The sequence below is a fragment of the Leucopleurus acutus genome, assembly GCF_964270905.1.
Source record: "Leucopleurus acutus genome assembly, chromosome: 16".
NCBI lineage: Eukaryota > Metazoa > Chordata > Mammalia > Artiodactyla > Delphinidae > Leucopleurus > Leucopleurus acutus.
In genome coordinates, this window is record NC_139158.1 from 36,522,985 (window position 1) to 36,791,428 (window position 268,444).

Here is a 268,444-nt window from a genome sequence, read left to right on the forward strand (position 1 = left end):
TTAGCTTGCTGTGTGACAAGCAACTGCTTCCCCTGTCTCTCAGTTTTCTCATCTGATAAATGGGTATAATAACATCACTCACCTCATGGAGTCATTGTGAGAATTCACAGAGTATTATCCTGTGGGTCGTGGGTTCCAACATTTATATTCCGTAGTCCAGCGGTTCTCAGGCTTTTTGGTCTCAGGACCCCTTTAAAGAGTGATTATACTCTTTAAATTATTGAGCAGCTTGAAGAGCTTTTGGTTATGTAGGTTACATCTATCAATATTTACAATATCAGAAATTTAACATGAGAATTTAAAATAGCAATAATAAATTCACTGCATAACTGTATCTTCAAACCAAAAATGAGTGAGAAGAGTGGCAATGTTCTACATTAAAAAAAAAAATCTGTTTGGGGACTTCCCTGGTTGTCCAGTGGTTAAGACTCCTCACTTCCACCGCAGGGGACCCGGGTTCAATCCCTGGTCGCGGAACTAAGATCCCGTGTGGTATGGCCAAAAAAAGAAGAAAAAAATCTATTTAATATCACGTTTGAGAAAAGACAGCTGGGTTTGCATATCTGTGTCTGCCTTCACTCTATTGGGATACGCTGCTTTGGTTGAAGTACGTGAAGAAAATTTAGCCTCACACATAAAAAACTGGAAAAGGAAGGAATATTTTAATATCCTTTTCAGATAATTGTAGATATTCTTCTTTGATACTACACCAACACTCAAAACATGGTAGTTTTTTGAAGGTTAGTTGCAACATGGAATCTGAGATGATATCAGTGAGCTTTTTGTGTTCTATTACATGAAAATCCATTGATCTGTCGTGCACTTTGAAAGGCTCTTTTACCCTCATGTGATTTCATAAATCATGGGTTGGTCTTTTCAAAAATATTTGTTCATTGACTTATACAGATCTTGCAAATGTTGACACATCTCATTATACAGTATAAATAAAATGTATAACATTCATTAATACTGCCACCAATCTCAACACAAAAGTCTGGCAATATTGGGAAGCTGTGAAGCTAAAGGTGGCATACAAGTTTTCCAAAATTGTACTTTTTGCCAGAAGACTTAGAATTTTATCATTGGCAATAAATTCTGTCAGTTTGGTGTCACTGCCTTGATTCACACTAAGAGTCACCATTGCTTCTGCATCATCAGTGCAAAGTCATCACAGTGAAAAAGGCAAACATTGTCTCAGTATTACTATGAAAATAATCATGGACCTTCTGAAAAGTCTTTGGGAACCCCCAGGGGCCACCAGAACACACCTTGAGAACAGCTGCACTTTCATTTTTCTATTAGCTTGTTCATCTTTTTCTTACTGATTTAAGAAACATTTTTATTGAACTCAGATTAACCCTAGTGTTCCACATGTGATGGAAATATTTTATTATTTACACTTGGTGGGGGAGGAGGTTGGGAAAATAGGTGTATGATAGGTGTGTGTGTTTACACATCTGAATCTTTATTTATTTGTTTGTTTGTTTGTTTGTTTATTTTTTGGCGGCACCTCGCAGCTTGTGGGATCTTAGTTTCCCGACCAGGGATTGAACCCGTGTCCTTGGCAGTGAAAGCACAGAGTCCTAACCACTGGACCACCAGGGAATTTCCTACACAGCTGCATCTAGTGGTCTTTTCCAATTTGAGTTTCTCTGTTTTTTAAAATTATCCTAAGCAAGTTCTTCCCATACTTACTTGAATAAATACTGGATAGTTTCTGTATTAGTTTGTCAGAGATGCTGAACAAGGTATCACAAACTGAGTGGCTTAAACAACAGAAAATTTTTCCTGTCAGTTCTGGAAGCCAGAAATTTGAGATCAAGGTGTGGACTGGGTGGGCTCCTTCTGAGGGCTGGGAGGGAGAATCTGTTCCAGGCCTCTCTCCTTGGCTTCTAGATGCATTACCCTGATCTCTGCTTTGTCTGCACACAGTGTTCTCCCCGTGTGCATTTCCGTGTTCAGATTTCCCCTTTTTAAAAGGACACCTGTCGTTTGGGTTGTGTCCACCCTAATGACTTCACCTAACTCAATCATCTGCAAAGACCCTGTTTCTAAACAAGGTCACATTCACAGGCACTGGGGATTAGGACTTAAACTTCTTTGGGGGGGGGGGACATAATTCAACTCATAGCATTTGCTTTTACCTTTTTCTAAAGGTTTGATAATTTCTCCCTTTCCACTTGATTCTCTCATGTTTTGGAATTTATTTTTTTATATATATTATCAAATCGTTTCAAAATACTGATACTGCTTAGGGACTTGTCTCTAATTTTAATTGATTGAAAATTAAGTTTCTCATTGCCCCCCAAACCAGGGATCGAACCTGTGCCCCCTGCAGTGGAAGGTGGAAGCACGGAGTCTTAACCACTGCACTGCCAGTGAAGTCCCCTGGAATTTATTTATTCAACAAATGTGTGTTCAATAGCTACTATTTACTCGGCACTGTGAACTTGGGAACCTCAGTGAAAAAATAAAGATCCTGCTCTCCAGGAACCCATATTGTAGGGTCAATGGAGGAGACATAATAAAATAGATATAATAAGTGATCAAGTTATATAGTTTGTTTAAAGTTATATACCTTGCTATATATCAATAGTTTGTGCTATCTGAGGGAATGTTTTGGATTATGGAAATGTTCCATTTCTCGATTGGGGCAGTGGTTATATTTGTATATGGCAAATGTACATTTCCAAAGGGAAATTTTTATCCTATGTCAACTATATTTCAAGAAAATTGATTTTGTAAAAAGCGTTGTGAAAGAAAGAAGGAAGGAAGGAAGGGAGGGAGGAAGGGAGGGAGGGAGGAAGGAAGGAAGGAAGGAAGGAAGGAAGGAAGGAAGGAAGGAAGGAAGGAAGGAAGGAGATCGAAAGGGGGGCCTGCAATTTGTATTGCGATTTATGTTGGAATTCGGGGTGGAGTAAGGATGTCACCGCATTCTTCGGATAGCGGGCCAAATGCCGGGTCATTGCTGAGGAATCCTTCCTGGCCCAAACGCCACCCTCCCCGCCACCCCTGCAGAAGGCAAATTAGAGCCGATGCCCAGGTCTCAAAAGGGCCTGGGTGGGCTTCCGGGGTCCACTGGGCCCGACGGCGTCCGCGCGCGCCCCCTCCCGGCCGCCAGGAGCATCAGCCATACATTGTCCACGGCGGGAAACATGGGTGAGATCGTAATCCGCTCTCCACGTTGACGGAGGAAAAGCACAGAGGTCGTGTGCACAGAGCGAAGGGGTGTTTTGTCTGGTCTCCCCTCCCCCACCCCCCCGTTACCGAATAACTAGAAGACCTCCTGTTTATCCTTCTGACATAGTTGTTTCATCGCAATTTCGCTCCTTGGCCTATGCTGACGCGACACGGATTTAGCTTCAAGGCTTTTTGAATTATTCATAACAGTGAAACAAATATGACATAACTCGGATGTCCATCTAATGATGACTGGATAAATAAATGTGGGCTATCCCTGCAATGCAATATTGTTCAGCCATAATAAGAGACAAAATACAGATATCTGCTACACCGCGAAGGAACCTGGGAGACCATACTCTGGTGAAAGAAGCCAGACACAAAAGGACAAATACTGCATGATTCCATTCATGTGAAATGCCCAGGACAGGCAAATCTATAGAGACAAAGTAGATTAGTGATTGCCGGTGGCTGGGAGATTTGGGGGGAAATGGGGAGTGACTGCTAAAAGGGGACTGGGTTTCTTTTGGGGTAATGACAATGTTCTGTGATTAGATAATGATGATGGTTGCACAGCGTTGTAAATATACTAAAAGCCACAAAATTGTACACTCTAAAATGGTGAATATCGGGAGTTCCCTGGTCGTCTAGTGGTTAGGATTCAGGGCTTTCACTGTCGAGGGCCCATGTTCAGTCCCTGGCTGGGGTATTAAGATCCCACAAACCATGCGGCCAAAACAAACAAACAAACAAAGATAAAAAATGAAGGATCAAGAAGTGGCATATAGGGGCTTTCCTGGTGGCACAGTGGTTAAGAATCCGCCTGCCAATGCAAGGGACACGGGTTCGAGCCCTGGTCCTGGAAGATCCCACATGCCACGGAGCAACTAAGCCCACGTTCCACAACTACTGAAGCCTGTGTGCCTAGAGCCCGTGCCCCACAAGAGAAGCCACCGCAATGAGAAGCCCGCCCACCGCAACGAAGAGTAGCCCCTGCTCGCCGCAAATAGAGAAAGCCCCCGCGCAGCAACGAAGACCCAACACAGCCAAAAATAAATAAATTAATTAATTTTTAAAAAAGTGGCATATATATTAAAACTGCTCCCTCAGAATGGTTTGTATATCCATAGCCATAATTTCAGTTACTTTATATAATTTCACTTTATTTTTTAAGATTTTAAACATCTTTATAGGAGTATAATTGCTTTACAATGGTGTGTTAGTTTCTGCTTTATAACAAAGTGAATCAGCTATACATATACATGTATCCCCATATCTCCTCCCTCTTGTGTCTCCCTCCCACTCTCCCTATCCCACCCCTATAATTTCATTTTAAATACCAAAAAGTGAAACTAAAATATCTTTTGTTCCTTGATTCTAGACACGCATTTTCTGCCTATATTCATAACTTCTTTCACATTAAAATCATTGTTTAAACAGTACTTGCAAAGATCACTGATATGTTTTGTACTGATCCTGCCCTCACTGGCGTTAGTGGATACTGGCTTCACTGTCTGTACATTTTTCAATCAGATGGTGTAAGTGTTGAAGTGGCCTTTACATAGGTGAGGAAGGGATGTGTACTCCAGTGAGTGTACCATTGGAATCAAATTACAAATGTGCCCTATGCTTAGGCACATGTATCCACAGGAGATGGTGGTTCTCATTTCTAAAGTATTCAGTTTCAGTTTCAATCCTGGGATAAATATATCTTGAAACTTTATCTCTTTTTCTTTAGTAGCTTGAAAATTAAAATTCTTTTTAATTGATTAATTTATTTTTGGCTGCTTTGGGACTGTGTTGGGTCTTCGTTGCTGCGCGCGGGCTTTTCTGTAGTTGTGCATGGGCTTCAGTAGTTGTGGCACATGGGCTTAGTTGCTCCATGGCATGTGGGATCTTCCTGGACCAGGGCTCGAACCCGTGTCCCCTGCATTGGCAGGATGATTCTTAACCACTGGCACACCAGGGAAGTCCCTCCATGGTTCATATTTTTAAAATAAAGTAGAACTAATGAAAATTTGGATCATACATACATTTTAAATTACTAATGGCTGTACAAATATTCTAGATGGTTGTCACTGATTGGAGGAGGCTAAGGAGACATGACAGAGAAATACATTTGGGATCCTGGGTTAGATCCTGGACCCGAGAAGGACATTAGTGGAAAATCTGGTGAAATTTGAGGGCTTTAGTTAATGGGATTGTATCAATGTTCTTTTCTATGGTTGATTACTATGGTTATGTAAGATGCTAACATTAGGGAAAGCTGGGTGGAGGATATATGGGAAAACTCTATACTTTTTTTTCAGCTTTTCTCTAAATATAAGATTATTTCAAAAGACAAAGTTTTAAAAATTCTAGTTTGTGGTTAGAGAAATGTGTCTTCTCCACACTTTATTGTAGAAATATACACATTTATTATATGATATCACTTGTGTATAAAAAAATGTACAATTGTGTCCCCCAAAAGATGCATTCAAGTCTTAATCCCCAGTAGTTGTGAATATGACCTTATTTGGAAATAAGGTCTTTGCAGATGTAAAAAGTTAAGGATATCAAGCGGAAATCATCATGGATTTAGGGTGGGCTGTAAATCCAATGACTGGTGTCTTTCTAAGGGCAAAGAAAGGGGATGGGGACACAGACACACAGAGAGACACAGGCAAGAAGGCCATGTGAAGATGGAAGCAGAGATTGGAGTAACGTGTCCATAAGCCAAGGAATGCTGGATCCACCAGAAGCTGGAAGAGGCAGGGAAGGATCCTCCCCTAGAACTTTCAGAGGGAGTGACAACCAGATTTTGGACTTCTGAACTCCAGAAGTGAGAGAGAATAAAATTCTGTTGTTTTGAGACACAAAGTTCATTGGCTGGAGCGGCGGCTGCGCGGGTCGCGATGCTGTGAGATCTGCGGGCGCTGGTAAATCGGGCCCAGGATGCAGAGCTGGCAAATCGGGCCCAGGATGTAGAGCTGGCCGTGCCTGACGGGGAGCCTGACGCGGAATTGGGTGGGATAGAGAGCAGGGGGCAGTAGTCGGGGGTGAGGAGAAGGAGGAGGAGGCGGCGAATCGCTTGTAAATGGCTCCGAATCATGACCTGAAGCCTGAATTCCAGGAGGGTGAGTCTGAGCCCCTGGGGAAAAGGCATCTAACTGCGTGTAAGAGGGAGAGGGAGAAGAATTGTAATAGGGGCGGGGCAGGCGCCAGCTATAGCAGCCTCGCTGCTCTAGCAACCCCCGCTCAGCCACTGGTGGGCGCCACAGTGGGCCTCTCCTCTTCCTCTCTTCTCTATAAAAGGAGTCGGAATTTGGACTGAGGTAAAATGTTTTGTTTTGTTTTGTTTTGTTTTTTAGATGCTAGTCTGCCATCTTCTGGGTCTGCTAGCTTTCTGATTCAAATTGTTATTCCTTGTTCCAAAAAAAAAAGAAAAGAAAAGACACAGTTCGTGGTGGTTTATTGTGGCAGCCCCAGAGAACAGATACACCTACTTCGGATTGTCTCTGCACCGAAACATCCAGAGGGACAAGGTCCAATCCACCAGAAATGAGAACTGTAATTGGGGGCAATGGGACGGAAAGACTGTACTTTTACTTTACGTTTACTTTGTAAAATTTCTCTTCTGTGTGGACGGTCTTATGAACTGAAAATGACTGAGGCAGTGAAGGCTGGAAAAGAGGTCACCAGGGGAAGGTGATGCTGGAGGTCCCACTGTCCCCTTTTGGGTCAAGGACCACAGGAATGGGAAACCTCAGGGACCCTACCTAGTGGCTGGTTTTCCAGGTAGAGGGGGCCCAGGAGTATGAGGTCCTGTGACATAACAAGAAATATACAGTAGGGCTTCCCTAGTGGTGCAATGGTTGAGAATCTGCCTGCCAGTGTAGGGGACACGGGTTCAATCCCTGGTCCGGGAAGATCCCACACAGCACGGAGCAACTAAGCCTGTGTGCCACGACTACTGAGCCTGCTCTCTAGAGCCCGCGAGCCACAACTACTGAGCCCACGTGCCACAACTACTGAAGCCCGCGCACCCAGAGCCCCTGCTCCGCAACGAGAGGAGCTACCACGATGAGAAGCCCGTAAGCCCGTGGACCCGCGAACCGCAGCGAAGAGTAGCCCCCGCTCGCCGCGACCAGAGAAAAGCCCACACGCAGCAATGAAGACTCAACGCAGCCAGAAACAATAAATAAATAAAATAAAATAATAAAATAAATAAATTTATTTAAAAAAAAAGAGAATTATACAGTATATATGATCTCTGCCTGTGGTTCCGGACACAGAGCTCCCAAATCCCTTGGAATTTCCTGGGTGACAGGAGTGTCGTTTGTTCTAATGTGGTGGCTCTGGGTGGTTAGGTTCAGGATGAGGGCTGCCACCAGAAAGACCAAGGCTTGATTAGAAACCTAGAACTTTCAGCCCCATCCTCTGGGGAGGGAACAGGGGCTGGAGATTGAGTTAATGATCAGTCACGCCCATGTGATGAACCCTCCATACACATCCGTGAACTATGGGATTTGGAGAGCTTCCGGGTTGGTGAACACCCAGAGGTGCTGGGAGGTTGGTGCACCCAGAGAGGGCATGGAAGCTCCTCGCCCCTTCCCTCATACCTTGTCTAGTGCATCTCTTCCATCTGGCTGTTCCTCAGCCATGTCCTTCATGATAAACCCATAACTTTTTTTTTTTTTTTTTTAGCCACGCTGCGCCCCTTGTGGGATTTTAATTCTCCAACCAGGGATTGAACCCGGGCTCTCAGCAGTGTAAGCACGGAGTCCTAATCACTGGACCTCCAGGGAATTCCCTTTCATTGTTAACAAATTTGTTTTATTGAAGTATAGTTGATTTACAATGTTGTGTTTATTTCTGCTGTACAGCAAAGTGATTCAGTTATACATATATGTTCTTTTTCATATTCTTTTACGTTATGGTTTATCACAGGGTATTAAATATAGTTCTCTGTGCTATACAGTAGGACCTTGTTGTTTATCCATTCCATATGTAATAGTTTGCATCTGCTAATCCCAAACTCCCACATTTTTTCTTTTTTAATTGAGATTTAATTCACATGCCATAATATCCACCATTTTTTTCCTTTAAACAATTTTACTTATTTGTTTTTTTAAAGGAGTAGTCTTTTTAAAAATTAATTAATTAATTAAATTTTTTGGCTGCATCAGGTCTTAGTCGCAGCATGCGGGCTCAGTAGTTGCAGCGCATGGACTTAGTTGTCCCACGGCATATGGGATCTTAGTTGCCTGACCAGAGATCAAACCTGTGTCCCCTGCAATGGAAGGCGGATTCTTTTTTTTTTAATATAAATTTATTTATTTATTTATTTATGGCTGAGTTGGGTCTTCGTTGCTGCGCGCAGGCTTTCTCTAGTTGCAGCGAGTGGGGGCTACTCTTCGTTGTGGCGTGTGGGTTTCTCATTGCAGTGGCTTCTCTTTGTTGTGGAGCATGGGCTCTAGGTGCGCAGGCTTCAGTAGTTGTGGCACGTGGGCTCAGTAGCTGTGTCTCGCCGGTTCTAGAGTGCAGGCTCAGTAGTTGTGGCACACAGGCTTCATTGCTCTGCAGCATGTGGGAATATTCCAGGACCAGAGCTCGAACCCTTGTCCCCTGCATTGGCAGGCAGATTCTTAACCACTGCGCCACCAGGGAAGTCCCAACAATTTTATTTTATTTTATTTATTTTTTGGCCACACCTTGGGGCTTGCAGGATCTCAGTTCCCCAACCAGGAATTGAACCCCGGTCACGGCAGTGAAAGTGCCGAATCCTAACCCCTAGACCACCAGGGAACTCCCTAAACCCGTATCTTAGTAAGGAAACTGTTTTCCTGGGTTCTGTGAGCCCTTCTGGCAAATTATTAAACCCAAGAAGGGGGTCATGGGAACACATGATCTGTAGCCAAGTCAGACAGATGTTTGTGGGTAATCTGGGGACCCACTACCTGGGATTGGCATCTGAAGTGGGAGCAGTATTGTAGGACTGAGCCTTTAAAATGTGGGGTCAGTGCTAAATTCTGTCAGTGTCAGAATTAAGTCATAGAAATCTTAGTTGGTGTCCACAGGAAATTGGAAAATTGGTGGGTGTGAAAAATCCCACACATCTGGTGTGAGAAGTGTTGGTGTGTGACTGTGAGTGTAGGAGAGGGAAAGCAGGGTGTTTTTCCCTTTTCAGGACCTCAGGGCACAGAGGCCCCATAGAGCTTCCCTGGGGCTGAGAGGTGGCCCAGGCCAGACAGCCCTGATGAAGGGCCAGGTCCGGGCTAGTTAGGGGTGGGGAGGGCCCAGGGCTTCTAGGGTTGGAGCTGGGCCTCAAAGGACGCAGAATCCTGGGATTTGGAGCCCACTTCTGGAAAAGAGTCAGGCACACACAGTAGGCACTGAATACATGTGCATTCAGTGAATTTTTATTTTTGCCCACAAGTTGACTTTGTTCATACCTCAATGGTAAAATGTTGCCTCACAGCATTCCCATCCCCAGGAAGGTGGGCTCTCCTGTCTGTAGGGGGCTTGGAGAGGATTCTTGTCAATTTTAGGGTTCTTTTTCTTGTTCATTTTTACCTGCAAGAGAAGGGGGTGGGGTCAGGCAGGGCCCAGAATTGACCATGGGAGGAGGACAATGGTGGCCAGTTGGGTGGGGCGGCCAGGCCAAGGGAGGGGGTCTCCCACTACCCTCTCGTCACCTCACTTGTGCCTCCCCCAAACCATGCCCAGGCCTCCCTCTTACTCAGGCACTCCTTGACCCCTACTTCCGGCCACCCTGGGACCTCCCACGGTGCAAGCTCCGGCTTGCTCTGCTCTTCATCCAGCTGTATAAGGCCATCCCGTCAATCATTATTATCACAGTGTGCCACACTGCCGACCCGGAGGCCATTAATTTCAGGGCCGGAGGAAATGGGGCAGGGTGACCCCACAGGATGGAGACAGTAAGGGGACTGTAGGGCTCAGGGTCCCAGGCTGACACGGGGGCAGGAACCAGAGAAAAGACAGGGACACTTGAGATTCCCCCTCCCCAGCTGAGCAGAAAGAATGGGCTCCAAGGTAGATGCCAGCCTTGCCCCACCCTCTGTAGTGACAATCTGGTGGCCTCAGGGCAGTGACTTGGCCCCTCGGAGCTCTGCCTCCTCACAGCTCATGGAGATGGCACCCTCCACCCCCTGGGCTGGTGGGAGGAAGCAAGTGGACATATGGTGGCACCTGGGACAGGGCTGGCTGCAGGGAGTGCTTCCAGGTGAGCCAGGTACAGGCTCCAGGGTCTGGGGGGAGGGGGTCCCTCTGGCTCCTCAAGCACGGCTCCAGACCTGCCTGGACCCCTGGCAGGGGATGGAGGCTGAGGGGTCCCTCAGGTCCCCTGAAGCTCCTGGCCTGTAGCTGGGGATATCTTGGGGTCTCAGTCCAGGGGAAGCAGCCCCCTCCCCCTCCCCCCATCCCTGGAGACTTTATTTGTCCTGGAAGCAACCAGGGTCCTGTTCTTGTCCTGGTAGCTGGCGGCTGGGCCTGGTCAGTCCTGGCTGATTGCGAGGGGGGACATGTCTCTCAACATGTTGATGGCCATTGCCATGGGCATCTCTCCTGCCACCATCTTCTCAAGGTATCAGAGCTCACCCCTGTGTGTGGGGCGGGGACATGCCTAGTCATCTTCCTTCCCACACACTCTGATTCCCCCAAGACCCCCGGGGATCCCCTCCCCAGAGGCTGAGGCCAGGGCCTTGGGCTCAGGAGTCCCTCCACAGGCCTGGGGATGCTCACATCCCCCTCAGGACTCTGGGCTGGGGGCCCATTGCCTCCCCACAGCCCTGCAGAGCCACCTTCCCCAGCCACAAAGGGAACACACCCCAGGGGCCATCACAGCGCCTGCTCCCTCCACCCACCCCACATCCCTGCTCTGTCAGGGGCCTTGGGTCTCTGCAGTTCTGGTTTCTGGTTTCTCGTTTTGACAGGGGAGGCAGCAGCAGAAGGCTGGAGCTGAGAGGAGGAGGGTCACATGTCCTGCCTCGCCCCACTCGGCCAGTGGCTGTCCTGCTCCTGGCCTCACTCCTTCTAGGCTACAGCTCTGGCTGGACTCCTCCCAGGGCCCCTTCGGGCCTATGGTTGGTGACAGCTTCCCCTGGGGTCAGCCCTCATGGCTACCTGTACCCTGACCCACTTCAGGAAACTGTCTCCTGAGGGAGCTCCTGCAGCCGCTGGTCTGGCCCCCTCCCTTCTGCCCTCTCCTCTTGCCCATCCTCCTCAGCCTCCTCCAGCTGCCCCCTCCAACTTGCAGGCCCAGGTTTGGCCACTGGGCCCCTCTCCTCTGCTTCCCATGTCATCTGGGAACACCCACCAGCAGCTCCCTGACCCCCACCCCCACTCTGCCCCTCTTCATGTCCACCAGGCAATTTTGAAATTTTGTTCCTGCTCAGGATCCTGATGCCCCCCTCCCCCATCTCACTGCTCCCAGCAGGATCCTCTGGTCCTGAGAACATGCCATGGGACAAGCCTGGAGCTGACTTGAGGGGGATGGTCCTCTGGCAGGTGACAGTGGGGTGGGGGACCCCAGGGATTGCTGGGTGCAGAGGAAGGAGCAGCTTGGCACCCTCCCTCCCCTGCCCCACATGCTGGTGGGGCAGCTCTCCCACCCTGGTCCCCTGCCCGGCACCAGGTCCTCACCTTCTGAAGAGAGCCAAGCTCTCTCCTCTCTGGCTCTTAGCCTCTAGCTAGGCCAGGACAGGAAATGGACTTGGGCGTGCTATTTCCTTGCTCCTCCCTCCTGTGTCCCCATGATGGCTTCTTAGAAAAACAGTGGCTTCACTGAAACCACGTGACATTTTTCTGAGGCTATGATGGTTCATTTCATTTTCTCTTTCACCTGCTCAACAATAAAAGCGTTTAAGATGTACCTAGTTGTGGGACAACTAAGGGCACCGTGGGTGCAGGTGAGGGGGAGAGGGAGCACCCAGCTCCTGGGCAGGCTTCCCATGTGGCTGGTAGAGGAGGAATGTAGAGGCACTGGGCCACTAGCTGCAGGAAGTGGGGCCAAAGACTCCACAGTTCTGAGCCCTTTGGAGAGGAGGCTGAGCTCCTTGTGTAAGCACAGCTTTAAGTGCAGCCCCTATGTCCAATCCCTGCCCTCTCAGTCTGTAGCCCCCAGCTCATACTCATTAGAATCCCTGGAGCCAACATTTTTGGCAGGAGATGCTTACCCTGGGAGCTCGCAGCTGGGAGCCTTCAGTCCTGGGAGACTTCCTGGAGGAGGTGATACTTGGGCTTGGGAGGGCAGTGACCAAGGGGTGTCCTGGGGAGGGCTAGCAGGAGGGAGACTGAGGTTTCCTGGGGACAGGTCCTGCAGGGGGGCCCCAGGGTCCCTGACACATACAAAATGCCACTCATCTTACCATCTGCCGTCCACCACCCACCATCCCTGTATCTCTGCATCTAACTACCTACCTTTGTGGAAAATGCAGCCTGCCTGACACGTGTGCCTTGACAACCAGGAGAATAGAGTTCCTCTCTTAACATGAGGTTGTTTCACCGTTACTTTAACTAATATCCTATAGATGGGTATTTAGCTTTTTCCCATTTTTTTTCATATTATGAACTTGTGCCAACACTATGCATGCATGGATGTCGCCTTCTGATCTTCAGCCGGCACGGCACTCTGTGACCCCTCCAGGGAGCAGCTCCCACCAAGGCTCTGGGGGCTCTGCAGTGTGAGGGTACCAGTTGGGGGAGTACCGCTTTATATTTTTATAAAATATGTTTATAATTTTTAAGTGATGGGATTTTGGTTGATCTTTTACTTTTCAGTGTTTGGGGGTTTTTTCCTCAGTATTTTTTAAAATAAAAAATGGCGGGGAATTCCCTGGTGGTCCAATGGTTAAGACTCCATGCTTCCACTGTAGGGGATGTCAGTTGACCCCTGGTTGGTGAACTAAGATCCCACATGCCATGCAGCATGGCCAAAAATTAAAAAAAAAAAGTGCCACGTCTGGCAGTCATAATTCATCTGAATTTTCATAAAGCCTCAACTGCTAACCTCTCCAAAGAGACTAAATATGCAGTCCTAACAAAATAAAGTTAGTGCTTTAAAAGCTCTAGAAACCCCCAAATTACGGAGAGCATCCACCCCGAGAAGGAAGGGATGGGGAGCACGGTGCTGCCCTGGGCCAGGGCGCGTTGCACAAGGACTGCCGGCCACAGGGAAGGAGGCAGTGCCTGTGAAGGCTCGGGACCAGGACAACCCTTGTTGTCCATGGAAGGGCTTCCCTTATCAGGGTCCTGTCCTGGGCACAAGATCAGGGTCATCTTCCAGGGCCTTGGATCCGAGGTTTCTTCGGGGGCCGAGTGCTGCTGGGAGGCTGCTCAGGCAGACACTCTGACTGGTGTGTGCCCCCCTCAACCTGAGCTGAGGCTACCTGGTCCCAGCCAGGCCATCGAGCCCACACAGGGCCTGGAAGCTACCAGGCCTGGCCAGAACCATGCTTACAGGCCTGTTGGAGGGGGCGAGCTGGGACTGGGGGCCTCCAGATCAAAAGACCATGTTGGAAACCCTCACAGTTGGCCCAGTGTGCCTCAACATCAGCCCTGGGAGCTGCCCTCCTGCTGGGGCCTGGTCTCCCTCTGGAAGGGAGGGTGAGATCCTTTTCTAGACCTCCTGCCCTCCCACCCCATTAACACCCTCCTTGCTGTTCCCATGATTGGTAATTGCCTATTATTTGTTTGTTTATGGTCTGTATTGCCTTGGGTGGAATGGCAGCTCCAGGATTCCTGGGTCCAGAAATCAAGAGGTGGAGGTGGGAGAGGCTCCACTCACCCCTGCCCCAGAGGTCACCAGCACCTCAGGATCCGGTGGTCCAGCAGCTTAAGTTCCAGAAGGAGGAGTGCTTCCACTGGGGTGTTGCGAGGAGGCCAGGGAATCAGAGGTTGAAGGCACTGGCAAGGCCTGTCTGCCTGGGGGAACAAGCAGAGGCAGGTGTGCACGTTGATTCTTCTTCAAGTAGAAGGAAAAGAGGCTACAAAAAGGCCTGGTTCTGAGGCCCTATTAAGGAGTTTGAGAGTTTATCCTGAAGGCATTTGGGAGAACTTTAAGCATTTCAGAAGGTTGCATTTTAGAAATCTTACTCTGATGACATAGACGCTAAAGTGTTAACTGTGGTTATTTCTGGGGGCAGGGAATTGCCTCTGTGCGGTTTGACTTTTCGCTTATCCGTATTTTCTCGTTTTCTACAATGACTATGGCTTACCTATATGGATGAGGTTTCACGGGGCTGCCATAACAAATGTCACAAACGGCATGGCACAAAACAACAGGAATTTGTCACAATCTGGAGGCCAGAAGTCCTAAATTGAGGTGTTGCAGAGCCTCCCACCCTCCAACTTCTGGTGGCTGCTGGCATTCCTAGGTTTGTGGCTGCACCACTCTAATCTCTGCCTCCATCTTCCCATGGCCTCTCCTGTGCATCTCTGCATCTCCTCTTCCTTTAAGGACATCAGTCACTGGATTGAAGACCCACTCCAAACTCATGGTGATTTCTTCTGGAGATCCTTAACTGGTTACCTATGCAAAGCCCTTTATTCCAAGTAAGGTCACATTCTGTGGTTCTGGATGGACATGAAGTTTGGGGGGCCACTAGTCAACCTACCACACTGTAGGATACAAATAAAGTTTCAAAGGAAAATTTAAAAATCTTTTTGGAGGTCCCATGAAGGTTGGAGGGGAAGCCCAGAGGCTGGGAGCCTGGAGAAGAGTCCACCTTTAGAGTCTAGAAAGGAAAACATTTGTTCACACAGAGACCTGCATAGTAACGTTCATAGCAGCACTGTTCACAATAGCCAAAATGTGGAAACAACTCAAATGTCCATCAGTGAACACATGGGTAAACAAAATGTGGTATATATACATTCAGTGGGATATTATTCAGCCATAGTAAGGAATGAAATTCTGATACATGCTACAATATAAACCTTAAAGACATTATGCTAAGTACAATAAGCCAGATACCAAAGGACAGATATTTTATGATTCCACCCTATGAGTGTTGGGCTGCACACAACAGGCCTACAAGGCCTGCACTTGCCTAGCTTTAAGAACGAAGAAAGAGCCCGGAGTCATCAACACAGACATCAATGGTTTAATGGATAGGGGGTTCTTATAGTTATCCATTTTATACATATTAGTGTATATATGTCAATCTCAATCTCCTAATTCATCACACCACCAACTAATGAGAACCTGCTGTATAAAAAAATAAAATTCAAAAAACAAAGCTGGCTTACACACACACACACACACACACACACACACAAATAATAATAATGGATAGGGGGGATCTTACATGTCTGAAGCAAGGTCCCGGAGCAGCTCCCCACCGTGTGCAGCTGAGGGTGGGCAGGACATAATGGCAGTCTTCTCTGTGGGGAGGGGTGGGAGGTTTGATTACCAGTTATAGGGGCACGCCCCTCACTGCCCCTTTGATAAGAACAAGCACTAGCTGGGGCCTGGGGCAAGTACGTAGGAAGGTCAGTCATGTGCTTAAGATATAGGTGAAGCAGGCACTGGTCGGGCAGGGGAATATACAGAGAGCAAGAGAACAGCCATCTCGAGTGGCCTGACCATACAATGAGGTACCTAGAATAGGCAAATTCATAGAGACAGAAGATAGAATAGAGGTTACCAGGGGCTGGGGGGAGGGGGGAGTGAGGAGCTGGTCTTTAACGAGTCCAGAGTTTCAGTTTGGGGAATGAAAAACATCTGGAGGGCTTCCCTGGTGGCGCAGTGGTTGAGAGTCCGCCTGCTGATGCAGGGGACACGGGTTCATGCCCCGGTCAGGGAAGATCCCACATGCCGAGGAGCGGCTAGGCCCGTGAGCCATGGCCGCTGAGCCTGCACGTCCGGAGCCTGTGCTCCACAACGGAAGAGGCCACAATAGTGAGAGGTCCGCGCACCGCAAAAAAAAAAAAAAGAAAAACTTCTGGAAATGGATGGTGGTGATGGTTGCACAACATTGTGAATGTATTTGCATATTTATTTTTTTAAAAATATTTATTTATTTATTTATTTTGCCTGAGCCAGATCTTTAGTTGCGGCATGTGAACTCTTAGCTGTGGCATGCATGCAGAATCTATTTCCCAGACCAGGGATCGGACCCAGGCCCCCTGCAATGGGAGCGAGGAGTCCTAGCCACTGGACCACCAGGGAAGTCCCTGTGAATGTATTTAATGCCACTAAATTGTACACTGAGAAATAGTTTAAATGGTAAATTTTATGTTTATGTGCATTTTACCACACACAAAACAATTGCACTAGAATACCATTTCTCACCTATCAGGTTAGCAAAAATGGAAAAGCACAGAAATGTACTCTGTTGGTGAGGTGGTGGGAAAGTAGGCCCTCCCATATTTTGCCAATGCACACTGGTATAACCCTTACTGAGAGGACTCTGTCCTTACTAACAAAACTACATTTGTCTTTACCTTTTGCCCTAGCAATCCCACTTCTAGGAATTTACCTTGAAGATATACCCCCTAACAATATGAAAATACATATGCTCCTGGTTACTCATTGCAGCATGGTTTGTAATTAGAAAATATTGGAAACAATTTAGATGCTCATATATAAAAGAGTGGTTAAATAAAAGTCCATCCATACATCTCTGTGAACTGATATGCAATGATTTCCAGGATATATTGCTAAGTGAAAAACAGTAAAGTGCAAAAGAGTATCTATAGTATGTTAAAGGAGTCTAAGAATGCAACATGCATGATTTTGAATTTTCTTTTGTTATTAAGGATATTATCAGAACAATTGATAACACCTCTATATAAGGTTTGTAGATTATAGTATTATTTCCACGTTACTTTTCGTATTTTGAAAACTGTGCTGTGGATATGTAAAGGAATTCATAGTTCTCCCCATAGGAAAAGGAGATTGTCACGAGCATTATTAACTGCAGTGATTCATGTACAGAATTTAGCACAAAATATTCAGTAAATACAGGGAATAATATCATTGGGGATTTGATTACAGGGAAAGGTCTCACTGAAGGTGGTGGGTTTTAAGAAACCACCACCTTCACCCTCAAACTCAGAAACACCAGCTTAGGCCCAGAAAAGACACAGGCTTTGCCACTTTGCCATAAATTACTCCAAAGGTTCATCCAGCTCATGGAAGCACTTGCCGCAGTTCAAAGAGGCAAGATTACAACATCCCGAGCACCGTACACCGAAGCTACAGTTCCTACGCCAAGTGGTGGGTGGCCCAGTTACAGCGTCTGAGATGACTTTATCCTTCCCTGGTTACAAAGAAAACTAACATTAAACACAATCAAACTCAAACGGACCACAGTTCATTATGTGTCTGCCATGTGCTGGGTCCTGTTTAGGGTGCGAGACCCTCGAGATAACCAGGACTGCTGAGTGCCAGCTCAAGGTCAGGTTAAAATGTTGGCCTGCCTGCGAAGCCCAGCTTCTTCAAAGTCTGCTCTGAGGGAGACTGGCTGGTTCTCAGGCTCAAAGAAAACGGACTTAAAACCATTAACCTAAGACATTCTGCAGAAGGGTGAAAAATTTAAGGGTGTTTGTAACGTTTTTGCCCGGCCACGACGTATATAACATGTCCCAGGTTCTGTAGGCGAAAATCACATCGCTGCCTGGGCGCCTTACTCGGAGATCATAAAAAAAAAAGCATTCCCCAGGGGCAGCCGGCCGGGTTCAGCGGCTGGAAGCTGCGAACACCACGGCCTCCTGGCTCAGCCTTTGGCTCAGCCTTTGGCTCAGGCCCTGGGCCTGTAGCTGGGCTCTGGGGTTCCGCGGGTGTCCGCTGGCCGGGGTCTGGGGGGCGGGTTCTCCTGGGTGCAGAAGGACGGGTGCGGCGCGGCCCCGGGCTCGCCCCAGGAAGCCTGCGATCACTTGCAAACAGCTGTATCAGTGGGCTCGGGCTCATCGCCTCCCAACACGGGGAGACAAAATGGCGGTCGTGTGGGGGCAGGGAGGGCGAAGCTACGTACGGGTTCCATGCCACGCTAGAACTACAACTCCCAGGATGACCTGGGTGGAAGGCGGGAGGCCGAGGAGAGCGCTAGCGTCGCTAGGCCCTGTGTCCTCTCGCCCCCTAGTGGAAAGTCTCTGGAATGCGTTGTTTGGTCCGGTCCGCCCCCCAGACATTCCTCGCAACTGGCTGACGGGAATCGTAGTTCTTCGACGACAGAGTTGAACCTCCTTCGGACCTTACGAAACTACACTTCCCGGTGCGGTTTTGGCGCCTGCGCACAAGGCCGGGGGGCGTACTACGGTTCCCGGCAGGCCCTGCGACGCGCGCAGCTGCGTGCTGACGCACATAATTGGTCGTGCTGACGTGCAGCGCGGCCCAGGCGGGGTGCGAGTGGCGCAGTCGGAGTCCGCTGCGGCCCCGGAGGAAGCGAGGAGTCGGCGGTGTTGGCTGAGGCGGGCGAGCCGGCGAGGCAAGGCGGCGGCTCCAGGCCCCGAGGGACTCAGGAGCTCGAGCAGCGGCAGCGGCAGCACCTCTCCCCCTCGGAGGCGGCGGGCGGAGGCGGCGGCGGCGGGTGAGAGAGCGCGCGAGCCGGGTGGGGGAGGGGCGGCGGCCCCGGCGCAAGGCCAAAGCGCGCGGAGAACGGCTTAGGCCGCCGCGCGCACGCGCGCTCGCCGCCCCTAGCTCGCGCGCGGACGTCCTTGCTGGTCTGCCTCCCCTCCCCCCTTCTCGCGGTTCTTGTCGCGCGCGGGCTTTTATTCTTCCCTCCCCCATGGCAACGGCGCGCGCCGCCGACTGCATTCGGGCTCGCGCGCGCTCTCGAGGGGGGAGCGCGCGACTCGGCTTCTCGCCTCCCTGACGCGTGCGGCGAGGAGGCCCTCCTGTAGCTGTCTTTGCCGACATTTTCTCGGCGAGGAGGGGGCTGCGGCGTCCGGGGCCCGCTGCCGGCTCCTTTCCCCCGCGCTTCTCCGGCGTCCGGCCTACCCGTCCCTCCCGGGGGCCTGGGGTCGGGCCCGGAGCCTCCCATACTATGGGGCGCCGCGCAGCCCCCTCCCCCATTTCTCAAGGCTGAAAATAGGCCTTGGCCGCTCAGCCAGTGCAGAGAAGGCCTTGAACTAGATGTCCGGGAGAGTTAGGCAGTTTGGATTCATTACTGTGTGTCATGAGATATTAGGAAGAGAAGGGTTCTAAACGTTTTAAAAAAAATTTACGTATTTGGTTTAGGTATGTAAAGGTAGATCACATACTCCTTTCTTTCTTGCACTTTTTCATCGTCTCCCCCAAAGTTGTTTTACGGCTGGGGAGGAGGCTGCCAGCCCTTCTTGAGGAGAAAACGCTGGACTTTTGTCATTATTTGGCACACAACTTTTCTAGGCCTTGGTTTTCACTCGGACGCTTTTCTAAGATATCTTCTGGGTCAAAAATTGAAGAGTTGTGTTTCCTCTTGAGTGTGAGTCTAGGTCTCTTCCTGAGCTAGTAGTTTAGCTTCTGGGGTTTCATAGTGTCTACTCAGCTACTACAGTGCCCCAGTGCTGAGCTTGTTGTGCTTATTACTTTTGTCCATTTTCTTGCACACTCTCCTCCCTTTTTGGTGCATTTTTTTTCTTGAATACCATAATACTGAATTTCAAGACCCCCTTCTGCCTGGTTAGTTGGGCATCGTGATAATTTTCCAACAGAAAAAACGCCTTTTTGTCTTTTTTTTTTTTTTTTTGCAGCTTTTACTGTCAGCTTTTAGCTTGGGTGATTTCTGCATACCCACAGTCCTGGACCCCAGTTTAAGTGTCCTTATTTAGGTTTTGGTGATTTGTGTTTGTGTTGTTAATACACTTTTTGGTCCATCCATCCTTTTAGTGTTTTGAGCCCTGTCTTAGATGCTGTGGTATTTCTGTTTGTTTGGGGTTTTTTTTTCTTTCTTTTTTGGCTCATTCCGTAAAAGTTCTCCAGTCTGTTGTGATTTAATATCCTTTGCTTAGCAGCTGCTGGTTATCCTTTTCCAGGGAGTGGGAGGATTATTGTGTGAGGTGGTATGGAAGTGTGGGTGAATGGTTAAGCTGAAGAATTGATTGCAGGTCAGAAGGGTTCTGCAAGGGAAGCAGAAACTGGGTAGGGTATAGAGAGCCAAAGAAGGCCTAGCTTTAGAATAGGGAGGAGAAAATTTGAGAAAATAAAAGTGAGGGTTGGAAAATTTCTTGTGCTGTAAAGAAATTTTTCATTTCTTTGCACAGTTCCACTTGCCTTTCATAGATTTAGCATCATTTGTCACTCCTTTAACCCAGTATTGTTATTTCGTTTTGTTTTGCTTTCAGATCTCTAGAGTCTGCAACTGGGATTGGGCAGGGACCCAGCCTTAGAGTTGGGGGGTAAGGGGCTCCAAACTGTTCTAGAGTTGTCCTAGCTCCCTTTCATTCAGCATCTCCCTGTATGGGGTGGGGGGGGGGGGCTTTAGTACATTCTTCCAGGTATTTGTATGATGTTTCTTTCAGAATTTTTAAAATGAAGCCTTTTCTTTTATCCAGTTCTATGTTTTTCCCCTTTACTTTCACTAATCTCTCCACTTTGTTCCTTGGGTTCTTTCCTGGGATCATTTTCCCTCACACATTTCCCCATGTGAAACTATCTCGGACAGGATGAGTTGGAAAAAAAAACAGAGTACATGTAGCTGGAGAAAGGAATAGAGTGTACGTAGCCAAGAAATCTAATCAGTAAAACTAGGGTTAGAGGGCTCTTCAGAGTCATGCTGGGGTTGGGACAGATTGAGAGGATAGAACCTGGTAGGAGGCACGTGATAATGAGAGGGTTAAGGACGGCCTGGAAGAGAAAAACTAGGAAATGAGATAATGGGACTGTTAGGGAAAGTTGACAGTTTGACGTTAATGAAAGTGAGGTATGAAGAGTGGGGGTTTTGTAAGTGCAGGGGAAGGAATGTAGAGAAGGTATGGGGACAGTTGGAACAGAGGAGGCTTGTTTGGTGTATTTAGAGTATTGAGTTGAAAATGTAATATTTTACAGGAGCTAGTGAGAGTTCGGTGAGCCACAAACCATGTGAGAAATCCTATTGGGAAGGAAATTGAAGGAATATGTTATTAGTCAGGATAGTTGATTGGAAATGGCCCCTTACTTAAGAGGTGAAGTATAAGAGGATTACATATCCAAAGTTCATGTGTTTCTGATGTGCATGTTGGCCTTTAGCCTGGGCCACCTTTTGGATATCTAGGGGCTGTTCAGTCAGATTTTATTCATAATTTCTGGCTATCTTCAGGGTAGCCTGAAATGCTTAGGTCAGTTCTTGAAGAGTCTAGACTTGGACTGCAGGCCTTTGGGTGCCACAGATCTTCGTTTGGTGTTTGTTGTGCCCTGTTTGGAGGCCTCAGTCAGTTGCCAGGGTTAGGAATTAGAGTAGTTGGTGAAGATACCAGTTGTGTATATTGGGGCTAAAGGAGAATAAAGAGAGTGTGTGGAGAAATTTGGGAGAAATGGGATCTTTGTTTTGGGTGGAAACAGGAAAGCTAGGTGAAAACAAGAGTGGCTCTTGCACATTGTGGGGAAAGGCTGTAAGAGTTGGGCCATGATTTGGTGGAAAGAAAGCAGTGCTGGAAGGATGAAGAACAGGTTTTTTAGGAGACCAGGAGGATTATGCAGCTAAAGGAGGTTTAGTGTGGAGAGACATGTTGAAGTAGGGTTGAAGAAGAGCAGGGATTTGGGTGGTGGTAAGTGGCTAGTTTGGGGCCAGGGGCCTGACCCGTGTCTCCCCGCTCCCCTTCAGGAGCGGTGGTGCCCCACCCCGGGCACGGGGCCATGTACAACGGGATCGGGCTGCCGACGCCCCGGGGCAGCGGCACCAACGGCTACGTCCAGCGCAACCTGTCCCTGGTGCGGGGCCGCCGCGGTGAGCGGCCTGACTACAAGGGAGAGGAGGAACTGCGGCGCCTGGAGGCTGCCCTGGTGAAGCGGCCTAATCCTGACATCCTGGACCACGAGCGCAAGCGGCGCGTGGAGCTGCGATGCCTCGAGCTGGAGGAGATGATGGAAGAGCAGGGGTGAGGGAGGGCTGGGGGAGAGCCAAGCACTGAGTGAGTGCAGAGCTGGGGGAGTTAGGTGGGATGTAGGGAGCTTAGGGCTGGTTGAAAGAGGCCTGGAGAGGACTTGTAGGAGGGGAGGAGGTAAAGGAGCTAGCGGATTGAAAGGAGTTAAGGGACAGTTCAAAGTGAGAGATGAGGAACCTGTGTCTGGGATATAAAAGGGAGCCTTTTATGAGGTATTTAGATGGAGGCACATGGGGAAAGAGGGGGGCCATTGAGAAGCAAATATGTGCTTTAAGGGAGAGGTGGGGAAGCAGACCAGGGAAGAGACAAGAGCTAGCTAGGTAAGCTGATATGTGTTGTCATTGGTAGAGAAAAGGAAGATAAATGGATTTAAGGATTGAGGGCTTGGACAGTAGCAAAGGCAGGAAAACAGGAATTGGAATAATACCCGGATAAAAGGGATCATGGGTTGGATAGGGAATTGAGATTTTGGAAAAGGAACCTATTAAGGTAGAAAACCTTTTAGAGCAGTGGTTTTCAAACTTCAGCAGTGGCGCCCGTTTCATATAATGCATGTTCCTTTGGAATCCCAGGAAATGAAAGACTTGTTCTTGTTGATTGGATTTGGGGAGGAACACCTGGAACTCTGCCTGCTTAACTTTCCTCTCTTGGCCCCTGGAGTGTAGCATGTTTAAAATCCACTGTTCTAGAGGGTGTAGTCAGTGGAGGGAAGAAAGATGACAGGAAAAGAGCAGGATTTAATAGAAGGGCCCTTTGGGTGACAGTGAGTGAAAAATTGTATGTGTGCATGGAAAGGGAAGGGATCCTGCTGGGAACGAGGGAACTGTAAACCTGGGACTGGGGAGAGTGTCTAGTCAACCTCTAACCCTGAAGGCTTTTGTTCTCCAGGTACGAGGAACAGCAAATTCAGGAAAAAGTGGCGACCTTTCGACTCATGTTGCTGGAGAAGGATGTGAACCCTGGGGGCAAGGAGGAGACCCCAGGGCAGAGGCCAGCGTGAGTGTTTCCCTCTCTCGATTTTCTCTGGACTTTATTTTGCTTTTGTCGTTCTCTCTGTTTAGTTTGGACTTTCTCCCTGCTCTTGTCTTCATTTTCTCATGGCTGTTTGTGTGAATATGACTCTGCATTTTGTTCTCTATCTCCTTTAGACCTTTGACCTTTTCTCCTCTAGGGTAACTGAGACTCACCAGTTGGCAGAATTGAATGAGAAGAAGAACGAGAGACTCCGAGCTGCCTTTGGCATCAGTGATTCCTATGTGGATGGCAGCTCTTTTGATCCTCAGCGTCGTGCTCGGGAAGCTAAACAACCAGTTCCTGAGCCACCCAAACCTTACAGGTACACAAGACCAAGAAGCCAGTGTCAGTTTCTCTTCCTAATTATAAGCACTCTGCTCCATTTTTTGTGTGTGGACTATGTCTTTTCAAATTCTTGAGATTTTGTTTTTCTGAAGTTGAAATGTCTAAGAAAGTTTGTCTTAGCACCCATCTCTGCCGTTTTTCATCTTTCCTCAGCCTTGTCCGGGAGTCTAGCAGTTCTCGCTCACCAACCCCAAAGCAAAAGAAGAAGAAAAAGAAGAAAGATAGAGGACGGTAAGTTAGTTGGAAAGCTATTCTAGTAGCCAGAGGACCAAACCTGTCATGTTTTTTCTCTCTTTCTGGAAATAGAGTATTCTTATTTCTAGGAAGTAGGAGAGAGTTGTCAGAAAAGTCAAGGAAGAGGGAGTTACCATTCAGGTCTCACCTGGTAGAAGAAATAATGTGTGCTGCTTCAGTGGGGAAGGGTTGATTCTGTACCTCTGCAAAACTGATCAGCAGCATTTTGGAGTTACGTTGTTTTTTCCATTTTGGGGTTTGTTGCTATATAATAGGTACCTACGCCTCTTGGAGAGTAAATAAGTTCTGGGCTTAGATCGGCACATTGGTGCTATTGGAGTTGTTCTGTGCTTTAGAAGCCTTTTTGGGGATGGATTATAAGTGGGTGGGCCAGAGAAGGAGGCAGGCTGAATGACCTGTTTCTGAACCCACATTTAGCAGGTCAGAGAGCAGCTCTCCTCGACGAGAGAGGAAGAAGAGCTCTAAGAAGAAGAAGCACAGGTATGAGCTGGGAACAATTGGAGAGGTTTGGTGAGTCCAGGCCTAGGTAAAAAATAATAATTTTACTTACTTTTTACCAACAGGTCAGAATCTGAATCCAAGAAAAGGAAGCATAGGTAAGAGCTCTTTGTGGCATTGAGAACATAGTGGCACATGGAGCAGTGAGCCAGTGCTTGATGGCCTTGCTGGCTCTTTAGGGTTTTTTTTTTCTTGGGGTAAAGCTCAGTTCCTTGATCTCCTACTGTCAGTAACTCAGTTCTTTCCATTTTACTTTTCATTTTATTTCTTTTTTAAAAAATGATCTTTATTTTAAATAATTTTGCCTTATTTCTCAGGTCTCCTACTCCAAAGAGCAAACGTAAATCTAAGGACAAGAAGAGGAAGCGGTGAGTGAATTAGAGGGGAATTTGCTTAGTGAGTAGATGAGTGCCACCTGGGGATAGGGCAGAATCAGTCACGTCCCTGACTGGTAAAAGGTTGAAGGGTGGATAAGGGGAACCCAGTGCAGGTATGACAGCACCCTGAGCTGTGGTGGTGGTCTTCCTTCAGGTCTCGAAGTACAACACCAGCCCCCAAGAGCCGACGGGTGCACCGTTCAACTTCTGCAGACTCTGCTTCCTCTTCAGATACTTCCCGCAGTCGGTAAGGGGTGGTCCAGGAGGAAGGGAGGGAGAGGGACTTGTGGGTTAATCAATTTAATATTTATTGAGCGCCCACGGTGTGCTAGGCGCTGCACAGACCATTCGGAAGACACGGTCCCTGCCCTCTAGGAGCTGACAGGCTAAAGCAACAGGATGGACAGACATATACATTTCCCCTTCTCTTTTTTTTTTGTTTTTTGTTTTTTGTTTTCTTTTGTTTGTGATTTTGTTTTGTTCTGATATATATGGACTGCCAGAATAGGGAGGGTGGTGGTTTGTTCGTGGTGTCTGGGGGAGGAAGGAATCCTTACCCTGGCTTCCTTAATCGGGGAAGGCTTCCTGAAGGAGGTGGGCTCAGAGGTGAGTTGTGAATGAAGCGGGTAGGGAATGGACTGGGTGGAGGGTTTTGGGAGGTTTGGGGGAGGTAAATATAAAGGGGTAGAGGGAGAACATTTTTGGGGACTGATGTTGAGAAGAGAAGGAGCAAAGTGAACTGGACTTGAATTTCAATATGAGTTACTTGAATCCTGTGAGTAAGAGAAGGTTCTTTGGAAGAGGGTTATATTGAAGAAAGGTGGATGGGAGCTGGGGAGGGGGTTTTCTGTTCTCCCCTGAACTGATTTTCTTCCTCTTTTCCCATCCTCAATTACCTCCCTCAGGTCTCGAAGTGCTGCAGCTAAAACCCATACAACTACCTTGATTGGGCGAAGTCCTTCCCCTGCTTCGGGGCGTCGAGGGGAGGGAGATGTACCATCCAGGGAACCAGGTATCACCAACATAGGGCAGCCTAGTAGCCCGGAGCCTTCTACAAAGCAGCCTAGCAGCCCTTATGAAGACAAAGATAAAGACAAGAAGGAGGTATGTTCCTGAGTTAATGGATATTCTTTGGTTTGCAGGGCTGTGGATTCAGGATAGGTGTGTGAAGTTAAGGGAGAAGTAAAGTCCGGTTTTGTTTTTTGCATTCCTCTCAGTTATTCATAAAGTTCTCTTTTTCATTTGCAAATCCTTTAGAATTGTGGCTTTCAGACTTTACTGGGTGTTAGTTTTACATCACTGTCTTCTTTGTACTTACAAGTTGATAGAACTGGAACAAAAAAAATTTTTTGAACTACACCTAACTTTACTACTTATAGTGTCTCTAGTATCAGTTTCATTAAATGCTGGTTGTGGCTCATTAAAACTTTGCAACACACTGGGTTGCTGCTTGCAGTCTGAAAACACAACTTGGGAAAGATCTATTCAGTACCTGTTCTTTTATACTTGCTATTAAAATTCAAGCTCTGGGGCTTCCCTGGTGGCGCAGTAGTTGGGAGTCCGCCTGCTGATGCAAGGGACATGGGTTCGCGCCCCGGTCCGGGAAGATCCCACATGCTGCGGAGCGGCTAGGCTCGTGAGCCATGGCCGCTGAGCCTGCGCGTCCGGAGCCTGTGCTCCGCAACAGGAGAGACCACAACAGTGAGAGGCCTGTGTACCGCAAAGGAAAAAAAAAAAAATTCAAGTTCTAATCATGTTTTCTTACTTCAACAGTCACAATATAATTTAAATTGCTTTTTGCTAAATTTGTAGCTCTCCTGTCTGTTTTCCATGTTACCCAGAGTTGGTTTTCAAACTGCAAGTTGGATCATCTCAGAAATTTAATTTACTTCCTATTGCTCTTGACTTTAATATTTAAAGCTTTTATAACTTGGTCTCTTTCTGTATTTCCCTGTACTTCATTCTGGTCTTTCTTACTCACATAAGTCACGTACTCAAATCTTTGTTTTTTTTTCTTTTATTTTAATATAGATATTTTTTAAGGGTGAAGTCAGTCATTTTGGGAAACTGCTTTATCTTTCCGTTTAAAAATACCTTCTTTTTTGCACTCAGCATTTTGTAATGGTTGTCTGTTGTGAAATATAGTACATTAGTTTGCATTATGTTTTTTCTCTGGATAGAAGACTCAAGATTGTAGATTCTGTTTTCGTACGTTTCTCACTGTGTTTTATATTATGTGATCTCTTGTTACTGAATGAATGTGACTGCCTGTGGTGAGGAAAAGGACTAGTTGGTATAATGGGGTGCATAGAGGAAAAGTTTCATAGGAAAGGGTGTTGGGATCTTACAGGTGATAGGAAGTTTTGGTGCTTACATACCCGTATCCTTACTCTTTTTTCCACTCTTAGAAATCTGCAGTTCAACCTAGCCCCTCTCCGGAAAGGAGCAGCACAGGGCCAGAACTACCTGCTCCCACTCTGCTCCTTGCTGAGCAATATGGCGGCTCCCCGCAACCCCTTGCAACAACCCCCTTAAGTCAGGAGCCAGTGAACCCCCCTTCTGAGGCTTCTCCAGCCCAGGGCCATTCACCACCTAAGTCTCCTGAGAAACCTCCCCAATCTTCTTCAGAGAGCTGCCCGCCCTCCCCTCAACCTACCAAAGTTTCTCGGCATGCCAGCTCTTCCCCTGAAAGTCCTAAACCTACACCAGCTCCTGGGTCCCGCCGAGATATTTCTTCTTCTCCTGCATCCAAGAGTCGCTCACATGGCCGAACAAAACGGGATAAGTCACATTCTCATACTCCTTCTCATAGAGTGGGGAGGTCCCGTAGTCCTACCACTAAGAGGGGGCGGTCTCGGTCTCGAACCCCTACCAAGAGAGGTCATTCTCGGTCCCGGTCACCTCAGTGGCGTAGGTCCCGGTCTGCACAGAGGTGGGGACGATCTAGGAGCCCCCAGCGACGTGGCCGCTCTAGGTCTCCTCAGCGACCAGGCTGGTCCAGGAGCAGAAATACACAGAGAAGAGGCAGGTCTAGGTCAGCAAGACGAGGCAGGTCACACTCTAGATCCCCTGCAACTAGGGGCAGATCTCGTTCTAGAACACCCACCCGGAGGGGCAGATCTCGGTCTAGGACACCTGCCAGGCGGAGGTCACGATCTAGAACACCCACTAGGCGCAGGTCTCGGTCTAGAACACCAGCCCGGAGGGGCAGGTCTCGGTCTAGAACACCTGCTAGGCGCAGATCTAGGACCCGATCACCAGTACGACGGAGGTCTCGTAGTAGATCGCTAGCCAGGAGAAGTGGCAGGTCACGCTCTAGGACCCCAGCCAGGCGTGGGCGGTCACGCTCCAGAACCCCAGCCAGGCGTGGGCGGTCACGCTCCAGAACCCCAGCTAGACGAAGTGGCCGGTCACGCTCTAGAACACCAACCAGGAGAGGGAGATCTCAGTCTAGGACACCAGCAAGACGAGGAAGATCCCGTAGTAGAAGTCTAGTTAGACGGGGAAGATCTCACTCTAGAACACCACAAAGAAGGGGCAGGTCTGGCTCCTCATCAGAGCGGAAGAACAAATCCAGAGCATCACAGAGAAGGAGCAGGTCCAACTCAAGCCCAGAAATGAAGAAATCTCGAGTTTCTTCGAGGCGGAGCAGGTCTCTCTCTTCACCAAGGTCCAAAGTAAAATCCCGCCTGTCTTTGAGGCGAAGCCTTTCAGGGTCCTCTCCACGCCCTAAACAAAAGTCTCAGACACCACCAAGGCGCAGTCGCTCCGGATCATCCCAACCTAAAGCTAAATCTAGAACACCACTAAGGCGAAGTCGCTCTGGTTCTTCTCCGCCTCCTAATCAGAAATCTAAAACGCCATCAAGACAAAGTCATTCCAGTTCATCTCCTCAACCTAACGTGAAATCTGGAACGCCAAGGCAAGAGTCTGTAACAAGTCCCCAGGTAAATGAACAATCTGCAACACCACAAAGACAGAGCCGTTCTGAATCATCACCTGACCCTGAGGTGAAGTCTAGGACCCCTTCGAGACATAGCTGCTCTGGGTCTTCTCCTTCTAGAGTGAAATCTAGCACACCTCCAAGACGGAGCCGATCTGGGTCATCATCTCCACAACCCAAAATGAAAGCAGTAACGTCACCAATCCAAAGCCATTCTGGCTTCTCTTCTCCAAGTCCTAGTAGAGTGACATCTAAAACACCTTCAAGGCAAAGCAGATCAGAGTCTCCATGCTCCAAGACAGAATCTAGATCGTTGCAAAGACACAGCCATTCTAGATCCTCCTCTCCAGATACCAAAGTGAAACCTGGAACACCACCAAGACAGAGTCACTCAGGGTCTACTTCGCCATGCCCCAAAGCAAAGCCCCAAACTCCACCAGGGCATAATCTTCCTGGATCAAAGTCACCATGTTCCCAAGAGAAGTCTAAAGATACATCAGCACAGAGTTGCTCTGGATCTTTCTCTCTGTGTCCAGGAGTAAAGTCCTGCACACCACCCTCAGCTCTGCAACAGAAAGGACAATCTCCAACTTCACCAGACTCCACATCTGGTACTTCAAGTCCAGAAATGAGACAGAGTCATTCTGAATCTCCATATCTGCAGACCAAATCTCAGACACCTCCTAAGGGTGGCCAGTCCAGGTCCTCATCTCCAATCACTGAGCTGGCACCCAGATCTCCAACAAGACAAGATAGAAGTGAATTGTCAGAAGGTCCTAGGCTGAAATCTGGAATGTCTCCTGAGCAGAGCGGGTCCCAGTCTGACTCTTCCCTATATCCTGCAGTGGACTCTAAATCTCTTCTGGGGCTGAGTAGATTGGAGCCTTCTGAATCAAAAGAAAAAACGAGCTTACTCCTTCAGGAGGATGTTACTGCATCATCTCCAAGACCAAGAGACAAATTGAGTCCTCCTTCTGTGCAGGATAGGCCTGAGTCTTCACCAGTACTCAGAGACACCCCTAGAACTCCATCAAGGGAAAGAGGTGGTGTTGAGTCATCTCCAGATACAAAAGACCGAAGTAGTGCATTAACTAAGCCAAGCCAAGATGAGGAATTAATGGAGGTGGTAGAGAAATCTGAAGAATCCTTAAACCAGGTCCTGCCCCATTTGTCTCCAGAACTTAAAGAAATGGCTGGAAGTAACTTTGAATCATCTCCTGAAATAGAAGAAAGATCTGCCATGTCTTTGACTCTTGACCAAAGCCAGTCACAGGCTTCTTTGGAAGAAGTCCCTGCAGTGGCCTCAGCTTGGAGCGGGCCACACTTTTCTCCAGAACATAAAGAACTGTCTGACTCTCCTCCCAGAGAGAATAGGTTTGGATCACCTTTAGAATTTAGAAACTCTGGCTCTCTTGCAGAAATGAATACTGGATTTTCTCCTGAGGTTAAAGATTTGAATGGACCTTTTCCTAATCAGCTGGAGACAGATCCATCTCTAGATGTGAAAGAACAATCAACAAGGTCCTCCAGACACAGCAGTTCTGAGTTATCCCCAGATGCGGTGGAAAAAGCAGGAATGTCTTCAAATCAGAGTGTCTCTTCGCCAGTACTTGATGCTATACCTAGAACACCCTCAAGGGAAAGAAGTAGTTCTGCATCTTCTGAAATGAAGGATGGTTTACCCAGAACCCCCTCAAGGAGAAGCAGGTCTGGGTCTTCCCCAGGACTTAGAGATGGGTCTGGGACTCCCTCAAGGCACAGCCTATCTGGGTCGTCTCCTGGAATGAAAGATATACCTAGAACACCATCCAGGGGAAGGAGTGAATGTGATTCCTCTCCAGAAGCAAAAGCTTTGCCTCAGACTCCTAGGCCAAGGAGTCATTCTCCATCATCCCCGGAGCTCAACAATAAGTGTCTTACCCCCCAGAGAGAAAGAAGTGGGTCAGAGTCATCAGTTGAACAGAAGACTGTGACTAGTACTCCTCTCGGGCAGAGACGTCGGTCTGGATCTTCTCAAGAACTTGATGGGAAACCCAGTTCATCGCCTCAGGAGAGAAGTGAGTCAGACTCTTCTCCAGATTCTAAAGCTAAGACACGAATGCCACTTAGACAAAGGAGTCACTCTGGATCATCTCCAGAGGTCGACAGCAAATCCCGGCCTTCTCCTCGGCGTAGTAGGTCTGGCTCATCCCCTGAAGTTAAAGATAAGCCAAGAGCAGTACCCAGGGCACAGAGTGGTTCTGATTCCTCTCCTGAACCCAAGGCTCCTGTCCCTCGGGTCCTTCCAAGACGAAGCAGATCAGGTTCATCAAGCAAAGGCAGAGGCCCTTCGCCTGAAGGAAGCAGCAGTTCTGAGTCCTCTCCAGAACACCCACCCAAATCCAGAACTACTAGAAGAAGTTCTAGGTCATCACCAGAGCCCAAGACCAAGTCTCGTACTCCCCCTCGCCGTCGCAGCTCTCGATCATCTCCTGAGCTGACTAGGAAGGCCAGGCTCTCCCGTAGAAGCCGTTCTGCATCATCCTCACCAGAGACCCGCTCTAGAACTCCCCCAAGACGCCGAAGAAGTCCCTCAGTGTCTTCCCCAGAGCCAGCCGAAAAGTCAAGATCCTCACGCCGGCGGCGTTCAGCTTCATCTCCACGCACTAAGACAACTTCAAGGAGAGGCCGTTCTCCTTCACCAAAGCCTCGTGGGCTGCAGAGGTCCCGTTCCCGCTCGAGGAGGGAGAAAACCAGAACAACCCGTCGTCGAGATAGGTCTGGATCTTCTCAGTCAACCTCTCGGAGAAGACAGCGGAGCCGGTCAAGGTCTCGGGTTACTCGGCGTCGCAGGGGAGGCTCCGGTTACCATTCAAGGTCTCCTGCCCGGCAGGAGAGTTCCAGAACCTCCTCTAGACGCCGAAGAGGCCGCTCTCGGACACCCCCAACCAGTCGGAAGCGTTCCCGCTCACGCACATCACCAGCCCCATGGAAACGCTCCAGGTCTCGGGCCTCTCCAGCCACTCACCGGCGATCCAGGTCCAGAACACCCCTGGTTAGCCGACGGAGGTCCAGGTCTCGAACTTCACCAGTCAGCCGGAGGCGATCAAGGTCCAGGACATCGGTGACTAGACGAAGATCTCGATCAAGAGCTTCCCCAGTGAGTCGAAGGCGATCTAGGTCCAGAACACCACCAGTAACCCGCCGTCGTTCAAGGTCCAGAACACCGACTCGCCGACGCTCCCGTTCTAGGACTCCACCAGTGACTCGGAGAAGGTCCAGATCTAGGACCCCACCAGTAACCAGAAGGCGATCTCGAAGCAGAACCTCCCCTATCACTCGCAGAAGATCAAGATCCAGAACATCCCCGGTCACCCGAAGGAGGTCAAGATCTCGCACATCTCCGGTAACTCGAAGGAGGTCTCGCTCTCGAACCTCTCCAGTGACACGCCGCCGATCTAGATCCCGAACTCCTCTAGCTCTTCGGCGCCGCTCTAGGTCTCGAACCCCATTGTTAGCACGTAAGCGTTCTCGAAGTCGCTCACCACTTGCTATTCGCCGCCGTTCTAGGTCCCGTACTCCACGAACAACTCGGGGCAAACGGTCCTTAACAAGATCTCCTCCAGCTATTCGCAGGCGTTCTGCGTCCGGAAGCAGTTCTGATCGTTCACGTTCTGCTACTCCTCCAGCAACAAGAAATCATTCTGGTTCTCGGACACCTCCAGTAGCGCTCAATAGCTCCAGAATGAGCTGCTTCAGTCGTCCTAGCATGTCACCAACTCCTCTTGACCGCTGTAGATCACCTGGAATGCTTGAGCCCCTTGGCAGCTCTAGAACACCCATGTCTGTCCTGCAGCAAGCTGGTGGTTCCATGATGGATGGTCCAGGTCCCCGAATTCCTGATCACCCGAGAACGTCTGTGCCAGAAAACCATGCTCAGTCTAGAATTGCACTTGCCCTGACGGCTATCAGTCTTGGCACCGCTCGGCCTCCTCCGTCCATGTCTGCAGCTGGCCTTGCTGCAAGAATGTCCCAGGTTCCAGCTCCAGTGCCTCTCATGAGTCTCAGAACAGCCCCAGCTGCCAGCCTTGCCAGCAGGATTCCTGCAGCCTCTGCAGCAGCCATGAACCTGGCCAGCGCCAGGGCACCTGCCATCCCAACAGCAGTAAACCTGGCTGACTCAAGAACGCCAGCTGCAGCAGCAGCCATGAACTTGGCCAGCCCCAGAACAGCAGTGGCACCTTCGGCCGTGAACCTTGCTGACCCTCGTACCCCCACAGCGCCAGCTGTGAACCTGGCAGGAGCCAGAACCCCAGCTGCTTTGGCAGCTTTGAGTCTCACGGGTTCTGGCACAGCCCCAACTGCTGCAAACTATCCGTCCAGCTCCAGAACACCGCAGGCTCCAGCCTCTGCAAACCTGGTGGGTCCTAGATCTACACATGCCACAGCTCCTGTGAATATTGCCAGCTCAAGAACCCCTCCAGCCTTGGCCCCTGCAAATCTCACTAGTGCTAGAATGGCTCCAGCCTTGTCTGGTGCAAACCTCACCAGCCCTAGGGTTCCCCTCTCTGCCTATGAGCGCGTTAGTGGCAGAACCTCACCACCACTCCTTGACCGAGCCAGGTCCAGAACCCCACCAGGAGGCCCAGGCTCCAGAACCCCACCATCTGCCCCAAACCAGTCTAGAATGACATCTGAGCGGGCTCCCTCTCCTGCCTCTAGAATGGTACAGGCTTCCTCACAGTCAGTTCTTCCTCCAGCTCAGGATCGGCCTAGGTCCCCTGTGCCATCTGCTTTTTCTGACCAGTCCCGATCTTTGCTTGCCCAGACCACCCCTGTAGCAGGGTCTCAGTCCCTTTCCTCTGGAACGGTGGCAAAGACCACATCCTCTGCTGGTGACCACGATGGCATGCTCTCTGGCCCCGTCCCTGGGGTGTTCCACCCAGAGGGTGGGGAACCAACTGCCTCTATGGAGGCCCAGCAGCCTTCTGCTTTGGCTGCCCTGCAGCCAGCAAAGGAGCGGCGGAGTTCGTCCTCCTCGTCCTCCTCTAGCTCCTCCTCTTCATCGTCATCGTCATCGTCGTCGTCCTCCTCCTCCTCTGGCTCCAGTTCTAGCGACTCGGAGGGCTCTAGCCTTCCCACTCAACCTGAGGTAGTACTGAAGAGGTGAGAGGACTTTTAGAACTCTTCTACGGGGAAGGTTTTGGGGATGGTTGGTGGGGGTGGGGAGGGAGAAGCCCTGTCCAGAGGTTCTTGGCTCTCTGAGGAGGTATGGGGACCATGATCCTTAAGCTGGGGGTAGAAGAGAATGCCGGGGTGGGGGTTAACGGGGGGAGGAATGGGACAGGTAAAAGTCTCCGAAGGTTAATTCTCTAGAGGATAATGATAAGTTTTCCGTCTCTACAGAGGACAGAACTAGAGGAAATGGACTTAATTTTACAGCAGGAGGGATGGCAGTTAGACCTCAAGAGGAACTCCCTGGGCTGGAAGGATCTTCAGAGGTCATCCTATCCCTCTCCCTGCCTCCAGGCAGGACGGCCCCTCCCCCAGCCAACCCACACACACAGAGGCTTCCCCATGCTGTGGCTCTCCTCTCTGAGGACGGAGAGGACGGAGACCACCCAGCCTGGCTTCCACACCTGAGCCCAGGGACCTTATTCCTCCATCAGGGACATTCTTGAGGTTTAACCTTGATCCCTTTTGCTGCGGGCCCCAGCCTGTTGCTTGTGTTAGCAGAGGTTGGGTCAGTTGGGGCCACTGCTCTCCAGAGAATGCACTCACTGGCTCTCGGTTTGGAGAGCTCCGGGCCTTTCTCAGGCACCCCTCCCCCACTGCCATTCCTCCAGGCCAAGGAAGGTAGGGTTGGGGCTGGGGCAGCTTGTCTCCTTGTGACGCCCTCTTCTCCCACAGGGTCCCCAGCCCCGCCCCAGCCCCAAAGGAGGCTGTTCGAGAGGGCCGTCCTCAGGAACCGACCCCAGCTAAGCGGAAGAGGCGTTCTAGCAGCTCCAGTTCCAGCAGCAGCTCCTCCTCTTCATCGTCCTCTTCTTCCTCCTCTTCCTCCTCCTCCTCCTCCTCCTCCTCTTCTTCGTCTTCCTCTTCTTCCTCTACTTCTTCCTCCCCCTCCCCTGCTAAGCCTGGCCCTCAGGCCTTGCCCAAACCTGCAAGCCCCAAGAAGCCACCCCCTGGCGAGCGGAGGTGAGTGCTGCCTTGCTTGAGAAGGAAGGGGTGGGGTGTGACCCTGGGTTGTGAGATCCCTGCTGGACTGTGGTGTCTGCTTGTACAGTAGGAGTGGGGCTCTCCTCTCCCTGCTTACTCTGTTGTGCCCTGTTCTGGCAGAGGGCTGTCATCCAAGTGGGTGCTCAAGCCAGAATTGGGGAGTCCTAGGTTCCTTCCTCTCCCTGCCCCTGACATGCAGCCTGGTCCCAGGTTCCAGGGATTCTAGCTTTTAAGTCTCCCCTTTGCTACTGCCAGGGTCTGGCCACCGTCATCTTCTCCCGACTCTATCCACAGCCTCTTCCCTGTCTCCCTGCCTCCACGCCATTCTCTTCCACACGTAGCCAGAGGGATCTTTCTAAAACGCACATCTGGTTACTCCCTTCACAAATCCTTCCGGGACGCCCTGTGGCCTGCAGGATAAAGCCCCACCTCTGCGGGAATGGCGTGTGAGGCTCTTCACCAACTGGCCTTGCCTGCCCTGTGTTCTCCTCTCCTGCCCGCCCCCACACATGCCCTGTGCTCCAGCCACACTCAGCAGCGCCTTGCAGTCTAAGGAGAACCCCATGCCTTTGGACATGCTGTTCCTCCTGCCTGGAATTCCCTTGTCCGCCTGGTGAACTCCTCGTTCTGCAAGACTCCGCTCAAACAGCACCTTCAAGAAGACTACCCTGCCCCTTCCCTGCCCTGCCCCATGTCTCCCTCCCCTGGGTCCCCAGACCCCATGTACATCGGTCCTGCGGGGCTGCTTCCCACACGTGGGGCCAAGCGAGCCTCCCTTGGCCTTCCTTCACCATCAGACTGAGCCCCTCCAAGGGCAGGGACTGTCTTTATCTTTGCCTCCCCCGCTGCACCCCGTGCCCCGCCTGTTGGGGTACTCGGTGGATGGTGTGCGGGCGGATGGGTGAGTGAGCGGATGAAGGTGGGTCTGAGGTTGGCCCTGCGTGGTATGAGGTTTGGTGGTCAGGACCTGGGGTGGGGTGGGGGTGGTCCTGAGTGCTGGCTTGTGGGTTTGAAGGAGTGTGGCACTATGGGGACCTACTCTGATCCCCAGGTCCCGCAGCCCCCGGAAGCCAATAGACTCCCTCCGGGACTCCCGGTCCCTCAGCTACTCGCCTGCGGAGCGCCGCCGCCCCTCACCCCAGCCCTCACCGCGGGACCAGCAGAGGTAGGGTTGCCAGTGTGTGCTGTCCTGCCAGCAGCCCAGTCTGGCTGCCACTGATTTCTGCAAAATAAGTTCTAAGGCTCCAAGGTACCAAGGGTTGGTGGTGTCCTGTGTGTGGTCTCATGTCTGTCCTTCATTGTAGCAGCAGTGAACGGGGTTCCCGGAGAAGCCAGCGTGGGGACAGCCACTCCCCGGGCCACAAGCGCAGGAGGGAAACGCCCAGCCCTCGCTCCGTGCGGCACCGTTCCTCCAGGTATGTGTCTTTGTCACACTGTAGGGCTGGGCTCACTTCTGAGAGCTCCAGGGCTGGCTGGGGCCTCTGCATTGATTATTCTCTTCCATTTCAGGTCTCCGTGAATCTTTTTTGGGGAATTCCACCATACCCCAAGTTCTGGAGCCACAGGACGTGCCCCCTTTCTCCCCAACAGAGCCGTGGGAGGAGGTCTTTGTCTGCCCTCCCCACCAACCCTGGCAGCATCCTGGGGGAGGCCTCCCTTCTTTCCCTCCCTCTTTTTTTTTTTTCTTTGTTCTGTGAAATGTTAATCTCTGTGAGTTTTTCCTGGTTCACATGTTTTGGGGGGTTTGGGGTGGGTGGGAATGAGAATGGGAGCTGCGGGAGGGGAGGATACAGTGTGGGACTCCCAGGTCTTGACTCAGAAAGGATCTGGGAGGCACTGCCCCCCTTTTAGCCCCGAGTTCTTGGGGGGATGATGGTTTGGTACTTGCAGACCTGTGTGAGGTATACCTGGAAAAAAGGGGCAGTTGATTAGTTGGCTCCTCTTGGCCTCCCAGTGAGGTTGTGGCCCCCTCCCCCCAACTTTTCTTCACGTTTCTTAAAGGCATTTTGGTTTTTTAAAATCTGTACAGCAAGAGCAACTTTTTCTGTCAAATAAAAACGAGAAATGCAGGAATTGGGTCTATAGATTGTTTATTATGGGTGGGGAGAGTTAGTTAGGAGAGGAGCTGCCCTTATTCTGTGGCTGCATCCCTCTTGCAAGGGGCATACCTTGGAGGAGCCTTATGGGGTGGCTCTAGGCTGTGGATCCCCCACAGAACCTACTCAAACCAACACGCTCGTTCCAGCTGGGAGCCAGCATGCTCATGCTAGGAGGGGGCTGGCCACTCTGAAGAAACAAAAGCCTCTAAACCTTTTACCCCCAGGCTGAGCAGAAGGCTGGCCTGGGGGCCCTGGGTTCCTCTCCCCATTATGGCCTTTTGAGGGGTAGGCTGGGCTGGGGGTTGGTAGCTGGACTCAGAGAGCTTGGGATGCAGCAGGCTGGCCTGGAAGAGGCTGAGGGTGGGGCAAGGCGGGGAGCACCAGTGAGGTGATGCCTGAGTCAGGAGAAGGTGTGTAGAAAGAAGCAGCAACCAGGTGGACACCCAAATCTCTTTTATTGGGGGGGTAGGGCGGTTGGGGGACCTCTCACTGCACAGCTTGTTCATTGGCGCTGCTTCCTGAGTCCTGTGGCTTCATCACATCCGGCAGCTCGGGTGGGCTGGAGAAGGGCTCGATGCGCAGGGCCTCAAAGGCCTCATCTGGTGGAGAGGGGGTGGCCACTGCAAAGTGAGTCTCCCACACTTACAGAACCAACCTGATCCTGCTCCCCTCCCCCAGCCTGGCCATGCTAGGGCCCTTTTCCTCACCCTCTGCATCCCTCAGCCTCTGGGATTGCATCCACCTACAATCTCCCCCATCACCTTGTTCCCTTCTCTTGCTTCTCATCATACTTTGAATAAAATCACCATGTCATTATGTCTCTCCACATGTCTCCTTGTGGTCCCCATGTTCCCACATCAACCTCTTTCTTGCCTCAAGGTCTCTGCATTTGCCACTCCCTAGCTTGACACTTAGAATGGCTGGCTGCCTAAGAAAGGCATCCAGGGGCAATCAAATATCACCTCTTCAAGGCCACGACAGTGAGAGGCCCGCACACCGCGATGAAGAGTGGCCCCCGCTCGCCACAACTAGAGAAAGCTGTTGCACAGAAACAAAGACCCAACACAGACAAAAAAATAAATTTTTTTTAAAAAAGTTTAACCAAAAAAAAACACCTCTTCAGAGAAGCGTTCCCCAACCACCCTGTACAACCACCCACTCTACATGCCCAATGCCCTGTGCATTACACTGGGAACACTTAATCGCTAGCGCGAATGCCCTGTTTCTCTTGACCAGCTGCTTTCCTACTAGAACAGCAGCCCCAGGAAGATTTTCCCTGTCATTCCTGCTGTTACTACACAGATAAATGAACACAACTTTTTCTTCTACATGGGAAACTTCTCTCCACCTGGCTCAGGGATCTCAACCAATTAGGCTCCCCAGGGGAAGTCGGTCAGGTCTGACAAGTTTTAACTTCGAGGGTTGAGGGGCTGCAACTGGCCTCTAGTGGGGAGAGGCCATCTTTCGTAAAAGCCGAGATGTTAAACATCCTGCAATGCACAAGACAACCGCACCCAGAATCATCCAGCCCCAAATGTCAACAGCGCTGAGGTGAAGACACATGGCCCAGCTTAATAACAAATTCATCTTCCAAGCCACAAATCTGAGTGACAATTCTTGCCTTCATCACCTCTCTCCATTCTTTGGAAATAAAGTCTGGAAGATGCTATTTAACACCAGACACTATCATATCTCCCTAACTAAGCAAACCACTTTGGGGGGTGGGGAGAGACCCGTCTCTGCACAAGGAAACTACCCACCCAGAAGTGCGTTTTTGCAAGTGGAAGCAGACAGACTGCAGTCCACACCACAGCCCCTATCAAAACAGCAATGACACACCTGAGGTGATGCCACCAAGGGTCCACAATCTACGCCATAAGTGGGGGTCATGGGGAGAAAAAAATCACCTCACTGTGCTGTGATTTTTTTCACCTGCAAGATGGTTGAGTAGCTGCAAGTCTATAGGGTGCCTCTGTTCAAATTAGAGGAAGAGATACTTTTTCTGGAAGAATGCAGCCTGGCCCTGGCTTAGGAAGAACAGATGTGCTTTCAGCCCTCCCTTACCTGCCTCAGAGAACAGCCTTGTATAGTACCCACCCTGTACAAAGTCTGCACCAGCCCCTCACCTGCCTCACTGTCACTGTGAGAGTTGAGGGAACCCACACAAAGGCCCGTAAAACTGCTTTTTCCTGAGTGCTTGCAGGGCCTGGGGTGCACGGGGGCTCACATTGCTTTGCTGTGAGGCTGGTCCCAGTGTCATACTCCTTTATGGAGACAAACTCCAGTCTGGGAGGGGCGGGGCGTGAAGTAGCTGCCCGAAGACACAGCTGCTGAGGCCTCACATAGTTTATCCTTATGAAACTGAGAAGTGCAGCTAAGGCTATATGCTCCCTCCTGAGCCCTTGCTACATTTTCTTACAAGAAGCTAGAAAAATAACTCCCTGTAACTTCATCCAGATTTACCCAGCCATTCACACAGCCCCTGGGTCTGTCTACAGCTGTGAAAACACCCTATAACTCCTGTTTAAATTTCCAGAGACAAAGGATAAAATTTAAATCTTTTTCTTGGCAAAAGGAGCAACATAAACCACCCCCACCCCTCAGGTTTCTGAACTTTGGTCACGGTGGAATGTGGTTAAGGAGAGTACAGGCTCTGGGGCAAGAAAGGGCTGAACCTGATCTAACCTCCCCAGGCTTAGTTTACTCATCCTTAAAATGATCACAATACAACTCTGGCCTGTACAGAGATGCTGGGGGAGTAAGCGGTGTACCACGGAGACACTGGCTGGCATGGTGCCCAGCTCAGACAAGGTCCTGGCAGCCGGCAGCTGAACTGTGGCCTCCCACATGACTGCCAGCAAGCCTCGGCGTCCATGTCTCCCAAATGGGGATGGCAGTGCTTACCCCTCAGGGATATCAAGAGGATTAGATGGGACAACAGAAATAAAATGCAGAGTGCAGGGCCAGGTGCTCAGTAAGTTCTCTGTAAATGTAAGCTAGTACTGTGACTAAGAATCTTTGAATCCTCCATGAAATGGGCTTCAATTTCTACAAGTATCTCATGTGCTTCTCATTGTTTTTAATGGGGGAAGCAAACACACTATTATAGGATATTGCCGGCATTTGGTGAACTGGGAGACATGGTCCAGGAGGAACAACTGCAGGCTCCCTGACCACCCCTTTCTTTGGCCATTTCCACCCTGTCGCTGTCCCTCTCACCTGCCCTGAAGGCTAGCCCCACAGTGGCTGGGGCCTGAGGCCGTGCTGTCTGGCTGGTGAAGCCACACTCGCCCAATGTCTTTCCGTCGTCCAGAAGCTGGTCGTCCTGAGAAGAGAGGCAGGCAGGGTCTCAGAAGAGGCCCCAGGAGGGGCAAGTCCCAAAGACTTCTCTGGTCAGCAACTACACTGAAAGTCAGAAGACGGAAAAGAAACAGACCCGAGTAGGGCCCAGAACCACCCCAGAGTATATCAAACAGTTTCCAGGACTACACCCAAGACTTTCCAAATCAGAACCTCCCAGGGTAGGGTAGGGGTCTGGAAGCTACACTCCTGCAACTCCAGGTGAATCTAATGTAATTTCAATCTACACCCCCTGCAACTCCAGGTGAATCTAATTTCAAGTGTCAGTGACCCCCATCTGGCCACAGGCAGACCTGGTTGAATCCCAGCTCTACCACCTTGCACAAGATGTGCAAGTTTGATGTGAAGTTTCCTTATCTGTAAAACGGGAGTTACTGGAATTCCCAACTCATAGGCCAGCCAGAGGCTTCAATGAGCAAAGGACCTACAGAAAGCACAGAGCACAGCAAGTGAAACAAGCTCAGGCAGTAGGAAAGGTCCTTATTACAGAAGCCCCAGCAGGTAACAAGAAGAAAAGGCCTTTAGAGACAAAGGGGGTGAAGGCTCAGCCTGCAGCAAAAGATCAGTTTCCCAGTTTCCACCCAGAATCAGATCAAGGAACTTAGGTGAGGGACCTCATGCTGCCAGAAACTTGAAATGAGGGGCCAACAAACAGGACTCCCCAATGAAAACCCCAAATCCCACGACATCCTTGCTGGATAATTGCAATTGGCTTGTAAGGGGGAAAGGGGCGGGGGCTTTTAGAACATCAGCAGTAAGTTAGGGAGTAATAAACAGTTGTTGGGTGAAGAACTGGTGGGACCTGACTCATCTCAACACCCTCCATTTCTCCATTTCTTTGTATTAAGGCGTGTCTGGGGCGGGGGGCGTGTGAGAGTCCTGCACACGATTGAGCATCGGGGTTCAAATCCTGACTCTGCCAACAACCTTGGCCTCGTTAAGTGGCCACCTCCGAGCCTGTTTCCTTAACCGCAGAGCAGGGAAATCAAGGGCCAGCACGTCGCGGGTGGGACCGCTGTAGGGATCAGATGTGACGCTGGCCCTCGGCTCTCAGCATAGGGCCTGGCGCGCGACTTTCAAGCCATCCGAACGGAGACCCCCGGTGTATCGACCGCTATCGGGGCTTCATCTCCCCGAGTTCGAGCAACGGCCCCACGCGGCGGAGTTCCGGCCCGCGGCAGCCGGTCGCTGATGTTTACATCAACGACTGGGCCGCCTTGCGCCCACGGCCAGGCTCGGGCGGCGGTTCCGAGCAGCACGCTCCCCCAGCCCCCGGCCGCCCGGAACCGACGGGACCGCACCTTGTACAGCCGCTGCTCGTCCGGCGGCCGCTTGAGGATGCCCTCGACGATGCGCTTTAGCTCGAACACAGTGCTCGACTCCTTGGCGTCCGTGAAGATGGTGGTCTTGTGGCGCCGGATCATGAGGAACACGTCCTGGGGGCGGCGGGCCGGGGTGAGCGCGGAGCCCGGGCCCCCACGCACGGCCCACCGCCCTTGCCGCCCCCGGCCCCGGCCCCGGCCCCGGCCAAGCGCCCCTCCCCCAGCGCCCGCTCACCATCGCGGCGGCTGCCTCTCCCCCTCGACGCGCCGGCGCGGCCGCGCTCCGCCCCGTTCCCGGCAGCCCGCGCGCTGTTCCCAGCGTACCCCGCGCCTGGCGGCCCCGCCCCATGGCCACCATTTTAAGTAATCCGTAAAGGGGCGCGCTACGGCCGAGCCTCCGACTGCGGACTGGGCGCCGTGGCGCGGGGCGGGGCCGTTTGGTGGAGTGGCGGAGGTAGTGGGAGGCCGACGGGGACCGAGCGCGGGAGGGACGCAGGGCGCGGTGGCGCCATCTTGGGTGTGGCAAAGCGAGTGCCCCATGTTGATGCAGTCTAGGGGACTCCCGTCCTTGTGGGGAATGTCAGCCTTGTGGGGACTAACTTCAAGCGTAGGGTGCCTCACAGCCTAATGAGAGTGAATGAATGATGTGTCTTGGTCATCAGGGCGGCAAGACATTCACATCTCAGCGAGACCTGGGCTGCCAGGTTTGGGAGTCTGACTCATGATTATGGGTCTTCCTGGCGGGTGTTTTGAGGAGGTGTTAAATTCTGGAACTTTCGGCCGCCGTATCAGGAAACAGCCCCATGTCCCTGCCCTAGCCTTGGCTGTAAGGATTATTTAAACCAGTTTAAACCGAGGCTTTAGGGCCTGTAAGAATCCTTGGAAGCTGCTTTTGGGGTAGGGAGTGTGTAAGAAGCTCTTTGCAGGAAACTGCCCTCAGCAGGAAGCCCCTTTTCTTGTCACTTTAGCAAAGCTATATTGTAACTAACTTTTTTTTGGGGGGGGGGGCATACTGCTCACCACGTGGAAACTTAATTCCCCTGACTAGGGATCCAACCCCCTGCCCCCCTGCGTTGGAAGGTGGATTCTTAACCACTGGCCCACCAGGGAAGTACCTGTAACTAACTTTTAAACCAGGCACTGCCCCTCCACCCACCCCATGTTCTACCTACCCATCTCTGGCCCAAGCACACCTTTCAAATCTTTTAATTACACAATACCTTGCCAAACTAGTTGGTTCTTTAGAACAATGAGCAAGTATTTAACAGATGACCAGATCTCTTCCCTAGCTTTCCCTTCAGTAACCTGAACTGTGTGACCAAACTGTGTGAACAAGATAACATCTAGAGGAAGAACCCAAGAAGTTAACCAGCCTGCATGCAGTGGAGGGATGGCAATAATTCTGACCCGCTATCTCAACAATTAACTGAGATTACTTCCCTTCTGCCCTTTAAAAGTTTCATGGCCGAGCACAATCTGTGGAGGTGGTTTTTGGGGGACGCTGAGTCTACCATCTCCCCAGATTGTTGGCATTCTGATTAAAAGCACCTTTCCTTTGCCACCAACATTTGTGAGTATGCAATTGATTGTGAGCAGCAAGCAGCAGGACCCCCATTTGATAACAAGGCCTGGCAAACATCCTCGGAAGAAGCAGCATGCATGGCCAAAGTTGGTGTTCACGCTTCCCAGGAGGAGGGTGCCCTGGGCAACTGCCCGCCTTTCTGCCCAGGTCCACTCAGGCTCCAGAAGGGCCTGTGGACTTGGTTTCTCTCTCTGGCTGCCCTTCGTACCTACTGACAACCTAGGCCTCCCTCCTTGGTAGTTGGATGCTCTCCTGCATCGCCCCAAATTGCAGTTATACTAGAGCAAGAGAAGGAGGCTTTTTCAACCTCTCCCAGGGAGAGGGAGAACCTCAGCTGAGTCATTGCTGGCACGTGCCAGAGAAGGCATGCCGTGGCACCCAATGAGAGATGAGCCAGTGGTGACCCTGGATGCTGAACAGCTCAGCAGTTGTTGAGGCCACAATTTGAGGATTCTTTGGAGTGGGTGGAATCTGAAGATGATGCTGCCTTGGCCCTGAATCAAGCTGGTGGCTAGCCATGCAGGCTCTGGGCTCAGACCTGCTGGGATTCAAATCCTTGCTCTGGCACTGAGTGTGCAGCCTTGGGCAGTTAACCTCACCAAGGCCCAGTTTCCCCCTCTCTGGGATTGGAGAATAACTGTTTGTAAAGTTTGCGGAGCCTTGCTGTAAGCAGATGGTGGTGGGGGGGGGGGGGTCCCTGGAGAGAGAACCCAGCATGGTTTTCTTGACAGAAGAGAAGCCATTTTTGGCCTAAGCCACTTTGTGATCTAAGCCTGGCCTCATTGCAAGCCCTTTCATGAATATGCATGTACCCTTAGCCTAAAATTCCCCCAATTTTGCTGTTCGGGAAGACACTGCTTTGGGAAAGATCCCTGGTGTTCTCTTCACTTGCTGCAAATAATAATAAATCCTTCCTTCTCCCCATCTTTGGCTTGGTTGTGGTCTTTTCGCTTGACACTCACCAAGAAGCAAACCCAGTTTGCCGGTAACATCACCAAGAGTTAGCACTCAATAGATGTTTCCTAAACTATAGCTATAGTTATCATTTTTGACTTCTGGCCTCTGGCTCCTCAGGAGTCCTTTGAAGTCCCTTTCCTTCCTGGGACTCCTCCACACCTGTGCCTCAAGGCAGCCCTTTCCCTCAGATGGGATCTCTGTGCACCCCATTGTGCTATGGTGGGTGGGTCGGTTGCAGGAGGTAACTGCAGTCCTCGTGTCAGTGAGTACAGTGACACCTCCTGCAGTGGGAATGGGGTCAGGAGAAGTTTGAAGGAGGAGCAGGGGCTGAGCCCCCAGCCACCCAGTTCTGTGGTCTAGCTGGGTGCAGGCCCTCCTTCCTGGAGGCCATGACAGACAAAATGGGAGTCTCAAGATGGTGGGTGAGCCAGCTGGCCAGCTGCTCTTGCTTCTCTGCACAGGAAGTCCTCCTGGGCCCTTTCTGCCCTGTGGCCTCAACCACCCAGCGCTCATGATAGAGACCCTCCCTGGCCTCCAAACTAAGCCTGTAGGGTATCAACCTGGTGGGACTTCTCCTTTGGTCTACTTAAACTTTTTAAAGTGTTGATTAATAAACAGTAATTGTCAATCATCACTCGTTACTAGTGTGCCTCTAGTTGTGTCATACAACTGGTTTCATTTCTATGAGGGAAGTGACAATTCAGTGTGGAATTAGAGTCAGTCGCCCAGATTCAAATCTGGTTCCACCTCTTGCCTGCTGTGGGTCTTAGGGCATATTACCTAGCCTTTCTGGTCCTGTTTCCCCATTCGTGAAATGGGAACACCTCACGGGTGTTCAGAGATCAGCTGAGAGCCCGCCAGTGCCTGGCTCAGCCTGCGTGCTCGCTGGGCAGAACTGAGTCATTTTGACTCTCCCTACAGCCATGATAGGGTTCATGTTACCAGTTCAGATTGTAGATGGGGAAACTGAGGTTGAGTCAGTACTCCTGGGAGAGGCTGGGCCATCTGGCTGCAGCTCTACCAACTGGAGCAGGTGAGCAGCTAGAGAATGCTTGCTTGGACAGGAGCCTGATGTCCTGTCCCCGGTGGGTTCTGAGGACTATCCTCGCCGCCCCAGGGCCTCCCTCCTGGCAGATCAGGCAACCGTTGTGAGGCCAGGGGCAGGATGCTACTGATGCAGGGCCAGGTCCATACCCCGCCACCACCGCCGGCGCCCCCCCTGCCCCGCCCCAGCTCCAGGCCCAATGACCTTGCTGACAGGCGGGATGCAGCAGCACAGGGTGCCGTGCCACTGAGCCTGCTGGACAGAGTAGAGCTGTAGCTTGTCCAGCCCTGTGAGGCTGCCACAACAGGAACAAGCGGAGAGGAGGCAGGCCTGGAGGCCACACTGTTGGAGTGGAAGTGGAGAGAACCAAGGTGGTAATACCCTCTTTACCACCCCCAGCTGCCTCCAGAATCAGACCACCTGGGTTCAAATCACAGTCTACTGTCTACCAGCTGTATGCCTTTAGGCCTGTTTTCTCATCTGACAAATGGGGAAACCCCCCTCACAGAGTGTCTAGTGAGAATCTCATGAGATGGTGCAGTAGAGCTCTCTGCACCATGTCTGGTGAGGGTTTAACGAGTAGCAGATTTCTGCTCATTCCCTTCCGTGGGCAGCCCGCCCTCTCCACTTCTAGGACACCCCTGCTTAGCTCTCTCACCTTATGCTTCAGAAACACTTGGCTCTGGGACTTCCCTGGTGGTCCAGCAGTTAAGACTCCACGCTCCCAATGCAGAGGGCCCGGGTTCGATCCCCAGTCAGGGAACTAGATCCTGCATGCCGCAACTAAAGATCCTGCATGCTGCAACGAAGATCCTGTGAGCCTTAACTAAGAACCAGCACAGCCAAAGAAAGAAAGAAAAGAAACACTGGGCTCTGAATGGGGATCCATTACTCTAATCACGGCAGGTCCAAGACTGAGGCATCCTGGCTCTCAGTCCTTGGCTTTTTCTGGTCTCAGTACTTTGGGAGGCATCTTGAGGAAGTTCTCTGGGCTGGCCCCCGGCTGAGGGTGGGATGGGAGGATGGCCAGCATCACCCATCAGGGGCGGCCAGGGTCCCACCGCAGATGTGCCCACAGCCTTTTGCCTGGCCTGCCACAGCCATGCCCTGTTCTGGGTACCCTGGTCCCCAGTGACCCCACCAGGGGCAGCCAGTAGACGGCCCTCAGCCTAGAGGAGACAGCAGCCCGGAGCTCCCTCACTGCCCAGTCCACAGCCCCACCCTCCCAGCCTGGCTTGGCCCAGCAGCGACCACGTGCTGCAGCCACTTTTTCCCCTGGGAGGAAAGAAGGGAGGGAGACGAAGCTCAGGCCTGCGTGGCGGCAGCTGCACTTGGTCCTGCCCAGCCAGACTGCCCCTTCAATGATAGCTTCCCCTGTCCCCCCTTTCCCGACTGCCCCGTCAGCTCCAAAGGGGGGCTTCAGAGTTTCCAGGTTTTGTTCCGGTTCTTGTTCTTTCTGCTGTTCTAGAAACTGAGCTCTGTCTATAGGGATGGATGATCCTTGGCCTGGGGATGAAGAGATGGCAGAGAGGGGATGGGACACCAGGTCCCAGCACATGAGGGTGGTCAGGGAGTTGAAAGGGCCTAGGCCGGTCTCCAGATGCCAGTGGGGGAAGGGGGCGGTCCTGGGCCTGGGGGCCTGGCCAAGGCTAGGACACAGCCTCAGACTCATCCAGGGCATGGATGGGGGCAGTGGCAGAAAAAACAAGGATATCAGAAGCTATGGCCAGGCCTATCTGGGGGCTCCTGTCTCCTCTTGGCAGAGGGCATGATGTCAGGTGCCCCAAACTCCTAAGACCTTAGAATTCATGGGAAGGCCAGGCCTGGTGGCTGGCCATCTGCCTCCTGGGGCACTTTCACTGCAGTGGGGCAAAATCTATTTGAGTTTTCTATTGCTGTGTAGCAGATGACTGCAAACATAGCAACTTAAACACTAATTTATTAAATCACTACTCTGTGGGTGGGCTAAACTGGGTTCTCTGCTTAGGATCTCACCGGGCTGAAATCAAGGGCTTGGCCTGTCAGGGTTCTCATCTGGAGGCTGGGAGTAGAGTTGGCTTCCAAGCTTGTTCTGGTTATTGGCCAAATTCGGTTCTTTGCAGTAGTAGTGCTGAGGCATCCCTTTCCCTGCTGGCTGTCAGCCAGGGGCTTTCATCAGCTCCTTGCCACGTGGCCCCTCCATCTTCAAAGCTAGCAATGGACAGTCATTTCCTTGGTGTTGAATTCCTCTCATATTTGAGTTTCTCTGACTTCTTCCAGAAAAGAAGGGCACACAGACCAGACCTAGCACTGACTCACTTGCCTGTCTGACTGGAGCTCAGGGGGTTAAATATGAGCAGGAAGGGAAGGGAGGGAGTGTGAGACCCTGGGACACTCGGGAGGCTCCTAGAGGAGGGTTGGCAGCTTGGGTCTGGTGAGCCCCAAGGAGGAGGCAGGGGATAGACAGATGAATGGGTGGGTGGATGGCCCCTTAACTTTATTAGGCCTCTAAGCCCTAAGTCAGAAGGGGCAGGGTGGGGGGATGTGTAGATCCCCACACAGACCAGGCAGCTGAGGGACTCCAGAGTCTGGCTTCAGGTCAGTGTCACTGCATCAGAGGCTGAGGCGAGCCTGAATCCAAGGGCTGTGAGTAGCCATATTGGTATAGACACCTGGACGGTTGGGCAGGGCACAGCCCTTGCCCCAGCTCACCACACCCACTAGGACCCAGCGCCCAGACCTCATACAGGTCAGGGGTCCTCCAGAGTCATGCTGCAGGAGAAAGAAGAGCTTAGGTCCCAGCCCTCCAGAGACTTTGGGTCCCAGGGCTGCAATCCCCCAGGTGGTGCCTCTGGGTTGGGGTCCAGGACACTGAGCCCTGGAGGTGGTACCTCCTAGGTCCTGGGTTCTAAGGAGGTAGGGTGCTGGCCATAGCAGCATGGACTCCAGAGTTTCCAGGCAGCTTCTCGCACCTGGCAGGCATCCTTCTGGCCCTCGACATAGCCGGTGCACAGGTTCCCTGGCAGCACTATGTGCTTGGCACGAGGAACGTTGGTGCCCATGTGGTAGAGGAGGTCACAGGTGTGAGTACCCAGCAGTGGCACCCGTACTCCCTGCAGAGGTCGCCACTCTGGGAGTGGCACTGGAGAAGAAGGGGGGACTTCTAAGAGCTGGGAGACAGTGAAATGGAAAAACTGTGAGGATGTTTGGGTCCCTGGAGGTCACGGTGGGTCCTGGATTGGGGCAGTGAGGGGCTGGGATTCCCGATCAGAGAGAGGTGGAGAGAGATCGCCTGTCTGGCCCCAATGCCCCAGTGCCCCGCCCTCTGCCTCACCTCCTGAGTGGAGGCTGCCCTAGCCAGTGACCCAGCATGGTGTGCCTGGTGGTGGGCAACGCCCAGGCTCAGGCAGGCAGATGGGCTGGACTCATGTGCTCAAGGGCACTAGGCAGCGAAGCTGCAGCAACGCCAGGTCTCCTCGGGTCCCGTCCTCTGAGTAGTCCGAGGGCAGCAGCACCCTCTGCACGGGCACCAAGAGAACGTGGGGCGAGGCAGGACACAGGTGCAGTGCCCCGAGGCGCACGGGGTACTCAGATGGCAGCGCCCTCCGGCATGACAGCGGTGGGTCTAGTTAAAGCAGCTCCTTCTCCACCCCCAGTAGGGCCCCCATCCCCGCCACCCTCTCACTCAGAGCCTGGGGACCATGCTTCCACCAAGTGGCACGCCCCCTTCCGTGGGTCTTGCTCCACCCGCCCCTGCCCCCTTCGACGTTGAGCCCTCAGAGTAGGAGAGTGCCCCTTGTCCAAGCCTGGGCTGCCCGCTCACCTCAGGAAGCAGTGTGCTGCCGTCAGCACCCACTGGGGGGCGACGAGCGAGCACACACACACACACACACACACACACACACACACACACACACACACACACGCGCGCGCGCACACACACACACACACACACACACACACACACACACACACACGCCCCGCGGTGCTGGATGCTCGCCTGCCTCGGCCACTCTCCGTCCTGGGTGTCCCGGTCCCCCACGATGAGACTTGACACGTGAGGCTGCCCGCAGGCTGTGGGAGGACAAGAGGAACTCAAGGGTGAGCAGAGGAGCGGGGAACTCGGAGGAGGATGAGGGCAGGGAGACACAGGGCTAAGGTTGAGGGGGGTGGGGGGGAGTGGAGGGGGGTTGGCACACTGGAGGAGGAAGCAGGGAAGGGACTGGATTATGGGTTTGGTGTCAGATAACAGGGTGAGGGGAGGGAGGTCAGAGATTAGGAATGAGGGTGCCCTCTGGTTGGAACCTGAAGAGAGAGGAGGAGGATCTAGCCCCCCCAGAGGCCCTTTTGTCTTCCTTTAGACCCTGGTTGGTCCCAGACCTAGCCCTGTGGCCCAGGCTCTATGCCCTATGCCCAGGCCCCAGAGACCACCCCTGCCCCCCACCCACTGTGAGATTTGGCCACCTTAGGTCTCGATACAAGCCCTGGACCCCAGCCCCTCCCCCATCTTGTATTTCCATTGCCTGACAGCTGCTCCTGCGTGCCCCCCACCCCTAGACCCCACAGCCCCTGGATTCTGTTCTCACTCTTGCAGCTGGTGTCCTCCTTGCTAACTGGGCTGGGGGACAACCTGGGGGCTTAAAGACCCAGGAGGGGGTGGGGGCCTGGCCAGGAGGTAATTAAGGAGGTCAGGGCGGGGCTGTGGCTTCATCAGCCCAGCCTTGAGCAAAGATGCTTTGAACAGTGCTTTTGAGGTGGCAGGAAAGGGACACCTGGATTTCTCAAAGGAAACCTGGCTTGGGCCAAGGTGCACAGAACTGGGGGCGGGAGCCTGTGCCCAGCCAGGCAATGTGGGGGGCGATGTGGGGTGGGGATGAACGGGGGTCGGGGTTGTTTTGGTCAGGCCACAAAGCTCCAGAGGATCCTTGGCCGCTCATCTCTGAACCTGATCCTGCCTCCTGGCTCCTTGCAGTGCTCAGTCACTGGGGCTTCTGAACAGCATTGTTCTGTCCAGAAATCCTGGCCGGGACAGCCTCATACAGAGCCCAGGCTTCAGGCCTTGCATAGACCCTCCCAGCCCCAGCTCTGCACAGTTTTTTTGTGGGGGGTGGGGAATGAATGTCTTATGAATATCTTGTTTAAACCTGGCAGCTCTCCTCGCTTAACCCTAGAGGCAGGAGCAGACTTGACCTTTGGAAACAGTCTCCTCTTCAATTTGGGGTGGCCAGGACAGCAAGGCTGCCGGTCTCGGGTGTGGCTGGGAGATGCTGGAGACAGGGCTCAGTCGGTGGGCTGGGCCTGGACTGTGCCCACTTCCCAGAAGGCTCTGGAACCTCCTTCTACCAAGTCATCCAGCAGCCCTCCACTTGGTTCTTCCTCCTGGGGGCCTTCCTGCCCAGCACACCTCCTCCTCTGCCACGTCACAGTGGGAGTTGATGTGTGATAGAGGAGGTTTGATTTGTTTGTCCTCCCTCCATGAGGCAGGGTCTGGGTCTCTGTCCCTGTCTTAGCTCAGGCTGCCAGAACAGAACACCACAGACTGGGGAGCTTAAACACAGCTTATTTCTCACCATTCTGGAGGCTGGAAGTCCAAGAACAAGGAACTGGCAAGATGGGTTTCCCTCTGAGGCCTCTTCTCTTGGCTTGTTGGTGGCTGGCATGTCACTGTGTGATCACACGGCCTCCTCTTTATGTCTGCTGGGCATGGGGGGGTGCTGGTGTCTGTTTTTAGCAGGACATTAATCCTATCGGATCAGAGCCCACCCTTAAGACTTCATTTAACCTTAATTACTTCCACAGACAGTCACATTGGGGGTTAAGGCTTCAACATATAAATTTTGGAGAGGATACAGACATTCAGTGCATACCAGTCCCCCATGGCCTGAACAGTGCCCAGCACAGAGTGGGCACTGAGTCTTTGGGAGTGAAAGGGGCCAGCAGGGCATCATGCCGGGAGTGAGGGTGAAGGATATGAACGAGGGGACCTAGAGGCCAACCGGCCCCAGCCCCAGCCCCTCCACTCGAAGTGAGGGAGGGCAGCCTCAGGCCTGACCTCTGCTGTCCACACTCTAGGAGCAGGCTCAAGCCCAGGCTCAAGGACTCCGGAGTCGGCTTGTGGAACGCCCTCCCTCCAGCCCTGAGACCTTGGGAGAGTTTCCTCTTCTGTAAAACCCGCCTCCCAGGTGGTTGTGAAGATTAACTGGGTTAGCCCACGCAGAGCTTGGAATAGTGCCTGGCTGATGTAAATGCTATAGAAGTGCCACAAGAATAAAAGAAGCACCTTCCCCAAGGCTCCTGACCTTTCGTTACCCTGGATTCAGCTGCCATTAGAGGGCTTGGCAGGAATGGAGCCAGGTGGGCAGTGTTCCCCTTGGTGCAGAGTTGGGGCAGCTGGAGAGGCAGGTGGGAGTAAGAGTGACCAGGGACCCTGGGAACCCACAGCTATCTCTGGAGATATGGGCCAAACCTTGAGAAGGGAGTTCACTGGAAGGTGGGATGGAAGGAGCTGCGTGTCTGCCGGTTGCAATTTAGGTGAGGCGGGAAGCCTGGAGGACAGACACCTGGGTGCAGGGATCAGGAAACAAATTCCCACTGAGAAACTGGCTTATGGTGGGAGGATCTGGTACTGATTGAATATTGGACAATCAAAGCTGAGAGGAGTAGGAAAGGAACCTCGCTCCAGGGGCTCACCCCAACCCAGCCCCTGTCTCAGATTGAGAAACTGAGGCACAGACCCCTGCTGGGCCCACATGCCCTTCAGTCCCACCCTTGAGTCACACTGCAGAAATGGCCCCTCAGCAAATGTCATCTACTTGCCCTTCTCACAACTATCCTTCTCAGGGCCATAGCTGAGTCAACCCCACGTTTTTCTGGTGCTGGACCTGTCCCCACTCCCAGGGGAGGGCAAATGACCCAAACGGGGGCCATCATCCCACCATGTCCTCCAGGTCACAGTGATTGATCAAGAGGTGACACATGACCCCAGACCAGCCAATCAGAATCCTTCCCTGGGATTTTTATCCTGGAGGAGGGAGAGAGGACCCCTTGGGGCCCAGGCAGGGGGCAGCCATAGCTGCAGCCACTGGCAAGGACTCTCAGCTGGCCTGAGAGCCTGCAAACTTCCAGGCTGAGAAAGAGTGTCCTGTGAAGCTGGAGCTCCTCATTCCAGTCATCCTTGCCCTTGGTGGGCTGTTCTTTATCCTTCTAAAGCAACTCTCCTTCACTCATGCTGGTACTAGGGGATTCTTTTGCTTACAAACAAAGTCTTTAAATGCCAAGGATGAAAACAAAATAACAGTTCAACAAAGGTGCAGGGGATGTGCCCCCTGAGCTGGCTGCCCTGCCAGTGTGTTTCAGTATGGCGGTGCCCAGCCCACCATCTGCAGCACAGGACTCATCTCTGACGAGGGCCCAGCCCTACCCTTGGCCAGATCCCAGAGGCACCCTGTAGACCTGGCAGCAGGAGGAGGTGGGACGGGGTGGCCTTTCCAGGATCCAGGTGGTATGCTCACTGATGTCCCAGCAGAAGCTGGGCCCTTTGGGACGGCCACAGCCAGACCCCACACCATGCTGACCCAACAACCAGGGGTCATCTAAAGCAGCCTGAAGGGGGACAAAGGTGTGGGGTGAGCCAGGCCAGGGGGAGGGGCATGCCGTGGCACCTGGCTGGAGTCCTCTTGAACCTCTGGGTAGGTGACCCTGAACAGGACCCTATGGGTGGACGTGGGACGTGCACCTGGGCGGGCTTGAAAGTATTTCTGTGGATGAGTCTGTCACATGGGCACTGGGCCACCAGAGGCTACTCTGCCTGCGCTGGAGGAGGGGCAATGTCCAAGCAGGCCTGCAGGGCAGTGTCGCAGTGTGGCCGGTCTGGGGCCAAGCGCTTAATGGGCATTAAATCATACTGTCTTCCAGTAACACATGGGACACCAGGGCAGTGAGTGTTCTGCTTGGGTCAACTCAGAGGGCCTTTGTGGGAGGTGAGTGGGGGCACCCTCAGGTTTTGGCTGTTGGGGAGGGCAGATGGGGGGAGTGGAAATCTCAATGCAGGTGAGTCTTACAGGAGACCTGGGAGACCCCACCTGCTCGGTACCTGCTGGTCCCTCTGAGTCAGGCCATGCAGTGAGAGGTGGACACAGGCCCTTGTGAGCTGAGTGACTTGAATAGTTCTGTCACCTTGCTGGGCCTCAGTTTCCTCACTGTGATGAGGGGGAAGAGAAGCTCCAGCCTTGCAGGGCTGCCGCGGGGCATGAAGCCTGAGCGTGGTGTCCTACAGCCTGTGTGGCTGTCCTGGTGGGCAGAGGCAAGGAGGGCACCCTCCCAAGACTCCTCCACCTGCTTCTTCACAGAGACAAGCTGTCAATCGACCAGAACTTCTCATACCTTCTGCTCTCATAGCACCTCTGGATCTCATGAAAACGCAGATCTGCCCGAGCAGTTCCAAGCAGCCCAAGTCGGCCCCGCTGGCCTGGTCCCTTGGCCATGCTGAGGCTGGGGGGAGACACGCTTGATGCTGCCCCTCCACCCAGGCCACCTATGGAGCTTGGAGCTCCCACGCCCCCAGGACAAGCCTCAACCACAGAGAGTCAGGAGAGGAAGGGCCATGCCAGGTCCTTGTCCCCCACAGGCAATGCTGAGGTGTGTCCCCGTGATTTCTCAGGGGATCCCGGCCAGACAGCGCCTCAGCTGCCCACAAGGGTAACCTCCTCATCTGGGCAAACGTCATTGGCTCTCAGCCCTCCTGCCTCAGTTTCCCCACTCTTCACTGGGGCTTCTTGGTATCACCTCCCAAATAAATTATCTGCACCCTCGTCCTGGTCCCAGGTCAGCCTTTGGGGGACCGTGGTGAGACCAGGAGTGTCTGGCATCTGTGTGGTGGGGAACACGGCATGAGTGCTAGGGGTGTTTGGGGGCATTTCCTCCCCTGCACTCCACTCCAGCCTTCCTAGCCCCCAGGGACCCTGTTGCTACTTATGTCCTCCTGTAAATTATCTTTCTTTTTTTTTAATATTTATTTGGCTGCGCCGGGTCTTAGTTGCAGCACACGGGATCTTTGTTGCAGGATATCTTTAGCTGCGGCATGAGCGTTCTAGTTCCCTGACCAGGGATTGAACCTGGGCCCCTATATTGGGAGCACAGAGTCTTAACCACCAGACCACTAGGGAAATCCCTGTAAATTATCTTTCTGATTGAACTAACCTGAGAGGGTTCTGTTGTTTGCAACCAAAACCCGTATAGCACAGATGGGTGACGATGGTTTAGGAGTTAAGGAGTGGTCTTCGAGTGGATGGGACATGGGTAACTGTGAGGGTATCCAGGAATCCACCCAGGGCCATAGAACGTGGTGCAAGGCATCAATGTGAACATGCACACGTTTATTAGCAAAGGGGACAGAAGGGGACTGGGCCTGGTCCAGCAGGCAGTCCTGCCACTGGCGTGCCCCCAGCCCTTGGTGAATATGTCTGGAGCTGCAGTAACTACTGCACCCTCATGGGCTTAGGTGTGCACAGGCCAGCTACAGGAGTCAGGGAGCCCAGAGCAGAGCGAGGGGCAGCAGCAACTGAGAGGGGTCTGGCCTGTGTGTGCTGTGGCCCACCAGCATCTGGATCCAGTTGAAGTAACTACTGACATTGGTATAGATGCCGGCCTGGTTGCGCCTACCACAGCCCACTCCCCAGCTCACGATTCCAATCTGAATCCACGGCCCATTCTTTTCACAGACCAAGGGTCTGCCTGGGTCACCCTGGAAAGCAGTGTGGGTGAGCAAGACCTGGGATGGGGCAGGAGGGGCCAGTGGAGAGGCTGGTAGAGCAGGAGGGGCTGTGGAGCTGGGCAGACTGGCTGCAAATCCCACTCCTCCCCCTGGAAGCAAAAAAACTTCAGTTTCTGCATCTGCAAAGGGGGGCAATAGTCTATCCACTATCCAATTTCACATGGGATCAAAGGAGGTACAATTAATGTAAAACAGGAAGCTTGTTTTATAGGCTGGATAAATGAGGTCTACAATGATTTTCTCATGAATGAACTCTAAGGGTGGATTGGTAGGGGGTCAAGGTGGTTGCTCTCAGGCCCAAGATTGGGAGGGGTGGTACCCAGTTTCAGTATGGCCCTCACTGGGGCAGGGGTACTCACTTTGCAGGCGTCAGTGTTGCCATCCTCAGAGCCAGGACAAATCATATTATTACTGCTGTGACTGCTGTAATCAGGCTGATGGAACAGGTAGAAACACCTGGATTTGTTTATGATGAAGACTTGCACTTCCTGAAGATCGTAGGGAGGTGGCAGATCTGCCAGGGGTTGAGGGTGGGAGAGAGAAAGACAACAACCTTAGCCTCTCCTCTGCCATCTGGGGAAAGGGGGTATGAAGGGGAGTGGACTTCCTGGAGTATCCACAGTACCTGGGACATTGCTCTTGACTCCTCTGCTCTAGTCCAGCACCCAGTATGTGGTGGGTGATGAACAATATCACAGAAGGACCCAATGGATGGACAGGCTGTCACAGCACCTCCCTGAGGCTTGGTTTCCCTCTCTGTAGCCTGCAGATGACAGGCCCTGCCTGAGCCAGTGGGGAGAGACCATGGCTGAAGCATACACAGGGGGAGGGGCTGATGCAGCTGAGCCTGTTTATAATTAGTATAGCTGCAGGATCCAGGCTGAAGTTTTCCCAAATTTGATGAAAGATATGAAACTACACATTCAGGAAGGTGAACAAATTCCAAGTAGGATAAACACAAGGAGATCCACACTGAGATACATTTTCATCAAAATATCAAAACGCAAAGACAAAAGGAGAATCTTGTAAACAGCGAGAGAGAAGCTACACATCAAGTATAGGGGATCTTCAACAAGATTGACAGCCACATTCTTTTCAGACACCCTGGAGGCCAAAAGGCAGTGCAATGACATATGTAAAGTGCTAAGAGACTAAAACAGTCAACCAAGAATTCTAGATCAGACAAAGCTATCCTTCAAAAAAAATGAAGGCAAGATTAAGATATTCCCAGATAAGCAAATGCTGAGAATGTTCATCATTAGTAGGCCTGCCCTACAAGAAATGGAAAAGGGAGCCCTTCAGGATGAAATGAAAGGGCAGTAGCCAGTAACTTATACCCATAGGAAGAAATAGAGAACACTGGTAAACATAACTACACAGGTAAACATACAAGCCAGTATTATTATAGTTTTGGTTCATACTTTTTTTGCTATACAATTTAAAAGACAAATGCAATTTAAAAGACAATAATTGTAAATATCTGTTACACAGAGATTGCTTACACAATATATAAAGATATGGTTACACAATATATAAAGATGTAAACTGTGACAATAACAACTTGAGAAGAATAGAGTTGTATAGGAACAGAACTTTTGTATGCTATTGAACCTAAGTTGATATTAATTCAAAATAGACTGGTATAAGTTTAAGTTATTAACTGTAATCTCCAGGGAAACTGCTGAGAAAATAACTAAAAAATATACAGAACAGGAAATAAGAAGGAAATCAATACAGTACACTAATAAAAATCAATTAAACACAAAAAGGAGGAAATAAGGAACAAAAAGATATGACTTAGGTATAGATATAGATATGATATAGATATAAGATATCTATATCTTCTACATCCGACAAAATATAGAAAACAAATTGAATAATGGTAGAAGTAAATCCTTCCCTATCAGTAATTAATTTTAATGTAACTATTAAACACTCCAATTAAAAGGAAGAGATTGGCAGAATGGATTAAAAACAGAGATCCGGGGCTTCCCTGGTGGCGCAGTGGTTGAGAATCTGCCTGCTAATGCAGCGGACACGGGTTCGAGCCCTGGTCTGGGAAGATCCCACATGCCACGGAGCAACTGGGCCCGTGAGCCACAACTACTGAGCCTGCGCGTCTGGAGCCTGTGCTCCGCAACAAGAGAGGCCGCGAGGGTGAGAGGCCCGTGCACCGCGATGAAGAGTGGCCCCCGCTTGCCACAACTAGAGAAAGCCCTCGCACAGAAACGAAGACCCAACACAGCGATAAATAAATAAATCAAACTGTCAACAAGTAAAAATAAATAAACACAATTATAAAAAAAAAAAACAGAGATCCAACTATATCCTGTCTACAAGAAAATAATTTTATTATATTTTAATTTTTGTATTTTTTAAAATTTATTTATTTATTATTTTTGGCTGCGTTGGGTCTTCGTTGTTGCATGCGAGCTTTCTCTAGTTGTGGCAAGCGGGGGCCACTCTGTTGTGGTGCACAGTCTTCTCATTGCGTGGTTTCTCTTGCTGCAGAGCACAGGCTCTAGGTGCACAGTCTTCAGTAGTTGTGGCACATGGGCTCAGCAGTTGTGGCTCGTGGGCTCTAGAGTGCAGGCTCAGTAGTCGTGGCGCATGGGCTTAGTTGCTCCGTGGCATGTGGGATCTTCCCAGACCAGGGCTCAAACCTGTGTCCCGTGCATTGGCAGGCAGATTCTTAACCACTGCACCACCAGGGAAGCCTGACAATAATTTTAGATCCAAAGGTAAATATAGGTTTAAAGTGAAAGGTTGGAAAAAGACATTCCATGCAAATAGTAACCAAAAAGAGCTGAGGTTGCTATACTAATGTCAGACAAAATGGATTTTCAGTCAAAACGTGTTACACGAGTCAAAGAAGGGGGACTTCCCTGGTGGTCCAGCAGGTAAAACTCTGTGCTCCCAATGCAGGGTGCCTGGGTTTGATCCCTGGTCAGGGAACTAGATCCCACATGCATGCTGCAACTTAAGAGTCTGCATGTCGCAACTTAGAAGTCTGCATGCCACAACTAAGAAATCCCACATGCCGCAACTAAGTATCCCGCATGACGCAATGAAGATCCTGCATGCTGCAACTAAGACCCAGTGCAGCCAAAATAAATTAAAAAAAAAATAAATAAATATTTTTGAAAAGAGTCAAAGAAGGACATTATATGTTGACAAAAGTGGTAAGTCCTCAAGGTATAATAATTATAAATATCTACACATCTAACAACTGAGTCCCAAAATACATGAAGCAAAATTGATGTAACTGGTGGGAGAAATAGACAGTTCTATGAGAACAGTTGGAGACTTCAATGCCCCACTTTTATTAATGGATAGAACAACCAGAGAGAAGATCAGTAAGATAACAGAGGACTTGAATAGCATTATAAAGCAGCTAGACCTAAAAGACATATACAGAACAATCCACCCAAACAAGAGCAGAATACACATTCCTTTCAAGTGGATGCAAAACATTCTCCAAGATAGATGACATGTCAGGCCACAAAATAAGTTGCAATAAATTAGAAAAGATTGACATCATAGAAAACAGTGGATTGAGGCTAGAAATCAATAACAGAAGGAAAACTGAAAAATTCACAAATATGTGGAAATTAAACAACATACTTCTAACCAATGGGTCAAAGAAGAAATCACAAGGAAAATTAGAAAGTATTTTGAGATGAATGGAAATAAAAACACAACATACCAAAACTTATTGGTTGCAGCAAAAGCAATTCTCACAAGGAAATTTATAGCTGGAAATGCCTATGTTAATAAAGGAGAAAAATCTCAAATCAACAATCTAACTTAAGGAACTAGAAAAAAAAAGAGCAAATTAAACCCAAAGGTAGAAGAAGGAAGGAAATAATAGAGAGGAATGGAAAAAAATCAAACTAGGGAACAGAAAAACAATAGCGAAAATCAACAAAACCAAAAGTTGGTTCTTTGAAAGATCAACAAAATTGACAATGAAAGTGGGGACATTATTACTGACCTTAAAGAAAAATTAAGGACTATAAGTGAATATTATGAACAACTGTATTCCGACAAATTAGATAACCTAGAGGAAATGGACAAATTCCTAGGAACACACAAAATACTAAAACAGACTCAAGAAGAAATAGAAAATCTGAACAGACACATAACAAGTAAAAAGATTTAGTCACTAGTCAGAAACCTCCCAATGAAGAAAAGCCTTGGGCCAGATGGCTTAAATGGTGACTTCTATCAAACATAGGAAGAAATTAACATCAATCATTCTTCCAAAAAACAGAAGAGGAAGGAACACTTCCTAACTCATTCCATGAGACTGGCATTACTGTGACACCAAAGCCCAAGCAAGTTATCACACACAAAAAGAAACCATAGGGCTTCCCTGGTGGCGCAGTGGTTGAGAGTCTGCCTGCCGATGGGTTCGTGCCCCGTCCGGGAAGATCCCACAAGCCGTGGAGCGGCTGGGCCCGTGAGCCATGGCCGCTGGGCCTGTGCGTCCGGAGCCTGTGCTCCGCAGTGGGAGAGGCCACAACAGTGAGAGGCCCGCGTACCGCAAAAAAAAATAAAAAAAAAAAAAAAGAAAGAAACTACAGACCAACATATATGCAAAAATGCTCAACAAAATACCAGCAAACTGAATCCAGCAGCATATTAAAAGAATTCTACACCACGACCGAGTGAAATTTATCCAGAGTGCAAGGTGGGTTCAACATACAAAAATCAATCAATATAACATACTACAGACTATAGTAATAGAATGAAGGAAAAAAAAAACCCACATGGTTATCCTAATTGATGCAGGAAAATCCAACACTTTCATTATAAAAACACTCAATAAACTAAGGATAGAGAGAACTTCCTTAACATGATAGAGATCATATGTGAAAAACCCACAGCTACAGAATTGTGAAAGACTGAAAGCTTTCCCCCTAAGAACAGGAAAAAGATAATGATGCCAGTTTTTGCCACTTCTATCTAACATTTTACTGGAAGTTCTAGTCAGAGCAATTAGGCAAGAAAAGGAAATAAAACACATCCAAGTTGGAAAGGAAGAAGTAAAACTATGTCTATTCACAGGAGACATGATCTTATATATAGAAAATAATGAAGAGTACACAAAGAAGGACTAGAATTAATAAATGAATTCAGCAAATTTGCAGGATCTAAAATCAAGACACAAAAGTCAATTATATTTCTATACACTACCAATGAACAATTTCAAAAGGATATTAGAAAAGAAATATCATTTTACAATAGCATCAAAAAGAATGAAATAGTTAAATTTAATTGAGGACCTGTACACAAAAAACTACAAAACATTGCTGAAAGAAATTAAAGAAGACATAAATAAATGGAAACATATCTTCTGTTTATGGACTGGAGACTTAATATTATCTAGATGATAATACTCCCCCAAAGCAATCCACAGATTCAATGCAATCCCTATCCAAATTCCAATGGCCTTTTTAGTGGAAATTGACAAGCTCATCCTAACATTTAGAGGGACTATCAAGAGACCCCAAATAACAAAACCAATATTTGAAAAAGTAAACAAAGTTGGAGAATACACACTTCCCAATTTCAAAACATACTTGGGAAGCTATAGGAATCAAACAATGGGGTCCTGGCAAATGGATAAACATACAGACAAACGGAACAGAATTGAGAGTCTAGAAAATAAACCCATTCTTCTTTGGTCAACTAATTTTTGACAAGGTGCCAAGATAATTCAGTGGAGTAGAGAATAGTCTCTTTAACAAATGGTGCTGGGACAACTAGATATCCAAATGCAAAAAATGAAGTTGGACCCACTACTTCGCACCATAAACAAAGATCAACTCAAAATGAATCAAAGAGGACTTCCCTGGTGGCGCAGTGGTAGAGAGTCTGCCTGCTGATGCAGGGGACACAGGTTCGTGCCCCGGTCCGGGAAGATCCCACATGCCGTGGAGCGGCTGGGCCCGTGAGCCATGGCCGCTGAGCCTGCGCGTCCGGAGCCTGTGCTCCACAACGGGAGAGGCCCCAACAGTGAGAGGCCCACATACCGCAAAAAAAAAAAAAAAAAAAAAAAAAAGAATCAAAGATATACATATAACAGCTAAAACTATAAAACTCTTCAAGAAAACATGAGGGTAAATCTTCATGACCTCGAATTTGGCAATTATTTCTTAGACATGATACCAAAAGCAAAAGCGCCAGAGAAAAAATAATCTGAACTTCATCAAAATTAAAATATTCTGTGCATCAATAGATACTATCATGAAAGTGAAAAGAGATGTGGTCCACGAGTCTTGGCTCAGTCCTGCATCTGAAGTGCTCTTCCCCCATCAACACCAGGGACTGACAACATGGAACAACCCGGAAGGAAGGAGCTATGATGCCTCTTTCGAAGAAACTGAAGAGTTAAGTAAGAGGATTCAAAACACAACTTTCTGACACTAAAGCCTACCTGTTCTGCAGAACTTCAGCTAGGTCTTCATTTCAACTTTCAAACCTTTAGCTCTTCGTCCTTTTCCTGGAGATTATTGCCTCTTTCCTGGCATCACTTGGCTAAGCATCATGAACCCCATTAGGCCAGCTGGTCTTACCCTTAGCTACATATTAGAATCACCTGGGACGCTTAAAAATATCCCAATGTCTGTGCCACATCCCAGACCAATTAAATCCATGGAGTGAGACCCAGGAGCCAGTTTAAAAAAAAAAAGAAGAAAAAAGGAAAAAAAAACCCCACAGAATAGGAAAAGATATTTGCAAATCATATATCTAAAAAGGGTCTAGTATCCAGAATATATAAAAACGATTACAACATCACAACAAAGACAACTCAGTTTAAAAATGGGTTGGGGGGGCTTCCCTGGTAGCGCAGTTGTTGAAAGTCCGCCTGCCAATGCAGGGGACGCGGGTTCCTGCCCCAGTCTCGGAAAATCCCACATGCCGCGGAGCGGCTAGGCCCGTGAGCCATGGCCGCTGAGCCTGCGCGTCCGGAGCCTGTGCTCCGCAACAGGAGAGGCCGCAGCAGTGAGAGGCCCGCATACCGCAAGAAAAAAAAAAAAAAAAAAAGGGTTGGGGGGCTTCCCTGGTGGCATAGTGGTTGAGAGTCCGCCTGCCGATGCAGGGGACACGGGTTCGTGCCCCGGTCCAGGAAGATCCCACATGCTGCAGAGCGGCTAGGCCCGTGAGCCATGGCCGCTGAGCCTGCGCGTCCGGAGCCTGTGCTCAGCAATGGGAGGGGCCACAACAGTGAGAGGCCCGCGTACCGGGGAAAAAAAAAAAAAAGGGTTGGGGGGGGGGGTTGGTCTTCCCTGGTAGCGCAGTGGTTAAGAATCTGCCTGTCAGTGCAGGAGACATGGGTTTGAGCCCTGATCCAGGAAGATCCCACATGCCGCAGAGCAACTAAGCCCGTGTGCCACAACTACTGAGCCTGCACTCCAGAGCCTGCGAGCCACAACTACTGAGCCCGTGTGCCACAACTACTGAAGCCCGTGCACCTAGAGCCCGTGCTTCCAACAAGAGAAGCCACCACAGTGAGAAGCCTGCGCACACGAAGAGTAGCCCCAGCTCGCCGCAACCAGAGAAAAGCCCGCGTGCCGTAACGAAGACCCAACGCAGCCAAAAATAAAATAAATAAATTTATTTAAAAACAAACAAACAGGGCTTCCCTGGTGGCGCAGTGGTTGGGAGTCCGCCTGCCGATGCAGGGGACACGGGTTCGTGCCCTGGTCCAGGAAGATCCCACATGCCGTGAAGCGGCTGGGCCCTTGAGCCATGGCTGCTGAGCCTGCGCGTCCGGAGCCTGTGCTCTGCAACGGGAGAGGCCACAACAGTGAGAGGCCTGCGTACCGCAAAAAAAAGAAAATAATAAATAAATAAATTTTAAAAATTGGGTTGGGAATTCCCTGGAGGTCCAGTGGTTAGGACTCTCTGCTCTCACTGCTGAGGGCCCAGTTTCAATCCCAGGCTGGGGAACTATGATTCCACAAGCCACGTGGTGTGACCAAAAAAAAAAAAAAGGGTAAGGGACTTAAATAGCCATTACTCCAAGGAAGATATACAAATGGCCAACCAGCACATGAAAAGTTGCTCAACATCACTAGTCATTAGAGAAATGCAAATCAAAACCACAGTGAAATACCACTTCACACCCACTAGGATGGCCAAAACAAAACAAAACAAACAAACAAACAAAAACCTGGAAAATAACAAGTTTTTTATTGAGGAGAATGGAGAGAAATTATAACCCTCACTGTTGATAGGAATGTAAAATGGAGCAGCTGCTATGGAACACTGTTTGTCAGCTCCTCAAGAAGTTAAACATAGAATGACCATGTGATCCAGGATTGCACTCCTAAATACATTCACAAAATAATTGAAAAGAGGTATTCAAGCACAAATTTGTATACTAATACAAATACCCAAAAGATGGAAACAACACAAATGGCATCAATGGAGGGATGGATAAACAAATTGTGCATCCATACAATGGAATATTATTCAGCCATAAAAGAGAATGAAGTTTTCATACATACTATAATATGGATGAATCTTGAGAACATTATGCTAAGTGAAAGAAGCCAAACATAAAAGGTGACACAGTGTATGATTCCATTTATATGAAATGTCCAGAACAGGTAAATCCATAGAGACAAAAAGTTGGTTAGTGGCTGCTAAGGGCTGGAGGGAGGGGGTAATGGGGAGTGACTGTTTAATGGTTATGGGATTTCCTCTGGGCGTGATGAAAATGTTTTGGATCTTGATAGAGTTGATGGTTATGCACTGTGAATGTTCTAAATGCCATTGAATTATATACTTTAAAATGGTTAATGTTATATGAGTTAAACCTTAACAAGAAGGAGTGAAGTACTGACACACACTAAAACATGAATGAACATTGAAAATATTATGCTTAGTGAGAGAAGCTAGCACATAGTGTATAACTGTATTCATATGAAGCGTCCAGAGTAGGTAAATCCATTAGACACAGAAAGCAGATTAGTGGCTGCCAGGGGCTATGGCCCTAGAACAACGGGGAATTAGGAGTAATGGCTAATAAGCATGGGATTTCATTTTGAGATGATGAAAATGTTCTGTAATTAGACAGTGGTGATGGAACCACTCTGTGAATATACTAAAAAAAAAACACGTCTGAATTGTATGCCTTTTTGTTTTTGGCTGCACCGCACGGGTTGTGGGATCTTAGTTCCCAAACCAGAGATCGAACCCACACCCGCTGCAGTGGAAAGAGTCTTAACCACTGGACTACCAGGGAAGTCCCTGAATTGTATACTCTAAAAGGATGAATTTTATGGTTTTTGAAGTATACTTCAAAAAACCCCCCAAAACAAACAATGCCTGATGCCTTTCTGACAAGTCTACCCCAAAACCTCGCACACCCCCACAGGCTGGGGGTGTGGCCTGGGCCGGTGCAGGGGGGCCTCCCTCTCTGGTTTCTGGCTCACAGACTCGGAAGGGAGGGGTAGCTGAGTGTGGGTACAGAAAGCCCTGCTCTACAGGGGGGCGGGGTGTGGAAAGGAGGTGAGGAGGGATTGCTCAGCGGGCCAAAGCCAAAGCACAGTGGCACACAGACCAAGGTGGGGGCCACTGCAGCTGGTGTGGCTGGCACAGGACGTGGTGAATAACACTCCCCTTCCCAACCCGTCTGTCCCCAACCTCACTCTTTTTCTCATGGATGTCCCCCCAGCCATTCACCCAGCAGTCATCACGGTTCTTGAATTCAGAGGAGGAGGACAGGACACAGACGGGCTGGATGTGCTTATTGAAGGTGACGGAGGAGGACAGCTTCAGCAGGGAGCTGTCGTCCTGCAAATAATTCCTGGATTTGGGGTATATAATAATACTCTTCACCCTGTAACGATGGAGGTAGGCCCGCAGGCTCCAAATGGGTGGTGTGACAGACAGCTCGCCAAACTGGACCGACCATTCATAGGGATCTCTGTTGCTGGCAGGGGAGGAGAGAGCTGGCAGGGGTCCTCAGAGGGAGGGTGGGCCACCTGAGCACACCTGGGGCTGCTCCCTGAGCTGAGACCCCCGAGCTGCTGCGGGGCTCACCCCAGGCACCATTAGCAGGTCTTCCTTCGACCAAAGAGGCCAGGGTAGAAACGGGGAGAGCCCAGACAGCCCCAAACAAAGTCCCACACCTGGGAACTTGGGGGTGTTGGCAGGAGGGTGCCTCCCCTAACAGCTCATCTGGCCAGTCACTCAACCACCTGTCACCTCCAAGAACCCTTCTCAAAAGGCAACGAGCAGGTGCGTGGGCGCCACAGCAGGCTGGGCTCAAAACAGCTACCGGGGCCACTGTCACCACAGGCCAGGCTGTGTGTCCAGCACTTACTTCAGCTCATTCCTCCCCGCGGCGGGCGGGGGGGGATGGGGTCACCTCTGCTGGGAGGTGGGGTGAGGAAGGTGGAGGTTGGTGGTGCCATTTGGGGACAAGTGACGTGAGAAAGAAAAGAACAAGACAAATGTGCGTGGGAAAGTTCTGGGAGAACGTTCTGGTAGAAACCGCACAGGGTTTCCTCCCGGAGCGCCCTGGGGGACTCGCGTGGGTGCGTAATGGGCTGCAGCCGGGACTGCGCCTCAGGAGCACACGAGGGCCGTGTCCACGTGGGGCATGCGCGCAGGTCCTGGTGCAGACCCAGGGCCCAGGGTCAGCGGGCCGCCCGCCCCCAGACTCATTTTTGGAAGCAGTGCGCGGCCGAGAGCACCCAGCGGCGGTTGAGCAGGCTTGCTCCGCAGTAGTGGGAGCCCCATAGGCGCAGGCTGCCCTGCGCCCAAGCTCTGCATCCTTTCCATACACTATGAGTGTCGGGACAGTCCGTTGGCCACATGGCCCTGGGATGGACAAATGGACACCAGGCCGAGCTGCGGGAGGCAGGCCCACCCCGTCCACCCTCACCCACCGAGTGGGAGAAGAAAAGGGGCGCCCCGGGGAACCGCGCGTCCAGGGGTCTTGCCGCCCAGGAAGAAGGGGACGCTGGGGACCTGCCCCACGTGGTCCACAGGCGCACGCCCCTCCCCCACACCCAGGGGGGGCCCCATCAGTTACATGCGAGTATAGAAGAGTTCTAGAAACCTGGGGCGGGAAGAGGAAAAGATGAGTCGCCATTCGCCCTCCGGCTCAGGTGCCCTGCGCAGGTAAGCGCGCCCTCTGGACGCCTTACCTGGAAGCAACAGGTCCCTATCCCGCAACGCTGCGGGTAGGAGAGAAAGTGAGCTCCCTTTGGTCTCCACGCGCCCCACCCTTCCCCCATCACCCCTAGATGCGCCGGCAGCCCCCGCCTCAGCTCATCCTGCCTCGCGATTTCGACCCGCACCAACAGTTGCGCCAGCAGCAGCGTCCTGACCTGCGCGCCCACGGCTTCTTCTTCCTGCCGCCTGGCGCCCCCTCTGCTTCCGCCAGCTCCAAGGCGCGGCTGGGGCGCCCCCTCGGGGAGAGGGAGCCACGGGAACCCTGGCCGCCCCCTTCCCTCAGCTTGACCTCTCTGGTCCAAGGGATATTTGGGAACCTGGGACGTCACAGTGCCCCGGCTTTGAGCTTCTACTGGAGCTCGGTCCCCCAACTAAGTACCTTGTTATGGCCCAGGAGCCAGGTTACCCAGACGATCCCTTTCTTGTCTGCGACCCTGGGGACCTGGCTGCCCCCCATGCTGCCCTCTTTTCTACCCATTCCTTCCGCTAGGAAGGAACAAGGACCTGCCCCATAGCCAGGACTCCCGTGAAAGCACATTAGCAAGTCTTCACTGAGACCCCCATTGGGGGTCTCGCACTGTGTCATCTACTGTTAAACGTGATGATCCATTACAGGACCCACAGAATACATGTTGGCCTGATTTGACCATCTAGAGGGCTCTTAGCCTCCATGTCTGCCTGCTGCCCAGCAACAAGCCTCACCTAACTCTATGGAGTCTACAGGTAGCTTCCCTTCCTTGCAGACAATATTGCAGGGCACCAAAGTCACCAAACTGACTCTCTCATAGATGTGAGCAGACCACTGAGTTGGGGTCCACAGGACCACCCTCTGAGTCAATGATTTTTTAGGAGGATTCACAGAACTCAGAAAAGCTGTTGTACTCCTAGTTATGGTTCCTTACAGTTAATGGATACAGATAACATCAGCAAATGTCAAAGGTGCAGAGGAGAGTCTGGAAGAGACCAGGTGCAGGCTTCCAGTTGTCCTCTTCCAGGGGAGTCAGGTGGGCAGTGCTTAATTTTCCCAGCAATGACATGTGACAACACTCGTGAAGTTTTGCCAACCAGGGAAGCTCACTGAAAGTTTGGTGTCTAGAGTTTTTACTGGGGTTTCATCACATAGGCATGGAGGGCCCATGTGGCCAACATTATTTCTCAGATTGCAGCCCCTCCAGAGGTCCAGCTGATCCAGTGTGACCCAAAGCCCCGCCATAAATCACATCGTTATCATCAACTATCCGGAGTGGCCTGAGGCCCCAGGTCTACAAAGACAGTCTTTTCAGGCAGGACATTCCAAGGGCTCAGAGGTTATTTCCTAGGAGGTGGGCAAGGGCCAGTCCTTTCTTTGGATTGTGCAGGGTTTGAACATGCTAGGCCTGTTCAGTTAACCTTTTACTGCATAGCAACCAAGGATGAAGAAATATTTGCAGGGAATTTGCGCATGCACCAGAAGGATCTATTTCAATAAACTGAACTGACTCCAAGGAAACCAGAGATAATACAGTAAGTCCCCTACATACGAACGAGTTCCATTCATAAGTCCAACAAAGTTAGCTGAGGTACCCACCTAACACAATCGGCTATATAGTACTGTACTGTAATAGCTTTATAATACTTTCACACAAATAATACATAAAAAACAAACACAAAAAATAAAGAAAACTTTAAAAAAATATTTATTTATTTGGCTGCGCTGGGTCTTAGTTGCAGCACACAAGATCTTCGTTGTGGCATGCGGGGTCTTTAGTTGTGGCACTCGGGAATCTTTTAGTTGTGGCATGCAAACTCTTAGTTGCGGCGTGTGGGATCTACTTCCCTGACCAGGGATCGAACCTAGGCCCCCTGCACTGGGAACATGGAGTCTTAGCCATTGGACCACCAGGGAAGTCCATAAAGAAAACATTTTTTTTTTTTTTTTTTTTTTTTTTTGCGGTACGCGGGCCTCTCACTGTTGTGGCCTCTCCCGTTGCGGAGCACAGGTTCCAGATGCACAGGCTCAGCGGCCATGGCTCACGGGCCCAGCCGCTCCGCGGCATATGGGATCTTCCCAGACCAGGGCACGAACCTGCATCGGCAGGCGGACTCTCAACCACTGCGCCACCAGGGAAGCCCCAACACTAATGGAATTTTAATTACATAAAAGATTAGAGAAAAATGTGTTGTTGGGTGACCTGGCATTCCATTAAAAGTATTGAGTTTCTCTGGGGAAAAGTGGAGAAAAATGTTTTGCTTAGAGCATCCAATGAGATTTTGAATGAGTGAGTAAAAGGGGAAGAGTCGAGAGTTTCAAAAATGCACAGCCAAGTTTTCCCCTTAGGATGGGCCTCCTTGTCTGGTAGCAGTGACCTGAAGGCAAGCCTGGGCACAAAGGCCAGCTTTGGACTTCCCTTGAGGCGGGGACAAAATGCCCCTTCCCATCTGATCTTTCCCCCTCCCCCACTCAGCGGGCTCTTCCATCTGATTCGTGGGGCCTAAGGCGTCAGATGAGGCCACGTGCAGAAGTCAGCACCCACACCTCGCCCCAGGAGTCTGAGCCCAGGACGCAGGATCCAGCCTGCGAGCCAGGGTGGGACTCCTTGCAGAGGGCTGCAGGGAGGTGCCCACCAGCTCTGAGTGCGCTGGGGACAGAGACCCTCAGTCTGCTGTGCCTCAGGCTGCAGAGCACAGAGGGGTCTTTGCAAGCCCCACATCCAGAGGGGAGGGAGGCAAGGATGTCAGCCCTGACCCACCCCCAACCCACAAGCCAGCCAGACCAGCGTCTGCCTCTGCTGGGAGAAGGGGGCCCAATTGTTCCAGGCTCCTGAGAGAGTGAGATCTGGGGCACGCCCACACAGGGGATTATGGTTTCAATGCTGCTAAATCCCCTTGTGGGCAGCCCTGATCCCAGGGGACAAAGGGCCTGTGTTGAGTCTCCCAAGCGGGCTCACAGCCAGCACTGGGCCAGTGTGGACAAGGGGCAGGGCTCCTCTGAGGGTGGGGCTTCCAGCATAGTTATGCATGGTGTACACGGCTGTGCAGGGTGAGTGCAAGCTCCTGGGTGTAGGGAAAGCTGGGCAAGCGTGTGTGTGTGTTAAAGGGTGCATCCACGTGTGAGCCTGTGGTGCACACGTGCATTTTGAACGCATGTGTGTGCATGTACATCCCTTATAAGCATGCTCATGCACTCTATGAAAATGCACCTCCCGTGTGCTCTCGGGCATGTCCTGTCAACCCTTCCTTGTCCAGGCTGGCAGCCGTTTCTTCCTCCAACTTCCACCCCAGGGATTTCTTCCTGGAGTCCCAGCCCAGACAGACCCTCCTTCTGGGCTCAAACCCTGGCAGCCTGCATCTAGAAGGAAGGCTCAAGAACAGACAGCATTATCAGAAAAAGTGCCCGAGGGTGGGCTGGGACAAGAACACAAGTCCCCTTTGTGATGTCTCTGGGCCCTTTCCTCTAGGAGCTGTGCCTGCCAAGGTCCTAGGCCTCTTCCACCTCTGCCTCCCCCAGGAGGATTCCAGGGCCTCGGGAGGGTTTCTCTGCCCCTCTGCAGCCTATTGGCCCTGCCCTTCCCCAGCCCAGCCTCTGATGCATTCATGGGGCTGAAGGCCTCTGGTGGCTGGGTGAAGGCTCTGGAGGACAATGGGGGCTCTCATCTTTGCAACATGAGTCAGTGGTGGCCTGAGCCCTAGGAGCCTGTCCAGGGAGATCAGTGCACGGCCAGAAGGAGGGGTACGGCTTTCTGGACAAAGCTGCTCTCTGCTCCCTTCTGCCCACTAAAGGCTGGTTGTCAAATGAAGCCCCCAAGCCGCCTGGAGCCACGACCGTGGGCAGGGCTGCACCTGTTGCAAGGTAGGGACAGGGATCCTGACTTTGTGGGTGAAGGGCCACGTGTTTCAGGTTTTCTGGGCCATAAAGTCTCTGTCACACCTGACCAGCTCTGCCTTTGCAGCCTGGATGCAGCTCCAGACGATATGCAAATGAATGGGCAATAACACTTGTTTGTGGAGAATTACGTTGGCATTTCGTGAACTGGCCACGAATCACATTCTTCTCCTGAAATTTTTCTAACCATTTAAAAATATAAAAATTACTCTTACCTCACGGATTGTGCGAAAACCAATGGAGGGCTGGACTTGGCCTTTGGACCATAGTGTACTGACCCTTGGCCTAGGGACCTGATGTAAGTAAGGAAGGTGACAGCTAGACAGGGCCTCCACCCTGACCCTAGGCCCCCCAGCACAGCCATCTCGATGAAACCAACGTCCCAGTTCCTGGCAGCCAGCACTTCCGAGTGAGGCTGTGAACACACCAGACCATGCTCTGCACCCCTTCTCCTTGTAACCACATGGGGGGGGGGTTGGTTCAGGACACTGTAGTCTATGCCCAGCCTGTTTCCTGTGGCAATGCGTCAGCACAGCTGTGGGGTCCATTTCTTCTCCAGGCCTGAGTAGTTCACCGCCACAGCGAGGACACCACCATTCATGAAACCTGTCACCTAGACGGACAGGTCTGTTGTGTCTTATCTTGGGCGATTCCAAAGGCTGCTCAAAGAATAACCTGCATACCTGACCACAGGTGTAAAGCTTTTGTGTTCAGGCCCCTGGATGGAGAAGGATCTCACTGAATTCTCGTAACACCTGTGAGGGGGGTCTATTGCTACCCACATATAACAGAGGGGACAATTGAAGCATACGAGAGTGACATGAGCTCCCCAAAGGGCATGCCTAGGAAGTAGGGAAGTGGGGATTCAGACCCGATCTGGCTCCAGATCCATGCCCACAGTACCCCTATATTGAGGACTGTGACCCCATGGCTCTTCCCAAAGGTCAGGGAGGCCATGCAGACAGCCTGAGCTCCGTCCAGTCACAGAAAGCCTGGGCTTGCTGTACCAAGAGGGTCCCCAGATCCCCTGCCCTCAAGAAACACCCCATTCCCTCCCAGATCAAGTCTGACCCCTCGGCCTTGCCCAGGAGCTCTGGGGAGAACTGGCCTGGAGAATCACCCTGTCCCCACCCACAGTGCCTCTGGTCCTGTGTCATTGCTGCTGGTCATCCCATAGCCCATTCAGCCCAGTTCATCCCCAGCTACACCAGACTCAGCACAAAGGAAAGATCTCAGACGTCTTCCAGTGACAGGCCATGGAGGGCCAGTGCCTGGGGTGTCTCTACCACCTGGCACCAGGCACTCAGAACTGGACTGTCCACTTCGGCTGTCTAAGGGCCAGAGGGGAAAGGCCAGGGAACCCAGGGCTCTGCCCAAGCATGAATAAGGCCCTGGACCAGGTTCTGCATGAGGTAGGAGTCCTGGGCCCCATGAAGCTACTGGGGGCAGCTGCCCCGAAGCACCCCTGTGGGGTTGAACCCCATTTGGTCAAGCTGGAAAGGGCTCTCAGGAAACCTCCCCAACCTCCAAAGTCAAGGTCAAGTGCAGGTACCCAGGAGAGAGACCCACAGGTGACAGCAAAATGCTTGTCACTGTTTCATTTTGTTTGTGTAGGCCACAGGGCCAAGACAGTAAACACAGCACATCCGGGATCCTCCCCCTGGATGGCTCTGGGGATTCCTCCAGGAAGAGCCCCCACTTCCCAGCTCCTTTCTGTCCCCCTGGTGGCCCCTTTGTTCCTTCATTCTGGAGGGGGGCCCATAAGGCCCAGGAGGGTATAAAGGGCCAGGTGGAGGGCGCCCAGGTACAACAAGACTCCCCAGTGCCAGAACTGGACCACAAGACTCTCCAGGCCAGGTAAGACGGTGCCCCCTGCCATGGATGGGCCAACGAGATCGGGTGGGGCCCATCTCTGAGAGTCAGATGGCCTGTTCTCTTCTCTCCAGGAGGCCTTCACTCGCCAGCCAGAAGCCATGCTGCTATGGCTGACCCTCACCCTTCTGTGGAGCCCCACCTGCTGGGCAGGGCGTAAGTCTGACTGGGTCTCCCCCCTCCAGCCCATCCCCCTAGAGGCCACCCTCACCTCCCTCCATCCAGGACCTGGGGTCTGGGCCCAGCCCTTCTCACAGACTAACTCTAGTCTCAGGCGTGTCCCATTGTCTGGAGGGGGTACACCCTCTTCTGGGCAGAAATAACCAACATGTCCCTGTGTAGTTTTTTTCTTTTATCCCACCTGGTTCTTCATCTAATAGAGATGTACGGGCCCGGAGGAGGATGGCATTTCAGTACCTTTAGAGACTATGAAAATGAAATCACTGGGATTCGAGTGTTTGTAGGTGCTATCGGCATATTTAAGAGGTGAGTAGGAGCAGGACCATGGAGCCCCTTGCTGTGTCCCAACTCCTGCCCCAGTCTTGGGAACAGGGGTAGTGGGGCTTAGAGTCCCTTCTCCCAACACCCTCACTGGGTTCCTGATGACCCTAGGAATTCAGTTGAGTCCTTGGAGTCCTGGAGCCACCAGCCATCACCTTTTTTTTGTCCCTTTTCCTCTGCTGCTTCCTCTCCTGCACACCAGCTCTACTCCCTTCTCTCTCCTCCTGCAAGTCCGGCCTCTGCTTCCTGGGTTGATCTAAAGGGAAGGGTAGATGATGCTTCTCCCTACTTTGTCCTTTCAACCCAAACTCAACCATAAATGGTCTCTCAGTTTGAGAATACCTGATGGGAAAAGCAGGAGAAAGGTCTGCCCAGTTTAGGGTCAAAGAGAAAATGAAGTGAGGGTCAGAGTGCACCACTGATTGAATACAAGAAGTATATAGAGGCAGCAAGCCCAGGGTCTTCCACTAATGATGGGGTGGGGGCGTTGCTCAAGGTCTGGGTGGATCTTTGCTCTGCATTTACTGGGTCCCAGGGACCTGGGAGAGGGAATGGGCCAGAGCTGCAGACACTAAAGGAGACAGAATGTGGGTGGGGCCAGATGAGGAGGGGAGGCTCTGGGACAGGCACCAAGGTCGGGGAAGGTCACAGATAAGAGTCACCTACTTCTCAGGCCTGCCACCTGGACTTGTTGGAGTGATTGGGGCTCCAAAACCTGGGCCCAGGGACAGCTCCCTGCTCTGAGTCATGACAGTAGCTGGCACCTCCTGAGCGTCATGGTGACTGGGTACCTTGTGGAGCTCTCCTGATGGAAGGTCTCAGTGACTGCTCCCCCAATCACTCCCACTTTGCAGATGAGCACACGGAGGCCTGGAGTTGCTAGGTAGCAAGCCCAAAGTCACAGAACTTGAAAGTGGCAAAGCAGGGGATTGAGATCAGGAAGGCTGTTTCAGGCACCCAAAGTCACGTGCTCAGGGACTTATGCTGCAGTGACAGGGCTGTCCTTCTTGCTGGTGACCAGGGGATAAAGGACCTGGGGGTGGTGAGTCACCTGGATCCCAGGCCTTCAAAGCTCCCCCTTCCTCCCAGTATCCAGGTGAGGTTTGGATCCCCTGGAGTGAAAAATATGGAGTCTCAGGTGCGAAGCCCCAGGAATGCCTCCTGCTGCCAGGTTAACACATTATAGGAATCTACGGCTCCTACAAGCTTTTCCTCCAGCACCTGGTCATATACACCGACTTTGAGTGCTGGAGAGGAAGCACTCTCCACATTTGGAGAGGAAGTTGGCAGGACCTTTTTTGACTCCCCAGGTAACAGTAAGGAGGGGCTCACTGGAATCTTTGAGCATTACAGGCTCCTGGGCATTTCCAGTATCGGCTTTGAGTGGGATTATCCTCTAGTAACCTTGAACTCTGTTCCACCAGATAGCACCACAACCTAAAAGAAATGAGTGCTCCTGGGTCTCCAGGGCTGGGACCTGGGTTACCCTGCTGAGGCCATCTGGCTGGTGGTGGGCTTAATGCACAAGGGAGTCTGAGTTGAGACTCTGAATCAGAATCCATCAATAAATCAAGCTTCTGAAGCAACAAGGCGTCCAGGCATGGTCCTTGAGTCTGGGATAGAACACAGCCTTCTGAGCTTGTGGGGAATGAGGCCTCCGGGGCGGAGCTCACTGAGCAGAGCTGCAGGACGAGGCAGGAGGTGGGTCTGACACCCCAGGCCTCGGTGATTTTGCCCAGGATGCTGGGCCTGCCCATGCAGACCCCAGGCAGATCCCATAATCTATGAGGATTCCTGGCTCCGAGGATGCCCCATCCCCCACTCCCTGCTGCAAGCTCATCCAGGTGGCCTGTGCTGCCCAGGCTCAATTCCAGGCTTCTCTGAGCGTGCAAAGGGCTTCAGGGAAACCATTCATTCATACACTAATTCACTCACTCAGCATACATTTGCCAAGGCCTGGTCCACAACAGGCTCCCCGGACACCAGAGAAATTAAGAGGCCAGCTATCCAGCTGGGGACACCCGATGGGGGACAGGTGCAGAAGCAGATGGAGGCAGTTGGTTACTGCATCTGAACTGATAGGGACAGGTGTAGCGCCTTGTGTAGCACATGCCCAGTGATGGGGTAGGCTTCAGGGAAGCCTTTCTGGAGGAGGCAATATCTGAGCTAAGTCCTAAAGGCTGAGTGAGAACTGGCCAGGTGGGGACAAGGGGAGGGGGGCATTGCAGACCAAGAGATCAACATGGGCAAAGGCCAGAACCAGGGGTAGTCAAGCACAGCACTCCTTGAAGAGTGGTCATTTGTTATAGCTTAAAGGAAAACTAAAGCAGACCCCAGGCCTTTCACATTCTATCAAATGCATCCATCAAACTGCAACAGCCAAACACTCAGCGACGGTGTAAAGCGCCAGGCCCTGTCCCACCTCAGCTCCCTGCCCCAGCAGCCCTAGAAGGACAGGACGTCTATTGTCCCCATTTGCAAAAGGAGGAAACGGAGGCCCAGAGAGCACAGTGGCTCGGCCTGTCACACAGCACTAAGTGGCAGAGTCGGGATTCAGGTTGAGGAAGTCTGGCTGCAAAGTCTGGGCTCAGAACCGCAAAAGTTTCCTAACGGATCCTCATGTCTCTTTGTGATACTCACTGACATGTTCCTCTTCTCTAATTCTAATTTTACATGCTGGTTGAGAGTCACTTAGTGGTTCTTAACCTGCAGTCTGTGGGAAAATTCAGGAATCCTTGAACTCGGATCAGGAAAAAAGCACTGATATTTTCATTGTCTTCTACTGGAAATTTCATGTTTCCATTGGTAGAAGGGACCTGGGACCCCTCTTTAACAGCACCTGTGCCTCTTCATATCAATTAGAGTTGTCCCAGATAGCTTGAAATTCACACTCAGCACTGCTTCCAAATTATGGGTGTTTGTGTTTTGCTTTTTCCTTTTTTTTTTAAACTTTGGCCACGCCCCACTTGCAATGCAGGATGGTTCCCCCACCCCAGGGATCGAACCCTAGCCTCTGCAGTAAAAGCACCAAATCCTAACCACTAGGCCACCAGGGAACCCCCAGATTTGCCTTTTACTGAATCAATAATAAAAGCACAGGTGTTCATAGGACACTTGTAAGGCACGTTTTAACAGGTGTATCTGCAGCTGCTTTGCGGGACGTTCCTTTCTTCTTGTGTCAGGGGAAGGCAGAAGGAGGGAACCAGAAAGGGCAGCAAAACTCATAATGGAGATTTTCCAGTCTTAGGCTTGGTTAAGGGGAATCTCCAGCTCTTTGTCTGCGCTGTGCTGAGTATGGTCTTTGCTGAGGGCTTAGCAGGCTGGCAGCTCTTCTACATTTCCTCCTCCCCAGGTGGGCTCCCCACTTGTCACAAGGGGTCGAATAGGTGAAAGCCTGTCCTCCTGTGTGGTCCCTTGGGGAGATGGGTTGGGTTGTGCTGAGCTCTGCATGTGCCCATTAGCTGGGGGACGTTTGCAAGAATCAGGGACAGGGAATGGGGCTGAACGCTGGCTGGGAAGAGGCCGAGGAGCCAGGGGTGCCTGGAGCTCAGCAGGGGTCTCCGTGGATCAGGGGCAATGGGGTGTGGCGATGATTGCCTGACTCGGGACTTGTCACTGGGGTCCTGCCTGGCCTTGGCCACCATCTCCCCTAGTGACCTCAGGCAAGGTGCGGAACCTCTCCGAGGCTGCTGCTTCAGATACAGTGGGAATAAAGCAGTGATGTGATGTCACCAGGATCAGGACACTAGTCTGGAGGCCTGATCCGAGTGATGCTCCCCCAGCAGTGTTATCCCGCAAGTCCTTGGATGGGGCAGTGGGATTAGACTTTTAATTTACTTAGAAGAGCACAAGCAACTCCACCTAAATGAGGGAAGGGTGGGGCCCTGTCTCCCACTTTCTCTGCAGCCGGCCTTCTGTTCCGTGCAGTTGCTTCTGTGTCTCCAACCCCTTGGGGGTCACCTAGGGCAGAACCTGCCTGATTTCTTCCTCCTCACATACCCAGGCTCTGTGCCTCTTGGGTGTTTCACAGCAAACATCAGTCCTGGAGTGGAGGGGGGGGTTGGAGGGGGGAGTGTGTGGCCGGAAAGTCCGCCTCCCTCCCAGCATCCGGCTGAGGTTTAGGGCGCACTGGAGCCCGCGGTAAGGAGCCCCCAGCGGTAGCGGGCCGGAGTCCCTGCGGTAGACGCGCTAGATGGTCACCCGGGCGGCCTGCATCCGGCATCTGCGCTGCGGCACCAGCAGGAGGCGCCAGGCCACCATCGGGTACCGCGCGGGGCTGCGGTTCAGCGCCCGCCCTCCCGCCTCCCGGCTGCCACTCCCGTCCGCCAACGGCCAGCACCTGCTCCACTGCCTTTCGGGAATCGGCTTCAAGTGGGGATTTGGCCCCGAGAAGCCGTCCGCCCAGTCGGCCCGCCGCGGTGACCAGAGAGCTGATGACCCGCGCGGGGAAGCAGGACCCAGCGAGGCCCAGTGCGGTCCTGAGCCGGTCTCGGGTCCCACCACGCCCTGCTTCCTCGCGGCCAGGTGGTCAGGACCAGAGGCCAGGTGACCCCGAGCTGGTACCAATCGGCAAGGCCAGAGTGATGCTGAATGCCCGTGTTGAAGAAAGGTTCTGCACACACGTGAGCCCGCCTGATTCTTGCCCCCAAGGGGAGTGGCTCCAGGCGCCCCCAAGCTCCCAGGACCCGCGCACTATGCGAGCCTTATATTCTGATGACCGGAGGTCCTGAGAACAGCGTCTCAGGACGCTGTCTCCACCACGCGTGACTCTGTGGGGCCCGGAGGACGCCTCAGTGTTTGCAGTGGGAATGATGAAGGAATTCCCAAGAACCGGCTCCCAAATAAGGATGAACTGTGCCCAGGAAGGTGCTTCGCAATTAGTCCCCACAACAGCCCCTGAGCTGGCGCCACGCCTGCTCTGGCCCCTCCCTCCCCTCCTCCCCCCACCCGCTCCTCTTCCGGCTCTCCTCCAAATGCTCCTCTTCTCCTACCTTCCCCAGTCTAAGGCAGTGACTGCTGTGGGGATCAGTGCTGTCACTCTTCCCATCAACACTGTCCCATTCTGACCCTCGTTGTTGCCAACCAGGAGGCACTGGGAGGTGACCCGCTCCCAGCTGCCAGCCCCAGGAAAGGTGGGCCCCAGAAAAGGAGTGGAGTCTCCTCAGTACTGGAAACATTTCCCTTTTAGCAAGCCAGGGGCAAGGAATTAATTATGCAACAGAAAGGAACTGGTTCCAGAGTGCTGCTTGTGAAAACTGCTTTCTGTTGCAATGTTTTGTGTACGTGTGTGAGTAATTCTCCTGTGACTTGATTTATTCCTGCAACAGGGGTGGATGGATGGATGGAAGGATGGACTGAAGGAGCAGTAGCATCCATCCTGCACCCATGTGGGGCCAGGCCTAACGCCAGATGGTTTCACAATTGTTCTCTCATTTAGTCCTCATAACACCTCTCAGGTGGGTGTTAACATCCTATCTTTACAGATGAGGGAACCCAGGCTGAGAGAATTGTTGTAATTTACCCAGTGGTTGTGGAATTTAAACCTACTATCGCTCTGCCCCCCCCACCCCCGCTCCCCTGTTCAGATGTCCATCCAGTGCCCATCTGGGTGCCATCTGGGGGGAGAGATGTCCTTTCCTGAGTGTCCCCACACACTTCAAAACTCACACAGCAGGCAGTCTCCTTGCAGGTTTCTTTCCGCTGCTCTGGGAACTCGGGGCCCAGAACTTACAGGGACTTTCGCAGAGCCGGCCTGGCCCCTGTGATCTCCTTCTCAGTGGTTCTACAAAAGTTAAGAAACCGGGCACATGTCAAACCTGAGCCCTGGGGTCCAGGCTGACAGAGGGACGGTTTATCCTGGGCTTGGATCCTGCTCTTCATCTGACCTTTGGTCAGAAGTCAGCCTGTCAGCCTTTGGAACATCTGCATACATTCTAACCTCTTCCTTATCCACGTCCTGGCTGAGTCATGGAGGGTCGTTTGTTTGGGGGCTGTGAATTGTTTCTTCTCCACACACTGAACTCCCAGCCCCTAACCTGTCCCTGGACAGTGTCACTAGTCCCAGGCCCACCAGAGGCCCACCAGGGTGCAGGGACCACCGGCCAGCCATCAGGGGGCCCTTGAGAGACATTCAGCCGTGCAGCCAGGGTGGTTGGGCAGCCAGATGCTGAGAGGAGCTGCTGGAGGTGGGGCAGCCCCTCCACTCCACCCCACCCCCAAGAGGCCCCAAGAGAACCCTCTCTGTCTGTTGCACCAAGCCAGGGTTGGGGTGGAGTTTTATGAGCACAAGTGTCAGTCTTCCAGATCCTCTGCAAACACCCTCTGGAAGTGGCCAGGGAAACAGATGACAAAGGGGCTGGTGTGTGTATCACAACCAAGGTCGGGCTGCAAGGTCTCCGTGGGTTTTGCTCCTGGTTCAGGCTCCTTCCTCCTCACTCACCATCGGCACAAGTGGGAGGTGGGGTGGGGGGAGGAGGCACCCCTGGCTGGGGGAACTGAACTGTTTCTGCTGTCTTTTGCCAGCAAATGTGGGGTGCTCTGAGGAACACACACACAGACAGATCACATACACACATGACACACACGCAGATACACCCAAACACAGACACGTAATGTACACAGACACATAAACACACACATACATGTACACAAACATATAGATGCATAGACATATACAGACACACACAGATACATACACAAATACAGACACACACGCAAACATATACACACAGAAACATAAATGTGAACATACACATGAGGCATTTTGCTTAAGTGAAGGACCAGCTATTCCAGGAGTCACGATGCACCAGAGTCACTTTGAGCTCTGGAGCCTCAAGCACCTGGGCTGTCACCTTCAAATCCCCAGTTTGACGTCCATTTTTTCTGTGTCACCTCCAAGCCTCCTGAATTGCAAATCCCACCAGAAGGGTGAGTCTGGACTGCATCACTCAGAGTTCACAGGGCCCCAAGCAAGAGTAAGGCCACCGGCTCAAGCAGGGGCACAGCGTGGAACCCAGAGGTGCTTGAGGGAGACTTTGCCAGTGTTCCCCATCCAGTCTGTATAGGTTGGCACATGGGTGTAGACACCAGGCTGGTATGGCCCAACGCAGCCTGATTCCCAGCTTACAGTCCCAACCTGGATCCAAGCATCATAGATGGAACAGAGCAGTGGCCCCCCCAGTCACCCCAGGGACAGGGAGGGCAGGAGCCGAGCATGAGGTCCGGAGCCCATGGGCCTGCGCACCCTCTGCTGAGGCCACAGGGGCTGGGCAAGGATGCTGCTCCCTGTGGATGCTGGGGTGTGGGGGTGGGGACCGAGTGGGGACACGAAGAACCTGGAGGGTGGATGGAAGCCGCCGTCACCTCGCAGGAGTCTTTTTTCCCATCACAAAGAGGCACGGAACATGTCATACTGGATGAGGCCCTTCCTGGGGAGGCTGGGCTATCCTAGGTACTCACCTGCTAGTACATCTCCCAAACCCAGATGGGCCCAGCCACCGCCGGGAGGACCCACACTAGGACTGGATCTCCTGCGCCTCTGCCCACCCAGCTCCTCTCGCCTCCCAGAACCAGGAGGCAGGGGCTGGGGCAGTAAGTTCAAGTCCCAGGCATCTGCCTGGGAACTGAGGGCCCTACTAATCTCACAGCCTCTCAGCCTCAACTGCACTGGCTCCGCCACGGGCAGAATCCAGGACACTGGCCCAAGGCCCCCAAGTCCTATGCAGGTCCCTGTGGTGAGAGGGCTCAGGGAGTCTAACTGCACCAGGAATCTGTCCCCTAGGCCACCCCTGCCCGTGGTCGAGGGTGGACAAGGAGACTGTTCACAGACACGGAGGTCAATTTGGGATGGGAAAGGGAGGGAGCGACCCACCTGCCTCAACACAGTAGAGCTGGGATCCGAACGCCCAGGAGGCACTGATGATCCCACATGCCAGCTTCCGGGGATGATGGCGCTGGGAGTGTCCCCACTATGTCAGCACCAGGGTCTGTGTCCCCCAGGTGGGCCTCGGCCGCCCCTGCCCTCCAGGAGACTCTGCAAGACCAGCAGGGAAGTAGCAGTGTGGGATGCCCTCCATGGAGCCCCGAGCTCTGGGCGAGCCCGCCGCCCAGCAGGGCTGAGGGGCTGCCCTCACTCGTGCTGCAACGGCAGCAACAACCACTACCACAACCCAGTGACAGTGGAGACAGCACCCACAGTGACCACAGCAAAAGCAGCAGCAGCAGCAGTAACAACAACGACACACAACCACGTGAGTCAGGGCATCCATTTAGCTTCCTGCTCACACAGACCCTGAGTCCCACATCCAGAGCCGGGTGTAGAGATGCCCCTTCACTCTTGCTGGAGACGCCATCCTGTTTAGTAAAGCACAGCTGTTCCAAAGCACACGATCAATCAATCAATAAAGACCTAGGTGCTGCCTCTGCAATCAATAAAGACGCAGGTGCTGCCTCTGCAGCTAAGGAGCCTGTGGCCGCCCTCCACCCACCCCACTCACCCGAGGAAGCAGTAACGCCCAGGGCGCCCAGCTGAGGGAGCCCCCACCCACATGCCCCTTGAGGCCATCCTCAGCTCACCTGCTGCAGCCACATTCCTTCCTGGGCCCCTTGGTCTCTCACAATCTTCCCGGCATCCCTGGATAGGCCCCACCCCGGGAGAGACCGGCAGGTGGGGCCGGGGCCCAGCCTCAGCCATCACATGTGTCGCCTCCTCTCAGTTTCTACTCCAGCACCTCCTACGCACACCCCACTGGCCCTGGACCCTTGGCTGGGACGTCCAGGGCTGGGCCAACCTGGAGGCAGCACATCCTTGAGGGCCCCTAGGAAAGACAGACCAGGGAGGCAGGGTCACCATTCTGGTCATAAAGTCACCCCGCTCTGTTAGACCAGGAGTGCAAGAACAGGGCGAATCCCAATTCTCCTTCTGGTCTGGGGGAGGCCACCCCAGATGGAAGGAGCTTCCGGGTCTCCTCCTTGATTCTTCCTCCTCCCACCTCCCCAGGAGGCTCGCTGGCCCCCAGGGCCAGGCCTCTGCCCCTTGGCCCTGTCCCAACCAACCAGAAATCTCCCTGGAGGATGACAGAAGCAAAAGACCCAGGCCCCATAGGAGAGAAGAGGGGCCAGTGGCGGGGCAGGGCAGCGGTCAACAGATGCAGCAGCAGAAACAGGCAGAGGCCTGGCCAGCCGCATGACTCTCCACCTGCAGACACTGTTTGAGGGTCAGCATCCTTGGATGGCACCCGAGGGATGGTTGGTGGGTCCCTCACCGAAGGCAGTCACCGGGAGCCCTGGCTGGGCAGGACCTGGCCCGCTCCTCGCTGGCAGTCCTCTCGGACTCCTGTCCTGCCCCTTCCAGGGAGACAGCTGAGAGGAGGCCGGGTACCACAGGGCCCATCTGAGGCCAGTCCCTCGTAGGATCCAGGGTCGGTGGAGCTGGTCGGGTCTCCCCAGACTGAGATGTGAAAGCCACGTCATCCAGCAGGCAGCCCATCACCTCCTGTGTCCAGGAGACCTGGGGTCCCTACTCGCTGCTAAGGGATGGCCACCTGGCCTCCCTGTCCCACCCAGGGCACACGATGTCTCCCTGTGGACCGGCCACCTCCTGACTCCCTTCTTCCCAGAGGAAACTGCAGCTCACGGAGAGTAGAAATCTCTAGGTTCATGGTTAATCCACAGCAAAGCCTTCACTTTTCATTTGTGGAGTAGGACAAGGCAAGTTGAATTTAGTGAGTTTGACATTATTAGAATTTCTCTGATGATTAGGGACAGTCCCCACTGGGTCAGTTAGCAGAAATTAAACCCAAGGACCCCAAAGGCAAATCTCCTGAGTGATGTGCATCAATGGCAATATCTAAGGGTTGGAGCTCAGCAGGTGGCTGAGGCTAGATGCTCCTTTGAACATAGCCACCTGGGTGCTCTGCTCGTGGGAAGGGTGACTGGTCTCTGAGTGCAACCTGTAAGACCTGCAAACTTAGACCTCACGTGCAAACCAGGGCGGGCTGGCAGTGAGCTTGCATATAGTGTAAGCAGGGCGAGGGGGAGGGCAGTGTGAGTCAGACTGCAGGCAGGAGGTGTGTTCATCGGCGTCCCCACTTGACCTTGACCCAAGCAGTGGAACCGAATTGAAGGAATAACACGACTTTCCAGTTCTCATAGGACTCCTCCCTACAGACCGAGTCAACCTGTAGGATTCTTGGATAATTTCTGGGCAGAATGGGGTGGCCTCAAGAAAGAATAGACTTCTGCTAAGGAGAGAACTCAGTGCTTGAGTGAATAATTAGAAAAACAAAAGAGATGTGTCCACATTGTCCACCAAACTGGTGACATAGACCATACTCATTACCATTACCATTAACTCAAGAAACATTTACTAACATTTTTTTTTTCCAGGACCGTTTTCTGGACACTGACTGTATCATGCTGGATAAGGTAAAGGTCTCACCTTTCATAAGCTCAGAATATTTCCTGGGAAAGATAACTGAGTAAATAGACAGTAATAAGAGAACATGACAAATGCAGGGACAGAGGTTTACCTTCTGGTTATGTGTGTTAGGGAGGGGATGATAAACAAGGAACAAATGAAATAAATTGTATATATTAAATAGTAATAAATGTGCTGGAAAAAGAGAAAGCAAGGAAAGGAGCAAGAGTGGAGGGAAGGAACATTGTAAACAAGATGATGACATGGTGACATCTGAGTAGAGATTTGTAGGAAGGGAGGGAGTGGCCATGCAGTCCTGCAGGGGAAGAGGAAACCCTAGGTGCAAAGGCCCTGAGGCAGGAGCATGCCTGCTGTGTTCCCAAACACAGCTGGGAAGCCAGAGAGGCTGGAGCCCCACAAACAAGGAGGAGAGAGATGAGAAGGGAGGCTGGAAAGATGACATCATTTACTCTGAGTAGGGTTTGGAATAGAATGACAGGATCTGACTTAGGTTTTAAGAGAACCACTCTGGCTGCTGTGCTGAGAACAGCCTGGTGGGAACAACAGCCGAAGCAGTGGGACCAGTTAGGAGGCCATGACAGAAATCTGGGATAAAGAGGAAAGTCGCTTGGGATGGCATGGGAAAGAAGTGGCCAGATCTGGACGTATTTTGGAGATAGGATAGAACTCACAGGATGTGCTGATGGCTTGAACTTAGAGAATGAGAGGAAGAGAGGCGTAAGGAAGATGCCACAGTTTTGTGTTGTTGGGGTTTTTAAAATCAGTTTTATGGAGGTATAGTTTACACAGAGTAAATTTCACCATTTTTAATAAATTATAGTCCTATGAGTTTTGATAAATGCATCCAGTTATGTAACCATTACCACAATCAAGATATAAAGCCAGTTCCATCACTATTAAAAAATCCCCCTATGCCCCTTTGGGGGCAATCCTTTCCCCACCCCAGCCCCTAGCAACCACCCGTCTGCTCTCTGTCCCTATAGATTTGCCTTTTCAACAGTGTCATATAAATGGAATCATGGTGTGGAGCCTTTGGAGTTCAGCTTTCTCCCCTCGGCATCATGTGCTTAAGGTTCACCATGTTGTGGGGCTTCCCTGGTGGCGCAGTGGTTAAGAATCTGCCTGCCAGTGCAGGGGACACGGGTTCAATCCCTGGTCTGGGAAGACCTACATGCCACGGAGCAACTAAGCCTGTGTGCCACAACTACTGAAGCCCGCTCACCTAGAGCCTGTGCATCGCAGCAACAGAAGCCACCGCAATGAGAAGCCTGCACACCGCAACGAAGAGTAGCCCCTGCTCGCCACTAGAGAAAGCCCGTGCGTAGCAACAAAGACCCAACGCAGACAAAGATAAAAGAGGGATTTCCCTGGTGGTGAAGTGGTTAAGAATCCGCCTGCCAATGCAGGCGACATGGGTTGGATCCCTGGTCCGGGAAGATCCCAAATGCCACAGAGCAACTAAGCCCTTGCGCCACAACTACTGAGACTGGCTCTAGAGCCTGAGAGCCACAACTACTGAGCCCACATGCCACAACTACTGAAGCCTGTGCACCTAGAGTCCATGCTCTGCAACAAGAGAAGCCACCGCAATGAGAAGCCCATGCACCACAACGAAGAGTAGCCCCCGCTCACCACAAATAGAGAAAGCCCGTGCACAGCAACGAAGACCCAACCCAGCCAAAAATAAATAAATAAATAATTTATAAATAAATAAATAAATTTATAAATAAAGATTTAAAAAAAAAGATTCACCATGTTGTGTATAGTTTGTTCATTTTTGTTGCTAAGTAGAATTCTACTGAACGGATGGACCACAGTTTGCTTATCCATTCACCAGCTGAAGAAACATTTGGGTTGTTTCAATTTTTATCAATTCTGAATAAAGCTGTTATAAATATCTGCATACAGATTTTGTAAGAATATGTTCTCTTCTCTCTTGGATCAATCTTAGGAGTAGGATTGCTGCATGGATGTTCAACATTACACGAAACAGTCAGCATGTTTTCCACAGGGGCAGTACCAGTTTGCACTCCCACCAGCAACATGTGAGCGTTCCAGGAGCTCTGCATCCTTGCCAACACTTGGTGTTGTCAGTACTCCAAGGTTCCCAAACTGAGCAGTTGGAAGGAAGGACAGCTGCTTTGTGCTGAGATGGAAATTCTGCCAGTGGAGCAAGTTTGAGAGGGAATACTGAGATTCATTTGGGGTCACCTTAAGGATGAGATGTCTATATGATATTTACAAGGGGATGTTGATTAGTTGAGTGGACATGCAGGGAGAGAACTCTGGAGTCACCTCTATGGATAGTGTGTAGAGCTATGACACCAGATGCTATCACCCATGGATACAAGTAGGTGAAGGAGGAGAGAAGTCCCAGATATGATGTTGGGGCATCAATCACACAGAGGTTGGGGAAATGAGGAAGAACCAGCAAAATAGACTATGTTCTGTGAAAGTGATTATTCCCCCCTCAGTAAGAATTGAGACAACTGTGTCCCTGAAAACTGGTATTTGTCCTGGTTTGCCTGTGTGTGATTGTTTAGTAGCTGCCAACAGGAAATCAGACCCACAGGCCCATTGGGTCAAGGCCAAGTGGTGAGGCAGATGAACACAGCCCCCACAGTCTGACACACACCACCTTCCCGCATGCCCTGGTCACGCTCTTACTCACTAGCTGCCTGCCAGCCTGCCTGGTGTCATCATGTGAGGTCTAAGGTTGCAGACTTTGAAGGTCATACTCACAGGCCCAGTCATCTTTCCCATGAGCGACTTTGTGATACTATGAGCACAACGACCTGGGCACAGGTAGCAAAGTTTGGCTTGGAGCTGGGAAATCCATTGTCTCCACCTTCACGTAGAATTCCACACTCCCCAGCCAGTCTGGGGAGCTTGGGGAGCTTGTGCCCTTGGTGAGGAGACTGGTGAACTCATTAGGGCACCATCAATGGGGTCATGGTGAGACTCCTTCAGATGCCTCCCCGGGCAGTAGCACTGACTGGGAGACTTCAAGCAGGAAAGGGAGAGAAAGAAAATACTTACTCTTGAGTAAGCATGATATGAAAACATGAAACTAACTGGGACACCCTCCAAAGGTCCAAAGCTCTTGTGGATAGGTATGAGCTCAAAGCCTTCATAATTTGGATAATTTAAGTGTGATTTGATTGTACTGACAAAATCTGACATACTGTTTCCATGATAACAGTGTTTATTGTGAAAAAAAAAAAAAGCAAAAAAGTTTTCTGTCAATCTAAAACTATTCTGGGGGCTTCCCTGGTGGCTCAGTGGTTAAGAATCCGCCTGCCAATGCAGCAGACACGGCTTCGAGCCCTGGTCCAGGAAGATCCCACATGCCGCGGAGCAACTAAGTCTTTGTGCCACAACTACTGAGCCTGCGCTCTAGAGCCTGAGAGCCACAAGTACTGAGCCCACGTGCCACAATTACTGAAGCTCACACACCTAGAACCCGTGCTCTGCAACAAGAGAAGCCACCACGATGAGAAGCCCATGCACCACAACGAAGAGTAGCCCCCACTCGCTGCAACTAGAGAAAGCCCACGTGCAGCAACAAAGACCCAATGCAGCCAAAAATAAATAAAATTAATTAATTAAAAAACGATTGTTCAGAATAGTTTTAGATTGACAGAGGGTCTGAAGCAGGTATATCAGTTACAAAGGCATTTAGCTGCAGTAAAAGAAGATCAGACCAACAGTGGCTTGAAAGCACACAAGAAGGATGGAGGTGGCTGTCTAGGATGGAGGCAACTTCTCAACCATGTCCTCACACCCGCAGCTTCTGAATCTTTGTTCACTGTCAATTTAGGTGTTATTCAACTTGTAGCCTCATGTTGATAAGATGGCTGCTAAGGATTAGGCATTACATCTGTATCCAAGACTAGAAGAAGGCAGACGGTGGGAAAGGATAATGCCAACTGAACATGTTCCTGTTATCAGAAACAAAACAAAGTTTTCCCAAGAAACTACCCATCAGACATCTGTTTCCACTGGGACCTTGTGGGAGACTGTGGAAAGGAACATTTAGTTTTTCCAGTCTCTGAGGTGGAAGAAGGAAGGGAGGGGTGTTGGAATGGGGTTATTGGCTTAGCCAGCCAAAGGAGTCGGCCACCGAGGGACCTCATGGGGTTAGATGTGATTTACACACTTGTTCTGGATGCAGAGTAGAGACGAATTGGCAGGTCCCTGGTGTGGAAGTGAAAGTCTTCTGAAGAATTAAAGATCTGAGGAAGGAGCATGTGGAGGAGCAGTAGCCAGACCTCGCAGCCTATGACCAAGGCACTTCCATAGTAAGGACATGGGTCACTGTGGCCAGATGGCGGCACCCCTGCCCTGGGGGAGGTAAGGAGGACTCTCCCTGGGGCTGCTCCATGTGGGGAGTTAAAGGTGAGTGGAGGCACCTGCTGGGAGCCCAGGTTGGCGTGCCAGCCCCTCCCACTGGCACTTCCCCTTAGCCCGACAGGCCAAAGGAGCTCCATGTGCGGCCCCCAGAGGCAGGAGGTGTCGGTGGAGCCGAAGCAGTGACGGCCCCCACCCCCGCCCTTATGGGGCTTGCTCCTGGCCTGGTTCCAACCAAGGGGCAAACAAGCTCTCTGCGATGCTGGTGTGGACCCCACCAGGGCTGGACTGACCACATTTCCACCTCCTGGGACCCCCACCCAACTGGGGAGGGAGTCACTGGAAATCTTGTCACACTTTGGAGCCGGGGCGGGCTCCCCACCCCATGGCGCAGCCCGTCTGTCAGGCTTCTTGGGGCTCTGGGAAGGTGCCTCCGGCTCTGGGGCTCCCTGGAGGGTGATGGCCAGCTCAGAGAAAACCCACCCTCACCTGAGGGTCCCACATTTACGGGGTGACTTCTCAGCCCCAGTAGATGTTTCCTTTGTTTTCTTTAATTTTATTTATTTATTTATTTATTTATTTATTTATTTATTTATTTATTTTGGCTGGGCTGGGTCTTTGTTGCTGCATGTGGGCTTTCTCTAGTTGTGGAGAGCGGGGGCTATTCTTTGTTGCGGTGCGTGGGCTTCTCATAGTGATGGCTTCTCTTGTTGCAGAGCATGGGCTCTAAGTGCACAGGCTTCAGTAGTTGTGGCATGTGGGCTCAGTATTTGTGGCTCACGGGCTCTAGAGCACAGGCTCAGTAGTTGTGGCACATGGGCTTAGCTGCTCCACGGCATGTGGGATCTTCCTGGACCAGGGCTCGAACCTGTGTCTGCTGCATTAGCAGGCGGATTCTTAACCACTGCGCCACCAGGGAAGTCCCCCCAGCAGATGTTTCTAGGTGTGGCCTTCTCAGGGGCTTCTGTCAGGATGCCATTGGAAGCAGAGGTAGAGGGCGGTGAGAGTCAGGGTGTGGGGGACACTGAGCCACAGAGGCCAGTGGCCAGAGACAGAGACAGAGAAGGAGTGAGGGGACAGGGACAGGACATGGGGGAGAGAGGAACAGAGGAAGAGCCTGGAGGGCAGAGGGGGAAATGGAGGCAGCAAGAAGGGCAGCGAATGAGGCACTAGTGGAGGGGTATGGGGGGGAGGGGAGACTGAGTCCAGAGAGGAGGGTAAGTGGACAAGGGAAGCAGAGTGACAGGTAAAGCGGGACCAGGTCACAAAGGGGAGGGGCCTCACCTGAGCCACCTGCTCACCCCCCAGCTGGTTCCCAGGCCAGCGGGAGGCCAGGTTAGCGTTTGTTTGTTAATAAGACCAACCCCACAGCACTTATTAACATGGGGGTAATCAAAACAATATGAACAGAAGTTTTAGGACAGTGCTCGCAGTAAAGGATACCAACCAACCAAACCACACCTGTGCTGCCTTCTCAAGCTCACTGCACTGATTTTACATTTACGTTTCTAGTTGGAGACCCTGAGGCAGCCACTCAGCTCTGTCCTCTGCACAGCTGGACCTACTTGTCTTCCTGACTGTTAGAAAAAATCTCTCTCGCACATACTCATCAAACCAACCACACAGCCCTGCCTGCACATTCGCTTGTTTCTGGGAAGCCCAGGTGGCGCTGATGGGGTACAGTATCCTGGGCCTTGGGAGGAGGGGCAGGGCTGGTCCAGGAGGCCAGAGGCCTGGCTGCAGAATGGTGGGCATTGGGAAAGGGGGGCATTAGCTCGGTCCCAGGCAGACCCTATGGTGGCCTAGGACCCAGCTCTCAGCCCCACCCCGTGGGGGCAGGTGAGGTGACTCAAGCCCCCACAGAGACCTGCTGTCTCATTGTTTTGCTCCTTCGTTCCGGGGGGAGGATTCACAGAATCAGCAGTGAGTCACTGGCTGAGTCAGCTCCTGGGGAGTCCTGGCTGCCTCAGCCCAAATCTGAGACACCCGGCTCTAAGATGAGGGAGGATGGGGGACACCCCACTCGTGTGTGTGTGTGTGTGGGGGGGGGGTGTTCTCCTAGCCAGCCCTGTTTCGGAAATTCAACAGGCAGGTTGGGGACCTGCCTGGCCCTGCAGCCCCCAACACCCACCTTTCAGGTGGGAGAGCTGGGCCTCCCAGGTTGCTGGGCCTCCTGTCTCCTCTCCATTTGGTCTCCCTGGTGGCAAGGGGTTACAAAAGGACAGTGCAAAGGTCAGAAGTCAGGATGTTGAATCCTAGGTGGGCAGGACACCTGGGTCCCTGGCCAGACCACCATCCAAAGTCCTACCTGCCAACCCCCGTTTTAACCCTGACTGGACCCTTCTTCCCAATGTTCCCATACCCGAGGGAAAAAATAGGAACTAGGGTAAAAATAATTTATTGAAATTGGAGGAATAAATAAGATGTGTGGGAGGAGTTACAAATAACTGTAAAAATCTTTAACATGTATGTACACAAAGGCGCTCCTGGCCTCGGGGGTGGGGCCTGAGCCCAGGGGCGGGGCGGGGCCTCCCCGCGGAGGAGATCCGGCGCCGGCACCCTGGCGCTCCCAGAGGTAGACCGCTTATTTACAACGGAGGAAACAGCACGTGGTCTCCCCAGATCCCTAAACCCCGCGGCCCCGGGCGGCCCTGCGAGCTCGCCGCGCCCCCAGAGCCCGTCCCCGGCGTCCTGTGGGCCCGCTACCCTGCGAGTGCCCGCGGAGCTGCACCCCTTGCACGATCTTCTGTACCCAGGAGCGGTGGGCGGCTAGGCTGATGTAGACGCCAGGCCGGTTGCGCTCCGCACAGCCCTCGCCCCAGCTGATGACGCCCGCCAGCAGCCAGGTGCGCTCGACCTGGCACATCAGGGGGCCTCCGGAGTCGCCCTGCGGAGAGGAGGGAAGGTTAGGGACCCGCGTGGGGCAAGCGGTGAGCAGAGCCCAGGACCCGCGCCGCAGTAGGTGGCAGTTCCCTTCGCGGGGGACCATTTCTCCGACCTGGGGGCCGCGGCACCCTAACCAACGCCACCAGAACCGGGAGGGCGGGGAAGGACACACTTCCCAGGCTCACTTCCGGTAAGAAGCACTTTGTGCTAGACCTTCTCCCTCACAGCCCTGGAGGCAGGGAGGATTGTGACTTGCTTCACAGTTGAGGAAACCGAGGCTCAGAAAGAAGAAAACTGACCCAGCCCGGGTGTGGACCATTGCACCGTCCCACAGTGCTCCGCCACAGTGGTGGAGCTGGAGCTGGCTCTGGGGGCCAGGACCGTGGCACCCCTTCAGGAGGATGCCAGCTCCCTGAGAATGGGGTCAGGCACACCGGAGGTGCTCAGAATGTTTGATGTATGAACGGCTGAGCCAGGCTGGGGCCGGGTTCTGTAGGCATCTATCTAGGGGGACTACCAGGTCACAGCTGATTCTGGGAGGAGGCGCAGGAGCAGAGGGGTGATGGAGCTCAGTGGGGCAGGGCTGGGAAGGATGTGGTGTGCTCACCAGACAGGCGTCCCGCTCCCCCTCCAGGTAGCCGGCGCATAGCATGTCCTCCGTAATGGCGCCCTGCCCGGCTCCCCGCCAGTACAGGCGGCTGCAGACTGCTGAGTCGATGATGGGAACCTTTAGCTTCTGGAGGGTCCGAGGGTCGGGCAGGGGCACTGGGAGCAGGGAGGAGAGAGTCAGGCTTGGGAGACTCTCCTGGTGGCCTCCTCAATTCCCTCCTCAATTCCCTCAGCAGCGTTTCTCAAAGGTTAAGTGGATCAACTCTGTCAGGCTCTCCCACAATGCCTGCAGAAAGCCCAAATTCCAGGACTCCACTCTGGATCTACTGAATCCCAAATTAACGTGCAGCCTGAAACTCTGAATCTTTAACGAGATCTCTGATGCCAATGAGATGGTTCAAACCAATGGTCCAGGCTTGTCCCATCTCAGGCACTACTTTATCCAGCACTGGTACTGCTACAGACTAATGGCCACTCAGTGTTGAATCTTATTGGGACTTGAGGGACCCCTGCCATCCCCTAGGGGGATTGATCCTAGGGTTGGTCTGTAGACCTTCCCCAGTTCATAAATCCACCTTTCACAGGAGCCCCTAAGAATGACCGTGGGGAGACTGACTGAAACTTCAGAGTCAGTGGGGTCCCCAGACGCCCAAACTGGTGTCATTTCTCTTAATTCTTCTGGAATCTGGTTAAAGTTCCATATATATATGTCACTGCTTCTCTGCCTCTTACTTCATCTAATCTAATTTGTGTTTCTAGATGAGGTTTTCCAAACCTCCAGACTTGGTTTGCCAATTATATTTTACCATTTATGGAGACTGCATTTTCTCCTGGGAATTTTGCCTGCAATTGTGTCATGATGCCACCAGGGGGCGTTTATTCCAGATTTGGAATCTTAGGGCTGTTTTCATATTCACCTGGTTCAGCTTGGTCCCATAGACACCTCCTCTCAGCTGTTCCTATATCACTTAATATCTTGGTTGATCTGGCATCTTTGCCTCAGAACACAGCAAAAGGTACCTTTTAACTAGAAATGATCTAGAACTATCCACCTAGGCTTCTGTGTCATCACATCTCTGGGTCACAGCCTGTCTTTTCTTCTATCTGTGTTGTGCTCTGCCTCTGGCCTCTATCCTTTGCTGCCCGTGGCACCTGTATCTCCCAGTGTCCACCGCCCTCTGTCCCCACCCACCCCCATACCCCTGGTGAGAAAGAAGCCACACCTCCATCGTGGATGCTCCCCCAGCCAGCAACCCAGCAGTTGGTGTCCGGAAGGAGATGGACGGAGGAATCAGGCAGGCAGATGGGCAGGATGCGTTCAGAGAACTGGATGGCGTGCTCCAGGTGCACCAAGGCGATGTCAGCACGGGCGCCTTTCTTCCAGGAGTACGCAGGGTGGAGCTTCACCCAGGCAATACCCACCTTCTGGGACCTCGGGCCGGGGTTCCCCAGCTGCCAGGCCCCCAGCAGCACAGAGAACAGGCCTGGTTTGTTCGGATGGCTAGAAGGGAGAGGGAGGGGGTGGCATCAGCCAGGAACCACTGGGTGTTCAGGAAGCGTCTGGGAAGGGTTTCTGGTGTAATGGCATATGAAGGCGCCTGGTGAGCAAAAGAGGCTTCTGGGGAGAAGCAGGGACTCTCCTGAGGGACCCAAGACTGGACTGAGGCCTGGAAGCCGGGGCCGTGTGGGCAGCCCGGGGTCTGGGGAATCGAGTGGAAGGGACCGGCTGAGCGTACGTACCCCTTGAAGCAGTGGGCGGCCGTGACCACCCAGCGGTTGGTGAGCAGGGAGCCTGCACAGTGGTGGGTGCCATTCTTCTGGATGCTCACAAGCCAGGGCCACTCAGCATCGGTGCTGTCCTTACCACCCACGATTCGGTTCAGGTGTTGGGGCTTTCCACAGGCTGGGGGACCTGGCGGAGGAGGGGCCAGTGTGTCAGACCCTCAGGCACAATCCTCATCCCTTCCAGCCCCCCTTTCCTGCCTTCAGCACTTAGGCCTGTGCTCCAGTCTCCTCCCACCCTGGCTCCGTTCTTTGCTGCCTCTTCCCCGGCCCTTCCACTCTCTGCCCTCCACTCTGGCTCAGCACTTGGTCCTCTAGCCCTTTTACATTCTCGGGCCACTCACCCCCTCCTGGGCCTCTCTCCTCCGCATCCCGACTCTCTGGGCCGCATCCTCACTTTCTGGGCCTCTTTTCCTGCCTGCCCTTCCTCTCCAGCTCAAACACCCTCTTGCCCCACTGCCCGCTTCTGACCTGTTCCCCACAGACAGACACACAGACACTACCCTGCCCTTCAGGCTTCCTCCCTCCCCGCTTCCCTGAGGGCAGCTCTGACTTACCAGCTGTCTTGGCAGCAGCTAGGGTGGCTGAGGGCAAGAGAAAGAAAGGGTCAGGTCGGTGGAGGGGAGCCCTGGTACCCAGCAATCCTTCCCGGTGGCTCAGTCCCTGGGGCCCTCCAGACCTTCCCAGGCGGGGCATTTCCTGGAGCCTGGGCAGGACAGACCGAAACCTCAGGCCCTCGGTGTGAGCTGCAGCCTTGGCCTCCCTGAAACTTCCTGTCCAGCCTGTGCCCGGGCTCCATCCAGCCTACCTGGGGGTGAGGGGTCAGCCCCTGGGGTGTCTCACTGAGGTGAGAGGGAGAACCCCCCTCCCAGGCCTTAGGTCTGGATGCCGCTGCCCCGGCAGTGGACCATGCAGACCCAAGAGACAGGAACGGGACATGAAGAGGGTAAATAACAAGCAGAGCTGAGCACACTGAGCACTGCACTAAGCCCTGTCCTGGGCCCTGTAGTGCAGTGTTCTATGTACTCCTCACAGCTGTGGAGGAACCTGAGGCTTAGAGCAGGCAAATGACAGAGAGGGAGAGGGAGAGAGGGAGGTGGGGGAACAAAGCAACAGATGAGAGGGAGAGGAGGGACTCAGGCAGGACCAAGAGGGAGGACGGCTGGGTGGACAATGGGGAAGGGGTGGAGGGGGCAGCAGGCCCTCAGGACTCACCTGGAGCAGCCAGAAGCAGCAGGGAGGTTACAATGCTGAGGTAGTGCCTCCCCAGGGCAGGGAGAGTCTCGGGAACCACCATGGCCACTGCCGACAGGAGAGCTTGGATTCCCTGCAGGCCACCCCGGGTTTTATCCTGTGAGGCAGAATGCTGTTGGACCAGTCTCCCGAGTGAGTGGCTCAGTCCCGCCACCCCGGGCTGTCAGTCACAGGGAGGGGGTGGGGCTTTGGGGAGGAAATAAGCCGTTAAAGTCAGGGGTGGGGCTGGCGGTGGGGTTGGAGGGCTCTAGCTGGGACCCCTACCTCGGGCCTGGATCCGCGGACTCAGGTCTCAGGATCTGGGCTCTGGAGGGGCAGGAGAGGGAACTTGGGCCCTCAGGTCTAGGCTGGGCCTTGACCTTGACTGGAGGGGCAGGGCAGAGAAAGGCCCTTAAGCTTGAAGGGGGGGTGGTCCGGGTGGGGAAGGAAGGCACGCAGACTCTGGGGCCTGGGTCCGCGGTGGCGGGAGCCGTTGGGGAGGCCCTGGGGCCTTGGGTGGGTGACAGCGGGCAAGGGACTGCCCAGAGGCTCCGTAACGGCTCCTGTGACTCAGCAGAAGACCTGACCCAGCCCTGGGCTCGGGGATCCCGTTAACCCACTTGCCAGAAGGCGTGAATCAGACCCCCGGTGGCCACCTGTCCCGGGGACACCTTCCTGTGGGCCCTGTCACTCAGCAGCCTAAGGATTCATCTCTCACCTGGACTTCCAGGAACCCCAGGTGGGGCAGCCAGTTGCCCAGGTGGCTGTGACTGATGCGGCTGCCTGGGGAGGGCTGGGATGCTGAGTCCCCACACCCCACCCCAGCCCCTGTGCTCCCAGGACCACCCCCCTGGACCCCTCCTTGGGGTCAAACGGCTGCTGGGTGATGCTTGATCGGGGAGCCCAGGTGGGGGTGTGGGAAGCAAAATGCTCCCCCAAGGAATCTGCCCGCGTGATCCTGTAACCCTCACCCTGCAGTCAGGTCTTCCGTGACTCAGTACCCCACACTCCAGACACCCGTGCCCTGAGCAGGAGGAGTCAGGCTTCTTCTGAGAGAGACTGTGTATCTTTGTCCTTCAGTCATTTGATCAACAAAACTTGCGATGGCCCTCGATATGCCTGGGGAGGGGCATGGACATAACAGCAGTTACGGTGTGCGTAGTGAGCCAGGCACCACCTCATTCAGTCTGCAAAGTCCCTTATTATTATTCCCATTCTGCAGATGAGCAAACTGAGGCCACTTAGGGAGGTGAGTGACTTACACAAGGTCCCGCAGCTGGTGAGGGGAGAAGCCCAGATGTGAACCCCAATTCTAGAGAAGGGCCAACTGGACTCTTGGAGCCCTGAGGGAGCCCAGCAGCAGACGGATGGTGACCCGCCCCCTGGGGTCAAAAGTGCTGGGTGGGTGGGAGCCCAGGGGAGGCACCTGATGCCGGCGGGGGGCGGGGGCCGCCAGTGAGGGCTGCCCAGAAAGGAGGACCTTGAAAGGGAGGCTGAAGGAAATGATGGAGTTAACCCTACAGAGGCTGGGGATGGGGACCAGTTGAGGGGGAAGCCCGAGGTCACGGAGAGGGAGTGAGGGCCCGGTGGGTGGCTCGGGGCATTGGGAGGGGCTGCCACCACAGCCCGTGTCCTTTGTGGGCAGACCGCCTACCACAGCTTCTCCTAAGCCCCACAGCTTAGCCAACACACGTTCTGCCCCCAGAGCCTGCCCAGGGGTGGACTCCCCTCCTGCTGTCCACCTCCTCAGGCTGTTAGGGGTTCCAAGAGTCTGTGAGACTCACCTGGAGATCATCGATACCAAAAAGGATCATTGATGTGTTTTACTGGCCCCTGCTTGGGTTGGAGGGGCAGGAGGCAACTCAGGATTAAACCGCAGGCCAGAGGTGCCCTCCTGCTGCGTGGAGGCCCCTGCCCCACTCCACCCAAAGACAAGGCAAGGGTGGGGCGCAGGAGCGTGAACAGCTCCTAGCTGACGCATTCACCTCTGTCCCAGGACTGGGGGTGGGGAGACTGCTGGGAAACAGAGTGGCTAAGGTGAGGGGCACCTCCAGTGGGGCCCCAGCAGCAGTCGAGCAGAAATGCCAGCAGGGTGGGGGAAGGGGGCTCCCCGCCACTGCCCTCCCCCTCCTACTGTCTGTCCTGGGTCCACCTCTGTGCCCTGTGGCTGGCCTTGCCCCTCATGCTCTTCCAACCCACTCCCTTCCTGAATCTAAGGCGGTTGGCCTCCCCAGCTCACCCTACAAGCACTTATTGGGCACCGGCTGTATGCCAGGTCCTGTGCTGGGCACTGGGACACGATAATGAATAAGACACATGTCCTATCCTTAGACAGCACACATCTCCCCAGGGGTGGGAGGCAGTGAGCAAGTAATGACCGCAAGGGGTCATGGGGGGATGGGCACAGAGGCCTGGGACTGGGGTAGGAGTGTCGGGGAAGGAGGGGGCTGTAGGCGTGGACCCTGGAGGGCCATCCTGAGGGTGGGTGCTGTGTGCTGCGACTCTCAGAGGAGAGGGACGGTGAGGAGGTTCCCCATGGATCCTCGGGATCTAGGTTGGTACCTGGTGCACACTGGGTCTCGATGGATATTTGTTGAATGAATAAACAAATGAGGAAGAAGTGAGTCTGGAGAATTCCAGTGGGGACCGACTGCTTCAGCCTCTTGCCTCTCCAGTTCCTCTGTGTTCCAGCTCTTTGTGCCATTCACGCCACCTGGATCACTTCCCAGGTGATCCAAGGGGCAGGCATGTGCCCCAAGATGTTTCCGTCTTCGTGATGGGGTGGCCAGGAAGATAGCCCCAAGGGGAAGGGCCTGGGAAGAACCAGGGGAAGTCCAGAAAAGCCAGTGAAGACTTCCTGGCACAAGTCCTGGAAAAGGGCCCCACAGACCGGCTCCCCAGTTCCCAAGGAGTGGAGACCTTGGTATGATTCAATATTCATTCAAACAGAATATTCATTGTGCCCACGGTATGCCAGGCATCGTGGCTGGGCATCTCTTCACCGGGGCAGGAGATGGATGGGCTGCCCACCCTGCCACCCACCTATCTGTGTCCCTGCCAGGCCATCTCAGGACCACTGATGATTTTGCAGGGAGCTGGGGGTGACAGATAGGGCTGCAGAGGCCTCAGAGGGCATAGCAGCGGGAGCCAGCAATGCTCAATCCAGAGAAGTGACTCACTGCCCCCCTTCTCTCAGCATCTCAGACGTGGGCACCGGAGTCTGGCAGATATCTGATCAGGGGTATCCGTTCATTATCCAACCAAATCTACTGAGCACCTACTGCGATACGGCTGTGAACAAACCAAAGACAATCCTGCCCTCACGGCAGGGACACCGGGGAAACAGAATAAACAACATAAATAAGTAAATCACTTAGTTTAATAGATGATAAAGTCTATGGGGAAAACCAAAGCCGGAAGGGACTCGGGTGGGGGTGGGGATGGGAGGGGGAACAGGAGGTGGGGTGTGGCATTTTGGGGTTTGTAATCTTACATCAGGAGCCCAGGGAAGAAGTGCAAACCTTCAGCTGAGACTTGCAGGAGAGGGGCAGAGGCAGGTGTGGTCAGAGACCATTCCAGCCGCAGGAAGAGCAAACTCAAAGGCTCGGTGAGTGGAATGGAGGATTCCAGTGGCAAAGGAGAGGCACAGGGGCTAAGGGGGCCTGGCCTGGCCACCCGGCCTCCTTGTGTAGGTGACACTGAGCCTGGCTCCAGCGGATGAGTTGGGGACACTAAGGAGAAGAGGTGGGGAGAGCCATCCAGGGTGAGGGGCCAACCAGCTCAGGGCACAGGGACAGGGTACTCGGGGCAGAGGTCACCAGACCACCAGGGTCCTCGTGGGCCCAACCATATAAGGGAGCCTTGGCTTTAGGGCAGAAGCCCTGCACAGAAACCCAGCAGAGAGCCTTGGCCGCGGGAACTGCTCTCTCCTCTGAGGCTCATTTTCATGCAGTTCTGGCCCTGGCTTGGAGGTTGCGAGCTGTTTTCTGTAAGGAGAGGCTGGATCTCTGAGCTGGAGAGGGGAGCCAGGGTGGGGTGGGGGTCATGCTGAACTCCAGGCAAGCCACTTGGCTCTGAGATCAGCACTGCATTCCAGGTGTGGAATCCAGCCCTCCAGTGGGTTTGGTCAGACCCACACTGCTGTGTTTTTTAAATTGGGCAAATCCACATTAAAAAAAAAATCTGGGGGCTTCCCTGTCGGTCCAGTGGTTAAGATTCCATGCTTCCAATGCAGGGGGCACGGGTTTGACCCCTGGTTGGGGAACCAAGATCCCACAAGCCAGGCAGTGCGGCCAAAAAAAAAAAAATCTGAATTTTGACTAATGCTGTTGTGAACACGAGTGTACAAATGTTTTTCTGAGTCCCTGCTAAAACAGATGTTTGCACACCCATGTTCACAGCAGCATTATTCTCAGCAGACAAAAAGGTGAAACAACCCAGTGTCCATCGATGGATGAATGGATAAACAAAAGGTGGACCATTATGTACTGTTCAGCATGAAAAGGAATGAAGCACTGACACACGCTACAACATGGATGGACCTTATGCTGAGTGAAATAAGCCAGACACAAAAGGACAAATACTGTATGATTCCACCTATATGAGGTCCCTAGAGCAGTTAAATTCATAGCAACAGAAAGTAGAGGATGGGTGCCAGAGACTTGGGGAGGGGGATCGGAGTTAGTGTTTAATGGGAAAGGAGTTTGCTCAAGAAGATGAAAGTTCTGGAGACGGATGGTGGTGATGGTTGCACAACACTGTGAATGTATGTAATGCCATTGGACTGTACACTTAAAAATGGCCAAAATGATAAATCTTATGTATATTTCACTACAATTAAAAAATGGAAAAAGAAATCTGAATATCCACTGTTTCATGAACCTCAGAAGCTGTGGCAACACTGGGCCCCGCTGGGCTGAGAGGCCTGATTCCAGTCCAGCCCCACTTACCCACCCGCACTCCGCGGTTTGGGCCAGCCAGGGCACCACGTCTTTGGGTATCTCCTGCGCTCGGAGGGCAGGGCCTGGGACAGAACAGATGCTCCATCCCTGCCGGGTGACTCAAGTAAGCTCCCAGAGCAAGCAGAGCACTCCGAAGGAGCCAGGGACATAGCAGCTGCTTCTTCCAACCTGGCCTCAGTTTATGCATCTGTGCAGAGGCCTGTCAGCCCCGCTAAGTCTGTCATGACTGCTCAGGCTGAGCGCCGGCTGAGCAACAGCCAGGCTGTGCTGTCTGCAGGCGACTTTTTCCAGGGCCCTAATGGTTTTTTGTTTTTGTTTTTTGTTTTTTTTTTTTTTTCTATACACGGGCCTCTCACTGTTGTGGCCTCTCCCGTTGCGGAGCACAGGCTCCGGACGCGCAGGCTCAGCGGCCATGGCTCACGGGCCCAGCCACTCCGTGGCATGTGGGATCTTCCCGGACCGGGGCACGAACCCGTGTCCCCTGCATCGGCAGGCGGACTCTCAACCACTGCGCCACCAGGGAAGCCCCCTAATGGTTTTGAGGAACCTGGCCTGGCTGGTCTCCAGGACACTGCTCACCAGCTGGCATTTCATCACCTTCCCGAGGGGACATCCTTCCATCTAACCACTCCTGAACTGTCCTAGGAGCTCGGCTGTCACTCGGGGCTCCCTGCCTCTTGGAGACTGGGGTGAAGAACGCTCTTAGTCATAGAGGAAAGGAGACATTTCCAGTGATGTTTGGAAAGGTCTCCCCATCCCAAAAGCCCGGGTCCCCCTCAGAGCCTCACCATGGCTCCTATGGCCCCAGGCCTCGCATTTCCTCTACCTCTGCCCAGGCTCCTCAAGGCCCTCTTGGTTCTGCTTACCCCAGTCCCAGCCCCAGAGTTCTGTTTCTTCTTCCTTCCACGAGAAACCCAGCTTCATCGGTGCACACCGAATCCTTTCGCCATCTTCAGGCTCTCGGACCCTGGGCTGTGTAGTCCAGGCACTCCCCACCCGCACCCCCCACCCCAAATTCTGCGAAATAAAATTTTCTCCATCTTATAACAGCATTGCCTGTCCTCTTGACATTTCCTCAAAATGGAAGTTGAGCATCCCCCTCCTTGCCAGCCTTCCTTTCTGTAGTCTTAGGGGTCCCTCCTCCCCAGTCCCTTCCTCAACCCCATACTTTCTAAACACAGAGCCCCTCCTTGACCCACACCACTGTCTGACTCTTTGAATGCTGGACATCCAGGGTCCAGGTGTTAATAGTGTGACTCCATGTATCTTCACTCTGGTTAATGTCTTCCTGGAATATAGAGCATTGTTCATTCTCGTGGTCCACTGAGACTTTCAGCACTTTTAAAAAAACTGCACTTATACCTGTTCCTCCATTCCTTAGTGGTCCATCTCTTTCTCGATGGCAGGTCTCCATGTCAGCTTCCTCCAGAGTTTTCCTTCCATGGCTTAGAGCATTCTCCTAGGTTTTGCTCATAACCTATTCCTTCTTCGGAAAAGTTGGCTGTACGTCAGAATTCTTAGAGCACGTTTTCCCCATTGACTCCTGTTGTTCTGGAAAAATATCCCACCAGCCTGGCTGGGAATCACCAGGGAGGAAGGTGGCCAGTCATCCTACAGAAATGTCATTGGAAAGGTCTCCTTTCCTCCATGACTAAGAGTGTCCTTCACCAGTCAAGCACACTGCTCTTCCTCCTACCCAGGACCAACTAGAATGACTCTCACTGCAACACTGAGAAATCAGTCTGGAAGGACTGCAATTCCTCTGCACCAGGAAACAGAGAGGGGAGCCCCATGCTGGGAAGGGCTGAGCCCAGATGGAGCCTGATGGGAAGAGTTGAGCTGGGAAGGGCAGAGGGAGTGGGCACGCTGGGCAAACTGCCTTGCTAGGTGCCCATCGCCAGCCTGGGCCACTTCTAGCACTCTTGGTGACTCATCAAAGACTCGCAGACCTAGGAGTTGTGAGGTCAGAGGTCATGGCCAAGGGCTCATGGAGAGGAAGTGACTGTACAGAATTAACTTCGGCTAGGGGTAGGTGGAGAATGAGAGGCCCCCAGTTCCATAGGTGAGCTGGACACAGAGCTGGAGTCTGCAGGTCTGCCTGTGGGGTACCTACTGAGCCATGAGCTAGGCAGCCACGTGATGCTGGCCAGAGAGAAGGCGTGGAGAAACCAGCTCCAGCATCCCCTGCAGGGTGGAGAGCCACCTGCCTCCAGCCACATTCCTCCTCCCCCACCAACCCTCCAGGGAAATAAGTGACTGTGCTAATTACTGCTAATGAATGGCTTCTGGGTAAGTCAGAGTGTGGACGTTTCTCTTGCCAGGAGGACAGACAACTCTGGGGGAGTCAGTTGGCAGCTGGGATTGGGATACCCCTGATCTAGGGGCCCAGGGAGAGAGACACCCCCCACTTGCAGTCCATAGCTGTGCCTCCAAGACACAGGCTGGGTACTGGGGATCTGGATTCCCACCAGGCATCTTTAACTAGGAATCTGGAGGTTCCCTCAAATTCAGACACTCCCCAGGCACCATGTCTCAGAAAACGGCACCACCGTGCACCCAGTTGCTCAAGCCACACGCCTGCGAGCCATCTTTGATTTAGCCTTTTCCTCCCCACCCATAACCAATTGTAAAGGAAAAACTCCTTTCCTGTACACATAGAATACTTTTGACACCAGGTGTGTGGGTTTTTCCACCACAAGCAATTCTCTGTGGACACCAACTGTGTGTCCTACGATTTAACTCAATTCTGACACTAACTGGAGTTTGTGCAGACGCCACAGGTTAAAGCCTCAGTCCCATAAGACTCCCCCCATCTCAGATGCCAATCACCAGTGGTGGGTCCTCAGGTCACCTGCACTTGTCTGACGTGGCTACAAATCTGGAGTTCCCAGGAACCCCCTCCTCAGGTTTGATAATTTACTATAACGACTCAACAGAACTCGGGGAAACACTTATTTACATTTACCAGTTTATTATACAATAAAGGACACAGATGGACAGCCAGGTGAAGAGGCGCATGGGGCAAAGTCCGGAAGGGTCCCGACTGCAGGAGCTTCTGTCCCCATGGATCTGGAGTGTGTCACCTGCCTTGCATGTGGATGTGTTCCCCAACCTGGATGCCTTCCAAACCCTGTACTTTAGGGATTTTTATGGAGGCTTGTCACGTGGGCACAATCCATTACTAACTCAATCTCCAGCCCCTCCCCACTCCCCAGAAGATGGGAGATGGGGTTTAAGGTTTCAAGCTTCTAATCATGGCTTGGTCTTTCTGGTGACCAGTCCCCATCCAGGAACCAAAGAGGCTACCAAGAATTATCTCATTAGAACAAAAGATGCTCCAATCACCCAGGAATTCCAAGGGCTTCAGGAACGGGGGTGAGGGGGGCAGAGACCAATATATATATATATTTGCAGTGTAAGTGTCTGACATTAAGCTTTTGGTTGCTGGGGCAACCATTTCAAGACATCCATCTTGAATGAACACATCGCCAGCTGTGCAACACAGCTACTAGCTGACAACCAGATAAGGAGCCAGGCGGCCCTGCACATGAAGGATTAGAAAGGTTTAGAAAGCCCTGAGTGACCTAGATAACTGACCACTGGAGTGACCCCACTTTTCCCTTCCTGAACCCAAATTCCCACTCTTAGGTTTTATTTATTTATTTATTGGCCTTGCCGAGAGGTTTGCGGGATCTCAGTTTCCTGACCAGGGATTGAACCTGGGCCACGGTAGTGAAAGTGCTGAATCCTAACCACCAGACCACCAGGAACTCCCCCAACTCTCAGCTTTTAAATTCGGCCATGAATTAGAATTTAAATTCGACAAAGAGTGAAGCCGGGAAACCCCAGCCTCCTCACTCTTGGACCCTAATAAAGGCAGAGCCCCCTGTCCGCGTCCCCCATCCCCCCCCACCCTCGACCTCGCTGTGTGGCCCTAGGGTGTACGGTGTGCCCCCCCAGGACCTGTGAGTAATAAATCTGGTTTCTTTCCAAAGTTTCCTGAGGGTTGTTGCTAAGGTGTGTCTTGCAATCATAATAAGAACTACAAGGGCCAGCCCAGCCACAACACGTCTTGTGAAGGCCTTGCCGTGTTGTGGGGCTGGGAGAAGGGCTCAGGCACCCCTCGCCACCAGCGTTACTACTGATAGGCTGAGCCCAACACAGCAATACTTCTTACTTCCCACCAATCCATCGGCACGTCCTGGTGTCTCCAGCCCAGAACAAGCGAGTGGGAGAGCCCAGGCCTTCTCCCCCACCCCACAACCCCGGCACAGGCCCGCCAGCCCCCCTCCTGGTGGGTCCTGGGTCCCCTCCAGGCTCTTCTCCCGCAGCAACCAGAGATGTTTAACAAAACACCAACTAGGTCACGGCATCTCCCCATTAAAAACCCTAGCGGTGCTCACTGCACTTAGGAGATCTCAAATCCTTGCGTCTCCTCCCTGCAGGTGCTTCAGCGTCCACCCGTGCTGACCTCTTCCCCTTCCTGTCCTCACTCCTGGCTCAAGCCCAGCCCCATTGGGCCTCTATTTCTTCTTGGCCCTTTGCACGTGCTGCTCCATCTAACCGGAAGGTCTTGACCGCACCTTCAGAGCAGGCACCTTCTCTTTGGCCTTAGTTTAAGTGACAACCTGTTATTCTTTTTTTAAAAAATTAACTAATTAATAAACTTGGCTGCGCCGGGTCTTAGTTGTGGCACGCAAGATATTCGTTGCCACGTGCGGGACTCTTAGTTGTGGCGTGTGGGATCTAGTTCCCAGACCAGGGATAGAACCCAGGCCCCCTGCATTGGGAGCACGTAGTCTTAGCCACTGGACCACCAGGGAAGTCCCTCTGTTATTCTTTTACACAGCCCTGTTGGGAAAAGTGTGGAAGACTTGAAATGGGCAAATGAGATGCCTGGATAGCCTTCCAAGGCAAGCTGGAGCCTCCAGGGATCATCCGATCCCATAGGGGAGTGCACCTTTGTTTGTCTCTGATGAGGAGGCTATTTGATAGCTCTGTGGAGACAGAAGTTAATTGGCAGAAAACTGATAGTAATGCCAATAATTCCTGCTCCTAGAAAGCAAGTCATATCCCACCAATGCTACTGATTACCCTGTGAGGATGGACAGCATTGCTGGTTGGCATTCGTTACATTCCTTGCTTTAGGCTACTGAGCAGTCTTCCGTCCATTATTAGTAAATTGATTTCAGCATTCCTGATTTCCCATGTATATGTCTCTTCTTCAGATTCTCTGTTAAACCAGTTTTAACATCTTGATGGTTTCCTCCTTCATTAATGAGTTAAAATCTTTGACACATGCCACTCTTATATTTATTTGAAAGTCATGCTTTTACCTCTTTTGAAAATTACACTTTTAACAGCTCACTGTTAATACCCACAGTGCTTGGCACATAGCAGCTCCCACTTTTGCTGAGTCAATTGATTACTTAATTAAATGAAACAGTACGCAACTTTTTTCCTAACTGATAAAACAGGCTATGGATTCTATTTTTACCCTTTTATATTATTGGAATCATGCTACTACATTATTTTAATCTGTTTTCTAAATGTAATATATTTTGGTATCTTCCCATGCCAGTAAACTATTTTCATAACATGAAAATTAACACTGGACATTCATTCTTTTTACTACTGTACAGAATGCTTCATTAAACAATCTTATTCAGAAATCTTTGAAAAACATCTCTGATTATTTCCACAAGTTATATTCCTAATAGAGATCTTGCTAGGTCAAAGGTTATAAACTTATATACAGCTTTTAGCATGTATTATCAAACTACTCTCTGTTCTAAAATTGTATAGTGATTTATTTTCTTTCCTTTCTTTACCATAGAAAGATGAAATGCAAATATTTTTCCCTCATATCCTGGCAGAGTTTCAAGATCCCGTCTTTCTTGCCCTCGAGGAAAAGGGAACTAGTTTTCCAGGTGTTAATGACTTGGTCACAAGACTTACCTTGCCCTCAGGTCTGCTGGGAAAGACAAGAGGAGACAGGAAATGCTTCACTGAGGAACAGAAAAGGGGAAGGAATTCCCCCAGTCTAAATGAAGGAAAGACCAGCAAAGTTCCGTGTGAGGGCGCAGCTCAAAGGCTCAGGAGCCCCAAGGAGCCCAGGCTTCACCGGGAGACCCTAGCCATCAGGTGCCAGGGCCTGGGAGTGCCCAGAGAGGACCCACCTGATCAGAATTTACTCCTCACCCATGCCTGCCCTGAACTGGGCTGTGCTGCCAACCTCCACTTGTGCCACACCTGCCACCTCCACGCTTCCCTAGCAAAGCAGATATCCAGCCAGGACGCTCTGAGGGGGCCCAAATGAATGTCACCTACAGGCTGTAAATAGTTGCTTCCTCAAGCCCCCGACTGCCCCTTAATGCCGCTGCTCCAGCCCTCCTCTAGACCCCCAAAGGGAGTAATTAAAGGGTTAATGCTGGGGACTTCCCTGGCGGTCCAGTGGTTAAGACTGTGCTTCCAATGCAGGGGGTATGGGTTTGATCCCTGGTTGGGGAACTAAGACCCCACATGCCACTCAGCATGGCCAAAAAATGAAAAAAAAAAGGGGGGTTGTTAATGCCTGTTGAGACAGGGGAACTCCAAGAGTCTCCAGCCAGCCTTTTCTGATTGTTTCCTGCCTGTAAAGAACTGGTTGTTCAATATTTTTTATGTTGCCCCTGCACTTGTCCTGGGGATGGGGAGGGGGTCAGTGGGAGCAGTGCAGGAACTGACCTGAACAAGCCCCAGACTCCCTGAGCTGGGATAGTGGTTACTGTCATCTTCATTTCTCCTGCTTTCTTTCCCAACCTGATTAATCCTCTGAGTCCTTCCCAACTTTGCTTCCCATGGGACCAGTCTCTCTCTCACAGCTGTCCTAGGCCCACAGTTCACAGGGCAGCCCACACTGCTAAGGGCTGACGCTGCTCCAGAATCATCTGCACCTCAGTTGCAACTTCTGGCACTCAACACGTGAACTCACTTCAGCCTCCTTACCCTGCTCAAAGCACCGTCTTCCCCACCATACCTAGGAGGAAATGAGCTCAGAGAGGGGAGGAGCTCACCCCAATTCACATGACTGGGAAGTAGGAAGTCCAGGAGTCAAACACCCCAGGGCCATTTTAAGACCTTGATAAGCCTGGAACATTTGTAACCTTGAAGCCTCCACCACATGGCATCAAACATGTGAACGTGCACCTCCCTTTACCAAGTAAATGCAATGACCCTGTTACTATATGCGTTCAGTCGCAGTTGGCAAGTGAACACAGTGATATGTTGGAGACATTTAATAAACATCTATTCGTTTCGATTTGGCAGCTCCCTTTTCGGATTTGAGAGTAAGAATTATTTTTCAAGACGCAGACAGTTTTGTAAGCTCCACCGTGCTGTAATACTGAAAGGCTCCAACAGGCTGCAACCTTGGTCTTCTCACGCATGTCCAGCTCCCCCGGCGCCCCCCGCGCCCCTGACGCCCCCCACGCCCCCCGCACCCCCCGCAGCATAATCCCCATTTAACGCACAAGAAAACCACATACAGGATTCCTCTGGGTGCAAATAGCAGAGGACTGTGACTCACACTGGCTGAGGCAAAATAATGACTATTACTGTGAGTCTACTATTCCCGGAAACACCTGCCCGGGAGGACAAAAGGTGCGAATAACTTTACGCCTTGACTTCAGAAAAATCCATCAAAAATGGCACCACTTTTTAACAGGTAACATCAAACAACTGTTGAAGCTCCAAGACTCTGAAACCCTCACCTCGCTGAGACGACAAATCCTAAACTACTGTGACCAACAACCTTAAACTGTATAGCATGATTCTTACCCAATCCTCATTAAGGTCCACCTTAAACCAGACCTCCAAACCTCACTATCTCAACTTTGCCCTTCCCACCTCCTCTCCACTAAGGACTCTTTCAAGATGCTGCTCTTCCTGAACAAGGGAAGCAACAAACTCAGTTCTGTCTTTGCAACAGGCTGCTTGGATAGTACTTTCAAGGAGCCAGCATTTGACGAGGGAAACAGGACCAACACGGTGGGCCGAGCCCAACTGGGCCAGACGCAGCACTGGAGTAAATCTCCCTGGAGGGGTGGGCACTACCTGCCAAAGAGAAAGAAAGGGAACAGATGTCTGGGAGCCAAACAACAGTGTCTACTGCAGTAACCCATGCCCAGCTGGGTTAAATGCCTTGCCCAAGGCCACGCAGACTGTTGGCATAAGAGCTGGAAGGAGAACGCAGGCCTTCTGGCCAGCAGGCCGTTGACCTCGTCCGCACCCACACTGGAAGCCTGGGAAGCCTCCTTCCCTGATCTCCCGGGTGCTGCTGCCTCAGGGTGACCCAGGAGGAAGCTCCTGTTCCTCGTCCCTCCGCACGAATCTGCACTAGTCCAGGTAAATATAAGCTAATTGCCCACTGATTAATTAATGACCTAGAACCGCTCTGGAACCTCAGCAGGCGGAACCATGATCACCGCGAGGGGGATGCCGGGAAGGCGGCGGCTGGGCCGATATTCGGCCTCAGAGGCTGCCGGCTGTGGGCTTTGGAACGAGGGCGGCCGCGTTGGGGGCGGCCCTTCCGCGCCCCAAGACCCCTGCCAGCGTCCCCCCGGGCCTGGACGCGCCCGAAATAGAAGGAAAAGCGTCTTCATGGTCCAGGAGCCTAGCAGGTGCCGCGGACCGCAGCGGTCTTCGACTCCGACCCCGGCTGCCTATCAGACTGTGTCTGTCGCCCCCAAGTGGCCGTGTGGGGGACTCGAGCCGGAGTTTGCTGCTCCCCACCTGAGCCCCATTCCTCCTCCTGCCTTTGTTTCCCAGAGCCTTGGAAGAAGTAAAATACGAACCATCAAAAATGAGAGGAGACGGCTTCCCTCGTGGCTCAGTGGTTAAGAATCCGCCTCATTGTAGGGGAGACGGGTTCAAGCCCTGGTCCGGGAAGAACCCACATTCTGCGGAGCAACTAAGCCAGTGCGCCACAACTACCGAGCCTGCGCTCTAGTGCCCGCAAGTCACAACTACTGAAGCCTGCGAGCCACAAGCCAGTGCAATGAGAAGCCCGCGCACCGCAACGAAGAGTAGCCCCCGCTTGCCACAACTGGAGAAAGCCCACACGCAGCAGTGAAGACCCAATGCAGCCAAAAATAATAAATAAATAAAATAATTTTTTTTTTAAATGAGGAGACTGTGTTCAGGAGTTTTGCAAGCTGGATGTTCAATACATTATCTTTTAAAAGTCATTGTTGGGGACTTCCCTGGTGGTCAAGACCCCACGCTCCCAATGCAGGGGGCCAGGGTTCGATCCCTGGTCAGGGAACTAGATCCTGCATGCCGCAACTAAAGATCCCACATGCTGCAACTAAGACCCAGGGCAGCCAAATAAATATATATTTTTTAAAAAGTCATCGTTAGAAGTTGTATTATATAAACGTACAATTAAATTATATTCAAAAATGTAGCAAATAATCAAAATTCATTGCTTTCTATTTATTTTACGATTATCTATGTTCTTGAGGTTTTTGTGTCTATTATATCCGTATGGTGGAAATACCATACAATGATGTGCTACTGTACATTTATTTCTGACTCCACATTCAGTGACCCTGTTGGTAACTTGACATCATCCATAATGGGAGTATTTACACCACAGAAATTGGCAAACTCTAGAAATCAGTCCCCACCCCCACAACCCCCAACTCCCACCAGGGTCAAACATTCACCAGCACACCACTTGAGTCAGACAATGGTGGGGTGCACAGAGAACAAGGCCCATGTCTTTTGGGGGGCCAGCACAGGAACATAATCAGTTTTATCAAGGCCCAGCACAGGTCCTGACCATGGTGCTCAATGAATGAGGAAGGGAGGGAGGGAGAAAATTATGTGCTAAACTGGGCTCTCTGTAAATTTTCTTAAGATCAGCTTACCTAACCTTGATTGTGCGTCTTACCTGACCTTTCCCCGGTTGACCTAACAGTCCTCACTGCACGGTGTGCAAGGCCTTGAATGCCAACAATTGAAATAGTTTCCCTGGTGAAGGTCAGCCAAGGAAGGATTTTGAGTTGGGGATGATATAATTCAAATTTTGCTTTAGGATGAGAATCAGGCCTGTGTGCAGGACAGGTTGAAGAGAGGAAGGAACAGAAACCAGGAGACCAGACTGTTTATTCAAGACTTGGCTCAGCACTCAGGACCTGTGTAGGGGCAAGGCTGTGGAGAGGAATGTAAATCACAATCCGTGGCCCCAGGGAGTTCAACCTTATGGTGCAAGAGATAGTAAACTGACGATTACTATGAGTGTGATAAGTGCGTTGAAAAAGGCAGTTCAAAGTGCCAAAGAGTGACATTCTTTCTGGAGGAGGCAAAGAAGCTGTGACCCAGCCCTGACAAGTAGGGCTTGTAGGCAGAGGGAAGTTATCAAAAGAAGGAAGAGGGGTGGGTCCCAGGCTGAGAGAACTGCCCAGGCAAAGGCCTGGGTTTGTAGAGGGCCTTGGAGATTTGGCTGGAACAGGAGGGCTAAGAGGAGGGTGATAGGAGATGGATCTGGAAAAGCACTGGTGTTCTCACTGCTGAGGCTGAGCAGGAATGGTTAGTGTGGGGGCAAAGAGCAAGTCCTGACAGAATGGGATGGGGGATGCTCTGTGTATTCTCCTGTTGTGAGCTCCATGTCTGCAGCAACATGACGTTTCAGCCACATCTCCTATCTTCCTTCTGTGATCCAGCCAGGAAGGAATACTGATTCCCAGTATGGCTGAAGGCTCCTGACTCCATACCTGGCCCACGCTGCTCTTATGACCAAAGTTCTGTTCAAACACACATATTCTCTCCATCTATCTATCTCTCTGTCTCTCTGTCTCTCACTCACACACACACACTCCATTTTGGAAATTTTATACAACTTTTATCATCTAGCTGGATGGCTAGATTCAAAGTCAGTCTCCTGAGATTCTTTTTTTAAAAAAATTTTTGGACAAACTCAAAAAATAAAACTGCCTTTGAACAGCTTTATGTTTGATACATTAAAATTTTCAATTTTTTTGATGTTTGCATTTTGCTTTTGTATTCTGGGTCTATAAATATATTCTATATTTTCTTCCAATATGTTTCTATAAACATATCATCACATTTTTATGAATGATATGAAGTACAGATATACTATTTTCCAAATATATTAGCTAATTTTTTTCAAGGATGCTGACTGAATAACCTTTTCATTCCCCACTGATTTGAAGTGACATTGACATAAGATACATTTATGTATATGTGTTAGGGTAAAATTCATTCACATATCTGTTAAGTTTTAACCAGGGAAGCAGAACTTCCATGAGCAATATAAAATAAGGAATTAATTGTAGAGATCACGTTTTACATGATTGTGGGAGTAAGGGGGAAAGCCTATGGAAGGCTGGCTGCCTCTTCATCTACAACTGCTAAAGTCAGAGAAATCAGAAAATCAGAAAAAGAGTTAAGGAGGAAGCAAGGGACAGTGAGGACAAACTGGAACCACATCTGTCTCTCTCTGCCTCTACCCTTGATAACATAATGACTTGCAGAAGGAGCTGGTGCCCTTCACCTTGAATCTGCAAATGTGCCTGGCTCAGGACACTGAGAAGCTAGTGGAAGAGACTTGGTGAGAGCTGCAGGAGCCATGGACCTGCTGCTGACCAAAGGGGCTCAGCAGATCAGTGACCATGTGCATGAGCTAGTGAGGACTCATCCCTGCACTGACCTCAGAGCTTCATTGCTGCTGCTTCATTTAAACCTTCCCGATCACACACGGATTTCTTTTCAAGCCATACCAACATGGAAGGGAATTCTGGGGAACATAGTTCCCAATATATATATATATATATCAAGAAGATATAACAATTATAAATATATATGCACCCAATATTGGAGCACTTATATATATAAAATAAATATTAGCAGAACTAAAAGGAGAAATAGACAGTGATACAGTTACAGTAGAGGACTTCAATATCCTACTTTCAACAACTGATAGATCATTCAGACAGAAAAACAATAAGGAAATACTGGACTTGAATAACACTATAGACCAATGGACCTAGCAGACATATACAGAACATTCCATCCAAAACCAGAAGAAGACACATTCTTTACAAGGCACATGGAACATTCTTCAGGAGAGATTATACATTAGGTCACAAAGCAAGTCTTAACAATTTTAATAAGATTGAAGTCATATCAAGTATCTTACCTAACCACAATGGTATGAAACTAGAAATCAAAAATAGGAGAGGGCTTCCCTGGTGGCGCAGCGGTTGAGAATCTGCCTGCTAATGCAGAGGGCTCGAGCCCTGGTCTGGGAAGGTCCCACATGCCGCGGAGCAACTAGGCCCGTGAGCCACAACTACTGAGCCTGTGCGTCTGGAGCTTGTGCTCCGCAACAAGAGAGGCCGCGACAGTGAGAGGCCCACACACCGCAATGAAGAGTGGCCCCCGCTCGCTGCAGCTAGAGAAAGCCCTCACACAGAAACGAAGACCCAACACAGCCAAAAATAAATAAATAAAATTAAAAGTCCAGTTCCTTCCTAACTCTACCAAAAAAAAAAAAAAGGAAAAAAATTTATAAATATGTGGAAATTAAATGATATACACCTGTACAACCAACCAATGGGTCAAAGAAGAAATCAAGAGGGAAATAAAAAACTATCTTGAGACAAATACAACATACCAAAACTTATGGGATTCATCAAAAACAATCCTGAGGTAAGTTAAGAGTGATAAACACCTACATTAAGAAAAAAGAAAGATCTCAAACAATCTAACTTTACACCTCAGGGAATTAGAAAAAAGAAGGAAAAATAAGTCCAAAGTTAGCAGATGTAAGGAAATAAAGATTAGAGATAAATTTCAAAGACACTAGAAAGACAATTAAAAAGATCAACAAAACTAATAGTTGGGGTTTTTTAAAAAGATAAAACTGACAAACCTTTAGCTAGACTAACAAAGAAAAAAAGGGAGGAGACATTACAACTGATACTACAGAAATATAAAGCATCATAAGAGACTGCTATGAACAACTATACACCAACAAATTGTATATAACCTATAAGAAGTGGATAAAATCCTAGAAACATGCAACCTATCAAGACTGAATCATAAAGAAATAGAAAATCTGAATGGACCAATTGCAAGTAAGGTAATTGATGCAGTAACCAAAGACCTACCAACAAAGAAAAGCCCAAGACCAGAAGCCTTCATGGGTGAATTCTACCAAACATTTAAAGAAGAACTAGCTACTACTCCTTCTGTCATGGAAGGATGGTGTGTGAAAAATGTAAAAAGAAACTTGGTACTGTTATCACTCTAGATACATGGAAAGATGGTGCAAGGAATATCACAGGAAGTGGTGGAAGAGAGCTGGACAAAAATAAAGCTTTGACCTAAAAAAAAAAGCAAGACTTGATCCACATGGAAAGAATAGGTCCTCCACTTGCAGAATTTGTAAAAGTTCTGTGCACCAACTGGGTTCTCATTATTGCCAGTGCTGTGCCTACAAAAAGGGCGTCTGCACTGTGTGGGGAAAAAAATTTGGATACCAAAAACTACAAGCAAACGTCTGTCTAGATGTATTGAAGTTTCTGGCTTTCATATGATTTACTTTTTGCTTTGAATTTTCAAGGCATAACACAGATGTTCAGGTTACAAAATATGTCTTAAAACAATTAGGTTTAAATCAGGGAAGTTGATTGGTATTCATTCTTCTGTTTTCAAGAAGTTCTGAACTGCAACAGTGTAACTAGTTCTCTGTCTTAAGTTGCTTTTTTTCCTTACAAACATCTTATTGAACTGGAATACGTGGCAAATGTAATGAAAAATGATTTTCCCAGTTCTGTATGTACTTTTTATTTATCATTATTTATATATTATTTTTATCCTTTCTCTCTACTTTATTTGTAGATATTGCAAAAGTGTGAAGGAGATTATTGATATTTGGCTCTGAACTTGGCATCCAGACATGTAATTCTTCCCTCATTCCCTGTTGGTTGCATAGTTCTCAGAATCAGCAGCCCCTTAATTAATTGCAGCTTCATAGGGAATTTAAATGTCTGAGACCTTTATTACTAAATTTTTCCTTAAGTAATTAGCCCAGACCCAAATCAAACACAAGCTGTAGTTATGATATTTTTTATTTGTTCTTGAAGCCAAAGTACCATTATCTTTCATATGAGAATGAGAACACAAGGGATACCCTGTATATGTCCACATGAATACATTGGATTTCAGAAAAATACATATTCCATACATTACCTTGAATTCAAACTGTCATGAAAGCCAGGATAACTATGTGCACCCATGATGATATGCAATGAATGAATCACCACTCTTAGGGAAAGTGCTTTGATGCAGAAACCAAACTTTTTTTTACCTCCTCTACTTCCCCCTCCCCTGCTAAAAATAAATAGAATTTAATTAATTAATTAAAGAAGAATTAATGCCAATATTTCTCAACTTTCCAAACAATTGAAGAGGAGGGAACACTTCCAAACTCATTTTATAAGGTCAGCACTACCCTCATACCAAAGCCAGATAAAGACAGTATAAAAAAAGAAAATTATAGGCCAATATCTCTGATGAACATAAATGCAAAAACCCTCAACAAAATGAGAGAAAACTGAATTAAACAGCACAGTAAAAGGATCATGCGGGCTACCCTGGTGGCGCAGTGGTTAAGAATCTGCCCGCCAATGCAGGCGACACAGGTTCAAGCCCTGGTCCAGGAAGATCCCACATGCCGCACAGCAACTAAGCCTGTGCTCTACAACTACCGAGCCTGCGCTCTAGAGCCTGTGAGCCACAACTGCTGAGCCCGCGTGCCACAACTACTGAAGCCCGTGCACCCTAGAGCCCATGCTCTGCAACAAGAGAAGCCACCGCAATGAGAAGTACTGCAATGAAGAGTAGCCCCTGCTCTCCGCAACTAGAGAAAGCCCACGTACAGCAATGAAGACCCAACACAGCCATAAATAAATAAATAAATAAGTTCACTATTGAAAAAAAAAAGGATCATGCACCACAACCAAGTGAAATTTATCCATGGGATGAAAGGAAAATTAAACATATGCAAATCAATAAATGTGATATACTACACTAACAGATTGAAGAATAAGAATTATATGATCATCTCAGTAAATTCCAAAAGAGCATTGACAAAATTCAACATTCTTTTTATGATAAAAACTCTCAACAAATGAGGTATAGAAGGAATGTACCCCAACATAATAAAGGCCATATATGACAAGCCCACAGCTAACATATTCAACAGTGAAAAGCTGAAAACTGTTCCTCTAGATCAGGAACAAGACAAGGATGCCTACCTTCACCACTTTTTTTTTTTTTTTTGGAGTAAAATTGCTTTACAATATTGTGTTAGTTTCTGCTGTACAATGAAGTGAATCAGCTATATGTATACCTATATCCCCTCCCTCTTGGACCTCCCTCCCACCTCCCCCATCCCACCCATCTAGGTCGTCACAGAGCACTGAGGTGAGCTCCCTGTGCTATACAGCATGTTCCCTCTAGCTATCTATTTTACACATGGTAGTGTATTTATGTCAAACCTAATCTCCCAATTCATCCCACCCTCCCCTTACCCCGCTGTGTTCACATATCTATTCTCTATGTCTATGTCTCTATTCCTGCCCTACAAATAGGTTCATTTGTACCATTTTTCTAGATTCCACATATATGTGTTAATATATGATATTTGTTTTTCTCTTTCTAGGTTACTTCACTCTGTATGACACCATTTCTATTCAATATAGTGCTGGAAATCCTAGCCAGATCAATTAGACAAGAAAAAGAAATAAAAGGCATACAAATCAGAAAAGAAGTTAAATTCTCCCTGTTTGTAAATGACATAGTCTTACATATAGAAAACTCTAAAGAGTTTGCCAAAAATATGTTAGAATAAATGAATTCAGCAAAGTTGCAGGATACAAAATCAACATGCAAAATTTATTTGCATTTCTATACACTGACAATGAGCTATCTGAAAAAAGAAATCAAGAAACCATCCCATTTATAATAGCATCAAAAAGAATAAAGTTCTAAGGAATATATTTAACCAAGAACATGAAAGGTCTGTACATTGAAAACTATAAGACAGTGATGAAGGAAATTGAAAAAGGACATAAGTAAATGGAAAGATATGTCTTTATGGATTGGAAGACAATATTTTAAAAATATCCACACTACACAAAGGGATCTACACATTCAATTCAATCTCTATCATAATTCTAATGGCATTTTTCACAGAAATAGAAAAGGTAATTCTAAAATTCATATGAAATCACAAAAGACCTTGAATATCCAAAGGATTCTTGAGAAAGAAGAACAAAGCTTAAGGTATCACACTCCTTGATTTCAAACTATACTACAAAGTTATTAGTAATCAAAACAGTATGGTACTGGCATAAAAACAGACACATAGACCAATGGAACAGAACAGAGAACCCAAAAATAAACTCACACACATACAGTCAATTAATCTTTGACAAGGGTGCCAAGCATACACAATGGGAAAAAGATAGTTTCTTCAATAAATGATGTTGGGAAAATCAGACCCTTACACCATACACAAAAATTAACTCAAAATGGATTAAAGACTTAAACGTAAAACCTGAAACCATAAAACTCCTAGAAGAAAACATAGGAGAAAACCTCCCTGACATTGGTTTTGGCAATGATTTTTTGGATTTGACACCAAAAGCACAGACCACAAAAGGAAAAATAAACAACTGGGACTATGCAAACTGAAAAGCTTCTGCACAGCAAAGGAAACAATCAACAAAACGAAAAGGCCACCTACTGAAAAGGAGAAAATATTTGCAAAGCATATATATACTGAGGATAATATCCAAACTGTGTAAGGAACTCACACAACTCAATAGCAAAAAACTAAATAAATAACCCCATTTAAAAATGGGCAAAGGACCCAAGTTGATATTTTTCCAAAGAAGACATGCGATATCCAACAGGTATGTGAAAAGATGCTTGACATCATTAATCATTAGGAAAATGCAAATCAAAACCACAATGAAAAGAAAAAAAAAACCACAATGAGATATCACCTCACACCTGTTAGGATGGCCAACAGGTCATCCTTTTTTTTTTTTGGCCTTGCTGCACTGCTTATATGATCTTAGTTCCTTGACCAGGGATCGTACCCGGGTCCACGGCAGTGAAAGCACTGAGTCCCCGAGGATGGCTAATATTAAAAAGACAAGAGCTAACAGGTGTTGGGGAGGATATGGAGAAAAGTGAACCCTCGTACATTGTTGGTGGGATGTAAATTGATACAGACATTATGGAAAACAGTATGGAGGTTTTTCAGAAAATTAAAAATAGTACTACCATATGATCCAGGAATTCCACTTCTGGGTAGATATCCAAAGGAAATAAAATCAGTATTTCAAAGATATATGCACTTCCGTGTTAATTGCAGCATTATTCACAATAGTCAAGATATGGAAACAACTCAAGTGTCCATCAATGGATGAATGGATAAAGAAAATGTGGTATAAATATACAATGGAATACAAATATACAATGCAATATTATTAGAAAGAAGGAAATCCTGCTTTGGGACAACATGGATGAACCTGGAGGACATTATGCTAAGTGAAATAAGCCAGACACACTATGAACACAAATACTGTATAATCTCACTTACACGTGGAATATAAAAAAGTCAAACTCAGGGGCTTCCCTGGTGGCGCAGCGGTTGAGAGTCCGCCTGCCGATGCAGGGGACGCGGGTTTGTGCCCCGGTCCGGAAAGACCCCACATGCCGCGGAGCGGCTGGGCCCGTGAGCCATGGCCGCTGAGCCTGCGCGTCCGGAGCCTGTGCTCCGCAGCGGGAGAGGCCACAGCAGTGAGAAGCTCGCGTACTGCAAAAAAAAAAAAGTCAAACTCAGAGAAGCATAGAGTATGGTGGTGGTTGCCAGGGGCTGGGAGGTGGGGGAAATGAGATGTTGGCCAAAGGGTACAAATTTCTGGTTATAAGATGAATAAGCTCTAGGGATCAAATGTACAGCATGGTAACTATAGCTAATAATATTGTATACTTGAAATTTGCTAAAAGATTAGATATTAAGTGTTCTCAACACACACACGCACAAAATGGTAACTACAGGAGGTGATGGATATGTTAATTAGCTTGATTGTGGTAACCATTTCACAACGTTTACATATATCAAATCATCACATTGTATATGTTAAATATATAGAAATTTTATTTGTTAATTATACTTCCATAAAACTGGATGAGTCAATAAATAAATATTGTCAGGGAGAAACAAACCAGATGGTCTGACAAAGATGAATCTGTTTTGCACATTTTGAGAGGTAAATTAATTAGCAGAGCAGTAAGTCTATTCATTCTGTCCCTGAGTAGGTCTACTTGAGGTATCAGAGAAAACAATTCCAGTTGTTTCTGGATTCTGAGAAAACCTGAGAGTCGTGAGCTAGAGCATAGGTGATGGGACACACCTGTGTGACGTCTGTTGTCCTTCCATCAGCATCTGCTTGGTTCATCCAGGTGTGCACCATTTCCCTCATCAGAATTTCTCCACAACCCCCTCAAAACAAGCTTGAACAGCACCACTTTTGACCATGAGGCTTTTTTTTGCCTGGTGTGATTAGCTGGATCCCAGTTCAGAATAACGGTTTTGCGCCAATATTTAAGACTCTGAATCAAACAGTGGAGAGGGCAGAATGATCTGAAAACAATCACAAGTATTGTGAGAACATACCTTGCATTCAGTTTCTTAGTCAACTGAGGCCTAATTAGGAGAATAAGTGTCAAGGATCAGACTGGTCAACTCTCATTTATCAAGTGGCATTTAAAAATTGATGGACTGTTTTATCTCTTATCTGGGTCAGAGTCAGAGGTAAGTTACAGGTACCCCATTTAAAAATATTTTTTAGCCAGGGTGGAAATTCTTGTACAAACCAGTGAAATCCAGAGTGTTAGGTATCTTCTGAGAAGTCAACACATCATACTCCTAATAAGATATCAGTTACTGGGAGTTCGGTTTGATCACATGGGATGTCCCAATAACAAATGTAAAAAGTGGAAATTGTTAACTTTTCACAGTCTACTTAAAGCTAATATTATACCAATCCATATAAAATGTAGGAAACTTGCAATTATATAGGCCATTTACCTCATCCTGTACTTTATACTATAGTTGTCATATGTATTATATCTACATATATTACAGACCCCACAATATACTTTTTGCTTTAAACGTTCATGTGTTTTAAAGAAATTGAGAAGAAAAAGAGTATTTTATATTTATATACATATTTTCAGTGCTCCTAGTCCTTTCTGAAGATCTTTAATTTCACCTGGGATCATTTACCTCTAGCCTGAAAACTCCCTTTAGCTTCTCTTATAGTACAGACCTACTGGCAATAAATTCTCTTAGTTTTCATTTATCTGAAATTGTCTATTTCCCCTCCATTCTTGAAGAATATTTTCATTGGATGTAGAATTATGGGTTGACAGATGGGTTGATAGTAATGTCATCGCCATTATTCCAGCACTTTAAAGTTGTTCCATTGTCTTCTGACCTCCATTATTTATGATAAGTCAGCAAATTGTACAAGCTTGAACTGAAAGGGACAGTTCTTTAAATCCGCAACTTTCTACAGACAAGAAGCAGGTTGGCAGAGAAAGCTATTCAGTTACAGAAATGAACCATGTTTTATGGGAAAGCATGGATGATTCAGAAGCCAAAGCCAAAAGCCCAAGGGCAGAGCTAAGAGTCATGAAGAACTACTCCCAGGGCCTCTAGACAACACACACTCCCTGCTCCTGGAGCAGAAGGGAGTAGCACATGTTCTTAGTGAGATTTCAGAAATGCTATAGACCAGTGCTTGCTGTGTGGGGTTATCTATTGTGGTTATCCTGTCCCTTCCTCACCCTTGCATGTTGGGTGAGCAGGGTGAACTCCTTAGTTCACAGTTCTTCAGATCATGAGGAACTATGCCCAAGAAGCCTCGTCTGCACCTCAATCTGATTTAGTTGACCAGATCCTGGACCTCAAGTCTGGCTGATACCATAAGAGGATGAGACTTTGGGTGGGGGGTACTACGTTTGTTCCCTTTCTTAATTTTTTCCCCTGAAGTTAATAATTGCCTTTGTACCTACCCAAACTTTCCAAATCTCCACCAGGTCAATCCCATTAGGGAACATATCAGTTCCTTTTTTTTTTTTTTCTCTCTTTTTCATCCCTCCTTGATATACCCATTTTCCTTTCTCTGGGATAGTTGCTCTCTAAGCACCACTGTCATCCTGGGATGTCCCTTTAACTGTCATCCTTGGAATTCCATTTGCCTCTCTCCTGGTTTGGATTCCCTGTCCTGGGTCTCACATCTTCCTCTTTCTTGATTTACATCTTGTTTTGGTGTAGCAAATCCTCCAGTTGTTTCATCTGATTGAAAAGACAGCTCAGTGGCACAGTGTATCATGATGACAGTGTGACATTGTCAGCATTCCTGTCTCTTTTGTCACAGTGTTCCAGTGAAGGCTGCTCTCTTTGTTTGGGGCACAGCTGCCATTCTGGAATCTCCCTTCACCAGCATACTGCAGATTCCCTTCTCTCTTCTGAGTTTCATCTCTGTTTTCCACAGCCCATATTTCCTACTTTCTTGGTTTATTCCTTCTTTAGTCAGAGACCATCTTCCCCCCAGTGGCTTCCCAAAAATCATGCCTTGGGGGTAAATTTTCTGAGAAATTCCATGTTTGAAAATGTCTTTATTTCACTCTCACGCTGGAGTCAGTGTCATAGCTATTGCTTCTTGATGACGTTTCCTTCCCTCCTCCTTTCTGCTAACAACCTCTGTCCTGTGGTCACATAGTGGCCATGCGACCAGCCTGGGCTACTTGTGGGACAGTTAATGTCCTTCCGTAGGATTGCTCACACTGAGTGGGGCAGAGGAGGAGCTGTAGCCCACTTAGCTGGCATTCCTTGAGGAAGAGACTCCAGTGTGCCTGGCTCCAGGAGTCACCTTGGAGACTGGAGAATGCATCACCACCAGAGAGTGGCAGCACATCCTGGGGCTAAGATGGAAAGCCATCTGCACCACCCTGGGTCCTGAAGCTCTTCCTTCAACTGGAGCATCACAGGAAGGTCCCATGAACTGGGTCCCATGAACCAGGACCAAAGGTCCCATGAATACCTGTTGTGTTCCATGAGTCTCAGTTGGAGATTAATCCTTTGTCAGTTGCTTCATTTTCAAAAATTTTCTCCCATTCTGAGGGTTGTCTTTTCGTCTTGTTTATGGTTTCCTCTGCTGTGCAAAAGCTTTTAAGTTTCATTAGGTCCCATTTGTTTATTTTTGTTTTTATTTCCATTTCTCTAGGAGGTGGGTCAAAAAGGATCTTGCTGTGATTTATGTCATAGAGTGTTCTGCCTATGTTTTCCTCTAAGAGTTTGATAGTGTCTGGCCTTACATTTAGGTCTTTAATCCATTTTGAGTTTATTTTTGTGTATTGTGTTAGGGAGTGTTCTAATTTCATTCTTTTACATGTAGCTGTCCAGTTTTCCCAGCACCACTTATTGAAGAGGCTGTCTTTTCTCTGTTGTATATTCTTGCCTCCTTTATCAAAGATAAGGTGACCATATGTGCATAGGTTTATCTCTGGGCTTTCTATCCTGTTCCACTGATCTATATTTCTGTTTTTGTGACAGTACCATACTGTTTTGATTACTGTAGCTTTGTAGTATAGTCTGAAGTCAGGGAGCCTGATTTCTCCAGCTCCATTTCTTCTTTCTCAAGATTGCTTTGGCTATTCGAGGTCTTTTGTGTTTCCATAAAAACTGTAAAACTTTTGTTCTAGTTTTGCTGTCACCTACTTTTGAGAGAAATCCACATGACTGCAGAAGCCCTCCTAGATGATCACTCCTGAACATTCTGCAAGCTTTCCTTTTTAAATTTCAAAACAACAGCTTTTCTGCTGTTGTTTTGAAATTTAACTTTTTTCAGTCATTATATTTTCTAAAAATCTTTATACACATTCTTTTAAAATTTCCCCTTATATTATGAGCATTTTCCACATTTACCCACTCTCCATGGAAATGTCATTTTTTATTAATTATATTCAAAGGAAGTTTTATTTACCATCATCCAACAAATTTTTGTTTTTGTTTTGTTTGTTTCTGCAATTATAAATGACCTGGCCACTGACATCTTCATGCTTTTTCTGTATTTAGGATTTTCCTCTTAGAATAGATTTCCAATGATGAATTCACTGAGTCAAAGGAAATAACTATTTTTAAAAGACTGACAGACCAATTTATGGAAGGGTTGTGCCAGTTACATGCCCACCAGCTGGGGCATTTCCCCACGTCCTTGACTAACAGCATTCCAAGGTCAAGCTAACTCCACACAGGAGAACAGTATCTCCTTGCTGTGGCTTTGATTTGCATTTCTTTAATCACTGATGCTGAACATTTCTCAAAAAGTCTATAAGCCAAATTGCTTTCCTCTTCCGAGACTAGTCTGCGTCCTTTGTTCTTTTCATCTTTAGGGGCTCAGGGTTTTTCTGATCAATTTCTTAAGCACTCTGGACAATAATGTTGTCATCATTTGGCCACATTTCCTGCAAATATTTTTCCTATTGTTTGCCATTTTATTTTGAAGCCAACTTTGCTTGTATTTTTTTAGTTTATGGGCCACATCTCTTTTCTTTTGTGTTGTGTACTGTGACTTCTAACATTAGAAAACATGCCCCCTTCCAGAGTTGATAGATACCCACTTTTTTTTTTTTTTTAAGGAGAAACTGATAAAACATATTTATGTCTCTGAATCCCTCTGGATTCCAATCCTCCTCACCTATTTGGTGGCAGGAGTGAGGAAGGGACCTAGCTTCCTGCTCACCCTGCATCCCTACCCCCAGCTCCCTGCTCAGTTGGGGGTCCACAGGCTCCGGGCCAACGGGTGTCCAGGGTACACGGGTGCTCTTTCTCTAGTCACTGGAGTCATCAGGAGCCCAACCTTCCCCGGTGTCCCCACTTTCTGATCACCTCTCGACTTTTGTTGCTTGCTTGATTTCAAGGCACAGCCTTCTTAGAATTGGCTTTTAAAAGCAAAGGCAGAGAAAACCGAGACGGACCTGAGAGTAAGTGGTCGGCCCAAAAGAATCTGAAAGGCCTCTGAGATCCTGGGAATTAATCATCAAGTGCCTGGAGAAATGTGGTTACCCTGACGTTCTGAAACACTTTCCAAAGTTTATGATTAGACATTTTTGATTTAATTCTGTCTTGCCATCTCCTCCACACCGTTCACCTTGATGTTCCCCATAACTGGACAGTGCTGGGCACCCAACGTGCTCAAAAAACACTTGCGGACTGAATGACCGAATGATTCTAGAATCCCTCTTCCCATACTCTGCTCCTCCCTCCCCGAGGGACCCCACTCGCCCAGACACCCCACCGGGAACTCCGGGACACAGGACACAGGGGTCGCAGAGAAGGGACAGGGGAGGCAGGGGGGCGAGAAAAGGCGGGTCAGCGCCTGGGTGGCAGTCACGAATTCAGGGTGACGCCTCCTCCCCCTCACAGGGCTAATGGAGAAGCAAAGTGAGAATTGGGGTGAGGGGGTCAGGAGAGGAGGACAACGGACGGTGGGAGTGCTCGCGGTGTGTGTGTGGGGGAGGTGGGAGGAATGGGAAGAAGAGGGACAGTGAGGAGGTGAGAGACCCCCCCCGCACCCCTCCTCAGCATCCTGCCCAGCCCGCCCGGCGCTGCTGCAGGCGGCCACTAGAGGGCAGAACTGCGCTGACCAGGAGCTCCCGCGAAGGCCAAGGCAAGAGGGCGGGGGTTGCCTGACACCCAACCCAGCCCCGAAGACCGCGACCCCGGCTCCGACTACCCCCCGGGGCGTACCGTAGCACACCCAGGCCACGCTCGCACCCACTGCGCAGGCGGGGAGGCTGAGGCAGGGCTCTGCCTCTTATCCTGCGCTCCCCATCCCAGTTCTGGAGGGGATCTGCCGGTCCTGGTCCCTTCCTCCGGCCAAAATCCGAACCGCCGCCTGGGCGGGCAGTGGCCGCCGAGACCCGACTCCGCCTCTGACGTCAGCCCCATACCCCAAATAACTTCCTCCCGGAGTCGCTTCCGTGGCGGCCGCAAGTCCCGGACACGGCCAGCCGCGCCCAGGGCAGGGTTACCCGGGGACGGTCATCCCGGCCCGGCCTTCCCAGAACCAGCTTCCGCCCCGCCCACCCCGGCCCTCGGGTTCCGGGAAGCCCACCCCCCCGGCCCCGGCCCAGGGGAGGAGGGTGCCGCCCCGGGGACGGGAGGGAGGCAGGGGAAGGGAGGTCATGGCCACCTTGGGGCCGGTTCTGGGACTGCTGGGACCCACTTCCTGGAGGGAGGGCCGGTGAGAGCGCTGGGGTCGACTGGGGACCCCGCTCCGGACTCCTTCCCTGCTCTCCTTTGTTCCATAAGCACAGGTGACCTGGACTTTTCCGTGCCCATCCCCCCTCCCCCCAAAAGTGTAAGCCCCAGTCCTGGACTCTGTTTCTTTCACTGATGTCCAGTACATAGTAGATGCTCAATAAATATGAATGAACAAATGAATGAATGAAACAGGAAGGGTCTCATGGGCAGACTGTAGTCAGCTTATGTGGGGCCTGTGGTCAGTTGGGGGATGCGGTCAGCCATGGTGGGGGTTGGAACCCCATGCCACAAGCACCTAAATGGGGCAGATGCACCTTGGCCCCCAAACCCCAAGGTGTCTTAGGGTGAAGGGTCTGGCCCCTTGGGGTTCAGGGCCAGGTCATGGAGGAGTCGGGGTTCTGGGGTGCCTCCTTCCTGCTGAGAGGAACTGGGCGGGCCAGGCTGACAGGTCCAGTGGCATAGCCAAGCTGACACTCATCTCCAGCATATAACCCCACTTCATGGAGCCCCGAATGTTGTGCTAGTGTTCACGGAGCTCCTGCCACTGCTGTCCCCTGCCCGTCGGGCACTCCAGCCAGGCCAAGACCATGAGGCAGGTGCCGGCTGTGGCCCTGCTCCTGCTCCTGCTGCTGCTGCGGTTTGGTGAGTCCTAGAGGCTGCAGGGCCCCTCTCTCCTACCTGGAGCTGTAGCTAAGCCCCCCACTCCCTGGCCAGGCCTGGGGCTGCAGCACGGGCCTCTCCTCCTTGCCCCAGGGGGAAGGTTCCAGACATCCCACCTGGGGGAGTGAAGTGGGGAAGTTGGATCGGGGTGTGGATGCAGGCCCGGGAGGAGCCCAGAGGCAGTAACAATAACCCTGCTTCCCTTGCCTTGGGCAAGCACGGCCAAGCTCTGGGCTTGGCGCTTCTGCTTCCTCTCATCTGGGCCTCTCTCCCTTCTCCAAGGGCTGCACGGGTGCAGGATCTGAACTCAAAACCCCTGCCCTCCAATCCCTGGGCCACTGTTCGCTGGGCCCGGGAGAGGTAGCTGAGCTGCTGCCTGAGCCTGGGATCCTTGGGAGGCTGGTGAGGGCTTAGCAGGGAGCACGGGGACAGGGGTGCAGGCTCCAGCTCCCACCAGAGAGGGAGGGTATGGGAGGAGCAGGCCCTGAACCCTTGTCCCCTCTCCCAATCATGGGTCAGGGTTAGCAGGTGCCAGCCAGGGGACCCACCTGCAGGCCCCTCCCAGTGGGCGGGCTGCTCTCTGCCAGGGAAACTCTCCCGCATTCCTGGGCCACCTCACTTCCCTGTCCTTAAGTCACCTCCCAGGGCCAGGCCGGGTCACCCCAGGCTGCAACTCAGCCAGGGCTCCAGGCTTTCCACCAGGGGAGGAGGGCACCAGGGCGGCACCTTGGTGGGGAGGCCCCAGCCTCCCTGGGCTCCACAGGGCCTCTCCAGGTCTCGCTGCCCCGCCTACCTCCCCGGGCCTCCTGGTTCAAGAACCACAGCGTTCTTTGAGGGAGCCCATCTCCGCCAGGGTGTGTAACACTGTGATTGCTCCTGGTGGGTTGAGAAACCAAGGTCATTGCCAAAATGGAAACAGCGGCCTGCACTTGGCTCTCAAACAGCTGTGACCAGAGGCCTGAACTCCTTCAACACTGTCCTTGCCCCTCATCCCTGGCTGTTCCCTCCTAGAGCCTTGGGTCTCTCCTATCCCCACTAGCAACTAGCTACAGGAGCATGAGGGCCCTGGGCCCAGAGGAGGGGCCTGACACCCCCACCAGCTCACCCAGCCCCTATAGGACGCCCACCCTGCAGAGTCCAGGTCTCCACATCACCCCTTCCCGGTCAGCCGTGCTCCCACAGCTGCTCCCATTCTCTCCCTCTTATACATTCCCCGGGCTCAGGCCCCCTGGATGTGGGCTCTGCCTTCACAGAGCTCCTGAGCCCATAGGTGAGATGAGACAACAATTCTACCCCCAGGGCAAGGTAAGCAGAGCTCTGTGAGGCCAGGCAGGAGGACAGAAAGCTCAGAAGAGGGAGCCAGGCTTCCCAGACAGTGCAAGCGAGGAGGGCTGCCTGGAGGAGGAGGCATTTCAGTTAGGCCTGATCTGGATTAGGACCATATAGAATCTGGATTTGTAGACACCAGGAGGAAAGGGGTGCTGTGGGCAAACATTCAGAGGCCAGAAGGCTCAATCCGAATGAGAAGCAGAGTTACATTAGGCTGGGGTGAGGAAGACTGCAGAGCTCTAACAGGGTAGGGGGTGGGTGTGCTGCCAGGCAGGGTGGGAGTGCCCTTGATCCTGGGAGCAGGCAGTGGAGGATCCATCTGCATGTATGGGAGGGGGGATGGCTGTGGGGAGAATCTGGACAAGGCTCTGGAAAAGTCCCACAGGGAGGGAACAAGCCTGAAAGCACGTTAATGCCGGCAAGGACAAGGTGAATGGGAGCATCTTGCCAGCAGAAGCATCAGCCTTAGAAAGAGCATGGGGTCTGGTGTTATCAATCTAATTAAATCATATTATACTAAGATGAGGGGCTGGAGGGAACTGCCCTCCTGGGGGTATTTGCATTTTAAAAAGGCACCTCATTAACACAAATCAATGTCCAGGCAGAATTCCTGCTCCCCCCCACCCCCCGCTGGCCTGGGCTGACTACTTCCACCCTCACATTTCTGCTTGGCACCTCTACTTTGAAGAGTGGCCAGTCCTGCCTGTGCCTCCTCAGGCCCCTCCTCCTCCTCTTGCTCCAAGCACAGCTCCCCCCCACACCGCTTCTTCATCCAGCACCCCCAGCATTGGGGAGTGCACCCCTTAGACTGCAAGAATGGGGGTCCTGTAAAAACCCCCAGGGTCCTTGGTCACCCCATAGAGAGGCGTGGCTCAGCCTGGTCGTTTCCTGCCCCCAGGGCCCCTCAGCTGCCTGGAACTGGTTACCAAGAGGGGCTGGTGTATAGGGGGAATACTGAGGGCTGAGGTGGGGAGAGACTGTCCTGAGCCCCCCACCCCAGCTCTGATCAGATCTGCCCCCAGTGAACCAGATATGTGAGTGGGGCTCTCTCTACAGGGCGGGTATTTCTGGAGTGTTGCTGGCACTGGGCTGGGGACTGTCGGCCTGGCTGGGGTTTCCGGGCTGGGGGGGGTGGGTCCTGTCAAAGCCAAGTAGCAGGCCCTGTGCCTATGTCCAGAGACATGGGGGCAATGGATCCTGGGGAGATGGAGACCATTACCAAACGGTTCCACCCTCACACCTCCCCTGTCCCTCCCATGGGCAGGGATGCCATGGCCCAGCAGGGTGCCCTGGGCTCCAACTGCAAGCATGCTGGAATGTCTGAGAGAGGGGTTGGCTCTTGGGAATCTGGAATCTTGGGAGGACTGACCCACAACCACTGGCTGGCCTTTCTCTACTCCCCCGAGACCCAAGTATCTGGGCTGTCGCCCCAGGACTCCAGCCAGACATGGAGCCCCGCTCCCTTTATCTCGTCCTTCATCCCAGCCCCGGGCTGGTGGAGAGGGATGGGGAGGGAGATCCCACAGCACCAGGGCCGAAGGCTGGATGCTCCGCAGAGCTTCTGACCAGGACGAGTGTGGGGTGTGGAGGGAAGGCCCTGTGGGGACAAGAAGGAGTCCTCCTGCCCCAAACAGGAGAGTCAGCCCTGACAGGGTCCCCTCACTGGCATCTCCTGATTGTTTCCCCCTGTGGCAAGGGGCTTGTCTGCCCTTGCAGGTGAGCTCTGGCCCACATGTCTGGCCTGTACACATCTCGGGGGCCAGACCTGTGGGGAACTGAAGGCTGCTGGCCTCTCCTGCCAGGTCCCCCTGTGGGCTGTCCTGCTGAGTCCTCAGGAGGTTGCGTGTGGAGAAGATGAGGGGCTACGCTGACCAGCAGTGGTGGGTGGGGCGGGGAGGAGCAGACCTCAGCTTTAGCTAAGTTGGCTGATCACCCTCTTTTTTCTCATTTCCAGGGACTCAGGAGGCTGAGGCATTAACTGGTAAGCATCCAAGTCCCCTGGGTCGGGGGATAGGAGTGGGCTTGTCTGAGAGCTGCAAGACTAATCAGAAACCCACACCCTCACACACCCCCGGAATGAGACCCAGAATGAATGGGCCGGGCACAGGGAATCCCACAGTGCAGGAAAGTTGTGGAGCCCAGGCAGGAGTGGAGGGGGAAGGTCTGACACACAGTGCAGGTGGCACAAGAGGGCCATCAAGGCAGGAAGCATGGAGAAGGGGGGCAGGGAAAGCAACAGAAAAAAAGGTAAAGACAGAGTTGGAAGACCACTCACCTACCCTACGTGGGACCCTCCCAACACCCACTGACCTTCCAGGAGCCCATTTGTCAGGCTCTGTGATAAGACCTTTACCCGTGTAATCTCACTCCCCGCCCCAGGTAGGTCTGATGTCACCATTTCACAGGTGAAGGGAGTGGGGCCCATGGTGGTGGGGGACTTTCCCAGAGCTGGGAAGGGTCTGCCTGTGTCAGAGGTTGACCTGATGCCCAGGCCTCTGACTTGCCTAAGGTCCCCAAGCAGGTCAGGGGCAGGGAGGCCGGGAAGTGAACAGAATGTGAAAGTGTGGGTTTGGGGGTATGGAATCAGAGCCGATGGAACTGGCCCCCAGTGAGCGCACCCCTGGCTGTGTTCCCCTAGCCTGCGGAAGCCCAAGGATGCTGAACCGGATGGTGGGTGGGCAGGACACCTTGGAGGGCGAGTGGCCGTGGCAGGTCAGCATTCAGCGAAATGGAAGCCACTTCTGCGGGGGCAGCCTCATCACAGAGCGCTGGGTCCTCACTGCAGCGCACTGCTTCTCCAAGTGAGTTGGCTGAGCCCCGACGCTCCCCCTCCCCACCCCCTCGCCAGCACAGCCAGCCTCCCTCCCCACCAGGGGCGCAGACAATGCAGACAGGACAACACCTCCCACACCTCCCCAACCCCGCAAAACGCCCAGTTTCAGCACCGCGGACAGAGCCGACCCGCTGCAGTGTGGGGCGCTCAGGCTGACCACCTATGGGGGGCGGGTTCGGTCTGCATTATCTGAGCTTTCCCTACCAGAGCTCCCTTTAGGTCCAACCTTGGGGCCAGCTTCCAGCAGCAACCCCTGCTTCCTGGCTCTTGCTCCCCCCAGCCCAGCTGGGAGGGGTACACTCCCCTACTGCTGGCCTCACCAGTGAGGTGTTTTGCCAGACCTGGGGCCTGCCCCTGCCGATGCTGGCAGGCTCCTCCCATGCCCTGGCCCTCTTCCCCGTCCCCCTCCCACACCTCAAATCCAAGACACTCCCTTTCTGGCTGGGACTCTGGGTACAGGTGGACTCGAGCAGAATGGCCTTAAGGTCACCTATGCCGTCCCTAACCAAAGGGCCAAGTCACCCAATCCCTACTACCATACTATGACCCACCTGGTCCTAGACCTTCAGGGTTTCCCAAGCATCTTGGCTCTTGCCTCACCACAGCTCTGCAATTCTTTTAAAACCTCACATTTTAAGTTCAGATATTCGGGCTCAGAGGGAGTAGGCGGCTTGCCTAAGGTTAGGCCCAACCCCCAGATGCACCCTGGTGGGTGATCATCTCCTTCAACCCTCACAGCAAGCCTTTCAGGTGGGGAATGTTAGTGTCCCCATTTTACAGACAAGGAAGCTGAGTCACAGAGAACTTGCTGGGTGACTTGCCCACGGTCGCCAGGCTGGCCGGGGTATAGCCGGGAATTAAAGTCAGGAATTAAAGCTGCTTCAGTTTCTACCCCCTTACCCACCTCATCCTGATGTATGTCCCACTGGAGATTACTTTTTTGAAGACAATGTACAGAGATGTTGGCACCATGGGGAGCCCAACTCCTCCCTCTTTCCCATCTCCATTTAACTTCCACCAACTCCACCTGTGAAGCCCTTGTGGGGCTGCCTCACACCAGCTCTCTGCTCTCCCACCAGCACCTCTGAAACATCCCTGTGCCAGGTCCTGCTGGGGGTGCGGCAACTGGTGAAGCCAGGGCCGCATGCCATGTACACCCGGGTGAAGCAGGTCAAGAGTAACCCCCTGTACCAAGGCATGGCCTCTAGTGCCGATGTGGCTCTGGTGGAGCTGGAGGCACCTGTGACCTTCACCAATTACATCCTCCCTGTGTGTGTGCCTGACCCCTCAGTCATCTTTGAGACGGGCATGAACTGCTGGGTCACCGGCTGGGGCAACCCCAGTGAACAAGGTAATGGGGCAGGGCCAGGAGAGAATGCGGGACATGCCTAGAGAAGGCAGCGTGGGGGCCACTCTGAACCAACAATCTTTTTCTGTTGATATTGGTGCACATGATCTCTACTCAAATGGGTGGAGTAGGTATGGGAAAGGGGCAGTAGACTCAGGAAGAGGAGGCATGGGGAAGTGGAGAGTGGGGAATAGAAAGAGCCCAGGCTGGTGGGTAGGAGGAGGGAAGAAGGAATTCTGTCTCACAAAGCCCCCAGCCAGAAGAGAAGGTCTAAACGCAAGCAAGAATGGGAAGGGACAGAGTTGTGGTTCTCAAGAACCCAGGGCCCCGGAGTCCTTAGTAAGACTGTCCACTGAGTCGCAGGCTGTGTCTCCCCTCCCTAGACCACCTGCCCAACCCCCGGATCCTGCAGAAACTCGCTGTGCCTATCATTGACACGCCCAAGTGCAACCTGCTCTACAGCAAGGATTCTGAGCCCGGCTTCCAGCCGAAAACCATCAAGGACGACATGCTGTGTGCTGGCTTCGCAGAGGGCAAGAAGGACGCCTGCAAGGTAGGGACCAGGGTGGGCCGTGCCAAGGCTGAGCCCTGCTCCCCAGACCCCAGTCAAGGTGGAAGCCAGCCCACCTGGGACAAGGGATAAGGCCCCAGGAGGCGGGCCCATGGGGTCAGGACAGGGCTGTGCATTTGACCAGCTGGGAAAGCAGATTCCTGGACCCCACCCGGGGGAGTCAGGCAGCAGGTCTGCAGTGGGACCCAGGAAACTGCATTTTCAACACACTCTCCTGAGATGAATCAGGGTGGATAGTCTGGGGATGTTAGAGAAATGGGCACCCCAGGTCAGAGAGGAAGGACTGGGTGGCGGGGTGGGGGTGGGGGGGTGGGTCCTGGGCAGGGAAGAACAGATAAAGGGAGGCAGACAGGCATGTGTGCACCCATGTAGCTGCAAAGCCTGGCTCTTGCGCCTCCGTGGACTCTAACGGTACCTCTTCTTCACCTGCAGGGAGACTCGGGGGGCCCCCTGGTGTGCCTTGTGGGTCAGTCATGGCTGCAGGCTGGGGTGACCAGCTGGGGTGAGGGCTGCGCCCGCCGGAACCGCCCAGGTGTCTATATCCGGGTCACCTCCCACCATAACTGGATCCATCGGATCATCCCAGAACTGCAGTTCCAGCGGCCTAGCTCGGGTGGCCAGAAGCGGGACCCCCGGGGCCAGCAGCCCCTCGGTCGGAACTTTGCACCCTGCCTGGCAGCCCATGCCATCCTCCTGGTCCTCATGGCCCTGCTCACCTTCCTCTGAGCTGCGCTCAGGCCAGTGGGCCAGTGGCGCCCCGGAGCCTATGGTGTACATTTGTAAATAGCTCTCCAATTCTCCCTACTCTCTAACGCCCACTTATTTTTATTTATGTTCACTCTCCAATAAAACCCTAACCTCAGTGCCGGCTGCCTGGGTGTAGACCCTCGGGGAAGGATGGGGCCGGTGCTGGGCAGGGGGTGTGGCGGATGAGGCTCCCCAGTGGAAGGAGCTACAGCAGGCACATTGGAGGCTAGACATCACCGAGTCCTGTGACACCTGTGGCCTGACCCCCTCACAGGGGCTTCCCTGACCCGCCCCCCCGCCTCAGCATCCTTGCCAACGTGGTCGTCACCATGAGTGTTGCCAAGGGGTGCCCTGTTCTGGGCACTGGGGGCAGCAACAGACACTGGCAGGGGGCCCGGCAGAGGGTCCTGAAGGAGGGGGGCTCTGCGGGGCGTGGGGGAGCACAGCCCCCACTGCCTATGTCTGAATCACCCTGAACTTCTCTTGGCTGTCACACAGAGGAGGCAAGGCCCAGGCCATTCGGGGCCATGGAGGTCAGCAGGACAGGCCCCTCACTGAGACAGGCCAAGGCTTCAGCAGCTCCCTGGGCCAGGACCCCCTCCTTCTTCCTTCTGCAAAGTTTGGGGTTCAGGCCATCCTTGCAGCAGTCTTTAATGGTTTCTGCGAGGATCCCTGGGGAATTCAGGAATGAGCTGCAATCCTGCACAGAGAGCCTGGTGCTTGGCCCTGCCTCCAGGGGCCCCACCCCAGCTCTGCTGCCCCCTCTCGTCCCTTGTCCTGTCAGTAGCTCCACGCCATCCCCCTCCCAGTCCTCCCGTGACGGCCTGTGGCCACCAGGAATCCAGCAGAAATAGGTCTCAGAGCCCAGGCCCCAGCTCGTTCTGGCCCTGCCTGTCCTGGCCGCGATGGTGCGGCTGCCCACGGAGGTGGCCCCGGGTTCTCAGCCTGGCCCAGCATGTCCACGGCAGGCCTTCTGCAGTCGGACGGCCAGCTCCCCAGTGTGGGGCTGATTCCTGAAAGGCACGCAGCCTCCTGCCGTGCTCAGTGACCATGAACAGACGAAGAGGCCTGAGAGGGCAGGGCCTCGCACACCACACACGCACACCCATGCTCACATGTTAGTACATGCACACACTTGCACACCCACACACAGAGAAACATGCACACGTACGTGAGCACGTGCACAGGCCCAGCTGGCCCGGCAGGTGCTGGGAGAACGCAGGCCTGGCTATTTATGGAACGTATCAATAAGCACTTAGCAGGCACCTGCTGTGGACCGGCCCCGGGAATGGAGTGGGGAACACACACTGAATTCGCCTCTGCTCTGCTTTGCCTGGGCATGTTCCTGCCAGGCAGGGAGCACTGCTTGGTGGCCCTCCAGGGACTGAGCCATCTGAGGGCTTTTTCTCCAGAGCAGAGATGGATTCCGAGTCCCGGCGGGGAAGGTGGGGGTGCGGGGCAGCGGGTGGACTGAGGCCTGATGGGGGGACGACCGGGCTGTGGGTGTCCTGAGAGTGGCCCCAGGGACAAGTTCTGGGTCATCTCGGCTGGGAGCAGGGGCTGGCCTGGGTCCTGCAGCTTGGGAGAGAGGCGACCCTGCTGTGGGGAATAGAAAGAGCTTCAGGTCCTGCAGTGATATGGGGGTCAGAGGAGGTTAGGTGGCCCATCTGCCACGTCTGTGGTGAGAGGCCAGGATGGAGCCCAGGTGAGGGCCAGGCCCCCCTTGGAGGAGGACTTGCCACCCTGCCCCTGCCTCCTCTTCCTGCTGTCTTAGCTTTCTGAGTGCCCTGGGGTCCCCCATCACCCCACCATCCTCCTGCCTCTGCTACAGGGCAGGGGTCTGGTCAGGGTCCTGTGGGCCTAACAGGGAGGAGGGGCGAAGATGTCAGGGCAGCCCAGTGCTCCCTAGTGACGCCCCACCCAGCCGGGCTAGGAGAGCGAGGCTAGGGTCCTGGGTGGGTCCCAGGCGGTGGCCAGTGTGCGACCCTAGGGCACAGATCCCCCACGCCCTGGGCTCCCTAAACCCAGGGTGGACACTCAACGAGACAGCTGCAGGAGGGGAAGGGACACACTCGTGCAGAGACTAAGGGTTTAAAGGGAAGCAGGTTTTATTCACACTGTTCACAGTGCGCTCAGTGCTGTGAAGGGGAAGGAGAGAAGTGCCCCCAGCTGTCACGGGTCCCCTCTCCCACCTGGGTGGGGCGCCACTCAGACACAACTTTTGCTGCCCCCAAGCAGCGCCTCAGGGCCACTGCCTGGTGGGTGGGGGCCCCACCGGCTGCAGGGAGAAGGCTTTGGAGTGATAGCCGGCTGGCACAGACCACTAAGCCGTGGCGGGCGGAGGGAGCGGGGCTCAGCCCAGGGCAGGGCCCACCTTGCAGCAACCAGAGCAGCCAGCAGGTGAAGCCACAGAAGGGGGCCACAACCGAGCCTGGAAATCCATGTGCACACACACCATACTGCACGCTTAGGATCAGCCTGTGGGAGCCCCAAGAAGGAAAACCACTGGGCCAGGACTCCAGGACCCCTGACCCCTTCTGGCCTCAAGGATCAGGGGTCAGCCATGGTCCTGATGCCAACACCTGGAGCAGGCAGGGGTGCAAATCAAAGCCCCCCCCCCCAAACCAGAGACACCGTCCCGACCCAGGGACTGTACACCAGCGTCCTGATTTGCAGTTTGTCTCAGGGAAGCACGGCTCAGTCCAAAGGTGCCAGAGCGGCACTGCCTCTGCTCACAGACGCCAGCCCTGGAAACACGACAGACACTCCAAGAAGGCTGAGAGTTTGGGTTGCAGGAGACTCCGGCATCTCGGGGTCAAAGACATCCTACCCAACCTCTGGGAGCCAGAGCTCTCCAGGGAACACGTGGAATGGGAATTTCCTCAAAGCCTTGGCGCCCCGGGAGTTTCTGAAGAGCCACCACCAGGGGGAGCCAGAGTGGCTGTGGGGGGTGCGGGCCCAAGGAATTTCAGAGAAATTTCTCTGAAGCTGGTGCTTCTGGCCAGACAAGACAGGTGCACACGCTTGATGCAACGAGGCATCCGTGCTTTTAAAAAAGTCTCTTGAAGATGATCTCCTTGGCCCAAGGGATGGGGGCACGATACCATCAAGAGATGATGGGTGAGGGCCGGGGGCTGGTCCAGCCGAGGCGGGGAGACAGGCCTGTGCTGCTCTAACCTGCCAGCCCCAGGCTGGACAGTGACACAGGCGGCAGGCCCGGGGCTGTCGCGAGCCCAAGGCGGCGCTTCTGCAGTAGTGGCTCTTCCGTGCATTTTAAGACACTAACATTTGTTCTGCTCATTCATAAATACACAATTTTATTTGCTATTTTCAGGGGAAACTTAGGCATTAAACTGTAAGCTGATAAAATACGGATACCTAAAAAAGTACAAAAGTATAAATATCCCCTTACAATAAATTTTAGTGAATTAAGTCTTAATATCTTTAAATTAAAAAAAAAACCCACAAGCCTATCTATTACGTCAAGGTCACAAATCAAACAACGCTAAATGGCCAGCAGCGCCCCACTGGTACACCCCGAGGCCAAGGAGGGGCTGCCCAGCCCCCGCGCGCTCCACCGGGAGGACAGGTCACCAGGGCCAAGTGTGTCCTACAGAAAGATTGCTATAAACGGATGAAGCCAAACATTTAACAACATACAACAGACCTTACAAAAGGAGGAGGTAAGTCCTAGGTGCTGGAGAACTTGGTTCATCAGGTAATATTGGCAAAGGAGAAGAGGGCACAGGCAAGAAGCCTCTGGAAGCGTCTGGAACCAGCCAGCGGTCGGTAGGCACAGCTCCCCTGGAAGCTGGAGGTCAGGTGGCAGAGCCGCCTGCCCGGCCAGGCCCCCCAGATGGACAGGACCCACGACCAGCTGAGGAAGGTCTGTTCTCAAAGCATGCGGACAGCGGTTTTCAAAGGAATCCCGGTAGCTCCGTCACGTCAGGGGGCAGGGCCCGTGCAGCCTGTGTCCCCACCGCCCCAGAAACGTCAGAGAGAACTGCATAGTTACACGAGAGAGCCGGCGAGAGAGAGAGATGTTTGTGATGTGCTGTAAACATCCAATTTCCAATGTGACCTGGAGTTTCAGCTCCAGAAGCCGGGTGGACAGGCTTCCCGCCCCGACCTCCATCCCAGGCGAGACCAAGGCACTGATGGGCGCCAGCTCCCCCTGAGCCCCAAGGTGGGTCAGACGAGGCAAAACTTGTACCTCCCTTTACATGACTTAACAGATCAGCCCAAAAAGCAGCAGCACTTTTAGGCATTTCTAAGAAGTGAAAGCACTGGGTTGTCTATCCACAATTGGAAAGAAAGGATGCAAAGGTCTCTCGTCTGGAAACTACAAATGGAGAAGCCTTGACTGTGCCAGGCCGGATCAGGCCAGTGGAGCCCAGCTCTGAAGGAGGACCGGGAAGTAGTGAACACGTGGAGGCTGGGAGAAACCACCAACCGGTCATGTCTGGGAGGCACAGCAGACCCCCTGCCCTGAGGAAGAGGGCCTGGTGCATGCCAGGGTGACCAGCAGGCACCCAGAGCCCAGGGCTGTGGTGCTGCGGCCACTTCCTACCAGCAAGGCCCAGGCTCTGTTACAGACTGTTTATGTAGCACCAAGAACGCTGTCCTTTAAATGATCTTCGGTGATGAAAGGGTCAGTCAGGAGCGCCCTGCCTCAGGCCCGAGCGGCACTTGTGAAAACCAAGCGGAGGGCCCTACAGAGACGCCCGCCCAGGCAGCATGCCGCCTCTGAGTGGCGACGCCCGGCCTCGGACAGCTGGTCCTGTCTCTCACCACCCACCTCAGAGGCAAAAAAAGGATTCACACCCAGATCTCTAGAGAAATTGTCAAAAGCAGGTTTCTTCTCACGGCCAAGCTTCCTCGACATGGCAGATCATTGCATCTTGGGAAAAGGTAAAACGTCTCTTCAGTTGTCAACACTGTGTTCCTCACATCCTTGAACCCCGTTCTTGCAAAATCTGAAAATGCCAAATGCAGACAATGAGGACTCGGGCCCTGAATGGAAAGGCAGCCTGCAGCCGGGAGCTTCACGGCCCTGAGGCCAAGTGCCCTGCTTGGGGGTGGAGCCCACCGCAGGCCAGGGTCCGAGAACGGGGACCCCGTTGTGCAGGCCTAGCTTGCCCACCTCCAGGCCGCACACAAGGGGCAGGCCTCCCAGCTCTCCACCTCTCCACCCGAGCCTGACATCACCATGCCTGGGAAGTAGTGAACCTGTGGAGGCTGCGAGAAACCACCAAGCAACCACGCCTGGGAGGCAGCAGCAGACCTGTCCTCAACCCGGCGCCTCCCGGGCCTCCTGAGACATGCGGCAGGGCTCCGGGGGGATGACTCCTCATTGAGGCCCCAAGGACTTCTGGGCAGCATCTCTCTCAATGGCCTCCTGAGGATGGGAGGCTCCCTGCTCCCAAGGGTGCCAAAGCCCACCTGGCGGTTTAACTGCCCACCGACTCCTGATTTTCTCTCCAGCCCAGCTTGATCCCGGGCAGAAGACACATGTGTGCAACCAGGGCCCCCTGGGCCGCCAGCCCAACCTGACCCTCTTCTTTCTTCCATGTCCCATCATAAACCATGTCCCTTCCACCCTGCAGCCACACACCCAGAAACCTGGGCCCCTGGGATTGCCGTCACCCCCACATCCATACGTGCCAACTTGCTCCCCACACTGCCTGGCTGGGGTCACATCTTCTGTAAATGGACCACCCTCCTTGAGGGTGTCAGCCGCCTCCTTGCTACAGCCAGACAGGACTCTCTGGGACACACACCTGACCCCACTGGGGGACCCTGCCAGCCCTCGGCCGCCATGCTTGAGCCTCTCCCTCCCACTCCTCCTCAGCACCTCAGAGCCAGAGCAGCGCCCCCACCCGGCCTTCCTCACCACTGGAACCATCCATGCCTCCCATCTTCCCCCAAATCAAGCTGCGAGCTCCTCAAGGCCACAACCCCATGGGAGCCAGGGGAGACTTTGGAGCTGGCAAAGTGTGCTGTTTCGACACGTCAAGCGTGGCTACCGAGCATCAAGTAACCAGGACAGAAAGGCCACGCGTCCCGGCCAAGCCCAACCATGCCCAGGCCAGCGCTGTAAGATGACCCTCCTTGCGATCCCACTGGCAGCGAGAGTGGCCTCCCGGGGGCATTTTCCACTTGAATTTCAGAGCTAAGAGAGATACGGCCCAGAGGACACTGTGTGTTGCTGAGCCCTGGACCCGGTGCAACGCGGGGACATGCCTGGAAGGGGCCCGTCCTGCTCGTGCCAGGCCCAGCTCACACGGATGCCTAGCCAGAGTGAGGCCCTGCGGGCACAGGCAGACTTCTCAGGCTCATGGCCAGTGGCCACCGGCCCTGACTCCTGCTCACTGTCAGGGCGGCTGTCCAGAACCACACGGCCCATCTCTCACGTCCCCCGAGGGCTTGTTCAAATGACTTAAGAGAAGCCCAAGCTCTCCAGGCTGTCCCCTGACGCCCCCCCCATCCCTGTGGTTCCCCAGGCCTGTCCCTCTCTCTCTGACAGCTCCGAGGCCGTCCAGGAAGCACACCCTCTTGCCCGCTGCCCATTCCCCAGTAGGTGCACCTTCCACTGTGCTGGGGGAACAGCACCCCAGGCTGAAGGCCCCTCCTCAGGCCAGACAAGGACAAGCCCCTAAGCTCAGCAGCGCTCGCCTGCTCACTGGGAAAGCCCAGGAGGCCCCTGTCGGAGGGACATGGTCTGAGGACGTGACTTGGGGTGAGGGTGGGTCCCCACTCAGCCCTAGAGGACACTCTGGCCCCCTTGGTGCTAGTCCCAGCCCCAAGAAGGTCTGCCACCCTATCATCGTGGCTGTTTGCAGGGAAAGCTGGAGTTTGGGGGGCCATGAAGCCGAGAGCTGCTCACTCAGTGGGAGCCCAGCAGAGCAGACGGCGTCCGAGTTCACAGGCCTCAGTGGTGGAAAGGACAAGGCCCACGTAACTACCACGCGGCCTGGGAGCAAGGTGACAGCACAGGAGGGGCTGCCCTGCCAGAGCCAGAGCCCCAGTGACTATCTCCTAACAAGGACAGAAGACCCCTCCTGGGACCTGTGACGGTCACGGCCCGTCTGCCCTGGAAGGAGCTCTCACTTGGGCTGCCGCCCACAAGAAGGCCTGAGCTGGGCCACAGGGACTGAGCAGGCTGTGCATGGCACATGGCACCCCCGCCCCCCACCCCAACCCAGCGGGCCCAGGGGCCAGGGCCACTCCAGGGCTGCCCTGCCATCAGCTCACCTCGCCCCTCCCACAGCCCAGACCCTGGCAGTCAGGGCCACTGAAGCGGCTCCTGCCAGCAGATGTGAAGTCTGTAACTGGGGGTAGGGGGTGGGCAGTGCTGCTGAAAGAAGCCCCTCCTCTCTCCTGGAGGTTGGCTCCTCTGTCCCTGCCCCCCCACCCCACCCCGTGTCCCTGGCTCCTACCACAGTTGACCATCAGGCCACGCCAAAGTCTCAAGCTGAGTCCCTAAGGTGCAGTCACTCCAAACCGAGAAGGGCCACAAATGCAAACTACCGCCTGATTTCAAAGACTTAGAGAAGAGCGAAGTAAAATATGTCAGTGATTTTTTAGGTTGAAATGACAATATTATGCATGTAATGGGCTAACAGTATCAGCATCAATTTCACGCATCTTTTTACTTTCTTAACGTGGCTGCTAGAAAGTTTAAAACAACAGATGGAGCTCGTGCTGCACATGCCCTGGACGGCAGTGGTCCAGACCAGGGCCCAGCAAACCTTTCCTTAAAGGGCTAGGTAGTAAATACTTCAGGATTTCCAAGTCAAGAGGTAAAGCTGAGGATATTATGCACTCATATAATCACCAGAAAAATAACCACTAAAAATGCAAAAGCCATTCTTGGTCTGCGTTCCCAGACCAGACTCATAGTCAGATGTTGGCCTCTCAGCACGTGGCCGGGCACAGGCTCTTCCCAAGCTCCTCACCTGCAGGGCTTGGCGGGGAACCCCTGCATGACACCTGTGCCCTGCCCTCTCTGGGCCTCAATCTCCCCTGTGCAACGCGAGGGAGCAGACGAGGCGCTCCCTGCTGATGGGATCCTGGCTGAGCCACAAGTTTTCGACAACAAGAAGGGCCGGGAGGCAGCAGGGACTTGAGGAGCAGCGAGGGGCTGAGGGGGCGTCCACGGAGCCTCCCATGACAGGGCAAACAGAAGGAGGGTCCCCACAGACTCCTCTGCACCAGCACCCCTAGTCTGAGGCATGAGGGAGTAGGGCTGCCACAGGCTTTGGTGTCGGGATCAGGACCCACTCTCTGTGGCACAAGCTCCGACTCCTTGGCCCTGAGCCTGTTGGTAGACTGGCGACGGTGGGGAGACTGGCGGGCTGGGGGCTGCGTGTCCCTAGGGGGCGCAGGCCCACATCCCTGCTGCTGGCACCCATGGCAAGGAGGCCCTTCCCAAGCCTGACACACACAGCGCGGAGGTGCCTCAGCCAAGGTCCCAACCCCACCCACACGGGCAACCTCAAGGGGACAGACAGCCCCGCCCCGAGACAGACTGGCTCCAGTGCAGATCTATGCGCTGGCATCTATCATGGAAGGTTCTCTGTCAACTACAGGCATGAGACAGACGCAGCGGAGGAGGGGCTGGGATCAAGGAGACTAAGGTAGGTGGTCAGTTTCAAGGGCGCAGGCTCACCATGACATTTACACTTAATCTGAGTCATTCCCTTCGTGACCCGTGTCCTCGTCGTCACTCTGGCTCGGCACCGGCAGGCGGCAGGGAGGAGAAGAAGAGAGGGACCGTCAGTGTAGGGCGAGGCGGGAGGCAGCAGAGGGAAGCCCACCCAGACAGGCCAGGTCTCCACGGGACAGCAGAGAGCACGGCGCTCAGGGATGGACCTAAAGTTGTGCTGTGCGGCGAACTACAGGCCAGCCTCGTCCAGATCACACTGTGGGGGGAAGCACGACATCCCTGGGCCCCAGCACTCCCGAAGTTCCAGAGTTTTCCTTCCCTCTGTGTTGTGAAAAACTGAACCTTGCCCAAACAGAGGTCTGGCCTTTGCCCTCAGCTCCTGGGAGGTCACGACCTCCAGGACACACCAGTCTGACCATGTGATGGGGGGGGGTCAGTTGGCTGGGGGACTGGAGACTGCAATCAGGCACATGGGTGATCAATTGTAGATCAATGGATCAATCATGCCTACGTGACTGAGCCCAGTAATATCTCTGCACACGGAGGCTGGCGGGGCACCCCTGGTGGGCGGTGCTCTGTGCACGGTGCCACGCATCCTGACTGCACGAGGAGCACCTCTGCGACATGAGCTCCACGTCTGGCATACTTCCTGGCCTCTGCCCCACACACCCTCCCCTGGCAAGTTTGAAATCCCCCCTCTTTCTGTACTTCCTGTAATAAACTGTAACTTTGAGCAGAACAGCCAGCAGTGAGTTCTGAGTCCTCCCAGCAGATCATGGAGTAGGAGAGTGGTTTGGGAAGCCCCTGAAGCTGGGGCTGCTGGTGGCCGCTCTCAGTGGACTGGTCCCCTCGCTGAGTTGCCCGACCCCCACCCGCTCTCTCCTGCCACTTCCACCTCAAGACGTGTGTGTGTGTGTGTGTGTGTGTGTGTGTGTGAGAGAGAGTGTGTGAGTGTGTGTGTGTGTGTGTGTGTGTCTGGCCCGTGCTGTGGGCACCCAATGAGCAGGTCCACAGTAGTGGACCCAGTGTCCTCAGAACATGAAGTACTGCTCCAACCAGGCTGTGCACAGGTGTCCCCAGATCGTGACCCCCAATCCGGCCTCAACACTTTTCCATGGCTTACAGAGGCCCTGGCTGTGCTCCACCTCCTGGGGAGCTCCTGCCATGGCCCCAGTTTAGAAGCCGCTGTTGCTGCCACACTCCAGAGCCAGGTATTTCTGGAGAGAGAAATAGGGCCGCACTTTCAATGGCTAAGGGATTTGGGGTCATGAGTGGAGTTCTGTCAGCACAAACGCATCCCTTCTGCAGCTGAAAAGCCACCCGAGGGACATGAGCTCAGGCAGTTGCCCTGGAGAACTTGGCTATGAGAATTTTTCAAGTTCAGAAATAAAAGTTTCTAAAAATAAGACAACTTGCAAAAGAGCCCTGCAAATGCTCAGAGAGGTATGGCTCCTCGTGAGGCTGGGGGCTCCGGGAAGTGGGGTTGCCTCCTACCCTGACTCAACAGGAAGCACGTCCCCAGGCATGGCACCAGAACCCCTTTGCTCCCGGCCCATTGTGGGGACCTGCACCAACCCCCACGACAGCCTGTCCTGGGCAGCGGCGGAACAGCCCGGACCCTGCACTTGCAGCTGCAGGCACCCTTGCAGGCCAGGGGTTGGGGGTGGGGTGGGGGGGCAGGATGTGAGGACTCTGGAGGCCCCAGGGCCTGGACAACTGCCCAGTCGTGCTGGGGTGAAAGAGCTGCCTCGAGCACCAGTGGAGGATGGCCACCGCGGGAGGACCAGCGGGCAAGGTGAATCTGCCATCCATTTCCAAGCCCATGCCTCCAAGGAAGACCCTGAAAGGCTCACAGGGGCAGTTCCAGGCAGGTAGCAGCCAGGGTGGCACCAGCCAAGAGTGTGAGGAAGGCCTGGAGCCCCCAGTTTAATGTCATCAGTTAAAACCTCGCTGGCCTTGTCCACACTCACTCAAAACACCCTCTGACAGCATGCCAGAGCCTTCCCCCAGGGCCGCCTGTGGGCCCAGGACACACAGGCTGGCTGCCACAGAGCCCCTGGATCCCCTCAGAGCCGGCTATGGAGCTGTCCAGGCACCACCTGGCTTGAAGGTCCAGAAGTCCTGCCCAGGCTGATGCTGGACTCTGCAAGGACAGACACATCTGGAGTCACCAACCTCAGGAACAAGCCCAGAGGAGATGCCACTAGAACCTGTCACCTGCAGGCAAGGGTAGCAGCTGCTCCCTGCCACGAGGCTGCCCTTGCGCTCCTTGGGAGACAGAAGGGCCAGACGTCCAGCAGGGAGCCGGTACAGTTCAACAGGAACTGGCCTGTGCCAGGCCAAGGCAACACTCCGTGGAGTCTCAAAATCACACAACCTGCCGGATCTGCTCCGTTTACAAACCAGCATGACTCCCAAGCCTGGGATGGGTGTATCCGAGGCAGGTGCCACCAGGAGGCTCTGCCCTCCAGCCTCGACGTCCCCAGTACCCAGGAAAACAGCCCACAGTGGCATCACTCAGAAGCATAGCCCCCACCGGCAGAACTGGAAGACAGCAACACTTCCAGGAGCAGGCTAGCAGGTTAGAAGAGGTGAGGGCGGAAGGCCTGGGCTGTGGGAGCCGCAGCATGTTCAACAACCCCGCGCTCCACCACTCGCGTCCCGTGGACGTCCGTGTCCTCTCTTCCAGGACTCTGCTTCTGATATGCCAGGCGAGAATTATGTGATGATGGACAAGCAGCATGAGGCGAGCAGGCCGCCAGGAAGCCTGCATGGCCAGGAGCGCCGCGACGACAGTAAGAAACAACACAGCAAAGGAGAGAAACCCAGCCCTGCAGAGGGCACTCGGGCCGCAGCCTCACCCACCTTGGCCTTCTCACTGGGCTCACTGGTCGTGCCATACGGGGAGTTGTGCAGCTCCTTGGAGACCACGCAGAGGAACTCGGCCTGGTCTTCACTCCCGTAGTTGTAGGAAGAGCCAATGCTGACCAGCTGGGAGGAGAGAAGGCCAGTGGGATGTGGGCAGAGAGCCTCACACACCTGGCTCAAGACCAGCCCCCCACCAGGAGGGAAACAGCCTGCAAAGACCCCCGGCAAAGACGGCCGATGCTCAGGGAAGCTAAGGGACAGGATTCAACCAAGAGACTTTTAACGAACTTACTGAAAATAAAGTCCCTGAACACCAACACTCAAGCTCAGATGCACCCGTACACACACACCACGTGCAGGACAGGCCTCCTGTGCCAGCACGTCCAAGCTCCTCTCAGGTTCCTGGTTGGGTCCAGGGGACGCTGAGTGACCCGGGGAGGGGAATGCAACGCTGGAGTGGGCATCAAGCGGGCCGGGCCCGAGAGCAGGCAGCAGGGCGGTGGCACTCTGCTCTGCCCATAAGTTGTGCCCTCCGCACGAGCTCTGAACACACGAGTGTGAGCACACGCCCACACACATGTGAGGGCGAGTCCCTCCCCAGGGAAGCCAGGACCAAGCCTTCCTCTCACTGGGGCTACTGACTGCGAAGGGGCATAGGAGGGACACAGCAGCTCCGACAGGCTCAGGGAGAGATGCCGAGGCTGTGGCTTCCCATGCCTCAGCCGCAATCTCAGTCTGGGTGTGTCCACGCCCACGGCCCTGCATCCCTGGGCCTCCAGGTCACCACACAGGAGCTGAGGTCCGACCTGCCTGCTCCAGCTTAGCCCAGAGCCACCAGGGACTCTGTGTTTAATCAAAAGAAAAGCACTAAAATTGTAGTGAGCTATCAGTGGCACAGTTATCGAGGCAGTGCCTGGAAGGCCCTCCATCTTTGCCATCTCTACTGATGGAACTGCCCACGGAGGAGAGGCCAGGGGCAGGAGCGCCACGTGCAGTGACAAGGACACGGTGAGCACCGCCGAGTGAGGGAAGTGTGCAGAGCGGTGCGGGCCGCTCTGGGAAAGGAGAGGAAAGCCCCAGGGCCAGCGTGCCTACCCTGTCTCTCTGGTGGAGAGAAGTGGATGGTTTTTAGAGGTTATGGAGGGAACTGATCAGATCCCCTGAGAAACTCATCCCTCCCACCCTTCCCCCAAGGCTAGGTAGGGTGCCCACCTGACAGTCTCTGCCAGAGATAACACTCTGGATGCTGGGGAATGGGGTCCAGGGAGTTTGTGTTTTGTGTACACATACAAGTATTTGTTTTCCCAAACATGGGACTGATTTTGCAGCAATGCTGTTTTGTAATTTCTTTGTAAACCTTAGGCTTTTCAGTGGGGGTTAGATGGCTAACAAAGCGAGAGTGAAATAAAGAGTTGAGGACGGGGAGGAAAAAATAAATAAAAAGGTCTGTTCTAGGAACAGACTGGAAGGCTGTTCTAGGTTCATAAATGCCTCTCAGAGACAGACCTGCCACCTGAGGACCTCAGGGGTGCCCGGCCCTGGGTGCAGATGGAGCAGCGCATATGCAGCCACTCATAATCAGGTCTGCCCAGGGACCACATCCTCACGAGGCGTGCAAGCCTCTCAGAACCTGGCTCTGGCCTTGTCACTGACCACTGGCCAACTCTGGGTTAAGCCCCACCACCTCGTGGGGTCCCAGGCTCCGGCCCCTCTTCCCCTGCAGTCTGGCTCCTGTTTCTAGGAAGCAGACAAGTGAACAAACGTGACCCTGGTTCTGGGGTTTCTCTGGCATGAACGGGGGGAGCACGTTCCCAAGGGAGGAACTGGGCAAAGCGGGTGAGACTTGGGGAGAGAGGAGCTACTCTTTGCTGGGGGTTTGGGATCCGCCCAGAGGAGCTCAGGACAAAGCCCCTGAGCTGGTCTCAGGGAGGATATGCCCATGCAGGAGGCACGGGAACCCCTCTCCCTTCCGCAGGAGCCACAGCGAGGGTGACCTAGTTCACGGATCCTGAACCAGTGACCGCAGCTCCTGTCTCCCCAGCCCTTTTCCAGGCTGCACACCAAGGGACAAAACGAGGGGTGGTGGGAGACTTCCTTTTCTTTGTGAGCCTGGTGTGACTGTGCTGGGGTCAGGGAGTGAGGAATGCAAATGTAACCACGGGACCCCACCGGGACACCCTCCACACCCCCGCCCCAGGGCAAGGGCAGGGCATCAGAGCAGCCCTGCTGGCTACGTCTCCGGGTGGAGAGTGGGACACAAGTGCCGACTGTGCCTTTCATGACATTTCAAGAGGACGCCAAGCATTCTACAGCCTGATTCATTATTTCAAAAGACCCATAAGAAAGGATAGCCTTAATTAGGAGGGATGCCAGGGAACCCCATGATTTCCCACTGTGGACAGAAAGCTGGCACCAGAGGAGGCTCTCAGGAGCCAGAGGGGGTGGGCTGGGGTCACAGACCTGGTCTCCGCCCTTCAGGACCAGCGCCCAGGGCTTGGGCCGGGCAGGGTCATAAGCCCAAACCTCAGAGTCTCTGCCTAAGACACACAAACAGCGACAATGAGCTTGTGGGCAAGGTACCGCCCACTCAAGAGGACATCCTTGCCGTGTTCTCAGGCCCACAGGTAACGGGCTACAGTTCCCCAGGACGAGAGGCAGCATGCCCACAGAAACACCAGAGCGCTGTGAACAGAGGGCGGTGGGTGGGTGGAAGAGACTTGGCTCTCACCCCTTCTCACAGGCATCCTAGCAAAAGCAGAGCTGAGGAAAATGAGGGGCATGGCCGAGCCAGAGTCAGCAGCACTTCCCAATCAAGGGCTGGGGGACTGCAGAGCAGCCCCAAGGGGAAGGGCATCTATGCCAGCAGCAGCACAAAGGAGCCGGAGCCCCATCTGCTCGGCCAGCACAGAAGGGCCAGGAGGGGCCAGGGCGGACAAGGGAGGGGATGGGTGCCGGGGTCATGCCAGGAGGCACTCAGGATACACACACACACACACACACACGCGCGCGCGCACACGGAGATGTTAGAAAAAAGCACACAGAACAGTGCTCCCACAAAAGAATGGGCTAGACTAAGAAAAATAACTGCAGAGAGAAGACTTGGGAGGTGGGACCCTAAGAACAACTCTTGCCGCTCCCCCCATCACCCGTGACCAATCTAGTCAGGACTGGTACAGCTGCTGCTTGTGAGAGGTGCTGGAGACATGATGGGGACCCATGCTTCCATGAACTGCAGGCCGCCCAACACCTCATTACTGGTTCCGGGGGCCAGCTGACCTGAGGACCCGAGCAGGGCCTTTATAATTAAAAGATCCACTGTGCTGCAGGCTCAGGGGGTACTCTACCTGCTCAAACTTCCAGCCGTCGGACATGGTGGAGACCATCTGCGTGAGCTCCTCCTCCTGACACTGGAGCACACGGTACACGTGCTTCACTGGCACCTGTGAGAAGGGCCACAGGTGAGGGCAACGCCCGTGCCCCGCCCCCTCGCAGCCCCGCCCCACGTGCCAATTGGGGATGGCGACGGGGGGCCCAGGCGACAGGGCCCCAGGGGAGGCCTACGGTTCCCTTCCACCTCTTGGGCCCAGGTCGTGATGCCTAAAGAAACCCCAAAGGCATCCACTGAAGAAGCAAAACAAACATGCTGGAACAGCTGCCGTCTTCTGCTTTCCCATCCACCTCCAAAAATATTTCCATTTCTGAATTCCAAAATAAAATGAGTCATGTTCCTGAAATCCCAAGAGCACCTGTGGCTAGATGTGAATACACGATGACAGCCATTCCTGTGCCTTGGGGGAACCACACAAACTAAGGGGGTGCCTTGAGAGCTAAGCAGGACCAGCCTCAGCCCTGCTCACAGAAAAAAGCTCTCAGACACGCACAGCAGCTCAGACAGGAGCCCGTGGATCTTCCAATCCACTCATCCACCCGACCTTCGCTGAGCTATGCTCCAAGCTCGGCTTCTGGCAACACCGCGGGGAGCACTGGCCAAAGGCCTGTCCTAATACAGCTGCTGCTCCAGCCGATACACAATGTGTCAGTGATAGGGTCACAGCTCGAAGTACACGGGTCACCACACAGCCCAAGTGCTTTCATTTGTGAAACAGTGGAGGACACTGAGCACTGCTCAGCCTGAGCCTGCTAATCCCCTTGCCAGCCTGTGAGGGGGCCTCTCCCACATCCACCATGCAGGGGGGACACAGGCACAGAGGGCTGGTGCCAGCCCAGGTCACAGGGTTCGTAACCAGAGGGGCTGGGCGGAGGGAAAAGAGGCCTCAAACTGGCCAGAGATGACTGGGGAGCTCGTGGCCACATCTCCTGCCCCCTCCCCAGGCCCCTCCCGCTGTCCCGATGGCCCTGTGGCTCCTGCAACAGGGAGAGGGCGGGAGCTGTGTGGTGGGTGGTCCCAGCCTTCCATGCCGTCACCCCAGTGTGCCCTCCCCTGGCCCCTGACCAGCCACTTGGAGCGGCCAGGCTGTCAGCAAGCCTCTTCACAAAGGCCAAGAGCTCCAGCTCTGGGCCTGCCGGGTGCCCAGCGGGAAAGCCCGGGGTGGGTGGGGGGCAGTGAAAGGGTTTTAAGTGGATGGAGACTCTTCATGTAGTCTGGCATGAAGCTCTGAGAGAAAGCGCACTTCACAGCAGCCTCCTGGCAGAGGGAACCCGCCAGGCAGGGCCTGGCGCTCTACTAGCAAGTGCAGAGCTGGCACTGCAACAAAGACTAATGCGTAGACCCTCTGGTACCTCCCTTCGTGGGAGGTGCTAGACACAGCCCATCTCAAACAACACTGGCCTAATGGGCAGCAGAGTGGCCGTGCTGGGCCTGGCACTGCTGACCGTGGCCAAGTGCAAATGGGTCCCACATGGGGCTCTGCACCATTGGGGACACAGTCCAGCACAAAGAGTACCTACTGAGCCCTTCCTTCCTGGTAAAAGCCAAACTCTCATCGTGCCTACACACACCTACAGGACCCCCACCTCATCCGTCTGTGCCCAGCTTGCCGCCAACTCCCCTGTGCTGTCCCTCCAGCCACACTGGCCCTCTGAATGGGTTGAGTACTCAGCTACCACAGGCCCTTTGCACTCGCTGTGCCCTGTCTGCAATGCCCTCCCTGAGACGGCCACACACTCAAGCCCCACAGAGGCCTCCTGCTCTCCCTCTGCCCCCTCCTCACCCTCACTGGACCGTCCTCCTCAGCAGCTGCTCATCGTTCCCCACTGCAGTGGGGCCCCCGAAGCATGTGCCCTGTGTGCCGGCCAGGGCGCCAGCTGACAGCACCACGGGAGGTGTCCAGAGGGCGGGCCACAGGCACCAGGACAACTCCAGAGGAAGCCAGTCAGCAAGGAGGGAGGGAAGCGAGCCGCGCCTTTATGCCAGGCCTCGGAAGGTTCCTACACCTTAGTCACCGGTCTCACCTGTGATGTTCTGCTGTCTCGTTCTCTAATTTTGTCCTTTACAAGTTTTATTAGTGAGGTGATATTGTAAAATTCTGCTTCCTCCAACACCCCTAGAATAAAGAAAAACAACTATAATTCCCACCAGATCAAAGAATAAACGTTGTGCCTCTGCCCCTCAGTGGACCGGTGGCCCGTTCTCAGCCCAGCCCACTGGAAGCCCCCGGCCCCCGTCCTGCCATCCTACAGACTCTGCAGACACCGCTGGCTCTCAGGGCCCCCAGGGTGCACACGGAGAAAGGGCATGTTTGTGGACGCATGTCTGGCCCGCGTCCTTCCAGGTGACCTGCTGGGTGCTCAGTTCACGCCAGGCCCCTGGGACGTTTCTCGGACAGACCGCCTCCAGAGCCTGCGGCCGTCTGTCCTGGGCTAGCGGCCACCTCACATGGGTCCCTGTGTCACTCAGTCAGAAGACAGCTGGTTGAGAGGCTGCTCAGCTGTGGAACTCCTGCCAACTTAGGAACCCTTTCCTGCCGTTTGCAATGTCCCCAATTTAGGGGCTCTGAACGGCCAGGTAACTCTGAAGAGCGGATCGGAGGGGCCCTGCCTCGGGGGCTCCTCATGGGTATTCCAGAAGGTCAGGTGCATGCCTCCTGCCACCCTGCCTGGTCGTCCCAACCAGTCTGCACTCTGCACAGCGGGTCCCGGCGCTAGCAGCACCGGGGGCTCGGAGCCGTGGACTCTGTCTGACCCTCAAGCTGCAGCCTAATGAGGTCTCAGGGACTCAGCAGAGCCGGTGGTGGGGCAGCCAACGCCCAGGCAGACATGTCTCTCTTCAAGGCCCCAAAGGGAGGTGCATCTCAGGATGATGCGGGGCGACGTCCTATCAACCCTTCCCTTTGGATCCAGGGGTGGGGACTGTGGGGCTGTGAATAAGCCCTGGAAGCCTCAGGATAAGCACTTTGGCCTGAAGGGCCAGCCTTCTACCATCCAGACACTCCAGGCGCCCCTCGTGCTCTGAGGGGCAGATGGGAAACGGCACCCATGGGGGCCTTTCTCCCGAAAAAAAGCACTGCATCTGAGGCTGACGGAAGACAGGTGAGTGAGGCCAGGCAGCAGGGGCTTGATCTGTGGCAAGTACCACATTTGCTTTCTAAGCAAATCATGCTGGGAACAGTTTGCCTAAAACTGTACAGCTGCACACACAGAACACACGTGTGTGCACGAAAAAGACACTGCAAAAGAAGATGCAGACACGCAGTCGGAGGAGCAAGAGGGCCCGGAGACAAGGAGGGAGCAGGCTCAGCTCAACAAGCAAAGGAGAGAGAGCCCTGGGCTCTCAGCACCGACCAGACCCTGAGCTGGGAGCCATAGCACGGCAGGCATCTGGAAACGCAGGAAGAACTCAGAGGGGGTTCTGCCAGGGCTGCCCCAGAAGGAGAGCAGACCCAGGGTAACCAACACCGGGGACCCTCGGGAGGTGGCGGGCCCCAAGCTGTGTGAATCAAGGCAACCAGAGAGCAGCGGGCCCCAGGGAGGAGCCCCACCCTCAGGGCACCACCAACTGGACACCTGAAGGAGGGAGTGGGTTGCAGTCCCAACCAGCCCCCACCCAGCTCTGGATTGTCTCAGCTTCCTGGAGGAAGAAAAGGGGAAGAAGCAGCACCGAGCAGCCCTGTTCCCTCTGAGATAAGCATCTGTGAGGGATGGAGCTGGAGAGCAAGGGAGGGCCCCCCTGATCCCGGTCCTGCCTGCAACTCACCTTCCTCGGCAAGGTCTTTGTTAATGACCAGCTTTCCGTGTCTCAGGTAGTTCAGCACAGGCCCAAAATAGGTGGGGTCTCTGTCGATTAAATAGGCACCTGTTTCATCCTACAAAGAACAACACACCAAGGTGAATCCCAGACAAGAAAGCACAGTTCCCACAGCTGGCCCGCAGCCCAGCCACAGCTAAAGGGGGTTTTGGAGGCTTGTGGGCTGTACGTGTCTAACACACAACTGGAAGGATCAGCATTTATGGTGCTTTAGGGAACCCCTAAGCAGTGTCGCCTGCTTCCAGCCACCTGCAGCTGTTGACCCTGATCTGTCACCACTGCAGGTGAAGCCAAGTTTAAGCTCTGCTGCGTCAAGGTGACCTCCCTATTTACTGAGGCAAGGAGATTGTGTACAAGGCCTCTTTCCTCATAGCTCCAATAATTCCTGAGAGCGAGTTCATCCTTTTCTCATTTCAGCAACCGTCTCACAAGAGTAACCTGACACACTTTCCCCCATGGGATGCTCTCAAAAGCGGGACTGATGCCAACAGGTCAGCATCTGAGACACCGTGACCCAGGCCGCCGCTGCTCATTTTGGGGCTCCTCGCTGGGCAGGACTGGGTAGTCAGAGGCTCATGGAACACAGCTTCATTTTCTGTTGCCAAGTGACCCTAGAGCTCCCCTGAGACTGCTGACCACCGAGGAGGCCTCCCCCACAGCAGCGCCCCCCCGGGGTCCATCTACAGAAGGCACTCCTTCCACACCTGGGCAGGCCCTGCTTCGCCCCCAGGGCCAGGGCCTTTCTGAGTGTTAGGGACCCTCACTGCCCACGGCACACGGCATCAGGCATCTTGGCAGGGAGGTGGCGAGGCGGAACCCCCTGAACCTCTTGGACGTAGTGAGCCCACGGGCCCCAGAGCTCACTCCCACTGGGAGGAATCTCAACTGTGAAGCGGAGTGCTGTGTTAGGGCCCCCTTCTCACTCATAAGCATCAAATCTGGAATTTTGTGTAATAAACCTGGTGGTTTCAAGGGTTTCCTCCTGAGTCCACAAAGCTGTAAAAACCTGCTCTCCTCAGATCAAATCCGGATGTGGGGCCAGCAGGACCCAGAGCCTCGCTGATGGGTGGGCAGGCCCCGCTCAGCCCAGAGCACCTCTGCCCCTTCCTCTCTCCTACAGGCCCTGGGTGCTCAACTCAACCTCCTGCCTCGATAGGCCACTGCCTGGTCCCCCCATGGGCTTCCTGTCCCCCAGGGCAGCATCCAACCACACACAGACCCCCAACTTCGTCTAAGGAAGCACTGGTCAGATATTGTCCCAAGGGATCCTGCCTCCCGGCCTGGCTCCTCAGCCCTTTCTCCAGACTCCCTAGACCCCTCCTCTTTTCCAAGCAAGGCCAGAAGACCCCTGGGACAGGCTTCAGGAAGAATGATGCTTCAGCAGCCTCCCTACTGGTGAAAAACAGCCGCCATTTCCTACAAAGGGGCCGAGGTCTGGAAAGAAAAGGATGGAGCTGCCACAACATGGAATCCAGGGGCTCTTCCCTGCACCTTGTGGATGAAAAGAGCCCAAGTGTGACAAGTGCAGATTGCCAAGCTCAGGAATTATTCATCGGCTCACTGCTACCTCCACAGACAGCTGGCAGAAGGTCGAGAAGGAAAGATCAGACAAGGACTGGGCTCATCTCCGCCCTCAGGACACCCCAGGGAGCCTCCCTTGTCACACGGGGCTGAGGCCCCACGACAGGGCTCAAGGCCATGCCACCGGCACACTGGGTATCTCGCTCAGCACTGGGAGTGGGCGGGAGAGGAAAAGGAAGTGACCCAGGCCTCCAAAGCCTGGAGGGATGGGGGATGGGACAGAGAAGGAGGGAAAGGAGGTGAGCCCACAAAACTGTGGTGGTGGCACGCCCAGGGCCAGGTGAGAGGGCCACCGCCCAGATGCAAAGGGACCCCAGACCAAGCACTGGAGAGCATTGGAGAGCATTGGAGAGCCAGCGATGGGGCTGGGCCTCCAGACATCAGGCTGACCCGTAGAAGGGCAGGGGTGGGAGGCCGCTGAACAGGGGTGGCTTTTTCACTAAAAGGCCACGTGGCCAATGCTCCGAAGGAACTCCTACCCAGGCCCAGCCCTCAGCTCGGCGCACACCAGGCCAGGCTCGTGGCCCCATCTTAGGGTGCCTGAGGTGAGGCCCTTTAACCCCGGGAGGCTGAGGACTCCCCAGGAGGGACTGGGGATCCAGCACCCAGGCTGGCAAATGCAGAGGTAGCAGCAAGGGGCGGGGGGACAGCACGCCCCCAGCAGCCTCCCCAACATGCTCCCACCCATACCCTGTGCTCAAAGGCAAGTGGCCTCCGCGCTCAACTACCCAGCCATCCAAGGGGAGGGGCAGGCTTGTTGCTGCGTGGGGACCCCTGCCTTCATAAAAGGAGCAGCCTCACGGATACGTCCAGAACAAGGCCAAAGAGTCCAAGGTGTTTGCTGCTAACTGGACTGGAGCCCAGGCCCAAGGGTGGAAGAGCAAAGAGGACCCCACCTGCGTCTCAGGGTCTGGAACCCAGGCTTTGTATCCACCAACAGACGTTCCTGGTGGCCCACCCGGAGAACAAGAGAGGCACTGGTCCCTGGAGGTGCTGGGAGCACAGCTGGGAGAGAGCTGGCACCACGGCGAGTGGGGGCACAGAGCCACAGTTGGAGGGAGCACGGAGGTCAAACCCCTGGGGTCCAGGCTCACGCTCAGCTACTCAAGGCGCATTGCTCCTCTCTCCAGGCCTCAGCTTCCCCATCTGTCAAATGAGATACTCAGCCAAGAGGCCGGGGGCCCTTCTGGCTCTAACGGTCTGTGTCTAGTCCAACGTCTCTTCAAGGTGACAGAGCTGGGCTCGTGACCTGTCCTGGGGGCTGGGACAAATTCCAAGGCAGAGGAAGCCACATGTTCTGGCCACAGAGATGGGGAAGCACTGAGCCAGGAGACTGAAGCACACACCTGGCCGGGCCCTCGGAGGCCTGCGCCTTCCACGCCTCCTCCCCGGCAGTGCCTCCAGTGACACCCTCCCCACCCCCCACCCCCCGCCGCACAGTCCGTGGCTTATCTTAAAAACCCGTGTGAAAACCTAGAGGAGGCCATCCTGGGCACTCAATCCACACATAGGTTTAGAAAGCTGGGGCCAAGCACCCCAGAAAGAGAGGCCTGGGTGCTGGGCATCCAGACCTGCACCAGAGCACTGGCCGCCCACAGCTGGGCACTGCCCCCCCATCTCATGCCAGCTCCCTGGGTGTCCCAGGACCCGCTGCCTGAGCCAGCCTCCAGGGCACTGGGGAAGCTGGAATGGGCTTCAGTTGGGACCCTTGTCACCCCATGCTTCTCCCACGTGGTGTCACCAGCTGAGGGCAGGAAGCTCAGTCCAACAGCTGCCACGCTGGCCCCAGCAGTGTGGCCTTAGCACTCCCTCCTGGGAGGGAAGACCCACCCACCTAGACCTGGAAATGCAGGCCCATGGGGTGACCCTAAGATACTGAAGGTCAAGTGGCCATCCCCTAGCAGTGACAAGCCCACCCCTCCAGCCCTGCCACTGCTAAGCAGACTTCAGGAGGCTTCATGGCAGCTTCCTCCATGAACCCCACAGGGTTCTCTGGCCCAGTTTCTTCCCGTGGATTTGTTTTGCTCTGATGGGCTTCATTACGAAACAAGGACGAGGACTTCCCTGGTGGTCCAGTGGTTAAGAATCCACCTGCCAATGAAGGGGACACAGGTTCAATCCCTGGTCCGGGAAGATCCCACATGCTGCGGGGCAACTAAGCCCGTGCGCCACAACTACTGAGCCTGCGTACTGCAACCACTGAAGCCTGCATGCCTAGAGCCCATGCTCTGCAACAAGAGAAGCCATTGCAATGAGAAGCCCACACACCACAATGAAGAGTAGCCCCCGCTCGCTGCAACTAGAGAAAGCCCACACACAGTAACGAAGACCCAGCACAGCCAAAATTAAAAAAAAAAAAAAAGAAAGAAAGAAAAAGAAACAAACAAGGCTGAGACTCTAGGGTTAGGAGAGACTGGGCAGCAGCATGTTGGGGCGGCGCTCTCATCCTACAAGGAGTGCCGGGGGCCCCCAAATTCCACTGGGCTTTATCTTGGACAACAGCCCAGAGGACCACAGACTGACTCTCGTTTAGAGGCACCCAGGCAGGAGCTCTGGAGGAACACCGTCTTCCAGCACCTAAGCCCGAGCAGCACTGGAGAGTGTACGCGTGCCGGCAAGGGCTGCCTGCACACTTGACTGTGACCAGGCTGCGACTGACACGGGCACCAGGGCCCTCGGCATCTCATGTTGCTTGTGTTTGTAAGTGGCCCTGGGGCCTCCATCCTAAGGCAGAAATAAAGAAAACTACAGAACACAGAAAAAGAGAAAATACCAAAACATCCCAAATTCAGAAGTCTCAGACTCACTTATGCAAAAGCTAAGAGAGAATGGTCTCTGTGACACCCACACCAGCAGCGGAAGGGGACGCCCGAGGCTCGGCCACTGGCAGCTGTGGTAACAGCACCCCATCCATCACCTGCTCACGGGAGAAGAACCTTGTGATGTGCACTTGGCATGGTCACACTTACAAAAGGCAGCAAGACACGAGGATCTCTCTCCCCCCTCCCTCTGTCCTCTCCTCAATTTATATAACAAGCGTGTGCTACATTTATATAGTGGCAAGGCTTGAGGTTTTTGGGTTTTTTTGTAAAAGAGCCAGAATTAAGATTGCTTGCTTGACAAATCATTTTCCTCTATTGACTATCCCCACTTCTCACTGAATCTGCATTTGACCTACTTGTGCTGGTTTTTAAAATATATATCTACCTTAAAGGCATAAAAGAGAGAAATGTTGGACTTAGCTCTTGAATATTTAATGGAGGTCATGCCCGTCAGGTTACACACTGTTTGCTGGGGGCTCACTGACGCCCAAGTTGGCCGAATCCCACTCCAAGGGGGCCCAGCCTCCGAGGCCGAGCTGCTAGGCTCCAGGGAACTGTGAATCCTGCATCCCTGAGCCTGTGCTGCAGAGGGAACGCCCTGGCCACGGCCAGGAGCACCTTGCCCGCAGTCACTTCTCTGAGAGGAGGCAGCAGGCAAGACAGGCCACGTCACACGCTCTCTGAGGAGACCCCTGACCTGCAGTCCCAACATGGACAGAGGCAGAGAAGACGATCCTAATTAGAAACCCACACAGCCCCACCCCGTCCACTCCCTTCCGAGCAGCCCAGCAGCCTCAGCCCTCGGTGCTGGTTAGGAGGCAATGCTCTGACAGGGCCGCTGAGGTTCTCCTGTTCGCCTGTGCCTGGCCCTCACGTTCAAGACAGATTCGAGTGCACTGCGCGGCGAAACATCATAGGTCCAGGGCGGGCCCCCCACCCCCTTGATAGAACCGTGCACATGGCCTTGAAAACGGCCATAAGGAACAAGGGTCGAGGAAGTCAGGCTCTCAGGCAAGGCTGGAGACGGAAATGCATTCTGTGGCCACGTCTCACTCCAGCTCCGTGCATTCTCTGGAGAGGCCTGCACCTGGCTCCTTTCTATCACATTCCCAACTTCCACAAACACACGAGGAAATGGAACACGAGAAACACACGGCCACTGGAGACTAGAAATGCAAAGGGTTGAGTGTCCCAAGCTAAACGCAAGATGTATTCTGTCAAATTTCCCCATTTGAAATCTGAACGCAAAAGCATAGAATTTTCTGTACACAAACATTTGCAATCAACATAATTAGAATTAATTTTCACTCTGAAATTATCCATTTCAGTGATTCTGTTTCACTTTAAAACCTTCACCTCTGCTCTCTTTTCTCTTTTGTTTTCTACAGTTTGTCAAATCCTTGACCTAGAAGAGGCCTTAGACATCACCAATTACAAATGAGGAAACAGAGGCCCAGAGACCTGTCCAAGCAGCGGATGTGCAGAACTGTGCTGACGTGTGTGGGAGTGCTGGCTGCTTCTGACTTAGCTTTCCCCATATAAGACCCTACGACGCCCTGTGTACACCTGGAGATCGGAAACCCTCCGGCACACACAGGGAATAAAGGAAAAGCAAGAGCTCTGGGTCATTCCCACCCTCAGATCTCAACCAGCACCCAGCTCTCAGGGCCCTGACCCCCGGGTGCCTCCCAGTCTTAGAATGTGGCTTAGAAACAGAATTTAGGGTGACATAGAGGACTCAAACGAGGCTCACTAAGAAACAAATGCAAGAGGACGTGTGAAAGGACCCCAGCACATGAGGCTCCTGTTTATTCTCGTAGAACAAACGTGCTTCAAATTCACCTAAGGTGGGGTTGGGGGGGGGGGTCCCACCAAGCTCCACGAACAAGCGGAGATGGCTCACAGGAACCGTTCAGCTCAGCTGGACCAGGGCCCACTTGGAGCAGATGCCACATCAACTGTGCAGGCAGAAACAGGCATCGGGCCACCCCAGGGTGTGGGGCAGTCGTGAGCAGGATGTCATGGGTGGACCTGCCAGCCGGAGAGCCACCCGTCCAGGTCTCAGTGCTATGAACATCTCTGTCACAAGGCAAGGGGGCAGCCATCTGTCCGAACTTCTCAGGTACTTCCCTCCCTACAGACACTCCAGTTACAGAACACCTGCACATAAATCCCCTACAGATGCCACACTACTTAGCTTGGTTGAGAGAGAGAGAGAGAGAAACTAGGAAGTCAACTTGACATGGAAACAGGCAGAAACCACGACCGCCTGGGAGAGAAGCACCAGTAGGAAGAGCCCAGGGTCCCTGGCCGCAAACCTCCCCACAGTGGTTCTGCCAGCCTGGAGGCGAGGCCCCCTCCAGGCCCAGAGTCTCCAGTCCCCTGGACGCCAGTCACTCAGCTCAGGCAGGCAGGACATTCTGCAGCCAGGATGCCCCGCCAGGGGTTCACACCACGCCCGCTGCTCCCAGGGGTGCCCAAGCCCTCCCCAGCAGCTGCCCCACAGCCACCGCCCTGCTGGCTCCAAGGCAGCCTCTGTTCTCTTCCTACGCTCGGCCCTGCCGGCAGACCGGTGCAAAGTTCCCCCTTCCTTCTCGCTGGGGCTGAAGAGCAGGCCCACGGCTCCTCTGCACCCTCGCCCACCTCCCCTCCTCACCGAGGAACTGCCTGGCGCCCAGCACTGCCTGCCTCTCCGTTACCTGTTTCGAAAGACCTACCTTGGCCTATGTAGTGGCAGTGATGGGCTGGCCCAGCTCATCACCTCCAGAACCAGCCCCAACAGAGCCTGACTTGTAACACCAGGCCAGGATCCTGGAAGTCCAACTACTGAAGAAACTAAAACCCACAGAACATAATACGGATGACGAGGAAAGATGAACGGTACACACCCCTGCTCAGACGCCTCCCTGATGCCAAGAGCCCATCCCAGACACACATGGAGGATGGTACTGAACTCTGGAGCTGTGTTCTCTAGGCTCGAGGGCATCAGGTTTCTTGTACGATAACTCAATGGCTGCCCAGGAAGCTGTGCCCCTCCCCACTGGCACAGGCTCCAGTGCCCAGAGTTGGGAACCAGCCCTCCAGGGCCTGTCCTAAGAAGTGTCCATCTGGGAAGCAGGGGGCACTGAAGGGCCCAGCTTCCACACCCCACCCTCTGAGGTCGGCCCAGCAACCAGAGCTACCTGCCAGCAGCATGAGGTTTGCCGCAAGTGAGGGAGCGTGTAGTAAGTGACAAATAGGAACAAAAACAAATTCTGAGGGGGACAAAAAAGCATTCTTGGTACATTCTTTCTAAAAACAAAGTACAAAAGTAAAATAAAGACTACTAAGAGCCATCTCTAATTCCTGCAACAACCCAGCATGAGGCACTGTGTGGGGGAGGGCTCAGATTCCTCAGCTTCCTTAATTCTCACAACTCCTCCTCTGTGACTCTGCTCAGAGAGGTACATTAACTAACCCCAAATCGCAGGGCAGGTTAAGTTGTGGGTGGAGTCAAAGTCAGGCCTGAGTCCAAAGTCTAACTCGGCCACCATGAAAAATGCCCCGTACCCCCAACACCCACATCCCACCAACTCCAGACCGGAATGTGCTGGGTGCTCGGCAGTCTGGGGAGAGCACCAGTGCTCGAGGTGGCCTGCTGGCACCCTGGCCACACAGACCCCTCCGTGGGTGCCACACAGAGTCAGCTTCTCTAAAGGACTTTAAAGATTCCTGGCCCAATGAAAGCTGTCCTTGAGCACCCCTGGAAAGCAGCCATGTGCACCCACTCCAGGGGAACGCAGCCACAGATAAGCCATAAGGAACTGGCATCTCTGGGTTCCCATAAAACTCTATTTGCAAAACCAGGCAGGTGGACCGCAGCTTTCTGACTGCTGCTCGAAACCAAGACCAGTCACTGTCCTGCTGGCCAAGAGCAAGTGAAGGCTGCCCATGCGGTCGGGGGAAAGAGGAACTGCTCTTCAGTTGACGACCACTTCCTCCCAGCTACCCTCAGACGGCTGACAGGGGGACAGCTGATGGCTGTGTCCGATGCCCCGAACAGCTCTCCTCACTAAAGGCAAGCCCTTCCTCAGGGCTTCCCTGCTCAGGTCCAAGGGGTCCTGTGGAGAGGTGACCATGGCATCCACGGCGAGTGAACCCCCACTGCACTGGGCCACCACCTGCCCAGGGCCTGAGCCAGGCGTGGGGTCAGGGCTGAGAATATGCTCGGAGCCAATCCTCAAGTAAAGCGTGAGACGAAATGCACAGTGGCTCGGGACCCCCACTCCTGGCCTCAGACCGGAGACCCAGCCCTCTCACTGGAGTTCACGATGCTCTCAGCCTTTTCACCTCTGACTTAGTCACACGGAACATAATCTGCCGTTTCACTCTAAGTAATCCCCACTTCTCCTGCCAAGCGGCTTAAAAGATAGTCCTTCCACCCACACCCCCATCACTTAGCCCTGTCTGTAAAACTCCTTTCACTATCTTTCTAATCCTGAAACTCTAGCCAACACCAAGTACGCTGGGGGTAGGCACAGGCAAAGAACTGCAGAGGACATGGCATGTCATCAGAAACACCTCGACGGCCCCACCCCTCAAAGACCCATCTGATGCCACCACATCTGCAACCCCAAAGCCAGGACAACGGCCCTATTGAAGGGCAAAAGCTCATGTGAAACACAGTTTTCTCCAGGCCTGGCTCAGCTGCAGAGACTGAACCCCCACCCCCATCCCAAATCCTACTTAATCTGAGTGGTTTCCAACCACCAAGTAGTATTTCCTGTTTCCCTTTTATTCCTAAAGCATCTCCACACTGAAACAGGGACTGATTCAGCTCTGAACAAACTCTAACCTGTTTTCAACAATGCCACTGGGCCAGGTACCATGGAATACAGAGAGATATAACCCAAATGAATCACATGTCGAGTATTTACAAAGCACTTCTGGGAAGGAGTGTTACACCTGGCCTGCCCCTGATGGAACAGGGGAGAGAAAAATGACCCAGGATAGCAGGTGAACAGATGCCGAAATGAATAACACAGACACAGCCCTACTGGGGAAGCACCAGAAGGAAGTGAGAATTCACACTTGGGCTATCTATAGAGAGAACTTCGTGGCAGCAAGGGCTCCGAGTCAGAACTGGAGACAAGAGGGTAAGGGTTTAGCGGCTTGGGGCACCGTGGGCACTGGGTCCCAGTTACAGCCCAGCTCCCCACCATCCCTAACAACCAGTCTGTCGGCTATTTAACAAAGCACTCCTCCAGAAAAATGTCCTGACACCACCCCTCCCACAGAGCTTCATGACTGAGCCCCCCGCCAGACCTTGTGCGTTTAACAGCAAGCTCCAGGTACTCTCCCAGTGAACTCCAAACCCATCAGGCTCCTGAAAGATTCCAGATCTTCCACTTCTTGGAACTCCTCCCCCTGATTTCCCCACCCAACCCCGACCCAAGCACTACTCTGCAAGCCCAGGTGCTCAATAAACAGGAGACAAATGCCCAGCAGGAAATCTTCCACCAGGTGCGTCCAGCCCTGTGAATATCTGCAAGGTATCCTTTCATCAATCTCAACTATGAGGTCAGGGCTTGGAGATTTTTACATGTGAATCAACATCCTGTTTCTCTTCCATCACATAATTGCTGGCATCCCACTCTTCCAAACACCCCTTTCCCTCCACCCTCATCCTCAGATTCCTCACTCAAGGTTTAACTACCTAGGAGTGAATCTCTGGGACATTCTTTCACCAGAACCAAAGGGGGAAAAAACTGAGAAGAATGAGTACTTTATACATTTTCTCATTTGAGGTAAAACACTCTACGACCATGACTAACGGGAATTAGCATTACTCTTTCTGGCAAATTCACATCTGTGGCTAAAACTAACCCATATTTACTATCAACTATTTTATGAGACAGAAACTGTATCTGCTGCATTACCTTTATGTTCTAAATTTCAATTTTACAATTGGGAAATCAAATGTGGTTAAGTGGATGATGGTGAAAAAAAGCAACTTCAACATAGACATACTCTGATAAATTACCCTCCCCAAAGGACTACTATACAGTAAAGCATAATTTTTTTAAGTAGTCTTGAAACAGTAAAGACTTAACTGGGCAAACTATAGTTAATCAGCTCTGAATAATTGTCTCAGTGCTGAACAGGCAGCCATTGCTTCAAAATAGCCCAATGGACAAGAGCAATGTAAAATCGTACTCAATATACAAAAGAGAAACCCTCAAGTAGAAATGCAAGTGAATGACCACTAAGGCTCACTGTTTAAACCGAAAAACAAAACAGTAAAACATACACCCACGCTATAAAAGGAAAATCATAGCTAACAAAAGCTTATTTCTATCCTGGAGATGACTGTCATTTTCTGGGAGGTCAACTCTCTAAGAGTGGAGAGCTTGGTCAAATGAGCAATGGAAACAGCTGGGGGGGTTGGGGGGGTACCAGAGCACTGGCATCTCAAACCCTGATTTCTACCCATGACTGGTGGTTTTGTGGTAACTCGAGTTCTCGTTTCCCAATCATAAGGTCATGCCACACAGAGGATGGTCTGTGTCAGGCTTCTGGATCTTGAAGAGGGATCTGAATCTTTCTGGGAAGCCTATGCCTGGCAAATGCTGGGCTGGCAAGGCACAAAGCCAAGTGCAATTATGTAGGCTCGAGTGAAAGACACAGGAAAGTTAGAATAAGGTTTGTGAATTGCCGAGGATAAATACAGGTAACAACTATTCTTCCAACAGAGGCTTTTCTGAGTTTCAATGCTGTTCAGCTCCAGAGATATTCTTCAGCCACACAAGTCTTGTAAAGGTAACAATCAAAATAGTTTCTAGTACCATCTGCACAACAGTATGAGCATTTAATCTGATGAAAGGCAATCAGCAAACCAAGCTAGAGATTCCTATCCTTTTGAGAGGGCAATAGGAAAACTAGGTTAATTAGAAAGCAGATTGAAAAAGATTTCCTATTTTGCCCTTCCTTAACACCCCTAAGCCACCCCTTAACATGAGCAACATTCCGTTTGAAAAATCACTCTATGGACGGCAATTTCTGAGAGTGCTGAGTGGGTGCGTGTTGCGGCTGAAAACGATGGAGCACCAACTCTCTAAATGCAAGTCACTGGGAAAGGCAGGCCACCCGTGTCAACCCCCCACACCAACGTTAAGTCAAACGTCTGGAATGTGAGAAGATGAGAAGAACACCAGGGTTCTCGGATTCCAGAGCCACTAAGTACACTGGGACAGAGAAGAGGTGTTCTCACACCAGGGACAAAACAATCTGGGGAAGAAAAGAAAGTAGATCCACAGCAGAGTCTGGGGTCTGCAAAACCTCCTCCACCGAAGAGCAGAGAGGGCGAGACAGAGACACTCCGAGGTGGACTGGCTGGGGATCTTCGAGGGTGGTGGGCGCCAGGGCGCCATCCTCTCCTTCCCCGGCCCAGGACAGGGAGTCGGGGGACTCGGGTCGAGCTGGTGACGAGGGGAGCGCGGGGCTCGGAGCCGAGGCGGGTCTCCTCAACGTGGGGCATGGGGCGTGCGGCGGGCCGCCGACCAGGGCGGCCCGAACCCTCCTGGCTGGCCCGCGCGGCCCTCACCTTGTCCGAGTCCAGGTCGGGGTCGGCCTGGCACAAACGGTACAGGAAGGATTTCGGATCCCGGCACAGCGTCTGCCGAGTGGTGAGGAAGTAGGTGCCGCCGACGTTGAGCCGGACCCACTTGGACACGCTGCCGGGGCGCTGGGCTAAGGCGCCGAGCCCCGCGCTGCAGCGGCGGCACAGGCTGGCCCCCAGCCCCGCCCCGAGGCCGCCCGGGGCCGGCGGCAGCAGCTCGCAATGATTCTCCGCCATCATCCCAGCAAGCCCCGCCACAGCTCCTCTCTACCGGAAGCGTCCGGCCTTTAATATAGTCCTCCGAGCTCCGTCCCGCCCACAGGTCCGCCCTCGTAAAGCGCCCACCCCGACGTCACGCGGGAGGCGGAAGTTCAGGTCCGGAAAAGCGGCCGGCCGTGCCACCTTCCGGCTGAAGCCCCGCGCGGAGTGGTCCCATGACGCCGGTGCGAGCGGGCCGCGCGTCGGACTCTAGAGGGGTTCGCTGGCCTCCGCCGGGCACCTGAGTGCCCGGACGCCAGGTTCCCGGCCCCGAATCCAGGTCACCCGACCCGCGCCCCGGCCAAAGGAAGAGCTACGTCAGCGAGCGTCTACACTCTACATGCTTTTTTATTACAAGACTACCGAGCATACGTGGAAAATTCATCATCCGGTAACTACATCTAAAGCACAAATATTTGAGAAAAAGAATAAACAGATTCATTAAATTATGATATGATTAAATCATCGACCAAATAGAAAATTTATATAATAAAGCCAGAAAAAAAAGTTGTAAAATATAGTTTACAATAATTATTCACATTCAAGGCTGTACATCAATACATACAACGTGGCCCCGAACATGAATTCAATCCAAATAATTCATATATTAGATTTTAAATAACACAGACTGAACTAGAGGCCAACAATAGCCAGCAAATAACCTTATATAAGAATAAAAATACAAAAGTGTATATCCTAATATCATTGCATTATTTGTCTTCATAAGTTTTTTTTTTTAATTTTTGCTTTGCCTGTACATCACAGTTACAGCTACAGACCAGGTAGAGAATATTATACATGTTCTAACTGACTGCCACCAACCTGAAAGACAGCTAACATACTACTGGATTCATCCTATTTTGTGTTGTTAAAGAACAGCTACAGCAGCTCTAAATATTGCAAAAATTTGATTGCAATGTCCAAACTTACCATGACAGAGGTTTTTCATCAGCAAAACGACCCTTATTCATAGTCACTCAGCCAGATGGGTTAGACTAGGGTGGATTACACAGCTACAAAACATTTTGCCTTTTGTAAAAAGTTCTCTGTACATAAAGTTTGGTATTTCTTCATATTGAAGAAATGAATTCTGGGGGAAATTCAGGTATACATGTAGGCTTGCCCACCACGCTGTCTGAGCTACAGATAAAACTGCCCTTTGCTGGAACAGCTTCCGCCCCAGACCAGTTCTCCACAGGCAGCCTAATTTACAACCCTGCAATCTTGGGCCAGCAGCCTGCACCCCTCAGAGGCTCTGGGAGTGACTCCTGCCCCGATTTAAGGCACTTGCCATGTAGTCTGCCTAAGAGACAAGGGCCACACCCACTTGAGTCACCATCAGTTCATGTTAGGTTTGGATATGAAAAGAAACAATATGGAAAAACGCATATGGCACCATCTCCAAGAATAGTACCTTCACCATGTTCTCATAGTGGCTGCAGCCTCTGCCTCATTCTGTGGACCAACCTGGGGAGAAGGGGATTTGGGGTGTCAGAGGGAAGGTAGGAAACCTACTTCTGCACAATCTGGCTATAATCTCTGGCATAGCCAAGTGGCACTGAGCATGGCACCTAGAAAAATCTTTCATGCATGTTTCACCTCAGAATTGACAGACCCCAAACTAAAGTGGAGAAATTAAGAATGAAACCAAATTTGGGTGGTCTGTACTTCAAGACAACTAGGCAACCTGCAACACTGTGGGCGAGGGGAGGAGAAATCATTAAATCCTTGTCAGCCAGGACAATCACATTCTACAATGAAAAAGCCTGGCCAGGGTGCTCTACTGAACTGCTAAGACCTTCTGACTAAGTCCCGCAATTTGAAGAACACGGGGGCAAACAAACTTCTGTAAAATCTAGTTGTCTACATGGTTTCTTTTTCAAGTAGAGCCTTTGCTCTTTTACTGATTCCAAATGGCCCAATGTACTTTCTGAGTCTACAAACTTAATTACAACTAATCCACTAAGTATGTGGCAAGGTCAGTTCAACACTTTTTATCTCTGCTGACTGTGCAGATGCAAATTCAGTACCATTGTGGACACAAAGTACAAGACTCTGTAAATATCACCAAGCACTTGAAAGCCATAGCAGCAGGGATGGGAAGGTAACATGCAAGCACAACCAGGTTCTTTCAATAAAATAAGGAAATTGGCTTTTGGAAAAATATGTCACAAATGGCCTGCAGTAATGACAACATTTTAGCATTTAAAAAAAAAAAAAAAGAGCAGTCTTATTCAAACATTCTTGGGAACACACAGCTTACCAGAAATTGATTTGTTCAGGATCTGTAGGACACAACTAAGAAAGTTCTGTACTGGAACTCTGAACATCTAAGCATCAGATCAAGACAGAGGATAAGAGAGACTATACTAGCTTTAAAATGAACAAACTCTTTGACCCCAAAATACCACTTCTAGGAATCTGGGCAGGGTGGGGGCAAGGGAGATCAGAGTCAAAAATCAAAGAATTATAAGGATATTAATCACAGCATTATTTAAATAGTGAAAAACCAGAAACCATCTAAATGTTTTATAGCAATGAAATGGTCAGATAAATTATAAAAATTATTAACCATTAAACTCTACAATCATTAAAAACAAGGTTTTTGAACGACATTAAGATAAATACCAAGTGAAAAAAGCGGGGTGCAAAATGGTGCATGTTGCAATGTTCCCACTTCAGTTACAAAAGCAAACACATGTGTGCGGGTGGGGAGTAGGGGGCAGCAGGCTAGGCACCAAGATGCTCACAGTGGTCCTCCCTGGGCGCTGAGCCTCCAGTTGATTTTTTTCAGAAAACAAATGTTTCTTAACAAAGTACAAAATCACCTGGAACCCCATGCTGGCACCCTGTCCTCGGGGGTCTGTGCCACAGACTGTCTCCTACAATTCCTTCAGGTCTGCACCACAAATACCACAGAGTAGCCCCCAAGGGGGCTGGGGTAGGTGCAGCTCCCATCAGCTCTGGCATGACCCCAAGAGCCATCTTTCCCAAAGCAAGTCTGTAACCAGCCTCCCGAGAGTCAAGGTTCAGGATGGCAGGCATGCAGGGTGCCACTCACAGGGTGGGGCTTTGTGCTCCACATGGGGCTGCCCATTGCCCACTGGCCTGGTCAGGTTCACAGAGGGAAGGAAACCCCATCCAAACCCAGCTTCCTCACGTTCCCAGAGAGAGGCAAGGCACAGCGGGCTGTCTGGGCCAGCAGAGACTTGGCCCTCCTGGCCGTTCTCCCTCCACTCTGTGCCAAGAGAGGCTGCATGGTGTGAGACCATCGCTGCTTGACAGGTGCTGGCTTTGGTGCTTATCCCTGTCTTGTCCCCTCTCAGTAAGACACTCCTGGATCTATTAAACACCAGGGCATTTTCTTTCTCACCTTGGTTAAGACCACATTTATATATATTTCTAGGTATGTCTGCATGTGTACAGAGACTGACACCCACGTCCACGTCTTAGAACATAAGGCACCTGCATGCCAGAACGATGGCTCAAAGGATGAGGTGGATAAAACTAAAGATGACATGAGTAAGCACAGGGTAAGACTGGAATATATAGGGGCCTTAAAAAAACAAAAAGGAAAGAGGACTCTAAGCAGAGAACGGTGACCTACAAAGGGTTCAGCTGTCACTGGCTCAGGTTGGGCAGTCACTTCAGCTCTGCCAGCTTCGAGCTCAACCCTGAACCCCTTATTCTCTGGTTTCGGAGGTTAAGATGGAGCTTGTCGGTTAAGCCCAGGAGGTAGTGGCGCTATCCAGAGGGAAGAATGCAACAGAAGATTTGTCTCTCCCCGAGCAGCCCAGCCGAGTGCTCTTTTAAAAGCCAAATATCAGCTCTGCTTATTTCCCTGCAACCAGACACCCAGGAAAGACGCTGTGCAGAAGCGGGCTCCTCACCCTCCTAACTGCACACACACAGATGAGGACGCTCTGACGAGGGTAAATATAAACACGGGAGTGCGCCTGAAATCAAAGTCCTGAAAGAAAGGGTCAAGACTCACTTTCTGGAAAGCACGTGAACACAGGCAAGACTTTTCCAAAACGAGGAGGAAAGGGGGCTCAGTCTACGACCACACGCCCAGGGCACCCTCAGACGCCTCCAGGGCAGGCATCCCCTACACCTTGGTATCCTCGACACACACACACACACCCCAAGCAGAAACCCCTGGCAAACCTGGCTCCCACCTCTGCTCCCATCCAACCCCTCTCCCTGTCCAAGCACCGTGGGATTCTCCACATCCAAACCTTTCTCCTAGTTTAAGAGCCACTACTATTGTATCACTAAAAAAACAGTTTAAGACATCTTTCCTCTACATGTGGACCAGTGGTCACACAGGGTGATGGATGGTTCGTTCGAGATAGGAGATGGGGGTAGGGAAGTAGTCAGGGGACCTTTTCTGTGGGAGGTTCTGTTGGTACCTTTGTGAAAGTCTAAAGGAAATGGCAAAGTCATCCCTCCCCTGGGGACAGAGCCATCCATGTCTGTGAGCAGCAGCCCACGGGCCCCAGTGTCTGCTCCTCTCCCACCTGGGACTGAGGACTGCCCCCCAGGGACACCCTGGGCAGGGAGAGGAATGGCTGAGCCCTGCCTGGCTGACAGGCGTTCTCTGTTCAGGGGGCAGCAGCAAAGACAATCAACGGACCGGTAAGCCCTGGACCATCCTAAGTGCACAGCAGTGCGCAGCCTCTAAAGAGCTAAAGGAAATAAGCCTGAAACTGGAGGAGAGCGGGCTGGGGCTTGGGTTCAAGTGTGGTGTTCCTGCCCCTCATGCAAGGTGAGTGACACTTTTTTCCAGGCAAAGTCCACTTGATGGGGACCAGATGACCGGGCAACATGAGAAGGCTTTTTGATTTTCATTGTGCATATGTAAAAACACTGAGTTAGACTATGAGAATGTTCAACTTTAGCAGGAAAAGTGTGCATGTGGCAGCTGGGAGCCTGCCCTCCTCCATGAGGCCTGGGTGTGATGGAGGACCATCCAGTGTGCCAACTCCAGGCAACTCTCAGCCCTGACTTAACCCTCCACCTTTCAAACAAAACTCTCAAGAGGGGCCACCAGCTCTCACTCCTGCACAGGGAGGCCTCCAGGCCCATCTGTTGCACTGCCCTGGCCTCACACGGGGAGGGGAGGCCACTGAGCCCCATCTCCTGGTGCACCTGGTGTTCCTCCCGGGCAGGTACTCAGTTCCCCGCCTCAGAGGGCAACGCTGCTCCGAGGGATGACACATCAGAATGCTTGGCTGGCACCTTCTAACACAGCAGCGACTCCATGTTTCACCGGGAAGACCTGTTCTACTTCTCAGTGCCCGAAGCCTGCCCGGCCAACACAACTCACAGACAGCAAGGACCGCAGAAATCTCACAGCCAGGGCTACTTGAGGAGGCAAGCACGGGCCGTGGAGACCAGGCCATACACTAGGGACGCGAAGAAAGGAGCACACAGACAAAAGCCAAGAACCCGCCTGCCCCACAGAGCTCAGGGGCCACCCCAAGAGAGCTATGCCCGGCTCCCTGGTGAAAAGTTAGTTCCATGATGATCCGGGGGCAGAGAGAGCCCAGAGACATGCGTGGGTGGTCCCCTTGGCCACAGCAGGACCGGCAGGTGACAGGGCACATGGTAGAGAGCTGGTGCCGCGAGTCTGTCTACAAGTCCGGGCAGGAACCAGGCGGATGTGCACGATGCTGGTTCCCATGGCGAGCAGAGTGCGAGAAGCTCCACATGGCACAGAGAGCAAGCAAAGCGACCCTGAATTCCTTTTCGTTATTGGTTTTGTTCTTTGTGTGGTTGGGTATTTTTCTTTTCTTTTAAATAAAAAAGCTGCAAGGTTCCGCCGTCTGCGTCCCCCTTGAGATGGCTGGCAGGTGGTCTGGAAGTGTCCAGGTGGTGGTGAGCCGTGCTGGGCACACGTCCTGCAGTGGGTGCAGGGCCGCGGGCGTCACTGCACGGCGGCGTCCGGGTGGCTCTGGTATCTGTGCCTCCACACCTCCTGGATCTTTTTGCACCATTTGTGAGCATTCCCGCTCGGGTCCATCAGGTAATACGTCCTATTCGGCTGCAGAGACAGAAACGTTTAACATTCTCCAGGGAGTCCCACTAAGACCAGCACCTCCACCCATCAGCGAGCAACTGTAAAAAGAAATCGCCGTCCACTGCAGCCACCGCAAGTCCCTTCTGGAAGCACATGAACATGTGAATTTTTTCCTTCCACATATGTGCAGAAATTAAACATACAGGTGATGACCTATAGCTCCCTGAGGTCACCCCCAAACTGAAAACAAGCACAGGTATCTCCCAGCCCAACTGTGAACTGAGCCATGAACATTGGGGTCCCTGGAAGGTGGGAAAGGGGGAGACCACTGCCCCCCGACTCCAGATGCCTCCTTGGGCCACAGCATTTGGATGCTCTGAATGGAGGCACAAATTCCCAAAGGCCTCTTAAGTGCCCTGCAAGGGAGAACCCGTGGGGACAAACTCACCGTGTGGACAAAGAAGGTTTTAAAATTCTTAGCCTCTGGCCGGAGTTCTTGTGACCATGGAATTTCACCTTTCAAGACTTTGTTGACAGGATCCACATAATATAAGTGTGGCCCTTCTGTGAGCAGTAACTGTCGTCGCCGTGCAAATAAACCCTGATGCAAATTAAGAAGAAAAAGAAAGAAAGAAGACACTGCTAGTTAAGGCTCAGAAGTGGATGCTGACAGCACTTACTGCTGCCTTGGAGGTTGGACTGTCAGAGTAGCTCCAGGCACAGGGACCACTGCCAGCCACCTGCCCACTCGCCTGGGACAGAGGGGCGTGCACACCTCCTCCTCACCTGGACCCAGCCCCTCAGGTCAGAGAGAAGCGGGCAGCACTCACTGCCCGGCCTGTCTCCCTCTGTGAGCTGGATCCCGACGGCCCTGTGCCGGGCGTCATGTGGGGGAGCGGTCACACAGGCAGCGCACCCGAGGCCAGCACATCGGCACACGGCCCTGTTGCTGAGTCGGCCAAGAGGGGCCTGCCCTTGGCAGTCAGGACCCTGCCGCTTCTCCTGCCCTCTGCTCCGTGCCGAGGCACAGTGTCCTGTCTGCTGGCGGTCCCACCACAAGCCACCTTCACAGAGGTTCTCATGGCAGAGATGCCCCAGGGTATGGGAGGCTGAGTGCGGCCAGCATTGCAGGCTGGGAGCCCTAACTGAGAAGGGCCCACAGCAGCAGAGAGAGAACATTTGTGGAGTCTGATATTTTGGACATGTTAATCCATTTAATTAATCCATAAGACATAATAAATAAGATTTTCAAAAACAATTCTAATGAAGTGATAAATGACTTGCTGGGATTCAAACAGAACCTCTTCAACCAGACAGAAACCTTGACCTCAGTGAACCCAGCCTCAGGCACAAATCGGAACCCTGGCTCCCCAGTCAGAAACGAGAATCTGCATTTCTGTCTGCCACTGCCTCTGCGTGCTTTCAAGTGCCTCCCCCGAATGGCTGAAATCTTCCTCAGCTATGAAATCTAGAGATGATCTCTTAAAGGGAACCAAGACAAAGATGCTATGGGCAATGAGTTATACAGGAGCCCGAGGAGCAAGGCCTGATCCTGAGTGAGAACTGGGAGGAAGATACAGACGCACAGCAAGGAGCCATAGTAATCTAACTTACCTTGCGCTTGTCTACTGGACCCATTTTTAGTATTAAATTATTTTCTACAAACTGGTGCCTATAAAAAGAAGAAAACATGAATGAGACACCCATATCAGAGTCAGAGACAGAAATTCTCCAAACTCCTCCCTTCAAAACAAACTCCCCGATGGCATTGTGAACTTTGCTTCAGTAACGTGAGAAAACCCAAATGTACCTTAGCATGCAAGCCCTACTGCTTTACAGAATTTGCAATCTGTATGTGGACCAGGGTCCACAGATCCTAGAAATATCACCTACCCTCACCTCTCCTCAGCAGTGTTTGCACAGCAGGGGAAAGGCAGAGGGGAGGTGGTGGGAACACAAGTCTTCATTACTTTAAGCAAGGCTGGGGTGAGACGCAGAACCCCACCAGAGCGGGGAGGCCGCTGCGAGGAAAGCTCAGGATGCAGACTGTTGTTCTCAAGTCACCTCCTCAAGCTGGGACCCCAACTCAGCACTCAGAAACCACTGCACTGTTTAGAATCACAAATCCCTAAAAGAGCCAAGTGGGAAACTTGGTTTAAGAACATCTTATCTGGGGACTTCCCTGGAGGTTCACTGGTTAAGACTTCACCTTCCAATGCAGGGGGTGTGGGTTCGACCCCTGGTGGGGGAGCTAAGATCCCACATACCTCAAGGCCAAAACACCAAAACATAAAACAGAAGCAATACTGTAACAAATTCAATAAAAGACTTTAAAAATGGTCCACATCAAAAATAAAGAGAACATCTTATCTGGTATTTCTACCATAGTAATAAAGCACTTGTATACAAAGACGGCAGGAATTTAGAAGGAAAAGCTTCAAATACAGGTTTTGACTTAATATATGTTGTTACCAAGTATAGTCCACTTTGATTCGTAGGAGTTTAATTTCTGCAGGTTCTCTCTTTTGGTTAAAGCTAACAGTTACTGCTTTACGTTCTGTCTGATTTTACTGAAATTCCTAAGGTTCTACTGTAGAAACAGTAAAAGGCATATGACAATTGTCTCCTCAAACAGTGACAATTTTACCATGTGAGTATCTGAGCACATCCACCTGCTTCCCCTGGCTCCTCTTGGGACGTCCTCCCACCGAGCTTAACTGGCCCCCAGGTCTGCCCAGCCTAACCCACCAGACCAAGGCCCACTCCCCAGAGCCCACTGGGCTTCTCCACCAAGGTCCCATCACGGAGGACCCAGGCCCAGGTAAACTGACACAGCATCATATGGATTTTGAAAACAACTAAGAAAAATGTCAATAACAACAAAAAAAGTGTTATGACCTTTTTGAGGAAAAGTGCGATGCTTCCTCTCAGACGTATTTAAAAACCAAACAAACAAAAACAAGACTTGAAACAAAGAAAAAAATCAAGGAGATTTTATGAGAAGGAGATGTAATGAGGGTCACTGCAGCACAAGAAATACAGGGCCAAAGGGAAAGCCCCTTAACCAGCAGGCCCTACTATGTCAGAATGTTTGCGTAGTAAAGAACCACAAATTGATAATAAGCGGAAGACTTTAATTAAGTTATCGGCGGGGCGGGTGGGGCGGGCCAGGCGAGTGCCGTCTAATCCCAGGCCAGTTAAGGACCACACCACCAAGGCCTCCAGTTAGCTGGGCTGCTGGGGCTGGATCGCCAGGGCAGCCTGACAGGCAAGGACAGAAGAAGCCTCAGGGAGCCTTTGCAGCCTCAGCTGGGTTAACATGAAGGACGGTTTAAAACAGTATATTAAACAAGAGAACGAAAAAGAGAAGGGGCCAGTCACCTACGCTGAAAAAACAAGTCACCAAATACAGAGTAACAGACATGACTACACGGGAACAAACGGAATCTCTAACTACAAAAATAACCAAAATTCACATGAGAAAAGGCTGGAGAAGATTTTCAGCAAATGTTACCTATAAAGAGTAAACATTTGTACTCTAGAGAGCATACATAAAGCAACATAAAAGGCTTAAAACCTTGAAAGAAAACTGAGAAAGGACACAAACTGGAAATTCCCAAAAGGGAATTAAGTGACCACAAATTCTCAATGGCTCTAAACAAAGAAAGGAAATTGAGCCCCACTTTTCAGGCGTTCTACTGGGGTGCACTGGGGTGAGGTGAACGCAGGCGGGGGCTGTGGAGTAGCATTCTCACCAGCACCACCACCACCGGCCCTGAAATGAGGAGGACTCGCTGAATACTGCAGTAATCCGGCTCCCAGGAATTTATTCTAAGGAGGAAAAGAAAAACAAAAAGGAGCACAAATGTTCACAGCAGTACTAGTCACATGAGTGAACCTGAAGCCTGGGAAGCAGGCGAGCCCCTTCCCAGCCCTGCAGAGGGAGGGGCCCAGCTATCTCCTGACACAAGGCCGAAGCCTGCACCACACTCTCCCAGCTTCTCCCAAGAGACAGGAGAACCACGGGTGGCCCAGAGCGGGAGAGGCCAAAGCAGGGCTCCGACTGCACCCCGTGGCTGTGGTGAAACGAGCCCAGGAAGCAGGACGCAGAGTGGGTAGTCGGAGCAGCCCAAGGCTCCACTGTTAGCGTAAACACCCCGGTCCATTCATTTAGTTAACTAACCAAGCAGCTTACAACAGGCTACCGGTTATTGATCTACTTTGAAAAGCTTAAGGACTTAAAGGAATCATTTTGATCTTTTACTTCAGAAAGTCAATTCCCACCCTCGTGAAGAAAGCTCCCCCAGACCCCCGCCCCGCACTGGCACCTTCTTCTCTCTGGCAGGTGGTAGATGCCGTCTGCAGATTAAGCGCCGAAACCAGACCTAAGTCAGAGACACGCCTGATTCTCAGCATGTAGGTAGCATGTAGTTAGCATGTAGTTAGTGTGTAGACAGGGCTTTAACACAGCCTCGCTTTCTCACACAGCCTCTGGCTCCCATCATTCAGGTGACAGTTGTCATTGCCTCTGTACAGATGTCAACGTGGGGGCTGAGAGTCTCACAACTTTCCCACCATCATTTCACAAGGGGTAACAGTGTAAAACCCCCCACTTTTTTTGATTCCAAAGCCAGTTCTCTCCTCCTCACCCTCTCCCATCCCACCCAAACCCTGAGAAGACCAACCTCAAGGATATAAACCTGAGGCCACCAGCAACTTTGGGCCATTTCAGGAGAGCCGAGTGAGTCTGCCAGGGCCCGACGGGCTCTACAACCACCTCGGGCAGGCTATCCACGCTGGGCTTCTAGGCAGGTAAGGGAGAACCACATGAGCACGGCCAGTTTGCTCTAAAATGCCATCTCTCAACCCTTCAGGTCTCAGGACCCCTTTATACTCTAACTTTATGGAAGACCCCAAAGAGCTCTCCTTCATTTGGGTTAGATGCATCGACACTTATGTATAAGAAATTAAAACAGACATGTTCAAATATTTAATTCATTAAAAAGCAAAATAAATCCATTCCACATTAACATAAATGATTTTTTTAAAATAATTTCTTTCGAAAATGAAGGTAATTAATGAGAAACATGACACTGCTGTCTTTGCAAATCTCTTTAACATCTGGCTTCACAGAAGAGAGCTGGATTTTCACATCTGCCTCTGCCTTCACTCTACTGTGATATGCTGTCCAGGCTGAAGTACATGAAGAAATCATAAGAGTATTTTAATAGCCTTTTCAGATATTTGTGGGCATTCTTCTTTGATACTACACCAAAACTCCAGAAGTGTAGTTTCTTAAACGTTAGCTGCCATGTGGAATCTGAATCCCCAAGAATGAATTTTTCATACTTTTGACATTAGAATCCACCAACCTACCTTGCACTTTGAATAGATCTTCTGCCCTTATATGATTTTACAGCACCAAACATTGGTCATCTGGAAATAGTGGTTCGCTGAGTTATGGAGATCTTCCAAATGTTGACAAATTTCATTCTACGATATCAACAAATCAATTCATAAATATTGCTACCTTTCTCCCCAAAAAAGTCTTAAATATTGGGAAGATGTTAAGCTCACAGTGATGAATAAAGTTTCGCACAATTCTAATTTTCACTTGAAGGTTTTGATTTTATCATTGGTAACAAACACCAGCAGTTGTTTTCCTTGAAGTGACAGGCTCATTCCAGTCATTTTCCAGAAAAATGCTGGTCAAATAGCCAAGTCTGAACAACCAGTTTGTCAGTCAAACCTTCCAGTGAAAATGGTCTTCCACGAAAAGAGCAGCTCCTTCAGCTCCCAGCACAAACCACCACACAGCGCTTTTCTTGAGGTAGCCGTCACCCTGTAGGTGCAGCAGAAGTGCTTTATGCGTACTTCCCTTTTCGTTCTACAGCACATTAATTAAATCAATCATCTTCAATGACCACTCCTAAGGGAGGCTGGCTTGTTGTCTTTTCCTCTGCCCCTGTGATCGTGTGGCTGTGAAGAGCCGGATCTTTTCGCACCTCCTGGTCTCCTAGTGCCATGGCCGGGATTCATGACCTGGCACTGACAGTTTTACCCACCGTTGCTCCCGCACCATCACTGTACATGTCAACATGTTTGTTCCAGAACAAATTGTGAGATTCAAAAGAGGTGCTCAACACGGACTGTCTCAGCACAACGTGTGCTTTCTGCCAAGCACTTAGGTAAAAGAACCATCTTTCTTTGATGGTAAGTTGGGGTGAACACCGGACAAATACAAGTAAAGCAGTGAGTCTAGTCCCATGTGTAGATTCATCCACTTGGAAGGCAAAAAAACAATTTGGAGGTAGAGATACCAACTCACTCCCTGTGTCCTCCGCAGCCACATCTTTAATCCAGAGAGTCGCTGTATCGTATCGTGGACCACCGTTATGGCCGGGATTCCTCTCAGTGGCTCTCATCTGCATCAATAGCATTCACTCAGCAGGGTCAATGGCCCGAGGCTCTTCAGCCTCCCAGCGCTTGTGTGACTCCTCCCGCCGCCCCACTTAACTCCTCGGGTAAGGCGCTGCAGAGGCTTTCTGATGTTTGGCTCTGAAAGAGCTCATCACAGGTACACTTACAATATTCAATTCCTGTATTTTAAAATGCTGAATGACTGGTCTCTAAATGATGCTGCAACTTAACTGGCACCAAAATAATATGCAAAGACATTCTGTTCATAGACACAACACAACAAGGTATTCACATCTATAAAGCCAGGGAAAGACAGCCTTTTGTCCTATTTCTGTTTCATATTTACAGTTTTGCCTAGTTTCTCTGGAGTGGATTCCTTCCTTCCATGAGTCAGAGAACCCAGTGTCTTCTTTTTGCATCTTTAGACTGAGGTGATGCTACTGTGGGTGGGAAAGCAAGTCTTCTCCCTTTTTAAGTCAATGATCTATACTCAAATATGAAAAACATATAAATGTTCTTTTGTTTTAGAATATATCATTAAAATCTAAAATAAGTTTCAGATACAAATTATTAAAGTTTTTGAGAAATTTTAAAATAATATTGCCAAACAACTCAAAGTATACTTACTTCTTCACTGTGTTTCCATGTGGACACAGGAAAAATTTCAGGATTGCAAAGCAGTAAATTACTCGATGATAGGAAGTTACAATAATTATAGGAGGTATAGCTGAAAATAGCTAGTAAGAGCCCAGCAGAAATACTGAGAACTTATTAATGTCTAAAAGTGCACATATTTATACCATAAACCTACTTCTTTAGAAGATTCAAAAGACAGAAAACACAAATTCCATTAGCTGTCAAAGCAATGTCATCCTACAGTGTGTAGCTTCTGAAAAACTCCACTGTACATTTATAGAAAATAAAAGTAGAAAAGCAGACACCATCTTAGTATTATTACAGAATGATTATTATGGTCCATGGGCCAGACATTGAGAATCACCGTTCTAAAGAATGTGCCTGAGGGATCTCCACTGACCAAATGAGAAATGCCTTAAGCTTTCCACAGCCAGCTTCCAAATGGGATTGAATTGGGAGGAAAGGGAAGAGAGCGCAGAAAAAAAAGAAAGAGTGGGTGAGAGGTTGCAGGGCCTGACCAGCCACCAGTTGCTCTGCCCTGCCCGGAACTTAGGCTGAAGGGCCCGGGCTGCCCAGGGCCTCTGAAAACACCCCGGGCGAGGCACATGGGCCTTCTGAGTAGCCACCCCCATGTCGGCAACAGTGCTTCTCGGCCGTGCTCTGCACCCGGCCAAGCCTGTGGGGAGGACACAGCAGGCCCTTCTCAGGGATCACAACCTGGTGCATGCTGCTCAGAGGACCTGCTCAGAGCAGGGCGCCCAGAAGGAGCCCTTCCCTCCTGCTCAGTACACATTAGGGCTCCTCGGAACACCACTGCAGGAAACATAAGCCCCCAAGAACTGGAGATTGTTTCAGCTGGCCAAGAGATACACTCACTTTTCAAGAAATGATCTTTTTTTTTTTTTTTTTTTTGATGTGGACCATTTTTAAAGTCTTTATTGAATGTGTTACAGTATTGCTTCTATTTTATGTTTTCGTTTTTTGGCCATGAGGCATGTGGGATCTTAGCTCCCCGACCAGGGATCGAACCCACACGCCCTGCATTGAAAGGCGAAGTCTTAACCACGGGACCATCAGGTAAGTCCCTAGAGACAATCACTTCTAATTGTACAAAATCCTAGCCTCATCCACCTGCCACTTTTCCTCTGCGTCCCCCACTCCCATTCCTCCACACAACAGCGCCCATGTCCAGGTGGTCTCTCTTCCTCTAAGCTTCCTTCCCCACCCCCACCCAGGCTCCTCTCTGACCGTGCAAAAGGTGAAACCATAAAAATGCTTGAAGAAAATGTCTAGGTGGAGAAGCTCTTCTCAACAGGACCAAGATGGAAAGCAGAAAATAAACACACAAACAGGTTCAACTTTGTAAGAATCTGCAACTCTCCCCACCAAAAAATGCACAAATAGAATGAAGAGATAAACTGAAAAAAAAAAATGTTTGCAAAATAAACAGAGAAATAGTCTTCATATCTATGGCTCTGAAAAGTCAATTTTAGAAAGATGCAAAACATACAAGAAAAAAAGAGTCAAAGGATACAAATGAACCTCAAAAAATAAATACAAATGGCCAATAAACATGGAAGATGTTTGCCTCGATAAGAACACAAACGCCAATCACATGGGTCCATTTCTAGAGCATCTGAACGCTCCAGGGCAGGAAAGGCTGTTGGGCAGCGGTTATTTAAATCATGGTGAATCCAGGTCCCAAAACGGTTGCTGGCATGCCTGGCCCACCAAGTCCCAAAGGCCAGAGCCCGGAGGGTCCCAAACCCACTCACCCCCCAGCCAGCCCTCCAAACACCCACTTCCAGTTGGACACTTTGAGGGTCCTTATCTACAGAAAGGCAGCTGTGTGAGGCGGAAGGGAGCAGAGCCTTTACAGCAGTGGTGACGAAGGCAGGACGCCCAAGCTCTGTCAGTTACCACGGCTGGCGTTCATCCCCGCGCGTTCCACCCTGCGTTTCTAAATGGGGCGCTGCTTACAGCTGTACGTTCTTACCAAGGGTTTCCGCTGGCCTGCTTCTCCAATAACAACCTCTTCTCATCTTCAGAAAACTGTAAGTCCAGTTCAAAAGAATTAGTGTCCAGGTCGTGGATATACTGCTCGATGTTGCTTCCCACCCTCTGGGGCAGCCCCGCGTCCGCGGCGGACAGGGAGTGGGAGGAGGAGGACGACGACACCTGCATGCAGCCGAACTGGCTCAGGAGATTGTCGTACTGCACAGAGAAGAGGGAAAAGTGAGAACAGTGCCTGGACTTCCCTCCAGTCCAAAGATCCAGACACACTCTGACCTATCGTACACCCAGCAGGCTTCACCCCAAAGGCCATGGGAGACGAGTCACCGACACGCAGCCCAGCTTTCTCCTCTACTACACAGCTGACCACCAGCCTCAGGCTGGATCCAGCCTGCCCTGCGTCCCCCTTCTGATGGCAATGTCAGAAGCTGTTTGCCCCAGAGAGGAGCTTATCCTCAGTCTTAACCTACAGGAAGGGGAGGCCCGGGACCTGTGGCCTGCTGGCCTCTTTGAGCCCCGTGCTGCCCTGGAGGATCAGGATTAAGATGGCGACACTTGAGTACCAAGAAGCCAGAGCTCTCAACATGGCAAACATGATGGAACAGCAGACAGAGGGCCTGCAACAGACACTCAAGAGTACGCACACACCCATGAAGCCAGGCTCCCTGGGCACCGAGACCTGAGACAACCGGGGCCCCAGTGGCTCCCTCAGAGCCTGGCCAGCAGAACATGCTGCTCCCCTGGCACACCCCTGCCAAAGGCCCTGGGGACCCCACCTGTGCCTGCCGGCCATGACCCCAGAACAATATCAGGGCCCAAGGGCCTGGTCGGCAACTAGGGCCAAGGGAGGGAGCCCTTTGCAGTCTGCACACACAGAGGCTGTGGACAGCCGTGACCACTGAGGTAGGGAAGCAAGTCAGTGGGGAGCACAGATGGCACTCCACATCTGGCTCAATTCAAGTCTGGGCATAAAGGATATTTTCGGGCAAAAAAGGGAGGGATGTGTTGCTTAAAACAGTAGGTAGGAGACATAGGGGGCTCTTGATCTCCAAGAGGTGATGCCAGTTGTAATTTTAACTTAGTCTTGGATGACTTTTACGTGAACTCTAGAATTCCTCAGTCAACTGAGGCGGAACTCTATATAAGATAACTGGTTGCAATAAGCCACAATGACAGAAATCAAACCAGAAATATGGACTATGACTGATAAACAAAACACCTGACATTACATGTAAATATGGGGGTCCTGGTGGAGGGTGACCTGAAGGTGGTGACAGACACACTGCAGCTCACCATCCTCCTCAGCCCATTTCTGCATGTTTCACACCATCCATAAGGAAAGTTTAAAGGACAAAGTATACTGAAGACCCTATGTCTGAGCTTCCCTCGGACCCCAGGGTGCCTCATCCCTCGAGCCTGTGCCACTGTCCCGCTTGTACCAGGCACTAAGAGCCGATAGTGACCAGTGTCCATCCTCAATACTACATCCCCCCAAAGTTCAAAGCAGCAGCAGCACCCTGGGATTCTCTGGGAAATACCAGAGGCATTCCAGAATGTCTTCAGATACAAAATTATAAGGACATCAGCCAAAACCGGAAAATAGAAGCCCACCAGGAGAATCAGCGCCCAGGCTCTGGTTCGACCCCTTTGGGCAAAAATTAACTAGAGGAAATGAGAAAGGGATGCACACACCTGGTGATCTGCACTCGGGGCAGACGTAAGCCTCTTCGGCCCCAGTCTCAGTGGGACTCAGACTCGGGCCACAGAGTGTTCACTGCCCCTCCCCCTCCACGGATCTACACTGGCTCCCCCTTTAGCCACTCATCCCACCACCTGGGGTCCCTGGCCCCGCCCAGAGGAGCCACTTCCCAGGCGGGGCCGGCAGGACCCATCTCAGCCCTGGCGCACTGGCTTACATTGCCGTAGCAGTCCTCATCATCTTCTGACATGGCTGGTAAGTAAGCTGTGAGCTTCGGAGGCGTCTGGTGATGCAGGTTCTCCCACGTGATGGACTCAAAGAACGGATGAGCTTTCAGAGGGCCGTACCCTTCCATTTCTTCACAGCCTAATCGCTTTGTGGCATCTAAAACCTTAAATAGAAGTCAAGTCAGCATTGGGGTTAAAAAGTAATTCTGACAAAAAAAATTACTTCTGAGTAGTAGTTCTTTTCAATTCTTGGGATCTCCTGGAAATAGGAAGGGCACAGTGTGCTGGGGACAACTGAGTCACCATGGGGGGTAGGGGGGTGGCCACGCGCAGCTTTCACTTCTCCGGAGTCTCTGCTCCTCCCCCCACAGGTGAAAATGAATCACTACATCAAAAGTTAAATGAATAGCAGCAAGTATTCTCTTAAAATCCTAAAACAAGAAAAAGAGGAACTCACTGGCTTTAATAAGAGAATGAAGAGTTTACATGAACAGGAAGCTATCACAGACGGGGAGTAAAGTGCCTTGGGTCCCCCGCCTGCACGTGGTCTCAAAGGGCCCCACAGCCAGCTCCTCCACAATTCGGCTGCCCCCCCCAGACCCACAGAGGATCCAACGCACTCCCCCACTGAGGGGACAGACACACAAGGGACAGGTGGGAAGAGGCTGACTGACCCTGCTCCCCCAAATCAAGTGAATGGAAGGTCTGGAGCCAAAACACACCAGGGGAAGGGACACTATAGTTTCTAGAACATAAACAGACACTCCCTTCCTGGGTAAATCTGTTTACCTTTGCTATATAGCTTGGGTTGATCTTTAGCACCTTCACGTAGCTGACTCTAAAGTTGATACAGATGTCGCTAAGTAGAATTTACAACCACCTGCCACTGCAGCACACCGAGCTGCTGCAGCGTCTGGTAACTTAAAATGGTGTGTGTGTTGATGAGCAAACGCAAAGTGATACAGTAATTTCCTATCTTATTAAGCTCAAGAATCAGGCACTTGGAAACTGAAAAGGCCTGACAGGATGAGACTGAAGATATGCATCTACCTACAATCACTATCAACCCTAAAATGCCCTTTTATTAAACATAGGTGCCTCCAAGGAAAGGCCCTCTGACCACAAGTTCAGAGGGACTCAGGGTGTGGCTACTGGATCATCCTACCAGAAGAAAATGTGAAATATTTACCAGAAGTTTTTCCACAAGATCTCTTGCCTTAGGAAAGAATTTTTCAGGAAAGTCATATTCCAACTTAATGATCTTCTGAAATATAAGATATTCATTTCTGTAAAATAAGAAAAGCCATCATTCTGGGCAGGGTCACACAAACCTCCCAGTACAGAGCTGTACTTTCCTGGGACAGCCATCTCCCTCTCTCCCCAGAGAGCCACCATGTTCACTAAAGAGCCGTCATAAAACCTCCCCCCACTCTGCCCTAACCCTGGGACTGCCCCCTCCCACTTCTCTGTCAGGCTGCTGAGAAGGGCTAGGAGTGGGGTGTGGGGTGTGGGTCTCTTACCCAGCTCGGAACGGTGGCAGTCCTGCCACAAGCTGGTATATTATGCATCCAAGAGCCCAAAGGTCTGAACTTTAAGGGAGGGGAAAAACAAAGAAGAATGACATTTGTAACATTTCAGTGGCGAGCATGGTTCATTTCCATCCTGTCTGTTCACACCACCCATTTCAGCCTCTAATCTATTTCTCACCTTTAAAACCAGGTCAGTGTGAGGGTGAAAACCTGCTCTGGGATCTCCTTGAGGGGGCCTCTCTGCGGATCCAGGACCAGAGGATCCCCCACACACACAGCAGGCACTACTGGGCCAGGCTGGGCGCCTCGCTCAGGGGCAACCAACGACCTCACAGGCCCGGTCTGGTCCTGGCCAGGGAGCAGCGGTCACTCCTGACTACAGCAAATACTGGCCAAAAAGCCCCTTCTTCCAGTGCCAGGGGCAGGGGCAGGGGCACTGGCAGGTTGGTACAGCTGAGTCTCAGATTCTCTCACAGCTCACTGTTTACCCCCAGGCCACAGACGCGAGCTCATGTATGCCAAGGAGCCAAATCACAGTCCACAGGATGCGCACAAAGCAAGCTTTCTCTTTCCCTTCTTGGACTCACTGTGCAAAGCCCTGCCCCTCCTTTATGAACATTTTAATTATACATTTTTAAAATTTTTATTTTTATTTATTTTTGGCTGCATTGGGTCTTCGTTGCTGTGCATGGGCTTTCTCTAGTTGCGGTGAGTGGGGGCTACTCTTCATTGTGGTGCGTGGGCTTCTCGTTGCAGTGGCTTCTCTTGTTGCGGAGCACAGGCTCTAGGAGCGTGGGCTTCAGTAGTTGTGGCACGTGGGCTCAGTAGTTGTGGCACACGGGTTCAGTAGTTGTGGCTCGCAGCTCTAGAGCACTGGCTCAGTAGTTGTGGCGCGTGGGCTTAGTTGCTCCGCAGCATGAGGGATCTTCCCAGATCAGAGCTCAAACCCGTGTCCCCTGCATTGATTGGCAGGCGGATTCTTAACCACTGCGCCACCAGGGAAGCCCTTAATTATACATTTTAAAGGAAACACACTACGGTTCTGAATTTCCCTAAGTCTTTTCCAGAACCAGCTGGCAGGGACCCTGGAGGGGCTGCTCTGCTCACCACCCTCCTTCCCTCCTGCTCCTGTTTTTTCTCTCCCCTCAGTGCATCTCAGAGTTCATGGCTGAGAACTACTTTGCATATTTTATTTCCTCTGTAAATCTTGCATTCTATTCCCAGCTCAGCCCTATGAAAGCATCAAGACACAACTTGCCCTGCATGGCCAACTACCTCCCCACAAGCCCTAAATGTACGGAGGGTTCATGCATTGCTGGATACAGTCAGTTTCTGCAAGAGGCCACAGCTTGGCATTCTGGAAGATGAAATCGTAGGTCGTGGGTGGAGACAACAGGCCAATTACAGTGCTGGGGGCCTTGGGTGAAGGCTCTGTCCTCAGACCCATATCACAGCACCGTTGGCCCGGGGTAGATGAAGCACTTGATGTGGGTGAAAAATGCCACAGATCAGAAATCTGAGTCACAACACACAGATGGAGTGAAGGGCATGTTAAAAATGAACGTACATTCTACTCAGTAACTAGTTCTTACACTTGGTTTTCTCTGCTGTTTAGTGTAGTTAAAATGGGGAGCTACAAGAGAAAAACGCCAACGGAAAAGTATCGGCCTTTCCATGTGGCAGTGGCCAGAGAGGAGGGGAAGAGCTGTGGGGTGGGGCTGCCTCTGCTGCTTTCACAGGTCATCTCCAGGGAGTGGGACTGCCAGCAGAACGGCTTCTGGGCTAACTTTCCACAGGTATCTTGCCATTTAAAATGTTTTTTAATACAATGAAAACTAAAGGGGGAAGCCAGTGTAACATTTCTGGAAAGCAGTATGCACCGATGATTTTTTAAATGCTCAGTTAAACCAAGTCACTCTACTTCTTGAAATTCAAAGAGGAACGTGGGGGATCCCTGCTCCCAGGGATCCTGCTCTCTCCAGCTGAACAGGCAGGAGGGCCCTTCTTCCCCAGCGCAGGACATGCCGCACGTAGAGGCACACCAGGCTGTGCCCAATATATGAAAACTACTTCAACGTCTTTAACAGTAAAGGAAAAGCTCAATGAACTACAATGAATTCATATGTTGGAAAATCACACAGCTGTTAAAAGATTTCTGCCAATAATGTTAGTGATATGGGGAAATGTTCACCATATAATCACAGGGAGCAGGATTCAAAACTGGTTATTCAGTATGATTCCAGTTGTATAAAAATTATGTAAACACATTTAAAACACACAGAAAAAAGTAGCTGGAAAGAAAGACATACCAAAACTTATCTGTGACTACAAGTGGGTTGGAGACTATGAGTGTTTTTTTGGCTTTTATTGTTTGTTTGTTTTATTTTGGCCACCCGGACTGTGGGATCTCGGCTCCCCACCAGGAACTGAACCCAGGCCTCAGCAGTGAAAGCGCCGAATCCTAACCGCTAGACCACCAGGAAACTTTTTTTTTTATTCTCCATATTTTCTAAGAATTCTTTATAATGAGTAAGTATCATTTTTAGAATCAGGAAAAAAATTAACTATTTTTTAAATAAGTATCACATGACTTTAAAAATTAAAAGCATAAAAAGGCACCCAGTGAGGTCTCACTCACAGCCCTAACCCTTACCCCCACCACAGATAACCAGTTATCCATGGCTTGTATATCCTTCTTGAGGTTTAAATGCACAGACAAGTGACTCTGGGTGGCCACTCTGTATCTTCCTTCTCTCACTGAGTAGAGCCTGGAGACCTTCCTCCATTAGTACGAAAGGAGTTCCTCTTCTTGAAAGTAAACCCCAACTCGAGGGAAAGCTAGTTCTTAGGCAGCAGTGACACACACTTGGAGAATCTGGCCCAGTGCACCCACCACCTGGAGGAGGGTCTCTCAGCCTGGGCCCTGTGGGCATCTGGGACCCGTCATCCTCGCTGGAGGGCCATTTCTACACTGTAGGATGTTGGGCAGCGCCCTTGGCTCCACCCATTCCCTTCCCACCCCCGCCAAGTTGTGACACCAAAACTGTGTCTAGACATGGCCAGATGTCCCCTGGCGGGCAGAACTGTCCCAGCTGGGAAGCCCTGACCTACAACAGCATCTGGCCCACAGTGAGAGCTCAAAGTCTGTTGGTTCAATAAGAGTAGAAAACAAAAAGCAAAACAAAAACAAAAAAAGCCCAAAGAGCCCAGCAACTGCTAAGATGCCCAAGCTTAATTTTTCTGAATATACTTCCAACCATCATGTTTGTGCCCTGTGGCTCCACCCCCTAAAGAGGTTTTAAAAAGCCATCAGGCTCAGAAACACAGAACTGCTGTGCCAAGAACCATCACGCCTCTGCTGCCCTGGCAGTCGCTTGTCACTTTAGGAAGGCGGCCCCTGGCAACCTGCCACTGCACGACACTGACCGTGTGGGCCTCTGTCAGCTCCAGCGATGGTCCCAGTGGGTTGAGTGTCTGGCTCAGGGCAGGAAGAATTCAAAGAAAAGCTTCAACCACAGAACTTGTCATCTCCAAACTCTGAAAGCCTAGGTTCTACTGCTGCCTCTCCATCTTCTACCTGCCTCATGTCCACCCAAGACAGCACCCCAGACTTCTCCCAGCTCCTGGCCATCGTCACCCCCACCTGCTTTACCTCCACTGCCCAACTGCCCTGCCACTGACCCTCCCCACTCTCTGGACCTCCACTCTTGTGAACACAATATCCCACTCCCTGCACTTCTCATTTTCACAACTGAGGACTCCACCAAGGCTCTCAATCCTGTCGCCACCACTGGACCTCCCCCCTGTAGTGATAGCTGGGCTCCTGCTGGGAAACTGGCCCAGTCCTGTCCCCTCCCACAGACGCTGCCTTCTGGGCCTGTCCTGCACTCTGCAGAGCACGTTACACTGAACAGTTGACCTGCTGCTGCTGCCACAGCCAGGGTGCCTGAGCTGGAGGTGGCACCGTGGCACCAATGGTCCCGGGGCTCTGGGACACAGCAGGAAGCCTCGTGTCACTAATACAGACCTGTCGGCCACAGTACTCCCCACTGAATAGTTAGTTGTTTAGTTGTTCCTGAAGGAACAAGATCAAATCTCGAAGCATAAAAGCAACAACCACCCCAGGAAGTATAAGTAGTAACAAAGTAGCACACAGGTTATCAAAGGAAAGATGCTGGTTAAAAGACAAATGGCTAACTTCTTCCAAAGTAGGCTTGGCTATGTAAAGGCCATGAAAGGCACTCTCTTAACTATTAATTTCACCTGAAAAAAATACCAACTACTTATAGAGAAAAGAGAATTATGGATCAGATGAAAACAGGTTACCTTTTACAGGCCGATTTCTCTGTGAGCAGCTCTGGAGAAACATACTGGGCTGTTCCTACAAACGAGTTGGCCCTGGCTGATGAGAAGAGGGAAAAGGGTAAAGTTCATGCTGAGACACAGAGCATTTTCCACAGTGGACGCTGCACAGTCAGTGTTCATCTCTCGGGAAGCCACCGTCACCTGAGATCAGACTGTACGCTCCCGAGAACGGGACTTGTCAGAGGCCCTCCCATCACACCCCCTTCTTGGACCCGCCCCTTTGAGGGCTGGCTTCAAGGTTGCCTGCTCAGCAACACCAGCCCTGACTGCCAGGGCAGCCCCTCCTGGACCCCTCCCTGCCTTTCGCCAACACACCTGAGTGGCCCTCGCCCAGCGTGCTGTCAGCTGGGAGCATCTTGAGGACAGGGGCCTTGTCTGTTCACTGCTGGACCTGTGGTGCCTAAAACAGCCCCGGACACACGCAGAATGTGGAAAGGACTGGATCTCCCGCAAGCTGCACGCAGGGCAGGGATACCCTCTCCTCATAACAAACAGTTCAGGCAGGTTAGGGACTACGAGAGGAATAAGACTCGGGCGTCACGGCCAGAGACCCTCTACAACAGTCTGCCACCTCTAGTACTGGACTGTGCCAAGTTCAACTGCAGACTTGTGGGGTCTGGCTGCTGGCCCCACCCATCACTGCCACAAGGAGGCATGACACCCACGTCACCCTAGCAGGTCCTCAGGGGCTCATCAGTGGCCAGGCAGCCCTGAAAGAGCAGCACTGTGGGCACAAGCCAGCCTGCCCACACCCCATCCCCCAGCGCCACTCCAGAGGTATCCCCCGCAGGGCATCCTCTGGCATCGGGGACAGAACAGCTGCTTTCAGCCTTGCCCACAACCAGAGGACACAGGATTGGGGATTCCTGTGTGAGAGCCGCCCACCATCTGAGGACAAATCACTTCTCTAAGGAGCACATGAAGTGCTGGGTCACCTCCACTGATTGATTCACTGGGGACACCCATGGCACTAGCAGCCAACTGCCTCCCACGACCTTCCACGCCTGCGCTGCATAACCAGACTCGGTAACCCGCTTTGAACGGCTGCCAGCGAGGCTCTGGTCCTGCTCAGACTGCCCTTCCCACTACCAGGTCCCTGCACGGCAACCCGGGGCACATGCAGGACACAACACCACAGCTCAACACCATTGTGCTCCAGACAAACAAGACCCTTTCACCTAGCCTGACCTACAGATCAAGCTGTCCCTTTCCTCAACATCTTTAATAATCTGGGCTAGAAATTACTTGTCTCCGTAGACAAATTTTCCTGAACTAACTTAGAAAGTGTACCGGGTAAAACATTACACCAATATACCTACCACTGAGAGGTCTCTGGCCCTTCAGGATCACTTCTGAAATCAGGCAACACTAAAAACTGTAACAGGCCCCCGGTGAAGGGACCTGCCTGTTGGCCCCACTGTCTCAGGTGTGGACAACTGGGCCCCCGGGACATCTGGCAATGCCTGGAGACATCTCTCGCCGCCACAATGGGGGCGGGAAGGGGCTGCTGTCACCTAGTGGGTAGAAGCCAGGGATACAGCTAAGTATCCTGCAGGGCACCAGACAGCCCCACAGCCAAGAATTCTCCAACCCCAAACGCCCCCAGGGGCTTGGCTATGAAGCCCTGGGTGGCCTCCTTGGGACAGCGCTCTGCCCAGACATTAGCACCTGCCCTCCAAAGACCCAGCTCTAAACACAGCAGGAGCAACTCACTCAGTTCTGGGCTGTTCTAGAGGAGGAAGAGCTGGGGAAGGGAGGATGGCTGAAATTGCTTCTTTTTAGTCTTTCCTTCTCAAAGTCAACCACCCTGCTACACAAAGTGCTCCAGTTTGGGGAAAGTACCCTTCTCTTCCTGCACTTACTGAAGGCTCTGTACTGGGCACCTCAACTTAGGCCTGACTCAGAAATAACTTGACAGGGTACAGCCACCTGCAGTAAAACACAACAGACCCATGCTTTGTCTATAGCTGTATTCTTTACAGTGTATGGCTATAAACAACACAACACCAGAATTAAAATGCAAAAGAAACCCAGGGCCCATGGCCACACCAATTCAGCATGCAATGGTCTGCTGTGAGGCAGGCCCACTGGCCATGGTGGCCATCGGCTCCCCATCTGCCATCCCTGGGGTGGGCAGCCAGCAGGGCTCCCCATACGGGAGACTTCCTAACTGCGGGTCCAAGAGCCTCCAAAGGCAGATGCCTAAAAAATACAGACAAGGCCGACATGCTGCACCTTCCCCATGTGTTCCCAGATGCGGTCTCTGTCCTTCTCTGTGCCCTGGAGCCAGCAGGAACCCCCAGTGGGAGACAGGAGAGAGATGGAGATTATTCCTCCTGGCCAACCCCCAGGCCACAGCCCTCTCCCACCACAGAGCCCACCCCCCACCCCCACCCCCACCCCGCCCTCAGGTGCTGGTCCCTCCCACCTGCCCTCCCAGGGCCGAGGGGCTCTCTATCCCGCTGCGGGAGTCCAGCTTCCTTGGGCCCTGCTGTCTGTAACTGGTCCCCTAGGTCAGCTACTCTCCTGTAGAGACTTCTCAGCCACGTTTGCATCCTTCCAGGACCCTGACAGCCGAGAACACTGAAGTGATTCAACAGAGGAAGAAAACAAATCAAGAGCTAAAACCAAGTGAAACCAACCTTACAATGAATCAAAGAAATGTTAATTAATATGGTAGCCTATCAAATCAGCAAAGATAAAAAAGAAGGAAAATGCACAGTATTGGCAAGGATTTGAAGAGGAAAACCTCACAGTGCTACTGGTGGGAATGTGAAATGCTGTGACTTTGGAGGAGCAATTTTCCAAAAAACATCAAAAGCCATACAGGACAGGCTTGCTTTCTGACCCAGCAATTCATTTCTGGCACCTGATCCTCCAGGACGGAGCCAGCACAGATGGCAGGGCCATGACACAATCCTTCGGGGGACAGGCTTCAACTCAATACTTCACCTGTTCAGTGTTTCTGTTCTTCATAATAATTGTGCGTCACTTCCGTGATTTATATTTTTAAATGCTATTATTGAAAAGTTCTAGAAATATATTTTTATATGGAAAGATATGTATTACACATAATTAAATAATTCAGGCTATCACACAGTATGCAGAGGTATTTGTGCTTTTAAATAGTTACATTATGCACAAAACAAAGTGGACAGGAGACACACACACACCACATGGCTGGGCTTTAAAGAGCAAATCGTGACGGCATCAGGACTGTGTGCTGCTGCTGCTGCTTCTGTAAGCTTTCTGGGCCTGCGTCTGCTTGTCCCCCACAACACCTGCTGCTTCCTCTTCCCCAGGAGCCTATGTCCACCTTCTTAAAGGGACTCCCAAGTCCCTGGGGATACAGAGTCACCCCCTTAGAAAGGAGCTCTTTCGCTAGTCTAGAGATGAATGAATCCTCTGGAGTGTGGAAAAGAATAACTGTCCTCAGAATGATGTTCGAAAGACATAAAATAATATCTACAAGACTATACATAATGAAAGTATCAAAATATTAAAGTAATAAATATGCAATATACTAATATGTTTCTTTTTTATTAATGCACCAACAAGATCTGGCAGCAGGTCTATTAATAGAGTAATTCTGAAGTAGCGATGAGCATAAACAATAGATCAAGAATCTGTGACGACTGTGATAGGACATGAAAACATCTGTGATTTCTAATGACACAGATGTTTGTTGCCTACCTTCATAACTGAAGGAGATGCTCGATTTCACTGAAGGGTTAGTGAAAACAAGTAATTTTCTCCTCTCCCACTTCACGAATGGCAGATTTCTATCTGTGACACCAGGGTAAGAGCCCAAGAGAGCATTAGAAAGCCACAGAGATATCTAGTTACCTACCCCTGTAAGCTCAGAGATTAGCCAGAGGTCAAAATTCTCCAGCTACTGGAAAACCAAGGCCCACAAGCCACTGTTGGCTTATGCTGCCTCCTTTAGGCTACTGACCCACTCAACAGGAGGCCAAAGGGTCAGGGTAAAGAAGGGTTTGGGCTGGGTTGTTACCTCCACCGTCAAAGTGGTTCAAATAAACGGGCCAGCACCCTGGGCTGTGGACCACTCTGGCCACCACAGATCTGCAGGTCAGACTGTGAGGTGCCAGTGGGGACGGAGGGACCTGACATGCTCCTGAGGTCAGAACACTCTCTTCAAAGCCAAAAGTGCAGACCGCTATTGTCTTATCCATGAACCCACATATGAAGCACAGCAAACACACTCCACAAAATGTGCTTATTAGCTCTTGGACAGAACACAAGCAAATTGAATCCAACAACACATAAAAAGGAGTGTGCACCATGACCAACTGGGATTTAATCTCAGGAATGCAAGGGTGGTTCAGCACATAAAAACCAATCAATATGTTACATCACATCATTAGAATAAAGGACAAAAACCACATGACCATCTTGATCAAGAGATGCAGAAAAACCATCTAACAAAAATTCAACACTCCTTCATGGTAAAGTATAAAACAAACTAGAAACAGAAGGGAACTTCCTCCGGGCTTCCCTGGTGGTGCAGTGGTTAAGAACCCGCCTGCCAATGCAGCAGACACAGGTTCGAGCCCTGGTCCAGGAATATCCCACATGCCGCGGAGCAACTAAGCCCGTGTGCCACAACTACTGAGCCCACGTGCCACAACTACTGAAGCCCGTGTGCCTAGAGCAACAAGAGAAGCCATCACAATGAGAAGCCCGCGCACCACAACGAAGAGTAGCCCCCGGGGTTTCCCTGGTGGCACAGTGGTTGAGAGTCCGCCTGCCGATTCAGGGGACACAGGTTCATGCCCCAGTCCGGGAAGATCCCACATGCCGCGGAGCAGCTAGGCCCGTGAGCCATGGCCGCTGAGCCTGTGCGTCCGGAGCCTGTGCTCCGCAACGGGAGAGGCCACAACAGTGAGAGGCCCGCGTACCGCAAAAAAAAAAAGAGTAGCCCCTGCTCGCCATAACTAGAGAAAGCCTGCGCGCAGCCACAAAGACCCAACGCAGCCAAAAATAAATAAAATGAATAAATTAAAAAAAAAAAAGAAGGGAACTTCCTCAACCTGATAAAGGCACCTATGAAAAACCCACAACGAACATCATACTCAATGGTGAAAGACAAAGCTTTTCCCCTAAGGTCAGGAACAAGACAAGGATGCCTGCTCTCGCCATTTCTATTCAATGGGGAGGTTCTAGCCAGGGCAATTAGGCAAGAAAATGAAGCAAAACGCATCCAGGCTGGAAAGGAAGAAGTAAACTATCTCTAATCACAGATGACATGATCTGTACGTAAAAAGTCCCAAGGAAGTCACTAAAAAACTATTAAAACTAATAAACAAGTCCATCAGGTTGCAGGACGTAAGATCAGTGTACCAAAAAAAATCAACTATATTTCTATATACTCTCAATGAACAATCTGAAAATTAAGAAAACAATTATATTTACAATAGCCTCAAAAATAAAATGAAATACTTAGGAATAAATTTAACAAAAGAAGTGCAAAGCTGGGACTTCCCTGGTGGCGCAGTGGTTAAGAATCCGCTTGCCAATGCAGGGGACACAGGTTCGATCCGTGGTCCGGGAAGATTCCACATGCCACAGAGCAACTAAGCCTGCGCGCCACAACTACTGAAGCCCACGTACCCTACAGCCCAGGCTCCGCAACAAAAGAAGCCAACCGCAATGAGAAGCCTGCGCACAGCAACGAAGAGTAGCCCCCACTCACTGCAACTAGAGAAAGCCCGTGCACAGCAACGAAGACCCACCACAGCCAAAAATAAAATTAAAAAAAAAAAAGTGCAAAGCTTATAACACGGAAAACTACAAAAAATTTTTGAAAGAAATTACAGAAGATATAAATAAACAGAAAGACATTCCACGTTGAAGGATCAGAAGACAATACTGTTAAGAGAGCAATACTCCCCAAACTGATCTATACATTCAACAAAATCCCTATCCTAATCCCAGATGGCTTTCACTTAGCACAATGTTTTCAAGGTTCATCAATGCTGGAGCCTATATCAGAACTTCATTCCTTTTAAGGCTGAATAATATTCCACTATACAGATAGACCACACTCTGTTTATCCATTCATCAGTTGATGGATACTTGAGTTGTTTCCACTCCTTGGCTATTACAAATAAAGCTGCTATGAACCCTAGCGTACAACTTTTTATGTAAACATTTGTTTTTCAGTTCTCTTGGATATATACCTAGAAGCTGAATGGCTGATTATAAGGTAACTATGCTTAACCTTCTGAGGAATTGCCAGACTTTTCCAAAGCGGCTGCATCATTTGACAATCCCACCTGCAGAGTACAAGGGCTTTGATTTCTCAACAGCCTTGCTAATACTTCTTATCGGATATCTTTTTGATTAGTCATCCTAGTGGGTGTGGAGTGGTGTCTCAGTGTGGTTTTGATTTGCATTTCCCTAATGATATTGAGCATCTTTTCATGTGTTTATTAGCCATTTGCTTATCTTCTTTAGAAAAATGTCTATTCAGACCCTTTGCCCATTAAAAAAAATTTTTTTGTTATGAGTTCTTTATATATTCTGGATATAAGCCCCTTATCAGATATATGATTTGAAATTTTTTTTCCTATTCAACCCCATAGGTTGTCTTTTTCACTTTCTTAATGGTATCACAGCACCAAAGTTTTAAAACTTGTTCTGCTGCTTGTACTTCTGGTATTGTATCTAAGAAACCAGACCCTAACCCAAGGTCAAGAACGTTTACTCCCATGATTTCTTCCAAGAGTGTAATAGTTTTAGCTCCTACATTCAGATCTCTGATCTGTCCAAGTTAACTTTTGTGTATGTTGTGAGGTGGGATAATAATGTTTTTGATGAATTGGTCATCATTGGAGGATGATAGTGAACCAATTCATGCTTTCCAAAAGCTGCAAATAAAGGGGAATGAAGCAAGCATTTATCCTGTTTTTCCTCCACAATCAATATCACTAAACAAATAGTGGCTAAGGGGAAGTTTCTCTTTAAAGAAGAATTCCAGGGATTTTTCCCTGGTGGCACAGTGGTTAAGAATCCACCTGCCAATGCAGGGGACACGGGTTCGAGCCCTGGTCCGGAAGATTCCACATGCCGCAGAGCAACTAAGCCCGTGTGCCACAACTGCTGAGCCTGTGCTCTAGAACCCGCGAGCCACAACTACTGCCTGTGCACCTAGAGCCCGTGCTCCGCAACAAGAGAAGCCACCGCAGTGAGAAGCCCAGCACCACAACGAACAGTGGCCCCCACTCACCGCAGCTAGAGAAAGGCCACGCGCAGCAACAAAGACCCAACGCAGCCAAAATAAAATAAATAAATAAATTTATTAAAAAAAAAAAAAAGAATCCGCCTGCCAAGGCAGGGGACACAGGTTCAATCCCTGATCCGGGAAGATCCCGCCTGCCACAGAGCAACTAAGCCCATGCACTACAACTACTGAGCCTGCGCTCTAGAGCCCGCGAGCCACAACTACTGAGCCTGCGCACCCTACAGCCTGTACTCCGCAACGAGAAGCCCACGTACCACAACAGAGTAGCCCTCGCTCGCTGCAACTAGAGAAAGCCCGTGTGCAGTAACGAAGACTGAACACAGCCAATAAATAAATAATTTTTTAAAAAATTTTAATTAAAAAAAAAGAAGAATTCCAACTCAAGAATGAAAGAACTGGGCTATGATCACTCTGCATTCTCTAATGAATTGATGGATCTAGGATATCATGGCTATAAAGGGCTGTTGACAGGGAGAGACGAATGGATGCTACATGCTTCCTAATGAAGAACACACCACACACACCAGCCTCTGGTGTGAAAGGACTGAACCTGAATGTGATCAAGCAGCCACATCCAACTCCCAATTTTCAAGACATACAGAGGGGAGAGGAGCATGTTACATGACTCCACAGAGATGCAATCAGCAAACTCTGGGAAACTCTATAAGACAAATGACCTGGTTTCTTCAACAGAATGCAAGGGAAAAAACAGATGGAGAAGAAGCTATAGATAACAGAAATTTAAGAGAAAAATTAGCTAAGCTCAATGTGAGAATTTTATTTGAAACCTTATTCAAGTAAGCAACAACCAAAAAATTATGATGTGGAATTATGGCGACTGGAAACTTAACGCGGACTAAATATTTTAAGATATTAAGCTATTACTGCTAATTTTTTAATGTATAAAAATGGCATGGTATTATGGTTATGTTTTTTAAAAATAAGCTTTGTATTTAGTAATAAATACTAAAATATTTACAGGGAAAACAAATCGATGATGGTGGAAATCAGGTCACAAGGATGTTCTGAATTTTTACAAAAAGCAGGTACCCTTGTGTTTTAAAAACAACAACACTCTATGCATCACAGATATGACTAAACGAATACCAATACTGAAAAGACCAGAGTAATCGCTTCTCGATGGCTGGGAGGTATGCTTGGTGGTGGGAGTACAGGGGGGCAGGTGGCCCTGCATGTGCTAGAGTGGCAGCAGGGCAGAGGCTGTGAGAGGGTCTCCAGCCCACAGCACAGCAGGATGGAGGTCAACGCTGGTCAAAGGGTCTGGACAAAGGCGGTCCACAGAGGGCCACTGCACAGGTACAGGTGCAGTGACAGTGATGCTGGCTCTGAGGCTTCCCCGCTGCATCCCCTCTCCAGCAGTCCCCACACCTGGCGCCCCCCCTCCCTGCACCCCCATATGTGGTGAGTGAAGCCTCCACGCCCAACTGTACCAGAAAGGCCTGCACAACTCAAAACAGGCTTCCAGACACAAACCTCAAGTCTCAACCTCCAGGGCACCCTGAACTCCCCAAGCTTCTTGCAAAGAGGGCCACGGCCAGGCACACGGCCACAGATGAGGGGCTGACTCCATGTTATTAAGCCGCCCTCAGTGTAAAGCTCTGTGGGACCCCTGTGCAAGGTTAGAAGGTCTAAGTCCTCTGTGCCAGAAAGGCCCATCGACCCATGTGCCCACCCACCCTCACAGCACAGGGGTCACTCCCTGGACCCGACAGGCAGCAGTAAGAGAGGAATGCGGGGCTCCCCCCATCCCAGGAGCCACCCACTGGGACGGAGGTCTGTGAAGACAGACAGCCTGTCTCTCACAAGGCGGAGGGCGAAACATGCTCACTGCACAGCTAAGGAACCTGGGCCTCGCTCCCACCAACACTTCCCTTCTGGAAGCTTTAAGATGTTTTGAGGAAACCATCTCTGTACAAAAGTTTATAAAGCTAATACAAGTGCTCACTTCGGCAGCACATATACCAAAATTGGAACAATACAGAGAAGATTAGCATGGCCCCTGCGCAATGACACGCAAATTCATGAAGCGTTCCACATATTTTAGCTGATTCACTTTGTTATACAGCAGCAACTAACACAACAATGTAAAGCAATTATACTCCAATAAAGATGTTTAAAAAAAGCTAATGCAGGAATAAACTCTAAGATTCTAAACTATGTCAAACAGAAAATGAGAGTATGTCACCAAAATTATTCATTCACGTAATTATACATGTTTTCTACATTTCCTCTAAGGAAAAAAAAAAGCCAACTCAACTGTGTATATATAAGTATCGATAGTTCTGCCTGGTTTACAATGTTAAGGACTTTTTAGCCTCCTGCTTCCAGACAGATTTTAAAACTCAGGTTTATTTTACTATTTCACCAATGCATTTAAGTTCTTACATTTTTTTAATGGCTACATGACAGTAGGACTAGCCTGTGCCAAATATCAGATCTGAAGAAAATCTAAGTGAAGAAAAAAGGACCAAGCAGACTCTGAGGGGGTGACTCCCATGGCTGACTGGCAGGCGGTGGCTGGTCTCAGCGGCAAGTCACACACGAGATGCCCAGCAGCCCAGCAAGAACATTCAGGTTCTTGTTTGGTTCACCTCTGTCATGGACAATGCTCAGGTTACGAGTTATACCATGTCTATCAAAACATAATTAGTGGCCAACAAAATGTTACTATACAATAGGAATGAGTCAAATAGATCAAAGTTTGGGGCATGTCACAGGAGGACTTCCTGGGGCTTGGGAAGTGCACCTCCAGGCAGGAGCCCTGGGTGGGAAGTACAATACAAAGGTAGGCAAGCGTCGCCAGGACTAAGCCTCACTGAGAAATAAGAGCATCTGCCTTGACTGCAAGTTCTGTTTCAAACACAAAAGGGTGGTGCTTTAAGATTCTCAGAAAAGTTCCCGAATTCAAGATGCCATCTTGTGACTCAAAGAGTGTCTGTGCACAGATGAAAGCACTGACAGAATCTTGACAAGAACCCTCCGTTTGAAAACACAGGGCTGGGAAAAGGCCTGGAAAGGAAAGATCACACACCCTGCTGAAGGGAACCCATGGAAGCCCAGCCAGGCCCTTCCAGCAGCACAGAGTCAAGACTGCCCACCATGCCCGGGAGGAGCAAAACCCCAGGTGTTAGCCCCGCAGCTGCTGCGAAACAGGCCTCAGTTCAAGCCCGAGGCAGAGCAGGCCAGCGCAGCTGAACTAGAGGGCTCTTCGGAGGGGCCCAGCTCCTCCCCACCACTGCCCTGCACTCACAGCTCCCCTTTACCACGCAAGAGCAGCTGCAGCGAACTGGATGCTTCTGTCTGAATCTTTCTTCCACCAACAAACCCTCTACCCTCCCCTAGCATGTCCATCCCCCCAGGGCTCTCCATCAAGGTCCTTCTTTGAGGGGTACCCACTAGCCCGGCAGAGAAGCACATGCCCTGGGTGGAGGTCCCTGCAGCAGCCTCCCAGGTCAGGGTAGCTCTGACAGTCACACCTGTCCGTACACCCAAGTTTCATTTTCAAGGTCACTTATTAACTCACACAGGGGCTTTGAGTTTCCCCCAACCCTCACCATAAAGGGCTTTATCTTCTCTCTACCCCAATACTTGAACACAGTTTTCAGGAGTTAAACTGCCATTTTTTATACCCTCGGAGTTTATGATTTCCATTCAACAAACACCTGAAGGACAGCAAGATGCCCCCACCCCCACCATGGCCGAGATGCCCCTGGGTAGCTAAGATACCCAGGGCTCTCTTCTGACCCAGGTGGACTGCGAGCAACTGTCACAGTACATAATCCGGCTAGGAAATACCCTAGAGGAACAGTGGTTAGAAGGGTCTGCAATGATTAACATGCACTTGACCAGCAGGAAAAAAACAGCCCCCAACTCATTCTGTGATCTTATAGAACCTCACTATAATCGGCGTGCCTGGGCCACCACCCCTGGCAGGTGCGCACAGGAGACAGGCAGACAGTCAGCACTGGGATACAAGGTCAGTCGCGCGCGTGCGTGCGTGCGTGTGTGTGTGAGTGCGCGCGCACGCACATACCACCCCCCAACCCCAGAGAACCCACAGTGCCAACAGGAAGACCTGGGAGCTGACCTCACACCCCTGCATGGGAGACCAGGAACAAATGTGGCACCCCAGCATCTTCTAGGAAGATGACTAGGGAGGGTGAGCCACAGTGGGCATCTGAGGGCCTATGACAACATGCAGAAAGCGCCTGGTGACCTACTACCACTTGACGCCAGGAGGACCAACCACAGGCAGCCTGCGAAGCCCCTCCCTGCACCCACCAGACCAGGCACACACCTGCCCAGACCCTCAGCTAAAGTTGCCCAAAGGCAGAGGCTTCCTCTGTGAAAACTCAAGCATCCATTTTATAATAACAAAGGTACTACAGACAACTGTCATTAATGATGAGCATAAGGCAATTCAACCTGTTTCTAAGAAGTTGGTTTTGATTTAAGCACTGAGCAGGGATCTACTAGAAATAAAACACACACCTTGTTTACTCTCTGGGGATAATACTTTTGCTGTTCCAAAATCTGTGATCTGGATGTGCATATCTTCATTTAACAAAATATTTTCTGGTTTCAGGTCCCTGTGAAAGCAGATTTTTTTACGTTTGAGATGAAATATTTAAAACAGTAACATTATTACAAACTCTAAATTTTGCTAAAACCCAAAATGAACTGATTAATACCTATAATCTTTACAGACTAACAACCAAGAATGCAAGTCTAAAGTTAGCACTGAACAAATATCAACTGCATATAATGAGGACAAATTACATCATTTCATAACTGCATCTACCATTTTAATAAACTTTTAATTGAAGTATAATCTATCATGCCTAACCTATAAAGCGCCTTTAAACCTTCTGTGGTATCATTACGCAATAAATGCACACCTTAAATTTGTATATACATATGTCAACTATTTCTCAATAAAACTGGGAGGGAGAAAATGGTTAAATGGTAAATTTTATCTATTTTAGGCTTTTTTCTTTTTTTTTTGTCTGCGCCGCGCAGCTTGGCGGGATCTTAGTTCCAACCAGGGATTGAACCCATGCCCCTTGCAGTGGAAGCTCGGAGTCCTAACCACTGGACCACCAGGGAATTACTGGTAAATTTTACGTTATGGGTATTTTACCACCAAAAAAAAAAAAAAAACAGTAAGAAAAAGAAAGCTTAAATGAACACTTTCAATTTGACTTTATCGGAAAATCATGGAAAATGATAAGTACACACAGAATCTACAACTGACAAAATAAAAGCACCAGTCAACATGGCTAAGAGAATCGTTAGTCTGGCAAAAAAGACATCTGACCAATTTCATCTGATATTAAAGGTCCACAGTCTCTCAACATCAGAGTAATGTGAACTCTTCTTAATTCTCACAATGAGGCATCCCACCCTCCATAAAAGAGACCAGAGCTGACCCCCCAGGCCTGGGGAGCAAAGCCTGTAGCCCCCTGGCTTGGTACCTGTGAATGATGCCCTTGCCATGCAGGTACTCTAGGGCAGACACCATCTCAGCTGTGTAAAATCGGGTGCATGTCTCATCGAACGAACCAATTTTCCGAATGTATTTAAGTAGTTCTCCATTTTTGGCATAACTAAGGCCAAAATCTAAACATTGGATAGTTAAGGAAGAGAGCAAAAATCTTTCTTTTAAACTGACCTTAACAGCCCAGTAGCAATTTTTTAAATTAATTAAAACTGAAGGTACCTGTGGCCTGAGACAGCTGCCCCTCTTCCAGCCAGACCCAACCGCAACCGCTGGGTCTGCAGGGAATCCCTGGCTCCAGGACAGGGTCCCAGCGTTGAGTTTTTCACCAACAACAAAAGCACATGCCTCTCAGGCCAACTGCCCCTTCTGGACCCCCCATCCCCAGAAGACACCTGTGGGCTCAGTGAGGGGAAGCCGCTAGAGATGGCGGTCAGGGCCTGTGGCCCCAACGCCATCAGCACACAGCCTCCAACCTGCACCAACCGCACATGCCGTGCTCAGTCCATTCACGTAAAGATTCCTCAAATGAATGCTCCTTCCCAAGTATAAAGTGACAAGTTTTGTAAGAGAAATGCCATTAATAGATAAACTCAATCTATTTATTGGGCCCCCACTGGGGAGAGACTCGAGGAAAACAGTCATCTTTCCCTCGGACACCACTGCAGTGTGATTTGTTTTACTTCTGTTCTCCCTTTTTCTAAGAGGAGAAACTATAAATGGATCCCATATAACTGCTTCCTCCTGGAAAAACCGAACATCCACACCTCTTGATGGAAATCTACAGGTACTCTGCCACTCCCTGGCAGAGTGGCACCCAAGTCCTCACCCGCCCTGAGCATCAGCTCCAAGGGGGTAAGGGGTGACCTGTGCTCAAGGTGTCCCATCTGGCTTCTGTTTGCCAAGGCACTTGCCATCTCCCACCAAAGAAGATGCCTGAAGCTGCGGCCCAGGAGGGAAGAGACCACCAACCGAAGCTGCTCAAACCTGCCTGTGATCGAGCCGCACATGTGGCCTCCCAAGCCCTTCCAATTAGAACAACGTTTAACAGGAAGCTGAAGCCCAAAACCAACCTTACTTCTAGGGAATGCAAAGGGTCTCGGCCAGGGCCCCTTCCCTCCTCTCCTTGCTTTGATCCCTCCTCGGGGAAGGCTGGTATCCGTGGCCTCCTCACCAGCAGCCTGCAGACTCTGGCCCACCCAACCCCAAGCAGGGGCCCCGCCTGGATCTGGACCTGGACCAGCCGCAGAGCCTCCCCACTCAGGAGCACAGTCTCCCAGAAACCAGCAGCCCATGTGAGAGGCTCGGCCATGGCCACAGGGCCTCTTCTGGCTTCACAGGTTTTGCCCCTTATCTGACCACTCCCTGAGTTCCTGTTTCCGGTGTAAGGGACACTTCTAGTTCTCTGCTCGGCTGTGGCGCTAAGTGACCGACAGGTTTTGAACATGACATGTTGTAGATCATGGCTCCAAGCCCGTGTTCTCTCTGACCACACATGTTCCTCATTGCCCAGAAACACTCTTTCAGACCTCATTGGTCCATTTCACACCCTAGAACATTTCTACCTCCCTCAGCACAGCTAAGGCCCCAGGGCAGTGAGGGGAGGCTGCTCTCTCACAGGGAGCGAGTCAATTCCTGGGACGATGAGCACAGATCAGGCCTGTGGCAGAGCCTGAGAGCCTGCTGAGCCCAATGCCTGCGCTTTGCAGAGGAACCCAGCCCAGAGAGGTTAAGCAACTGACTCAAGGTCACAAAGCCAAGGAGGGACAGGACTGGAGCCCAGCTTCCTGAGGTCTAGTGTGCTGTTCCTGTCCCCAAGCTTCAAGAGACGACACACAAGGACAGGCAGGTGGGAGGTGGAGGAAGAACGCAGGTTAGCAGAGCAACAGTCTCTGAAGCCCCTCAGCCTTCATCCCTGCTGGAGGGAAAGGCACCCTGGCTGGCTGGCTGTGGTGCCCAGCCCTGCATTGCACCTAAGGAGGGAGGGAGGGCTTCTCTGAGCTCAGCCCTCTCTGGGGAGCAGGAGTTGAGTCTGGTCAAACTGAACCTCCAGAGGGCAAAGAGGCTGACAGTGCCCAGGAGGTCCCTCACGGATCTATCTGCCTGTTTTCAGGCTGCTGCAGGGGTGTCACCAGCTCTGCCTCACCTGTCCTGAGAGTGTGCTTAGCCCTGTAGTCGCTGGAGGAGCTGCTCCCCTCTCTCCCCAATGTGTAAATTACAGCTAAAAGGAGGATAGTGTGCACACTGGGGCTTTTATTCAGGCAGAGTGCTTCCTTTTCTTTATCTTTCAACACACTGTCTATTACAAAGGATTTCCAGTGGAGCAGAAGTCCCCAGGTCTCGCTCCTGTCAGAGGTAAGTGAGCCCCTGCAATCTCCACAGGCTTTCAAATTTGTCTTAAAATGTCAAAAGCAACAGACACCACTGGATAGAGACCTAGAGTCCCCTCCACCTGCATTACTCTGGCCAATCCCGTCTGAAATCAGACAGTGAGCTCACTCATCTAGCCTCTGAGTGCCTGATCCTACTGAACATGACCTTGGGAGAAGATGAAGTCAAGTGTGTGCGACCTGCCGGAGCCTCCCAACCAACACAACTTATTCTCCCCAGGCCCCGTAGGAAGCCCAGGCCTGGGACTCCAGGAATTCTGGCAGCCAGAGAGCCCCACAGGCTCAAAGAGAAGCACCATCACGTGGGTGCCATGGAGCACAAGAAGCAAGAGGTCTAGGTGGCCTCAGAGGTGAGATACAGAACAGATCAGTCACTGATGGCTGCTGCATGAGCAGTGACAGCAGACGGGGACATGGGGCGATGCTGAAGCCAGGTGGAGAGGCAAACACTTTAAAAGACCTAAAACAAACCAACAAGGAACCCCCCTCCCTGCCCCACATGCTCTTGGCTACTAGACCACTTTACTGCTCCCCTTTACGGTGAAACCACTGGGAAAAACCTGCTTTGTTTGCCTTTCCTTGCCTCTCTCTCTTGATTGAGCCCTCAGCCCCACCCCCAGACTGCCACTCTCAACAACACTTTGCATGGGAAGCAATCCACAGGTCAGGCCAGGGCCCAGCTACTTGACCACTTGGCACTATCTGGCAGGGCAGCCAGCACCCTCCACCAGAAACCATCTGGTCCATTGCCCCTGGGACTCTGTTCTCTCCACTCATTGGAACTCTTCCCTGCTGGGCACCCTCCGGCCCACCGACACCCCAGCCCACCCCCCACCAATCTGCACACCAACCTGACTTCTCAGGCTCTGCAGGCAGCCACCCAGTAGCCCACTCAGGCCTCAAGTCGCAAGGATCAACGGATGCATCAATTACAGGACCACTGTGCACCCAGCTCTGAGGCCCCACCCCCAGGAGCCAGCTTGACTTACAAGAGCCTTCCCTGCAGCAGCAGCCCGAGTGAGAGCAAATGGCTACCCTGCTCCAGACCCTCCTCCTGGACTCTGTGCCACACTTAGAAGAAAATCCAAAATTCTTGCCGGGACTCCAAGGCCCAAGGAGCTGACCCCTGCCCAGCCTTTTTGTACCCCCCACACATACGCACACCTGCCCCTGCTCTGCCCAGGCCTCGGGCTGACGTCGTCTCCTCAGACCACCAAGTTAAAACAGCTGATCCAACTCTCCACCGACCAACTCCTACCTGGCCCTACTACTCTTGTTCCCTCAGTGTCTATCACACAGCCATTAATCACCTGTGTATATCTAACTCCTGCACAGAAATGCAAGCCCCATGAGGGCAGAGCCTTCACCTCATGTACCAGCATGTTCCCATCACCTGGAACTCAACCAGGACTTCTCAATAAACAAAAGGAAACATTCAGCTGACAGTTGAAGGAGCCAGAAAATGGTGTTAAAGGGGAAACAGGATCGAGCAAAGTTTTAACCCAGAAGAATATGTGTGGAGAGAGGAGAGAGGGGAAGGGAAGGGGGTTAAGATCAGGCCCCCACCCCCAGGTGGGATGGGGAAGCCAAGCTTTGCAGGTGGTGGGGTGAGGGGAAGGGGCTCTGGAGACCTAAGGGCAGGAGGAAAAGAACAGATGCACAGACTGAGGTTTACACTTGAACAAACTCTCAACTCCATTTGGCAGTTCGACCTCCCTCGTCGAGAAGAAGCCAAGAGCAGCTGCTGGGATTGAAGACAGAGTCTCTGGGCAAACGGGGGCTGAGGGAGTCCCGGTTTGGAAGAACAACTGCAGGAGAGGGGCTGGGGAGTGAGGAGACCTGGCGGGCCTGGCTCTATGATGAATGGCCCAGAGACAAGCTGACGACACAGATATGGCCCACCCTGACTGCCACGGTGCCCTGTCTCCTTGAACCCTGAGCAAAGAAGAAAGAAAAAAGTGCTTCAGGGATTACAGGAGAAGTCAGGGAACGTGAGATGCCCTGAAATAAAACAAAGAATCAGCAGGGTGTGACGTCCCTGCTGGAGAAGCAGTGTGCACAGCCCTGGAGAGCCAGGCACTGGATGATCAGAGACATCCATAGGGGTGGGAGAGGGGGAGGCTGGAGGGCCCTGGGGAGGGGCTGTCTCTGGGAGGACAAGTCCTGGATACGGGAAGAAAGGGTTGGGCTCCTGTGGGTCACTCCCTAGACTTTCTACCTGGCAGCTGAGCCTGAGAAAGATGTTCCTTCCAACCAAACCCCACAACCCAGGGCCAAAGAGGGCAGAAAAGTGCCCACCTCCCGGGAGCCCCGGATGCCCAAGATCCTTCTTCCTCTCTCTCACTCCCCTGCTTTGAGCACTGGATTCGACACCTGACAGATACTCCAAGGATGCTGATTAAAAAGGAATGAGGGCATGCTTTTAAATAAACGTCTAGCAAGAACAGCATTAAAATAATGATCCTTTAGATATGAAGCTTACCAACAAAAAACCTCAAAAATAACTGTGATGATCTCCCTTGAAGTAATGTTCTACTTCAGTGAATGTCAGCAATCCCAGGGGGTCCCAAAGCAAAGTGATGTGAATTCGTCTGTATTTAGAATAAGCTACCCTTTTCCCTTCCAGGGAAGGGGCTACTTGTGAAAACAAAAACGGGGTCATGGTTCCAAAACGATAAGGGGTCACTGGCGTGATATCAGAAGGCTTTGACTGTTCAAAGGATACAGAGCTTTTCATCATCCTGAAATGTGAAGTAAAGTTTAACAAAGAAGGGGTGATCCAGCCGCGACATCACGTCTCTCTCTCTGGTTACATACGGGACTTTGTTCTCTTTGATAATGTGACGTTTCTCTAGAATTTTAACTTAAGAGAGAAGCAAGTTACTACAATTGGAAATGGTAAGAAAACACTAAAGACACACCTCATAAAGTAACAGATAAAAATTAAAGTTTTTCACAAAACGCACCCACCAGATTTGTGATCTCTAAGACCAACAGTGTCCTGTCCCCTGAAATCAGCACAGAAACCTCCAGGGGCTGGGCAGCCAGGTGGCCGCGTACCCAGAGGTGCGCTGTTCCTGCATCCTAGACACTGGAGCATCCTAGCTCGCTGGAGTTAGTTACTTACTAGCATATTCCCTTGAGGTTGCCAGTTCTCGGGCCAGGACAACCTGGTTTGGGAAGAAAAGGGGGAAAAAGAAGAGAAAAAAACACCCAATGTAACCAGGGCACTGAGTCTCACAAGTCACCCTGCAACCAACCACACAGGCTACCCCGCCCCCACCACGAAATTACATTTTAAATATTTTTGGTCCTGTGCTAACAAACATAGCTGAGTGTCAATGACTAAGTTAATGTGTTCTAATAGTTAAAGGAAACACATGTATCTCTCAAATGTTTCCAGAAAGTTCCTCATCAGATGCCAATAGTCCCCCCTCATGCAGTGAAATATATATTCAGGAACACCTTATGACCAGCATAACCCTCACACAAACAGTAGGAAGAAGCAGCATATAATAATATCTCCACAAGGTGGGTACTGGGAATTTCTTCAAAAACTAACTCTATGGATAGGTCCCCAGTACATGTTCATTGCAAAAGGCCACCCTGAATTTGGGCTTTTACAAATAATAGTTGCATTTCACTTGATGCCACTCTCAGATGCTGTAAATCCCATCCCTGCTACTGAGGGCACAGGAACCGCGGCCGGCAGAGAGCACCTCCCTCCAGCATGCAGTCACACACACACCCGCCCCCCGCCCCCCATGCCCTCTCCACAGCACAGCCCGGTCTTACACTCTACTTCGGGGACAGAGCACCAGTGGGGCCTCACACACATTGAAAAGAACTTTCTACACGAACACACCCTGGGCACAACCTGAGTAACAACTTCCAAATGCCTGATGAGCCCAGTCTGGCAGTGAGCTGGGGTGGTCCCCACCACCGCCAGCTGGTGCAAATTCCTCTCCTGAGACACCTACAGGGAACAGCCGAGGACCAGAGAGCAGATGAAAACCTGCTGACTCCCGGGAAATACCGGAGCCTCCGGGAAGACCTCTGGAGGCCCCTGGTTGTAAGTTATATTCCGTTAGGGAATTCTTCACCAAGTTCATCAGAAGTGACCCTGGAAAAGCACTGTATGTAGCCCTGCGGTTTTTAAGAACAAGGTCGGATTATATGTGTTCAAATGGAAAGATCTTAAAGATCTCTGTGGAGAAAGGAACCTGTGTGGATTGTTCTCAGGTGCTGGTGAGTCAAGGAGAGTGGGCTAGGGAAGGGCTGGCATTCTCTAGGTTATGTACTGATGTAATGCTAAATTTCTTCACAGCAGCATGTACTAGCTACGTAAGTAGGAAAAAGGAAGAAAAACACTGAGTGCTAATATTTAATGGAATCCTATCTGAAGGAGATATTTATGTCATCTTTCTGTTGTGTGAACTCTGCATGTTCTATGCAGTTTCCTTATGTCCCTCCACATGGCCCGGGCCAACTGCAGGGGCAGTAGACATCAGGATCACCCTCAGGTTGCCGGCGGCAGTGGACCAGGCTTCCCCCTCTCCAGCGCAGGCTCCATCACGGGAAGGTCCTACCTGGGGATCCAGCCTGGGAGCTGCCTCCCCTGGAAACCTCATTTTAGGTTGTCTCTATTTCAGGAATGGTGAGAAGGAACTGAGGGTAGCACATATAATTTGAGACCCAAGGCTGCAGGATTCCAAACAGTACCAGAAAGGAGGCTCCAGGCTCACGGCACTTTCCTGGGCACCACCCTGGCACAGGGATGACAAGAATCTCAGCTGGGGCTTTTCTACATCAGGAATCTGTCACCCAGAACAGATGGCACCTACTTTTACCCATGGTGGAAACCCAGGAACACAGGGGGATTTCATAAATACATCCTCATTTTCCAGTCAATATAAATGTCCAATGAAGTACAGCTGAGAAAAGGAGAGAGAACGCTTCTTCTTTTACTGGACTCATGTAAGTAACTGTAAAGAACACCCAAGATTCTTTTCAAAATAGTTTTTTCTTTCTGCAAGGACCTGTGAGTACCAGACCTACTGGGGATTATGCTCAAAGTTGAAGGTTTTTATCATGAGGGCCCAATTCTTTCATTAACTTAAAAACTGCCAATAAAAAAATCTAAATAAAAAATGTAAAAGGAGCAAAAGTTAACACTTAAAACGATGTTGGGAACATGGGTGAGCCCCAGTATGTCATGTTCTTTGTATTTTGAATTATTTCATAAATGGAAAAAAAGAAAAGGAAAACAAATTTCACACGAGGTTTCTTCCCAAAGGCCAGGCAGGCAAGTCTCATTATTCAGGACCTGCTGGCCTGAGGAGCTGCAGCTCATGCTGGGCCCAGCTCAGAGACCACAGCGGCAAGGATCTGTCTCTTCTGAAGGCACGGCCAGGGGACAGGGGCTCTGGCCTTCCCGAGCCTGCAGCAAGCCTCTGGCCCGGCCACAGCCACATGAGGCCTCCAACTCAGCAAAGGGCAGCTCTGAACCTTCATATCTTTGCTTTAAGAGGAAAAATACCACAAGATAGGTAAAACTCTCTCAGGTAACAAAAAGAATTACCCTGAGTGTGACTTGACAGTGCTGTGATAGTAATTCTGTCCATGAAACTGAGGACACAAAAATCTGGAAGCTAGCAGATCTTGGGCTGCAACTCTAGCAAATGTCAATGGTGTACTGTTTTATATTTTAAAAATAACAGAGAAATAACAAAGGTCATTAAATGTTTCCCCAAAACTACGAAGAGATACACCAACACTAATGTTTAATCTAAGGAACAGGAAAGCTTCCCAGGGTCTTGCTAACAGGACACAATGATATGAAATGTAACTTAGAATACAATCTAACTGCATTTTTTGAGAAAATTAAAAATAAGATCATGAAATGCCTTTTAAAGCTTTCCCCTACAAAATCATGAGCTAGATATTTAAACCACATGATCTGCCTGGTGGTAGCCAGCCCCAAGTCACCTTCACAACAGGAGAGGAATCCCCAAGGGCCTGAGACCCTCCTCTGGGGTAGAACACCACTGTAGTGTCTTAGTCCCCCAGCTCCAAGTCCCAAAAAAGGCCAGTACTCCCAAGGAAAACACCCTCATTCAACAAACAGCAGCAGTCTGTACTCACTGTTGAAAAAGAGCCTTCACCAAGAATTTTCCCAAATTTAAAGTCTTCTGGCCGTTTCTTCCGAGGCTGTGGTGGCGGCTGTGTGGCGTGTTGCAGCGAGTTGGCGCTTGGCCGGGATTCGGCCGTGGTGCTGTCCATGGTGGGGCCCTGCCTGCTACCACAGCTGGGAACGCCAGGGGCCGTGCTGGACTCAGTCTGGGTCCTCACCATTGATGGGGACGGGCAGGAACATAATACCACGCTGGACTGAATAGGAACGGTGTCATACTGGTGGACACAGGAAAAAAGAGGTAAGATTCAAAGTGGCTCACCCTTCCTAAATGTATGAACTAAAGTGTTGACATCGTTGAAACACCACCAAGCACAGGGCAGACCATCTGATGTTCTGCCATGCAGTTCGGGCCACTGCCCTCCTCTCCCAAGTCCCTTCCCCGCTCAAATTCCACCCTGCCCTGTCCTGCGTGCCCACAGACCCCAGCACCCAGAACCTACCTGCCCTCACCCTCTCCCTCAGTTCTGTGTAAGTCTCCAACACCTCCCCCACCCCCACCCAGCCATGGCCAGCTGGCCTTCCCATCACACTGCCTGGCCTAAACATCATCTGTGGCCCTGTCCACAGAGAAAGCTGGTCCAACCCTGTGACCACGTTGTCTCCCATCCCAGAACCCTTCCCCTGCTCACCCACTCACATTTGATATAAGGCTAGACACACAGAAGGCACTCAGGGTTTGAAGAGACTAGCTTAAGACTGTATCCCGGACTTCCCTGGGGGCGCAGTGGTTAAGAATCTGCCTGCCAATGCAGGGGACACGGGTTCGATCCCTGGTCCGAGAAGATCCCATATGCCACAGAGCAACTAAGCCCGTGCGCCACAACTACTGAGCCTGTGCTCTAGAGCCTGTGAGCAGCAACTGCTGAGCAGGCAAGCCACAACTACGGAAGCCCACACGCCTAGAGCCCGTGCTCCACAACAAGAAAAGCCACTGCAATGACAAGCCCGCGTACCGCAACAAAGAGCACCCCGGCTCACCACAACTATAGAAAGCCTACACGTGGCAACGAAGACCCAAAGCAGAAATAAACAAACAAATAAATAAATAACTATACCCCACAACTAAATAGAATTTTAACCTAGCAGTCCTGGAACACAGAAGTATAACTTAATGGAAAGAAGAGCCCAAGAATTGCCAACTACATGTAAAAGTTATAGTTAACAAGAAATAAGCTGTTCAAACTGGGCCCGTGAGCCACAATCACTGAGCCTGCGCGTCTGGAGCCTGTGCTCCGCAACAAGAGAGGCCGCGATAGTGAGAGGCCCGCACACGGCGATGAAGAGTGGCCCCCGCTTGCCACAACTAGAGAAAGCCCTCGCACAGAAACGAAGACCCAACACAGCCATAAATAAATAAATTAATTAATTAAAAAAAAAGAAATAAGCTGCTCAAAAAAAAGACAGTAGTGGAATAACTGCTTAACAATTTGAAAAATAACTGATTTAGAGCCCAACTGCTCACTACACACCAAACTTACCTCTAAACAAATTAAAGAATTATATGTTTTTTAGTTATTTAAACAAATTCAAAAACCTAACAAGTTTTTAAAATTTTTCAATGCAATCGCTATTAAAAGAAGCTGGCTTCCTTGCAGAAATCAACAAGATGATCCTAAACTTCATATGGAAATTCAAGGAACCCAGAATAGCCAAACAATCTCAAAAAAGAACACTGGAGGACTCACGCTACCTAATTTCCAAATTCATTACAAAGCTATAATAAGACAGTGCAGGTCTTCCCTGGTGGCACAGTGGTTAAGAATACACCTGCCAATGCTGGGTACACGGGTTCAAGCCCTGGTCCGGGAAGATCCCACATGCCACAGAGCAACTAAGCCCGTGCACCACAACTACTGAGCCTGCATGCCACAACTACTGAAGCCCACGTGCCTAGAGCCTGTGCTCCGCAACAAGAGAAGCCACCGCAATGAGAAGTCCGCACACAGCAACAAAGGGTAGCCCCTGCTTGCCACAACTAGAGAAAGGCTGTGCAGCAATGAAGACCCAACGCAGCCATAAATAGATAGATAGATAGATAGATAGGTAGATGGAAAGAAAGATAGAAAGAAGACAATGAGGTATTGGCATAAGGATACACACGTGGGTGACTGGAACAGAGTCCAGGAATAAACCCGTATGTCTACGGCCAATCGATTTTTGACAAGAGTGCCAAGACCCTTCAATGGGAAAGAACAGTCTTTTCAACAAATGATGCTGGGACAACTGGATATCTACATGCAGAAGAATGAAGTTGGATGCCTTTCCCACGACAAAATTTAACTCAAATGGATCAAAGATCTACATGTAAGAAATAAAACTAGAAAACTCTCAGAAGAAAATATAGGAGTAAATCTTTATGAACTTGGCAATGGTTTCTTAGATATGAAACCAAAAGCACAGGAACAAAAGAAAAAAACAGGTCAAAGGAACTTCATCAAAATTTTAAAACTTTTGTGCTTCAAAGGCACCACCAACAAAGTGAAAGGACAACCCAATTATGGGAGAAAATATTTTCAAATCATATATCTGATAAAGGAATTGAAGGAATTGTATTCAGACTATATAAAGAACTCTTACAACTAAATTAAAAAAAACCACACAGTTAAAAAATAGGCAACAAATCTGAATAAACATTTCTCCAAAAAAGACATACAAATGGCCAATAAGTACATGAAAAGATGCTCTACATCATTAGAAATGATGCAAATGCAAATCAAAGCCACAATGGGACTCCATTTCACACATACCAGAATGGCTAGAATCAAAAAGATAATAATAACAAGTGCTGATGGAGACAAAGAGAAATTGGAACCATCGTATTCGTGGCAGGAATGTCAAATGGTGCAACCTCGTTGAAAAACATTACAACAGTTCCTCAAAAGGAAACAGGTATCACATAACCCTGCAATTCCACTCCTAGAAATGAAAACATAGGTCCACACAAATCTTGCACAAGCATGTTCATAATAGCATTATACATAACAACTAAAAGGTGGAAACAACGCAAATGACCATCAACGGATAAATGGATAAACAAAATGTAATCTAGCTATAAAATTGAATATTCAGCCATAAAAAGGAAATACTGATATATTCTAAAAAACAGATGAACACGCAAAACATTATGCTATGTGAAAAAGGCCAGACACAAAAGCCCCATACCGTATGATTCCATTTATCTGAAATGTCCAGAATAGGCAAATCTATAGAGTAAGAAAAATTAGTGGTTGTCAGAGGCTGGAGGGGAGAATGGGGAATGACTGCTAATGGGTTTGTTTTTGGAATGATGAGGATGTCCTGGAATTGGATGGGGATATACAACCACATGAATATACTAAAAGCCACTGAAATACACTTTAAATGGGTGAATTGTATGGTATATGAATTATATCTCAATAAACTGTTATAAAAATAGCTATATCATATATGACTACATTAATTTATATATAAGATCTCATTCAAATCTGTAAATCCTAAAGACTTTTTCTAACGACGAAACACGCAAAGGATTAGGCACCAAAAAAACTCAAGTAACTAGATGGAGAGATATACCGTGTTCTTGGATTGGAAGAATCAACATTGTGAAAATGACTATACTACCCAAAGCAATCTACAGATTCAATGCAATCCTTATCAAACTACCAATGGCATTTTTCACAGAACTAGAACAAAAAATTTCACAATCTGTATGGAAACACAAAAGACGCCAAATAGCCAAAGCAATCTTGAGAAAGAAAAACGGAGTTGGAGGAATCAGGCTCCCTGACTTCAGACTATACTGCAAAGCTACAGTAATCAAGACAGTATGGTACTGGCACAAAAACAGAAATATAGATCAATGGAACAGGATAGAAAGCCCAGAGATAAACTCACGCACATGTGGTCACCTTATCTTTGATAAAGGAGGCACGAATATACAACGGAGAAAAGACAGCCTCTTCAATAAGTGGTGCTGGGAAAACTGGACAGCTACATGTAAAAGAATGAAATTAGAACACTCCCTAACACCATACACAAAAATAAACTCAAAATGGATTAAAGACCTAAATGTAAGGCCAGACACTATCAAACTCTTAGAGGAAAACATAGGCAGAACACTCTATGACATAAATCACAGCAAGATCCTTTTTGACCCACCTCCTAGAGAAATGGAAATAAAAATAAACAAATGGGACCTAACGAAACTTAAAAGCTTGTGCACAGGGCTTCCCTGGTGGTGCAATGGTTGAGAGTCCGCCTACCGATGCAGGGGACACGGGTTCGTGCCCCATCTGGGAAGATACCACATGCCGCGGAGCGGCTGGGCCCGTGAGCCATGGCCGCTGAGCCTGTGCGTCTGGAGCCTGTGCTCCGCAACGGGAGAGGCCACAACAGTGAGAGGCCTGCGTACCGCAAAATTAATTAATTAATTAATTAAAATAGCTAAGGGACTGTGACCATACAAAGCTCTGTTTCTTATACTGCGTATATGTTTGTTCATAAAGGATAAAAATTTTCTCTCTCCATTAAAATAGGGAAGGGAGACTTCAGAGAACTATGAAGAAGCCTGTAGAAAGTGCACCAAGAACAGGCAAGACAGGGGAGCATACAGTAACCAATGGTTTGCAGAGGGTGACAGCTCAACCACAAGAGAAAAGTTGGAGACAGAGAAGCTCATTTTAAGATAACAAGTAAAAAACAAATCTAGACAGAACATCCTGTGACCTAAACATGATGAGCACGGAGGTGGAGAAGTGAGGCAGCAGGTGGCAAGAACAGGCAGGAGTCTGGGCAGTCCCCAAAAGACCATATAAACCTCGGCTCCACAAGGCAGGCCAGCCCCGGGAAGGCCAGCTCAGGCAGGGTCACCCCAGAAGACACACCACATGCCAGCTCCCAACCAAGGAGCCACCACCAACTCTGGAGCTGCACCACAGCTGGGAGAGGGCAAGCTTCTTTTACTTATTTGTCTGTCAAGATCATTATCACTTCAGGTAAGGTATACAAATATGAAGGAATTAACCCAAGGCATAGCATCAGTGAAATACTAGGAGAATATGACTAATTGGCTTTGTAAAAAATATCTAAGAGAATCTGACTTTTTTTTTTTTTTGGCGGTACGCGGGCCTCTCACTGTTGTGGCCTCTCCCGTTGTGGAGCACAGGCTCCGGACGCACAGGCTCAGCGGCCATGGCTCACGGGCCCAGCCGCTCTGCGGCATGTGGGATCTTCCCGGACTGGGGCACGAACTCGTGTTCCCTGCATCGGCAGGTGGACTCTCAACCACTGCACCACCAGGGAAGCCCGAGAATCTGGCTTTTTAAATGTGGCACACAGCACAAACATGACCAGCAGTACAGGCTCTCTAGCTGGAATGGGAGTCCAAGACACACCATTTAGTTATGGCAAACTGCTGTTTTCTTGAACGCTCTATGGGTCGCAGTAAGTCAAGTGTGCCTTATGCATTTCATAAACACTCTATCTCATGAGAGGTACCAAGGGCTGGACCAAGCTCTGTGGTCAGTCAGTACCTTAATGATTTGTCCCTATAAACAACGCATACAATCTTAACAGAAGTGTAATCAAATTCAATAACTTCCTTGGAGATTAGCTGGAACTTTCTGTCCTCGAAGGCAGTGGTAAATGGGGAAGAGGTCACAGTCACCAGGCTGAAGCCCATCAAGAACCAAGATAGGCCTGGACTGTCCTCACCAGCCAGGCCAGCTGCACGATGACCGAGAGCTGTGCCCAGGGAGCACCAAGAACCTCACAGGGCTCCCAGACACAGCTCTGGCCCTGTGTCTGTAAGCACTCCCTGGGCCTGCAGGGTCATTCCGAGTGCAGACCCTCAGGCCTGGGACTGAGGAGCAGCAGGACTGTGTGACCCAAAGGGACACACGCCGAGAGAGGGGAAGCAGAAAGAGCCAGCACTTCACACAGCACCGTCCCAGGCACTACAGCACTGCTTCCAACAGGCCTGGTCACAGGCCCACCGGGGGCCATCGCTGCCCAACGAGATAGGGGAGGGGAGAGCACCGCCTGTCTCTGTCGTGCCCCACCCCCACCGCACCTGTCCCACCAAGTGTGGACCTGTTTACCGACCTCATCTAAGTTCACCTGTGTGCCCAGCCTCCTGCCAAGTGAGGCTCAAGAAGACAACCGGAGATGCACAGAACAGTGGCAAATGTTGCTTTTAATTCAAAACTGACAAGTGAACTACTGAATAAAATCTCAAACATGAAGTTTTTAAATAGCAAAACGTGATGAGTTGACTCATGGACCTGGAAAAATGTAATTTTACATAGACATGCTTCTGGACCCAATGACAATTCTAGCAAAGGCGCCAACGTATGTGTCACATGAAGGTTTCTGGCACAGGCGAGGGACAACCCACTGCTTCTTCACGGAGGGCAGAAGCTCAACTCTGGGAGGGGAGGTGCTGGAAGTGACAGCCAAGAGCAGCAAGGATGAGGAGGCAGGGCCTGCAGGCAGCAGGCATCCACAGCCACGGAAAGCAAGACCTGGCGTGACAAACACCATCAAACTGGCTACTCCAGGGACAGATGACCCTGATGTCAAACACCCTGGGAAGGCCCAGCACAGTGAAGAATGCTTATCCTGGCTTCAGGAATACTTACCAAGGAAAGGGTCTTCAGCTCCAACTTCCATAATGATAACTGAACACCCGTCCAGCCCACGGAGAGTGGTCTCCAAAGACAGTGAAAGGTAAGTCTAATGAAACACTCGTTGACAAGTACATGTTTCTGAGAGCTTTCTTTCCTTTTCATCAAAGTAGTTTCTATGGTTATTTAAAGAAAAAAAAAAAAAAAAAAAAAGGTCTCCAGAACAGGTCCTCAAAGGAGAGCACTGTCCCTTAGAAAATACAGGTTTGCTCCTGACCTCAGCTGGGTCGACCCCACACACAGGTACCAACCAGGCGGCAGCCCTCAACTCGCAACTCTGCCCATTTCTGGTAGACATGCAGAAATCAACCACGAGGTGTGCTGAAAATCAACATGCTGTCTCAACAGAGCTGGACCTGCCTCCAGACCTATGACACCGAGCAGCATCTGGCTGGGCAATGACAAGGTAGGAGGTAGAAAATCGTGCTGGATAAAACCTGCTCACATCCTCCCTGACACCCGTCCATGATAAGCGCCACGGAAGATGCCCAGGCTACCTGTATACTTCCCAGAACCTGTCACATGGTAAAGGTTGGAGCACAGGATTTTCCCACCTGTAAACATTAATGCACCTGATGCCAACTCTTACTTTTACAAGATGCCTGGCAAGTTCATCCAGCCCAAAAGCACAACTTCAATGAGAGGTATGAAGGCGGCTGATAAGCCTCTCTTTAAGGGATACATGCCACCTTAAAAATTAACATAACCTAGTTATGTTTATGTTAAACATAACAGTATAAATTAACATAAACTAGTAAGCCGTCTTTCTCTGTCATTGGTAGCTGGCTGAAACTGTCAGCATGCTCTGGACAGGTGCAGAATGTTCTGGAGCCTAAGCTAAACCACGCCCGCTTCAGTTTGGTGGGCACTGAAGTAAAAGGCTTGACTACAGTCAGAGGAGAGAAACAGAGTGTGTGCTCTGGAGACGCTGGCAGGTGGAAACATGACCCTGGGGCCAGGCTGAGAGGGGGCAGGAAGAGGATGTTGTATGTCTACACACATACACCTGCCGGCCTCACCCCCAGAGCACAACCACCATCCCCCTCCACCTCAAATGCCCAGGACTCCGCCACTGCCCCCAGGAACCTCTCCGCCCCTTCATCCCCCCACACACAGCAGGCATATTTTGCTGTTTGCCACAGCTTATAGTGCATCCCGCAGCGCAGTGCACACAGTCCCAGGAGGGTCAAGGAGAGCGCCAAGACCTTTAACTCACTAGCACAGACAGCTCTGGAGTGACTAGATGTGGAGTGACTTCTGTTAAGTACACCCTATTCTCCAAAGCCATGCTTTTCTGTTATGTCATAAAAATACATGCACTCATTTTGCTCATCAGTGTTTCTCAAAAAAGGTAAATTAACCACATTTTTAACCCAGTTACTCAACAAACATGGCCGCTGTGCTAGCGAAGGTCCAGGGACTTCGCTGTAAGGCAGGCATGGTCCCTACCCCTAGGAAGCTACATCCCAACACAGTGACAGACCCAATATCGTTTACAGAACTAGCAGATTAAAGCTGTGAGGGCAGCCATGGCAGAAGTGGATGAGTGCTGTGAGGCCGGAGCGTAGGTTGGGGAGGGGCTGGCAGAGGGTGCTGGGGGGGTGCGGGGGGAGCGGTCAGAGGGCTGCAGCAGGTCCAGGGGAGGGTGACAGCGGCTTAGATGTGCTGCAGTGGCAGGAAGGGGAATACTCACATACAAAATATGAAATATAATAATAGCTAATCATGCATCACGCATTTCAAAATTTCACTTTCCCCTAATGTTTCAGATTCAAAATTCAGATTCAGCAGCCTTTATGAGTCAGAAGGAAAAACCAGTCATTCTGAAATCAACATCCAAGTGAAGTGTAGAATGAACTCCGGATTTTTGAAATGGCAATAACAGATGATGTAATACAGACAGACATACACACATATCTGCTTTTCCACCACATGCTTTATGAGAAACGGCAGGGCCACCACCAGCACTTCATAGCAGCTTCAGTGATTTAAGGTAAATGCAGTAGTACCCTCAAGACCACGCTGTTTTATCCACTTCATCAACAAATATTCACTGAGCACCTACTATGTGCCATGCACTGTTCTAAGCACTGAAGATACAGCAAAAAACAAAACTGAGCCCATGCCCTCAAGAAGCCCACATTCTAGTAGGAGCAGACAGACTCCCCCCAAAAAACAAAAGCCAGGTAAAATCCACAGTGTGTCAAATGGTGATAAATAACTGTGAGAAAAATACAGCAGGGAAGGAAGATGGGAGTGGTACAAATTTAAATAATCAGAGAAACCCTTACTAGGAAGGTGACATCTGAACAAAGACCCAAGGAGGTGGGGAAAGCCTTCCCAGGAGAGGACTGGGCAATGAGAAGGCCCAAAGGCAGGAGCAGCTCTAGACTCACAACAGTCCAGCTTGGCCCTCTGGACGGGCCACCTCCAGACAAAACCTCTGGATGCCAGGCAGGACCTCAGGGTCCCTGAAACACTCCTCCTGGGGTCACTTCTGGGCACCTCAAACCACAAGGGTGGAAGCCTGAGCAATGGGACTTGCCATAAGAGTCCTGGTGCCTCCTGAACCAGAGTCTGATGCCAGCCTAACCCTGGCTGTACTGTCCCTCATCAGACCTGGGCTGAAGATGCTGAACACCAGACCACTGCTGCTCTGGAAGCGCCACAGCAGCATCTGCTCTGCTCCAGCTTTATGGGCATGATGACACAGGGACTTGTCATGGCAGCCTTTCTCCTTCATGGAATTCCGCAATTTCCTTCCTGCCTCGGCCATAGCATGCCAGCCAAGTACCTCAGTGCAGGACCAGCTCTCATGGCCCCTCACTGATGGAGAGATGTTCATAGTGACAACTCAGTGCTCATGCTTTCTCTTCCTGCAGTCGTAAGTCGCTGGCATGGGTATGTTTTAATGAACAGTTTCACTTCTGCAGTTAAAATGATGGTCGAAATATTACCTTTTAAAGCACTTTAAAAGCATCAATTATAAAATGAAAAACCTACGAAAAAAGCCCTCTTCCAGTGTGAAAAGCCCAAATGCTTATTTGTACTACAGCTATTATTCTAAAGGGCTGATTTTTTTTCACATTTGAGGTGGTAATTAAGCTGCATAAACAGCACTCTGAGACGGTCTGCCATGATCTGGAGGACACTCACTATACGGTGGCCCAGGGGTGGAGGCGGGGGTCAGGCTCCCGAGGAGCTCCTTCCAGCCCTCTAGCCCGGGGCCCTGCAGAGGCAGTGCAGCCCTGTGTGCCCAGGCAACCCAGGGCCCTGGGAGAGTCACTCCCTCCCAGCACAGCCCAATCAGCTTACCACCCATTTGGTGACCCAAAATTATGGTAAGTAAATACAATCTGGTTCCTCAACAGCTTCTGAAATTTAAGTCTCTGGAGAAATTTAAAGCAACAGTACCCTGTCCCCCATCCTCGCCCTCCCTAATAAAATGGAGCTGGTCACAAGTTCTCAAGAACACAGCTCTCTACCTGGTCCTGTAGGTACTGTGTCACCACAAGTCATGACTGCTGGCCTTTCCTACACACACAGGTGCACCCCAAATGCAAGCACCTCACACCCAAGAGAAGGCTGGGAGCTGCAGCCTGCCTCACCAACAGCTTCACACCAGTAGATCCCTGTGGCCAAGGCCTCGCACTGACCAGGCCAGGCCCCAACCCCCACCCTTTCTCCCCCACTTCCCAGTACCAGCATCCTTTAAATCCCCCCACAGGACAGGACTCCTCCTGTGCTCCTCTCTCCTGCTTCCTGTGTGGCTGTCAGAACAAGCTTCCATAACTGCATGAAGTGGGAGCCATGTCTGTGGCTCAGCTCTACTGTGAACAAGGAAGGACGGCTGTTCTCAACTGAACTTGGCCAGGAAAACCAGCGCCACGAACATCCAACACCTGGGATGTCTCTGGAAAAGTGGGTCACACCCCCCTAACTGCACTCAACATGCACCTCGTCCTGCACCTGTCACCGTGTCACGTGACTGAGTAAGCAGGAGGGCGCCTGTGTGCTCACAGCCTCCCCAGAGCAGGACCACGACACCCTTCTGCAAGAGCATCTCTGTCAGGAAGACAAGCCCAAGTCTTAAACAACTGACTTCCAAATGAACTTGTAAAAATACTGTCCATAAACTGGGCGTTTTCTGTAGACTTCAACTGGTTTCACAACAATTTGTATATAAAAACTTAGGATTTTCAACTTCTCTGACTTTTTGAGTGTTAAGTTCAGCAGTCTCCTCTTAGAGGTAGAAACTCTCAAGGGAAAATTAATTTGCGATGGACTTACATTTTCGTATCCACCAAAAACACATCAAGGTTCAATTTAACTATGCAATACATTGCTCAACCACTAGAGAGCTTAGGAAAATATGAACATCAAAATATCCAGTATCCAACATTCAAAACTGCTAAATGTGACAAATATATATATATTTTTTAATAAATTTATTTATTGATTTATTTCTATTTTTGGCTGCGTTGGGTCTTCGTTGCTGCATGTGGGCTTCTCTCTAGCTGTGGCGAGCAGGGGCTACTCTTCGTTATGCTGCGCGGGCTTGTCATTGCGGTGGCTCCTCTTGTTGCAGAGCACGGGCTCTAGGCATGCAGGCCTCAGTAGTTGTGCCTCGATGGCTCTAGAGTGCAGGCTCAATAGTTGTGGCTCATGGGCTTAGTTGCTCTGCGGCATGTGGGATCTTCCCGGACCAGGGCTCGAACCCGTGTCCCCTGCATTGGCAGGTGGATTATCAACCACTGCGCCACCAGGGAAGCCCTGTGACAAATATTTGACTGACAAATAGATTAAAATGCAAATGAATTTGGGGCAAAGGAAAACAATGACCCACAGATTTCTTTTCTACCTCCGTCAAGTCTCCTATACTAGACACCTCACCTCTTCCAAAGCTGCAGACAACAACTTCACTAACCCTTAGGTTTACTGCCAGGTAAATGGAAGCTTATTTTTAAAATACATAGTCATATATTTGTAAAGCGCACCTCAGACCTTAATTACCTGGTGGCAAGACAGTATTACGAGGGTCAGATGAGGAAGTGGAAAGAGGACACAACTCAGCAGGTTTCAGAAGGCACTGCAAGTGTGTAGGGGAGCAGCCACAGCCAGTGGCCTGGGTGGCTTCCCAAGGCTCCTGCTGTGTCTAAACATGGGATAGGGTTCAGCTGAAGAGATGATTTCTTCTCCAAAATGGTTCAGAGAGGTTGTGTTAGGATGGAAGACTCATGGTTTCTCCTCCTCTGTTATGAAATATAGTTTGAAACACTTTACAATGAAAAGTGATTCATCTATTCATTCTACTAACAGATACCAGGAGCCCAATCTTACTTGAGCCCTAGGGACTAGAAGGAGAAAAGAAAACAGCAAACAGCCCCTGAGTCAGCACCAGGAAGCAGAGGAGTTGACTTCAGGGAAAAAGGGCTGACTGATGTTCCTCAGATCCCTCTGGATCTTTCTTTATGTCTTTATCTCTTTAGGAAGGATAAAGTGCAAATTAAGCAAGGATTTCATATGAAGAACAAGCTTGGGAGTTTGAAGCTAGACTCAGGGTTGGTGTGATGAGAAACAGTCTTTCATCCTGAGGAGGGAGCCTGTCATTCCGCACCAGAGCCAAGGATTCAAACCTGGGGGCCTACACACCCTGTATTTGAGCAATTGCAACTAGATGCTTTAAACATGTCTTGGTTCTTAAGAGTTTAAAATTTCTACCTACAAACCTGCTGAGGAAGAATCTGACGTCACAAGAATAAATAGCTGCAAATGCTTAATCATTAGTTACTAAACTGTCCAAACCTTTTGCATATGAATAGCTGCTGCCTCCCACAAACAAGTTACAGGTACAAGTACAGAAGTTACCACCAAACTGTGAGAACTCGTACTCTGCCAGGTTGGGACCCCAGCTCTGCTCCTGACCGGCCATCTGACCTTGAACACACTATGTCACCTCTCTGTGGCTCAGACTTCACCTAATAGTCAGGGATAAGGAGGACAGGACCTTCCAGGCTTGCTGTGAGGATTTAATGAGTTAATCTATACAAAGCACTCAAGCTGACTCCAAGGGAGCACGCTATAAACAGTTGGTTTGGTTTGTTTGTTTTTTAATAAATTTATTTACTTTATTTATTTATTTTTGGCTATGTTAGGTCTTCGTTGCTCTGCGTGGGCTTTCTCTAGTTGTGGGGAGCGGGGGCTACCCTTCGTTGCGGTGCACGGGCTTCTCATTGTGGTGGCTTCTTCTGTTGCAGAGCACGGGCTCTAGGCGCGCTGGCTTCAGTAGTTGTGGCATGAGGGCTCAGTAGTTGTGGCTCACGGGCTCTAGAGCACAGGCTCAGTAGCTGTGGAGCACGGGCTTAGTTGCTTTGCGGCATGTGGGATCTTCCCAGACCAGGGCTTGAACCCATGTCCCCTGCATTGGCAGGTGGATTCTTAACCACTGCGCCACCAGGGAAGCCCCTATAAGCAGTTTTATGATTAAATAACACAGAAGACAAACACACATACACACACACACACACACACAGAGGTTTTCCCAACCAAGGGTCATCAGATGATAAAATAAGCTCTTCAAGACCAAAATGAAGCCCATCCCCCTTCCACATACTATATTTATCTGTGAGTAAACTGAATTAACTATATACTGAATTAGGAGGCCCAATTCTAACTGTGAAGCAGACAAAATGATACAGGAAGGCTGGGCTCCCTAACACACTGGGAGAGGAATCAAGATCAAAATCAGGGCCTTCTATGGTCAAGATGCTGTCATGCAGCTTAAGACTCCAGCCAGCAAGAGAAAGGATCTCAAACTCAAAAGGCTAAGCTGCCTTTAAATGCTGCCTGGGCAGAGTGTGCTGTGAAAGGCCCTCGACTGGTACAGCCAACACACCGCACAGAGGAACACCTCCCTCTAGGCCCCTGCATAAAGGGGGGTGGTAGACTGCCATAAAATCCGACCAGCTCATCCCCAAAGGGACACTGCTCTCAAGTCAGTCGTGCTCACTGGCAAAGAACATTCTGGTAAGAACCTTCTCTCACCTCAAGAAAGTCCACAAAGCTAGGCCCAGCACAGAAAACCTGGCAGAGGCAGGGACAGCAACCACTGCCACCTTCCCCAAACCCCAGACCTCTACCATGAAGAACTAGAGTGAAGGAGCAAAATCGAGGACCCAAGGTGACTTAGCTGAAATCATGGGTAACTACGCGTAAGCCACACTCTCTCTGAGCCGTAATTTACTATTCTGTGAAGTGAGGTGTATAACACTGACCCACCCCTTGAGGGCTGCTGGGTGCCCACAACAGACAGGAGCTCAAAGTCACTTTGTGAAATACATCTGTCTTGTGTTCACAGGGCAGACCAGGCATGGCTACTGCCTAAAGTGGTGGGAGGGGATTGCGGGGCATGGGCGCTTGTAACACAACCACGCCACATGCTCCACCCACATTAGCCTTCAACCACAGGCAGACCGGGAGGCTGGCCCACATGACACAAATGGTCACCAATGCTCTTGTGCAACTCGACACATAGCAAAATGCAGCTCATCCTAACCAGCATGGAACTACACTTAGGAGCTCCAGGTGGATGGCTGACTGGATTTAAATGAAGACCCGAGTAAGACTTTCTATTGTTCCATGGAGCAGCTTGGAGAAAGTGCACCAGGAGAGGGAGAAGCGTCTAGTGGGTGATCCCCGAGGGTGACCACTTAATCTGTCCTCCCACTCTCTTCTGCAGCCCCTTGGAGCCTCTCACCCAACGAAAGGCAGGTGGAAGAACACAAGGTCACAGCTGCCAGCCGCCTAAAGTCTAGTACACAGGCTTAACAGACCCCAAGACTCAGTAAACAATGTCTGAATTTTGCTAATAAACCTGTACCTTCAACATTAACTTTGTGCATACCACAAACATACTATGAAACACTGAAATACAGGATTTCTTTGCTCTTCTAACTTCCTTGGATACTTTGGAACTGCATAAAGGTATACTTTACATGCCATTAACTTGATTAACATGAACATCAGGATGCAGGTGACTTCTGGGTTGGAAGGGAGGAGATTACAATCAGCAGAACCATTCAGAGGGCTTCTAAGAGCCTAGTAAAATCCTACGTTTAAAACAGGGTGGTGGCACATGCAAGTTTGTTTTAAATTCTCAATATACACCCCTTATAGATACAACTGTAAATAATATTGCTTAAAAGGACTTAATGAACTGCCATTTTTCTCTACTTCTAAAAATAACTTTTATTAAGCACTTGTTGTTGTCACGCACACTTCTGAGCATTTCACACATATTATCACAGTCCTCAAAACAACTCTTGGGGGTAAGGACCACTGGCATCCCTTTTTACAGATGGAGGCACTGAGGCACAGATCAGGTCCCTGTCCAAAGTCAAAAGCCCAACAGTGAAGCCAGATTCAAACTCGCTCTCAACCCTCCCCAGCTGGTAGAGGGTATGTCTGATGCTGATACTCCATGTGACCCAGGGAACAAGAAAGTAGGGTCCCAAATTAGCAGGACCTTCCTGGGAAGCATTCAGTAACCACTTCCATATCACATCTTAGGCTCAAGTCCTTCTGACTTGCCAATTTCTGCTACACTGAATCTAGTTCAGTCAAATTCATACTAAGATTTATATTATGAAAACATTCATTAAGAAAGTACTCCGGGCTTCCCTGGTGGCGCAGTGGTTTAGAGTCCGCCTGCCGATGCAGGGGACACGGGTTCGTGCCCTGGTCCGGGAAGATCCCACATGCCGCGGAGCGGCTGGGCCCGTGAGCCATGGCTGCTGAGCCTGCGCGTCCAGAGCCTGTGCTCTGCAGCGGGAGAGGCCACAACAGTGAGAGGCCCGTGTACCGAGAAAAAAAAAAAAAGAAAGAAAGAAATTACTCCCAACAGCTGGAAATGGCCAGTGTAAACGTCCACAACAGGACAATGGCTACTCATGGTTGACCCACAGAGAGGAGTACTACACAGCCACTGGAAGTGGCTCATGCAAAACACTCAGTGAAAAACAGCAGGAGACAAAGCTGTCTCAGATATACGGTCAGGGTCCCAATTTGATTTTTTTTTTTAAATACAGAAAGGAAACGATGACCCTTGGGTGAAGAAAAGATAGATCTTCCAGTTGGTTCCCAGTACCTATTAACCTTGATGGCTGCAAGGGATGAAATTTGACCTAGGAGGGTCAGCAGATGCAGCACAGGGGCTCCAGGCAGTGAAGGCCTCTGAGGGACCTTATCAACAGCGCACCGACCACAGGGGCCACTAAGTCCTCAATAGACACTGGTAACACCACGTGGGGCCCAGAGACCTTCTGCACTTCCTTCCAGGTCCATCAGTTAATTCATCCAGAAAAGACGTGCGATGTATAAAAAGTATTTGCTAATAAGTAGATGAATAAATTAATATCTTTTAGATACAGATCCTATGTGTGAGGAAGAAATCATTAACTACCACTGGGGGCCCAGTGTGGAAATCCTATTTCTGCTTTTAAAGCCTGTCATCCTAGAGCAGTATCAGAAAAACAGAAGCAATTCAAAGACAGTCCAATCCATATACTTAAGATTCTGTTTCACAGCCAAATAACTTGGATGAAATCTAGAAAGAATATGCATTAAAAGCTTTAGTGAAAAAGCTTTTCAGTAAAATCTATTATTAGTCAGAAAACAATAATATCAACAAGCTCTCGCCTTCTGTTTTACTAAAATAATTTAACATATTAAACTTGCCAACTAAGAAAAACTGAATTTCTAAGCTCAAGTCACATTAATTATATACCACTTAAATATGAATCTTTCCTTGGGAATTAAACTCATTCAGCAAACGTTTTTCCCCTGCAATCTAGTTTGTGAATCTGAGTGATACCTAACTTGATCCAAAGCAATTTATCTTGAAAGTTAGGTGATGTGGTGAGGCCAGCAGGTACTGAGCTGTTTCCCCTTCTACTCAGAGGAGCTGAACCCTGGGGCTCCTCTTTCCCACTCTCGAGCTTCCAACCCCGGCTCCTTAAAGGAAACCTCCCTCAGCCTCCAAGACTGAAAGGTCAAGGGCTGAAATAAAATCTAGAGCACATGGGCACTTCCAGTGAAATGAGAACCGTTCTCTAGGGTTCCAGCCCTCCCAACCCCTCCCCTCCAGCCCCCCCTTCCCCTCTCCTGCGCTGGGGATCCTCAGCAGCCCCGTTATGTTCCCCTTGCTGACACTGACCCACCAGTCATGCCCTCTCCTCCTCCTGTGTCCTTCAACCTCAGTGGGGACTGCACTGTAATCTGTCCTTGCCGGCCCACAGCTTGTGCCCCTCCCCCAGCAAGGTGCATGATCCTTGAGAGCAGCAAACGGACCTGTTGGAACTTCCTTAAAATGCCCTAGATTTTGTTTACCCTCCATTGGTGTTTCCCACACATAAACATACAACCACAGTGATATGGATAACTGTTCTAATCACCCTAACAGATTATCCTGGTTTTTTTTTTAAAAAAAAGCCAGATTAATGTGGTCAGACTTTTGTTTTTTAATCCTCTGAAGCTCCTCTCTCTTTGAAATAGGAGAAAAACAAACCAGCCCCCAGAATGCCACTGGCCATACATATCAACATCATCTGGCAGGAACACCCTTCCAGCAGTGTAAACTTACATGGTTTTGCAACGGAAGGAGAGAGACCCAGCTTATTTCTAACTAAGAATGCCTATCCTGACACCTGAAAAGGCTCCTTTAACAGATGCTTTGCTTTCCTGGGCCTTTATCTGCAAATTCTGGATAACAAGTTTCTTATTGGGAACAATAATGGCCAACTGAGACAGAGAGAGACTTTGTCCCACTGTTAACCGCTAACTCCCACAGAAGAGCTTCACAACATCATCAGTGTGCAGAGAAAGATCTATTTTGTCTAGCATGACATTCATCCACACCTCCACCAATCACCAACTTAAGAGTTCAGTTACCAGAAACAAAGAGAGGAGGAGGAAGGAAAGAAGAGCAGGCCAGGCCAGTCCAGTCTCTATTTCACCTTCTCTTAGCCAACCCCAAACATGTAAACAGCCTCCAGACTCCTAGAGTCCTAGGGAGGGACTTCAATGCCTTCAGGCCTCTCCGTCATTTTCTTCATAGTGCTTTGCCCTTTTATCAGTGCCCTGCTCTTTCTTCCCACAAATTCCTACCTTCATAACTGTCTTGTTTTTGCTGTGGTCATATGGAAACGACGTTGGAGGGGCAAATCCATAGATGGGTGGGAAAACAAACCAAACTCATGACTTTCCTGAATATGCCTATCTTCAGAGTTCTGGGCTAGAAGAAACTCCAAACTCTGTGCTTGTTTCAATCTAAAAGTCTCAAAGTAACAGCCCACAAGTCAGGCCGTGACTCAAGACCTTTAGACAGTAAACAACACCATAGCTTCACTTGAAAGAAAAAAAGCTAGAGAACATACCAAAGCTAACCACCTACTTTCACAAGGACCAGGTGATACAGATCTATCCTCCTACCTGCAAAGAAAGCACAAAGAGACTGAGCACACAGGACCTGAGCAGATCACGGCAAATGCTAATTAGATCACAAATAGCAGCTTCCAAATACTCCGGAGGGTCACGGGCCTTCCCCGATTAGAAAGCATTTCTATCAGTGGGTTCAGGTTCACTCGGCACCTGGGGACATCTCTGAACCTGCACAGTGTCCTGGGAGCGTCCATGCCTGCATAAAGGGGCCAGAGCAGGCAGGCACCTGGACCCCATGCCAGCTCTGACCTGGTACATAAGTCAGAAGCCCACCAAGTCCCAAGTGTCTTCATCTGGAAACCAGAAGGATCCAACTGAGTAAGCATGAAGGTCCCTCCCAAAATAAAAATACTGTGGTCATCCTATGACACACAAACAACAAGTATCAGAGAGCAGAGCAGGGCCATAGGCCTAATTCCAGTCAATCAGAACTAATCTTGTTTCATCTTTCCAGTGATAAGTCATGTGGACATCAGGCACTCCTGATACATGCACTAGGGGCACCCAACTTCCTTGGGATTCTTCCTGAGTCCATAACCCCAGTTTCATCAACAAAAGACATCAGACAAACCCAAACTGAGGGACAGTCTATGAAATACCTGACCAGTACTCTTCAAAAGCATCAAGTTCATGACAAACAAGGAAAGACTGAGAAACTGTCATAGAGCAGAGGAGACCAAGGAGACCCGACAACCAAATGCAATGTGGTACCCTGGATGGGACCCTGCAACAGAAGAGGACATTGGGGGGAAACTGAGGAAATCCCAATAGGTTTGCAGTACAGTAAATAGTGTGGCACCAATGTTGAAGTCTTAGTTTTGACAGATGTGGCAGGGTTGTATAGATGTTAACATTGGGGAAGTGGGATGATGGGTATTATGGGAATTCTGTGTTGTGTTTGCAACCTTTCTATGTATCTAAAGTTATTCCAAAAATCAAGTTTATTTTATTTTTTTAATATTTATTTATTTATTTTGGCTGCTCCAGGTCGTAGTTGCGGCACGCGCAATCTTCGTTGCGGTGCGTTTAGTCGCAGCATGCAGACTCTTAGTTGTGACATGCAGGATCTAGTTCCCTGACCAGGGATCGAAACCGGGCCTCCTGCATTGGGAGCGTGGAGTCTTACCCACTGGACCACCAGGGAAGTCCCTCAAGTTTATTTTAAAAATAAGTTTGTTTGGAGGCTATTTTGATAGCTTCAAGCAAACTTAAAGGATCTGAAAACATCCTGTGTCATTAAAAAACCTGACTCAGGGGAATTCTCTGGTGGTCCAGTGGTTAGGACTCTGCGATTCCACTGCAGGGGGCACGGGTTCGGTCCCTGCTCAGGCAAGCAGTGCAGCGCGGCCAAAAACAAAAACAACAACAACAAAAAACAACTTGACTCAGAGTCCATACTGAATACTAATTTGAAAAATACAGGGCTACTAAAGGAAAATAATACACTTGAAAGGAAGGGAAAAAACCTGACACTGAATAAATTCAGTATAAATTTCCAAATACCACCACCTTCATCATGCACTGTCCAAAAGACATCCGTGTTTGAAAGCACAGCAGGTCTCCCCGAGAAAGCACTAGGCAAGCACAGCTACCTGGTCTTCCCAGCACACAAAACGGCACTCCCTCCTTGAACTTCCTCCACGGTCAGCCACTTCCCTGCTCCCCTGTCCTCCCGGCTGCCCCTGCCAGGAAAGCCCCCCTGCTCGGTGCACCCCGGGGCCAGGTTCTTCTGTGTTCTTCACTGCAGCAGCCCTACAAAGGCCGGCCACCCACTCCTGGCAGGGCACTGCCCTCCCTTCTGGCCGCACTGCTAACCATTTCCCCTCAGCCCCTGAAGCGGGGCCATGGTTAAGGGAGTCACAGAGGGGTGAGAGCGCGCACGTAGGCTGCCCCCCACCCACTAAGCTGCACATCAGGTCCTTTTCACCCAAGGATTCCTTCAGGGCATGAGCATGGAGCCCTGTTCTGTTGATGTCTATTCTCCTAACTCACCACCTGACCATCCTCACCCACCCACCACCCACCCCCCTCCGAAACACAAAGCTCAGTGCCAGTGCTTCTGGGTAAAAGAGTTTTCTAAGATTTAAAAAAAAAAAAAAAAGCACTTAGATTGTATGAGTTTTGTTTTTATAGGAATGAAAATAAATGTATTCGCAAATAAAATCTATATTTAGATGCACAATTTTAAAACTGTCTATCTGATAATAACAACTATGTACATACAATCGGCAGACTATAATTTTGACCAATGAAAAAAACCCATGAAAGAAAAATGCCAAACTGCAGGAAGAAAAAAATGAGTTAACAATGGAAAAAGAGAGTAGTATGGGCTGAGCTTCTGAGACTGTGCACTGAGGAAACAGTTTATTCTCTCAGTCTCCAGTCCAGGCTAAGCCACAGGCCACTCTGACAGAAAAATGCAGAATGGCTAAGGGCTCACCCTCTAGGAAGGAAGCCGGTTAATAATGACAGGACCCCAGAAATGAGCAGTTATCAAGCTTCCTGGCTTGCTAACTTACCTGCTTCCCCGGGGCCTAGCTGCTACGGATCAGACTTTCCTAAGAACATGCCTGAGCAGAGCCAGTATTCGGGCAATTTTCCCAAAGACTGGGCTGTTCCCACCATTTCCCATAGGAGAAGCACTGCTCACGGCCCAGTGCTGGCACACACTTAGGTCTGAAGTTCCCATCCACTCCCGCCCTCCTCCTAGGTTGGTGGCTCTCTCACTCACACTCGTTCACCCCATATCCGTGCACAGGTGCATGGCAGGAAAACCCAAGACAAGGTGGGCTTCTCAGACACTGAGTGTTGGGATCCCCCAGGACCACCAGCCGCACAACCATCTCAGGAAGGTGGAGCCCCTCACAGCCAGGGGCACAGCTGTGGCACTGCACACACCCACAGAGCATGTGCTCCTCTTAAGACAGGACGCTCTTAGAAATTAGAGCAAAGCCAAGAGCTGGGAAAAGCTGTCTCTGACCTTACCCAAAGCAGCAAAGAGAGGTGTGCCAAAGGGACCGCAGAGCAGGGTGGCTGCTTCCGTCATGAGGGGAAAGCAGCTTGGCTTCTGGTCAGAGAATGTGCTAGGGTCATCCTGATCCTCAGGGCCCACCTGCAGGGTCCACAAAGCCGACGCTGGCTCTTCTACAGGTTAGATACTCAGGGTCTGACCACATGAGGACAGTGGTCCATGGCAGGGCTCATCCCTGCCTGTTGGCACAGCAGGGCAGCAGTGCCAACTTGGAGAGCCTCAGCCCAGAATACTATATGCCTGACACTAACACTTACTAATCCAGATTTAACCTGACATTTGATCACCAAAACTTCCCAGGAAGGACTGTAGTATAAAAAGGAACCAATGGCTTTCAAATACAACCTTTCAAGGGTTGAAAGGTGGTAAAAGGGTAGGTGGTATAATATATAGAGAGAAAAAAAAGCCATCCCCTTTTTGAATTATATTTCCTTAGACAATGAAGAAATGGTACATGGGACCATGTTTTTAACCATCGGACTTCTTTCTAGTTTGGAATGCTTTCATATTAAGCAACAAACAGTTTATGATGAGACCCTCCGTCCCTCAAACACATACAGCTCTGAACACAGGGAGTCAGAATACACATGCAGGATTCAGAGATGTCTTCGTTAATAAATAGCAAAAATGGTAAGACAGGCTTGTCACAAATATGCCGGGTATGAGAACCATGAAGAGAAAGCGTGAAAAAGAGTAACAGAAACCATCTAGACTCCAAGTTTAGAAAGATATATACATAACAAGGTACAGAACCTGTTTTAGAGAAACAGAACATTGAATATATAACAAAAGCTGATGCAGACCAAAGGGCGGTAGCAGGGGACACTAAGAAGCTGATTGGCCAGAAAAGGCTTCACAGCCTGGGGGTGGGGAGGCCAGTGTGTTTCCACTGAGGGGAATTTCTTCAGGCAAAGAGGAAGGGCCTAAAGAGGAGAACCTGGCAGCCGAGAACATCCTGGACACTGTCCTGGGCTTTATAGGCTGGGAAGAGAGGCCACATGGCACGGGCAACTGAGGGACGCTCGCGGAGGAGGAGCTAAGTGACAAGCCAAGAAAAGCAGGGGAAGTCACAGGAGCATTGGAATTTGGGGACCCCCACCAGCAACTCACTTCCTCACCAAGAAAGGGAAAACTAGGAAGAAAGCGTGTCAATGTTTTCAGCCCCACAAGCGACAGTGTGTGATAAGCACGCAGTGCGGCCATCCCCCTCCAGACATAACTACTTCCTTCACTGCAGGAGGGTGTCCACAGCCACGCCACCATCGAGCACAAGAACCGACTGCATTTCAGACCCGGTGCAAGAGCAAGGTCTGCAAGGTAAACCTTCTTCCCCTGGACGGGGCAGAGTTCCCAGGTCCACGGCAGCCCGTGTCTTCCCAAATCTTCCAGAAACAGGGAGGGAAGATAGAAAAGTTAACTCCAAGCCCCTTTTCCCACAGGTTTCCACTGCAGGTCAAAGCACTAAGGAGAACTTCAATGCGACTTCAAGCGACTTCAAGCCTCCCAGCGAATCTTACCAACCATCTTTGACAGGATCCAATATTAGGCTGTCACTTTGAGATACAACTCCTGCTGCAGTAAAATTAATTCCAAAAAAGAAAAACAGGTTGAAGAATGAGACTTTAACAATGAATTCATTGTTAAATAAGCTTTTACCCGGATGAATTCTGCCCGAAATACTGCCGAGAGAGACACACACACAGCCTCTCATCAGCCCTCTCCAGTGTGGGCAGACCTGCCACCAGCTCCATAAACAGGCGGAAGACAGGGACCTCCAGACATACCTTCAAACCACATCTTTAAATATTTCGAAGGCTGCAAGTGGCTGGTACAGAGGGCACACAATCCTATCTGTAGGATAGAGGAGGTCACCAGGCCACCAGGAACTATGTGCCCACCTTCATCAGGCCCCTCAACTACATTACAGATGGAAACCACACTTGTTTGTTCTTCTGTGGGCCATGCACCCAGTCATGAGCTGCTACGGTCAGATTTGTCCCTCTTTTTCACACACAGAGTTTGCAGTGCTGTTCAGTTCTCGCTTCTGTGAGCCTATGTGTAATCCAACTATTTAAAAAGAAACCTGAATCAGTTGCTCTGATAAGGGATCTGAAGCCCACAAATGTAAACGCTTTATAATGAACTCTCTCTCTTAACACATTCAAAACAACTTGGAATTTCTTGGGATAAAAATTCCATTTTAGGGACTTCCCTGGCGGTCCAATGGTTAAGACTCTGCACTTCCACTACAGGGGGCACGGGTTCAATCCCTGGTCGGGGAACTAAGATCCCGCATGCCATGTGGTGTGGCCAAATAATAAATAATAAAATTCCATTTTAAATTAGGAAAATTTTCTAGACCAAGATGATGGAAGCAGACTTCATGCAACTATATAAATGCAACCAGCGTCGAGCACAGAAAACAGACCCCCCCACCCAAGAACCACCATGAACCCAACAGGCCTTTCTCCTCTAAGACATCATCATCAGAACATGTCCCCCACTGCTCTTGAGAAAATGCCCTCTGCCTGTTGTTTCATCTAGAGACTGGATACACAACTGGTTCTCAATATTCAAGTTATTTTTTTTAAAGGGTTTGGTATCACAGTGAACAACAATGCAATCCAGTTACGGAAGAATGCACTACTGAAAAGGCCTTAACAACACATGTCCAAAACTTACAGTTTCCACACCAGCACTTCCTCCCCGGTGATCTGCCCTTTGAACCTGCCTTCAAAACAACTGCTCCACACCCCTATGGCCAGCTGTCATCACAAGGGCAGGCGCAGAGCAAGCACACGTTGGCCTCAACCCTCACACCTGCTGAGGGAGTCATTTCTGCATCAAGTGTTCCTCAGCAGTGGCTCCTTGCTCCATAGTCACAGAAGTGAAGTATCACGTGGGATTCCATCAAAGTCCATTTCCACAGAAGATACTTCTCAGGAAGGGACGAAGTGTAGGGCCAGTGGAGGATCTCCTCACACCATCAACTCAGAAGGGACCAACTTTGTTCGCCCCCTCATTTCTGCAGCGCTTCCCAGTTCATTACACACTTGCCCTACGTGCACCCAAACCCCGCGTTAGGTGGCTCAGCAGACAAGGGCACAGATTGAAGAGGGGGACCCACCCAGGAGCTGCCTTTTCCTCCTCCAAAATGTGTGCTAAAGGCAGCCTAGACTGTGTATACTGACTCAAGTCTCAAGTGCCACCGCCAGTCCACCCCACCCCCCACCTCCGTCATTGTAACCCATTATCCTGTAGTATGTTCTCCATTACACTTATCATTATATAAATATATCTTACATATCTTACAAAAAAAAAAAAAAGGCAACCTAGAGGCCAAGTCCTGCTTTGAAGAGCTGCCCAAGGCCTCTTTTCAGGTCCCATATCACCACAAGCTGCTGCTGTGATCCTTCTTATAAAACGCATGTCAGAAGAGTAGAACAAACCTACACTTCCACCTTTTATTAGTATAGGGACCTCACCTTGCCACCTCTGGACTCAGCTCAGTAAGTGCTGTAGGGATGTCACAAATACATCACACTGCACGAGGCCACATGAGAAGCTCCCCAAAAGGGTGTGTGAAAATCAGAACCCACTTCTTTCCATGTTCTCTGCCTTCCCCACTGGTTTCCCACACAGATGCAGTCACCCTTGCAAAAGCCACCCTAGAGTGTGCAAGGAATCACTCTCCCTAATCAACAGTTTTACCTTTAACAAAATCGTTGCACAATTTTTTAAGAAGCAAGGATACCAAACCTCACCCATTCAGAATATCAGCCCTCAAATAAGGAGGGACCAGAGACTCTTTCCAAACAGCTGCTTTCTGACAGTGTGAGGCTGAAACAGGCTCCAGGGGTCACAGAGTTCAGCCATCTGCCCAAAGAAATAGCTAAGTGTGCTGTCCTTCCACGAGAAGATGTCCCTCCTGCCTCCCACACGGCAGTCCGAGGACACGCACAACCCCCAGGAAGACGTCCTGGGCAGTGGTACTGAGGACTTCCCCAGACAGAGGGCTGCGACCCTCCCTCAGGGCGCCCCTCCCAGGAGGGGCAGGGTGGCACCCAGGCCTCTGCCATCGCTCAGACATGGGTTCAAACTGCACTCTATGTATTAGGCGAGTACTTAACCTCTCTGCACTGTGGAAGCTGAAGTTTCTGCACCTGTAAAATGGGAGCGACACCTATCTCACAACACTTTTGACAGAAGTCAAGCAACACAGTGTGCGCTATCTTGCAAAGTGCCTGCCTTGAAGTAAGTGCTCAATAAATGGTTCTGACAGCCTCTGGCTCACCGTAGTACCAAACTGGGCTGGGCCATTTCCAGACTTCTCAACTCATACTGCTCCCCCGCTGGCTGTACACATGTAAAGAAGAGGGAAAGTAATTGGGACGGGGCCTCTCCTAAAGTGCCACCTTAAAAATCCAGGTGCAAACTCACTTGAACAGTGCAAATCTATCTGTCCCCAGATGAAAAATCCACTACTGGGGGCATCTTTGCCGTTACTGACGGGAAATACAGCATATTCTCACATACATGTGGACAAATGTAACTGATGAAAACACAAAAGCCTAGTTCCTCTCACTTCCTGATGGGGAGGTCCATCCTGTATTCTGTAATTCATTTTTTCTCACTGGATTCCAGTCTTTTTGTACTAAAAAGCTGCCTTCTGCAAAGAAACTCCAGATGTCAAGTGTCCATCACATGGAACCTCCAAGACTATGACACGATATGCTCTTTTCCTCTTCCCCTGTACGCCATCAGAGCGCACACCTTGTACTGCAACAGCATCACTGTGTGAAAGTTCGTCTTACAAACTTCCACGATCACTGTCAGCCCCAGCCGCCACTGAGGTCCGCCAAGCAGCCTAACTCGTGTTTCTGCGCGTTAGCCCAGGCACCCCGCGGTACAGCCACACATGTCGCAAGAGTCAAAGGCATCCCTTGGCCTTTCACCATTTTTCTCAACTGAACAGGTCCTCCTCCTCCCAGACTTCAGAGTATCACCCATCTCTACAAACCGGAGTTCTCAACCTCAAGTCCATGGACCAGCTCCAGAAGGATCAAGAGCCTCCTGAAGTAACTACAAAATTCAGTAAAGCCGTGCCGTTTTCTCAGGAGGGGACTCAGATCTTGCGTCAGACTCTCAAAAGGGCCCATGACCCCTCAGAAAGATTAACAGCCGCTACCGTGGAAAATAAGGGGTAATGTAAATTTCTTGGGTCTTCCCTCATTTAAGGGATTTGGCTTTTGAACCAGACTTTGCAAGCGGTCTCGATATTCTTCCATTCTTCACATTCGCATACAAGGTATAAATCCTTAAACCATCTTCCCAAGACTCCCGAACTTAACCGAGGGCAAACATAAAAACACTAGGGATACTTTTAGCAACAGAGAGAAAAAAAGAAACACTAACGATACTTGCAACAAAACATTTAACCCAACAAGTGCTTTATCTCTTTCCTTCCCCCTAAAATCCCTCCGCCCGGTCAGGCTCACTTGCCCGCGGTGGTGGTTTCAAGCCCGGCCTCGAGGAGGCTTCCCATCACGCCAATGCCGGTGCCGGAGCGGAGCCCCAAGGCATGAAAAGCACCGAAACGCCACCCCACCGGGCCGGGAAAGGAGCATATCGAGTGTATCAGACTCCACCCCAACCGAGAATTCGGAGGGACCCGAGCATCAGGTGCTTCGAGCAAGAACTCGCACGTCCCGCTTTCGCTGCGAGCGGAGGCACTGGGACCCCGTCCCAGGTGAAGGCCCGAGGCGGTTCCTCTGCAGAAAGAACGAAAGGTAACCCCGGAGGCCTGACTCAGGCCGCGCCGCGCCGAAAACAAACTTTCCAAGCACTTCCACCGCGACGGGCCGGTGACACCTCCCCGGCCTTCCCCGCCCTCCGCGCGCCTGTCAGCGCCCCCGCCGGGCCGGCGCCCGCCTCACCCGGGCCAGGGCTTCCTGCAGCAGCCAAGCGGCGCCCCCACGGCGCCCAGGGTCCCAGGTCCGGCCGCTCGCCGCAGGTGAGGCGCCGCCCGGCCCCCGGGACCGCGGGCCGCCCCGCCGGGCCCCGGCGACCGCCGCGCTTGGCAGGGTGACGGGCCGGCGCACCCGGGCGGCTGCCGCGCACTCACCAGCTGGCTGGTGGTCCTGGCCATGGGCCCGGCGCCTGCACGGCGACTCCCCCGCAGCGCTGCGTGGCTCGGCGCCTCCTCAGCGTCCTCCTCCCCGCAGCGGAGCCCCAGCAATGGCCGCCCGCATCCTGCGCCCGCCCCGCGGCCTGCCGCCCCCAGAGCCGCCCCGCCCCCGCGCGACGCTAGGCGGGACTTCCGCCACGCCGCCGCCGCCGCCACCGCCGGCGCCCATTGGCCAGACTCGCCGTCGCTCTGCCGCTGCCCTGGCCAGCCCCGCCGGCGCCTCCGAGCTGCATTTCCGGGTTGGGGCCCGGCAGGCGGGAGAGGCTCGGCCCCGCCTCGGGCGCGGGGGGTTTGGGGGGAGTTCCGCGCGAGCCAATCCCAGGGCCGCGGGGCGGGGCCGGGCGCGGAACCGGGCGAGCTGTCATCCCGGCTGCCAGACAGGAAAACTGAGGCTCGCTGGGGTCGGCCCCGAGGCGGGAGTGGGGCTGGACTCCAACCGTGCAGCTTCGACTCCGGAGCGGGGCTCTGAGTAAAACATCGAGAGGAGCAACTTCACTAGTTGCAAAACTAAGAAGTGTTCGCGGAAGGAAATCTAGACTTTAAAGCCATAGCTAGAAGACAGGAAACAATCCCATCTCATCACTGCTAATAGTCCCAGGGACACCTTAAGAACTTTCTACTCTGCTTATAAATTTTTTTGGAGCTGTTGTTGTTGACGATGATGATGTTGAATTTTTTGGTAGTTGTTATTGTTGTTGATGACGATGATATTGTTGCTTTTTTAAATTGTGGTAAAATACACATAAAAGTTACCACCTTAACCATTTTGGAGTTCAGTGGCATTAAGTACATTCATTCAATTTGTTCTAAGATGATGTTTCAAACAAAATTAGAATCGCCTTGTTACCTGAAGGTTTGCATATTTTAAAATAAGTTTTTTTCTATTTCAAAAAGAAATACATGTTCATTTTTTAAAATAATGATTTAGACAATACAGAGAAGTAACCATAAGATAAATTAATCCTTCATCCCACTGGCCAGAATTAATTGTTGATTAGCACTGATGGCTGCGAACATTCACTTGGTGCTTACTCTTATTAAGGAATTTTCATGTCTAGGGCTTCCCCGGTGGCACAGTGGTTAAGAATCCGCCTGCTGCTCTTTTCTCATCCCCCATCCTATGTGTGGTTGAATTTGCTCCTCGCCATGTCTTCTCACAAGACTTTCAGGATCAAGCGATTCCTGGCCAAGAAACAAAAGCAGAATCGTCCCATTCCCCAATGGATTCGAATGAAAACTGGTAATAAAATCAGGTACAACTCCAAGAAAAGACATTGGAGAAGAACCAAGCTGGGTCTATAAGGAGCTTCACATATGAGGTGGCACACATGTATGCTATCAAGGTCAATTGCATCTTACTGTATCAGAACATCACTAGTGTCTGGAACAGCTGCCTGTGTTTGATGGGAGAAATGGAATGGCCCTCTCCTCTTTTTTTGATCTTTCCTCACCACTGTTCACTGTGTAACTCAGAAATAAATATGAAACCTTTTGTTGGAAAAAAGCAAAAAAGAATCTGCCTGTCAATGCAGGGGACACAGGTTCGATCCCTGGTCCGGGAAGATTCCACACGTCGCGGAACAACTAAGCCTGTGCACCACAACTACTGAGCCTGTGCTCTAGAGCCCGCGAGCCATAGCTACTGAGCCCACGTGCCACAACTACTGAAGCCCACATGCCTAGAGCTCGTGCTCCACAACAAAGAGAAACCAACCATAATGAGAAGCCTGCACACTGCAACAGAGAGTAGCCCCCGCTCACCCCAACTAGAGAAAGCCCGTGCCCAGCAACAGTCCCAATGCAGCCAAAAATTAATTAATTAATAAAAAGGCAAATGTAACCCCTATCCCTCAGAAGGCTCCCGCTGTTTTTTTTTTTTTAATTTATTCATTTATTTATTTTTGGCTGCGTTGGGTCTTTGTTGCTGCCCATGGGCTTTCTCTAGTTACGGCGAGCAGGGGCTACTCTTCGTAGCAGTGCACGGGCTTCTCATTGCGGTGGCTTCTCCTGTTGCGGAGCATGGGCTCTAGGCACTCAGGCTTCAATAGTTGTGGCACACAGGCTCAGTAGTTGTGGTACACGGGCTTAGTTGCTCTGTGGCATGTGGGATCTCCCCGGACCAGGGATCAAACCCGTGTCCCCTACCTTGGCAGGCGATTCTTAACCACTGCACCACCAGGGGAGGCCCAGGCTGCCGCTGTTTTGATACTCACTGTTTTCACTTACCAGTGTATCATCGTGTACCCTGTCTAGCTCCCCTGATATCTGATTGCTGCCTTCCTCAGCTGTAAGGACTACAGAGGACCCCACTGGAGGAAGCCTAGAGTCTATAGATCCATGTATTGATCAAGCTCCCTTCTGACACTGAAGTGGTTCCCAGACTTCTACCTCATGAACAAGGCCCTGCATGTCAATCCAGGCACACGCTTACTTCTTCCCTTAGTAAATTCTTAGTAGACGTAATTGCTGGGTCAAAATGCCGGTATCCCCTTCAGGACTTTTGCTGCAAATTGCTATTTGCCTACCCCACTCTGAGAGTGAGACACTCTCACCCTCAGGGGACACAAAGACAGGTCCAAGGTAGACACTGCTCTGGCTCCCATACCAAGCCACATCCAACATTATACTACATCAATAACCACTACTGCATATTAAGAGCAGTGTATTGGATTTTGCCTCAAACAATAGGTACTACGACCATTTCCATTCTTTACATGAGGAAACCAAGGCTTCAGTGACTTTGTTATTCTTGGTCACAGAGTTACTAGGTTACATAGCACAGGACTCAAAACCAGTCCCGACCAACACCGACGCCCTGCTCTTGGCCACTGGGCTCAACCGCCTCCCAATAACTCTTATTTTCTATTTATTTCAATCCTCACAAAGTAATAATACTTTATCCTCAAAGAATGCTAACCACTTTATCTTCTCGCCACAACCTTGAGATACTCAATGTTTATTACCATCTTACAACTGAAGAAATTTGCCAGACACAACATTAAATGTGAATGTAAATATATATATAGCTATAGAGTCTAAAAATATATATCTTGGGACTTCCCTGGCCGTCCAATGGTTAAGACTCTGCACTTCCAATGCAGGGGACGTGGGTTTGATCCTTGGTCAGGGAACTAAGATCCCACAAGCCCCACGGCATGACCAAAAAATATGTGTGTGTGTGTGTGTGTGTGTGTGTGTGTGTGTGTGTATCACAAGCACCCTTTCTCAGAAAGTTACTGAAGCATGAGCTCCACCAAATGAGGGGGTAAGCACACAGATGGGCAATAAAGGGAAGTCCCAGGAACTGTCCATTCAACAAGCATGTATTGCACCTCCCCTCCATGCCAAGCACGGTGGTAGACATTGGCAATTCACTGGTGAACAAAACACAAAAATCTCTGCCCTCGTGGCACTCTGATACCACCGGTGGGGTGCAGGGGGGGGCAGCAACCATAATAAATAAGCACATCTTATGGGATGTTGGAAGGTAATAAGTCCTGTGGGGAAGAAAGAAAATCAGGTAAGTGGGGCAAGGAGTGCCCAGGGAGAAGGTGCAATTGAAATGGATAATGGGGAGAAATCCCAAGATTCCTCAGACCCAAGGGAAGCGAGCAGGCTTCAGAGGGCTCCCCCAAAATAATGAAAATGATAGATTCTATGATAGGTTTCACCACATTAAAAAATTGAATTAAGAAGCTGACAGACAGGGCTTCCCTGGTGGTTCAGTGGTTGAGAGTCCGTCTGCTGATGCAGGGGACACGGGTTCGTGCCCCGGTCCGGGAAGATCCCACATGCTGCGGAGTGGCTGGGCCCGTGAGCCATGGCCGCTGAGCCTGCGCGTCCGGAGCCTGTGCTCCACAACAGGACAGGCCACAACAGTGAGAGGCACGCGTAATGCAAAAAAAAAAGAAGCAGCAGCTGACAGATGAGAAAAACTTCAGAAAAACAGCCACACCAAAAACGAAGCACACGTAACTTCCCTGGTGGCACAGTGGTTAAGAATCTGCCTGCCAGTGCAGGGGACATGGGTTCAATCCCTGGTCCGGGAAGATCCCACATGCCACAGAGCAACTAAGCCCGTGCACCACAACTGCTGAAGCCCGCGAGCCTAGAGCCAGTGCTCTGCAATAAGAGAGGCCACCGCAGTGAGAAGCCCATGCACCACAACAAAGAGTAGCCCCTGCTCGCCACAACTAGAGAAAGCCCATGCGCAGCACCGAAGACCCAACAGAGCCAAAAATAAATAAATAAATATTAAAATAAATATAAAAAAAAGAAAGAAAGCACAATCGCAGTTCACGAGGGAGCTCACTCATCTCAGCACTGAGTGATATTACAGGCATAACACAGATGCACTGATTCAACCAGTAATACTATACTCCACCCTGGCAGGACCCCGAGAGGAAGTGGGGTATGAGAGAGCAGAATTCTCACCTATTTTAACAGAAAGGCAATAGATAATGACTACAAGTGATAAAGCAAATCATAAAGTACAAAGACATTACTTCGAAAGATGGACAGAAATGATAGGAAGAACACTTACACCAGTGGTAAGTGGGCTGTGAGTAGGGAGCTATGTGGCGGGGGCTGCTGCTTTTCATTACAAGCCTTTCTAGGGCTGTTTGGCCTCTTAAACATTGATGCAAATAATGATTAATAAATTGGTATATCTTCTTCACAGAAATTCTAAGAAGCTCTCACTTGTGAATGTAAAGCTGTGTGAGGATGTCTATGACCACATGGCTTTAATAAGAAGCAAAAAACATAAAAGAAAAACAACCAAAATATTTATCAAGAGAGTGGTAAAGTAAATTAGGTACATTCCTCCTGAATTCTCTGCAGCTGCTGAAAAGCACAGGGCAAAGCTCTAACACAGAAAAAGAGTAAGGGCAGAGAAGCAAGTTGCAGAATATGAACTGGAGTCTTAGCCTTTTAAAAATTAGAGTCTATGACACCAAAGCATGGCCAATGGGGATCTTGAGTTATGCAAGGAAAAACAGGGAGGTGAACAAAGCTTGAGGAAAACGTCCGTGGTCGACACTAGAGCCTGCTGGAGAGCAGGTGGAGGGGATCACACACAGCTTCAGGGGAAGGGGTGAGGGGAGAGGGGGAGGCCATGGCCCTGAAGAAGTCTGCCGAGCAGGCAGCAGGGGCAGGGCAAGGAGGGACTGCTGAAAGAAGAACGAAGGACAATTCTCAGTCTTCACGGGGCCAAAAGGCAGCCAGCGTGCAAAGCCCAAGTCACGCCAGGCCGCTCCTCTCACCTTGCGAGAGGCAGGGTACCCCCTCCATGGGCTGGGTTTGGCTGCCCATCCCAGGACAGTGGGCAGCAAGGGAGATGGACTCACCTGGCCCAGCACAGTTCATTGGCACCCCAGCTGGAGAAAGGAGAGGGACGGTCCATGGCTCTGATCTGTCCTTTCCCTACCCAGAGCCTCTATCTCTGGCTGGCTTGAGAGTGACCTCAGGCCAGGAGTGCAAGGGCTTGGCCTGATGTTGTGAGGTCATGTTCTGCCCAGGGAGGGGCAGGAGGATGACTGTAACCATCCTGGGAGGGGGCTGGAAGGCTGCTTTAAGCACATGGCCCATGTATGTGGAGCACTTGTTGTAAATCAGGCCCTGTGCTTGCAGTTGGCCTGTGCTGTTTCCTATGTTTCACTCACTTCTGTAACCCTCGTGGCACAAGGGAGGAAATGGGTTCAGAGGCTACAGAACCTGCCTAACATCACACAGCTAGTGTTAATTATCTAGTACTGTGCAACAAATGATCTTAAAACTTAGAGGCATAAATCAGCACACATTGATGATCTCATGGTTCCTGTGAATAAGGAATATGGGAGCAGTTTGGCTAGATGGTCCTGTCTCAGGGTCTCTCATGAGGTTGTGGGCAAGTTGTCAGCTCAGGCTGTCACTGAAAGGCTCGACTGAGGCTGGAGGATCCACTTCCAAGATGGCCCATTCACCCAGCTGCTGCTGGAAGCCTCAGTTCCTCATCATGGGGTCTCCTCCACAGGGCTGTCTGTCTTCATGCCACAGCAGCTGGCTTTCCCCAGAGTGAATGAGTCTAGAGAACACCCAAGATTGAAGCTGCAGTGACTTTTATAACCTAATCTTGGAAGCGATATAGCATCACTTCTGACACGGTCTGTGGGTCACAGGGTACCCCTGGTACCATGTGGGAGGAACTGCAGGAGAGTGTGAGTTCCAGGAGGTGGGATCGCTGGGGGCCATCTTCAAGGCTGGCCACCACAGCTGGTCAAGGGCGGAGCCAGGACTCCAATCCCGCTAGGACGCAGGGAGAGACAAGGTGAGAGAAGCAGGCCAGGCCCACACCCCCGGAGGTTTAGTGAGCCCGGGAAGAAAGCGCTCTACCTGGAAAAGGGGAGGCAGGGAGACCAGTTAGGACACATCCAGTGAGGGAGAGACATGGGGACTCTCAAAAGATAATGGGGGGGACTTCCCTGGTGGCGCAGTGGTTAAGAATCCGCCTGCCAATGAAGGAGACATGGGTTCGATCCCTGGTCCAGGAAGATCCCCCATGCTGCGGAGCAACCAAGCCCATGTGCCATAACTACTGAGCATGAGTGCTGCAACTACTGAAGCCCACGCACCTAGAGCCCATGCTCCACAACAAGAAGCCACCACAATGAGAAGCCTGCGCACCGCAAGGAAGAGTAGCCCCTGCTCGCTGCAACTAGAGAAAGCCCGTGTGCAGCAACGAAGACCCAACGCAACCAAAAAAAAAAGATATTTGGCGTGGTCTCTGCCTCTGCCTACTAAGTCCCTGGTCACCATGGCTGAGGTTTGCTCGTGGCTGCCGGTGGATGGATGAAAGATGCCAAATTCAGCCAACGATTTCCAAGCCACCTGGGTAAATATCCTCCCATGTGAATCATGCTATGTGAGGAAAAAACCTAGACTGAAAGTCTGGAAATGGAAAGTTGCATGAGGTCTCAGGCAAGTAAGCTTCTCTCTCTGAAACTCAGCTTCCCCAACTTTAAAATGGGCTGACTCCCCATACTGGTCAAAATTCCAAAGACTGAAAACATCCAGTGTCGATAAGCATGTAGGGCAACTAGCACCTTCATACACTGATAGTTGTAATGTAGTATCCCCTTTAGACCCAGGCAGTGGGGAGCCCTGGCCTAGGCCCTTCTCTCTAGAAGGTATGGTGGGGAGAATAACAGAATAACAGCACCTCCAAAGATGTCCACATCCTAATCCCCCAACCTGTGAATATGTTATCTTATATGGAAAGGGGGAATTAAGGTTGCTAGGGAGCTGACCTTAAAATCAGGAGATTAGGGACTTCGCTGGTGGTCCAGTGGTTAAGAATCCGCCTTCCAATGCAGGGAACATGGGTTCAATCCCTGGTCGGGGAACTGGGATCCCACATGCTGCAGGGCAACTAAGCCCACGTGCTGCAACGAAGAGCCTGCCGCAACAAAGAGTGTGCGTGCCGCAACTAAGATGCGACACAGCCAAAAAATAAAATAAATAAATTTTAAAAATCAGGGGATCATCCAGGTAGGGCCAATATAATCACAAGTGTCCTTTAAAGATGGAAGAGACAGAAAGAGTCATGATCAGAGTGATGTAATGTGAGAAACTGGACTGCCATTGCTGGCTTTGCCAATGGAAGGGGGTCATGAGCCAAGGAATGCCAGTAGCATGTACCAGCTGGAAAAGGTAAGAAAACAGATTCTCCCCTAGAGCTGCCACAACCTTGATGTTAGCCCATTGAGGTTTATTTTTGACTCTGACCTTCAGAATTGTAAAATAATTTATGTCTTTTTAAACCACTAAATTTGTGGTAATTTGTTCCAGCAGCACTAAGAAACTAATACAGAAGACCCTTCTGTGGCCACAGGATGGAGGAGGAACCCACAGGGCCCAAAGGAGTGCCCAGGCAGGGGCCCCTTCAGCCTTTTACATACACTTGAGCATCAGAATCCGCAGAGTTCCCTGTGCATCACTCCAGGGTCCATCCTCCCCAGGGCAGCTGGGGTGGGTGGGGAGGAACCCAGCTGGTCCATGGTGGGATCTGGTTATTAGGTCAAGGAACATCCATTTTAGAGAACACTGGGTACCTTGTTAAAACAGTGAGACAGATCCACGCATCCCCACCTGGGAAGCTCTCCACTTCACGTTGTTCAATTTAAAAAAATAGTGAATGTTAGAGAAGTATTAAAAGTGTATAGGACTTCCCTGGCGGCCCAGTGGTTAAGACTCTGCGCTTCCACTGCAGAGGGCGTCGATTTGATCCCTTATCAGAGAACTAAGATCCCACAATCCACACAGCGGGCCAAAACAAAAACAAAACAGTGCAATCCCAGGTTGTAAAACAAAGACATAAATGTGGAAACAAGTCCAGGGTCACGTTGTAAAGAACCACACCAAGCTGTTAACGGTGGGGGAGTGGGGCAGAGGGGCGTGGAAAAGAGGGTTGTGGTGCAGGGGGTTCTACAGGCAGGCGATGGAACGGAGAGGGAACAGGCGCAAAGAGGCGGAGCCGGGCGGGTCTGGGCGCTGGGCCGCCCTTAAACTGGGTCAGAGGGCTCCGCGCACCCCTATCGCTCGGGGGAGGCGCGGCTCTCCGCAGGGCGGCCCAGATTGGCCAGAGCCAGAAGTCCGCCCACAGGAAGGAGCCCCGCACAGGGCGAGCGAGTCAGCGGGTGCCGCACCCCTTCCCGGACCTGCAGGTCCTCTTAGCCCGGGCGCGCAGCGTAGCGAGTTGGACCAGGTTCATTGTGGACGACCCGCCCCTCAGGCACAGCCCGGTTCGGCGTGGCCCGTAAGTCGGTCCCCAACCCCCAAACGGACTTCTCCGGCCGGGACCACCCGGAACCCCTGCACGAATCCGCGTGCGACCCCGAGCGCATTAATGGCCCACCACGGTGCCTGGTGAGCTCGGGGCCTAGGAGGCCCGTCATCCCGATGACAAGCCCGAGGCTTCGGGAGGGACCCCTCAGCGATGAGACTCCAACTCGAACCGCAGGCGCTCAGCACAGTCCAGAAGCGTCCAGTGGAAGCCTCGCAGCACCCAGGCTCGGCAGCCAGGTGTCCCCCGCCCCCACCCAGGGGAGTCGCGACGCGGCGGCCGCGTGGGCTGAGCACCTCCCTGCAGAGCCTCTCTTACCAACGCTGGGCCCTTGAGTCCTCCCACCCACACCCAAACAAGCCACGAAAGAGAAGCTGGGAGCCCCCAGGTCACCTCCCCGGATCCCACTCCAGCTTCTCCAAATAGTGAAAGTCGCCCGCACCCACCAGTGACTCAGGCACACACCTGGTGTCACCTCCCCCGCCCCCCCAGTCCACACCCACACCAGAGCAAGCCTGTCCCCATACTTTGTCTCTGGCCCCACTGCCACCCGACAGCCAGTCCCTCAGGGTCTCCTTGTTACCCCCACACCCCCAGCAACCAGAAGGAGCACTTAAAATGCCAGGGCATCCTTGTGTTTAAAGCCCAGCAGCGTCGGGCTTCCCTGGTGGCGCAGTGGTTGAGAGTCCGCCTGCTGATGGACATGGGTTCGTGCCCCGGTCCGGGAAGATCCCACATGCCGTGGAGCGGCTGAGCCCGTGAGCCATGGTCGCTGGGCCTGCGCGTCCGGAGGCTGTCCTCCGCAACGGGAGAGGCCACAACAGTGAGAGACCCGTGTACTGCAAAAAAATAAAAAAATAAAACCCAGCAGACTCAAAACTCAAAACCAAAGCGAGCGAGGTGGGTGCAGAGCTGGGGGAGGTGGGGTGGGAGTGGGAGTGTCCTTGGTGTAGTTCCCCTTTGGGGAGATCTGGAGATGATAATGGGGATGTGAATGTACTTAATGCCACTGATCTTTGCACTTAAAAATGGTTAAAATGGTGAATGTTACATATATTTGACAAAACAAACTCACTCCAGTGGCTGCCCCCACACCCCAAATAAAATCCAAACTCCCAGGCCAACTGCAAGGCCCAGCTCCCCACGCTGTGGTTCCACTAAAGCCCCCAGGTCACCTCCTCCTCCAGCCCTAGCATCCATCTGTGTTCCATCAACACACTAAGCCTGTGCACTGGGCCTTTGTGGGGCAGTTCCCTTCGCTTCCAGCCCAGCATTCACTCCCACTCTCCCTGGTGTCACTCTTGCTGACCACCATCTCAACTAGCCCCTCTGTGATTCTCCACCCAGAGAGGCAGCATGGTAGCAGGGTTAACAGAGGCCCGGCAGCTGGGCAGGCCAGGCCACGTCCCCACCCCAGTGCTCACCAGCTCTGGGACTTGGTGCCCCCGTTTCCCCAGCTGAGAAATAAGGATGACAAACAGGAACCCCTTTGGATTGTGGACAGAAGGAAGGAGTACTAGTACATGCTAGAGCACTAGGAGGCCTGGCACTGGTGGGTACTGTAAAAGCTCCTCCCTATTGGGCTCCTGCAGGTGGCCCCCACCCCAGGCCATCCCTCAGGCCTGCATCACATGGTTGTTCTTCCCAGCCTATTCACCATCAAACACAGCTGGGACCTGCAACCGTTTCTGTCACCTTGGGCCTGGAGACACTTCCTTTAGTGGCTCTGAGGCAGAGGCAGGAGGGGCAGTGGCCCGGCCACGTACAATGGTGCCCCATGACCTCCTGCACCAAGGGCTGCTCCTGTGTGAAAGGGGGAGAGGGGTGCGTACCCCAGGACCCAAATGGGCGGAAGTCAAGACAACAACCCCAGACCTGGGGCTCACCAACGCCTGTGTCGTGGCTGTCCTCAGAGCCAGCAAGGCCCCCTACAGCCCACCCGCCTTGCCTCAAAGCTGTCCTACTGGGCTTCCCTGGTGGCGCAGTGGTTAAGAATCTGCCTGCCAATGCAGGGGACACGGGTTCGAGCCCTAGTCCAGGAAGATCCCACATGCTGTGGAGCAACTAAGCCCGTGCGCCACAACTACTGAGCCTGCACTCTAGACCCTGAGAGCCACAACTACTGAGCCTGTGTGCCTAGAGCCCGTGCTCCACAACAGAAGCCACCGCAGTGAGAAGCCCACGCACCACAAAGAAGAGTAACCCCCACTTGCCGCAACTAGAGAAAAGCCTGCATGCAGCAACAAAGACCCAGTGCAGCCAAAAATAAAATAAGTAAAATTAATTAAAATGCAGAGATTAAAAAAAAAAAGCTGTCCTACCCAGGGAGCCCAAGAGCCTGTGCTCCCAATGTGGGGGGACTGTTGCCAAGGCTGAGGACACCGGAGGCTGCAGGATGACACTAATGGACAAACACAGTGGCAGGGTGCAGGATACACACCGAGGACCCCCAAGCTGCCTACCAGCACCAGGCAGGGTCACCCACAGCTGTGTAAACACCAGGGCACAAGCGGATCATTTTACCCACTCAGGAGCTGGGTCAGGAAGTAGAGCTGTTCAGAAAAGAAGCCGAAAGAAATGGAGCCTCAATTATCCTGAGGGCTCAAGGCAGTAGAAACTCTGGTTGGGCAAGTTGACCGGGGTCAGCCCAGGGGCCCCAAGGCCAGTGCAGATTCCTCTTGAAGGTTGGAGAGGAGTGCCCGGTGCCGTGTCCAGGTCCAGCGCTGTGGCCTTGGGCCTCCACTTGGCCCACCCAACTCAGGGGTGCAGAGAACTACCCACAGGACACCCGCACACACCAGCCTCCCAAACCCTTTGCAGTGCCCACCCGAGGCCCCTCCTGTCTTCGGCTCCATCCAGCCTGTTCCCTAACTTGTCTCCATGACCGTTGATCCATTCTTTCCTGTTAAACATTCCAAGGTGCACCTACCCTTTAGCTCAGCCCCATAGGCAAACTGCTGAAGCTGAACAATCACTCCCCAAGCCCCTTCCTGCCGGATTTCCAGCCTGTAGTCCATGGCTTCCCCCTCCTGCCCTCTGTTCATTTTCAGCTAGCTCATCTGCCTGTGGGTCTGCAGGCCTCAGACACATCTGTCTAACAGAGAGGGGACCTGCTGCCCCCACTGAGCCCCATAAACCCCACAGGCAGGGTGAAGCTGGAATCCGGCCACTCCCAACCCTGAGCCACAAACACCAGCCCCAACCACCACCACCAACAGCCACCAAGGTGAGGACAGAAACAGCAAAAGCCCCACTTTGAAGCAAAAAACTCAGAGACCAGGCGAGTCCCGACGGGGCACATGTTTATCCAAGCCAGCCGCCTCCAGGCCGAGGCCCCCACCACTCTCTGGAGACCAGTTCCTCGATGGCCCAGCCGACAGTGTCCAGCTGGGGTTGGGCATCCCCTCCAGCGGCGGTCCTCAGTCACTGCCTGGCTTCTTCCGCCTGCCACACCAGCTCGCCCGAGATGTAGGTGGCCCGGACGTGGAGAGAGTCATCGAGCACCACAAAGTCTGGGTCAGAGGTGGGTGGTGAGAAGCAGGCAGGGGCAGGGCTGCCACCGTCCCCACCCCAAGGCCCGGGTGCAGGAAACCAAGGCCCGGCACACGACTTGTGCAGGACATCCCAGCCCATCACAGACTGAGGCCCCAGAAGCAAGACTCCGGGCAGCAGAGAACAGCCAACAATGTTCCCGCAGACCCTTGCCTGGCCCATCTCAGATGCCAGAAGGCCTAGCCTACCGGATGGGAAAGGGGGGCCGGACCGAGGCCACTGGCCAGGCAAAGCCACCTAGGTGAGGGGAAGAGCCCACCTCCTGCCCACCTGCCTCCCTGGCTCTGTCCCAGGCCTCCCAGGAACTCCCAGGCCGCCCCTCATTGGGCGCTGACCTGCATCGGCCCCAAAGTCCAGGGTCCCCTTGTGCTTCTCCAGGCCCAGCAGCTGTGCAGGGTGCAGGGACGCAGCCTCCAGGGCAGACTCCACGCTGCAGCCTGCTCAGGGAGCACAAATGGGTGACTACCCCCAACCTCTGGCTGGCTCTGCCATTTGACTTCAGGGCAGGCAGGGCCGGGGGTGGGGGTGCAGCGGCAGAGCACCGAGTCCTGGGTGGCCTCATGATGCCTGGGGTCCTCCTTTCTGGAGGGGTGCTTTCCTTGGAAGCCAAGGGGAGGGGCCTGCAGACATTTGGGTCTAGAGCATTTTGTCAGTGAGGTCCCTGCAGGGCTGGGATGGGTGAGTGGCAGGAAGAGGGTACCCAGCAGGGTTCCCCCCCCAGCCCCAGAGCTCCAAATCCTAAGGTCACACCCCAGGACTCCGCAGCAGGGTGATGAGGCCCTCCCCTCCCCCCAACCTGAGGATACTGCTGGGTACCCCAATTCTCTCCATCCCCTGCTTCACCCCCCAAGCCAGGCCAACAGCTGTCTGTGCCTCCCAATTCGTCTCCCTGCGGCTCCAAACAGCACCTTGGACCTCGGTGCCCCCCACCCCCAGCCCCCTGCATGACATCCCAGCCCCAAGGCACTGCCAAGAGCCCCACAGGGCCTGGCCCACCACAGCCTCTGCCAGACACACCCTCCTCACCTCCCCAAGAACATGCCAACCCCATTGAGAGGCCCCCGAGCAGCCCAACCCTGGAGCCTGGAGTGCTGCCCCCACCCCACTGCCCTCCACAGCTCTGCACCTGCCAATCCTGCAGTTCCACAGGCCCCAGGCCAAGGCCCTGCCCTCGGGTGCCGTGGCTTCAGTGCCTGTCACTGTGGGTTCCAGCCATCCGCTTGCTCGCAGCCCTCTCCCTCTGCCATGAGCTCCTGCAGGCGGGACCTTGGCCACATTCCTAGTGCCCATCCCCTGGGGACCCCACCAGACACAGACAGGCCCTGGTGGTCCCCACTCTTCCCTCCAGCTACTCCCAGATGTAGTCTCTGCCCCAGCACACACACACACACACACACACACACATGCACACACACACGCGGCACACGCACCCCAGCCTCACTAACCTGTGGCCTGCAGGAAATGCCGGACGCAGGTATCCATTGGGGCTATGCTGCCACTCAGTGTGTTGGTGCCTTGAGAGCAGAAAGGGCAGGTTCTGGGGAGGCCAAGGGCACCAGGCACATTGGGCCACCCGAGGGCCCAATGGGTCGGCAGGGGACACCCAGGTTCTTATATCCCACCAGAGGGGCTGAGAGGCTATCCTCACTCCGGCAGTCTTCGGGACAGGAGTCACTCACCTGCCACATAGGCTGTCAGGCCATCCACCTCCACCTCCTGCTGCCCCAGCGTGTGACGGCCATTGCCCAAGCCCAGGGCAGGGACAGCATCAGTGACCAGCACCAGCCCTGCAAGGGGAAGGGGCCTCAGGAGCTGCCCAGCCTGGTCTTCCTACTGGCTCCCACCCTGTATGGCCGCTCACCCTCGGGGTGGGCCCGGTGGGCGATGCGCAGGGCGGCAGGGTTGGTGTGTATGCCGTCAGCAATCATCCCGTAGAAGATGTGGCGGCCCAGGGGCAGCCGATCACTGGTCAGGAGCCCCACGATGCCTGGGTCACGATGGTGGAACTGGGCAGGGGCAGGCGGGGGGCGCTGAGCAACAGCAGGACCCCTGCACCCTCCCGCCAGGAGCTGGGGTGGCACTCACAGGCAGCATGGCGTTGAAGAGGTGGGTGATGAAGGTGGCCCCGCTCTGCACGGCTTCCTCCGCAGTGCCCAGGTCAGCTACTGAGTGCCCTGCGGCGACCCAGACTCAGACTCGGCACCCAGCCCAGGACCCCGGATGGGCTGGCCCCCAAGGTGATGACACACCCCCTTACCTAGGGACACGCAGATGCCAAGGGCCGTCAATGCCCGGATCACCTCGTGGCTGCGGCCCAACTCGGGGGCCAGTGTCACGATGCGGACGTTGTCCAGGCCCCCATAGGTGGCCAGCAAGTCTTGGAAAGCGTTGGCCTCAAAGGAACGCAGGTGGGCCTCGGGGTGTGCACCCCGCTTCTCGTGGCTGATGAATGGGCCCTCCAGGTGCACCCCTGGGGGGAGGGGAGGGGATGATTCCAGCAGGCCCCCTGCCCTGCAGCCCCCACCCTGGCCCCTCTTGCCTGCCCGCCCTCCCTCCCCAGTTGGGCATCTGGAAGGCAAGGGGCTGCCAACAGGTCCCCAAGGAGCCTCCCAGGGTAGGGGTGGGGAGAGGGGTCAGCCACTCACCGAGGACCCCTGCCCCATGGGGACCACCACTCTTCACGGGGATCTGAGGAAGGACCTGGGGGGAACCAGCTGTTAAAGCCCTGCCCCCCACGGCCCAGCACCCAGAGGTCACAGCCCAGTCAAGGTCAGAGGTCAGAGTTCAGAGCCCAGCCCCTGCTGGCCTTCCCTCAGGTGTTAGAAGATGGTCGAAGGCCCCAACCACGGGAAAGCACAGCACATCAAGAAATGACAGGTGGGCTTCCCTGGTGGCGCAGTGGTTGAGAGTCTGCCTGCCGATGCAGGGAACACGGGTTCGTGTCCCGGTCCGGGAAGATCCCACATGCTGCCGAGCGGCTGGGCCCGTGAGCCATGGCCGCTGAGCCTGCGCGTCTGGAGCCTGTGCTCAGTAACTGGAGAGGCCGCAAAAGTGAGAGGCCCGCGTACCACAAAAAAAAAAAAAAAAAAAAGAAAGAAATGACAGGTGCCCAGGGATGCAAACCTGCCCTGCCTGAGAGGACCTAGAGGCGGGGAGACAGCTCCCAAGCAGGGGGCAGGCACATGGCACCAAGGCCCTCAAGGGCCCCGTCAGACAGAAGCTAGGACGCAGCGGGCTGCGCACCAAAGGGTCTGGACCTAGACAGGATGACCAGCCTGGCCTCGCTGAGCTGCAGGCCCAGGAAGCAGGGCTGGCGCAGGAGGAGGGCATGCAGTCCAGGCAGAGCAAGAGGCAGAAGCAGGGCTTGGTGGCCGGAGAGCTCAGGCACCGATGGCGCAGCCACACTGTGCCCAGATCTGGACACCAGGGGCAAAGTCACTTGTGTGACTCTCTGGGGAGATTGGGGGGCTGGAGGGCAGGAGATGGGCCTGAAAGGGCTAACAGAAAGCTAACTCTTATCTTTCCTGGTGGAAAGCAACACTTACGCTGCCCTAAACCAAAAAGTTGAGCAGGAGTACTAGCACATTTTCTAGAGATACGGGGGCAAATTCCAAGGGTCAGCTGAGTTGAAAGTGATTACCTCTAGGTGGGAACTGGTGGGAACAAAGGGCTGCTGTTTTTCCTAACAAGCCGTGTGATAACACGTAAGTTCACTAAAGGGTTAAAAAATTAAAATTAGGGCTTCCCTGGTGGCGCAGTGGTTGAGAATCTGCCTGCTAATGCAGGGGACACGGGTTCGAGCCCTGGTCTGGGAAGATCCCACATGCTGCGGAGCAACTGGGCCCGTGAGCCACAACTACTGAGCCTGCGCGTCCAGAGCCTGTGCTCCACAACAAGAGAGGCCACGACAGTGAGAGGCCTGCGCACCGCGATGAAGAGTGGCCCCCGCTTGCCACAACTAGAGAAAGCCCTCGCACAGAAACGAAGACGCAACACAACCAAAAAAAAAAAAAAAAAAAAAATTAAAATTAAAAAAAGAAATAATGGCTGCGTTTTTCTAGAACAGAGTTTTAAAAGGGAATGCTAGAAAGCACTGAGTAGACAGAACAGTCTGGAGATGAAGGGAATGAGGCACGTTCAAGGCAGGAAAGCAGTGGAAAAGGTGAAAGTGTAGAGGGCGTGTGGGGCCTGAGGAAAGGGCCTGGCTGCCACCCTGAGGAGGTGCCTGATGTTGACTCAGCAGACAATGGACCTGAAGCAGAGAACAACGCGCTCAGACCCTCCTCCTGGAAGGGTAGGAAAGGGCAAGACTGGAGGAGGAGACCCCAGAAAAAGAGCAGGTGGTCTCAGTGGACCTGAAGAACTTCTGACAAAGTAGCAATCTGTTTCCGCCCACTGTGAAACGTCCCTGGAGGGAGATGGGGCAGAACGAAGGGAGGGGCGTGTGTGGGGACATCCAAGTGAACAGTTCTCTGGTTTCTAACGTGATACTGGTATCAAAGTTTTCATATTCAAAGCCCTCCACAATTTCCACCATAAATCAGTTTACTCTATGCCTCCCAAGGCTTTCATCCTGTAAGCATTTATGAAGGGTGACAGGAAGAAAACGTAAGACAGAAGCCCTACTGGCCCAAAACTCCTTCCCCTATGGAAGAAGCCCCACAGTTCATATCATGATGCTCGAAGGTGCTGCTTGAAATCAAGGGCAGCGGGTGACAGCACGGCATGGGCAGCGCACAGCAGAGGAGCTACACAGGACGGAGAGAGAGAGGCAGAGGCCTTCCACGCGGAGAGCTTGGGGACAGAAGAGGGAGCTGCCTCGAATGGCTGAAATGCAGGTGGGGAAGGAATGCTCAGGAGGGTTGGTCAACGCTGCAGGAGGTTGGGGGAAACATGAGTGTTGTGCGGAGCCTGACACCTAGGAAACGCCACTCTGGCAGGACCCAGGGCTGGGAGAGCAGTTGGGAGACTGGGTTAGGAGTCACTAAGCCTCACTGTTGGGGACCAGGAGAGGGGAGGAGAAAGAAGCGGGGGCAAGAGGGTAGGCATGTTCCTGGATCCTGGGCAGGGAAATTACAGCCTGATGACTGAAAGAGAAAACACAGAACTAGGGGCCAGTTTGCAGCAGGAAAATGAGACTGGTTTTTGACACCTGACTCTGTCGTGGGAGACTCGGGGAAATTTCCGGAAAGATGTCCATAGCTGACATTTACCAAGGGCATACTATGAACCAAGCATAGTGCTGAGCGCCCAATCCTAAGAGATGCATTCCGTTATTATTCTTACTTAAGGCTTGAAAAAACTGAGGTTCAGAAACAAATAACGTTGTCCCGAGTCTCCGAGACGATACACGAAGTCAGGGGGCCAGGACCGAACCCGGGTCCACAGCCAACCTCCCCCAGCTCCAGGCTCTGAGTCTGCGTGCACACACCCAGGAGGGGACCCCACAGCAGGCAACACAATCCAGGATCCTGGGATGGATCCTGGTCTGGAGAAAAATTACAAAACTAGAACATAAAAGGTAGACTAAAAGGAAACCGTGTTAATTCCCAAAACTCAAGGACTCCATGGTACTCGAATAAAGGAATACCCATGCTTTTAAGAAAAGGGTAAATACTAAGGAGCAAACACGTATGTTGTGTGCCAGCTACAATTCAGAAATTCAGAGAAACAGAACAATATACAAACAGAGAAAACAAGATCGAATAACATAACGTGGCAAAGAGCAAAACCGGAGAACCTGCGTACAAAGTAAAACTTAAAAGAAAAATGGACTGTGGACAACTGAATCCCAAGACTTGCAGATAAGAAAGAAGTGTGGTGGTGCATGCGGGACCAGCAGAGGAAGCCTGGGGCAGGCGATGGAGCTTCTTCCTGGAGAGCTGTCCACTGGCACCGCATACCACAGATCGGTGGTGGGGCATGATCAACTAAGGATGTGGCAATCACAGAGTCCCCAGCAGCCATAGTCAAGGAGGTGCCTGGAGGCAGCCAGACTGCAGGGTGGGGAGGGCATATGGCAGGTGGCTGAGGCAGCGAATGCGGAAGCCCATGGGGACAGTCAGACATGCAGTGGCACACCAGGCGGAGGAACACCTGGATGAGAAAGCCCAGGGGAGGGGACCCCCAAGCCCAGGTGGAGGGAGGCCAGCAGGTGAGGCCAGACTCAAGGGCCAAGGGGTGTTCGTGAGGGAAAGAGATCAGATTTGAAAATTAAGAGGCTGGGTGTTCCTGGGGCTTCCTTCACTGGAGGCCGGGAGCCTGACCTCACCTTGCAATAAACCTCCGGTGGCGAGGTGACCAACGTGGGACAGAAGGAGGTGACTCCGTGCGGCAGGATCCTCCGGGCCACCAGGGCGACTCCCGAACCCACGTCCTCTGTGGCCTGAGAGAAGTCAACGCCAAACCCACCTGCGGTACAGACAAGAGGGGATCACACGGTGCTCAGAGCTCCTCTTCTGGGTCCCCGCCCCGCGGGCTCCGGACCACACCGTTGATCTGCACGTCGATGAAGCCGGGCGCTAGGATGCAGCCCCCGCAGTCCCTCTGCTCGTCAGCCACGCGCCGCTCCTCAAAGAACAGCTTCTCCGGGTCCAGAATGCGGCCCCCGCGCACCCACAGATCCTCCCTGCGCACAGAGCGGGGCGGAGGTTCGCATCACCGGCCCCGGAGCCCACCAGGGCAGCCCCGGCCCCGGCCCGCGCCCACCTGAGCAGCGCTCGGCCCCGCAGGATGCGACAGTTGGTGAACTGGATCACCGGGGCCCGCGCCGCGCCCTGCCCGCCGCGCATCCTGAGCCCAACCAAGCGGCAGGCGGCGCCGGATTCCGCGCCGAGTTCCGGCCTAGAGCTTGGCCGGGCGCACGTGACCCTCAGCTGAGGCGTGCCCACGTGATTCGGGCACCCACGTGACCAGCGCAGTACACAATGACGCAGTGACGTCTTCCCGGGTGGCCCGGCTCTCGGCCCTCGGCCCCTCCCTCCCGGCCCTGCCACCCGCGAGCCCCGGGACCCAACAAGCGACCCACACCCAGGCATCCAGTCACATCCGAGAACTTTATTGGACACGGTTCGGCGCCAGGGCCCAGTGGGCCCAACACACTGCGCCACGGCCCTGGCAGCCAGGGCTGCAGGAGGTGGTTCCATCCAACGCGTCTCAGGGCAAACGGTAACCGGTAACCGCACAACGCAACAGTCTACCTAAGATTACTATAGAGTTGGGAGACAGAGGGCTGCTCCATAGACGTATGAACAGGTCAAATCTTTATAAATAAACATCCAGTGAAGAGAAAATGACAACTCTAATTCATCCTTATACACAGAGCACTCTAGGGCAGATGGGTGGGGGGCGGCCAGAGGCCTGCATCCTCACTGGTCAGGGGCCTGGACCGGGAGTGGTGGGCCCAGATGTCCACGGCACGGGGCGGGCAGGGGCAAGGCTGGGGGCAACAGACAATGGGCACTAGGACACTGCGCATTTACAAGACCAACTACTGGCAGGCAGCTGCCCCGTGCGTGTGTGTCAGGCTGTTCGTTCTGGAATGAGGAGGGGGTGGTCTTTACATCATATTCTGTGGCTGGTGGGCCCGGAGGGGCTACTTTGTGGAGAGGATGAGGGCGACGATGAGACCGTAGAGGCCGAGCACCTCGGCGAAGATGAGGATCAGGATCATGCCCACGAATAGCCGGGGCTGCTGGGCAGTGCCCCGCACGCCGGCGTCCCCCACGATGCCGATGGCAAAGCCAGCTGCCAGCCCACTCAGGCCCACGCTCAGGCCAGCGCCCAGTTGAAGGAAACTCCTGGGGGAGAGAGTACACAGGATGGATGTTAGCCAACAGCCAGGGAAGGCATTAGGCATGGGTCACCAGCCATCCACCCAAGACCCCTCCTGGCTCCGCACAGTGGCTTTACCCCAGGCAGGGTGTAGGGAGAGCAACCCAGGCCTCACCTGTAGAGACTGATGCCATCATTCAGGGAGTTGGCAATGAGGACTGCCACCACCAGGCCATAGATTGCGATGATACCGGCCATGACCACCGGGATGATGGACTTCATGATCAGCTCCGGCCGCATGACAGACATGGCTGCGATGCCGGTGCCACTCTTGGCTGTGCCATAGGCAGCACCCAGGGCTGAGGGGGAGAAGATGAGGTGAGCCCAGACCACCTGTGGCCAGAACCCTGGGGGCAGCTTTTGGCATACTTGAAGGCCAACGCAAGTTATCACCCGCAAGGGGCAAGATGAAAGTGGCACTCAGCCAGGAGCAGGTGGCTTTCAGAGGAACAGCCATAGCTGGGCACTCAAGGAACCCACGGTATGGGTTCCTCCACCAGATACCCTCATGGCTGTCTGGCCCATATGGGCTCCTGCTTTCCTGTGAAATCCCAACCCAGGCTCAACAGCACTCCCCATGCCTGCTACATAGATCCCATGCTTCCATGGAGCCTCAGACCTAAAAGGGGGAGCTGTGACAGGCTGCCCTGTCACGTGGGGAAACAGGCAGCTGGGCACAGAAGCCTTGCAGATTCTGGGCACCTTCTGTCCCACCAGGCACTTTCCCACGTCAGGAAAGGCCTGGAAAAGCACGAGCTATGTCAACAGCCCAGATGTTGAGCCTGGGTCAGCCCACAAGCCCTGGGACTAAGTGCAGAGACAACACGATGGAAGAGCCACTGCAGTGCAGGGTCAGGGGAAGCTGGCCTGGCAATTCTTGTCCTCTCAGGCCAGAGGTTCGCCCACTCCCCACCCTGCCCACCACACTTCCCACAACTCCCAGCCCAGGGACACGCTGCAGCAAGGGCTAGTGTGTCTGTCAACAGGCTGAATGCTCTGCCAGAAAAGGCAGCTCTCGGCACCCTCAGCCACAGAGCAGGCCAGGACCCTTGAGTTCAGGGGGAATCCTCTCTGAACAACCAGAGAAAGGGCAAGTCAAAGAGAGGACAGGGTACAGGAAAGACAGTGGGCTGTGAAGCCATCACCCAGGCCAACCCCAAGGCCCCTGCAGACCTGTGAGAAGCCTAGCTTGTGTTAAGGCCTCTGGTAACTGGGGTGGGGGGGAGGCTCTAGGCACTGCAGGACTCCTGTCTCCCCTGCCACTATCTCTCCTCCCTCTTCCCAGGGTGGGCTGCCTTCCTGAAAGCCCCCCTTCTCCTGGCCTGTCTTCCAAGCCTAGGAAAAACGTTTGCAAGTACAACAGAGAACCACAGGGCCCCAGGCAGCTGTTCTGACTCCAGTCGCCACCCTCGAGGCTCCCAATGTGCGGCTTGAGCAGATGCTGACATGGGTTAGAGGTGGAAGGGGCCAGGACAATCCCAGACATTCCTGTGCATCTTTGACTCACCTGTTTGGGCTGTCAAAAGATGACTAATCTGTGCTCATTGCAGAGCAGGGATGAGGTCAGAGGGGCTCTGCCTTCCCAGGGCTCTGAGCCTGGTGAAGAGATAGACGTAGCCCCCCCAAGCATGGTAACATGTTCCAGGAAGAGTGGGGAGGTCTGGGGAAAGGTTTCACAAGGGAGGTGACAACTGAGTGGAGGGCTGATAGTGAGTAGGTAGTCGCAGAAAGGCGAGGCAAGAGGAAGAAGATTCCAGACCACACAGAGCAGAGATACCAGATAGGGAGCAGAGGGAGGGAGGCAGTGGTGGGGGCAGCAGGACCTTCACTGCTTCCCCTCCACACCCCCGACATCCAGCCTTCAGGTGCCAATCTTCACCAAGCTGCTCCTGGAGCAACCGTGCATTTTTCAGCCGCCTACTACGGGCCCAGCACCACACCAGGCCAGCGCCAGGGCTCATTACTCAAGGACGAGGACTGATAGGTGGCACTGGGTGAGACCCCATTACAGGGAAGCCAGCGCCCCAGGCAGTGGGCCCTGCTGCAAGGCTGGAGCGGGTGAGAGTTGGCAAGTGAGCTGGGCCCTTCTCTGTAGAGTGCAGCATGGAGATCATGTGGCTGTGCTTCCCCCGGGGGTGGGGAAGCCACAAGAGGAACAAAGGGAAGAAACAAGGATGACCATCAAGAGGGAAAAGCAGCCTGGCCCAGGCTGCTGGGCTGGGAAGACCCTGGATGCCAGCTCCAGAGTCCAAGCCTGAAGGTGCTCCAGATGGAGCAGGGAACAGAAAGAGGAATCAGGACACAGTTCCGTGAACATAGCGCCAAACACCAGTGGCTCACTGGTAGGGAGGAAGTCACAGAAGATATGGAAAAGGAGCAACTGATGGCTCCATGGAAGACATGATGAAGAAAAAATATACAAGACTTGGGTCGTAAGTTAAGAAAAAAAGGGAAGCTGGAATGGGTGATGGGGATTGGGAGAGGGAGTGGACCTCATTCAGTCGTAAGAAGCCCAGTCAGCCAAGTGCTAGGCAGGCCAGTGGCAATCTGGGCCAGGAGCCGCGGACAGAGCTTGCACTCACCCTAGCAGCAGCACCTGAGGCCTGAGAACTGTTCAGGAAGGCACAAGGAAGTAGACGAAGACAGGCCCTGGAGAAAGGTTCTAGAGAAAGAAATTAAGTCAGAGTCTGACCCAACTGACCAAGTAAGAAGCTAGCTACTGTAGGGCCACAGTAAGTCCCATGTAGAGAGGGGAGCAGGAGTGAAGCTGCATATGAGCCAACCAGAACGGGTGGCCCCAATTCCCAGGAGCCTGGGGCAAGCAAAATACCTCTGGACCAGTGATACCCTGTCTCAGTAACTTCCAAAGACCTGCTGGTCAGGCTCTATTCAAAAGTACCAAGTAAGTTCTAGAAGGACAGGAAGAGAGGCACCTGGTGACCAGAAGGAGGCCAGGAGCTGGATATGGAAAAAGGGTTCGGGTGTAAACTCTGCCAGATTTCAAGTTCCACATGAGCAGGGTTCTTGTTTTGTTCACCGATGTCCCCCAGTGCCTGGCACATAGTAGGAGCTCAATGGAGAATTACTGAATGGTCAAGGACAGACAATCAACAACCCACAAGTGGCCAGGCACTGGCCCTGGAGGCATTCCGGAGGCAAAGAGCAGAAAACGGTGAGGGAAAAGAGGGTACAGCAGCCTGCTGGGAGGCACGGGAGAGCAGGCAGCTCTGCAAGATGTGGAAATAGTAGGCATCGCCTAGGACAAAAGGGGAAATACAGGCCACTTCTCCCACCACAAATGATCCCTTACTCGCACATGACGGGAAGGGCAGGGCCCACTCAGCAGCTTGTGACCAGCAGGCAGGCCCACCTGGGCAGAGGGAGGCCCCAAGCCCCCACCCCACTAGTGTTTATAGTCAGCAGAGAGTGTTTAGAGTTCAATCCCTCCACATACCTGCATAGGGAGCCTCTCCAGTCCACCACACAGGGTGGGGCAGGGCGAGTCATCAAAGCCCAAAACCAGACCTACCTCAGAAGGCCTAGACCAGACCAGGCCAGACCAGTCCACAAGAGCTGCAGCTGGGTCAGGACTCACCTCCCTGGGTCCCACATTCCTGGCCGGGCCCAAGTGCTATTCTCCCAGAAGGGCCCATTTTCATTGAATTTTACATCCCAGGACTGATAAGACCCAACTTCAAAACCAAGGTGCCATCAAAAACCTTGCAAGGCCCCTTCTCCATTCCTAGGGCAGCCCCTCCCAATTCCAGGCCTCAGGGAAAGGGAGAAAGTTCATTCATTCATTCAGGCCTGAACTGAAGACTTCCTTCTATGGAAAAAAACCCAATCCCCTCAACACTGAGGCTTCATGCTACCTCGCTCGCCCCGACAAGCGTCTGCAAACGCAGTGCTGAGGGTGGCCTGTCTCCCAGACATCCATACTGCACCCTCGGCCTGTCTGACCCACCCCCACCCAACTCCACTCCCACCTCTGGGTCCCTGCCGGCTCTCAAGACCAACCTCTCAACCCAGTTTTTCTAACCAACCCACACCGCCTACAGGGGTATTGGGAAACACCGACAAGCCCTAACCGGAAGCACCTGCCTAGGTGCAGACCCACCTGACCCCCGCCGACGGGCCAGGCCGCCACAAGGGCGAGGGCTGTGGACCACGGCGGGGAGCGCCAGGACCGGATTCCCCACCTCCGCCGCCCACGGACAGGGTCGGCCCTGTGTCGGGGGATCTTTCCGAGGTGTGATGTCACACCTGCCCGCAGGATAGGGGGGGCGGGTGCGGAGCAGACGCAGGACCGCGAGCCCCCACCCCAGCCTCGCTCCCGCCTCTCCAGGGGCTAAGATGGCAGCGGCGCCGCCGCCCCACCCCCGCACCGACACGACCGGCTGGCCGCGGGCCAGCCGGGGACCCCCGGGAGACCCTGGGACCCACACCGGGACCTAGCCCGCATGCCCTGCCCTCCAGACACCCGACGGCCCCCTGCAGCCCTCAGGGCCCCGGCCCAGGCCTGCAGTCACGTGAGACCCGGGACCCCCAACAGCTCGAAATTACGTCAGAGTGACGTCACACGCCGAACCCCGGAGAGCAGCAGGCACGAGCCCCGCGCGCCCCCCGCCTCCCGGGTCCCTCCTGCCACGGCGCTCACCGCTGAAGACCATGGCGGCCGAGGCGCCCATGACCGCGAAAAAGGAAGCGTACTCGGGGCCGCTCTTGGCCTCGGACATGTCTGCGGTGAGGCGGGGGCGAGGTCGGGCCGGGCGCTGCGAGCACCGAGCTGTACGAAGCGAGCAATCAGGCGGCTGGGAAAGCGATCCCAGCCGTCAGCCGCTGCGCTCTAAATACCAGCACCGCAGAACAAAATGGCGGCCGTGGCCGCGTCACATGACCCGGGCCCCGCCCCTGCGGGCCATACCACTTAGCGCCGGTAGGGGGCGTCATGGCCCCGGGACGCCTCCTAGCGGCCCGCTGACTGCCCACGCACTGTGTTGTCGCCTTGCCGGCCTGGACCCCTGCGCCCCGCCCCACCTCGGCCTCCTCAGGTGCGCTGTCGGAAGCCGCCGGCCTCTCGAACCCCGCGGCGTTGGGCCCGTCCGGTCCCCGGGCCGGGGCGGGGCGGTGGCGCGTCATATTAGCATATGGGGCGGGGCTCGAGGTGTCCGACCTCCTCTGCGGCTGCGCGGCACTCTTCGGTGTTGGCTTGCGAGCGTCGTTTCTGTTTGCGTTCTCAGTGTGCAGGCTGGCCGAGGAGTTCTCACGGCCCATACCGCAGGGACCCAGGACTACCGTCTACCCCGAACGTCCTCATACTTCCTGGGGTGATCTGAGAGTCCAAGCAGGCGGAGCCGAAATCCTGTGTCTCCCGTTGCCCCCCACCCCCACCCCGCCGAAACCGTCCCCAGACTCTTCCAGACCCACCAGGCCCCAACCCAGCAATTGGTGATTTCTCTCCTGGCTTCCGAGGAAGAGGAGCCCCCTCCCCCGTATCTGTTCCCTCCTTTGCATCAGGGACCCAGACTACAGTTGGAGGGGTTGTCTCTGCCCCTCAAAATGTAAGCATGACTGGTCTGAAGCCCTGTCAGTGTTGCAACCTGTGAAGGCTTCCCCGGATTTCTACATCTTCTGGTGTTCCTGTTCTCCCTGTTCCCGCACAAACCCTGCAAATGCAGGGCTGCTCTTATTTCTGGAGCAGCAGTAAGTGGTTCCCTCTCAGCCCAGCAGGCAGCCTGGCCTGGGACTGGCCCCACCCTGATGATTCTATGTGACCATCCTGGCATCCCAACTGGCTGCCTTATCTCTGCCCACCAGCTCTGGTTCCCTTTGCCTTTTTGTCCCATCCATTTCAGGAGCCCTGGGTGGCTGCCATCTGGTCCTGGGTCTCCCTTGAGCCCCAAGCCCTCGTCCCAGCATTAAAGCACTCTCCCTGAACAGCCTGAGCGGTAGCTGTCATCAGCCTTCTCCATGTGGGTGGTGGGGTCACCTCCCCTGGCCTGGCCCTCCCACTGGACTCTCAAACCCACCTTCCATGACAGGAACCTCCCTCACAGCGTCTTCTCAGTGAGGCTGAGTTTGCCCCCCTCTGAACTTGCAGCCCTCAAAGTGCCATGTCTGTCGTGTTTCAAAAGAGAGGAGGCCACCATTCTGCTAGAGCCCTCCCCACCACCCTCTGCCACCTGACCAACTTCTGGAAAGAGGAATCTTCACTCAGCATCTCCACCTCCTCCCCAGCTCCTTGTCCTTGCCAAGGTTGCTGGTGACCGCCATTTCTCTAAGCTGAGGAACATTCGTCAGGCTCTCTGAATGGGCCTCTCTGCTGCCGCGGCCTGCTGCCCACTTCCCCACACCCCACTCTCTCCAGTTCACCACCATCTGCCCTGATGCCCTCATTCCTTCCTGGAGTCACAAGGAGGAGCAAGGACGGACCCAAGCCCTGAAGCCTCAGCTTCACTGCAGGTCCCGGGTGTTCCCAGGGCTCTCCGTGCCCTTCCCTACCCTGGGTGATCACCTGCACCTTTCCAGACCTGAAGCTGTCCGAGCAAGTCAGAGTGACGTCCCAGTGTCTGCCCCAGGTCCAGTCCCCATAATTACAGGCACTCAGGGTCCAGGGCCCGGGGAGCCTAGACCAGGGAGCTGTCACTGGCTGGGGGGCAGGGAGGCTGCATGCAGGGGCAGAATTCAGACTAAGGAAAGGAGATACAGGACAGCCCCCCTCGGGAAGCTGCACAGCCAAAAGCACAGTGGTGGCAAAGCGCACAAACCCCAGCACAGCTGAAGTCCTGAGACTGGGAGGTCAGGGATACAGTTCCCCCCTCAGGCTCAGAGGGCAGGTTGGCTTTGCTCACCGTCCTCTAGTTTTCTGCCGAAGTTCTGGTGTGAGAAGTCACAGCGGGTCTCCAGTGGGGCTGTGCTGACACCTCAAACCAGCATGTCTCAAACTGAACTCACCTCCCAGCGTATCACCACCAGCTTCCACTTGGTTGTTTCCATTTCCGGCAAGAGGCACAGCCATCAGCCACTGCCACACCAGCAGCCTTCGAGTCACAGCTCCCTCTTCATTACTCACCAGGCCCCGAGATTCTGTGGCTTCCCAGCTCTCAGCTCTGCCCCTGCCTCACTGCTGCTGCTGCCCCTGAGGCAGGCCTTTACTTCTGGCCTGGGTCTTCTCACAGCCTCCAACCTGGTCTGCCTGTCCAGTCTTCCTCACCCTGTCACCATGGGAGCTTCCTAACTGGTACATCTGACCAGTTACTCTGGTCCCGGAATCCTTCAATGTCCCTCTAAGCATTTGGGGGCATTATCTAATCCTCATAATGATCCTTTGAGGAAGATATAACCATTACCCTCATTTTGTGGATGAAACAGGCCTAGGAAGGTTTAGTACCTTGCCCAGGGTTAGCCGGCTAGCGAGTAGTGAAATTGAAACTCAAACTCCACAGGCTGAGCCTAGCCTGTGTGGCTTACTACACCTCCTGCTTCCTGCATAGGAGCTCAGGGAGTGTCTGGTGACCAGTGACAGGGACAGGAGAGACCCAGGTCACCTTCCCCTTGGCCTCCCAGCATCAGGCAGGGCCCGGGGATGGGGTGGGCCAGGGGATGTGTAAGGGAATGGCCAGGGACACACACCTCTGCCTTCTCCCTCACAGTTGTGCAGCCCCTGGAGTGAAATCACAGTGTCAAAAGCCCCTGGCCTGTCACTGTGCAGGTGGGAATTTCCAGGAATAAAGAAGGAGGGGCTTTGGGAAACTCAAGCCAGAGACCCCAATAGGGAGAGGTATAGAGAGATGCGGGGTGAGGTCCCAACTTCCCCGAGGGTTCTAACGGGGATGAACAGGCCCATTGTCTGGACTGAAAGATGGTGGGAAAGAGAAATCCAATGGCACTTTGCAGAGACCTCAGGGAAGGAGGAGATGGCTGGGGAGATGGAGACCACGAATAAAGTGACAAAGGGCCTCAAATGATTAGAATTAGAATCCTGAGGAAGCCATTTCAAAGAAGAGAGAGTCCTGCAGCCTGACATGGCAGTCTTATCAAGAATATCAGGAAACTGCAGACAAGGTGTCCAAGCAGAGCGTCTTCTCCCAGCGGACAGTCCCATTCTTCCGAGTAGCCATGAAGACATACCATAGGGTGTGATGCTCAGAGAGGGCACCAGGCTCTCTTGACTTGACTAGATAAGAGCTAAGTGTGGCCCAGGCAAGGCTGGGAGGAGATGGAACAAAAAATATAGTTGCGATATCAGAGGGGGAAGGGGCGGGATGCATAAAGATGACTTTTTGGTATAATTAAAATAATTGGAGCTTACAAAAAGATACAAGGTGTTTTTTTTTTAAATAAAAAATGTCTATGTACAAGCAGGACAGGGGCACAGCCGGGGCAGCCAGTCCTGCAGGGGAGACTGTGTTTTCCTGAGTGGCTCCAGCTGGATGTCAGGCCCTGAGAGAGGCAAGAGGTGGAGGACTGGGGTGATCCCAGAGATGGAGCAGCCCCCCACTTCCCACTGACCCCAACTCTGAGGGCTGATGAGAAAGGGCCTGACTGATTCTCTCTCTCTTTTTTTTTGGCCAAGCAGAGCTGCTTGCGGGACCTTAGTTCCCTGACCAAGGATTAAACCCGGGCCCCCTGCGGTGGAAGCGCATAGGCTTTACCACTGGACTGTCAGGAAATTCCCAGCCTGACTGATTCTTAAAACTCTTTGAGAACCAGACTGGCAGCAGGCAGGAAGCCCAGGGGCTGGCCCCGACGGCCAGGGGGCAGTGTGTGACTCTCCCTGGGCCAGTCAGAGGAAGGAAGGGGGAATCCTATGGGTTTACAGTAAACCAGGGCCAGGCACAGGGAGCAAGCTCTCAGAAAGTGCGCTGGATGAATCCTCAGCCCTGGTGGGCACCATCGGCCCTGGTCTGGGCTCAGCACCCTGAAGGCCAGTATGACCTCCCTCCACTCCAACAGTCAGCCTTCAACTCTAAGCCACTCGTCTGGCACTTAATTGAGCATCTACCGTGTGCGGGCACTGAGCTAGGCTCTGAGGATACAAGATTGAGGAAGACAGCTCCTACCCTACCTGGGAGGGCTGGACTCAAGGACAATGACATCCCAGTGCCAAAGCAGCTACAAAGGAGGGAGAAGCCTGGAAAGCTCAGATGGCCCCCAGCGGGTGATCTCTAAATGAGGGCTTAAAAGATGAAGAGAGGGACTTTCCTGGTGTTCCAGTGGCTGAGACCACGCTCCCAATGCAGGGGGCCCAGGTTCAATACCTGGTCAGGGAATTCTGTATGCCGCAACTAAAACTAAAGAGCCCATGTGCTGCAGCTAAGACCTAGCACAGACTAAATAAATAAATATATATTTTTTAAAGATGAAGAGGGTTTTAAAATATATTTTTTTTATTTATTTGGCTGCTCCGGGTCTTAGTTGCAGCATGTGGGATCTTCTTTGCCGCATGTGGAATCTTTTATTTATGGCATGTAGGATCTAGTTCCCTGACCAGGGATCGAACCCAGGACCCCTACATTGGGAGCATGGAGTCTTAACTGCTGGACAACCAGGGAAGTCCCAAAAGATAAAGAGGGTTTGAGCAGGGGAGAGACAGGATCCTGTTTGTGCTTAAATTACAGACCATCCACACCACAGAAAGTTGGGCAGCTGTTGATGAGATGGAAGCAGGTGGATGACCCCTGAGATGCAGTTAAGTGACAGGCAGCAGGGTGGGGAGAGTGCACAGGTGGGTTACCTGAAGTGCACAGACCCTGCTGACAGTGGTGGGTCCCCGAGACCAGACTGGGAGGGAGACCTCCCCCTGTGGATATTCCCGTACTGTACTGATTTTCTATGAGGTGCATATTTTACCTTTAAAAAAAACAAGAGACAGGGAGAAATGCAGAGCAAGTGCTTAAATGAGTTTCCTTATGGAGTGATAAAAATGTCATGGAACTAGATAGCAGTGGTGGTTGCACAGCACTGTGATGGCACTAAGGGCCACTGCATTGCTCACTTTGAATTTAACCATTTGAATGTTTAAAAGGACAATAAAACAAAGCATTTCCATGGCTGGCTACAGATGGGAACACAAGCTGAGATACGATTACCCTGGACCAGGCCCAAAAAGGGGCCCACGTGAGGTGGTGCTGGGAGGAGAGAGGTAGCCCAGGCTGGTGGAGCTCTGGGCAGACACCGTGGCCACCACAGCTGGCCCAGCCTGAGGGAGGCAGGCCTCCAAAACGTTGGAGGATATAGAACTGCATCCCTACCTCCCCTATGGGGGCCTTCTCCATCCCCCCACCCAGGGAACGCATCTTGCCCAATTCTGGCCCGGGTCACAGTGTCCTTTTTTTGGGGGGCGTGGCGCTGTGTTGGGTCTTCGTTACTGTGCGCAGGCTTTCTGTAGTTGCGGAGAGCGGGGGCTACTCTTCATTGCGGTGGCTTCTTTCGCTGCGGAGCACGGTCTCTAGGCGCGTGGGCTTCAGTAGTTGTGGCTCGTGGGCTCTAGAGTGCAGGCTCAGTAGTTGTGGCTCGCGGGCTTAGTTGTTCTGTGGCATGTGGGATCTTCCTGGACCAGGGCTCGAACCCATGTCCCCTGCACTGGCAGGTAGGTTCTTAACCACTGCGCCACCAGGGAAGTCCCAGGGTCACAGTGTCTTAATGTCAACCATAAGATGGGCCTAAGCCCACTTACAGTAAGAAGGGACTGCAGGGAATGTTGGGGCATCCCCAACCGCAGGCCCCAGGAACACACACTGACACGTGAGACAGGTGCACAGCCATCCCCATCCAGAACTGTCCGATGGACACCAGCATGGGCAGCACCACAGGGGGCTCCTGCTCTCACAGGCCAACAGGGGAGGGGTACTGGGGCAGGGGCACGCAGCCCACTGACGGATGGGAGATGGTCCAGAGGCCCAGTCTCTTCGTTCAGAAGAGGAACTGAAACAGCTGGTGTCAGAGAGCTGGCAGCACTGGGGCCAAGCCTCTCTTCCCCTACCAGCCCAGGATTTCTGGGACCTGGGCCAAGCCATCTGAAGGTGGCAGCAGGAAAGGGATGACGCGAACACGCAGGTCTTGGAAGGCAACAGCAAAGGAAGGGGGAGCAGCAGGAGTGAGTGTCCAGCCGCCAGTGTGGGGAAGAGGAACAGAAGGCAAGAGCACGACAGAGCCGCCAAGGCTGCCGGCAGGATGGGAGGGCCGCTGGCAATCCGCCAGCCCTGGGAGGAACTGAAGGACAGGTGTGTGCAGGTGGCAGAGAAAATAGGTCTTACGTGTTTGTTGTATACGCACACCCAACTAAAATGCAAGGGATTAGAAAAGACATTCATAGTGACTTCCATAAACTTCCAGATAGAATAAGCTTATTTTGAATGAGCATGACTTTTTGACACTGAGTTTTACACAGACAGGGATCCTTGCAATTCTGGACAGAGAAGTTTGGGCGACATTTCCTGATGGCCATTCCTCACGTTTACGGAGCACGTCCACACACCGGGCGCTGTGAAGAACAGTAGACAAAATCCATCAGGGGAAGACTTGGTTGGCACCAGAGGCAGCAGAGGATCTATCTCTGGAATGAAGAAACTCCTCCCCGTTGATCAGGATCAGCTAATGCAGTCCCTCAAATTCATGTCCAGTGGTTCCTTCAGGAATTCCCATCCCACTGAAACATTTTCAAATCAAATACTTCACAGTGATGTTGATCCATATGTTCTCATTCATTTTATTTAGGACTCAAAATTAACATTGACCAAACATATCACTAAATCACTTATTTTTCCAAAGTTAGATTTTGCTTCAAAGTTACACATTCACTCACTACACGTATTTCCACAAGGTCCTCAAAATATTTTTTTTACATTCATTTAAATGCTCTAAAGTGTCAGTCCAGTAATCCATTTTTCAGCCAATAACCATCCTAGACAAGAACAAGAAGGTAAAATTATTCACACAGCTCTTCTCTTCGATCTTTAGCTTGTAAACTTTTGACAAAACGTGTCCTTTGCCAGTCAACGCACTTCAGGGTGAAATAGAACAGGGGCTTGCTCCTGTATCTTTGTGTGAAAATAAAAACAGGGGCTGGGATAGCTTGGGTTGAGCTAGCTTCACCACGTTATCGACCATATCACTGGACAAGATCAGACCTGCAGGCTCCCTGCAACCAGGGGCGCATCTAATGGGGAACCTAACTGAGCAGCCACACCTGGGCTTTAGCGGTCTAAGGCGGAAGCATTTGTTAGTTGGTGTGTCCCATGTCACATCATGGGTCAGTGTCTGTGTGACAGTGTGCCCACTAACTTTGCTTCCTTGGTCGCCAAGTGCGGTGTTGATAAATTCCACGCGGTCGGGTGAAATGAGTGGGTCTGCACGCATGGGAGGCATTTCAGCTCCAGACATGAGTCACATGACACTGCACCTAACTTCAAGCACAGTCTGACATGTATATAACGAAGATCATAAATTCTTTTTTTTTTTACGACAGGTTATTTTTAAACATGCAAACACTTTTCTTTCTAACTTGACATCATAGGGTGAAGCACCTGCGAGGTGTGCCTGGCACTCCTGCCTCATTTGGCGACCTCTCTGTGTAAACACGACAGTTGGGGGAGGACCGTTGAGATATAGGAATACATATTTGACACAGTCACTGTATGGCCTAATTATGGCAATTTTTTTTTGACCAGTGTTAGTCATGTGAACTTAATGACATTCAGGATTTAACTAAAATATGAGGAAGTAAACAGTTATAAAAATTAAATCTATTCCTGGAACAAAAACGACTATAGAAAAACTGAGGGAATCTGAATACAGACTGTAGTTTAAGTTTCCAGCATCATACTAATGGTCATTTCTCAGGTTTGATAAACATGCACTATTAACACTGGGGGAGGGTAGGGAGGGGTCGTGGGAGCTCTATACCATCCGTGAAACTCTTCTGTAAATCTAAAATTATTTCAAAATAAAGTGACAAAAACTGAATCTACTAAACATAAAATATGTAAGGAGACTATTATAAAGGCTCTGTGGCTTCAGGAAATAGATAAAAGAAATTTGAAGCCCTTGTGAAATCTTCAGAATTTTCTAAAACAAGTTGCCCTGAAAACCTGAAAAAAATAATAGGCATGGAACTTATAAAAATAGGAAAAATTGAAATACTTATTTTAATTCAATAATTAAAACTGAAAAACTCATAAAATACAAATGACTTACTCTTGTATTACAAATTATTTTTTAAAAACTGATTTTCTAAAGCCTTAAATGCATACAGTCCACTTTGATAATGAATTGGTTTAATCTATGTTCAATTTTTTGCTTTTCTTATTTTTAAAAATTTAAAAAATTAATTAATTTTTGGCTGCGTTGGGTCTTCGTTGCTGCGCGTGGGCTTTCTGCAGTTGCGGTGAGCAGGGGCTACTCTTCGTTGCAGTGCACGGGCTTCTCATTGTGGTGGCTTCTCTTGTTGCGGAGCACGGGCTCTAGGTGCGCAGGCTTCAGTAGTTGTGGCTTGCAGCTCTATAGCGCAGGCTCAGTAGTTGCGGCGCACGGGCTTAGTTGCTCCACGGCATGTGGGATCTTCCCGGACCAGGGATCGAACCCATGCCCCCTGCATTGGCAGGTGGATTCTGAACGACTGTGCCACCAGGGAAGTCCCTAATTTTTTGTTTTTGAAATAAATTTTCAAATGTTTCTAGAAAAACAAATAACTCATTATGCAAATCCATAAAACTTTGGCTAATTTTTAACATAAAATGCTAGTAATAATCAGGAAGAAATAATAGAGTATTAACACCTAATATCAGATAACAAGGACAATAATAAGAATAAAAAATAGAGGTAATAACCACATACCTTTTAGTTTAGCAGAAAAGTTAGGGAGAAGATGTGAAATTCAAAGAAACTGAATATTTTACATGCACACATGAAGATCTCATGATACAGAAATCGTGACTAATCAGCAGTCACCCTCCCTGGCAGACCTCTGGGGGCCCTTGGGGCAGCCACAGAGAATCCTCTGGACTTACTCTCCAGAAAAAGAACACCCCAGTTCAGGAAGTTTACAGAGGAGGCCATGCAAATAGCGCTCAGGTATGCCTTCAGCTGCTTCTGAAAGGCTGTGCTTTTAAAAGGCCTTCTATCACGTTCCCGTGATAGAACACTGACAAGCAGGAGGCTGCACCCTGTTCGGTGGCATGCCCAGGGGCGGGTAGCCCCGGGAGGTCCCCCTAATTGAAGAAACCAGACTCGGGATCCCTGGAGTTCACGTAACGAGACTGTGTTTAATGAACACCAAAGTACAGGTGAGGGCTGTGGGGGCTCGAGGACAGGGGGCAGCGAGGGCTGCAGGGTCTGGTGGGGGGGGGGTAAGCTGTGACACCACCTCCCAACACCTCTCCCTTCTACAGGGATTCACACTGGCCCCTCAGAGCCTCTCAGCAGTCCTGTGGGTACAGCACAGCAGGATGACTGGCCCCATTTTACAGTTGGGGAAACTGAGTTCCAGACAGGTTCATCAGCTTGCCCAAAGCCACACAGGGTTCCCGGTCCTTCCTTCTGTATCACTTTGGCCTGGCTCAGGGGGGATCTGAGTAGGTGGGCAGGGGAGGATGAGCACCCCACAGGAAGAGCAAGCAAGATGTGGAGGACAGAGGCGTGGCATGTGGGGACATGGAGAGGCAGGAGCCCCTGGCATCTGTGGCGCAGGCTGCCATGGTCTCGGCACAGCCCCTTGGATGTCCGCTTGTCCTCTCTTTCCTCAGGGGTGTGCCCAGGCCCTCAGGACCAGCTGAGGGAGGTCATGGGGTGGGAGGGCCACTCCCTGCTGGGGTGGGAGGGCCACTCCCTGCAGGGCTCACACAGCCCTGAGAGACGCAGAAGGAGAACTCGTGCCATGCAGAGGGATGCGTCAGGAAGGTGCTCGGGGGCAGGGAGCTGGGGAGGGTGTGTGGAGCACAATGAAGGTGAGGTGGGTAGGCCTGGACGAGGCCAGCACTCCGTGCTGAGGGGTCTGGACAGGATCCTGGGCCACGTCACTGCAGTGAAATGGGGCCGCCGCAAGGACTGCAGTGGA

General features: G+C 51.7%; 11 protein-coding genes and 1 pseudogene across 14 annotated transcripts; 5 read left to right on the plus strand and 7 right to left on the minus strand.

Moving 5' to 3' along the window:
* Positions 1–10,703: 10,703 nt before the first annotated feature.
* Positions 10,704–26,177, plus strand: SRRM2 (serine/arginine repetitive matrix 2; the record flags this gene model as incomplete). Its single annotated transcript, XM_082856796.1, has 11 exons — positions 10,704–10,765; positions 18,454–18,713; positions 21,906–22,179; positions 23,074–23,181; positions 23,357–23,521; positions 23,698–23,775; positions 24,217–24,279; positions 24,363–24,395; positions 24,615–24,665; positions 24,829–24,921; positions 25,580–26,177. The coding sequence occupies 11 exons, from the start codon at positions 10,704–10,706 to the stop codon at positions 25,788–25,790; spliced, it is 1,398 nt and encodes a 465-aa protein (XP_082712922.1). The 3' UTR covers positions 25,791–26,177.
* A 7,815-nt stretch (positions 26,178–33,992) lies between these two features.
* On the plus strand, positions 33,993–36,536 carry LOC309973770 (serine/arginine repetitive matrix protein 2-like). Its single transcript, XM_082858196.1, has 5 exons — positions 33,993–34,097; positions 34,507–34,791; positions 35,864–35,977; positions 36,117–36,227; positions 36,322–36,536. The coding sequence occupies exons 1-5, from the start codon at positions 34,021–34,023 to the stop codon at positions 36,329–36,331; spliced, it is 597 nt and encodes a 198-aa protein (XP_082714322.1). The 5' UTR covers positions 33,993–34,020; the 3' UTR covers positions 36,332–36,536.
* A 792-nt stretch (positions 36,537–37,328) lies between these two features.
* Positions 37,329–41,886, minus strand: ELOB (elongin B). Its single transcript, XM_082858197.1, has 4 exons — positions 41,829–41,886; positions 41,573–41,707; positions 40,131–40,236; positions 37,329–37,510 (listed from the first exon to the last, which is right to left on the minus strand). The coding sequence occupies exons 1-4, from the start codon at positions 41,829–41,831 to the stop codon at positions 37,398–37,400; spliced, it is 357 nt and encodes a 118-aa protein (XP_082714323.1). The 5' UTR covers positions 41,832–41,886; the 3' UTR covers positions 37,329–37,397.
* Positions 41,887–47,769: 5,883 nt separating this feature from the next.
* PRSS33 (serine protease 33) lies at positions 47,770–66,584 on the minus strand (the record flags this gene model as incomplete). The annotated part of the gene is given in 10 exon segments (XM_082856797.1): positions 47,770–47,928; positions 48,129–48,298; positions 48,491–48,509; positions 48,513–48,581; positions 48,585–48,759; positions 48,980–49,043; positions 49,132–49,230; positions 64,594–64,877; positions 66,179–66,363; positions 66,534–66,584. Coding segments are annotated over 10 exon segments (1,275 nt in total).
* Positions 66,585–89,776: 23,192 nt separating this feature from the next.
* Positions 89,777–93,724, minus strand: LOC309972677 (brain-specific serine protease 4-like; the record flags this gene model as incomplete). The annotated part of the gene is made up of 6 exons (XM_082856469.1): positions 89,777–90,037; positions 90,644–90,801; positions 91,869–92,146; positions 92,386–92,557; positions 92,985–93,011; positions 93,643–93,724. The coding sequence occupies 6 exons, from the start codon at positions 93,722–93,724 to the stop codon at positions 89,777–89,779; spliced, it is 978 nt and encodes a 325-aa protein (XP_082712595.1).
* An 18,166-nt stretch (positions 93,725–111,890) lies between these two features.
* LOC309973098 (cysteine-rich PDZ-binding protein-like) lies at positions 111,891–112,196 on the plus strand (annotated as a pseudogene). Its single transcript has one exon. The product of its transcript is annotated as a cysteine-rich PDZ-binding protein-like (transcript).
* Positions 112,197–123,225: 11,029 nt separating this feature from the next.
* Positions 123,226–130,509, plus strand: PRSS27 (serine protease 27; the record flags this gene model as incomplete). Its single annotated transcript, XM_082856249.1, is given in 9 exon segments — positions 123,226–123,258; positions 123,527–123,535; positions 123,537–123,563; positions 123,567–123,684; positions 126,986–127,012; positions 127,670–127,832; positions 128,944–129,215; positions 129,596–129,765; positions 130,216–130,509. Coding segments are annotated over 9 exon segments (1,113 nt in total).
* A 3,386-nt stretch (positions 130,510–133,895) lies between these two features.
* KCTD5 (potassium channel tetramerization domain containing 5) lies at positions 133,896–161,510 on the minus strand (the record flags this gene model as incomplete). Of its 2 annotated transcripts, none has more annotated exons than XM_082856627.1 (6): positions 133,896–135,506; positions 142,064–142,189; positions 145,411–145,506; positions 147,479–147,570; positions 149,220–149,328; positions 161,256–161,510. In XM_082856627.1, 6 exons carry the CDS (start codon positions 161,508–161,510, stop codon positions 135,477–135,479), a joined length of 708 nt encoding a protein of 235 aa, XP_082712753.1. In that variant the 3' UTR covers positions 133,896–135,476. The 2 variants fall into 2 exon arrangements, with proteins under 2 accessions (XP_082712753.1, XP_082712752.1); XM_082856626.1 differs by lacking the exon at positions 133,896–135,506 and adding an exon at positions 139,202–139,260.
* Positions 161,511–161,866: 356 nt separating this feature from the next.
* Positions 161,867–233,234, minus strand: PDPK1 (3-phosphoinositide dependent protein kinase 1). Of its 2 annotated transcripts, none has more exons than XM_082858133.1 (14): positions 233,121–233,234; positions 205,756–206,022; positions 202,739–202,781; positions 202,337–202,474; positions 197,199–197,343; positions 196,216–196,313; positions 184,401–184,476; positions 180,066–180,134; positions 179,735–179,831; positions 178,536–178,709; positions 176,603–176,658; positions 169,165–169,222; positions 167,999–168,151; positions 161,867–167,574 (listed from the first exon to the last, which is right to left on the minus strand). In XM_082858133.1, exons 1-14 carry the CDS (start codon positions 233,142–233,144, stop codon positions 167,458–167,460), a joined length of 1,515 nt encoding a protein of 504 aa, XP_082714259.1. In that variant the 5' UTR covers positions 233,145–233,234; the 3' UTR covers positions 161,867–167,457. The 2 variants fall into 2 exon arrangements, with proteins under 2 accessions (XP_082714259.1, XP_082714258.1); XM_082858132.1 differs by having other exon boundaries at positions 176,603–176,820.
* A 1,087-nt stretch (positions 233,235–234,321) lies between these two features.
* Positions 234,322–234,485, plus strand: LOC309972582 (large ribosomal subunit protein eL39-like; the record flags this gene model as incomplete). The annotated part of the gene is made up of 1 exon (XM_082856347.1): positions 234,322–234,485. Exon 1 carries the CDS (start codon positions 234,330–234,332, stop codon positions 234,483–234,485), a length of 156 nt encoding a protein of 51 aa, XP_082712473.1. The 5' UTR covers positions 234,322–234,329.
* A 10,811-nt stretch (positions 234,486–245,296) lies between these two features.
* On the minus strand, positions 245,297–252,369 carry AMDHD2 (amidohydrolase domain containing 2). Its single transcript, XM_082856171.1, has 11 exons — positions 252,265–252,369; positions 252,048–252,184; positions 251,828–251,967; positions 248,202–248,256; positions 247,814–248,026; positions 247,642–247,730; positions 247,418–247,562; positions 247,236–247,343; positions 247,002–247,070; positions 245,892–245,993; positions 245,297–245,516 (listed from the first exon to the last, which is right to left on the minus strand). The coding sequence occupies exons 1-11, from the start codon at positions 252,345–252,347 to the stop codon at positions 245,428–245,430; spliced, it is 1,230 nt and encodes a 409-aa protein (XP_082712297.1). The 5' UTR covers positions 252,348–252,369; the 3' UTR covers positions 245,297–245,427.
* A 229-nt stretch (positions 252,370–252,598) lies between these two features.
* Positions 252,599–258,240, minus strand: ATP6V0C (ATPase H+ transporting V0 subunit c). Its single transcript, XM_082856663.1, has 3 exons — positions 258,047–258,240; positions 253,505–253,688; positions 252,599–253,355 (listed from the first exon to the last, which is right to left on the minus strand). The coding sequence occupies exons 1-3, from the start codon at positions 258,123–258,125 to the stop codon at positions 253,151–253,153; spliced, it is 468 nt and encodes a 155-aa protein (XP_082712789.1). The 5' UTR covers positions 258,126–258,240; the 3' UTR covers positions 252,599–253,150.
* Positions 258,241–268,444: the final 10,204 nt, after the last annotated feature.

Excerpts from the sequence above, each read along its gene's own strand:
- LOC309973770 (XM_082858196.1), top strand. The coding sequence starts at position 34,021 with ATGGACTTAATTTTACAGCAGGAGGGATGGCAGTTAGACCTCAAGAGG. Across the intron at positions 34,098-34,506 it reads GGCTGGAAGGATCTTCAGAG|GGTCCCCAGCCCCGCCCCAG; the intron begins GTCATCCTATCC and ends CTTCTCCCACAG. Across the intron at positions 34,792-35,863 it reads CCACCCCCTGGCGAGCGGAG|GTCCCGCAGCCCCCGGAAGC; the intron begins GTGAGTGCTGCC and ends TCTGATCCCCAG.
- ELOB (XM_082858197.1), bottom strand. Across the intron at positions 40,237-41,572 it reads ACGAGCAGCGGCTGTACAAG|GACGACCAGCTTCTGGACGA; the intron begins GTGCGGTCCCGT and ends CTCTCTTCTCAG. Across the intron at positions 37,511-40,130 it reads GGGGCTAGCCTTCAGGGCAG|ATGAGGCCTTTGAGGCCCTG; the intron begins GTGAGAGGGACA and ends CCTCTCCACCAG.
- PDPK1 (XM_082858132.1), bottom strand. The coding sequence starts at position 233,144 with ATGGCCAGGACCACCAGCCAGCTG. Across the intron at positions 176,821-178,535 it reads ATGAGGACTGCTACGGCAAT|TACGACAATCTCCTGAGCCA; the intron begins GTAAGCCAGTGC and ends TTCTCTGTGCAG. Across the intron at positions 169,223-176,602 it reads CAGGCCAGCGGAAACCCTTG|GCACCAGTTTGTAGAAAATA; the intron begins GTAAGAACGTAC and ends TTCTTTTTATAG.
- AMDHD2 (XM_082856171.1), bottom strand. The coding sequence starts at position 252,347 with ATGCGCGGCGGGCAGGGCGCGGCGCGGGCCCCGGTGATCCAGTTCACC. Across the intron at positions 248,257-251,827 it reads CACCGGAGGTTTATTGCAAG|GTCCTTCCTCAGATCCCCGT; the intron begins GTGAGGTCAGGC and ends GGTTCCCCCCAG. Across the intron at positions 247,344-247,417 it reads CCACCGGGCCCACCCCGAGG|GGCTGGTGCTGGTCACTGAT; the intron begins GTGAGCGGCCAT and ends TTCCCCTTGCAG.
- ATP6V0C (XM_082856663.1), bottom strand. The coding sequence starts at position 258,125 with ATGTCCGAGGCCAAGAGCGGCCCCGAGTACGCTTCCTTTTTCGCGGTC. Across the intron at positions 253,689-258,046 it reads GGCCGCCATGGTCTTCAGCG|CCCTGGGTGCTGCCTATGGC; the intron begins GTGAGCGCCGTG and ends TCTCCCCCTCAG. Across the intron at positions 253,356-253,504 it reads GATGGCATCAGTCTCTACAG|GAGTTTCCTTCAACTGGGCG; the intron begins GTGAGGCCTGGG and ends TCTCTCCCCCAG.